The sequence below is a fragment of the Mustela lutreola genome, chromosome 10, assembly GCF_030435805.1.
Source record: "Mustela lutreola isolate mMusLut2 chromosome 10, mMusLut2.pri, whole genome shotgun sequence".
Classification (NCBI taxonomy): domain Eukaryota; kingdom Metazoa; phylum Chordata; class Mammalia; order Carnivora; family Mustelidae; genus Mustela; species Mustela lutreola.
This window is the reverse complement of record NC_081299.1, coordinates 17543077-17805639: the sequence shown is the minus strand read 5'-3', so window position 1 is coordinate 17805639 and position 262563 is coordinate 17543077. Positions and strand designations below refer to the sequence as shown.

The 262563-nt window shown below is 46.7% G+C and overlaps 4 protein-coding genes and 2 long non-coding RNA genes across 12 annotated transcripts; 3 read left to right on the top strand and 3 right to left on the bottom strand.

Moving 5' to 3' along the window:
• Positions 1–15663: 15663 nt before the first annotated feature.
• Positions 15664–52007, bottom strand: RCAN3 (RCAN family member 3). Of its 3 annotated transcripts, XM_059135681.1 has the most exons (6): positions 51731–52007; positions 44926–45117; positions 43175–43423; positions 24326–24499; positions 22958–23129; positions 15664–21687 (listed from the first exon to the last, which is right to left on the bottom strand). In XM_059135681.1, exons 3-6 carry the CDS (start codon positions 43367–43369, stop codon positions 21503–21505), a joined length of 726 nt encoding a protein of 241 aa, XP_058991664.1. In that variant the 5' UTR covers positions 43370–43423; positions 44926–45117; positions 51731–52007; the 3' UTR covers positions 15664–21502. The 3 variants fall into 3 exon arrangements, with proteins under 3 accessions (XP_058991664.1, XP_058991662.1, XP_058991665.1); XM_059135679.1 differs by lacking the exon at positions 44926–45117 and having other exon boundaries at positions 51731–52006; XM_059135682.1 differs by lacking the exons at positions 43175–43423; positions 44926–45117; positions 51731–52007 and adding an exon at positions 24577–24704.
• A 19645-nt stretch (positions 52008–71652) lies between these two features.
• NIPAL3 (NIPA like domain containing 3) lies at positions 71653–120666 on the bottom strand. Of its 3 annotated transcripts, XM_059135730.1 has the most exons (13): positions 120527–120666; positions 116924–117231; positions 96846–96914; positions 95123–95294; positions 92197–92256; positions 89486–89631; positions 85377–85473; positions 83265–83400; positions 81343–81431; positions 79645–79708; positions 76882–76976; positions 75223–75254; positions 72029–72138 (listed from the first exon to the last, which is right to left on the bottom strand). In XM_059135730.1, the coding sequence occupies exons 2-12, from the start codon at positions 117014–117016 to the stop codon at positions 75238–75240; spliced, it is 1038 nt and encodes a 345-aa protein (XP_058991713.1). In that variant the 5' UTR covers positions 117017–117231; positions 120527–120666; the 3' UTR covers positions 72029–72138; positions 75223–75237. The 3 variants fall into 3 exon arrangements, with proteins under 3 accessions (XP_058991712.1, XP_058991711.1, XP_058991713.1); XM_059135728.1 differs by lacking the exon at positions 75223–75254 and having other exon boundaries at positions 71655–72138; XM_059135729.1 differs by lacking the exons at positions 75223–75254; positions 92197–92256 and having other exon boundaries at positions 71653–72138.
• Positions 120667–122271: 1605 nt separating this feature from the next.
• Positions 122272–171947, top strand: STPG1 (sperm tail PG-rich repeat containing 1). Of its 3 annotated transcripts, none has more exons than XM_059137539.1 (11): positions 122272–122357; positions 124650–124760; positions 127133–127270; positions 135882–136000; positions 144865–144966; positions 149201–149371; positions 154189–154297; positions 156849–156911; positions 158273–158438; positions 167082–167272; positions 169434–171947. In XM_059137539.1, the coding sequence occupies exons 3-11, from the start codon at positions 127198–127200 to the stop codon at positions 169508–169510; spliced, it is 1071 nt and encodes a 356-aa protein (XP_058993522.1). In that variant the 5' UTR covers positions 122272–122357; positions 124650–124760; positions 127133–127197; the 3' UTR covers positions 169511–171947. The 3 variants fall into 3 exon arrangements, with proteins under 3 accessions (XP_058993522.1, XP_058993520.1, XP_058993523.1); XM_059137537.1 differs by having other exon boundaries at positions 156846–156911; XM_059137540.1 differs by lacking the exon at positions 156849–156911 and having other exon boundaries at positions 169434–170953.
• Positions 171948–175313: 3366 nt separating this feature from the next.
• On the bottom strand, positions 175314–209793 carry GRHL3 (grainyhead like transcription factor 3). The gene is made up of 16 exons (XM_059137109.1): positions 209661–209793; positions 197525–197711; positions 194238–194299; positions 192637–192982; positions 192307–192380; positions 191689–191842; positions 191375–191486; positions 189841–189935; positions 187508–187666; positions 186872–186950; positions 186623–186756; positions 185180–185214; positions 183943–184031; positions 182721–182806; positions 180230–180294; positions 175314–176207 (listed from the first exon to the last, which is right to left on the bottom strand). Exons 1-16 carry the CDS (start codon positions 209675–209677, stop codon positions 176093–176095), a joined length of 1809 nt encoding a protein of 602 aa, XP_058993092.1. The 5' UTR covers positions 209678–209793; the 3' UTR covers positions 175314–176092.
• LOC131809757 (uncharacterized) lies at positions 176380–178531 on the top strand. The gene is made up of 3 exons (XR_009345280.1): positions 176380–176561; positions 177338–177424; positions 178048–178531. It is a non-coding gene; the product is annotated as an uncharacterized LOC131809757 (long non-coding RNA).
• Positions 206992–223285, top strand: LOC131809756 (uncharacterized). Its single transcript, XR_009345279.1, has 3 exons — positions 206992–207306; positions 209692–209849; positions 221458–223285. It is a non-coding gene; the product is annotated as an uncharacterized LOC131809756 (long non-coding RNA).
• The last annotated feature ends 39278 nt before the right edge of the window (positions 223286–262563 follow it).

Below are 262563 nucleotides of genomic sequence, written 5' to 3'. Positions count from 1 at the left end.
ACAGCCCTCACTAATAACATTGTGACTTTGCTGTCAAGTGTAGAATCCTTCCTTCAAGAAAAAGCTTGTGACCATTTTGTATGGCTTGTCTGGAAACTTCTGTAAATCTTATGTTTTAGTAAAATATTTTTTGTTATTCTAAAAAAAAAAAAAGATAATGTTTGTAAAATACTGAATAAATGGGAAACTTCCTATGCTAAGTGATAGGGGCTAGGGAGGGGGTTGTGCTGACACAAAGGGGACTTTGGCATCCCTGAGTTGGTCCACCTGTATGAGATTTGATGACCTTCAGCTTTCTGCCATCCAGGACTTGACCCCCACCTTCTGCTTTCTCTGTTAACCCAGGCTAAACCAGCCACAGGACACCCACCACATCAGAAAGCCTTGCACACACCTACAGTGAGGGATTTAGGAACAGAACCCCTCCCATCCCCAGCCTCCCCCCCCCCCCCTAAATAGTTGACTAGGGTCAGACACCTGAGCCAAGCCCAGTGAAGCAGAAATATGAAAGAGAATCTTCCTTTTTCTGGGTATGCAATCATGAAGTCCTCCCAAATGTTCACCTCTGGCTGGGCACTCCGCAAGGCAGGCCAGAGTCAGTGGAGGTCGTGCCCCACCCTGTAGATCTCACCTTCCAGGAAAGGTGGGAGAAACAGCTGATACTCTAGCACAAAAGATGGCAACACAAGAGAAAGACAACCTGTGAAAAGTCCCTTGAAGCAAACAATAACATGCTGTCACTGGTCACTGTAAGTGGGAAACAGGGTTCCTTTAGAAAGGGAGGGAGGGTAAGGACCATCTGCCAGGAGAAGACAGGTGAGATGGGCCTGAAGGGTGTTAAGAAGAAAACCACAGGCCCAGGATGGAGTCACTTATGCTAGGCCTTGTCACCATACTAGGGCTTCAACCGAACCTAACTGCAGTTTGAACCCTCCCCCAGAAATGAAGTCTTCACTGGTCCGTCAGGAATTTTCTGGTCAGCACCAGAAAAAGTGAGGAAATCTGTCACATGGGCCTTCTCTATCCCCCTAAGGAAGATGAGGTAATGTGCATGATAAAAACCCCTGTTCTTCCCCAACCCCACAAGGAAAATGACCTTGCCTGGAACAGTACTTTTTTCTTTTGCTAATAACAGTACTTTTTTTCTTTTGCTATAGAAAACTTCTGTTTTGTATGACTCCTCAGAGCTACCCTCTACTTGCTAGATGAGATGCTGCCTGACATGAATCACTTAACAAAGCCAATTAGATCTTTAAATTTATATTTTTATTAAAAAAAATTTTTTTTTAAAGCAGGACAAGCAAGGAGGTGTAGGGAGCACTGGAGCTGGGGCATTCCTGGAGGAGGGAAAGTCCATAAGGCTGATGTGGTTGACCAGAGTGGGGGCTGAAGGCAGAGTGGACAGGATGAGGTCAGAGGCAGGCAGAGGTCAGATGTTGTGAGGTCTCACAGGTTACTGTGAGGAGTACATTTCATTTCATGGACTTGGAAGGCCAGGCAATGACCTGATCTGACCTATGTTTGTAATAGACCTCTCTGGCTGAGAAGAACAGATCAAGGAAGCCCAGGTGGGAGGGTGGTATGGAATAATGGAGTGGCAGTGGAAGTTGTGGTCAGATTTGGGATATATTCTGGAAGACGGGCACACAGGAATTGCTGAGGGGGATAAAGATTTGAAGAAGGCCATGGGGTGACTGCTGATGAGTCACGATGCCCTGAGCAATGGAGGCTTCCACGACCAGGATTATGGACCCCTCTTTTGGCTGAGCTGGACACAACTTGGAGACATTCTCATCTCTCTGGGATCTCACACCCATAGAGCCCCAGCCCAGAGAGTTGAGGAAGCATGCCCACATCCTGGGTAAAAACAGAGGTCTCCTAGCTCCCAGTCCAGAACTGGTCTGACCATGAGCTTTCATTTATTTCTTGGACAAAATCAGTGCGAACCTCAATAAAGGAAACCTCATTTGACGTGGAGTCAGGAGGCCAGAAGAGGAAGCTCTCACCCTCTACCATTCCTCATCAATTGCAGAATCAATAGAAAGACACAATACCTTGCATTCCCCACAGAAGGAAGCCCGCACTTTACTTCCCAGGCGTTAAGAAGGAAGATTTTTCTCCTTGTCCGGCAATAGCCTAGACAATGAGAGACTACCACAGCTCACCCAGGGAAAAGCCGCTACTCTTAGAACTCCCAGGTTTTTCCAATGGAATTTTTGTTTCTAACAGCCCTTCCCAACACCCTGCCCTTTCCTCTATAAAAGAAGGTTCTTCTTTGTTCATTGGACTTGCCTATGGGTTTTCCATAGCCTGCAGGTCCCCGAGTTGCAATTTTCTGCTTTATGGAATAAACCTTTTTTGCTGGTAAAATAACTGACAGTTTTATTTGTGCGGCTAACACTAGGAACAGGGCACCTAAGGTGCCACATCAGGCCACATGTAAAAATTAGGAATGACCACAGTTCCAAGTGATGGAGAATGACCAAACCAACTGTGCTTCATAATAGAGGCACCAATCATAGAAATACTCAGGCTTCTGCAATTTATGGAACTGTGTGGGGGTGATATTGTGATTTATAATAAGAAATGTATATTTTGGTTTTCACCCATGGTTCCTGGATTGCAGCTCCCCAAACCCTTAAAATTTCCTGATTAGAGCCACAGTGTCATCTTTGGTTATAATAGTTGGCTTTGTCCTCAGTTCTTGAAATAGCTTCAGAGTAATAAGGGGGAAATGGATGTCATCTGTTATTCATAACAAGCCCTTTTCAACCACACCTGAGTACATGATAATGAAATGATTTTTGGAAAGTCCCTAGTTCACCTGAGGATGGAAGCTGGTTGCTGGAACCAGCCAAGTTAGAGAGTTGGAACTTTATTGCCCCTCCCCATCCAAAGAGGGAAGAGGGGCTGGAGGTTGAATCAATCACCAATGGCCAATGATTTAATCAAGCATGCCTGTATAATGAAGCCTCCATTAAAATCCAAAGGAATAGAGTTTGGAGAACTGCCACATTGGTGAACAAGAATATGTCCCCATGCCAGGAAGGTATCACACCCCAAAATTCCAAGGGGACAGAAGCTTCTGTGCTCAGGACCCTCCTAGACTTCACCCTATATATTTCTTCACCTGGCTGATCATCTGTATCCTTTAATATCCTTTTTAATAAATAGGTAACCTAGTAAGTAAACTGCCTGAATTCTGTGAGCTGCTTTAGCAAATTAATTGAGCCTGGGGAGGGACCATGGGAACCTCTGATTTATACCAGTTGGTCAGAAGCAGAGGTAACGATCTGGACTTATGACTGGCAACTGAAGGTGAAGAGAGGGAGATAGTTTTGGGGGACTGAGTCCTTAACCTGTGGGATCTGATGCTAACTCCTGGTAGATAGTGTCAGAATTCAGTTAGATTATAGGACACCTATCGGGTGTTGCAGAATTGTTTGGTGTGGGGACGGCCTGCCAACACACACACATTTGGTAACCAGAAGTGTCAGAAGTAAAGAAGTTTACTGAGAGTAGAGGAGACACAAGAGTGTGTTTATCCATAAGAGAATCCATAAGTAGAGAATGAAAATGGCACAGGCCAACTCTGACAACTATATAAAATATATGTCCGTATACTGATTAAGATTTGAAGGGAGGGGCACCTGGCTGGCTCAGTTGGTATCTTAGGTGCTTGGAGATTGAAAAATAGCAAACAGCTGCTCTGTCCATATGGAAAATACTCAAATGCACCGAGTCATTCATTCTTCGTTAGCGAAGTCATCCTTTCCTTGTTATTACTACAAACTAGCCTCCTGAGCACCTGAGATTGTACCCCGTTGGCCAGGACCGTGCAGCTCTCACTTCTCCCTTCAAAGCCTTAATCTGCTGTTTATGGCTTTTGAGATGGTTGCTAGAGGAAACCAGACAAATGCCATGTAGGATTAGAATACAATTTCAGAAGGGGGGAGAGACAAAGCACAGAGAATTGTTAATCCAGAGAAATCCAAACCCATTTAATCCAGTATATAAAAAAAAAAAGGAAACAAACATACCTAGGCCAATTGATTTTGAAATCAATTCCTTATCTCTCAGTCAAGAGATGGAGAGAGCAGCAAAGTCCGAAAGACTCAGAAATCATACTTCTTACTTATCTACAGGGCACACAATGTGATTTTTCATGTAGCTGTTTCCCAGATAAATGTGGACTGTGAAGTACCCAGGGATGCCATTGTGAAACTGAGTAAAGGAAAGCTCCTATGAAATGGAGAAGGGAGGCCAGCAGGGGTCGCTCTCACTTCCTACCAGAGTCCTCAGTTGCAGAGTGAGCAGGAAGAAGCCTGTACTTTATGAACCCAGCATTTGAAGGGAAGATTTTTCTCTCGGCCTGGCAACAGCCCAGCCAATGAGACTGTCACAACTCAGCCAATGAAAAGCCAGTACACTAGGAACACCCAGTTTCCTCCAAAGGGCTTCTTAATAACAGACCTTCTAGACTACCCTCCTCCCTTCCTCTCTGAGGGGGTGCTTCTCGTCTGTTCTCCAGACTTGCCTATGGTTTTGTAGCAGTTTGTGTGTCCTGAGTTACAGTTCATCTTCTGTTCCTGAGTCAGCCTATTTTGCTAGTGAAATAACGGACAGTATTATTTTTAAGGTTAACAGGATCCAGTAGAGGGAGGCATCCCTCCCCATGAGCTGCTGTTCTGCATTCAGGTTAGTTCCCATGTCAGCTCTGGGAGCATCTGAGTGATGGAGAGTAAGGGAGGGAGAGAGTTACAGTCGTATGTAACCCCTGTAAGCCACCTGATCTCTCTGGGCCTCTTTTTCATCTGTAAAAAGGCATGTTGGCCTCTTTGGCCTCTGGGGCCTCTTCCATGGTAAGTTTGATGATCTTGACTGCCATTTTAGATGGCCAGCCTGGGTGATCACCAGGCAGCTTCCTCATTCTCATGCTACATTTTTGGGAAGCCCCATGATCCAGTGCATTAGCACAAACCAATTGCAGGTAATTGCAAGGGAAAATTTCTGTTCCCAGAATGAAAATGAGAGGCTGTAAATTAAGCCTTTAGCGGTGAGCAGAGGCTACTCTCCCTCACCTTGGCAAGGAACCTGTACTTTATCTCGAGGGTTCTAGGAACTCTTACTGGTGGCAGCTAGCTTCCCTGCAGCTATCTCAGCTTCTGAATTCCACGTCCCCTCATACCTCCTGGGTCCATTCTAACACCAGAGTCACCCTAGGAAGTCCCGAACAAGGGCAGACAGAGCAGAAAGAACACAGAAGACGTGGTCCAATAGCTACTCCATTTACTTGCTGTGTGACCTCGGGCAGATCTTCTAACCTCCCTGGGCTTTAGTTTACTCTTCTGTGATTCATTAATTCATTCAACCAATATGTACTGAGTGCCTGCCATGTGCCAGCAGCAAATGAAAGAGAAAGGAATCCCCGCCCGGTTGAAGTTGACATTCTTCCGTGGAGAAGACAAAAATAAATGAGCCAACGATAAGGCATGCTGGAGGGTGGTGAATGCTCTGGAGAGAAATAAAGGGGAGGGGGGATAGTGATATCTGCCCACCACCCATCCACGGGTTATGATGAGGATTGAATGAGTTTTGATGCCCATAGAATTACTTCATCAAACAGTAGTGGACTATGCAACTTTAAGGAGTAATTACAATACTGCAAATAGACATTTTATTACATGAAAGCATTTATAGAGATTCTAAGGGCCAAAGAATGTGGTGACCCAGGGGTCCAAATCCCAAGTCTAGGGTTGAATCATGGACTGGGGCTGGAAGGGAATGTGAACATCCTCTTGCCCAGGGGTCTCAGGCCTGGCCGTCCCTTAGAATCACTTGGGTGCTTTGGAAAACTTCTGTTGATGTCAAGGTCACCCCACTGAACCAGGAAATAGTCATGAATGAATTGATGAAACACAGCCTTTGGTCATGGTGTCTTGGATCACCAGAAAGGGGCAAATAATAAAAATTGAAGTTTTAGGTCATGTTTGGGTGGTGTGCATGATGTGCATAAGTTAACTTAATTGTCTAGATAATTCTATAAGGTAGATACTAGTATTTACTGCAATTTACAGATTAAGAAACTGGACAGGACATATCATTTGCCCAAGGTCCCCCAGATAGTCTGCTCCCAGGGGTTTCAGGCATATCCACTGTGGGTCAGCACTATGGTAGGGTTTGAACCAGAAAAAGGCTTCTTGTGACCTGTTCATCTCCATGTCTTCTATAGCACCACACATAATTCCCTAAAAATTTGGTCTTCATTTTTCACCATCCAACTTTGATTTAAGGTGAGATATGAGGAGTAAATTTTAAGTGTGTCTTACAAATATACCCAAATCACTGGGGGTGTAGACACTGATCTCCACAGAATTTTATAATCTTGATGCTGAGTGACCAACAACTCCAGCAACAGAGTCTTCTCTGTCACACTCAGAGACACATGCCATACAATCAAAATCCATAAAGAATCTACATTATTTTATTACTCCTGTAAATTTTTTAAATATTTTATTTATTTTGACAGCAAGAGATCACAAGTAGGCAGAGAAAGAAGGGGAAGCAGGCTCCCCGCTGAGCAGAGAGCCCGACGCAGGACCCGATCCCAGGACCCTGAGATCATGACCTGAGCTGAAGGCAGAGGCTTTAACCCACTGAGCCACCCAGGCGCCCCAACTCCCATAAATTTTTGATAAGGTAAGCCACTTTCTTTTATGGTTTCCTGGTATTGCATTTATTTAAATACTTAAAGATCCAGAGAAGAAAATAACACCACAACTTACTTTTCTTTAGATTTTCTGACTTTAGAAAATTTTACTCTCATACTTTATCCTTCCATTCTTTCTTCCCAGTGTAAATTTTTATTCGCAGGATTGCAAGACCACCGTCAGTATCAAATTCCAGAACTTTTTTAATCACTTCTAAAAAAATCCCCTGTACCCATAAGAGGTCACTATCCCCCCCTCCCCACCCTTCCCCCCAGCCTTTGACAACCACTATTCTACTTTCTGTGCTACAGGCTTGCCTATTCTGGATATTTCTTATAAATAGGATCACACAACACGTGGCCTTTTGTGTCTGGCTTCTCACTTAGCGCATTCTCAAGGTGCATCCATGGATTCTTCATTCTTCATACTCCATGGTATGGATATACCACATTATATTTATTCATTCACTGATGGATGGATGTTCCCACTTTTTGGTTATTATCTATAATGCTGCCATGAACGTCATGTAAAAGTGTTTGTGTGAGCTTATGTTTCCAATGCATGTGATAACTCTATATGTAACTTCTTGAGGAATTGCCCACTGTTTTCCAAAGCAGCTGTGCCATTCTGCATTCATACCAGTAGTTCATCAATGATCATTATCTTTTTTATTTTAGCCATTTGAGTGGGTATGGAAGGGTACCTCACTGGGGTTGTGATTTACCTTTCCTTGATGACTGATGATGGCGAACGTCTTTTCACACATCCATAGGCTGTTTGTTTATCTTTTTTGGAGAAATGTCTATTCAGCTCTTTGACGGGTTGAATAATGTCCCCTCCCCCCACGCCAAATTCATGTCCACTTGGAACCTGTGTAGATGGCCTATATGTGAAATAGGGTCTTCGCAGATGTAATTAATGAGAGGTCATACTGGATTAGGAGGGGACCCTGAATCCAATCTGACTGTGTCTTTTTAAGAGGAGGGAAATTGGACACAGACACACACAGAGACAATGCTACACACACACACACACACACACACACACACACACAGAGCGAGAGAGATTGCAATGATGTTCTACAAGCCAAGGAGTGCCAAGGATGGCCAGCAACCCCCAAAAGCTGGAAGAGGAGCATGGAACAGGTTCTCCCTCAGAGCCCCAAAGAGGAACCAACCCCACTGACACCTTGATTTCAGATTTCTGTCCTCCACAAGTGTGGAAGAATGTATTTTTATTGCTATAAGCCGTCTAGTTGGTGGTGATTTGTTCTGTTCACCCTAGGAAACCATCAGCATCTCCTCTGCCCATTTTTAAATTCGATTATTTTCTTTTTATTCCCAACTTCAGCTTAGAGTCAGAGCATAAGGCATGTGACTTAATTCCTTCCTTACAGTTACGTTTTTTCAACAAGAGTTGAAAAATCTGTAATTTCATATATTTATATCATTAACTTCAAAAGCAAATTTTTGTATTTTGGTTTTAAAAGACTACATATGTACCTTTTTCTTTATGTTTATCCCCCCCCCAACTTGTTCTCCTATTCTTGGAATGACTTTATGTATTTATTTTTCCTTGCAATGATTTTAAACACTTATTCTTTTATTTGTTAGGAAAAGTCACACAACTTGTAAGGAAACATAAGGGAGAAGAGGGAGGATGCATGTGGTCGAGTGTCTTTGAGTAAAAGGCTTTACTCTGGTCTTGGCGCTCATCCATTCATTCAGTTATACAACAAGCATCTACTGTGAGTCTTCTCAATAGATGACGAAGACATCCACTCTGCCCTTGAGCATGTATTCTGTGGGGGAAACCTGACCTATAGATAGATATTTTACCATCACTCCGAGAATTAGTTACTTCTATAGAATGAATATTTGCGACAACCCCCCCCCCCAACCCCAATTCATCTGTTGAAATCCTAATGCCCAACATGATGGTACTAGGAGGTGGGGTCTTTGGGGTGATTAGGTCACAAGGGTAAGGGACTCAAGAATGGGATTAGTGTCTTCGTAGAAGAACCCTCATGGGGCTCTTCCCCATGTGAGGAGACAGCAGAAAGCTGGCCGACTGTCCTGAACTAGGAAGCTAGTCCTCACCAGACACCAGTAGTGCTGGGAACTTGATCTTGGACTTCTGGTCTCCAGAACCATGACAAGTCAATGTCTGCTGCTGATAAACACCCAGTCTATAGTATTTTGTTAAAACACCCTAAACAGAAGAAAACTGTTACTTTCCCTTTCCTAGGTTCCTTTACTAAAACTAACACATCAAATTTAGCACTAAGCTTTGAAGTTGGTAGGTCATGAGGTTGTTATCTGAACAACCTTTGAAAAAATAACAGAGTTTGTGCTTTTTTTTAAAAAAAGATTTTTATTTACTTGACAGACAGAGATCACAAGTGTGCAGAGAGGCAGGCAGAGAGAGAGGCGGAAGCAGGCCACCCGCCAAGCAGAGAGCCTGATGTAGGGCTCCATCCCAGGGTCTTGGGATCATGACCTGAGCCAAAGGCAGAGACTTAACCCACTAAGCCACCTAGGCGCCCCCAGACTTTGCTTTTTAGAGCAGTTTTAGGTTTACAGAAAAAAAGAGCAGGAAGTATAGTTTCCATATATCCCCTTACTACTTCCTGCTTCCCCATTAATGCCTTTAAAAAATCTTATTACCTACTTGTCCACCCTAAAAAACAGATCTAAATCAAAAGAAGATAAAGACTATCCATAATTCCCTTATTCAGACAGAACTATTAAAAATATTTCAATGGGGGGCACATGGGAGGTGCAGTCAAAGCATCTGACTCTTGGTTTTGGCTCGGGCGATGATCTCAGGGTTCTGAGATCGAGCCCTGAGTGGGGCTCCAGGCTCAGAGTGGAGTCTGCTTGAGATTCTCTTTCCCTCTGGCCATCCCCTCCACCAGCTCCCTCGCATGCCCTCTAAAAATAAATTAATTAATTAAAAAAAATTTCAGTGTCTAGCCTTCCAAACCTTCCTGTGTAAATATGGCTTTTTTTTTGGTAAAGATTTTTATTTATTTATTTGACAGAGAGAAATCACAAGTAGTCGGAGAAGCAGGCAGAGAGAGAGAGGGAAGCAGGCTCCCTGCTGAGCAGAGAGCCCGATGCGGGACTGGATCCCAGGACCCTGAGATCATGACCTGAGCCCAAGGCAGCAGCTTAACCCACTGAGCCACCCAGGCACCCCGGCTTTTTTTTTAAATAAATGAAATACTATGATACATATTTTATAATCTAAAGCTAGCTTTATTGTCCTTTTCATGTTTTTCTCTTTATTATTAGAATCCTAATTTCTTAAAAAAAAGTTTTTTTTAAAAGGTTTGCCATCCTGTAGAAGGGCCTGACCTATAAGCAAAACAAGATTATCTTAAGTTACCCATAACCAGGACCAAAGTACAAATGTGTTTTTTTTCCCCTGGAGCAATCATGGGAAATGCAGGGATTTATGGAATCAGAACAGGTTAAAAGACAGTCTCCCCGATTTGAGTCTTGCTTCAGGGAAAGCAAGGTATTTCATCATTACATATTTCCTGATTATATTTTGGCTATAGAGCAAAGAAAAGTGTTGTCAAGAAGTAAAAAATACGAACCAATCTGGCCAGAAGAATTTTCATTGGAGGCTGACTTGGTACAGATGTGGTTTTCCTGGGACCAGCCGAGGACAGGACCTGCCTCACAGGTTAACTGTTAAGAAAAAAATGACCCACGTCAATTATTTCTCAATAAAACTAGGGGGAAAAAATTAAAAAAGAAGAAGAAGAAGAAGGAGAAGGAGAAGAAGAAAGAAGAAGGAAGAAGAAGAAAAAAAATAATGACAGAAGAAGTAAGGACGCCTTGGCAAACGTGGCCGGTCAGCATCAAGATGCCCAAACTTGACTCGATCCCCCCAGTCCCGGCCTTTCACCTTAACAGAGTCAGTGAGCCTGGTGAGTTGTTAAATGCTACAGAAGTGGAGAGCGCCTGCGTGGCTCAGTGGGTTAAAGCCTCTGCCTTCAGCTCAGGTTATGAACCCAGGGTCCTGGGATCGAGCCCTGCATTGGGCTCTGCTGGAACCTGCTTCCTCCTCTCTCTCTCTTTGCCTCTCTGCCTACCTGTGATCTCTGTCAAAAAAAAAAAAAAAAAAATCTTTAAATGCTACAGAAGTGGAGAATATGACTTGAACCTTGCAAACTGCCACAGACAGGGTTCTTTCTGCTCTGTGACAAATTGAGTTCACCCTGTAGAGTGGGATAGAGGGAAGGAAAAGAGGCTCGTGTACACAACCCTGTAATCCGCCCATCCTGGGAGCGGTCTCCAACTACAGTTCTGTGACCTTCAACACCCTTGGGTGACTGGGTCATTTCCACCTAATCTTCTAGGTGCCTGATAAGTAAATCCCAGAACAAAAAGCAGCCAATATCTTTGACACTGGGAGAAGGTGGAACTGCTAAACCAACGCCCAGGGGCTGCTTCTCATTTGCAAAGGAGAAGAAATCTCCCTTCCAGACTTTCCAACAGTTGCCAGAAATTTCTAATGATAGTCTGGGAAGTGACCAAAGTTATCAAGGAATTAATAGAAAATGAGTAAATTGGTCCCTGAAAGGTCTTCTATTCACAGGATTCATTCAGGCAACTTCCAAGAAATCATTTTTGGTCTGATTACCTCTTTTGGGGCCAAGAGGCCTGGTAAAATCTCCTAGGACAGACGATTATATAATTTTCCACTAGAGATCTCAATTATTTGAAAAACACATCGAAGGAAGACAGTACCAGGCCAAGGATGAACTTGATTACTTCTTCAAAGCAAAAGGAAATGACTGTAGAGTCGAACCACATGCAGTGCTTATTTGTAGCTCAGAGAAGAGTGATGATAGGTACATTTTCCCCCTCCACATGGGAGTGTATTTCATAAAGAATCTACATAACTTAGACGGAGAAAGAACTTATGTATATGCACCTACCAACAGAACTGGTGGTACGTGGTGTTTTTCTGAAATATTTATCCAAAAAGGCATAAACTCACCAATAAAATCCAGATTTCACCTAAATAAATCACAGCAAAATATTTTCTTCTAAAGCAGTAAGAGAGAAAAATAACACACAATTTTAAACTAATGTAGACTCCAGGGAGGAAAGAGAAGGAGGTATTAATAGTTTTTTAATGACCAGAGAAAGATTATAGAAAGTCTAATAGTAAATCAGACTTCTCAGTTCAGAGCACATTATCATCACTGATGCATATGAGATGCCTCTCATATGTGCTCATGTGTGTTTAATGTATATCTTTTTACCATGTATTCTTGTACCATGCACTACTCTGTATTTTATGTAACACAAGTGTTACACATATCTCACACACATCTCACTGATTACTTTTGTCCCTCGGGTCTATTTTTAAGATCCATCCATGTAGCTGGGTATATGGCGACTCCGTGGTATTGTTCTCCATAGTTCAGTTTCCCAGGAGGGGACACCAGCTTGCTTCCGTAAATAATGATGAAATAGACATTCTCATTGTGTCTCCTGATGGACCTGAGAATGCGTTTGGGATATTCCTGGGATATAAATATATATACGTAAATAAATACATAAATAAATGTGTGTGTGTGTGTGTGTGTGTGTGTGTGTGTGTGTGTGTTCATTCATTCATTCCAGGAGCAGAGTTGTTCAGTTAGAGATCTCTTCTTACTGATACGGTTTACTGCCAGAGAGTAACTAAACCAGTCTACACTCTCGCTTGTGTTACATCAGGTGTCCTATACTCCTACCCTTTGTCTATACTGGGCATTATTCGCTTTTTACATTTTTGAGGCTCTAATAGGTATAAAGTGGCATCTTGTTGCATTAATCACACTAATTGGATTACTGGGTTTGAATGTCTCTCCAAGGCTCACTTTACTTTTCTGTCAATTGCGGCTCATAGCCTTAAGCCATTTTCCTATTGGGCTGCTTTCCCTTTGGATTTGCCCAACTCTCTTGTATATTATGGTTATTTATCCCATATTAAGATTGCAAATATCTTCTCCCTGTTATCTGTCAACATTTGTCTGTGGTATTCTTCATGGACTCTAAATTGTTCATTTTGATATAATCAAATTATGACCATATAGCTTATGCTTTTTAAAGTTTTGTCAAGTCTCTCCCTTCCTCTAGGTCACAAAGATATTCTCCTTCAAACCATTTTTTAACTCTGTAGTTTTACATTTTGTATTCGACTTTTTTAAAAAAATTTATTTATTTGACAGATAGAGATCACAAGCAGGCAGAGAGGCAGGCAGAGAGGGGAGGGGGAAGCAGGATCTCCATGGCGCAGAAAGCCTGACGTGGGGCTTGATCCCAAGACCCTGGGATCATGACCGGAGCCAAAGGCAGAGGCTTTAAACCACTGAGCCACCCAGGAGCCCCCCCACCACCTTTAAAAAGATTTTTCTTTATTTGACAGACAGAGATCACAAGTAGGCAGAGGCAGGCAGAGAGGGAGAGAGGGAGAGAGGGAAGCAGCTCCTCGCTGTGCAGGGAAACAGATGCAGAGCTTGATCCCAGGATGCTGAGATTGTGACCTGAGCTGAAGGCAGAGGCTTAACCCACTGAGTCACCCATGCACCCCTGTATTTCAGTCTTTAACCCATCTTGGAGTCCAGCTCTGTATGGAGTGTTTGATGGGGAGCCCAGTTTTATTGACATACATATACTAAGCCCATTTTCCCAACACCATTGACTAGGCAGTGTAGCCTTTCTCTGTTTATTTACGATGGCTCTTTATTGTACATTTAATTCCCTGGTATAGACGTGGGTGGTCTCTACTCTTTTAAAAAAAAATTATTTGACTTTTCTTGATTAAACTCATGTGAGTTTGTAGGTTGTTTTAGGACTTGGCAGGACAAGTCCTCCATCTTTTTTCTTTTTAAGGTTTTCTTGACTTCTTGTTTCTTTATTCTTCCATCCAAGTATTAGAATAAGTTTAATGAGCATTGTGTAAAAAATATAGCTGGAAAATTGACAGAGATTCCAGTGCATTTATAATTTGGGAAAAAAATTTGACATTCCTAAAAGCATGTACTTAAATTATCCAAGTCCGTATTATAGTTTGAAAGTTTGTTTATGCTGATGTTTTGTTCTAATTACGAATGTTATCTTATTGCTGCTTATATTTTGGTCATTCATGGTATAAGGAAATGTTACTGATTTTTCTAAGTTATTCCTGTATTTGACAACTTTGCTGAGCTTTTATAGATTCTAATAATTTTAACAACTTGGTTTTCCCATTTATTAAATCAGGAAGGCTCCTTCTGATGCCCATCTCATAGTTCTCTTGCTTAGAAAAATGAATAAAGAAATTTTAATTCACAGACCTATCCTTCAGTCAGGCCCCAAGATTTTAGAATGTTTCTGTAAATGTTCATCGAGCAGCAGTACAATGAAATGCTTCTCGGCAAAAGGGCTCCATAGCTAATTGGATTTGATAAAAACTATATTCTACTGGAGACACAGAATGCACAAATTAAAAAGGTCCGAGGAACACAGAAACCGTTCAACTTTTCCAAACATTTCAACCACAAGCTTTTCCCAAATAACATTATTATCTAAATACCTACTCCGCAAATTACTTATATGTACACCTTCTATGTCTCCAAAGACTGGGGGATGTTTGGCAAGATTTGAGATATTGCCTGTGTGTGTAAGAATTTTAATCCTTTCTCCTTCTAGATTCGAACTATACCGTGATGTGTTCAGAGAAGGCAGAGGGAATTTCGGCTCAGTCCTGCTTTCTAGTTTAGCATGTGTCTTCATGATAACTGGACTCTGACACATACACTGTGGGCATTTAACTTTTAAGTCGGGCTATTTTAATGAAGCAAATTACTTAAATCTTTATTCTTGCATTTTTCTATTCTGCATTCAAAAAATCATTTTATCCTCAGGTTATGAGCGGCGGTTCCACAACTTCCTGTTTCAACCCAGGAATCCTCAGCTCAAGCGCAACTTTATGCCAAGACCCATTGGGCATGAGAATGGTGCAGGAGGGCTTGAAGCCAGGTGCAAGGCCCCTGTGACCTGGAGTCCAGCTCCCCCTGGAGGCAGCGCCAAGGAACACAGCTTGGAAAAGCATCTTGTTAAAGGAGAAATTTCCCCGGAGGTTACTCCATCTCAGTGCAGCTGAAACAAAGAAAAGACTGACAATTCTGAGAACCTTTGAATCCCAATACGTTTCTCCTGAAAAATGAAAGATTTCAGTTTAATTAAGTAGTGGAGCAGGGTCCACCTGGGATGGAGGCAGAAAACTATGTTTCTAGTCCCCGGTTAGCTACCATCCAGATGTGTGAATTTGGCAATGCCTCCTAGGACATTTACTTGTAAAAGTGCCTGTGGGGAGGCCCCAGGATAGACGGGTGTTTGGGACTACGCTGTTGAGTTCTCACGGTGGGGCGGGGGGGGCGTGTTGGGAGGTACCCTCTGGGTCCCCACGTCTCCCTCACCCTCTTCAAAGGGAGCAGGTGCTTACCTTTTTGTTGGTAAAGTATGTCAAACTTTATGTAAGATTTCATTTGAACAACAAATAGAGTTCTATGGCATAAACATAAGTATATGTTAAAAAAAAAAATCACTGCACTAGATAACCTTTCAGTCATTTTTAGCTTCAATACTCGGATTTGGAGTTTTTTTTTAAACCGAGAGAATATAAGCCTTTACCTGGAATGAATCATTTTTTACCGAGGATAAACTGGGATAAAAACTTTTCTTGCTAAAGAATCCAAACCATGGTGGTTGTTTCCTGAGCTGGCAGGGAGTCGCCACCTTTGGCACCAGTGCAGGTCCCTAAGAACACCCACCCACCTGGAATCCAGTTAAAGGAACAAACATCATTATTTCCCTTTTCTGTCTTTTTTTGGGGCTGTTACCTGAATGTAAATGATATTTATTGAAAATACTACAAAGAACTCAATTCAGCGGACTGATTTTTTTAAAAAAAAAAAAACCCTAATTTTATTTTTATTAGCTTTAAAAACAAAACTTGTTACAAGTAATCACAAGGATTCCAAAAAAAAAAAAAAAAAAAATTACATTCTGCTTTCATTGCTTTGCAAGGACGAGGAACATTTAAATGTCCTAAAAATACAGGAGAGCCAAAGTCGACAAATAACGACCTACTACAAACTATGGATTGTTACATCAGGCACACTAAAACACGGAATACATATATATATATATATATATATATATATATATATAAATTACTATCCAGGTTTTTGAAGTACAGTGAATATTCACTACAATTTATAGTACCAGAAAAGCAATGTTCCCCCAGAATATAACACAAGATCACAAACATGTTCAGATAAAATAATAAATTCACCTCCTGGCTTCAATGAAGAGAGAAGGGGAACGAGTGAAAAACTTTCCTTCAAGTTGGAGGACATGCACGATACAGCAGAAATGGAGACGGCTTCTCTCTGGGGTCCCCACCTCAGGGGAGAAGCAGCAGGCAGAGGATGGCAGCAACAGAATTAGCTGCCTCGGTCTCTCTCCTCAGTCCCCAGTCGGAGTTAGGAAGACTGGGGACTGCATGGGAAACGATATGGAAAAACACAATTTCTCTGCATAGATCGAGATCTTCCGGATAACAAGAACGAACATTCAGTCAAAGCTACGCAGGGATGCCTGCAGGACACTGTTTTGCTTCGAAAGGAAAACACAGGTCACAAGATAGATCACACACGCCTAATTTAGTAAAAGTTCCTTGTGCTTTTGTTTCAATGGATGGAGACACTTTGATTCGCCCCAAGGTTAGTTCTTCTTAACCTTGGCTGGAAACTTCTATTTGGAACAGGACCATGTTTATCATCTTTTTGGTCAGTAAAACCTAGTAGTTGTCACCTTCTGTTGCTTTGCCGCTTGTGTGTTCGGTATTAATAACAACACTCTTCAAGTTATTAACATTTCCCCTGACTCCTGGGGGAGGGACAACAACGGCATTCCAGGGAAGATATTCCCGTGAACCCACCCCGAGGGGAGGTTATAAAACAAATGGGTATTTATTAAACTGTTGAACAAGGTTCATAAACTCATAAACGTATTCTCTAAGTTTATTTAACGTTTTAAAAAGTGAGTTCCCTCCTCAACGAGGAGGCAACTAATTCTCTCATCTGTTGTTCCTTTATATTGTCACATTTGTAAGTAATTTGTTGGCTTTTGTGCAGGAGGACATAAAGGCCAGTGTGTGGACAAGGAGCACAGTGAGTGGGCAAAGGAAGGCTGACCAAGTTCACCCACGCGATAGGTGTGAAAGTCTATGACTCCAGAGAAAAGAGAGACACCAGCACACGGGGAACTTTGATGCACCAAAGAATTTCAAAAATTTTCCACTGCTTAATTATGTCTGAGATCTCCCTCTTTAGAATAAAGCTATGGTCTGGATAAGAGTCTATATAGAAACACGAAGCACAGGTCCATCTTCAATCTTTCCCAGAGCTCTGTTTTACAAGCGGAGTGCCGGGGTCATTCCACTGCAAACGATTTCCAAATCCTAGGGGATCTCAGGCTCCTTTTTTTTTTTTTTTTTAATTTTTTAAAAAAGATTTTATTTATTTATTTGCCAGACAGAGATCACAAGTAGGCAGAGAGGCAGGCAAAGAGAGAGGAAGGGAAGGAGGCTTCCTGCCGAGCAGAGAGCCCGATGCGGGGCTCGATCCCATGACCCCGGGATCATGACCTGAGCCGAAGGCAGAGGCTTTAACCCACTGAGCCACCCAGGAGCCCCAATCTCAGGCTCCTTGCTCTATTAGACTCACATCTCGGGTCTGACTACTTGTAATTTAATCTCACTACTACTAAACTCTAGGAAAGCCCCATAAACACGATTGCTGGCTACCAAAATAACATTATTTAAGTAGATTCCAATCCCAACAGTACAATGATAACAAAAACACAGAACATGGAACATTAATTTCATTCAAGAGACTGCTAAGTCACTGCAGTCATCAGCTTTCTCTTCTTCACTGTATCCCTCCAGGGGAAATAGAATTCTTTCCCCCTTTTTCGTCTATTTTCTTTTCTTCTTCTTCTTATTTATTTGTCTATTTTCTTTTTAATTTTTTTTTAACTTATTTGACAGACAGAGATCACAAGTAGGCAGAGAGGCAGGCAGAGAGAGAGGAGGAAGCAGGCTCCCTGCTGAGCAGAGAGCCCGATGCGGATCTCAATCCCAGGACCCTGAGACCATGACCTGAGCCGAAGGCAGAGGCTCAATCCACTGAGCCACCCAGGGGCTTGTCTTGTCTATTTTCTTATGACAGAGATTCATAGCTTCTGAGAGGCCGGTGCAAAAAGAAAGGAGAAAAAAAGCCTAGCGCAGGAGCTGGAATGCCAACCCAGTCCCCGTGGCCTTCGAAGTAAGACGCCTCATCTTCATTTTGTCATCTGTGTAGATGGATGTAGAAGGAGTAGACTACATCACCTTCAGCACCATGACTGAGATTCTGAGGAAATCTAAACTCTTCACTTTTTTTTTTTTAAAGATTTTAAAAGATTTTTTAAACATTTTTTTAAGATTTATTTATTTACTTGACAGAGAGAGCTAGCACAAGTGGGGGAGTGGCAGGTGGAGTGAGCAGCAGAACCCCCCGCTGAGCAGGGAGCCTGACACGGGACTTGATCCTGGGACCCAGGGATCTATCACAATATTTTGAAGAGATGGAGTTGCTGTGAGTGGGAAACAAAAGGGCTGTTTTCTAGAAGGACGGTGCTGCTCCTGCCCTGCCTCCTGGCAGCTCTGATTCAAACACACCATGCTCTGTTTAAACCTTTATGGGGAACGTAAAACTTCTGGGCTCTCAATTCTGTGGCTAGGTTGAGTGTATAAGTGTGTAGAAGCAAAATGTAGGAAGATGAGTTTGCTTTCCTCCTGACATTCAGCTCCCCAAGGCTTCAAGGGAACTGTTTTTAGTGATTCTTAGTATCTTCAACTAGTTGATGCTCACACAAGCACACTTTATAAATGGGCCTATTTTAAGTGCTAGGATTTTCTTACTCTTCATGTATGCTTTTTCCCTAACACAAAACATCATCTTCTTTCCTCACACTGCTCTAAGGAATTTGATTCCCAAGATGAAGTTATGATTTCTGAGGAGAACACGGCTACTATACTATCAGGGTTAAGTCTGAGTAATAACTCAATTTCCAAAAAGAAAAACATAGCTAAACTTATTTAAGGAACTTTAAAAAAGCACACAAGACTCACCTCTTATAAGATGGTTACATGAGCTGGATAGAAAGTAGCTAAGAAAGGACAGAGTCCCTATGTAATACTTGCTGAGATCCTGGTTGATTTCACCATATTAAAAAGTTAATGGGCATTTAGTACTTTTCCTTTTATTTGAGTTCACCTTACGGAAATAGTATACTAGAAAGAATGAAAATATTAATGTTCTCCACTCAGTAAAGTTTAATATATGTATATATTAAATAATATAGATTTTGTATTTAATATATATTTATTTTGGTTTAAGTTTTTCTTCAACTTATTTAATACTGTAAAAAAAAAAAAATACAGAGAGAGGCACCTGTGTGGCTCAGTGGGTTAAGGCTCTGCCTTCAGTTCAGGTCATGATCCCAGCCAGGGTCCTGGGATTGAGCCCTGTGTCTGGCTCTCTGCTCAGCGGGGAGCCTGCTTCCCCCTCTCTCACTGCCTGCCTCTCTGCCTACTTGTGATCTCTGTCAAATAAATAAATAAAATCTTTAAAAAAATACAGAGAAAAAGAAAAATCCAGGTAATCTGCACTGCTTGACTTTAAAAACAGGTTATGTAAGGTCGGGACAAACTATTCTTTAATTGGAAGGAAGACCATGAACGCCAATCTAATAATAAGACATCATGGATTTTGATCACTTAGAAAATTATAGTTAATAAATAGTACCTAAAAGGAAAATTTTAAATCCTCAACTGTTGAAAATACATACATTTCCTGATTTACAGGGTCCATTCTGCAAATGATATACATTTTGATATATATCAAATGATATCAAATATAGTATCAAATGATATATATTTTCTTATCTAGTTAGTGCAACCAGATAAGATCAAACACTAGCAAAGGGGTGAATTTAGAGTGCAAAGTAAATTTATTAAGTGGCTGTCAGTTAAGCTGCCAAATGATGATCTGAATTTAATACACTGCTTATGGAATCATATTTCAACTGTATTTATACAGTTGATTTATACCCCCACTCAGAGGCTGAGTGGGGGTAGACACATATAAATAGGAGAGCTTATCATCTCAGATTATTTGAGGGCAAGGAAAAATAGAAAAGTTTTTTTGGGCAATATGGTTTAAGTCCTCAGAAATACATTCTACCATAATAAGAACCTGAAAACCACGAAACATGCTACCAAAAATGGGACGGACACCATGGCGTGAATTGAATTTCTGCATTTTTCCTTCTGGGTAGTTTGCTTTATGAGTCCAAACTCCTATGTACAGCCCCTCCACACACATCTTGGGGAGCTCCAGACATGTGACATACAGAGAAGACAGCACAGCAATCACAGATCAGCAGAGCCCTCCGACCAAAACCAAGTTTTCTTCACTATGAGACTTTTCTACAAAGGGACTGCCAAGTCTGAACAGACCACAGAAAGGAAAAGATGCTTGTTTCTGCTTCAGGAGCCTCAACCATCCACTCCTAAAACACAAGTGAGGAACAGTTCTGTTTTAGGGAAAAGGCCAACTGTCAGCCAGGGTAAAGTATTGCACCAAAAACAAGGTCTGATGAATGGAATGATCTCGATTTCCCACATCTTTCCCGGATTCATAGAAAAAGAGTATGTGTGCCTTTCTTTTTCAGAGCAAACTGGAAAATGTTTCAATCGACAATTAAAAAATGGTCTTCAGAGAATCTTATTTATTACATTTTCCAATTTACCATCTCTGAATGACACACACAAAATGTATAACATTAAAAAACTCAACTGGTGGCTGAGGACAGTTGGGATGCCATGGGCTAGCACACGGTCACAGACGGCAGATCGTGGTGGCCCCAGGGGTTATCATCAGTCAGACTTACGGGTGGCCTGTCCAGCTTCCAAAGTGGCAGTTCTCTGGGAGGGACGACACATCAGGGACAGTGGTCTGTACAGCACTTTCCTCTTTCAAGCAAGAGTAACAGGGAAGAGAGTCACCTGCACACAGATTTGTGCCACTTGGGTCCAACGGTCAAAGAGAATTTGGCATTTTCTCCCCAAAGCTAAAGAAAAAAACAACGCGAGAAAAACGACTCCCTATGAATTAGTCTAGATTTCAGATCTCTTCTCGTGCATCAAAAATTTCATGTATGTTGAATAACCACATTTGATCAACAGATAGAGTCGCTGGGAGCTATCATACCATTACTGAATGCCCATATTAGATTTTGAAGGTTGTGAGATTGTTTTTTGAGGTCATGAAAATGGCACTCGGAGACTACAGCTTTAGTTTTTGGGGACCCCGTGGTATATGGAATCAGGGAAATGAACATTGCTGGAGAAAGCCAGGAATTAGACACACTTCCTACTGCTTAAAAAATGGTCAAAGTTGCAACATGTTGAGGGCTAATCCTTTCCTTTAAAGTGCTGTTCAGAATCTCTGTGAAAAGGTGTGACAGGTAAAGTCATCTGCTACTCTCTAGGCCGTGTCTGCAGCCGGCAGGGGACAGTGGCGACACCCAGCCTCCCCTCCACACAGGCTGAGCAGCGCTGTGCCAGGGAGGACACGGACCTCCAGGGCGGGCCCCGGGGGGCAGCGGTGTGCACCCCAGCCAGACCCCTCACAGCGCCCCATCGAAGGTCTGGGGCTCACTCAGTGCTGCGGCTGGAGGTTCGGGGCGCCTCGTCTGGGTAATTTTCTGTTTGGGGTTTTTTGTTTCTTCTTCCTCTTCAGTTTCACTTTCGCAGACGTGAACCACCACGCTTGGCGTGGACTCCGTTCCTGCGTGGAGCTCGTATTTCTCTCCTGGGGAGGTAAGCGGCAGAAAGAGGGGTTGGTGTCTCAAAACTTTGTTCTACTTGTATTCTAATTGCTGCTGATTGGCTTTTAAATCCTATGTCAGAGCACTTTGCTTTGGCCTTAGAGATCTGATTCTGCAAGGTTCTTACACAGTTTTGCCCTTTGAAGAAATGAGCTGGTGCGAAGGACTGACATGTCCGGAGGTAAAATGGAAATGCTAATTACTGTTCTACGGACGGTGTGAGTGAACCCGCTCAACTCCAGAACTAAGTTTTCCCTTGGGAGACACCTGTAGGTTCCAGGCAGCCATCTTGTGGTTGCAGGACCGCACACATCCATGACATTGCTCTGACCTGTACGCAAACACCAAGCCACCTCCCCTGCCCTCAAAATGCCTCTTGTATCCCCTTCTAAGAGACATAATGTTACTGTAGGTGGACAACTAGTCTGAATCAGCCCGGTACTGAGTTCGTACATTATATTAAAGGGATGAGAGAAATCAAGGAGAAGAAAAAGAAGAAATGAACAAGAACTCTAAGAGAAGGATAGGGAAGGAGTAATATAGTATTGCCACCGGTTCCTTGAAATGAGTATTCAGTGGAGAAGTGTGTCTGGTACGTTGACGGGAGGTGGGAGAAGGTCACTAACACTCACTAGGCTGTGTCCTAGAAGGATGTATAGCGGCTTAAACTGTGGTTATGTTTATTGAGTATCACATTTAAGTCTTATTAACCACACTGAAAGTAGCTATTATGACTGGTATTTTATTTATTTATTTAGATTTTTAAAAAAAATCCTATTTATTTATTTGACAGACAGAGATCACAAGTAGGCAGAGAGGCAGGCAAAGAGAGAGGAAGGGAAGCAGGCTCCCTGCTGAGTAGAAAGCCCGATGCGGGGGCTCGATCCCAGGACCCTGGGATCATGACCTGAGCTGAAGGCAGAGGCTTAATCCACTGAGCCACCCAGGCGCCTCTATGATAGGTATTTTATGAGAAAACGGGCTCAGAACCTGAAGCTAAGTAACTTGCTCAAGATCACAAAGTTAGCGACTCTTGGTCTCTGGGTTGTGGGTTCGATCACTACACTGGGTGTAGAGAGGACTTAAAAAAAATCACAAAGTTCCAACACTAGAGTTGGAACCCAGGTTTGTGGGACTTTATCCTCCACTCTGATCATGCTGCCATTGGTTGGCTAGAATGCCAATCGCCGAGTGTGGTCTTTAATACAAAAGTGTTTTGGGAGGGTAAAAATAGGGAAGGTAAGAGTTTATTACCTGGTCCCAGTTTGGAAACTGCACAGAGTAAGTCATAGTTTATAACAGGCGTGGCGTCCTCCCCCTGCTTCCACCCCACAGGCGGGGAGGCGGGCGGGGAGATGAGGAACTGTTTGATGGGCTGCGGCGGCAGTAAATAGGACTTGTGCCGAGTTTCGCCGGACATCTGGACCTGCGGGCAAGGAGAGTCTCAAAATCAGCGCGTGACTGGGCTGTTTCTTCATTTTCATTGTGAGGCTAACTGTGACCTCTTTGGAGAAAATGAAAGCATTTTCCCTGGCAGCCTGCATCTCTGGGCGGCCGGAGCTGGGTCTGTGTGGCCGACCACCCAGTGCAGCGCCCGAGCCCCCGGGGGTCAGTAAACCCCAGCCCAGTGAGAACCTGAACTCGTAAGGAGATGAACAAACACTGAATGGTACTAAACCTGAATCCCAACTTTACTTACCTATTTTCTGAATTCCAGTTTTAAAACAAATTAGGTTTTACTGTCTCCCTCTCAAGCAGCTCTAACAAGAAACATCCTGACAACTTACATTTATATTTTCATTTGGAGCATGAGAAACGGACAAACCTCCTTTTTCAAATTTGAAAGCTAAGCCCAAATACTTGGTTGAAAATAAAATACCGCACTTAATAAATGAGTCAAGGTCGAATGCCTCTAGGTCATCAATTCTTTGGAGGAGAAACTGGTTTACCAGAGCGACCCAGCAGGATCCAGATAGTAAGCAGAGCGGATTGGCGGAAACCCGCAGGCTCTTCTGCAACTGCAAAGGGCCAGCCTTTCCGCGGTGCTGGGTCCCTGGTCAGCCCCAGGCTGGCAGCTGTTTTCAGTGGGGGCGACCCCAACTTCAGCAACTATTTTCTCAATTCTCCCAAAGCTGTCACATCCCAAATGCCCTTCTAGACGCACAGGAGGGAAGTCAGCTCACTAATCTTTTTTTTTTTTTTTAATTCAAATTTAATTAGCCAACACATAGTACAGGATGAGTTTTTGATGTAGTGTTGAATGATGCATTCGTTGCGTGTAATACCCAGAGCTCATCAGGTCAGGTGCCCTCCTAATGCCCCTCCCCCAGTTACCCTGTCTTGAGGAGTTAGGGCTTCACCCTTACAGAACCCCACTGCAGAAAAGCTGCCAGAAAGATGAATTCCTTTAACGTTTAGCATAAGCACAACAAAGTCAGAAAGGCAAATATCCTTAATATTTATATATCCGTAAAATAAAGAAAATATGTTATATGTTTTTACATCCCTTGCTGACTGGGATTGTTTATTTCAAAGACTTCTGATATACTCATCAAGAAAATGGAGGATGGAGAGTCATTCGGGATGGAGAAAAGAGGTTGAGAGAACCGCATGGTGAGGCACCTGTGCAAAATACAGCTTCAGCTTCTTCCCGTTGAAGTCTGTTTCGTTGAGTTCTATTCGCGCTCTTGCTGCTGCTTCCGGTTTGCTGAAATTTATTCTGACTCTCCGAAAGCTCTTAAACAACTGAAATGTCACCTGGTCGTCATAGATAGTGAAAAGTGCTTCAAATCTCTCCTAAAAATTAAGGTTTAATAAATGAACAGTTTAGAAAACGAAACGTAACAAAACAGACTTAAGAAAATTCTCAGTACCTTGAGAAACACTCTTTAGGCTTGCCCATGGTAACATAATAAAGGAATCTGTCAATTAGCTTTGTTTTTGGTTTCTGCGAAGATCCTTCAACTATTTGTTGATACTGAGGTAAAAATAATTTGTTAACGTTTCTCAATTTGAATATTTTCCTACTGCTTTGCAACATTTCTCCTGTTTGACAAAATATAAAAAGATTTGTGATCAAATATGTATTCTTCTAATGTTCAGATAACCCTTATAATTCAGAAAACATCATCTGCTTAAAAATTATATTATTTTTGCTCATTCATTTAAAAAAATACATATTAAGCAGCTGACTGCATGTCAGACATTTACATTAAGTGCTGGGCTTCCAACGTATCACAAGCTGCTTCAAAGGAAGGTGAACAGATCAAGTCTGTTTTTATTTATTATCTCTATGTATTAAAGTAATATGGACAAATACATATTAGAGATATAGTAAGGACTTTGACGTGGCACTTCAGTTCTTAAAAATAAATGTGCACAGGTAAATGTATTAAATCCTAATAATTATTAACACTTCTAGGTATATTTCAGTTTCCTCGGCATCCATTTCAAAGATGGTTGGCTTTGTCACTCTTAAAAAAAAATTAGAATTGAGACTTTGTGAAACTGCGTTTCATTTAATTCTTGGCAGATGCTAACATTTTGAATATTAAGTGAGTATAAAAATTCCCACAGGAGATGGTTAAGAAATGTCAACCCTGAGGGGCACCTGGGTGCAGTAGGCTAAGGATCCGACTCTTGACCTACCTCAGGTCATGGTTTCAGGGTCATGAGTTCAAGCCCTGTGTTATGAGTACAAGCCTACTTAAAAGGAAGGAAGGAAGGAAGGAGGAAAAGGAAGGAAAAGGAAGGAAGGGAGGCAGAAAGAAAGAAGGGAAGAGGGAGGGAAAAGAAAAGAGAAGAGAGGAAAAAAAGAAAAAAGAAAAGAAAAATATCAGTACTGAAGGCAGAGGAAATGGAAAGTAGGGAAGAACGAATTAAGCATGGTTTATGTTAGTATTCTGTCATTCTGTACATTAGTTGCCCTTGCTGAGGGTAAAGGACCATGTATTTATTCCTAATTCCCACAACAATGAATTTTTTTAAAAGATTTTATTTATTTGACAGAGATCACAAGTAGGCAGAGAGGCAGGCAGAGAGAGAGAGAGGAGGAGGCAGGCTCCCCGCCGAGCAGAGAGCCTGAGGTGGGGCTCGATCTCAGGACCCTGAGATCATGACCTGAGTCAAAGGCAGAGGCTTAACCCACTGAGCCACCCAGGTGCCCCAACAATGAATTTTTTTTTAAAAGATTTTATTTATTAATTTGACAGAGAGAGATCACAAGTAGGCAGAGAAGCAGGCAGAGAGAGAGGGAGAAGCAGGCTCCCTGCTGAGCAGAGAGTCCAATGCAGGGCTCAATCCCAGGACCCTGGGATCATGACCTGAGCCGAAGGCAGAGGCTTTAACCCACTGAGCCACCCAGGCACCCCAACAATGAATTTTTTGTAGTCACAATAACACATGATCTCGCAAATGAAACAGCTACTTGCTAATTACATCCTACTTCCTTTCATAACATTTTTTTTTCTCACTCCAGAAATACACCTGCCTGTCACTGAACGTTAACAGGCAGGTGACAGCCATAGGTTCTATGGGTCCCTCTCTTCTGAATTCTAGTATCTGTGAATGGATTCAGCATTATAAAAAAACAAAGCCATGCAAAAGCCAATTAGTAAGCATCTTCTTCTTCTTTTTTTTTTTTTTAAAGATTTTATTTATTTACTTGAGAGAGATCACAAGTAGGCAGAGAGGCAGGCAGAGAGAGAGGAGGAAGCAGGCTCCCTGCGGAGCAGAGAGCCCGATGTGGGGCTCGATCCCAGGACCCTGGGATCATGACCTGAGCCGAAGGCAGAGGCTTTAACCCACTGAGCCACCCAGGCGCCCCTAGTAAGCATCTTCTAAGTTTTGTCAGATCCTTCTCTTTCTTTCCCATTTTCATGGAGCACAAAATGGTTTGAGAAATGTGTGACTTCTCATTGTGAGCTACAGTAGAGCACAGACAGAATTAATGTGGAGGCAAAATGATCACTGTTTCTGTGTGAGGAAAACGTGAGCCTTTGGCTGGTAGCTCTGCCCTCCTGTGAACCCACAGGTATCAACAGGTGGACTCCTGAGGGGGTGCCCCCGACAACCAGATGTGGACACAAAAGGGGTTCGGACAACTGCAGGGAGGTCATGATCTGCCCACATGCACTGAAACTAACTGGCGAGAAACGTAATTCATTCAGAAACAAAAGTATTACTTTTCTCCTTAGAATTGTTTTAGAAATAATGCACTTTTATATGTTTCTGATTTCTTGAGTATTAAAAATGAACACCGTCCTGTTAAAGGGTGAGGCTTGCACATTTGCTTCTGACAAAAGGAAGATCCCAGAAAATCCCAATGGCCACGGACCACTCTCTTTCTCCAGTGGTCTCTTAGTATCCCTTCAGGCAGTACATCTATAGGAATAAGACAGTTAATACTGCCTAAAAATCAATCCCTAGGGCTTTTCCTGTTATAGAAGTTTTCCACCAAATATAGATCAGAAGCTTCCTTCTATGCTGAAATCACCCATGCAATTACCAGTAAAAAACACTACAAATACCTTACATCTAAAATATGTAAAGACAACATGTAGCCGATAGCTTTCTTGGGAATTCCAGAAAAGTACTTTGCAGCTGGGTAACAAGCCAACTAAAATCATGAGGTGAGAAAAGTAGAAAAGGTTTTATGGGAAGGTTGGTTTCGGGGAGATGAGGGTTGCAGCTAGGTGTGTATTTCTCGACCTTTCTGGAAACACCACTGCCCGATCTTCTCTTCCCCATCCCAAAGCAGCGAAGGCGAGGCTTTTCTTTTCTTTTTTTTTTTTTAAATCAATTTCACTGAGGAATTAATTATGAAAATAATTTTGTTGCACCCCTTTGCCTTGGACATAAGAGCCTGAGGGGCCCACCACGTCTGCACGTTAAGAACAATTTCACTGTTGAGAAGCAGCAATGTTTCAACCCATTCAGCTGTGAAATTATCTCTGGAGTCCTACGGCAAAAGATTTTTCATGTTCTATGTCTGTCTGTAAATCTGAAATAGAAAATTCCGTCCCTCCAGCAGGTTTGTGGATGTCAGAGACAAGGCCTCCATTTCCACCTGGGGAAGGCAAGTGCCTTTGGTTCTCCTCCGTATCACTGCTGACTACCAGGAAAGAAAGCTCCCAAACTCCTGGGTGTGGGAGATTTAAAACTCTGATCATTTGAGCACCTGTAATAGTTCTGGGCCCTAAATTCAGAAGTGCCAGAGGGGAGCAGAACACAGAGTAAATGTGAAAACCTTCTTCAACTGTTTGCCCATAGTATTCATGTTGCTTTCAACACCGTTCCAGATCAGAAAGAGGCATGAAACTGAATTAAAATTTAAGGAAATATGGAAGACTGTTTGCTATTGACATCTAGGTTTTAGTGGTTCATATGTTTATAGATGCATACTCTGCCTTATTGGAACACAAGTTCTTAGAGGTCTCTTTTTTCCCCCAATCTATGATATCCCCTATTTACCATGTAGAAGAAAAGTAGTCAAACCAACGATAAATCGTTTTTGATGGTAACAAACTACAAACTGGGACTAGGGTGGGGGCAGAAATATTCTTAATGGGAGTGTCGACTACAGAGGCAGAGACTGTCAAAACTCACTAAGTTGCACACTTAAGACCTGTACATTTACTGCAGCCAAGTATCACCAAATGAAAAAAAAGAATACGAAGAAAAAGAGTGACACGAGGAGGGGCATGGGAGGAGGTAGCTGCTGGAGTGACCTGTGGCCAGCCGTGGAGGTGGCCCCTGGACCATCACCACTGTTGGACGCAGCCTGTCGGGGCCAGAGCCTTGCCCACCAGGGTCAGTCCCCCAACCCAGCTGGGAGCACAGCAAGCCTACTCTTTTCATCTTCACTTGGGACAACACATCCTTAGTCATCAGTAATCATCCTGGCTCTAGGAACTTCTTTTTTCTTCCATGGCCAGTTGAAAAAGATGCAGAAGTGTGACTGTGCCTTTCCAGAAGAGGTGTGCCCAACATAGAGCCCATGTTTGGGCAGGTTGGTGGCCAATTACCAGCCTCAAAACACATAGAAAATAGGGTGCCCCTTTAGGAGAATGAGATCCACAACCACTATCACACCTAACTGTGACTTTTTTTTTTTCCTAAAGATTTTATTTATTTATTTGACAGACAGAGATCAAAAGTCAGCAGAGAGGCAGGCAGAGAGAGAGGAGGAAGCAGGCTCCCTGGTAAGCAGAGAGCCCGATGTGGGGCTCGATCCCAGGACCCAGGGATCATGAGCTGAGCCGAAGGCAGAGGCTTTAACCTGCTGAGCCACCCAAGTGCCCCCTAATTGTGACTTTAACAGTGAAGCTGACTGGGTGGCAGGCAGGGCCCCTCTGTCTAATGAGATCCCAGATCTTGACAGTCCCCAGGCAGCAGTGATGGCTTTTTCTCTTTAGCCTGAAGGTCGGCTGTTTATTGAAGAGCAGAGAAGACAGAGGAGCAGACTGCAAGGCCTCCTGGAGGAAAGGGCAGATGGAACAAGCCTGTGGCGTGGGCAGACAAAAAGAGAAAAGCAGAGTATTCTGCCGCTGCTCAGCATGTCCTCTCCTGCCCCACTGAGCACTGTGCTGCTGGGGATCTAGAAGCGGCAGTCTGGTTATAGGCGGCCATTACCTAATCCAAGGACTCAAGATGGCCCATGCAACATTTCAGGTCTGTAAGCTCGTCCAGGTGCTGGAGCTCAAACATTGTTTGGATCCAAGACACCAGAGATGAGAAAAAAATCACACAAGTGGGTTCTTTCCAGAAGACCGTGTGAATTTTCCCAGGCACAAGTGAAACAGGGTTGGTCATCCAAACTGCTGTACGAAGTACCTAGGCTTCAGGGGTCAAGGTCAGGATCATAGGATTCATGCACAAGGAAACCCATGACTGCTCACCAGGAAGTCCAGTTGAATCTTCACTTCCTTCTTCCTGGTCTCCTCGCTGAGGAGATTACAGAGATTAGGGAAGTCCAGCCTCAAGCTTCTTTGGGAGTCAGGAAGAAGGGGGGGGGCAGCCTACAGGTGCTCTACTGGCTCGTCACCACGGTGGTCTCTTTCCTATGACTTTGGTGATGGAGCACTGGCTTTGGTGAGCATACCAAACCCTTCTCTACATCTGAGAGGACATAAGTAGACACCACCCATTCCTGAGCAACAGAAGCTCTCTGCTCACTGGCCTTTATCATGGGTAAACTATTCCTTTCTCCATCCAGTTAATAGAAACCGGTCCCGGTCCCATCTTCAAACACGAGACCACAAAAGCAAGACTGCAGAAGGAATCCACAACCTGGACAGAAAACTTCAGGAAGCTCTGATGGCTTCTACCAACGATTTATGTTCTCAAGGAGCAGAGCTCTCTAGCCAGACTGTCTGGATTTGACTCCACGCTGTTTCGTAGCTGTGTGACCTTGGGCAGGTCACTTACCTTTGCTGTGCCTAGTTTCCTTACCTGTTCCTTGAGGACAGTAAAAGTACCCACTTCACTGGGTTATTGTGGAGGACAAAGTGAACACTCATGGCTCTTAGAACAACAACAGTGAGTACTGTTACTGCTGCTAACAGAAATAGGGCAGGGTTTTGCCAACAGTCTTCTTGCTATTCTGTCGTCGCAAAAAATAGCTGCTCTTCTGTACGATGTCGATTCCCCGAGAAGGAGGTGAATGAATGCATGACAGCAACATGGCAGCAACACGGCATCAGCGGATGGCACTGGCACGTACTCTGGAGGTCACCACTGGGAAGCTGGAATTTGCCCTTTCTGATAGTCCTTTAGTGATTCAGACACAGCAACTCTGCTGGAGCAGCCCCCTGGGGACACGCTCTCCCAGGAGAATTGGCTGTGCTGGAGGACACAGTGCACCAGTGATTAGTGTCCATCCTTGGGGGATCTTCTGAACCTCACCTGTGACCATGACCCTTCGAAGCAGAGACGGCTGCTTCTCTGTTAGGACACTGAGGAACTTGGGTTCCTCTGCTATGATCTTGGGACTTGAGTTGAGGGTGAGAAAAGCAAGAATTTTTTCTTTTTTGGTAGTTATAGCAGAATTCTTCATATTCAAAAAATACATAGTTTTCACTTCCTTGGCTTTTAATCTTTATAAATTTTATCTTTGTTTTGTTTGCTATTTTCTTAAAATTAATTGTTTGGAGATGGTCTTGAAAATGCCTTGCTATGCACGTATTCACAGTGCTAAGCTAGCACAGGGGAATGAAAAACCATCTAAAACAAATGGAGGGGTGCCTAGGTGGCCCAGTGGGTTAAGCCTCTGCCTTCGGCTCAGGTCGTGATCTCAGAGTCCTGGGATCGAGCCCCACATTCAGGCTCTCTGCTCAGCAGGGAGCCTGCTTCCCCGCTCTCTCTCTCTGCCTGCCTTCCTGGCTACTTGTGATCTCTGTCAAATAAATAAACAAAATCTTAAAAAAAAAATTAAACAAATGGAAAAGGCTGCTATGAAGTTATTGAAGTACAGAAGGAAAATGTGAAGCAGAAAGACAGGATTCTCTTTAATTGAGGCCAGTTATGCACAAATATCAAGAATGTTCCATCCTTGGGCTTGCCCATGTGATCTCCATCTAGACTCTTCCTTGCTGTTCATCCACACTCCCCCATTCAATAAGGCTATTCCGACCCTAGGTGCTGAGGCTACAGCAAGGACCACATACTGACTGTGATTTGTCCAGGGTACAAGTTTGTTTTCTGGTGGTGTTTTCTTCACGGACATTAGAGGGGGAAGGTCATTTTGAAAGCTAGAGACCCATCTTTCCAAAGACATGTAAACTTGAAAGAATGTCACAAATGGCCATGAGAAGGAACTTATGCGTGTTACTTGTTCTTTAAAATAGAAAAAGGTTGCGGGGGGCCGCCTGGGTGCCTCAATTGGTTAAGCGACTGCCTTAGGCTCAGGTCATGATCCTGGAGTTCTGGGATCAAGTCACACATCGGGGTCCCTGCTCAGGAGTCTGCTTCTCCCACTGACCTCTCCCCTCTCATGCTCTCTCTCTCTTTCTCTCTCTCAAATAAATAAATAAAATCATTTAAAAAAAAAAAGGAAAAAAAGAAAAGAAAAAGGTAGGGGTGCCTGGGTGGCTCAGATGGTTAAGCGTCTGTCTGCCTTCACTTGGGTCATGATCCTGGGATCCTGGGATCGAGTCCCGTGCCCTGCTCAGTGGGGAGCCTGCTTCTCCCTCTCTCTCATGAATAAATAAATAAAATCTTAAAAAAAAATAAATAAGAAAAAGGTAGCCTTCTTCTTGCTGAACATTTCGTCTAGAAGCTTTTAGGCAAAGCCAAGTAAAGTAGGTGCGCCCATGCTGATGGGGAGCAGGGAGCTACAGGGTCAGAGGGTGTCTGAGTCCCAGCAGGGTGAAGAAAGTGGCCAACTGGGAGGCAGGCCTGGCCTGGGGTGCCGGAACCCAACAGGGTCAGGTCAGTGTGTCCATGAGGGGCAGCCCGGCACGGGAGCTCAGGGGGCTGAGGAGGGTGCCCGGGCGGGAAGACGGCCCAGAGCAGGGAAAGAGGGAAGGCATCTCAGCAAAGGGGCAGGCTGACAGGGTGTCGAAGCCCAAGTGAAGGGAGAAGGGTGAGGAGGGAGGTCTGTGCAGGGAGGCCATCCAGCATGGGGTCCGGGCGCCCCAGGGGGGTCAGCATGGTCTGGGTTGGGGGTGGCCCAGCACAGCATCCTTGATCCCACGCAGGGTGAGCTCGGTGCTCTGGGACTGTGAGAACCTGGGTGGGGTGCAGAGGACTCTCACGTCGGGGGAGTCTGGGCGCAGGGCGTTGGAGCACAGGTCAGGTAAGGAGGGCATCCCCATGGGAAAGAGGGTGGACTGTGGCAGTAACATACAGACCAGTGACTACATAAGTAAATAATAAGACAACAGAAGCTAGTTTTCTCTCCGTCAAATAGGACTTACAAAGCTGAAATGGGAGAAAACTAGAAATGAATTCTTTAGTGCTGGCCTGGACTTGGCAAGTATAACCAGAAACACACAGATGCACGTATCTAGATATTTCCTGGCTCTGTCCGCCGAGATGCCCAGGGACAGTGGTAGCTGACTTGCACGCACATCCTGGTTTCTGGAACTCTGGAAGGAGGCAGGGCTCCTCGGAAAAGTGGCTGGATCTAGGGCTGGGCAGGCAAGGTACAGAATAATTCTGGAATATCTTGTTGTGTTGCAGAGTTTAAAGGTGTACTCAGGAATGATGTGCACGTGTCAGAGACACAGAAGCCATCTTGAAGGAGCCACCATTGGCTGAGCCAAGGACAAATCAAAGTCATGACAGTTAACAGGTTACAACCAAGGAACAAGATCAGAGACCATGAGCTGTACGGATATAAATAAATGAATATGTTAAAACTCTGATGGGGGAAACAGGACATTTACAAACACCTCCCACAAAATAATTACTAATTACAAGGAGAATGAGAATAACTCGACAGTGGTCATGCCTCGTAGACACCACCTTAGTCAAGGGCTCCAAGTGAATTTTGTTGGGAGTGGGTCCAAGGTTACCACCTGACAGGACGCAGTGACAAGAGCATCACTTCTGTGACATTCCTGCCAAAGGCGCACAACATCAATCTAATCCCGAGGAAACATCCCACAAGCCCAAACTGAGAGATATGCAATAAAATAACCAGCCTATAACCTTTGCGTGTGAACCCCAAGACAGACCCGGGGAGACCAGACATCCTCCCAGACTGAAGGCGTCTGACAGCTAAATGCAATGCTTCCAAAGGAGCTGGATTTTTTGATATAAAGGCCATTATTGAGACAACTGGCAAATCTTGAATGGGAGCCTGGGGATGAGAAGGGCGTAATACACCAGTGTTAATTTCCTGAGTTTTGTGTTTTCTGCTAGGCGAAGGTTCTTGTTTGCAGGAAACACATATTGTAGTATTGGGGTGATGGCCATCATTGTTGGCAACTTAACCTCAAAATGGTTCAGGAAAAAAAAAAGAGTTCTTTGTGCTCCCAAACCAGTAAAGATATCTTGGTATGTACTCCCAATATATTTTAGTTACCTAAACACACACACACACACATACATACATACATACATAAATACGTTACAGACATGTTGTGGTACCCTTATATTGTCTATAAAACTCATAAAAATAGAATGTATATCAGATTAGGAAATAAAAGAAATAAAAGGACATCGTCATTAAAATTAGTTTATGAAGCTTCCACATAAGCCTTGGGGAGTACTGGTATCGTGGCCCCGCAGATGATGCTCCCAGGCTCATTCAGCACATACTTAAATAAGCAGCAAGTCTTAAAAGCCAGGCTCTGGGCCAGGCAGTGTGGCAGTGACACACGTGCCCATTTGGAGCTCGCTCACTCCCAAACTCTCCACCTCCCCCATGGGAGCCCTGCTTTGGACAGATTAGGAACGTCCACACTGGGATAATCCAGCTGTTTCTTAGAATCCGAGAGCCTTGAGTCCTGCCTTGACTTGGGGAATGGCAGATCTTTCCCAACTGAAATAAGATTATTGGGGAAAAAAAAAATCTTTGATGTAGGACAGATGCCATCGTATGCACTGATAAAGGTAAACTAGAAGGCATTTTGACTATCTGTACACATTAGAGAAAAGTTATTTGAATGATGGTAGGATAAATTTCAATTAAGTTATAGGAAGCCAAGGATGACTCACTATTACACCGGTTCTTTCTCATCATTCAGGTTTCGGCTCAAATGCCACTTGTTCAGACAGGTCTGCCCTGACCACTCTTGTTAAAAATGACCACCCAGCAAGCCACTCCCTATCCCTCTATTTTATTTTCTTTGTGGTACATGTTATATTGGAACGTCTTACTCACTTGTTTGCGTGTCAATTTTTCTCTCCCTATGCTCCACGGGGGTTGGCACCTTTTCTCGATCACCGTGGTCTTCCTAGAACCTGTAAATGACCGTGGCTGGCACAGTGTTCAACAATACTGCTTATGTGCACCGAGCCAGACTGCAGAACCTACAAGCCCATGTCTAAGACCATGACAGCAAAGCTCCTTTTAAGTTGGTGATATCTTAATACCGCTGGTCATTAGGATACCAAATTACCTAATGAACTGATTCCAAGTCCTTTTTAACTCGGTTTTGAGACGATATATTCACAATGGAAACCATAAATATAACTGAAGGTAACTGGAGATACCTTTTTCATTTCAGAAGATCCTAAGGTATCTGAAAATCCCTAAATGTTAAAATACACTGTGGTGTGTGGTCTGAGGACCCAGCGCAAGTCCATGAATTTGCGACTAGTCCATGATAAGGCTCAGCAGAGAAATTGAGAAAAAGTGTCTAAAACCATTCTGGCAAGCTTACATTCCTGTGACATTAGTGCATTTTACAAAAACCAGTCTGCGATAGTTTGGAGGAAAAAACTGGCCCTCCACTGAGCAGTGAGTCTGAGAAGAGGTCATTTATAGTTTACCCAGAAATTCATTAAAAAGTAACAAAAATGTGAACGACCAGACTGGCAAAAATCTTAAATTCTGAGAACAGAATGTATGGGAGATGCTGTGGTACACTGGAAACTCTTCTAAGAGGGGCTGGTAGGAATGCAAACAGGTACAAGCAACTTTAGACACCGCTGGACAGTATTTGCTAGCACTGAAGAAACGCAACCTTACCAGCCAGAAGCATCTGTCCTGTTATAACCCCTAAGGACCCCCCTCTACACCCCCACCTACAGAGGACATACACAGAACATTTAGCATCACAGCACCTGTCAAAAATAACCTAAATGTCCAACGTAAGAAGCTGTAAACAAATTATGGTAATTTTATAGAATGGGATACTGTATAGTAAGCGAGACAATACGTATTTCAACATGGATTATTCTTACAGATAAAATGTTGAGGGGAAAAAAAAGAATTCATACCATATGCCACTTATATACAATTTAAAATAATGTAAAATGTCGGGGCGCCTGGGTGGCTCAGTGGGTTAAGCCGCTGCCTTCGGCTCAGGTCATGATCTCAGGATCCTGGGATCGAGTCCCGCATCGGGCTCTCTGCTCGGCAGGGAGCCTGCTTCCTCCTCTCTCTCTCTCTGCCTGCCTCTCCATCTACTTGTGATTTCTCTCTGTCAAATAAATAAATAAAATCTTAAAAAATAAATAAATAAATAAATAAATAAATAAAATAATGTAAAATGTGATGTATTTCACTAGTGTTTTAGTTTTTAGCATTCAGATTCTGAATGTATCTTCTTAGACTTATATTTCCATATTTCATGGTGCTACTGTAACTGGTAATGTTTTTTAAATTTCAGTTTCCAAATGTTTACTGCTAGCATATAGATGGTACAGCTGATTCTGTGTATTGACCCCATATCCTACAATCTTTCTGAACTCACTAGTTCTGACAGTCACTATGTCGATTCCTTTCCAAATGGACAATCATGACAATTGAAAATAGAAAATTTTAAAAGTACAGTTGACCCTTGAACAACAGTTTGAAGTGTCGGTCCATTTATATATGGATTTTTTTTAATACAGTATAGTCCTGTACATGTGATTTTAGTAACATTTTTCTTGTGATTTCAATAACATACTTTCTTGTGATTTTAATAACATTTTTTTCTAGCTCACTTTAAGAATCCAGTACATAGTATGTATAACATATAAAGTATGTGTTAATCGATTATGTTATTGGGAAGGCTTCTAGTCAACAGCAGGCAATTAGTTGTGAAATTCTGGGGGAAATTCCAAGTTTTTAACTCCATGGAGGGTAAGTGTTCTTAACCCCAGTATTGTTCAAGGATCAATCATAGTATATGCACACATAGTTAAGCGGAAGCAGAAGAAAGACCAATATTTGATCACTGGACCTACAAATATGGCAATTTCATATGGTTAGACTTAATTAAAATGTTGAAATTACACGGGAAATCATAAGCACTGCGTTCAGGGTAATGGTTATCTGTAGGAGGAGACACAAGGGGTTCAAATTACATCAGTAACATTTTATTAGTTAAATTGGGTGGCCACATGGGTTTTCTTTACGTTAGTCTTTATCCTTCTCGCATGACCTAAAAACTGACCTTCGTTTAGGAGCTTGGGATGGTGCCTTCACACAAGATAAGTAACCAAACTTGGGAGTTATTTGCCTGTGTCTTACCTGGACTCCTTGGGTGAGCAGAGGCCAAGGCAAGGTCGCACACAAGGGAGCCTGTTTGGGGAACTGACTGCATGGGACAGAGAGGGAACAGTGAAACAGGGAAGGACGGAAAGCCGGTCCTCCTCCTGTCTGTCTGGGTTTTGTTATCAAGCGGTCACTTCTGTGGCCAGCCGGGGTGTGATCTGGCTGGAAGCCCTAAGAAGGCAGTAAGAAGACCCTCAGAGCTGGCTTCAGGGTCAGAAGAAGGGGGGCTTATTCACCGGCTCTAGTCTCCCACTGGTCAAGGGTCGCCCTGTGGGATGCTGACTCCCTCACATTTTCCCTTCTGCAGAGGCGTCAGGAACAGCCCAGCTGCCCCACACCGGCAACAGAGAAACACTGGGATGACATGCAAGGTTATGATATAGTGGAGGCCGGTGGCTGAGGTTATACCTGCGCACAGCTGGCTGCTTGAGCAACATCTGGAGTGAGGAGGTGGGCCAAGAGGACGTGCACTGGGGCAACAGAGGGGCCCAATACATACAAATCACAAGCACACACACACATGTGTGTGTGTAATATGTATGTGTGTGTATATGCACATGATATATGTATGTATATATAAAAGCATATTACGAAGAATGTTAAGCTCAAGAAAAAAGGGTTCTTTTTTTAAACACCTTTTTACATACTTTTATTGTGGTAAAATATACGCAACACAGCATATACCATTTTAACCATTTTTAAGTGTACAATTCAGTGGCATTAAACATCATCACACTGTTGTGAAACACCACACCCATCTTCAGAACTCTGTCGTCATCCCCAACTGAACCTCTGTGCCCACCAAACCGTAACTCCCCATTCCCCACCCCCTCCGGCCCTGGCAACCACCTTTCTACTTTGCATCTCTCTGAGCTGGGCTACCCTCTCTTACAGATGAAGAGTCATACAATACTTGTCCCCTTGTGTCTCTTATTTCACTTTGTATGTCTTTCAAGGGTCATACATGTTATCACATGTATCAGAACATCATTCACTTTTAAAGCTGAATAACATTCCACTGGATCTCTACACCGCCTTTTATGCATTTATGCATCGATGGACCCATGGGTTCTTTCTGCCTCTTGGCGTTGCAAAGGAGGCTGCTATGAACACCGGCGCATGAATACCTCCTCGAGTCTCTGCTTTTTATTTTTAAAGATTTTATTTATTCATTTGACAGAGAGAGAGAGAGAGATCACAAGTAGGCAGAGAGGTAGACAGAGAGAGAGGAGGAAGCAGGCTCCCTGCTGAGCAGAGAGCCCGATGCGGGGCTCAATCCCAGGATCCTGAGATCATGACCTGAGCCCAAGGTAGAGGCTTAACCCACTGGGCCACCCAGGCGCCCGAGTCCCTGCTTTTTAAACATATCCAGAAGCAGCATCCTGGACCTTATGGTAATTGTATGCTTAAAATTCTTTGAGGAACTGCCCCGGTTTTTGACAGCAGCTGCACCATTTTGCATTCTTACCAACAACGCACAAAGGTTCCAATTTCTCCACATCCTTGTCAACACCTGCTCTGTTTTTAGGATAGCAGCCATCCTAATGGGTGTGAGGTGGCATCTCACTGTGATTTTGATTTGAACTGCCCTAATGGTTAGTGATGGTGAGCATCTTTTCATGTGCTTATTGGCCATTGGTGCATCTTCTCTGGGGAAATATCTAAGTTCTTTGCCCATTTTTCAACTGGGTTGTTTGTTTTTTGTTGTGGAGTTTTGGGATTTCTTTATACATTCTGGATATTAATCCTTTACCAGATAATATGACTTGAAAATACTGTCGGCCATTCTGTGGGACTGCCTTTCCTGCCTTTCACTGAAGGTGTCCTCTGATGTCCACATTTTAAATTCTGATAAAATCCAACTTTTTTTTTTCTATTGTTGCCTGTGCTTTGGGTGTCATATCCAAAAAATCATTGCCAAATCCAATGTCAAGAAGCTTTTCCTCTGTTATCTTCTAAGAGTTCTATGGTTTTAACTTCTGAGAGGTTTATGGTTTTTAACTGTGACATTTAGGTTCTTGATCCATTCTGAATTAAATTTTGCATAAAATAAGATAAGGGTCCAACTTCATTCTTTTGCATGTGGATCTCCATTTCCCCCTGAACCTTTTGTTGAAAAGACTGTCCTTTCCACATTGAATGGTCTTGGCACCCTTGTTGAAAATTATTTGACTATAAGTGCCAGGGTTCATTCTGGGCTCTCTATTCTATTGCATTGGTCAATATGTTCATCTTTATGCCAGAAAAACAATGGCTTTTAAAAAAATTTATTGAAATATAATTGACATGTATGTACCCATATCGTTTTGATTACTGTCGCCCCGTAATAAGGGACATATCTTAACATAATAAAGGCCATATATGATAAGCCCACAGATAACATCACATTTAATGATGAAAAGGTGAAAGCCTTTCCTCAAAGATGAGGAACAAGACAAAAATGCCCACACTCACTACTTCTATTCCACACAGTAGTGGAAGTCCTAGCCAGAGCATTAGGTGAGAAAAAGAAATAAAACGCACCCAAATTGGAAAAGAAGTAAAACTGTCACCATTTGCAGATGACATGATATACACAGAAAACCCTGAAGACTTAAAAAAAAAACACAACCTGTTAAAACTAATAAATTCAGTGAAGTTGAAGGATATTGAAAACCCAAAGGTATCTCATATTTCTTATATTTATAACAAACTACCAGAAAGAGAAATTAAGAAAACAATCCCATTTATACTTGCATCAAAAAGTGTAAAATATGTAGGAATAAATTTGACCAAACAGGTAAAAAAAGATTTGTATATTGAAAACTACAAGACAGAAATGAAAGAAACTGAAGAATTTATAAATAAATGGAAAGATATTCATGCTCATGGACTGGAAGAATCATTATTCTTAAAATGTCCATACTACCCAAAGCAATCTATAAATGCAATGAAATCACTATTGAAATTCCAATGGCATTTTTCGGAGAAATAGAATATAGAATCCTAAAAATCGTACAGAACTATAAAAATTCCTGAATAGCCAAAGCCATCTTGAGAAAGAACAAAGCTGGAGGATCACACTCCCTGCTTTCAAATGATATTACAAAGCTATAATAATTAAAGCATTATGGTACTGGTATAAAATCAGACACACAGATCAATGAAACAGAATTAGAGTGTGGGGAAAGAAACCCACCACATATACACAGTCAATTAATTTTCAACAAAGGAGCCAAAAGCATACGATGGGAAAAGAGCAGTCTTGTAAGTAAATGGTGCTGGGAAAATTGGACAGCTACACACAGAGAATGAACTCCAACCATTATCTTAGACCACATACAAAAATTCATCCAAAAATGGATTAAAGCCTTGGTGTAAGACTTTAAACTATAAGAAATCCTGGAAGAAAAAAAAACAGGTGATAAACTCTATGTCACAGGTCCTGGCAATGATTTTTTTTTTTTAATCTGACACCAAAACCAAAAGGAACAAAACAAAAATAAGCAGGACTACATCAAACTGAAACACTTCTGCACAGCAGAGGAAACTGACAAAATGAAAAGGTGACCTACTGAACAGGGAAAACTAGTTGCAAGTCATGTATCTGGTTAAGGAGCTAACACCTAAAATATATAAAGAAACTCATAAACTGAATAGAAAAACCCCACACAATCTGATTTGGAAAATGGGCAGGAGATCTGAATAGCCATTTTTTTCCAAAGAAGACAAACAAATGCCCAACAGGTATGCAAAAAGATGCTCAACATCACTAATCATCAGGGAAATGCAGATAAAACCAGAGGATATCACTCTCACACCTGATAGTGTCAAAAAGAGAGGAGATAAGTGTTGGCGAGGATGTGGAGAGAAGGGAACCCTTGTGCACTACTGGTGGGAATGTAAATTGGTGTAGACACTGTGCAAAATGGTATGGAGGCGCCTCAAAAAATTAAAATGATCCAGCAATTCTACTTCTGGGTATTTATCCCAAGAAACCAGAAACACAAACTTGAAAAGGTATCTGCACCCCCATGTTTACTGCAGTATTATATACGATAGCAAAGACATGGAAACAGCCTCAGTGTCCATTGACATCATTGGATAAAGAAAATGTGGTGTGTGTGTGTGCTTGTACATACACACACACACACACACGCACACAGAGGCACACAAGGGAGTGTTATTCAGCTGTTAAAAAAAAAGAAATCTTGCCCTTTAGGACAACATGTATGGACCCCGAGGGCATTTTGTTAAGTGAAATAAGTCAGACAGAAAAAGGCAACTACCATGTGATCTCTTTAAGGTCGGGGATTCAAAAAACAAAACAAACAAAATGAACTCATAGGTACAGAGAAGAGACTGGTAGTTGCCAGAGGAATGAGAAAATGGGGTGGCAAATGGGCAAAAGTGGCCAAAAGGGAGAAACTTCCAGTTATAAACTAATATTCTGCAGCTGCAGATATTACCAGTAAGGCTTTTATACAAAATTTACCATGACTAAGAACCGTATCTAAAAGGAAGTCCACTGACTGAACTGCTCCTAGAATTTCTAATGATACGACTTCCCATTTAATTTAGGTTAGATATAATCCCAAATGGTTTTTCAAATGAAAATAAATCAACAAGAACTCACTACTTTGGCAAGTTAAAAAAAAAAAAAACTTCCTAGTTTACACTTAAAAAAAGAAAAAAAAAAAGAAGTTGGAACGGATATGATTGTGAGGTTTTTTGAATGAATCCTTAGATTATAATTTTAAGATAAAGCTAGTAATATGTGTGGGTCTTTCATGGATCACAAATAAACAACAAGGTTTATGTAATTATTATACAAAAATGCAGAGCTCTTAAAACTTTTGAGAAAACTAGGAAGGATGATTTCAAACAGTCTGCATCATGGCTGAGCTTGAGAAAGAAACGAAAACAAAGCTGAAAGGTACAAAACTGGCGGTGGCCCCTCGCTCTACCCCGCCCTTCTTAACCGGGGCCCCTCCCTTCGGGCTCTCCTTCCACCTCTGCTGCCCTGGTCTTCACACATTGTCCACAGACATTCCTAAAACGTACTTCTGATCACCCCTTTGCTCAGAAGACTATTTCCCGAAGAAGGGCAAGCCCCTTGAACGTTGCAGGACGTCCCACGCTCACCTTTCCAGCTGGATTTAACTTCACCTTGGCTGCGTCTCACCTGTGCACCTGCCACAAGAGCTCCTCCCTGAAGTGTTCATACTTCCTGGAGTCAGCTCGTGGCCTCGTTCTGTTCCCTCTGGCCAGAATTCCCCTTCCCTTCCCTGCTAACCTCCTCCCTGGCTCGCTCCGCTCTTCTCCAATGCCATCTCCTTGGAAGATCTTCCCTCCAGCTGGCTGTCCTCCTGTCCTCTGACACCTCAAGGTACTCAGTGCCTCGAAAGCCACTAGTGTTCCATCTTATGCCGAATTGCTTATTATCTCCTGGGCAGGGCTGTACACGGTCCGAGGCAGAAGCTGTTTCTATTCCTACTCTATCTCTGGAAGCAAGTGGCACAGTGCCTTGCGCACTTGAGTGCGTAGTGAGTCAAACCATATGAAGTTCTCTCCAAGAAAGTCACTGGAAGGAAAATTCTCTGGGTGCACAGACAGTAAATTAAAGGGCTCGTATGTTGAGAAAAAATTGTCAGCACATGCAAAATTTCTACCAATGACAAGAATATTTACTTTGGTACGACTGAGACCTATAGGCTTTTGTGAGGTCATGATGGAAAAAAAAAAAAAAAAAAAAGCCACACACAAAACCTCTCTTTCCAGGTAAATAATGAATGAACTAAAGGAGAGTAGCCTTTAAAAAATAAACTCAGTCATTTTTCCCCAAACTGTACAAAGTAATATAAGAAATGCTAACAATTCTGTTACAATGAATTTATAAATAATCCTAATTATGTAATCAGCCTCAGAAAAAAGCTTAAAATACTTCTGGCTTGTATGAATTTACTCCCAAGTAATAGGAAGCCAGAATAAAAATCACTAGCTTTTCCTTAATCACAGGCTCAAAAAATGAATAAATGAATTGAGTGAATGAATCAGGACTTCATAAGACCTGGTTCAGAGTTCACTATAAACCAGTGCTTCTCAAAGTAGTTGTGGGAGAAGGACTAATTTTGAAATATTTCCTATGTCTTGCAGACCAGGGCGCTCATAAAATACAATTAAAAATGCTGCAGCCATGTCTAAGGGTTGATGCGTGCTTTTCGTACATGTCACGGGCCAGGAACGAACTCGGCAAATGCACAGCAGCGATCTGCTCTTTCCCTGAGGCCCCACTGAACCCACTACCACATGCAGGGGAAGGCAGGAAGCGTGCCTACCTTCTGCTGTTGCACCTCAAACACTGCTTCGTGGACGCTGCAAGCAAAAAGTGAGGTAGGCAGATCACTGAAATCCATCATCTCTTCCAAATCATCTTCATTTTCACCAAAAACCATCTCTTCTTCCTCTTCTTGGTCACTGCTACAGAGATCTGACTGGCTATCATTCCAAGATTTCATAGTGTCCCCCAGCATTATCCCCTAACAGCAGGTCTTCGTTTTTAAAGTCCTAAGGTGTCTATAAGGCATCTGGTGTTAAAAAAAAAAAAAAAAAAAAAAAAAAAAAGCATAAAGATAAGATTGGGAAGGCCAAATACTGTTTCAGTCAATTCTTAAGACAGCAATTCATCAACGGAAGCAATCTTGTTCAGCAAAGATAAAGCAGAGTTTTAAATCAATTCATTACAGTCCTAACAAATTCTACATGTTCTACTCTGTTTATGTTCTACTTTGCTTAGCATATTTTATCTTGCATATTTCACTGGCAATGACATATGACCAAAAAAAGGCAAAAAGTTTTCTAGTGGAATTGGGGGGAAAAAAAGGGGAGGCGGGGGCAATACAAAATGAGTGAATCTGTACACTGGTTTACAAGCAGTAGGAAGGAAAATGTGAACCAGAACTGTCTTCACATATTTGTTTTGGGTTTTTGGTCTACAACACTGAAACTGGCAGCGTTTAAAAACCCACACGATTCATTCACCATCTGCACCGTGAAATCTGTCTGCAATGACATGACTTCACCTTTCTTAACCAGTCTGTTCTTTTTGACTGTACTTCTGAAGAATTAAGTTTAACAGAACCAGAAGTTCTATATAAAGTAGGTCCTTGTTAATATTAGAAATGTTTAGGATGCCTGGGTGGCTCAGTCGGTTAAGGGTCTGACACTTAATTTCTAATTTCGGCTCAGGTCATGATCTCAGTGAGATCATGGTGAGATAGAGCTCTGCCTCAGGCTCCGTGCTGGGTGTGGAGCCTGCTGAAGATTCTCTCTCTTCCTCTCCCTCTGCCCCTCTGAAATAAATAAATTAAACAACAAAAAAGAAATATTTTAAAAAGGCAAAATCTGACACAGACAATAATCAAAGAGATGTCCTTTTTCTGAGTATTTAAAAATGAATAATTTTAACTCCAAGGCACTGAGCTGATAGTGTCCCTTTGTTAAATAATGGAACAGAGTCTGTCTTCTATGGACCTTATGTGCACGTCTGTCTCTTCTGATGAACTCCAAGCACAGTGCCTTGAGCATAACATATTTCTTTTCTTTTTTTTAAATTTAATTTTTTTTAAGATTTTGTTTATTTGAAACAGAGATCACAAGTAGGCAGAGCAACAGGCACAGAGAGAGGGGAGAAGCAGGCTCCCTGCTGAGCAGAGAGCCCAATGCGGGGCTCGATCCCAGCACCCTGAGATCATAACCTGAGCCGAAGGCAGAGGCTTAATTAACCCACTAAGCCACCCAGGTGCCCCCATAACATATTTCAATATGCCGAAATGGAATTTAAGAAATACCAATCAGGCACAGAAAAATTAAGTAGTCATGATTACTAGTAGTTTACTAGTAGTTTAATACTACTTCATTTATGATCTCCCATGTTATTTCAAAGAAGAAAATGCTGTAAATATATTGCTTATACAGAGTACATGACAGATGTTAATGATAGGCTAAAAACAGCAGAGTTTTTTTTAATCTTTTCATTATTCTGCTACGCCCATCAGGAAAGACTAATCCCCAAAAGTAAAATCCTTACTCATTTATTAAAATGAGGGGGGCTCAGTCGGCTAAGCATCAGCCTTCGGCTCAGGTCATGTTCCCAGGGTCCTGGGATCAAGCTCCGCATCAGGCTCCTTGCTCAGTGGGAAGCCTGCTTCTCCCGCTCCCACTCCCCCTGCTTGTGTTCCCTCTCTGGCTGTCACTCTGGGTCAAATAAATAAATAAAAATCTTTAAAAAAAAAAGAGAGAGAAAATAAAAAAATTAAATATTTTCTGAATGCCCATTGTATGACAGGTATTATTAGGGATATTAGATGAGTAAGAAATAGTTCTTATCCTCAAGGAGCTCCCACCAAAGCAGAATTTCTTCTCCTCCACAATGCTAACTGCTCCTAACTGGTCCACGAATTAGCTCCTATACTTTCAATTTCTCCTTCTCCATCTGTTCCTTTTCCTCAGCGAAAACACCTATTTAAGATTTCCCACCCCCACCCACCCAATCTTAAAAAAAAATAAAAAGCAACACCTTTCCTTGTGGATTCTACCTGCCCCTCCATCTACCTCTCCACCTGCCTCTCCTTCACCTTTCCTACCAATTCCCCTTCTGCTGGTTGTTGCTCAACCATGGTCACCGGCAAACTGGGTGCCACCGGGCTTCTACCACTGTCGTCGGGCTGACCCTGCCCTCACAGGCCTGCGTCTGCGGCACCAGGCCCTGCTGCCCACCCACTCACCCTGCAACCTGGCGGGGCCTCTGCCTTCCTGGTGCTCCCTCCTCCCCCGCTCTTTGTCGATGGCTCCTGGGTCTCCACCTACCCTCTTCACTTGGGCTCTTTGAGGTTTCATCCCCTTCCTTCCTCCTCTGATTCTTCTTGGGCGGTTTCACCCACACTCCAGCATTTAACCACTTAACCACCTGGGCTGCTCAGCTGTGTCTCCTGCTTACCCTAAGGTACACACACACACACACACACACCCCGCACGGGGCTGAGGCTGCCTTTCACTCTCCACAGTCAACTGTAAGCTGGGAAGGTTGTCACCAGGGCAAGAGCAGAATCTGGGGCAATGAAGGGGAGGGGAGAGCCTGGAAAAAGTACACAACCCCAAGAGATTCTGGTCTGCTCCTAGCTCTTTCCGGCCTACACATACCGAAAATCACTGGTCTGTATGATTCATGTATTCAGACTCAACCTCCCTCTCCTGAGTTCCAGAACTGTCTTTCCGGCTTTCGATTATACATATCTGCCTGGGTAGCAAACAGGTACTGCCATAATTTTAAACATTATACCTCTAATTAGATGACTGTGCCAGAAATCTCCAATCTGGAAAGGGGCCTGGTGGGCGGGCGGGGGGCGGGGTAGGGGAGGATGGTATCTCACTGGAGTTTTCACTGTCATCTTTTCTTTGAAACCAAGCTGTCACTTAGCGTTCATAGCTCTCTGAGCACTTTGTTTACTACTCTATTAAATACTTATTCACAACTATTTGTTTACAAATCACTCCCAGCTACTAGACCGGCAGCGACTTTGAATCCTGAGTCCCTGGCACAGTTTCAGGTTCACAGTATATGCTTAGTAAGGACTGCTGAGTGAAAGCAGATAGCACTTTGTTTACCCCGGTGATATGGCAGCACAGATGAAGAAAAAAAAAAATTTTTTTTTTTTTTTTAGATTTAAGTTATTTATGTGAGACAGAGAACCCAAGTGAGGGGGAGGAAGGGACCGAGGGAGAAGCAGACTCCCCACTGAGCAGGGAGCCTGATGTAGGTCTCTACCCTAGGACCCTGGGATCATGACCCAAGCTGAAGACAGACACTTAGCCAACTGAGACACCCAGACGCCCAGGAAAATTTAGTTTCCCCATGAATGTTATGGACACACTTAAAAGATGAACAGAATTTCATCAGAAAAATGATGGGGTGCATTCTAGGCAAAGCTAACAGTTCATGGACAAAGACAGGACAGATTGGCATGCACAGAGATCTGATAGAGTTACTCTGTAACTCTACTTTCAAGGAGCTTGGTCCACGCCCCCTTTTTAACTCTGTGTCATGCCACCCCACAAATACGGTGGCCACAGGGTACCGTATTTGTGGGGTGGCATGACATAGAGTTAAAAAGGGGGCGTGGACCAAGTTCCTTGAAAGTAGAGTTACAGAGTCCTGATATAAAAACTGGTCAATGTCAGCATGCCAGTGAAGGCCTTCAGGCAGGAAAATGATATAACCAACTCAGTTTAACTTTTAATACCACTAAAAGTAGACTGTCTTTATATCTTCTCTCTTATAGAGGCACTAATATTTTTAATCTCGCCCTACTCTCAATCCATTAAAGAGGTGAAGAAAATACTCTGCCTGGTAATTTGTAGGCTGGAAAGCTGGAGAGCAGTGCATGTCTAGATTTGGAAATATGAAAAAATCAACCAAATTTTGATAAGATTTTTTTGTTTGTTTGTTTCAAGATCCTTCCTCCAACCCCTAAAAAGGGGTAAAAAAAAAAAAAAAAAAAAAAAAAAAAGAAAAAGAAAATCAGAGCACAGGAAACAATCCCTCACATGACTTAAAAAAAAAATTCTTAGAATATTACACCTTCATTTCCTGTTTTCTACCTACACTTTGGGGTAACTTTCTTTTGAAAAAATTTCAAAAAGAAAAGTAAGAATACTACAAGGAATTCCTGTACACTCTTTACCCAGAGTTACCGATTAATTAATCTATGCCCATTTTTAAAATCATTCTATTTCTAAACATATACTTTTCCCCCTGAACCACTGAATGTAAGACAAATGTGCTGTCTTTACTCTTAAGTATTTCACTGTGTAAGAACAAGACCATTTTCTTACACAATCCACAGACACTGGTAATACTGTTACCTAAATCAGCATCTATATATAAATTTTGTCAGCTATCCAAATAATGTCTTTATGGTTATTCTCTTCAAATTTTTTGGGTTATTGTTAAATAATCTGTCTTTTGTCCCAAAGATTTCTTTTTTTTTTTTTTTTTTAAGATTTTATTTGTTTATTTGACAGAGAGAAATCACAAGCAGGCTCCCCACTGAGCAGAGAGCCCAATGTGGGGCTCCATCCCAGGACCCTGAGACCATGACTTGAGCCGAAGGCAGAGGCTTAACCCACTGAGCCACCCAGGTGCCCTGTCCCAAGAGATTTAAATAACCTTTATAGTATTGCTACATTTTTTCACTTATACATTTAAAAGACTGAATTTTGGGGTGCCTGGGTGGCTCAGTTGGTTAAGCATCCGACTCTAGATTCGACTGGGAGCATGATCTCAGTGTCAGGAGATCAAGCCCTGCATCAGCTCTGTGTTAGGTATGGAGCTTGCTTAAGAGTCTCTCTCTCTTTCTTTCTCTCTCTCTGCCCCTCCCTGTGCTCTCTCCTTCGTTCCCTCTCTAAAAATAAATAAATAAATAAATAAAAATAATAATAATTTTAAAAAAAGGATGGATTGATAATTTATCATAGTAACTGCAAACAAGTTTGAACAGTCGTTAAGTATATCTCAGGAAGAGTCAGGCTCCATTATTAATTTTCTAGATTCAAACTCTGGCTCCCCCAGTACTCTATATTAGGCAAATTATTTTGCTTCCCTTCCTGTTTCCTCAACTGTAAAACAGAATTATAAAATAATAATCCTTACCCAATCAGGATGTCAGAAAGATTAAATGCTAAGTGCTCAGAACAATGCTTTGCATACAGTTAGTGCTCAACCATTATTTTTACACAGGCACAATGTACGTCAGGGCATTGTTGGGTTGAAAGGATGCCAAGAACCATCAGTGGAACAGATATTAAAACAATAAAGTAAGAAAAATACATAACCAAATAATTTAATTCCAAGCAACAAAAAGGCTACAAAAGAAAATAAATACTTTGTATCATTTCAAGAAAACTGTTCAGTGGCAAATGGACAATGAAACAGGCTCAGAACAACCCCTGGCAGTAGTAATAGGGCTCCAGGAAGAACACATTTAAAATTTAAAAACAGACAGCCAGCTGGAAAAAAAAAAAGGGCCACAGTGCCTTTTTTATGGGCTTCATGGAATTTTGTGTTGTAATTCAGTGCCCACAATATCAGAGATATTATCTTTCAGATGACAGTTCTCTTGCTGAACTTGCTGAAGGCAAACCAGGGCACTTTTTTGGATACAGCCCAAGACAACACCATCAACCACTTCATAATTTTCTGACATCATAACTGCAGATAGATTTGAACAGAAAAAGAGAGCTGATCAAAATCAACCAGTGGACATGACAATCTTAGCACATCTGTAAAGAAATCATCCTATAAGGTGACTTCCCTGGTAGTAGCTTGGTTTTATTAAGACAAAGGAGAAAGTTACAAAACTACATTGTTTTTATGTTGTTGGTCCTGGAGTTGTTGCAAACTCTATCCCACTCCAACTATTATAAGGTCAAACCTTGGTTTAACAGAAAAGGCTGAACCAATATCCTCCAGTTTCTGTAAGCAAAGGGCTGTGCTAATCAGGGTTTAGCATCATCTCAGGGCAACTGTAGCTGTGGCTGGCTTCTGGCAAATTGTTTCTTCATGGAAATATCAAATGAGTGGAAAACTGGTGACCATCTGCTCTACTACAAGCCTTGTGACACAAGTAATCCATCAAGACAAAACATCAGGCACGTGCATTTGACTTCGTATTTTAAGTTTTGATCAGGAAAAGGTAAGTTCCTCCTCTTCCAGGATTTTTTAAAAATAATTTTTCAAAATAGTACACTTATCAACTTGGTTAACTTTTAAAATGCCTTAGCTAGATGCACTTTATTATCTTTTGATGTTTTCAAAATGAGACTGACCAATACTGGAAACAGGCAAGTATTCCCTTTCCATCTCTACACATGCCTGAAAAATAACCTTGCAGTAAGTCATTACTGGCTTCTTACTTGTTCTCTCATATATAAAATAAGGACAATACTTATAGATGTTGTTGAACTACTAAATTCTTTTTAAAAACCTCAAAATTAGAATTTGGACTAAATTTCTTTTATCAAAGAAACCCTCAGAATTGTCAATTTGGGGGCCCTGAGCTATCATGTAAGTCTCCAACTTCTATTCCCTCCTCATTTACCACTTCTAGGTAGACTTTTACTGCTTTTTAGTAGTTGTGGGAAAAAAAGAAAAGAAAAAAGAAAAGAAAACTGATGCAAAACTAAAGTAGGTGAAAATCAGATTTCTGTAATTTTTATGTTTTGATGACCTATGCCCTCTTTTCACAGATAATTTAGAATTGGTCCTGTTATAATCATTGAGCTTCAGTGCTCCACCAGGAATAGTGGTATTTCTTAGTGTGAGAGACAGAACAGAAACAAACAACAGCAAAAGAATCAACTGTGAGATCATATGAAAATAATAGGTTTTAAAGACCTATTAAGGTAGAGATATAAAAAGCTGATGCTATTTTGCTGTATATAATGCATTTTCCCTCACTATAACCTCTACATTCTAGAGGGAGAGGGGAGATCTACTGTCTGACACCCACCTTCTGGGGGCTTTGGGGGAGTCTAAATAACAAATGGTATTTAACTTTAGACCTTCTGTTATTTCACAGGCTTCAGCCTAATGCCTTTCCAAATCACACTGTTGATCACGATGTTTTGCTTAATAAGTCTTTCAACCAACAAATCCTCTGGCACCATACAAAATATGCTTTCATTTGTAACCCCTGACATCCCACATGTTTAAAAGCTTTACAAATGTTACAACTCAATAATGGGAAAAATCTCGTTTTCCCTAAAAGCAATGAAATCTCTTCCCACGCCAGGAAAGAAAAGGTTTGCGGAGGCAGTTAAACGTAAAGCTGATGGCACCGCTAAAGAAGGGGTGCAGTCCTCAAGCCTTTCTTCCTCCATTAGAAATTCCTCAAGACCAACAGAAAGTCCCTGCCAAAAAGTACAAATTTGTGTGAGGCACAAAAATCTATACCCCAAGTCTCCATGTTGTATTTTTTATAATTAAATAAATTGAACCAGAGCTAATGAAATAGTCCCAAATTATTCTGAATCCTAGGCAATTACAGCTACAAATAAGTCAGTTGCTTCTCTTACCAAGGAGCACATCAGAGACTTCCATGAAATGCAGAGAATTCTATGACAAGTGTAAATAATGTGGTGTGCTAGGTAATTTTCAGTTCGGGGGGGTAGAATATTTCTGGCTTTGAGCAACACATTAAAACATCACTTCAAAGAATCCTGGTTTGTCCCGGACACACGGGTCTGACCTGCTCCCTACACCAGATTCGTAATCCCTAAAGGAGATGATCAGATTTTGCACGGAAGCTGGAGTGAGCTGCCTGCAAACAGACCACTGTCACTCTACCGGTCCAGGCAGCAGATGGAAGCAGACAGACAAGTTCCACGAAGTTAGCGAGTTAGTAAAGCGAAGGCTAGTCGTGCATTATCAAGGGGGCGGAGAGGGGATTCGAACTCCCGGCCGTCCCTGTTTTACCAACGGCACCTTTCCTGCCTTAAGGGGCAAAATGGGCCTGTGAGCTATTCAGAGGCGAACTGTTGCGAGAAAACCGCCGGTGGACAGGAGAGAACAATTTTCTTGGTTCTGCTTTCCAAGGCACCACCCCAGAGCTGCGGGAGAAGACGCTGGGCACAAGAGGGGCAGGACCCTGGACGCGCAGCATCTCTGGGGTCTAGGGCACCGGAACGCCCACCTCTCTCGGATATCTGCGGACTGTTTCCTTCTATTTTTCTTCCTTTAACTTTCCGCACCCCGCGCCCCCCACGTTCCCCAGTGCTGCCTGCACACGGGGCTGGGAGAAGCCGCGCGCCGGCCCCACCCAGCGAAGGGGACTCACCTGCGCGCTCCGACGCTGCAGGAAGGAGGGAAGGCGGGCAGGGGCGAGGCCCGGGCGGCCCGACGGGCTACGCGGGAGCCGGGCCGCCGCGAGGAGCGGGGACCAGGGAGACAGCGGCGGGCGGCAGCCGGGACACAGTCCGCGCGGCTCCGGCCGCCCGCAGCCTCGCCGCCACGCCCTCGACGCTCGCGGGAGCCGCAGCCTCGCCGGGGGCGCGAGCGGCGTCAGGGCCCAGCCGGGCTGCCGGCGTCGCGCGCGCGTCCCCGCTCCGCCCCCTCCCCCGGCGGAGCGCGCGCGGCGCAGGCGCCCGAGGTCGGCGGCCGGCAGGGGCGCGCCGGGCCCGGACGCCGGCAGGAAGCGGCCCCGCCCCTCGCGCGCGGCCTTGGGGGCGGGGCGGGGGTCTGACCGCGCGCGCGCGCGCACTTGGAGGGCACAGCTGGGGTTGCTGATTCCCGGGCCGCGGGGCGCTGGGGCTGCTTTGCTAGAGCGGGCCTCTAAGCACCCGACGACAGAGCCTTTGGCGCCCTTTTCGTCTCCCACCGTGGCCAGAAATAGTTTCTCTCCTTCTCCCGTTGGCTCCGTGTCGGACGCAAGAGGAGTTAGTGGGAGTATTAGACTATGTACAGTGTGCCGCGTGCTTGGCGAGCTTTACCTCGTTTAACCTCCCGGTCACCGGCGAACCGGATATTATTAGCCAGCTTTTACAGACGGGCTGGCTTGCCCGAGGAGAGGTGGCGGCGGTTAGATGGGAGCTGAGCTGCAGGTAGCACCGAGGGTGCAGCTCCGCAGCCTGGTCTCTTCCTCGCAGTGGGATTCTGCTCCCGAATCCCGCCGCTGCCGCAGCCTCCTTCCCCTCCGCCAGTTCTCAGGTGCCCGCTCCCTTCCCTCTTCTTCCTGTTTTACCAATAGAGCAAGCACCTAAGCTAGTCAGTGAGTTGTCCAAAGTTACAATGGTAGGCCTGGGGCTCTTTGGTCATCATCACCATCATCATCATCATCATTATTATATTTCCTTTTTCTTTTACCTTTTTACAAGCCATCTGAGCCAAGCTTGGAAGTGAACCTGTGCCTCTTCCCTTAGCTCCCAGAGTGGGAAACAGAGGCAGAGAACAAGAAAAGAATTTGTCTTAAGGATGTGCAACTGGAAGAAAATCAGTTCTGATCATCCACCCCTAGCCCCCTCAGAGGCAAGGTAAAGCAAACCGAAGGTTAAAATCCAGAAGCCAGCGTTGTTAGGCTCTCAGCACCGTAGACAGGGGGCAGGAAGAAGGGTTAAAGTGTCTAAAATACATCTAATGGCTGTCAGATTCACATTAAGGGGATGGGGTTGGATTATGGTCCCAATCACCCTAAGGACTGACCCTGTGCCATCAGAGAGATATCCCGGCTTGGTTCCTGCTCATTGCTTCTGCTGTTGCTGCTGCTTCCAACCCTGCTGCCCCTGCTGGCGACCTTGACCTAACCAAGTTCTTCCCTTTTATTCATTTCACCAATTTTTATTGAGAGCCACTTCTTTCATCAAAGACACCCAAAGAAGTGCAAGAATTTTTCTTCTCTAGATGCCTCTAACCCAGCAACTTGGGCAAAAAATTGAATTTTTAGGTGAAATGAGTTTGGGAACTGTTGCATTTTGCAAAGCTGCTTGAAGATCCATGATGCTTGTTAACAGAGAAACGGTTCTGAAGTTGGTCCGAAGGTTGTGGGTTATTGTTAAGCTGTTTAACAGAGAAACGGTTCTGGGAGGCCCTCACGTAAAAAGACCCTGCAGCCGTGTTTAACCCAGCGTTCCCCTTGAGGTATTAGGCTGGGCCCTGGGCTGTTAAGCATAATGTCCACACAGAACCCCTTCAGGGGCTCACAGATAGAGGAGACAGATGAGCAAATGCACTAATAGAGCATTTGCAAAGTGCTGACAAAGCAGAGGAAGAAGTGAAAAATTCTATTGGGAAAATGGTGGGAAAGATTTGCAGATAAGACAGTATTTGAGGAGGAGTTTTCTAGGCTGAGAATATGGGGAAGGGCATTCCATAGTAACAGCATATTTAGAGACATGTAAATAAGTATGACTTTGCGTCGGTCTTTGGGGATCGGTATTAAGTATTATTGAAGAGGGTTTGTTTGGTTTTGTTTTGTTTTTGCATGTAGTAAACCCAGCTGGGCTAAGCAGCAAATGGAATTCATTGCTTCAGGTAACAGAAAAGGTATGGATGGGCTCCAGGCAGACTGGATCTGGGGGCTTAAAATTACGACATCAGAACTTAGTCCTTTTTTTTTTTTTTTTTTTAAGATTTTATTTTTAAGTCATCTCTACACCCAGCATGAGGCTTGAACTCACAACCCCAAGATCAAGAGTCAAAAGAGTCGCCTGCTCTACAGTTACCCCCAGATTCAGTCTTTATTTACTGCTTCCTGACTGTTTTCCTTTGTGTTGATTTTTCATTCTCAGACTGCCTTTCTCCATGAGATGGCAGAATGACTGCTTACACTTCAAATCACGTTCTTCCCAACAGAAAGAGAGCTGATTTTCCTCGCAGCTGTCAACAAGAGTCCTGGGACCGCCTCCTGTTGTTCGGACTTGGGTTACTGGTGCATCAGTAAACCACTCTCTTGAGAGGGGGGCCTGGGATATTCTGAATGCCCAGGCCTGGAGCCCATCTCACCTCTGGAGCTGAGGTGCGGTGAGTCAGCAGCTCTCAGCTCTCAGGTCTCAGAGGCTGAGAACTGAGGCAAGGCAGCTTCCTGTGAGAGGGTGTTTTCTGTTGGTCCCTCTAAGTGATGTACTCTCCACCCTTTTCCTTCCTGATTTGTATCTCACTAGGCCGACCTGCGTAGATGGCTTCAGCAGGTCCCTTCTCCTCCGGCTTCCAGTTGAATTTTTCCAGTAGGAGATCAGAGGGGTTGGAGGAAGAGGAAATGCGAGTGTTAGTCTACAGACCTCTTCCCTCCCAGGTTCCTGCAGGTTGGCTGCGTACATGTGCTGAGGCTTCTGTCAAGTGTCCTACAGATCTCGCCTCTAGTTATGCTAAGGTCTTTCTTTCGGTCTTCTCTCTGCGGGCAGCTTCAGGGTGCCATTCCTTCTGGTTTCCCTCAAGTCTGCCTGCACGCTTGTAAACAACTTTTACCAAATGCCCCTCAGATTTATCTTTTCCTGGAACCCTGATGGTTACATTCACCAAAGGTAATTCAAGTGTCTATTACAGAGCAGGCACTGGCAATTAGAGAGTCATACTGGTTTGGTAAAGCTATGACAGTATTGCAGACCAAGGATGATAGTACCTTCGACCAGGGGCGCAGGGAAGCATTTGTGAAAAATAGTATGATCCTGACTGTATTCAGTTTTTTTCTAGTTCTTATTTATTTATTTATTTTTTTACTTGAGAGAGAGAGAGAGCATGCTCGAGCACACAGAAGGAGAGAGGGGCAGAGGGAGAGGGAGAAGCAGACTTCCTGACAAGCAGGGAATCTGATGCGGGGCTCGATCCTGGGACCTGGGATCATTACCTGAGCCGAAGGCAGATACTTAACCCACTGAGCCACTCAGGCAGCACCCCCTCCTCACTGCCACACCTCTGTGTTCTAAAGGGAAAGTTAACAAAATTTGTTGATGAATCATGTGTAAGTAAGAGCATTTGAGAGGAGTTGAGGATGGAAGCATTTGTAGCCCAAGGTGAGGTTGGACTGGGCGTGGTGATTTGGAAGGGAGGTGTGATGCGTAGTTGAAATCATGCGCTCAGCTGAGATGAGAAGAGCGAGTGGAGTAGAGCGCGGCAAGAGCAAAGAACAGAATCCAGAACAGCATCGGGTCTTCACGGGGTAGGCAGAGGGTTGCCACCTCGTATCCATCAGCTCGGTTGTAAGCAACTGGAGAACAAGAATGGAAACTTCCACATCTTTCCTCTTTTCCATTGTGTCCGGCAAGGTGCTGGGAACACCCCTAAAATAAGTGGTTCTTATGAATGAACTTTACACAGTTTCGCATTTCTAACACTCCCTCCTTCTGTGGTCTGAGTCACAGGCGGAGGAAAAAAAAGAGAATGAGAACCTGATCCCTCGTGGCTCAGTTCACGGAAGGCTGTGGCAAAGTGGATAAGCATTTTGCTGTTCTGGGAAACGCAAGCAGAACCTGTTGATGCTTTTTAAAGTTTATTTTTTTTTTTAAGATTTTATTTATTTATTTAACAGAGAGATCACAAGTAGGCAGAGAGGCAGGCAGAGAGAGAGAGGGAGAAGCAGGCTCCCCGATGAGCAGAGAGCCCGATGTGGGGCTCGACCCCAGGACCCTGAGATCATGACCTGAGCCGAAGGCAGAGGCTCAATCCACTGAGCCATCCAGGAGCCCCAGAACCTATTGATTCTTAGCAGCTTAATGCCTGCTTTTCAGGAGAATTTCCAGACAGGCGATTTGAATTTCATTCAAAATTTTGTGAGTCTCCTTTGATTAGATTTAAAAGTCAATACTTGGGGCGCCTGGGTGGCTCAGTGGGTTGAGCCGCTGCCTTCGGCTCAGGTCATGATCTCAGGGTCCTGGGATCGAGTCCCACATCAGGCTCTCTGCTCAGCAGGAAGCCTGCTTCCTCCTCTCTCTCTCTCTGCCTGCCTCTCTGCCTACTTGTGATCTCTGTCTGTCAAATAAAAAAAAAAAAAAAATCTTTATAAAAAAAAAAAAGTCAATACTTTTAGGAAGTCATTATGGAGGTAATAGAAGTAGTCAAAGATCTCTTTCTCACATTCATGCATTGCTGGTGGAAAAAATACAGCCATTCTTGGAAATCGTTTGCCAGTTTAGCAGTCTACATATACACCTCCCCTATGACCCAGAAATTCTGCTCCTACTTAGACACTCAAGAGTAATGAAAGTGTAGGTATACACACACACTGCTCTTAGTATCTTCATTTGTAATATCCTCAAACTGGAAATATTCCAAATATCTGTCAAAAGAAGAATGGAGAAACTATGGTATAATCAAACAAGGAAATAGTACACAGTCATAAAAAGGAATGAACTACTGAATACCCACAGCAACATAGATACATCTCAAAAAAAAAAAAAATTGGTTGAGCAAAAGAAACCAGATACCAAAGAGTTGTGGATGTCATTCCATTCATAAGACATTCAAGAGAAGGCAAAACTCATCTCTGGTGATACGATCAGAATAGTTTCTACTTCTGAGGGGTTATATTGAGTAGAAAGGGGCATGAGAGCACATTCAGGGTTTATGGGAAATTTCTGTCCACACTGTACATTCAACACATACTTATTGGATATCTGCCACTTGCCAGGCACTGGTCAGGGCATTGGGAATATAGCAGGGAACAAAACAGGCCATGGCCCTGCTTTTATACAGATCTACCTCGACTCTTCGTTGGCTGCATGATATCAATGGATTCTTTTTTTTTTTTTTAACTCCCTTTAAAAAAAAAAAGATTTTATTTACTTATTTTTAGAGAGAGAGAGGACACAAGCAGGGGAAGCATCAGGCAGAGAGAGAAGCAGGTTCCCTGCTTAGCAAGGAGCCCAAGGTGGGACACGATCCTAGGACCCTGGGATCATGACCTGAGCCAAAGGCAGACGCTTAACTGACTGAACCACTCAGGGGCCCCCTCAATGTATTTTAAATAGAAAAAAAAAAAAAAAAGTGGCCTGTCTTTAAATATGGATAAGGACAAGACTGAGGAACTTTCTTCTACCCTTTGAATTGCTTATGGAAATGTAGCAAAATATAGTGGAAAGAGCCTGGGATTTAGGGGGTCAGCTCCACTATTAAATAGTTCTGTGGTCACTGAGAAGGCTCATTAAACCTACTAAACCTTACTTTTCTCGTGCGTCATATGGCATCAATGATACCTGCTTTGCAGGGTTGTTTTATAAAGTGCCAGACACAGAACACATGCTCAGTAAATACTAGTTGGTTTATAATCAGTTTATAATTAAATTTTATTCAAGGCAGCAATATTTTGCCTCTCTTGCAGCTATGTATGATTTAATTTTGCCCAATGAGATATGAGCAAAAAGAAGCTGACTTAGCTGGGAAGAGGTCCCTCTTTACTCTTCTACCATTTCTCTTTCTTCTAGCCTATGATGTGAATGTGATGGCTGGAGCCCCAGCAGCCATTTTGGATCAAGAGGTAACCCTGAAGATTGAATGCTGAGATGGTGGATCAAAAAGATGAGGAGCCTGAATCCCTTGTGATACTGGAACTGCCATGCCAGCCCTGAGTTGCCTATATCTAGACTGCCTTCACTTGGGAGAGAAATATTGTTAGGTGTCTATCACAGCCAAACCAAATCCCCACTGATAGACCGTTTAAGTCGTCCCACCATCTAGTCTGTTCATTGATATATCCTTAGCTCCTTTAACAATATCAGGTTCTGATGCTAGTAAGTGCTCAATGAATGTGGAAGAGAGGAAGGGAGGGTGGAAATAGAGCTGCTTCTGATTATGGGAGAGCGCATAATGAAAAAGGAAGAGGACTGAAGATAGAAGCCTGCCTGCCCATTCAATTGGTCTCTCTCTCTATCTTCTCCCTTCCACCCATCAGACTCATTAATGTGCACCTGGGTTTACTAGATATTCAAATTCCCAGTCTGCCACACACTCTAGATCTCCTATGGGATTTGCCTCACAGATGGTACCTTTTACTGAAGAGCCTTAAATTAACCAGCTTCCCTCATAACATCCTCATTTGTCTCCTGCTCCTGGAAAATCAGTCATGCCCCCAACAAGAGAGTTGCAACAGGATCCAGTCGCTTATGGGAGGAGTAGACCTTCTTACTAGCACCACATTCAGCATTGGTTGGGCCATGTATCGTGTATATTTTTGATATTTTAAATTTTCCCATTATAAAAATTAGTCTTCCCTATATAGATAATTTGAAAACAAAGGATAAATATGAAAATCACTCACAACCTCATGGTCTAGGGAGAACCACTATTCAATATTTTGGTATGTTTCCTTCCAATCTCTTTAGTAAGATGAGGTATATCATTAGAATCGTTCAGTTTGGATCTCCCACTTATTTTGCTTCACATTACATTGCAAGGTTTCTTTGTGTTGTAAGATACTATTCTGAAGTATGTTTTTTGATGGCTATGTGATATTGCATTGTGTATATTCCATTATTCATCTAATCGTTTATTGTTGGAATCAAGTTTTTTTTAGGATTTTCTTTTCTATAATTAAACAACAAGCGCCTTTTAAAAAAAGATTTATTTATTTGAGAGAGAGAGAGCACGAGTGTGCACCCATGTGGGGTGGAGGAGGGGCAGAGGGAAAGGGAAAGAGAACCATAAGCTGACTCCCTGCTGAGCACAGAGGCTGATGGAGAGCTTGATCCCAGGACCCTGAGATCATGACCTGAGCTGAAATCAAGAGTCAGCTGCTTGACCAACTGAGCTCCCCAGATGCCCTCAACAAATATATATATAAGTATACTTTATATATAAATATATTGTTACATTTATGATTTTTTTTCCCTTAGCAAATTTCCCAGAAGAGGTTACTAGGCAAAGAGGCATGAACATTTGTAAAACTCTTCTTGGAAATTGACAAAATGCGTTTCAATAAGTTGTACAAATCATATACTCCCACATCCTCAGTGTACATCTTACCACATCGTTAATAACATCGTATTTTGTATTAAATTTTAAAAGCCTTTCCTGTTTGGTCAGCAGAAATAACTCCGTGACATCTTGACTACTGGAGAGGATGAACATTTTTTCATGTGTAATTATGAGCTATCAACATTGTATGATTGATTGTAAGAACATCTATACTGAAGGTAGTAATCCTGTGATGATCATACTTGTTGACATTTTCTTTTTTTTTTTTTTTTTTAAGATTTATTTATTTGAGATAGAGAGAGTGGTGGACAGGAGGGACAGAGGAAGAGGGAGTGTCTCAAGTAGAGTACTTGCTGATCCCAGAACCTGACACAGGGCTCAATCTGATGACCCTGAGACCATGACCTGAGCTGAAACCAAAAGTTGGACACTCAACTGCCTGTGCCCCCCGTGTGCACCTGTTGGCATTTTTCTTAGTTTGTGTCTTTCCTTTTGAATTTTTCTTTCTTCTCCTTCTCCTTCTTGTTCTTCTTCTTTGATATATAGATGTTTTTAAAGTTTCGTTTGAAGGTAAATGTATCTTTTACCCTCATAATTTCTTCCCTCGCTTTCTTTCTTACAGACATCTCATTAATAGGGACCTTCATTTGGGGGGATGATTTCTATTTTTTATATTTACCACTTTAGTTCAAGTGAAATTTATTTTAGTATAAAAATATGAGGTAAGACTTTGACTTAAAATTTTTTTATAGATATTTTAAAAATCTTTAAGTAATTTCTGCACCTAATGTGGGGTTTGAACTCATAACCCTGAGATCAAGAGTCCTATGCTCTACCTATTAAACCACCCAGGCGCCCCTTAAGTTCTTTTTTCAATGATTGTAACATTAATGATTAAAGGATCCATTTAGCCCACTGCTTGTATGTATACAATTTAGTATATATAAAAACACAGGGCGCCTGGGTAACTCAGTTGGTTAAGCAACTGCCTTCGGGTCAGGTCACGAACCTAAAGTCCTGGGATTGAGTTCCACGTCTGGCTCTCTGCTCAGCGGGGAGTTTGCTCCTCCCACTGACCTCTCTCCTCTCATGTTTTCTCTCTCTCTCTCAAATAAGTAAAGAAATAAATAAAATCTTAAAAAAAATTAAAAATAAAAATAAAAACACAGTACATATATATTTCTGGTTATCTCTTCTGTTTCATGGATCCAGCTGTTAATAAAAACTTTTGATCATTGTAGTTTTCTTTTCTGAAAGAGAATGTCAGGGCATGGATATTTTCAAATACATTTCAGAAAAGTTTTACCATTTTATACCACCTCCTTCCTGTCTCCTTCTTCCCACACCCCTCAAACTGCAGCAGCATTCCAGAGGGCCAATCTCAGGACGGCAGGTATATTCCCTAAAAGTCTTTGGAAAACTGCACTCACATCCGGCTTGTGCTACTGACTAGTTTTTGAACCTTGAGCAAATATCACACGCTTTTCTCTTCAGCTACATGGAAATAACAGTGGTACCTCCCTCCGAAGACAGTTTTGAGGCTCAGTTTATTGAAAGGCTCAGTGGGTTGAGCCTCTGCCTTCAGCTCAGGTCATGATCTCAGGGTCCTGGAATTGAGTCCCGCATCAGGCTCTCTGCTCAGCGGGGAGCCTGCTTCCTCCTCTCTTTGCCTACCTCTGCCTACTTGTGATCTCTCTCTGTCAAATAAATAAAATCTAAAAAAACAAAGCGGGGGGGATTAGCGGCTCCTCATACCAGTAGCATCACACAGTATTTGTCCTCTTGTGTCTGGCTTATTTACTCAGCACACTGTCTGCAAAGTCTGGCCATGTGTCAGTATGTCCTTCCTTTTCAGGCCGAGTAATCCACACGGGCACCACATGTCATCTGTCCACTGGTCCACTGATGGATGGCTTGAGCGCCTTCCATCTTTAAGCTGTCTTGAAGAAAGTTACTCTGAACCTAGGTGTGTTCATATCTGAGTCCCTGCTTTCAGTTCTTTCGTATATATGCCCAGAAGGGGACTTTCTGGATCACCTGGCAATCTAGTTTTAGTTTTGGGAGAAATCACTGCAAGGTTTGCCATAGGGGCTGCACATTTTACATTCCTCCCACTGCAGGTGCACGAGGGTTCCCACGGCTCCACATCCTCGCCTACGTGTGTGCCTTTCACTGTTTCTTTTGGAGGGGATGAAAATGTTCTCCAATGGACTGTGATGACAGTCACACATATGTGTGGATAAACTAGAAACCATTGAGGTGTATAATTTAAAAAAAATTTTTTTTTAAATATTTTATTTATTTATTTGACAGAGCGATCACAAGTAGGCAGAGAGGCAGGTGAGAGAGATGGAGGAGAAGCAGGCCCCCTGCTGAGCAGAGAGACCGTTGTTGGGACTCGATCCCAGGACCCTGAGATCATGACCTGAGCTGAAGGCAGAGGCTCAACCCACTGAGCCACCCAGGGGTGTATAATTTAAAGAGCGTGTTGCATGGTGTGTGAATTATGTCAATAAAGCCGTTGAAACAAAGCAAGAGGAGGTGCCCCATCCAGTTGGGCCCCCCACCTGGAAGAGGGCATGCTGATGTCTCTGGGGAGTGGGGGCCACGAAGCTGCTCGTGCAAGTGTTGGAAAGAACTGGAAAACTAGACTCCATTGCTGCTCTGCGAGGGGAGGGAGTGTCCCTGGAAGATGCGCACAGGGACAGGACATAGGAAGGAGCAGCCCCTTCTTCCTGCAGCCTCTTGGTTCCCCTCACAGGCGGGCAGGGGGCAGCTGGCCCAGCGGAAAGGTGGCATGTGGGGTTCCAGCCCCAGCATCCCAATGCCTTCCCCGAGAAGGGCAGGTTTGGAGCCGAGAGAAAATAGCTTAATGACTTGCTGTCTTAATCGGTTCTGGTTGCTATAATAAAATACCATAAAGCAGGTGGCTTATCAAGAACAGACATCGATTTCTCAGTTCTGGAGGCTGGAAGCCCACAGTCAGGGCGCCAGCGTGGTCGGGTTCTGATGACCCGCCCTCTGTCTGGTGATGGCCGTCTTCTTCCGCGCCCTCACATGGTAGGGAGAGGGCAAGCTGTCTCTCTGGCCTCTTCGTGTAGGGGCACTAATCCCACTCAGGAAGGGGTAGAATGTGTGCATATCAATAAGTGAAAACACCAACAGTTGAGTTCGCCTTGTGCAGGCTTTCCACTGTCCTGATAAGAACAAAATACGTCTTCATGTATAGGCGATGAAATACGAGACGTCTAATATCAGCGATTCCCATACAAGAGAAGTGCTCTTCTGCTTACATTTAAAATGGGTATTGCGGGTGCCTGGGTGGCTCAGTGGGTTAAAGTCTCTGCCTTCGGCTCAGGTCAAGATCCCAGAGTCCTGGGATGGAGACCCGAGTTGGGCTCTCTGCTCCGTGGGGAGTCTGCTTCTCCCTCTCTCTCTGCCTGCCTCTCTGCTTACTTGTGATCTCTGTCAGATAAATAAATAAAATCTTTTTTTTTTTTAAATGGGTATTGCATGAAATAAAAAATGAATGGTAAAAAGTTGTGCCTTTGATGGTAATTTTCCTGCTCTTTGAGCAAGGGATCACTGCATTTTCACTTTGCGCTGGGTTCTGGAAGTTGGGGAGCTGGCTCTGCAGCCAGCCTAGTTTAGATTGGAAAAATCTTTGGTCTCTGCCTTCCTCTGAACTCTTTTCTTTCCTCATGGCCCACCTGGACACTGGGTCAGGCTAGGCCCACGCTCTGGGGCCACCCTCCCTGCTTCCACGGCCTTCCCTGGTTCTCTCGCCTCCTCCTTAGTCCTGACCCTGTGGCATTTCCTCATGGCTCCCTGCACTCTAACACTCTCATACTAACTCATACTAACTCTTCTCATAATATGTGCCTCGTGCTGACTCCTTCACATGGACTCTCCCTTTTGTTCATTGGTGCATGAAGGTACCTAGCACATAATCAGTGCTCAAAAACCCTCTTTCACTTAAAAAAATTTTTCCCACGTTTTATGATGAAAATTTCAAGCATACATAAAAATCGAGATAATAATTTAAAGAACCCTTGTGGACCATGGCCCTCTTTGTCTACAGTATCCTGTCTTCTGTTTTATCTCACTCATTTGTCTTTCCCTTTCGTGCTGATGGGTTTCCTCAAATGCCTTGTGATTCTTGATCACCAGCTCCCAGTTAGGAATAAAGAGCTGTCTTGCTTTCTGTGGAGAGTTGGTGTGGATCTCCTTCGCAGTTGTCTGGCTCTGTGGACCCAAACCAAGGCCTACTGTCCCCTGAATGTGAGGGGTGATTTTTTTTTTTTTTTTAATCTCTGAGGAAGTGAGCCGGGGCTGTCCATGGCCTCGTGGGTTGGGTCCCAATTCCCTCAGACCTCTCCTCCAACCCAGAGACATGGTACCAGCCTTGGTTTCAACATCTCTGAGGTTCGGCTTCACAAGGGCCCCTCCTTTAGACAGAACATCTAAGTTTTAATAATTCCAACCTCTTTCTCATCTTCCCCCAGCCCTTGGTTGTTGCCTCTATGATACCTCGGCATTCTCTCCATCCCCTTTCTGCTACCTAATTACCAACTCTTTCTGTTCAGTTCTCTTTTCCAGTAATGGGTGTGGTTCTGGTCTCCTGACTGGGCCCTGATTGACTTACTTAGGTACTAAGTGCTCCAAGGGAAAGAAAGATGGCATGTCCCAGGCCACCGTGAAGATGGACAAGCCGATGCTCTCACTCCACTGCACACTCAGGGACAGTTACACTCAATGCTGAACAATGAATAAAGTATTGAGAAGTAAAAGCATTATTGCCTATTGAGATAGTAAGCACTGGATTTAAAATACATGGAGAGAGGGATGCCTGGGTGGCTCAGTCAGTTAAGCTGCTGCCTTCGGCTCAGGTCATGATCCCAGGGTCCTGGAATCGAGTCCCACATTGGGCTCCTTGCTCATAAAGGAGCCTGTTTTTCTCTCTGCCTCTGCCTGCCGCTCTGCCTGCTTGTGCCTTCTCTCTCTCTCTCTCTGACACATAAATAAATAAATAAAATCTTTAAAATACCCGGAGAGACTCTGGGGTCAGTTATATCTGGGTTTGAATCCAGGTTCTGCCACTTACACACCAAGTGGCCCTGAGCAAATGGCTGAACTTCTTTGAGCCTCTGTTTCTGTGTCTGTAAAACAAGGACCGAGCAGCTTCCTTGCAGAGCTGTTGCGAGACAATGTAGTTAGAGGATGAGCTCAAGAAATGGCGGTGGTTGTGGAGCATAGGCTGTGGTGGGACTTAACGCTGCGGCAGAAGAGGAAGAGGCCGGAGATCTGAAGACCTGGGTTCTAGTCCCACGCCTGGAGCTAACTGGCTGGCGAATCCCTCTGAGGGCCCCCCTTTCCCAACATGTGCAACCCCACATTTGAGTCACAATCAAACCAGCTTTGGTTCCCTAATGCCAGTATCATCTAATGGGCCTGCAACCAAATGAGGCCAATCACGATGCTGTCCTGCAGTTTTTCAAAAAGCTAAATTATTCAGCTTAAAGGATTATCCGTTACTGTGAGATTTTGCTCTTCTTACCATCTGGGTGTCAATATCCTGTTTTAATGAACTGGTAATATGGTAGGGTATTTTTTTTCTTTCGATGTCCTTATTTGGTAAAATATGAAGTATGAGTAAGAACAATGATAGGAGACTTGCCCTACCAGATACGGAAGCACAGCCTCAGTTAAAACCCTCAATAATTTAAACAGTGTATCAGTGGTGAACGGATAGGCAGATGGTTCAGTGGAATAGAGTGGAGAGTCCAGAAAAATAGAGAAATCTAAAATATTATAGAAATGGCATCTCAATTCAGTTATGTTTATAAAATACATAGAAAAGGACATATTTTTTTAAAAAATTTAAAAGATTTATTTATTTTGAGAGGATAAAGGGGGAGGGGGAGAAAGAATCCCAAGCAGACTCCCCACTGAGCACAGAGCCCTACATGGCGCTTGATCCCATAAAACTGAGATCACAACCTGAGCTGAAACCAAACGTCAGACGCTTAACAGACTGTGCCACCCGGGTGCTCCTAAAAGGGCATATTTTTTTAGAAATAATTGGATTATATGTAAAATAAAATACATAAAACAAACAAAAAAGGTTTTTCTCATAGCAAAAAAATAAAAAAAAAACTATAAGCAAATCAAAAAGCAAATAGCAAACTTTGGGGACTATTTTCAGTTCACATCACAAAGAAAGGGTTGATCAACTCAAAATACACATAGTATGTTCAAGGCCGTCAGAGGCCCACAGAGGCATAGACTGTGGGCCAAGACTGTGGACAGTTCACAGAAAAGGAAACACAAATGTGTATAAACACATGCAAAGACACTTTGTGTCATTCATGTGAAGGGAAATGTCTGCGACTTGAACATTTCGGTAGAAGATGACATTTTAGCAAAAGGATAAGACACCTATGTAGTTGCTTGAATCAGTCTGGGATGCTTACACAGATCAGAGAGCAAGGGACTCCTGCAAAGATAGATTTCTGGTCCTGTTGTTTTCATGACCAACAGGTTTCTGGGGAACTAAAGATGGGCTTTGCGGAGGTTTTGTTTTATTTTGTTTTAACTTATAAAGTAATCTTGAGAATTAAGCACATGACTGTTTCTAGGGTGCGCTCTTGAAGATCCACATTTCTGCGTCAACAGGAGAAGGCAGCCTGCAATGTTTGCCCCGCGATGAGAATCTTCTCTCGTTATACTGGCCTCTTGGTCCATTCAGGCTGCTGTTAACAAACACTTCTATAGACTGGGTGGCTTCAACAAATGAACATTTAGTTCTCACAGTATGGGAGGCTGGGAATTCCAAGATCAAGGTGCCAGCAGGTTCAGTCTAGTGAGAACCTGCTCCCTGGTTCAGGTCTTCTTGCTGTGTCCTCACTTGACGGAAGGGGCGAGGGAGCTCTCTTTTTATAAGGGTGCTGTGAGATAACGGAAAATGCACATATTGGTCTCTGCACCCTGTCGCTGGCACAGAGCTCCTAAAACCCTTGTGATTTCCTCAGTGGTAAGAACACTCAGAGCAACTCTCATTCTAAAATTGTCTTTGATCTTGTTCCTGACTTAGGGCCCCTGAACTTTGTAAGTTTGTGAGTGATACGAGCACTAGGAGTGTATTTTGTTCTTTTTTTTTTTTTTTTAAGATTTTATTTATTTATTTGAGGGAGAGCGAGAGATCAAGCATGAGCAGGGGGAGGGGCATGGGGAGAGGGAGAAGCAGACTCCCCAGTGAGCAGGGAGCCTGAAGTGGGGCTTGATCCAGGGACCCCGGAATCATAACCCGAGCCAAAGGCAGATGCCCAACTGACTGAGCCACCCAGGCACCCTGCATATTTTGTTCTACAGAGGCAATGCCGGGTGGGCTCTTGGATGGCTCCTGGGTGGGCTGCTCACTAGAAAAGCCAAATCCTGATTAGAAGATGGGATTTTCAGCCCCGCCCTCCAACCCCGGGAGAGGGGAGGGGCTAAAAACTGACTTACTAATTGCGCAGCCTCCATAAAGTCCAGTCACACAAGGAGGTGGGCCAAGACATGCACAACGGGAAGTCGAATGACCTCAACTCCTGGGGACAGAAGCTACTGCGGTCAGGACGCCCCCATTGCTTCAGCATAATGTAATAACCTGATGGGATGCTAAACATAGTTGCAAGACTTCACACCTCTTAGCTCATCTGAGCCTCATAATAACCCTTAGGTTGATCCTGCTACTGTCCCTATCTGACAGATGTCACAGATGAGGCTTAGAGAGTTACCAGCAACTTGCCATTGCCACACAGCTAATAATGGAGTTGGAATCAAACTTAAGCAATTAGCTACAGAGTCTATAGCCATCTTTCCCCCAACTGCAGGAAAAACAAAAAAGTGTTTAATTCAGCCTTCACTGCAATCATGGGCATCTCTAGGACCGTATTACTACAGGAGCCACTAGCTATGTGTGGTATTCGAATTTAATTAAATTTAAATAAAATTAAAAATCTAGTGTCTAGGATGCGCTTGCCACATTTAAACCACTCGATAGCCACATGTGGTTAGTGGCTGCGGTCCTTAGCAGCAGACACAGAACAGAACTTTCCGTCACTGCTGAAAGTTCTGCTGGACAGCACTATTCCCGACAACTTTAGAAAGAATTAGCCAAACATAAGACTCGAACTAAATAGGTGTCACATGGTCTTTTTTTAATTAAATACCACTTTATAATGTTATTTGCACCTAACACACACATTTTTTGAAAAATAAGACATGCTATATCAGTCATGGAGTTAACAAAATATAAGCATCCACATGGAATATATTCTAAGGTGACTTCAGTTACACAGCTTCTCAGAGAAACACGCAGTTCTTTTTTTCTTTTTTTTGCCCATCAGCCACCGTTGGACCAGATATGGAATTCACAAGAAGGCGGGGTGGAGGGTCTCCAGCTCTACCCTGATGGATGTCCTGTGTATACCAGTACCACCAAGCTGGCTGGTTTCCCCCGGAAAAGCAGCGGAAAGGTCGGTCCTCTTTTCCCTACCCAGCAATCAGTTTCACGCTGCAAAGACCCCACGTGACCTGAAGTTTAATGCAATGGCCTCATCAGATGTGTCTTCAAGGGAGGGGTCCAGGGAGGGTCTGAGCTCTCATTAAAGCCCACTGGGACCAGTCTTAGAACTGGTTCTAATGTCTGATTAGAGAACCCAGAGTGCCAGTCTTTAGAAGAGGCGGACAGAGTGGAGTGCAGAGAGGAAGACCAGGGAGCAATGGGAAATTTGAACCCAAGTTTGGTGACCTTGCTTTAGGTACTGGCTGCTAGGAAAGAGAGAGAGGCATGCTTCTTAACATGGCTTGGAGCATTCCAGAGGACTTGGGAATCTCAGAGCCAGGAGAAAAAAAATAAAGACACTGGGCTGTGAGTAAAAAGTTGATACCCGCCCCCCCCCCCATGTCCCCTGTCCTAACAGCAAGTGCCACCAGTAAACAGTCCATTTCTACTTGGAGACAAAGGGTGGGAGAAGAAAGCTCCAGACAGACTCAGAACTCTGGAGTCCAAGGCCCCAGATCAGCTGCTGTCCCAGAGTCCCCAGGGGCCTACCCCGGCTTCCCATCAGGAAACTGTCCTGTGCTCTCTGCTCAGACTTGCTGTGCTCAGCTTCAGAGGACAATGCCATCACCCACAACCAGCAGGCAGAGGTGGCCCAGGCCCCAGAGATGGGGGCTGGTGGTACTGAAAACATGACAGTCAGCTGACCTGAAACTGAAACACGCTTTTATCCATTCCTCTCATTCTTTCTTGCCTGGCTCGAGACCAAAAGGCTCATAACCAGAAAAAAGGGAATGGGCGGAGTGAGGTTGGAGCACATAAAACCCCAGAATGATCACCTGGTCTGACATACTGAGATGGCTTCCCTGCTCTCCTTCCTTCCTTTTCTTAAAAAAAGATTTTATTTATTTATTTAATTGAGAGAGAGAGAGAGAGAGAGAGAGAGCGCGCATGCGCATAAGAAGGGGGAGCAGCAGTGGGAGAGGGAGAAGCAGGCTTCCTGCCGAGCAGGGAGCCCAATGAGGGGCTCGATCCCAGGACGCCAGGATCATGACCTGAGCCGAAGGCAGATGCTTCATGACGGAGCCCCCCAGGCGCCCCTGCTCATCTTTCATTTATCCACTCTGCCCTCATCCTGCCCACCTTAGAAAAGTCACTTGGAAAATCTGAAGAACAGCAAAATCAGGTTTTAACTCTCCTTTTTTGTTTTGTTCTGGTGGGCTTACAGCTTGACCTTGAAAAGTGACTTTTACTGTCCCTATATAGAGTATAATTCCCTATACTCTGCATAAAGCTTCTTTTCCAATCAGTGTTGATCCTGCTGTTCTCTTTTATGAATCATCAATGGCTCCCATGCTCTCTGAGATACACCTTGATCTCCTCTGGCTGGCATTCGAGGCCTCCATGAGCATCCACTGCTTATCTTTCCAGCTTATCTCCCACCATCCTCTCTATCTCTCTTTTCTTTGCCAACACCCACTCCCCATCTCTGCCCTTTTGCAAATGCTGGCCCCTCTGATGGGGGCAGAGGGAGGTGGTCACCCTACTCACATCTTTGCAAGATTTGCCCCATTGATGAGCAAAGCCCGAATCATCACCAGTTCTTTTTGTTTTTTAATTAATTAATTAAAAAATTTAAAACATTTTTAAGTATTTTAAATTTAGAAAATTAACTATTTAAATTTAGATTTAATATTTTTTTTTTTTTTTTTTTTTTTAAAGATTTTATTTATTTATTTGACAGAGAGAGATCACAAGTAGGCAGAGAGGCAGGCAGAGAGAGAGGAGGAAGCAGGCTCCCTGCTGAGCAGAGAGCCCGATGCGGGACTCGATCCCAGGACCCTGAGATCATGACCTGAGCCGAAGGCAGCGGCTTAACCCACTGAGCCACCCAGGCGCCCTAGATTTAATATTTTAAATCTATACCACACATGGGGTTTGAACTCATGACCCAGAGATTAAGAGTCACATGCCCAACCGAATGAGCCAGCCAGGTGCCCCCAAAATCATCTTGGGTTCTGAATAACCTGCTCTGGGCTTGGGCCTGACCTTTAGCAGGGCTTCCTTAACCATCCTTTTTCTGTGGGCCATGGTTGCTCTGTGCCCACCCCCCTACCCTCCCTGTTGTATCTTCCATTGCGGGTCTGCAGGGCAGAGACCACGGCTATTCTTTGTAGCCCTCACCATCCAAATGCTTATTTATTTAGTTTTTTAAAAGATTTTACCCATTCACTTGAAAGAGCGAGAGCGAGCGAGAGAGAGAGAGAGAGAGATCACACACAAGAGTGGAGAGGGGGGCAGAGAGAGAGGGAGTAGCAGACTCCCCACTGAGCAGGGAGCCTGACAGGGGACTGAGCCAAAGGCAGACACTTAACCAACTGAGCCACCCAGGCGCCCCCATCCAAATGCTCAGTAAAGCACAGCAAATGCGTCACAAATATTGTTGAACTGAGTGGACATGTATCCTGAAGAAAAAAGGTCATTGTCTGCTGCCTTCTTAGGCATGTCAGACACAATACCGAAATGGTTATCACAAGCAACAGATGCCAGTTTTCAAAGTCAAGGTAGTAAATCGGTATGAAGCACAATCCATAAAGGTTAATGATCTATCAACACTGGTCTATTAACACTGTTATCTCGCCTATTAGTTAAAGAGTGCCTAGGGAAACAGTAAGGGTCGTTCGAAGTAGTAATCATGAGATGGATAAATGCCTCGGATCCTATGGGAATTATTTGACCTGCTAAAGGAGCCCTGGACAGGAAACAAGTTAGGGTAATAACAACTTTCCAGGAGGGGTGTGGCGCCCCAGGTTTTCACAGCCCGTCTCTCTCAATTTCAAGGTGTGTGCTCCTTGGATCGCCTGCATCAGAATGACCCTGCTGTCCGTTAAGAATGTGGACTCTTTTTCCTCTCTGTCATTCCCACGGAGGAATGGGTGTAGGGGTGTAGGAATCTGCATTTTAAACACACTCCCTAGGGGATCGTTATGCTCAAGTCCGCAAACCCTTCTGGCATTCTCAGAAGTCTATAGTCAGTCCAGGAGAAGATAGTTATGGATGTAGCCAGAAAGAAAGCAGCAATCCCTTACCAAGAATGCCCGCTTTCCCAGACATACGCACATGGTGCGACCTAAAGGGTCTCGGTCAATTCCAAGGAAATGAACCAGTAATTCAAGTTTGGTTTGATGGAGAGAGGATGGAGGCTGTCTGCAGTAAGCACTCCCAAGCCTCCCAGCGGGCACTGGTGGGCAGGAACACACCCATGAAACAGCCAGATTTTCTGCCTATCCTTTTGTAAGTGGCACATTCACTTTTTGTAGGATGAAAAGGGATTTTTCTTCCTTTGTGGGCTAACGCATCGTTACCCCTGCTCCTGTCCTTATTTCGTGCCTTCTCTTAACTCTTAACCCGGGGCGGCGGGTGGGGAGGAGGAAAGCAATTACATAGTTCACAGAACCAAAACCAAATTAGTTTTCAGAGCAGATCTGATACAAACACACCAAGCATGTTTTCTCCGGAAGGGCACAGACCACTGGAAGGCCGAAGTGTATTTTCTACAGGTGAATGATAGGATGTTCCCAGGGCTGGCCTTACTATGCTTCGGGATGACAGCACAGATGTTAGTGGAAATGTGGAATGATGAGTGAGATGGGGAGGATCAGGCAAGGGAAGATTAGATTCTGAGGTCTCTAGCCTTTCACGGGATGTGGCAAGTGAGAACGGAATGTCTGCCTTGCTTTAGCCCCGAGGAACGCGGCAATCTTTGGTCACTGCCAGAGGAAGCTCAGTTACCATCCTTGGGGATCATGAACCAGGCAGAGTCTGAACTCTGCACTCCCTCCGACCCCGGGAAAGGGGGAATACAGGTTTCATCCCCATCCCCACCCCCCACCCGGTCATCTGAAACCTCTGAGACTAAGATAATATATTCTTTGCCAGAGACAAAGGGTCTCCGAGATCCCCTTTTAGAGAGTTCTCTGTTTAAAAAAAAAATAAGAACTTGAAAGGCAAACTTTAGAATTCAGGGTCGAACTGCTCACTGTCGGCCTGACTTGAGAGCAGTTATAAATGGAGGGAAGTGCAGTCTCCTTCAAGGCGGGCTCATTCCTTCTTGGTGTGTTCCAGGACTCGGTAGGGCACCCCAGAGGCACCCCCGGAGCTGTGTTCCTCTTGCATGACGGGCAGCGTGGCGGGAGCGTAGATCTCTGAAACGTTGTCGTTGTTTTCCAGGGCCCCATAGGAAAAAGAAGCTTTGAGGTCAGGCTGAACTGTCATTCCCTTGTCATGCATGTTTTGCATACCTGAAATGAAATCCATGTTCTCCAAATCATTATGCGGCAAGGGGGCCCAAGGATGCTGCATCTCCCTCTACCCTACCACGGTCTGATTACAGGGCTCGGGTGCTAATCACGTGCCTTGCCAAGCTCCTGAATGCTTTAGATTAAAAAAAGAGCAACCATAAATGTATGCTAGAAATATTATGGTTGCCAAGCAACAGGGACGAATCTTCAGGAAACAGGCACACGGACCAGTCCCTGTCAAGAGAAGCCCGGGTTGGTCTAGAATGAGGCGGGAATGTGTGCTTGGGTCCCAGGAGAAGCACGACCAGCACTGTGCTTCGAACCTGGTAGATGCCAATACTTTACTACCGAATTAAACCAGGATCATTATCCCCTGGAGGGAAGAGGGTAACTTCCATGTCACGGGCACCTGGTGGGGACACAATGCATCGTGACACTCAGAGAGAACGAGATCTGACCTTTCACACTGAACATCGCTGATCTGCAGAGAGGGGAGGTATGATACAGCCTGCTGCTTTTGAGCACGTGTGGACGCTGGATGTCTACTTACAGTCGAGAACAAAGACTTGAATCATTAATTCCGTTAGTCTTACTCGGCAAATCCTCCTGCACGTGGGCCCTGGGCTTGGAGGCCAGCTCTCTTCTTGGCAGGGAATGGAGATTTCAAATTCTCTTACCCCCAGGCTGTCCTATGAAACTGAACGCCAAGTGTCCTCCGTGAAACTATGATGATAACAGCAGGTGCTAGACTATTCCCTCTGCCCAGGCTCTGAGCTGAGGGTTTAGATCAGGATGGTACCAACAGCAAGCGTGAGAATAGCTAACAGGTACCGAGTGTTGAGTTGGGGACAGACCCCACTCTAACCAGCTGATAAGTTTTCTCTCTTCTGATCCTCATAACTACTGATAAGGAAAATGAGGCACTTGGAGGTCAGGTACCTTGCTTGAGGTCATCAAGATGGCAAGTGGCCGGGCTGGGATTCAAACTCAGGTGGTTTGAACGCTGAGGACCACGCTCAGCTGGAATGCTGTATGGCCTTCCTAGGAGCTTCCACCGAATGCCCCCCAGATCCCATCCTCATCGTCTGGGTAAGAAAACGGATTCTGAATGGTGAGGTTAATTGCCGAAAATCACAGAACTGAGATCGGACACCACAGACCATGGCCTTGTGACTCCATGAGTGGCCTGGGGAGACTCTATGCTTTCACACAGCACTAGCCTTAGCTAAAGAGCATCGGACGGGTACGGTCTACATCTGTGGTTTGGATTTTGGGATGGGGGCGCGCTTGGGAGAAGTTGAGGGGTGCCTGTTGACTTACCAGGCACAGTTTAGCTCCTGGATTTTTTTTCATAGTTCCTCAGCCAAAGAGCACCAGGATTACGCCTAGAGTCTAACAGATGTGGCTTTATCATTCATTGCCATGAGAGAGTTGTCCACCGTGGGGAACTGTGGGATGCCTCAGTAGGAGGGTGTTAGAAAAGTCGGGATTTGTGTTAGGCAATTTGGGAGAGGGTTTAAGGAAGCTGGGCTAGGCTTTGGATTAGATGCTGTCGGGAAGTGGGACCAGTTTAGTAACTGGGAATCTTAATAATTCTTATCTAGATGGAGAGAAGGCCGTGTAGGCTCAAGCTGTACTTGGTAAAGAGGTGCCAGTCCCCCGTGGTTTGGTCAACGGTCACGTTTCATCTGCATTCATACATGACAATGGAGTGGCCCTGTTTGTATCTGGTCTATCATGGTTGGAGTGCCCCTGTCTGACGCTGAAGTTCTGGGAAGCTGCTTTTTGCCAGCCAGGGACACTGAGGCCCAGCTGGGACAGCTAGGCCAGCTCTCAGCTCATAGGGACAGCTTTATCTTTTCTCATTTTTTAGAAGTCTTTCACGTGCTAGAATTACTTAAATCCTCTCTAAATTGTGACCTGCAGCACATTTTTTGGAGAACTAAACGCCTCTTGAACTGTAGCTACTGTCTGCTCTGAAGCTGTTGATCTAGATGGACCAAAAGCAAGGTTCTTTTTTTTTTTTTTAAAGATTTTTTATTTATTTATTTGACAGAGAGAGATCACAAGCAGGCAGAGAGGCAGGCAGAGAGAGAGGAGGAAGCAGGCTCCCTGCTGAGCAGAGAGCCCGATGCGGGGCTCGATCCCAGGACCCCGAGACCATGACCTGAGCCGAAGGCAGCGGCTTAACCCACTGAGCCACCCAGGCGCCCCCAAAAGCAAGGTTCTAATGCTGACCAGGGAAACCGAGTAGCTAGGAGACAATCTGTTGAATCGTTTTTTTTTTTTTAAATTTAATTAGTTAATTAATTTATTTCTAAAGTTTAAAATAAAATTTATTTAAGTAATCTCTGCACCTAATGTGGGGCCCGAACTCATGACCCCAAGTCAGAGCTGGGATCCGACACGGATGCTCTTAGGCTCTTTCTCTTTCGACTAAACCAGCCAGGTGCCCCCCCCCTCCCTTTTTTAAACAGTTTTATTTTTCATGTTCTACCTGGCATCAGGTCAAACAAGTGTCTGAAATTTTCAAGGATTTTTTTTTTTTTTTAAGCAAAAGGGACGTGAAATCAAATTTAACCAGGCATCTACCAAGTCCCAAACACTGTGCAAGGGGCCTTTAACATATTATCCCACTACCCTGAAAGAGGGAATCCCAATTCACAAGTGAGGGTCGGAGGTCTTGGGAGGTCCAAGGACATGCCCAAGGTCACACCACGGGTGGGTGGTAGAGCTGGGATTTGAATCCAGGCCACCTGGACTCCAAGCCCACGCTTTTCACTGAAGAGAATACGTCTCTACCCCCAAGTGTCCTGACATGCTACAGCACCAGGGTGGGGTCTCCCTTGGTCAAGATCTAACCTCCCACCCATCACAAGGTACAAAGAGGAGCCCAGAGCCACATCCACGAACAGACCACAGAATGTTGGTATCTAAGGTTACCTTAGGTTACCTTCTATTTTCCACTAGCAGATACGTCTGTATAAATGCATACACAAATACTTAGATATATACACATACACAATTTGTAAACACACCAACACACAGATACACACACTTGCACACACAGAGTTGACACCTCACCTATCTGGAATTCAGCTATCCAGCGCCCTCATCTATCGGGGACACAGCCGAGAAACAAGGAAGTAAGCAAAAAAAAAGGCATCTGAGCAGCCCGATTAGATGTTTTAAAAGTCCATGCACTAAAGCTCATGCACTTAACTCCTAGGAGAAAGTGTAAGGCCCCGATTCAAAGCTTGTTTATACTAATTTTACGTACAGTTCAAACAGTGGGGTCAAATGAGACTTTTGACCCGCAAATGCTATACACAGGCGGGCTGGTAAGAGCATGAAGGACAGACGACAGCTTGAGAGCAAAGGATGAGGAAATTATATAAAAGTAGACACATACACCTTGGGGCCGTTTAAAGTCGGGGTACCTCAGTTGGCTCTGAGAACACACTGGTATCCCAGAGTACTTTAATCAGCAGTACTGTATGCCGTCCGTGGGCTTACAGTTTGCTCATTAGGGTGTCTTCATGAAGGGTGGGGCTTATGTTCTGGAGAGTTCCATCTTTTTTTTTTTTTTTTAAAGATTTTATTTATTTATTTGACAGACAGAGATCACAAGTAGGTAGAGAGACAGGCAGAGAGAGAGGGGTAGGCAGGCTCCTTGCCGAGCAGAGAGCCTGATGCAGGGCTCGATCCCAGGACCCTGGGATCATGACCTGAGCCAAAGGCAGAGGCTTTAACCCACTGAGCTACCCAGGCGCCCCTGGAAAGTTCCATCTTTACACCTAAAATAAAAATTCTGACTGAAAGTGGAAGCTAGTGGTCACTGGCAACCCACAGAACTGAGCTCAGCACACCTGGATGAACCTTCCTAATGTGGGTCCCTGTGGGCAGGGCAGGCACTCTCTGGTTCTCCACAGACTTCCCTACTCCCTTCTGTGCCATTCTCTGCAGAGTCACACCTTTAATTTATTTATTTATTTATTTATTTATTTATTTATTTGACAGAGAGAGAGATCACAAGTAGGCAGAGAGGCAGGCAGAGAGAGAGAGGAGGAAGCAGGCCCCCTGCTGAGCAGAGAGCCTGATGCGGGACTCGATCCCAGGACCCTGAGATCATGACCTGAGCCGAAGGCAGCGGCTTAACCTACTGAGCCACCCAGGCGCCCCGCAGAGTCACACCTTTGTTACTGTCATCAGCCAAAGGCATTTGAGCTTGGGCTTCTTGGTGTGAGCCCCCAGCTCCTTGGGAAATTAGGCTTTCCAGAACAATCTGTGCTCTGGTGCCACCTAAGAAGTGAGGAGATAGTCTCTGAATTTCATTCATCCTATTTTCCTTCCCCTCTCTGGTTATTCCATTCCATTTTGATGAGTGGATTTTTTTTTTTTTCCCTCCTGCAGGCACGAAGCCTGAGGTACAGATCACAAGTATACCCAGTGTGAATCGGACCTGTCTTTAAAGAGATCCCAAAATAAACACAGGAACTGGCAAGATGGGCTCAAAACCAACCGAGGTGCCTCCACCATTGCCTATTTGGCACAGAGAGATTTAAAAAAGAGAGAGGGAGAGAGAGAGAGAGAGAGAGAGAGAGAGAGAGACGGTCACACCGTAACGGCACAGCACACCTTCCCTGTACCGAACCCAGCGGCTGGTTGTCGCTTTAAACAGGAAGTAGCAGTCATTCTATATGGGCGGGCTGGCCAGAGGGACACTCGGGGTTTCAACATTACCTGGCATGGCATCCATGGAAATGTAGGGCTCAAATGGAATGGCCTTCTTCCGATTACGTGTGATTAAGAAGACGCCCAAGAATGCAATGAGGCACCTAAGGAACAGGGATAAGGGAGGGAGAGAATAAAGGCCAGGGTGAGGGCAGGAGGGCTCGCTTTCTAACCCCGGGTAGTGGGAAAAATGGAAAAAGAGGGCTGCAGGCCGCAGAGGGGGGCTCACTGCCGAGGAGCCCTGGGAGGCCTTGGGGCTTGAGATGGGCAGGGAGCAGACACGGGATAAAGAAAAGCCTCCCATGCCTTGCAGGCCACACTGCATTCATCAGAATAAATTAGACAATCCAGGGCAAAGCTCCCATAATAAATTAGACAATAAATTAGACAATATATTATATATTATATATAATAAATTAGACAACAAATTAGACAATAATAATAATTACATATATAATATATATAATAATAGACATAATAAATTAGACAATAAATTAGACAATCCGGAGCAAAGCTCCTTTACTTCCATTTCACCTGTATCTTAGAACCTCGCCTTAAAAAAACATATTTTTTTAATTAAAAAAATTCTTTTTTAAAAAAAGATTTTATTATTTATTTGACAGAGGGATAGAGAGCACAGGCAGCAGGGGGAGAGGGAGAAGCAGGCTCTCTGCTAAGCAGAGAACCCAATATGGGACTCGATCCCAGGACCCTGAGATCATGACCTGAGCCGAAGGCAGCTACTTAACCAACTAAGCCACCCAGGCACCAGAAAGAAAGTTCTTTATGGCCTAAATTCAATCAATACAGGAGGAGAAAAAGCAGTAGTTAAAAGTCCCTGAATTCCCCATGGTCCTATGTCCTCAGATAGGGGGAGATTCTTCTAGAGTCTTCCCCCCCCCTTTCCCTAGAGCTTAAATAAGTGCATTTTCTAAAAACCAAGGTGAAATTCACACGCAGTAAAATGCACAAACGCTAAATGTAGTGCTTGAAGAATTTTACCTGTGTGTACCTCTTGCAATTACCACACAGGTCAACAGAGAAGAGATTTCCATCCCCTCCACCCCAGAAAGTTTCCTTGTACCTCTCCCAATCCATGCTAAAACACAGGAAGCCACTGGCTACTATCATCTGATACTTGATTTGCCTGTTCTTGAACTTTTTAAAGAAATTTTTTAAAAGAGTTATCTATTTAGATGGGGTGGGAGGGGCAGAAGGAGAGGGGGAGAATCTGATGCAGAGTCCACACTGAGTGTGGAGCCTGATGTGGGGCTCGATTCCAGGGAGCTGAAACCATGAGTTGGATGCTTAACTGACTGAGCCACCCAGGTGCCCCATTTTGTCCTTGAACTTCTTAAAAGTTAAATCATACAGTGTGTACTCTATCTTGTTTCTTTCCCTTATAAATATTTTTAAGGTTCATTCACTTAACTGTATGTATTAGTAGTTCATTATTTTTTTTAAGATTTTATTTATTTATTTGACAGAGAGAGAGAAATCACAAGTAGGCAGAGAGGCAGGCAGAGAGAGAGGGGGGGGGGGGGGAAGCAGGCTCCCTGATAAGCAGAGAGCCTGATGTGGGGCTTGATCCCAGGACCCTGAGACCGTGACCTGAGTCGAAAGCAGAGGCTTTTCCCACCGAGCCACCCTAGTTCATAATTTTTAATTGTTATACTGAACTCATTGCCTGAATATACTGTATCATTTGTTTTTCACTCTCTCCATTGATAAACATTTGGGTTGTAAACAATTTGAGGATATGACAAATACAGTTACTATAAATATTTAGGTACAAGTCATTTTGTCAATATATGTACTCATTTCTTTTGGGTATGTATCTAGATGTGGAACTGCTAGATCATAGGATAGACCATACATTCAAAAAAGTGTAACTTTTTGGGGCACCTGGGTGGCTCAGTGGGTTAAAGCCTCTGCCTTCGGCTCAGGTCATGATCCCAGGGTCCTGGGATGGAGTCCCGCATTGGGCTCTCTGCTCGGCAGGGAACCTGTTTCCCTTCTCTCTCTCTCTGCCTGCCTCTCTGCCTGCTTGTGATCTCTGACTGTCAAATAAATAAAAAATAGAATAAAATCTTTTAAAAAATGTAACTTTTTCCATTAATGCATCCTAGACATGGTTCTATGTCAATATCTATAGACTGGCCTCAATTTTTCAAAATGGCAGCATGGTACTTTATTTTATGGGAATACTGCAATTTATTTAACCTGTATTCTACTGTTGGGCATTTAGTCTACTTTCAATTATTTACTTATACAATTAATTTTAAAATTAATAAACAGCCTCATACATGCACCTTTGTGTCCCATTTGGAATGTTGCATCAAACATTGCTCATTTATAATTTTTAGTGGTCCTGCCAGATTGTCCTCTGGCATCAGAGATCCCCTCGCTGTGGCACAGAGCTGGTCTCTTCATTCTCTGGCCGACATGGACACCCTCAGTCTTTCTGGGTTTTGCAACATCATGGCATCTCCTGTGGCTTCAAAATGCATTTCTGTGATCTGGGGTGAGGCTGAGAGTCTTTTCATGGGTCTAAGAGGGATAGTCTAGAAACTATGACAAGGAGATTAAAGCCCAAAATAAGAGAAGGGGGAAGGAGATAAAGCCCTTTGGGGAGTAAAATGCTCACTCATCTCTGGGGGACAAAGCTCTGAATTCTGGCTGCTCCCTGGGCTCTAGAGGATTGTGTGAAAGGCAGAGGCAATAGCGGGCCAGACAGGTGAGCTGCCCCAGGGCCACGGAGCAGGGACTCACCCCAGTGCAAACATGCAGATGTGCAGTACGTCCTCCCCGATGAAGTCCAGGTAAAACACTGCGCCTGCAGAGGCAGAAAGTGGCAAACATGGGTGAGCTGTTTTCAAATCACCTTCTTGCCTGTCTGTCTAGGATTTGGCTAAGCTCTCTTCCCTGCAGGAAACCGAAGTGGTCAGGAGCCTGATGACCAGCAGGGTACGTGTCAGAAGAGTAGAATAAAAGTCCTTTTTGGGGGGGACAGATTGTCTTCTCTTTCTCCTCCAACGTCCCTCTTATCGCCATCTTTTTTTCTTAACTTTTTATTTTGAGTTAACATTAGACTCACAAAAAGGGTATAGAGTTCGCACGGACCCTGCGCCCAGCCTCCCCCAATGAAACATATTAAGAATGAAACTGTAGATCATTTTTACAGTTTTTAACACCCTCTTCACCCATTTTTTTTTTAAGATTTATTTATCAGAGGGGGCGGGGAGGAAGGGAGGAGTGGGGGCAGTGGGAGAGAGAGAGAATCCCAAGCAGACATGGCACTGAGTGGGGAGCCCAAGGCAGGGCTCGATCCCACAACCCTGAGATCATGATCCGAGTTGATACCAAGAGTCCGACACTTAACCAACAGGGCCACCTAAGCGCCACTCTCTGGTCTTTCTCAGGATGGAAAAACAAGGCTTCAAGTTAAGCTCAGAGCCTTCTGACCTCACATGGCCAGCAGACGGCAGGCCTGCAGCCCCCTCCCAGGAGGTGTCAGTAACATGGGCTTGCCACCCTCATCCGCCCCCGAGCAGCCTCTGTCTGGACTCCTTTCACCTCCATGGGCTTCTGGCTGTATCTCTGGGCTCCCACTCCCCATCCCCGCAAGCTTCTGACTGCTTCATGCTATTGGCTATTCCTTTCAACCTTGCCCAGACCCAAGTTCTTGACCAGGACTTATATCTTCACATTGGGTTCACTTTCTGACTGCTCTGGGCTGACATCCCACTGGATCCCCAGGTCTGCTCATCACACAGGCCCCAGTGGGCGTGTGCCTACCCTGCTCCCACCTCTACGGGCAGGATTTGAGCAGCGCTGGTCTAAAGTGCGAAACACACAGCCTTATGGCCAAGCTTTGCTCAAAGGGAGGCACACTGGCCCTTACTGGTCTTTTCACTTTGAAGATTATCGCCTTTACTGCCCCTTAAAAACAAACACAATCTGATATGCTTGCAGCCTCGGAAGCCACCTAAGGATGAAAAGGGAACTATAAGAATGATGACAGGTTACCCACCACCTGTTCTATCACAGATGTTCATACGGTCATAACCTCTCGAAATTATAGAAAGAAATCTGGGGTCATGTAGAGGAGCTAGAAGATGATGGCAAAAATTGTTAAAGAAACCTTATGCACGCTCTACTGAGTACATATTGTACATATTCCAATTCTGGGAGGTGAGTGTTATTATTCCCATTTTATGAATCTGGAACTGAGGCTCAGAGAGGCTAAGTGACTTTCCCAGAGCCACACAGCTCTGTGTCTGTTCTGGGACCCAGGTCTCTCTGGCTCGAAATCTTGCACTTTCTCCATGAAACTATACGCAACTCTAACAGGTAGAACATGTCAGTAGAATTGGCCCTTTGCCAGAGGCGGAGCCTCATCCCTCGACACTGGGGTAACGTCGCTGCTGCTAAGGTAAGAGACGGAAATCCAGCAGTCACCGCCCTTACCTGCCGTGATGGCAATGGTAGTGGACAGAATGTAGCCCACGCTGGCAATCAAAGAGGAGTCGTACATCTGCGAGGCTTGACTTAAAAACCTTCAACACAAGAGCACGCTGGTCAGTGGGCACATTAGAAAGGCTGAGGTGGCAGCTGGTGACAGCAGGCTTAGCTTGAAATATGAAGACAACACATGAAAGAAAGATGCCATGCAGGTGCATCTCTGGGGCTGTGGTCCACGCTTCGCTCCCACTTGTCACACAGCTTGAGGTCCACCGCCATTCCCCAAGGGGGCCACGCCTTCCCAGGTATGCACTTCTGGCCACATGGTTCTCACCCACTGGAAATACCCCTCTCCTCACGTCAGTGTCCCCTACATCCCCACGCACCCCTACAATGGGCCATCCTGTTCCCATGAACAGTCCAAGAAACTCCCGTGGCACTTATTGCGATTCTGCCTGTTGTTGTCAATATTTTTTTAAAGCACATTTTCTGCTCAATAAAAAAATAACATGCTTACTGCAATAAAGGTGGGAAAAAGAGAGAGAGGAAATTAGACTCATTCCTCCTCTCTCCATCTAGGATCGACACTCCCTCATTCTGGAATCTATTCTTTGTCCGTTCTCTGGGTGGTAGCTGTTCATATTGTCCCACTCGACTGCACTCGTCCACCCCAGGGCTGGCAGTGCCTCCAAGGACAGTGGCTGTTGCTCTTGCCTCGGTGGCAGAAGGTCTGGCACACAGGAGGCCCTCGGTGGCTGTGTGGCTCTGCGACTGTGCAGCTGTGTGCTGGCTGGGTGAGTGAGAAGCTTCCCCTGCAGGGGTGGGGGGCACTAGGTTCTCCTCTGTAACTCTGGAGTGCTCAGCATGGAGCCTGGGGCGGGGTGGGCTCAGGGGTAATGACCAGAATCTCTGCAGTAGGACTCGGGACAGTAATAATCGATTATAATCATAAAAGGGGCTGAGATTTTCAGGAGGTCGTCCTGGGGACGGCACGGAGAGCTTCGTGCTCCTTCTGAGGAGGGTTTGCTGTTATTCTCAGTTGTGGACACGGAATCCGATCCCAGAGAAGCTGCGGCAGAGGCCTGGATTGGAGCTGCGAGGGGTGTGGGATGCGGAGCCCGATGCCGGGGTTCACATCTCAGCCTTGCCCCTTTGGTTGCTCAAAAGCAAAATGAGGATGGGATCATCTGCTTCAAAGGGGTTCGGTGGGGGGATCCAATGAATTTAAGTTCACGTGAAATAGAGTGTGTGTGAGGGGCTTCCCTTGGAGCCCCAAGGCAGCGGTCACTCTAACAACTGCTCCAGGCCACCGCTGGGGGATGGCGAGCCCAGCCACCAGGGGCCCGGGCCTGCCCCACCCAGGATCCATCAGCCTCATATGCCACACTGAGCCCTGTGCCGTTCACCCTCCTGTCCCCAGCAGGGCCATCCCAGGCCTTCCTGGGCCCTCTGCAGATCACCTGGTCTCAGATGGGAACAAGGCTCAGGCCCACCCTCAGGACCACTGCTTCTGAGACAGAAATGATGCTCTGGAGAAGATTCCCGGAGGACAAGAAAGGACGACTTGCTATTCCACCTAGCAGACAGAGAAGTCTCTCATGCGGGCACACACAGCTTCTTCTTGAAACAGACACCCACACTGGGGCAGAGGCAAAGTGAGGCTGCCCCTTCTCCCAGTTTGAGGCAGAGAGAAAAACACCTCCACTCCCGGCTTTTTCTTTCAAGGGGCACAGAGTCCCTTCAGGGGACAGCTCAGCAAATCAGCGACCCCTCTCTCTGCAGTGGATGCTGACCCTTGCTCAGCTCACGGGCTGTGTCTGAATGTTCTGCCTTCCCTATAGCTTCAAGAACAAATGAAATCAGGCGCAAGAAATGGAAGTGACCCCAAAACGTGGAGAGGCCCCGCAGGGAGAGACTTTGCAACTCACGCGGCCTGGTAGACAGCGGTGGCCACCATGCACACGAACATCACGTAGAAGATGGGGTAGTCGAGCTGCAGATTCCCCTGTATGGACAAGACGAGCATCCCGGCCACGGCCTTCACGGTCACCACCGTCATAGAGCCTGCAGGGGATGAATGAGGACCAGGCGAGGGCATCAGACCCTGCAAGTGAGCTGATGACTCCAAGGGACGTGTCGAGAAAAGATGGAGGGAGCCCTGGCTGGGCCACCCCAGGGATGGCGAGGATGCCAGAGGCAGCAGATCTCCCCCGCCTTCCACGAGTTGCCGCTATCCATGTGCTCTGTCCAAGGTGGGGAGAGCAAAATGCCCACATGCTTTCGAGTGTCACTTCTGAACACCAGGAAGAAAGGGCATTGAGTTTAACTCTCTGTGTCTGGACCATGGTCAAAAATCATCCCTAAATGGATACATGAACTTCCTGGGAGTACCCTTCTTATGGCAGTTACAGGGGAAAAAAAACCACATGATGTGTCAAGCGCCCTCTATTTTTTATTCTAACGCTCATTCACTTGTATTTTTAAAAATGTTTCATTAGACAGAGATCTCCAAATATTTTGGAATCCTGCCTCTAGGCCCATGAATGTACTTTTCCAAAATATAGCTGTTTGTGCATTTTAAAGTGATCCTCATGTAACACTGTGCTTATAGGGTATGCACGTAATAGAACAGGTGAGGTACCACTGTTCACCTCACCGTGGAGACCACTGCTTTCCCCAGCGGTGCAGAAATGGCTGCTGTCAGCCCCCCCCCCCCCCACCGGCCACTCCCACATCCAGGTACAAACGAAGCCCAGTGTTCTGGCTGAAGGGCTCTGCTCTCCTGTTTTTCTCGGCTTCTGCACATTTTCTCTCCTGCTAACAGCCCATCACACAGCAGCTTCTGGGCCCCCCACAAACTCGATGACCATTTCCAAACATCAGCAGTCCAGTTAAGAGAGGCACTTTCAAGAGGGTGTCCCTGTTAGTGAGAAGTGGGCAGGAGGAGGGTGGCCAATGCACCTTAGAACCTTCTGGCCTCCCTACTCTCCAGAGAGGACATTTGGCGACTATGACATTTCAGTCTACTTTGGAAACAAGAGCACTTAGGAATGGACCACCGATCTTAGCTACTCCCGGGACAAACATCTAAAGTGCTATGCTCGGTAAAAGACACGGGTCACAAAAAGCCACATGTTATGGGGTTCTGTTTATACTGTATACTTTAAATAGGTGAGTTTTACGGTATGTAAATTATATCTCAATAGAGCTGTTTTAAAAATACCAAAATAATGGAACCTTGTCCTACGGTGTCCCCTGTCTGTGGGGCTGAGGGCCTGTCACTGCACTGGGGGCTCGGTGTGGGAAGGACAGAAGACCGACAACATGTCTTGGGCACTTGTGCCCACCTCATTTAACCCTGCTCTCCCCCCTGAGATCTGGGCATTCTCCTATGTCTATTCTGAGACGGCGATGTGGCTTAAACTGGAGGGGTCACCAGCCCGAGGCCAGAGCCCCTGGGAAGCAGCCAGAGGGGGCCCCCCACCTCTTCCCTGGAAGCTCGGGTCCTTTTCCCAGCCCTAGTGAGTGTGTCAGACTCCGTGTGGAGTCAGGCCTTGCCTCGGTCTGATGTAGGAGCTGTCTCTCACATGGCACCCATCCCTCCAAGAAGAGAGGGGGGAAAAAAAAGTCAGAGAGCAAACTCAGTTGTTTTTGAATCCAAAACTCGTTCCTAGCCTGACCGGTTTGCGGGGAAGCCCTCAGGACTCGGTTGCTGGAGCCCGTCTGCCTCGACCTTTTCGCCCCGCCTCACCCTCCCTCTGCTGTCCTCTTCTTCACTGTGATCCTCACGGCCCCAACGTGTCTCTCTTCTATGCATTCGCCTCCTTGCTTACTGGTCATTCCTGCCTTCGGAACGGAGAACCCCCGAGGGCAGGGGGCCGTCTGTCTTGTTCACCCCCGTGGCCAGTTTCCAGCACTGTTCCCGGCACGTAGGGGACTCTGGGTATTTGACAGGACTGACGGAAGCTGCTTCCTGACCGCAGGGACCTCGTGGTGCAACGGGACGGTGGCCACGGTCAACCACCCGGACCCCCACTTACCCAGTAATGCCACCAGGAGAAGAATCACGATGATGCTGTTGGCGTTCTTTTCCTTGTAGAAGTAGAGCAGCAAGCAGAACAGGATGATCTCCACAAGCTATGGGAAGCAGCAAGCAGGCGGTCAGCAGGGTGCACGCGGATGCAGGGAAGACTGGGAGATGCTGGTGGGCTGGACTGGGCTGATGTGGCTGGAGTCATGGACCCTCAGCACTGAAAGGGACCTGAACATCCAGCATTTCCCAAACCACTGACAGACTTCATGCAAAAGGAGGGGATTCAGAATGAACTCTGCGGCAATCTCTGCCCCTTGGGCAACACCGACAAGGGGCTCACCTCTGAGCTTTGAGGGCGCTGTGCTGGCCGCACGCACACACACCTGGTCATGGATGGCCAGGATCAGGCTGGGAAGGTTTCTTTCCACTTTGCTGCTCTGCAGGTGACCCCTGAAGGTCGGTCAAAGAGAGGTTCACTGGCTCACTGAGGAGATGAGCTCCCTGGGGCAAGTAGGTAAGTATTCACGTCCCCACCCCCTAACCACAGATCCAGTGGGTGCAGCTCCGTGGGGGAGAAAGACAAGGACATCTGCAGTCAGGGAGGCCAAGTTTGAAACCAGATCCACTGCTAAAATAGTTGTGTGACCTTGGACCAGGCACTTAGCTTCTCTAAACCTCAGTTACCCAATCCGTGAAACGGGAATGATTTTTCCTTTGCAGGGTCACGATCACTGCTTATACTTAACGAACTCATAAACATACCAGGCACCGTTCCAAACATCGTATCTATGCTAAACTCACTCAATCAGCACAATGATTCTGTGAAGTAGGCACGATCACAATCTGAAGCTAATGAGAGAGCAGAGCCAGGATCTGAACCTGGACAGTCTGCCTCCAGGCCCCGTGTATTTTCCACAAGGCTACACCACCTGAAGGAGGGAAGCCCAGGGCCTGGGGCTTAGGAGGCGCTCAGTCAACAGAATCTTCCTGCTAGACATGCACAAGTGTGAAGTGGGGTTCCCGCCTTGCCTTAACGACTGTCCTTTCTACTCCTCAAGGGCCCAGACATTTGGCAACATTTTCCCAAGAAGTCAGTCCAGCACCAGTGCCCAGCAAAACAAAAGCAGCAAACTTTGACCTTAGCGCAGTCCCATTTGCCTACCCTAAACTCTTACTGAAGTTTATTTATCGTAACAACCAACGCATTTGAAAATTTTTTAAATTCCTAATTAGAGACCATTAAAAAAAAAAAAAAAAAAAAAAACACCCGGCTGTTTTCATTTTCCTGTCTTTGTGGCCAGGAATACATATTTTTTTTTAAAAAAAGATTTTATTTATTTGACAGAGAAAAGACACAGCAAGAGAGGGAACATAAGCAGGAGGAGTGGGAGAAGGGAAAGCAGGCTTCCTGCCAGGCAGGGAGCCCCATGAGGGGCTAGAACCCAGGATCCTGGGATCATGACCCCAGTGGAAGGCAGACGCTTAACGACTGAGCCATCCAGGCACCCCCAGGAATACATATTTTATCTGTTTGTCGTCATAGTGAATGCATAATTTTGTGCTGGGCCATTTTTAGTCACCACAAACCAATTCCCATATTTTACGAAGTTGTCATAATTATCTTTAATCGCTGCAGAATACACCATCAAGCAGGTGAGTGACTCATCCACATCCCTAACCATCGGGCGTGCCCAGTTTGCCAATCATTCTTCATGATGCTTAAATGAGCCTGGGAAGAGCGCTCAGCCTTCTGCTGCGAGAGGGCGGTGTGGGTGACCTTGAGTCCTGGGAGCATGTCTCTCTCCTCCCTCCCACCCTCCCTCCCCTTCCTGTTTTTCTATCTTTCTTTCTTTCCTGAAGTACAGTTGACACATGCGGTGACATAATTGTCTGGTGTAGGACAGGGAGCCTGGACGCCATCCCCTCTCTCTGCTACGCTGTGCTCGCCAGCGCCCCTACCGTCCGCCCGGCGTCCCGCTGTTTGGCACCCAGCGGACAACAAAACAATGACTGAATTTGCAGGGGGCCAGATCTCTCTAGCTGCCAGTGTTAGGGCACAACAGAGAGTTACTCAGTTCAGAGGATTGAAAGCCATCAGGCGGACGGGGAAGGGACAAATGCAGGGGAAGAATGGGTCTGTTTGGCAGAACAAATAGCTCCCACCAAGCAGAGGTGTGGGCAGGGATTCTGCAGGCTACTCCACGGCGGGAGCCACACGGAGATCAATGCCTGCAGGGCAGCCCCCTCAGTTGCCTCAGTTGCCCTCTGGCTCCTTCTAATACCAAGATCTCCTTCTACAGGAGGGGTTTTCCGCTATTTTTTTGAACTTACAATGTATGCACCAGCATGCGGACATGCTAAGCATGTGCAGTTAAACCCAAGTGCGGAAGGAGCGAAGATGTGTAAGTTTCTTAAGGTGCCAAGCTCTCTGTCCCTGCCCCCCTAGCACGCTGCTTAAAAGCTTCCTGCACTAACCCCAAGGGGAGACAGTGCTCTGACAGTGATCTTCCTGTCTCCTTGTGACAAGGAAGGAAAGTTCTTTGCTTTCAACACTTCCTCAGATTGTGGTCCATTTAACGCACCCCCGGCAGCCAACCCGCCTTGAGTTCAGTTCCAGCAGCACCGCCTCGCAGACACGAGGAAGGAAAACAAACAGGGATAACTGGGCATCTGCTGAGGGATGCGTGATTTCCACACCACCTCACGTCTCCCAGCCACCAGCTCTGGTCCAGTGGCTCCCACCTGCTTCCAAGCTTCCAGGTAGGTGACTTGGGTGAGGTCACACAGCACAGATTCAAGCCCAGGGCTCCCTGAGAGAAGTCTGTGTTCTGGGGGTTAAGCTTTTTCTGAAGGGGTTGTTCTATGGCTCTGTCCGGCAGCCGTTTCTCCACTCCCCCCGCCAACCACCCTCCCACCTGGGACCACAGGTGTGCGCTGAGGCTGACTAGAGGCAGGGAGGTGACTCAAGCTCAATCCTGGAGAAATTTATTCCTTGCCTCATGAGCAAACTAAGGAGAAAGAACATTCCAGGCCTGTAGAGCACTGCTAGGCTGCTCGTGTCAGAGGAGAAACAGTGACCACCTTCATCAGCAGGCCAAGCCGGCCTCGAATCCAGCTCTGCTCTCATGGGACTCAGGGCAGTCAGCCAACTTCCCTGAGCTTAACTGTCTCATCCATAAAATGGGGAGAAAAACATTTACCTTACAGGGCGGTTGGGAGGATTTGAGATGGTATGTAAGAAAGTGTTTTGCACTGGAGTGCCTGTGTGGCTCAGTGGGTTAAAGCCTCTGCCTTCTGCTCGGGTCATGATCCCGGGGTCCTGGGATTGAGCCCCACATCTGGCTCTCTGCTCTGCAGGGAGCCTGCTTCCCTTCCTCTCTCTCTCTCTCTCTCTCTCTCTGCCTCTCTGCCTACTTGTGATCTCTGTCTAGCAAATAAATAAATAAAATCTTAAAAAAAATTTTTTTTTTTTTAAGTGTTTTGCATAGTGCCTGGCTGGGAATAGGAATCTATAGCAGTAGCTTGCTCAAATACCTTACATGCTTCCTCCATCAGTTTATCTGTAGACCTAACACGGGACATAACTGGGCCTGGGAGTTTAGGAGACCATTTTAGAGTCTCCTGTGTTTCTATCAGCTTCTATCAGCTGTGGGATATCGGGGAAAAAATAAATAAACAACACAAATTTTACTGTTTAAAATTTAACTATTTTCTTACCATAAAAGTCTTAAATGCTCCCTGTAGAAATTTTGGATGGTGCATAAAGACAAAAGTGAAATGAAAACTCAATCATAATTCCAGCTCCCAGAGACAACCATGGATGGAAGTGCTGATCTTCCATCCAGTCCTTCAGCGACACATTCTACCGACAGACCTACAGTCCAAAACTAAAAACTAAGATTATCATATTATCTATGCCGATGTAGACATTACTTAGAACGTAAGTGAAAAAAGCATTTTCCCATGAACTCCATACTCCCCACAAGCATGGTCTTCAGTGCTGGGAAATACATCATGCCTCACTCGAATCCCCTATTCCCGGAGGTTCAGGTTCCTGGGTTCTAGGACCTGATACTCCCTCTTGTCATCACGGGTAGGACCAAGGGCTTCTCTTACCATGTACAAGAGAAAAGGCCAGCTCACGAGGTGCCTGGTGATATTCTCGCCTGTCATCTTCTCGTGGCTGTTAGGGGCGAATGTCACCAGCAAATAGGTGCCCACGATGGCCAGACCACAGCCGACAAAGGACAAGACGTAGCGCCCTGCAGGGAAGGAGGGAGGCTGTCACAGGCTCACTGCAGGTGCAAGCTTCAGGCCTGTATGTGTTTCTAGAGCAACATGTGATGACCTGCTAATCTTGGTTTTTCTTCACCTCACAAATAGATCATCTCCCTTATTGTTATTTTTAAAAATAACATTCATAAAAAAATAATAATAACATTTAGGGACGCCTGGGCGGCTCAGTCAGTTAAGCAACTGCCTCTGACTCAGGTCATGATCCCAGGGTTCCAGGATCGAGCCCTGTGTGGGCTCCTTGCTCAGCAGGGACTCTGCCTCTCCCTCTCCCTTTACAGTTCCCCCTACTTGTGCTTTCTCTCTCTAATAAATAAATAAATAAATAAAATCTTAAAAATAAATTACATTTAATGTTAAAAAATTTTAGCGAGAGTATAGCATGTATGCCAAAAAGTACTCCACGAATTCTCACAAGGTGAACACACCCGTGTAACCACAACCCAGGTCAAGAAAGGGAACATTAGCAGGACCCCGACGTCCTCACTTGTGTCCCCTTCCAATCACTAGACCACAGCCCTGGGGTAACATTGACTTCTGCCAGCACTGGGAGTTGGCCTGGTTTTGAACTTTCTATAAGTGGACTCGAGCTATATGATTTCTTGTGTCTGTGTTCACGTAAGATGTTTGTGAGTTTGTGAGATTCACTTGTATCTTCGCATGGAGTATAGGGGTGTTTCCTTCATTCTCACATCCGTACGGTGTGTGAACACAATTTATCCCTTCCCATATCCATACCTGTATTTATCCATATGCTGTTCATGGGCGTTTGAATGCTCCCCAAGGTTATAACAAATATTGTTGCTATGGGCATTCTTGTGCCTGTCATTTGGAAAACACACTGCCCCTGTTTCTGTTGGGTGTAAAATTAGGAGTGGGAATTCCCCAGTCAGGGGACAGGTGGACCTTCAGCTTCGTAGTTACTGTCAAATTGTTTTCCAAACTCCATTTCCATTCCTGCTGGGAGAGCATTAGAGTAGAACTGCCTCTTTTTCTCCTTCACAGCAGCCATTCTGCTACTGAATCATGGTTTCAGTGTGCATTTTACAGGGAAGGTTTTAAAGTCAGAATCACTTTATGGGCAATATTAAAAAAACCAAATACAACAAAACCTCACAAGCAAACCTTCAGAGCCTACCATGCACCTTTTAAAAATGACCTTATCATTTCCCATCTGCAAGTTAATCTCATCCCAAGGGACCGGTCCAAAGACTATCAATGTTCTATTCCACAGACCTGTTGGACACTGTTAGGGAGGCCTGGGAGTTTCCTGACTCTTCCCTGGGTCCTGTCACACTCCAGTTGAGCCTTGTGGATTTCGTGAAAAGCCTCTTGAAGTCCAGCCCAGACTTGGGCAAGCTGAGAAGGGCTGTGAGTTCTGAGCTACACACAGTGACCACAAGCCTCTGGATATTTCTGGATAGAACTATCTACATATTTCATTCCATGGTCTCCCAAAAATGTGATACATTTTTGTATCTTTAATTTTCATTCTAGGCCTCATAAGGTGCCCTCAAAACAGATGTTCAGTTTTTCAATGAATGAATGAACCACGGTGAAACTCAATAATGAGTCCTGTGCTAAGATACAAGAGTCTGTTTTCTTCAGGGAGGGAAAGATCTTACTCATCTCTATGCCTGTGGTGTACAGCACAGGTCTAGCATTGGGTGACTGCTGAATTTAAAAAAACTTTAGGGAGGACAGCCATGTACAGTTGTACAAGTTGCTCACTGCACAAAAGCACCTTAACCCGTGGGCTAAAATCTAGCCCATGCTCTGCTCACCAAGGCATGTGCCAGTGGAACCACAGATGCCCAAAGGGGGTATCTTTTTAAAATTCGCATAGGGCACTGCCTGAACTAGCATGTTTCTTATACCAGGACTTTCTAGAGTGATCCTGGAAAGGACATAAAACTACACTGGCCTCAGAACCAGCCCAGCTACCCCTGCATCCCCTACCCTGTTGTGCCATCAGGACTACTGCAAATCACTCTGAGTCTTTTGGTCTTGGCATCATATATTAACTCTTCTTTTTTCAGTGAAAGATTCTTTGACTTGCTCCCATCCTGTACCCATGATTCAGAACAGTGGTTCCCAAACCTGGCTGCATGAGCAAGTTCATCTGGCTGCATGTTTAACCTGCAAGCTCTAATCCAGCTTATACAAGTAATAAAGAATGACTCCTGACCTCCAAGCTTCCCATTCGCTTTGGAACTCATTTAGGTAAAGAGGGTGCTTTTTATCAGGCCTCCTAAAATCCCAACAATGGATGCTCAATAAATATTGATTGAGTAGAATGAAATCAAGCTCCTTTTAAGAAGTCTCACAGATGATTCTGCTGTGTAGCCAGATTTGGGAACTACCAATTAAAAATCCCAGCTCTCAGGAGCCTCATAAGGGTGGACTACACAGCACAGAAGGGGGCAGGAGACAGATGATCTCTAAATTGGGGTGAGCTGGTTTTATAATGAAAAAACAAAACAAAATAGCACAAGCACAGAATTAAGAACATGGGCTCAAATCGGTGAACTTACTCAGAAAGTCTTTGGGTTTCCATTTTTCTTTGATGAATATGATTCCTATGATGGCGCTAGCTACAAAAAAATAAAAGCACAAGGAAAAGAAAATGGAGGCTGCTCTCAGTCCAGTGGAGTCCCATTGCCTAGGCCCTAGGATAGACTCATTTGCCTTAGGGCTTGGTACTTCCTACCCTCTCCCTCCTGCTCCCCCAAACTCAGTCCTTCTGGTTCCTCTCTTATCCCATCTCAGAAAGGGAGGCTCCTCTCTGAGTCTTCCTGAGGATTTCTACGAGTCCGGGAGCACTGATGTGGAGTACCTGCAGGGTGACAGGTCATTTGCACAGGTTATTTCTGGCATGTCTACCCAAGGTGGGTGCCGTTATTATTCCCATCTGAAAAATGGGACACTGAGGCTGGGAGAAGTGAGTGTGCTCGTCAGGGCCATGCAACTGGTAAGGACTGCCGGACCCCAGGGCCCTTGATCCTTCCATTGCTGTGACTAGCTCTGACATTCTCCCCATGGTTCTTCTGTCTCTGTCTCAGACTTCCTGGTCACTGCCTAGAGGGATGCGGCTGGCATTACTGGGAACAGACCTGGATGGCTATTCTCAGCTCTGTGTGTTCTGGGGTGAGTCACTACCTGCGAGTCTCCGTTTGGATCCAGCTCAGGCCAGCTTGCTGCTTGTTAAATACCGAGGAACCCACTGTCGCATGGGCAACCGTGGTGGCGGTCTCTACACCGTATAAATCAGAAACACTACACGTGGGGTCTTCCCACTTTTCTGCCCCTTCCTTCCCTCCTTTCTGTCTCCCTCCTACCCTTCCCCGACTGCCTTATCCTCTTCTTTTTCCTCTCATGTTCTCCCTCTCCCTGAAGGTTGGTTCATCAGCACACCGCTGAAAGCACCCCCTTCTCTGAGCTTTAAGGGCAATTCAGTGAGATAATGCATGTAAATCATGTGTCCACAGTAAATACTTGATAACTGACTTATTATTATTATTGAAGTACCTGGGATAGTGACTGATAAGTAATAGGTACCCAACAAATGGTGGCGATTACTTTATTATTTGTTTTTAGTATTGTTTTTTACTGGGTGATTTAAGAAGCTCCGAGAGCCCCTCAATTTCTAGCTGCTGGAGCCTGAGAATCCATCGTTCGACTTCAGTCTCTTATTTTTAAGAATTTGGTTGTGAGAATTACTAAAGTATTAAGTCGGAGGCAACAATTTAAAGCACGTTGTCACTCGATCGCCTGTTTCTCATTGTGAGGAAAGGTTCTGAAGCCTTTTCAGAGGTCAGCTGCGGGCAGAGGATGAATCTCAATCCCATTCAGGGCGGGCCCAAAATACAGACGTAGGAAGTGGGCCAGAGAACACAAGGAAAGGTTGGGACTGGGGAAAACTACTCGCCTCAACTAAAGGCACTCGGATTATATTTTACTATTATTACTAGATTATTAAAACTATTATATTTTTTATTTTAAAAATTATTCTTTATTTAAATTCAACTTCGCTAATGTATACTGTATTGTTGGTTTCAGGGGGCAGGACTTAGTGACTCATCAGTGCTCGTTACATCAGCTCTTCTTCATGCCCATCGCCCAGTCAGCCTTTACCCCTGGACCCTCAAGTCTATGGTCAGATTATATTTTACAACAATATTGTGTGGATAAAAACACAGCATGTTGGAGGACCTCACTCGTCTTGTGGGCCGTGAGGGTACAAAACCCAGGTCAAGAAGGAGGGAGACTCAGGGAAGCCTGGGTGGCTCAGTGGGTAAGACTGCCTTCAGCTCAGGTCATGACCTCAGGTTCCTGGGATCGAGTCCCGCGTCGGGCTCTCTGCTCAGCGGGGAGCCTGCTTCCCCCTCTCTCTCTGCCTGCCTCTCTGCCTACTTGTGATCTGTCTGTCAAATAAATAAATAAAAATCTTTAAATAAAAAAAAAAAAAGAAAGAAAGAGGGGGACTCTTCATGGGATCGGGAAAAGCAACAGGTTTCCACTTCTTTGCCAACTTCTGGTCATTGGGGGGACTGCCTGGAACTCTGAGAATTCTCACCAAGGGACCCCCTGCCTGACTGATGACGTCTGCCACGGGCACAGGCCGGGCGCATGGTTGCTGCCCTTATCTGTGGGGTAGAAGACGCCCTCTTAACTCCAGAAGGAAAAAGACTACTCAAAATGCCACTTTTTCCTTTAAGAGCAGGGAAGTGCTTCTAGGCCATGTGGAGCCTGCCAGCAAGCAGAAGGGAACAATTTCAGCGCAAGTTCATGGTCCCCGCTCCTGTGTTCACTAATCTACTAACATCTTTTATTTAAGATGAAAATATTATTTTTTTTCCCTAATGCTATTTAATTTGCAGAACACAAACATCAAAGCTCCTTTATCTTTTCCTTGGTTCAAATGCTCTGAGACACTGGTTTGGGGATTACAGAGATCACAGAGAAACGGCAAGTGAGAAAGTGACCGATGCTTCAGACATGATATCAGCTGATGCAAAAAGATCAGAGCCTCAGTGGAAGGCATGTCTATTAGAGGGTAAAAGCTGTCTGAATCCTACGGAAGCTCAGGTTGTCCTGACAGTGCTGGGATGAAAGCTTCATGTTTGTATCTTCCTTCTGCAGTGGGAATAGAAAGCAATTCTGATAAACTTTCTGAGTCTTAAACAGATCACGGAGCCAGACCATCCTGTACCCCAGCCCTGCCACCCTGTACCCCTAGTTCCTCATCTGTAAAGTGGGGATCGTGACACTGTCACCCTCAAAAAGGAGGAGTGGAATTAATATCTGTAAAGCGCTTTGTACTAGGCCAGCGTGTATGAAGCCCTTTGTAAGTGTCAGTGACATTACCAAGCAGAAGCTGCTTTGTTTGCTGAGTATGGTGGCGGCCCAGGTGTGTGGGTCCCAGGGATTAGCAGCGGCAGGGAGGGACCCCGGTCTTACCTATCACGGAGACCGCGCCGAGGGGCACGATCAGCGACAGCGGAGCGAAGGCATAAGAGGCAAACACTCCCAGCTCGCCCAGCAGCATCAGGAACAGGCCCAGCCACCATGTTTTGGTCTTGAAGTAGGCTCGGGGGTCCTTGGAGCCTGCCAGGCGGATGTGGCAGTACTTCTAGAAATCCAAGAAAGAAGGCGATTTGCCCAGAGCTTTTGGGAAAAAGAGGCTATGACATCTGTATCCTAAATCTACCACCCACTTTTATTTGGGAAGATGTGTTTTTTTGGAGTTCCAGCTCAGAGAAGAGGCAAGCCATCCTGATCTCAATACCAGGCTGTCACTCTTAAGACAGCAGTTCTCAAACTGGCCGGGAAGCCCCAGACACTCACTCCCTGGGGAGACCTGGAAATGTGCATTTCTAATGCACAGCACAGGCAGTGTGCAGTCTGGAGCCGGAGCAGGGGTCGAGGACGCCATCCCAGGTTCCCCTGGTTTTAGGTCGAGCATCTTCCTCTAACAGCAGTGCCCCAAAGTCCCCATGCTCAGGGTGTCTGTTTGGCTGCACTCCCTTCTATAGATGAGCCTTAACTCTGCTGGGCAGTCCCAGGGGCATCCGTGGACCCTGCCCTCCCTCAGGTGGATACTTGGCCCAGGTAAGGCCAATAGTCTTTGTTCTGGAATGTGTACTTGGGACATAGAAAGTAGGGAGGTGACCAAGGAGCAAGGCAGTCATGCTCACTTAGCGGACCACAGCTCCCACTTGCAGGGGGAAGGACCGTGATGGGAGCTGCATCCGAGCTGCATCCGCTGCATCCGAGCGGATGCGGAAGCAGAGACTGCTCTGTATAACGCAAAGCATGAACCGACAAGAAGCCAGAAGACCATGCAGCCTCCAAAACACACAGGCACACTCTGGGCACACGGGTGTGCGTAGCGCTGAAAGGTACCGGGTTACTCGTGTGTGTTCTCATCTCTGATCCAGGGAGGGAGGGCGCCTCTCCACAACCCAAAGCTGGGCAGTGCAGGCGGAGAGGAGTGGGCCAGCGTGCTGTAGGAATTAACCCGTCCGCAGGTGTCAAACCTCGGTCAGGGGGTCCCAGAGCAGTCCCTGAGACTGGACTTAGGAGGACGTGATTCCCGGAGACATCGTAAGGGAGTGGGAAAGTGAGCCGGAGAAGGGAGCACACCAGTGGAGGGTGCAGAATGAGTGCCCTGGGCAGCAGGGGGGCTCATCCCACGGGGGACCCACTGGGAAACCCTGTGAACCAGCTCAGAGCCATGCGACCACAGGATGGCAGCCTGGGCATTTATACACGGACTCCTGTCCCCCACCGGCTAAAAACTGCTCCAGCGCAGCAACCATCACCATGGCTGCCACCCAATTCACACATGTCCATGGAACCAGTTTCCGGGGCGCCCTCAGGAGCTCCCCAATCTATCGGCGTGTGCCAAACCACAGCTGTGGACCAGCTCAGCAGCTCCAGAGCACCCCAGGAAGGTCTAAGTCACGGAGTACGCGGTCATTAGAGTTGAGGGCGGTACGGGATCACGTGGGGGCAAAGAATCAAGAGAGATTCTGGAACAACCACAGGGGATTGCCCAAGGCAGCCCAGGAGTGGAGTGGGGGCAACGTCCCATGGCAAGGAGGCAGCTGGGCCCGCACCAGACCCCCCAGCTGACCAGCTGTATCTCTGTCCCCAGACAGTGCTCGTGACCGAGACTTACCTGTAGGTTAAGCGCAATGCTGACCACAAGGTGCCCGAATATGGCCAAAAGGGCTCCGATCAAGTTCTCCTGCAAGGAAAGTTCCCAGGAGCAGATGTGAGCTGGGTCTAAGCCAAAGGGCCCCAGGGACACAGAAGAAACCCCACCCTTCGCTGTCCCAAAACAAAAGCAGAAAGACATCTGCCACAAAGCCACAACCTAGACCTGCTATTGGAGTTTTACCGTTTACTACTCAAGGTTAATGCGGCTGCCTTGTTGGTTTACAAAACACCGTCCTGAGCTGGACACTTCCAGAAAGCAACTGTCCTGGGTCCAGGGTCACAATGACCCGATAAGGCCTAAACCTGCTCTGCTCTTTCCTTACTGTACTGACTCGTGCAGTCTTGTGCACACAAGCAACATTCAGAAACCGGAATTTACAAGAGAAACACAGATGGGGGTACTATTTGCCATTTAATCAATGGACTCTTCATGTTCCCAGAGGGGTCTCAATGAGACCCTTTAAACTGGCTAATTTGCTCCTGGCATTTTTAATGATTTCATTTATAAACTTTTAATTTCTGTCACCTTAAAAATAAGGTTCAGATTCTTTAGCACGGCATCTTCTTTTAACTTCAAAAGACAATTACTAGGCATATATTCATCGTACAATAACCAGGAAATACAAAGAAATGACAGGAAGAGTAAAAATCACAACAAAACAGAAAAGCCACCTGTAATTCTAAACCCAGAGCTAAACCCAGACATTTTGTTCTTATAAACTTTTTTCTTGTTCTTGTAAATTTTTTTTCTGTTCATGAATTCAGATATGAATGGCAATGTTAGTTTATTTTGCAAAAATAAGATTATAATCTGTTTTATAACCTGTTCCTTTACTTAAGAAATTATAAACACGGGGCGCCTGGGTGGCTCAGTGGGTTAAGCTGCTGCCTTCGGCTCAGGTCATGATCTCAGGGTCCTAGGATCGAGTCTCGCATCGGGCTCTCTGCTCAGCAGGGAGCCTGCTTCCCTCTCTCCATCTACTTGTGATTTCTCTCTGTCAAATAAATACATAAAATCTTTAAAAAAAAAAAAAAGAAAGAAAAGAAAAGAAATTATAAACACATTCCCATCGGGCATATTTAATTCATCACTTAAAAATATATATATTTTATTTATTGTAGGGGCGCCTGTGTGGCTCAGTTGTTAAGTGTCTGCCTTCAGCTCAGGTCATGATCCCAGGTCCTGGGATGGAGCCTCATATTGGGCTCCCTGCTCAATGGGAAGCCTGCTTCTCCCTCTTCCACTTCCCCTGCTTCTGTTCCCTCTTCTTAAGTGTTCTAATTCAGCTCAGGTCATCATCCCAGGGGCCTGGGATCGAGCCGTGCATCAGGCTCCCTGCTCCACAGGAAGCCTGCTTCTCCCTCTCCCACTCCCCCTACGTGTGTTCCCTCTCTTGCTGAATTTCTCTTTGTCAAATAAATAAAATATTTTTAAAAGGATTTTATTTATTTATTTTAGAGAAATGAGAGAGCGAGAGAGCGTGAGTTGGGGGGAAGGGGCCAAGGAAGAGACGCAGAAGACGTCCCACTGAGCAGGGAGCCTGACACAGGGCTCAGTCCCAGGACCCTGGGATCATGACCTGGCCCAAAGTCAGACTGTTAACCAACGGAGCCACACAGGTGCCCCTAAGTCATCATTTTTAATAAATACCAAATAACTCGTCATTTGATACGCTATATTTTATATCATTGCTTCTCCACTGTTGGATACTTGGGCCGTTTCTTTTTTTTTTTTTTAAACACTGCTGTGATCGAGTATCTACTACATGCATTTTTGTACATTTATGAGGATTACTCCCTTGGGATACATTCTTAGGACGACTGCCGAGTCAAAGGGCACTTGCCTCAGCATGGAAACCAGACTGCCGAGTCAAAGGGCACTTGCCTCAGCATGGAAACCACACTATGCTACTTCCCCCACAAGCCCTCCAGGGTTTTTTTTCACCACTAAACACCAAAGAATGTTCTCTTAGCCAAATATGAATCCTCCCGGCCCAGGATGGGCCTTTTTCAACTCCCCTTCTGCTCTAGAGGTTCCCCCACCTGGCCGCCCTCCCTGTGAAATTGGTCAGCTCTGCAAGGCCTGGGCTGGGTGCTAGCAAACCAAGAGTAAACAAGGCAAACACAGTCTTGCAGTTCATCTGAGAGACAGATAATTAGCAAGCATAAGGCAGGAAGTCAACCCTCTGTCCCCTTTTCTCCCCTCTTCCCTGGAATGCTGAGGGCCTAGACAACTAAGAAGGCAGTTGGCTATGAGTTAGGGTAGAAGGAGGGAGGGGGTGTCTACGGATGGAAACCACCATGGCTGTCCTTGACTTTGTCCCCAGCAAGGTGCAGCATTGCAGAATAAAGGAAAGACATTGAGCGGGGAGCCCGGAAACATGGGCTCTAGTTTCAGCTTTGCTGTCTCATCACAGCATGACCTTAGATGAGTCCCTTCCCCTCATCAGGCTTGTATGCCCCTGTCTGGAAAATGTAGATGGTGGCCCAGATAACCTCACTTAAGCCCTGGGTCAGGGACAGACTGCCAAGGAAAAGCAAGTGAAGGATCAGGGCACGCAGGAAACGGACTTATATTCATTTCACTTCATACAGCAACTCTTTAATAGAAGGTCACTGAGGGCATCTCATGGACCCAAGGGAGCTGGCTTCCACTTCTTCCCAAGATGGCTCTCATAGCCTGAGCTATACTTCCTTGATCCTTCGCCATCTCTGTTCTATGTGTTTTTGTTGTCTCTTTTCAGACAGAATCAAGCAGAAGCCATGTCTGTCCTGTAGGATCACAGGACCTCATAGCTCAAAGGGTCACTGGAGATCAACTAGGCCAGGGTTTCCCTAACTGGGTTCCTAGAGAGGTGAATGGAGCTCTGAGGCAAAAAGCACAACATGGTTAAGTGAGTTTGGGAAACGCTGGATCCTCGGTCCACTGCTTGGAGGCCTACAGGTAGGTCCTCCTTGTCCACCCCAGGTGTCCCAAACCTACAAGGCTCTAGAACTTTTAGTCTGCAGACATCTCTGATGCTCACACCTGCTGTCTTAACCACATTCTTTTTCTTATGGTAATAACACCCTGATTTTGCTGTAAGCACTCTCCCATGCCCCCAACTTCCCCTTGTATGGTCTTGTGGGGACTGTCATTCCAAGTGCTTCATCCTCTCCTGGACCATGATGGGCCTATGACCCAGAAACCCTTTCTGGATCTATATGTATATAAACATACACATATGCACGTGTGCGTGCACACACGTGTGCACACACACACACACACTATTTTTTTTTTTTAAGACAGAGAGAGTCTGCCAGTGTGGGGGAGGGGCAAAGGAAGAGAGAGGATCTTAAGCAGGCACCACACTCAGCACTTGGTATGGAGCTCGATCTAAAAACCTGGAGATCATGACCTAAGCTGAAATCAAGCCTCAGATGCTTCCCTGACTGAGCCCTCCAGGTGTCCCAAATCTTGAATAGAGAAGCTTGAAGGCTGAAAGAAGTCTGGGCTCATTGCTGCCCAAGACCAGGCCTGAGCAAGTCAGGCCCCAGGAGCCATCCAGAAGCTTGCTTCCCTAGCTCTTCCTTCCGTTCTGGGAGCAGTCCCGCAGTCTTTTTTGCTTAAGAGCTGGTTTCTGTTACTTGCCCCACAGAGCCTGAGTCAATGCTTCACTGTACACAGTCTGGGAACATGTATATACTTAGTTCAATTCCTAGTAAACATGAATGTTTATTTCTTCTTTCTTTCTTTCCTTAGAGAGGTGGCTTCTACAGACAAAAAAAGGCTACCTGTATCACTTTGATTTCTTAAAAAAAATTTATTTGCCATAAAAGTAATAGATTCATGAATCTAGTTTCTTTTAAACAAAACCTTACTAGGAACTAGGAAATTCTTAGAAGTTTAATAAATTGCACTTATGATTATATGATTATGCTCTTAAATAGTTCAGTGCTGTTTACCTACAATAAATTCTGTTATTCCTTTCAATTTAAAAACCAAATTATAGAACTTCTGCTTCCAGCAAGATGGAGTAGACTTACTTTTCCCTGTGCTTCCTGCATTGGACATTATATATAAATTGGACATTATATATAAAGGAAACACAAGACAACTCCGAAAGGTGAGAAGAAGGCAGACAGGGTGGGGAGCTGGGGGCCTGAGGAACAGCACCATGGCGGGGTCCCTGGATCTTCTCTTCACCTCACATACTTCAAACTTGCAGCTGAAGAAGCGGGCAAACTGGGAGTATCAACGGGTATAGACAAAAAAGCTCTAAGAGAGCATGGGCTCTTTAGTCAAAAGACCAGGAGACGAGCCACCAAGCAAGACAGAAAACTTTAAGACAAGTGCTGTTCCAAACATCACAGGAAAAGAAAATGATACCCACCCATCCCACACCAGCGTAAGCCAAGTAGGGGGCCTACATTTCCAACCTTTCATGGTTATCACGGGGCTCCTCAACTCACATGCTGGGACTATGAGAGAAGGCCAAGGAGGGATCTGAGGTCCAGGGATGAGGCATGCCCTCCCCCCTACTGCCCCGGCCCCACAGAGTGAGAAGAGTCCACGCGGGGAGCCTGGTCTTCTATCCCCAGCTAGCAGCAATGAAACACCCTTCTACTGGGCCGTGTCAGTGGAGACCTGGTAGAGAGGCAAGACCTTCGCCATTATACCTTCACAATTACACTGTCCCCAAGTTGGGGTTACCATTTGTAGTAAATCGCAGTGATGGCCGCCAGCCATTTCTCTCACCACTCCCATCAAGAGGGGGGAACTTTCCCTCCCACCACTTGAATCTGGATGGGTTTGTGATCAACAGCATGACATGGAGTTGAGGGTGGGGGACTTCTGGGCTCAGGCCCCATAACTTCTACTTTTGCACAGAAGGGAACTCAACCACATATAAAGAAGTCCAGTCTATCCATAAGAAGAGAGAGGCCCCCTGTGGAAGACCAAACAGATACACAAGTGGGTCAGGTCGACACCCGGAGAAGAGACAGGCCCAGCCATCTCAGCCAACGGCCAGCTGAGTAAGTCAACCTGGCTGAGGCTCCAGGCATGAGTGATTCCACCTTGAATTCTCCAGCTCCAGTCCCGGCTTCAGCCCAACACCACAGATGATACTATATGAGCAAAGATGAGCCCTTGCTGCTGAGCCCTGCCCACATTCTTCGTTTCTTAAAATAACTTTATTGTAAGAACACGTCACATAAGATCTACCTCCTTAACAACTTGGGTGTATGGTGTAGTGCTGTTAACTACAGGCACAAGGATCTCTAGAACATGTTCATCTTCCGTAACTGAGACTTCATGCCTGTTGAGTAGCAACTCCCGTTTCCCCACCCTCCTGCCCCAGCAACCACCATCCTCCTCTCTGATTCTGAGTCTGACTCTGGTAGACAGCTCACAGAGGGGGAATCATGCAGTGCTTGTCTGCTGGGTGACTTAACAAACATTTACTTCTCACAGTTCTAGAGGAGGGGGAAGTCCAAGATCAAGGTTTTGGCTGATTCTATTCCTGCTTAGAGTTCTCTTCCTGGTCTGCAGTTGGACACCATCTTCAAGTTCCCTCACATGGTAGAGAAAGATTATCTCCCTCTTTGTCCCTTCTTACAAGGGCATTAATCTCATTCATGAGGGCCCCACCTTCATGACCTAATTATCTCCCAAGGTCCTACTTCCAAAACATCACACTGGGGTTTAGGGCTTTAACATATAAATGGGGGGGGGGCTGATGAACAGAGTTCATCAGGCTGACCACAGAGAGGACACAGACTTTACAAAAAGAGTTTAGAAAAATCACAAAACAAGGAACAAAACAAACCACAACAAGCAACAACAAACGGGGTGTAGATCTGATTTCCACAGCTGCAATGTAATATTTGAAATGACCAGTTTGCATGGGTGTTGTAAAACCACGCCACTAAATCCCAAGCATTTCCACCACCCCCAAAAAAGAAATCCTAAACCTATTGGCAGTCCCTCTCCATTCCCCACCAGCCCAGCTCCAGGCCACCATTAATCTACTTCCTGTCTCTACAGACTTGCCTATTCTGGACAGTTCACATAAATGGAATCCTAAGGGATGTGGTTGTGTCTGGTTTCTTTCACCGAGCATAACGCTTTTAAGGCTCGTATGTTATAACATGTACCCGTACTTCATTCCTTTTTATAGTCAAATAATATTCCATCAATGGATATAACATTTTGTTTACCCATTCACCAGTTACAGTTGTGTCATCTCCACTTTCTCTCTATTGCAAGTAATGTTATTAACATGCTTGTACAAGTTTCTGTAGAGACATATATTTTTTATTCTCTTGGGTATCTACAGTGACTATTTTAACTTTGGGGGGGGGGGGTGTTAAATGGTTTTCCATAGTGGCTGCACCTGTTTACATTCTCACCAGTAGAGGACTCCCAATTTCTCCACATCTTTGTCAATACTCATTATTTTCCTTATTTTTTATTTTTTAAGATTTATTTATTTTTTTAAAAGATTTTATGTATTTATTTGACAGAGAGAGACCACAAGTAGGCAGAGAGGCAGGCAGAGAGAGAGAGGAGGAAGCAGGCTCCCTGCTGAGCAGAGAGCCCGATGCGGGACTCGATCCCAGGACCCTGAGATCATGACCCGAGCCGAAGGCAGCGGCTTAACCCACCGAGCCACCCAGGCGCCCCTAAGATTTATTTTTTTAATTTAATTTTATTTTTCTTTAAATATTTTGTTTATTTATTCATTTGACAGAGAGAGACACAGCAAGAAAGAGAACACAAGCAGGGGTTGTGAAAGCAGGAGAAGCAGGCTTCCCGCCGAGCAGAGAACCTGATGCTCAGCTCGATCCCAGAGCCGTAGGATCATGACCTGAGCCAAAAGCAGACACTTAATGATGGAGCAACCCAGGTGCCCCTATTTATTTATTTTAAAGGGGGGAGGCGTACACAGTGGAAAGGGCAGACAAAGAGGGAGGGAGAGAATCTCAAGCAGACTCCCCACTGAGTGCAGAGCTCGACCTGGGGCTTGATCTCACAACCCTGAGATCATGACCTGAGCTGAAATCAGGAGTTGGATACTTAAACAATTTACCCATCCAAGTGCCCCATTACTTTCCTTGTTAAAAAATGTATGACAGTTACCCTAATGGGTATGCAGAAGAGTCTAATTGTGGTTTTGATAATGCAGTTCCCTAAGACTAATGACACTGAACACCTTTCCACATGTTTACTATCCATTTATCTTCTTTGGAGAAATATTTATTCAAAATCTTTGCCTATTTTTAAAATTTGAGGTTAAGAGTCACATATACTAAAAATTGACCATTAACCATCTTAAAGAGTGCACGTCAGTGGCATTTAGTAGGCTCATAATGTTGTGCAACCTTCTGCACATTAAAAAAAAAAAACTTGGGTTGTAAGAGTTCTTTACATATTTGGATACTAAACTTTTCCCAGATACATGATTTACAAATATTCTCTTTGATTCTGTGGGTCATATTTTTATTCTTGATAAACTGCTTTGACATACAAAAGTTTTAATTTTGATGAAGTTTATTTTTTCTTTTGTTGCTATGCTTTTTTTTTCTAAAAAAAAAAAAACAGAGAAGAGAACAATGTAATCCAAGTTCACAAGGATTTATACAGGCATACCTTGTTTCATTGTGCTTTCCCATAGGGCACTTTGAAGATATTGTATGTTTTATAAATTGAAGGTTTGGTTTAATTGTTCTTCAAGCAGGGATGCCTGGGTGGCTCAGTTGGTTAAGCCACTACCTTTGGACCAGGTCATGATCTCAGGGTCCTGGGATCGAGTCCCTCATCGGGCTCTCTGCTCAGCCGGGAGCCTGCTTCTCTCTCTCTCTCTCTCTCTCTGCCTGCCTCTCTGTCTACTTGTGATCTCTCTCTGTCAAATAAATAAATAAATAAATCTTAAAAAAAAAAAAAGTTAAAAAAAAACTTCCTTCAACCAAATCCATCAACACCATTTTCCCAACAGCATTGGCTCACTTTGTGTCTCTATGTCATATTTTTAATTCTTGTAATATTTCAAGCATTTTCACTATCACTATATTTGTTAATGTTAATCTGTGATCACTGATCTTTGATGTTATGACTGTAATTGTTCTGGGGTGCCATGAACCATGCCCATATAAGACAATGACCTTAATCAATAAAGGTCTTTATTGACACAAAGGTTTTGTGTGTTCTGGCTGCTCCACCAATACGCTGTTGTCTATCTCTCTCCCTGCCCTGGGGCCCCCCTATGTCCCGAGACACAATCGTGAAATTAGGCCAGTTAATAAGTCTATGGTGCCTCTAAGTGTTCAGGTGAAAGGAAGAACCAAATGTCTCTCACTTTAAATCAAAAGCTTAGAAATGATTGGGGCACCTGGCTGGCTTAGTTGGTAGAGCACGCAACTCTTGATCTCAGGGTTGTAGGTTCAAGCCCCATGTTGGGTGTAGAGATTACTTAAGAATTTTTTCTTTAATTAAAAAACAAAAGCTAGACATGATTAAGCTCAGTGAGGAAGGCTTGTGCAAATGCTAGATGGACTGAAAGCTAGGCTTCCTGTTCCAAATAGTTAGCCAAGTTGTGAATGCAAAGCAAAAGTTCTTGAAGGAACTTAAAAGTGCTACTCCAATGGACACATGAATGATAAGAAAGTGAAACTTGCTGATATGGAGAAAGTATGAATGGTCTGGATAGAAGATCCAAGTAGCCACCCGCATTTCTTAAGCCAGAGCATAATCCACAGCAAGGCCCTCATACTCTTCAATTCTGTGAAGTCTGAGTGAGGGAAGAAGCTGCAGAAGGAAAGTCTGAAGCCAGCAGAAATTGGTTCATGAAGTTTAAGGAGAGAATCCATCTCCATAAAGTAAAAGGGCAAGGGGAAGCAGCAGGTGCTGATGGAGAAGCTGCAGAAGTTCTCCAGAAAACCTAGCTCAGATAATTGATGAAGGTGGCTACCCCAAACAACAGATTTTCAGTGTAGACCAAACAGCCTTCTATTGGAAGATGCCATCGAGAATTTCATAGCTGGAGAGAAGTCAATGCCTGGTTTAGAAGCTTCAAAGGATGGGGCACCTGGGTGGCTCAGCTGATTAAGCATCTAAGTCTTGATCTCAGTCTTTTTTTCTTTTTTTAAAGATTTTATTTATTTATCGGGGGGGGGGGGGAGAGCAAGCACAGGCAGACAGAATGGCAGGCAGAGGCAGAGGGAGAAGCAGGCTCCCTGCCGAGCATGGAGCCCGATGTGGGACTCGATCCCAGGACGCTGGGATCATGACCTGAGCCGAAGGCAGCTGCTCAACCAACTGAGCCACCCAGGCGTCCCTTGATCTCTGTCTTGATCTCAGGGTTGTGGGTTCAGGCCCCACCTTGAGAAAAACACAGGCTGACTGTCTTGTTAAGGGCTAATGCAGCTGATGACTTTAAGCTGAAGCCAATGTTCATTTGCCATTCCAAGAACCCTAGGGCCCTTAAGACTTCCGCTAAATCTATTCAGCTCATGCTCTATAAAGAGAGCAACAGAATCTGGATAAGAGCACATCTGTTGACAACTTGGTTTATCATATATTTTAGGCCCACTGTTGAGACTTACTGCTCAGAAAAAAAGGCTTCTTCTTCCAAGACTTTATTGCTCACCGACAATGCACTTGGTCACCCAAGAGCTCTGATGAAGATGTACATCGAGATTAATGTTGTTTTCATGCCTGCTAATACCTCATCCATTCCACATCCCATGGATCAAGGAGTAATTTCAACTTACAAGTCCTACTATTTAAGAAATATTATTTCTTGGGGTGCCTGGGAAGCTCAGTTGGTTGCGCGACCAACTCATTTCAGCACAGGTCATCATCTCAGAGTTGTAAAATGGAGCCCCACATGGGGCTCCCTGCACAGCATGGAGTCTGCTTGTCTCTCTTCCTCTGCTCCTCCCCCTACTCTCTCTAAAATAAATAAATGAAATCTTTAAAAAAATGTATTTCTTAAGGCTATTGCTGTCATAGACAGTGATTTCTCTGATGGCTCTGGGAAAAGTAAACTGAAAACCTTCAGGAAAGGATTCACCATCCTAGATGCCATTAAGAACATTCATGGTTCATGGGAAGAGGTCGAAATACCAATATTCACAGGAGTTTAGAAAAAGCTGATTCCCACCCTCATGGATGACTGTCAGTGTTCAAGACTTCAGTGGGGGAAGTAGGTGCAGATGTGGTGGGAATAGTAGGAGAGCTTCAATGTGAAGTGGAGCCTGAAGATGGGACTGAATGGCTGTAATCTCGTGAGAAAACTTGAACAGATGAGAAGGTCTTCTTTAGTTTTTAAAAGATTTTATTTATCTGAGAGAGACAGAGTGAGAGAGCATGAATGTGAGCAGGGGGAGAGGCAGAGGGAGAAGGAGTGAGAGAATCTCAAGCAGACCCCACGATGAGTGCAGAGCCAAAGTGGGACTTGATCCCACAACCCTGAGATCATGACCTGAGCTGAAATCAACAGTTGGCCACTCAACCCACTGAGCCACCCAGGCGCCCTGAAGAGGTGCTTCTTATGGATGAGCAAAGAAAGTGGTGGATGGAATCTACTCCAGGTGAAGATGTCTTGAAGATTGTTGAAATGAAGCAAATGACTTGGAATATTACATAAACCTGGTTAATAAAGCAACAGCAGGGTTTGAGAGGACTGACTACGATTTTGATAGAAGTTCTACTGTGGGTAAGAGGCTTTCAAACAGCATCACATGCTACAAAAAAATCCTTCATGCAAGGAAGAGTCAGTTAATGCAGCAAACTTCACTGCTGTCTTATTTCAAGAAACTGCCACGGCCCAACTTTCAGCACCCAACACCCTGATCAGTCGGCAACCATCGACGTGGAGGCAAAAGACTGTGACTTGCCAAAGCTCACATAGTGATTAGCATTTTTAAGCAATCAATTATTTTGTATTTTTTTCTTTTGTGTTAAATAGACAAATTTTCTAGTGTACCATTTAAAAAAAAAGATTTTATTTATTTATTTGCGAGACAGAGCTAGAGCACTGTAAGCAGGGAGGGGGCAGAGGAGAGGATGTTCAAACAGACTCGCAGCTGAGCACAGACACCCACACAGGGCTTGATCTCTGGATGCAAGAGATCATGACCTACTGAAAACAAGAGTCAGACACTCAACCAACTGAGGCAGTCAGGTGCCCCTCTAGTATACCATTTTAATTCCCTTATCATTTCCTTTATTATTTATTTTTGAGTTATTTTCTTAGGGATTGTGCTGAGGATTGTAATTACCATACTGAAGCATGTGATAAAGCATTTATAATTACATTTGTATGTACAGATACTATAATATTTGTTTTTGACATAGTATATAATTAAAATATATGTGTTGAGACACTTGGCTGGCTCAGTCAGTGGAGCATGTGACTCTTGATCTCAGGGTCATGAGTTCAAGCTCCATGTTGGACATGGAGCTTACTTAAAAATTTTTTTTAAGTAAAATATATATATTGCAATACAGTATAGGCAATGGTGTAGTAAAATTAACAAGATGTCAATTTCCCCAATCTTTTCTAGAAAGGTTAAGCCAACATGGCTCTAAGTGAAAATTTATCAGCATAATTGATAGTGCCTTTCTGGTAAACTTCACAGAAATTGTTGAGAACATAACCCCCTCAAATATGTTATTTTGGCATAATCATTATTTTGAATTAAAGTTACTTAAGAAATAGCCAGTACAAAAAGGGTACTCTGAGACCCCTTTATCCATGAAAGCAGGAAGTAATTCTTCCATGTGAAAGGTACTTTCCCAATATGCACCAGGAGGAAGAGACACATCCTTATCACCAGAGATCGGGAATTTAGGGCCAAGAAGGCTACATAAACAAACCTAGTTACCACCTCATTAATTTACTACCCCAAGCCCAACCCTTTGTCTTGTCAATTCTTCACAAATTTATAGTTTCTTTGTCTAAAAGGTATAAAAGCTGCCTGCTTTGGTCACTTCTTTGAGCATCATATCTTTGGCACTCCCATATGTATGAAATTAAATTTTTCTCCTGTGAATCTGTTGTAAGTCAGTTTAATTATTAGGCCAGCCAAAGAATCTAGAGGGGAAGGGAACCTAGATTGTGAAAGCAAAACAAATCCTGTTGTAAATTAACAAGGGCACCTGGGTGGCTCAGTCAGTTAAGTGTGTGCCTTTGGCTCAGGTCATGATCCCCCCAGGGTTCTGGGATCAAATTCCCCATCAGGCTCCCTGTTCAGCGCGAAGCCGGCTTCTCCTCCCTGCTACTCTGCCTACTTGTGCGCTCGCTCTCTCTCTCTCTCTCTCTGTCAAATAAATAAATAAATAAAATCTTTAAAACAAGAAAATAAATTAACTGTATACAGTACTTTGTTTTGAAGAAAAATAAGAGGCTCTCCTTGTATTGTTAGCTGATAAGTCAATAAAAATAATTTATCACTATGTGGGGTTTTTTTTAAGTAGGTTCCACACCAAGTACGGAGCCCAATATGGGGCTTAAACTCATGACCCTGAGATCAAGACCTGAGCTGAGATCAAGAGTTAGAAGCTTAACTGACTACGCCACCCAGACACCCCTGCCACAATGTGATTTTTTAGCATATAATTCGGAAGAAGTTGAAAGAATTTAGGGATGAGCACTATAATAACATTCTTCCATCCCAGGTACTTATGTGAACGGGTTCTCAGGGCTTCTAGCTATAAAACCCAAAACCTACAACAGAACTGATGCTAAAATCTGTCTCATTCTAGCAATCAATAATATTCATCTTGACTATTGGGGAGAAAAAGTCCCTTTCAGATACTCATTCCTAATACAATATTATTTTATGCTTAACAATTATAATGAGACTTTATATTACATTCACCAATTGCTTCTAAAGCTTCTGGATTGAGTCAGTACTTCTGAAACTGTGAAATAGAAAGCCTGAGGCCCAAAATAGCATCATTTCAGCCAGATCACCAAACTGGGGCTTCATACTTAACCTAACTGAAGTTCTAACCTCCTTCAGAAAGCTAATCTTTTTTTTTTTTTTTTTTTTAAGATTTATTTATTTATTTATTTGCCAGAGATCACAAGTAGGCAGAGAGCTAGGCAGAAAGAGAGAGAGGAATCAGGCTCCCCCACCAGAGAGCCTGATGTGGGGCTTGATCCCAGGACCCTGGGATCATGACCTGAGCCAAAGGCAGAGGCATTAACCCACTGAGCCACTCAGGTGCCCCTCCATAAAGGTAATCTTAACTGATCAGTCAGGAATCTTCTGATCAGCACCAATAAGGTAATCTGTCACATGGGCCCTCCCTATCCCATTTGTCCCCAAAGGAAGGTCACTTCACTTGAAATAATTCTTTTCTCTATTTATAACTTTGTCTTGCCTTTAAAAACTTGGGGCACCTGGGTGGCTCAGTTAGTTAAGTGTCCAACTCTTGATTTTGGCTCAGGTCATGATCTCAGGGTCATGAGATGGGGCCAGGCTCTGCACTCAGTGGGAAGTCTGCTTGAGTTCTTTCTCTGCCTCTGCCCCCTCCCCCACCCCCACTGGCACACACATAAGCTCTCTTTCTCAAATAAATAAACCTTTTTTTAAAAGGTTTTATTTATTATTTATTCAACAGAGATCACAAGTAGGCAGAGAGGCAGGCAGAGAGAGGGGGAAGCAGGCTCCCTGCTGAGCAGAGAGCCTGATGTGGGGCTTGATCCCAGGACCCTGGGATCATGACCTGAGCCGAAGGCAGAGGCTTAACCCACTGAGCCACCCAGGCGCCCCTCAAATAAATAAACCTTAAAAAAAAATAAAAAAAAAAGGCCTCTTCTCTTTCTGCCACCGTTTGGAGCCCCCCCTGCCCCGCAACTTGCTAGATGGGTTCCTGCCTGATTCATATATCAGTTAGTAAAGCCAGTTAGAGCATCAAAATTACTTCGTGGAATTTTTGTTATTTCACAAACCCTATGTCAAAGAAAATATTAAAGAGTGAAATTTGATTGCATATTTTCCACTTTCTTTTTTTCAAGATATTTTATTTATTTATCAGAGAGAGAGTGAGAGAGTGAGTGAGCACAAGTAGAGGGAGTGGCAGGCAAAGGGAGAGGGAGAAGCAGGTTCCCTGCTGCACAGGGAGCCTGATGCAGGACTCGATCCCTGGATCCTGGGATCATGACCTGAGCTGAAGGCAGATGCTTAACTGACTGAGCCACCCAGGTGTCCCTTTTCCAAGAGAAGTATGAGAAGTATGGTAGGTATCCATAGAATGTTGAAGTGTTAAAAGATAGACACTGTTTGGGGACAAAATTCTGTGGGGGAAACTGCTAAAGAACTTTTTCAGAAGGTACGTATCAAGCGGGCTTTATATTCCAGGGACTATAAAAAAAAATTCTAGTAGGAAAATGTGCCAGAAATGACATACCTTGCAAATATAAACTTGTAACACACATTTTAAGTCTTAGATGTCAATCAAAGAAATGAGTGAGGCTATACAAGGGGGCTTCTTTAGAGGGTCAAGTCTGAAGAGCCCAGAGGAAGCCCTTCACTAAGGGTGGCTCATTAAGGATACAGAGCAAGGACCTCAGGCTCATGGAGGCCAAGATCTGGGGACCAGGAGGAAGCTTGGCCCAGAGACTCAGTTTACCTACGCTGATGATAGTTGAAAGAGTTAACTGGCAGTGATGTTACAGGAACTGCCTTGGGCAGGTAGGAGACAAAAGGACTCTGGTTCTGGCTCCAACAATACCTCACAGCTGCCTTATTTCCTTTATAGGGGACAAAGGAGAGAAGGAAACAGGCTCCAGACCTTGGGCAGAAAGCTAAGCCCAGAACCCGTGCTGTTCAGAGGACACTGGGGGTCCCATAGCTACAATCAGCTTCAAAGGTGGGTGGGCTGGGAGATGGGCTTCACCTCCTCCGCCAGCTGGCATGACAGTGTCCCTTGCTCAGAGCTGGCGCGTGGCCTTCCTGAGGTCATCCGGGGAAAGCGCGGAGCTCGGGAACTGAACAATTACAGCGAACCGTATGAAACTGCCACTGTTCAGCCATTGTGACCTATGAAAATGGTAGTTTCATTTGGTTCGTTCGACCCATAAACTGGCAGCCCCTGTCTTACCTTTACCCTAAGAGACCAAGCTGTCCTCTGCCCAGATGTGGATGAAATCCACAAGGCTGAGAGTGTGTTGTTAATGACTTGGTGGGGGGAGGTAGAGAGATAGAGAAGGGAAACCGGCAGCTGCCGACAAGCACCCAAGTCAATACTGTTTCGGGGAGGGGGGTGGGGAGGGCTGAAACCTAGAAATAAAAATTGTAAAGTTCACAAGGATAACCCACCTGAGCAGCAGAAAAACAAGGCTAAAAGGTTACTATGATAACAAAGCCTGGTGTTGCTGGAGTATTTTTATCTATACATTTGGTGTGGAAAGCCCTTTCCACGCCTTGCCTTTGGGTCACATCCAACCACTGAGGTGGGGACTATGATGAATCCTAATTTCTGCACGCAGGTCAGAGGGACTTCACACACGAACAAAGGAAGGCCCGGAGACGTGCAAGAACTTGTGGGGGAGTTTCTGTGGCTCGAGGCCGGATTTCTAGTCTCCAGATGGTAATTACCCCTCTAGACCATCTCCCACTGTCTTATCTCAGGTGTCCTTCAAAGGTGGTAAAGTGAATTAGGGAAAAAATAAATAAATAACCCTGCCTCCTAAGTGCTACATTCCCACTAGTGACATGGGCAGCTGAGGTTTCCTTTAAAGGTCATTTCCACCAGCATGTTCATTTCCGTGCCTAATAAGGGGCCACGGACAGACATGGTTAGTAACAGCGCGATATAATTGTCCTTTCATCCAGGCATTTCAAAGGGCTTTGGCAACGTTAATTATGCCCCAAGCCCTTGTGAAGTGGTGCTTGGTTCCATTCTATGAGCATTTAAAGTCAAGCAAAGGCGATGCCACAGGCCCAGGGGTTACACACTTTGAACATATACCTATTAGCGGCCCTCAAGTGTCTGGCGAAAGAGTTGGGGTGTGCGGGTCTCCTGACATGAAACTCTTCCTCTGGAGCTCAGAGCTTGAAAACTGTAAAATGGGGGTGTCTGGGTCTGCTGGCAGGGAGGGAAGTGTGGGGAGATACTTGGGTGGCTTCTGCCTCTGGACAAGTCACCGTGTTCCTCTTCTGCAGAGAGATAACAGAAATTATCTGAAGTGGTTTAAGTGCCAACAAGTGCACGTACATGGACAGCTAACCCGGAGCAGGGATCTGATCCCAGACTCAGGGACTCTGTCCCAGACCGAAACAAGGGTTCCCCACAGCGGGGCAGCTTGTGAGAATCGTCTGGTGCTGGCCGTATCAAGAGCAGGCCGTATCAAGTCACTTCTCTCTCTGCTTCCACTTCCCTGTGTAGACAGGGAAGACCAGCAGTTCTGGGCTGGGGTCCAGCCGCTGCCACTTACTGCTGTGTGACTTCAGTGGAATCACTATATCTCTCTGAGCCTCAGCTGCCCCTCTGAGAAGTGGAGTAGCTGTAAACTGTCATGGGATTATCACATGAAATAAGGCACAGGTTGAAAGACCACCCAGCGCATGAAAAATACTGACACAATTCTAGTTTGTTACTATTATTTTTACAATTTTCCTTCGTATTATCATTATTATTAGCAACAGCTCTAAAGACCCTTCTGGCTCCAAGAATTGCTTTTTTATCAGCTATAACTCTGGGAAAGAATAGTTTCCAGAAAAGGAACAGAGGTCACAGAGGCAGGAACCCTTGCTTGATCAGTGGTATCTGAGTGAAACCAGCTCAGATCTCCCATTCTAACACCTGCTTTCCATCTGCCAACAAGAACCTCTATTTAAATATCACGGTGATAAGACCAGTCATCACTTGCTATTTAAACTGACCTCCCACAATCCCTTGGGCTTGAAACTAACAAGAGTTAAGTATAAATTGCGGGTTTTTGGCTTGTTCTGAAGGTTACTCACGTTCAAATACAAGAGATGCATTAGTCTGGCTAAACTAGGTCCTGCTACCCTACCCTTTCGCCTGGCTTCAGGCCAGCTTCCTGATGCTGATGTTCTCCAGCAGGGGAGGCATTAGCTTCCCCAAGATTGTCATTTCAACACTTAATAATTGACATCAGAAAGAAAAGGGACCTTGCAGAGTAGCTGGCACAATGCGGGCAGCGGGGAGTGGTGGATAAAAGCAAGGGCCTTGGCAATACACAGATTCATTTCGAATCCTAGCTTTACTACCTACTGACTGTGTGGCCTTGGGTAAGTTAATTAACCTCTCTGTGCCAGTTTCCCTATATGTGAAATGGGGTTTTAATAGTACCTACCTTATGGGGCTCTGTGGGGATCAGCACAGTCCCTGCCATATAGTAAACACTAAAACCAATGTTCACTGTCATTATGATCGTGACGATTACTATAGTAATTGGAATTGGCTAAGGAAGCATGATAGAGAGGACCTATATTTTCCTCCCAGGAAAACTGCCAAATCTGGAGTTAGAGCTGGAAGGATAGGTAGGATTTCTATGGGGGATGGTGTGGGCAGCTTTGGGTTCCTTCATCTGTACATTCGGGTCATCCTCCAAGCACCCCTGTAGGATGGATTTAAAACTGACCTGCAGAAGAGCTGCACGACTTTCCTCCAAGTGATACTGATAGAAAGCGAGAAAGCTGGGAGTTGAAGCAAGCAAGCTCTGATTCTAAAGGCCATGTTCTACCTTTGTATCAAATTCTGTCCTGAAGGGTAAGGTACTGACAGAATTAGCTCCCCCCACCTCCCTCCTAGACCGTAAACCCCATCCAGGAAGAGATATCTCAATTATTTATACAGGCCCCCTCCCCCCCAGGCCTCGCAGGCATGGACAGCAGATGCTCAGCTGAAATGCCTATTTGCTGAATGGAAGAAACTGAGGCCTGACTGTTCCAGACTGAGACCAAGCCTCCAGGGCCAGGAACCTCAGATGATGCTGCCTTCTGGCCTCTCTTTTACAAATTCCCCCCTCCACACCCCCTACCCCCACCCCAACAACCAGGACAGACAGCAGGGCTGCCATGCAAGGCCAAGGGCTTGCTCCTGACTCAAGCCCAGTGATGGAGTCGGACTTGGGCCTGCTAATGTTTTCCTTGCCCCAAAGACAGACGATCTGGGGTCAGCCTGCTCAGCTGACCCCAGATTGGTATGACCACCTCCCACTGAGAGCCAGCCAGCCAGAGAGAGAGACAGCCAGAGAGAGAGACACACAGAGAGAGAGAGAGAGAGAGAGAGACAGACAGACAGAGAGACACACACACACACACACACACACACACACACACACACACACACGGAGCCCCCATAAAATCTGTTAGCTGTGTGACTCCACCCCCCTGCCCACCACAGATTGGACCAGGGTGGCCACCTGACTCGAGCTGGCCAATCAGGTCTTCCCTCTTTCCAGGGTTGGGTGATCACCCCAGTCGTTCCAAACCTCCACGGCCCTTCCTACCTCTGGTTCCAGAAGCTACCTTGTAGTCTTACAATAGTTTTCTCTTTTGCCTCACTGCCTCTGAAATAGGTTTTTATTCCTTGCAACCAAAATAGCCACAACAAAATTGAGGAGGAGGAGGAAGACAACTTCCCCAGGCAGGATTAACTACACCTTTCTCTGCTTCAGGTACCTTCATCTCCTCCTTGTAACAGCAGGCACTCCTGCCTCCTGCATGGCTAGGTGCTGTTTCACTGATCCACATGACTGGAGGGATGAGGGATGGAGGCAGGTATTCCCACCATCAGTCTACCCGTAACAGAAGCTCTGAGGGGTTAAGCCCTATGTCCAATGACTCTTAGCCAGGAAGGAGCAGAGTAGGGATGCAACCCAGGCCTTCTTCCCTTTATCCCTCCCTGGAACTTCAGTTTGCTCCTAACTTTGCCCATGTGCCTGCCTCCCACCTCAATTTTTTTTTTTTTCTTTTTAAAGATTTATTTGTTTGAGAGAGAGAGAGAGAGTGCAGCGGGGAAGGGCAGAGGGAGAGGGAGAGGGAGAGAGTCTGAAGGGGACTCCGCCGAGTGCAGAGCCCAAGGCAGGGGTTGATCTCACAACCCTGAGATCAGAACCTGAGCAGAAACCGAGAGTCAGAAGCTTCACGGACTTACGCAACCCAGGTGCCCCCTCCCACCTCAATTTTTCAGCTTGTTGGTAAAGTCACCATGATTGATTTATCTCTGCTCTGGCAGGGAGGTATTTCTGTAATGAGTAATAATGGAATCAATGTGTAATTTTTATGGAAACTTAATAGAAGTCTCATCTGGTAGAGTGTTCAGTGATTTCTGAGATACTTTATTTGTCTGTCTGGCATCCATTCTTCACAGAACCAACGGTCTCAACTGTATATTCTTGGGTTCTGCATGCGTGATGCTCTGGTATTTGTAGCCTCCCTCACCAGCACCAGACCACCTCTCCCAAGGCTGGCCAGTTCTTAGAGAGAGCAAAGGAGCGGCTCTGCTGCACTGTTCCCAGCCACCCCAGATTAGAAACAGTCTCAACAGCCAGCAACAGGGAATCTGTCCAGAAAATTTTGATATGGCAACTCAACAGATTATTGGGCAACCATTCAAAAAGTATGTGTTAAATCACTATGACTCAATGACATGGGGTAATAGCCCACACACAGGCTTAAGTGAAACAACTGAAACACAAAACTTTCTGTACAGTCTGATCCTAAATGTTTAACACTAAAAAAAGACAGGAAGGAAATATCCTGAAATATGAACAAAGCTTGTCTCCAAGTAATAGAGTAAGTGAATCTTCTAAGCGGGAATGAATTCCTTTAACAATGTTTCTCTACCTTTCCATTTTGATGTCTTTCTCTAACCCCCTATTTTTATATATTTCCACAAGCATTTCTTTTCCCTGGATTACACGTTCTCCTACCCGTGGGGTGGGGGGCAGCTGCCTGTTTCTGCCAGTGACAGACACACAGACCTTGGACATGTCTGTTAGCCAGGGCTGTACTGTGTTACTTTCTGGTTAGAAAAACACAACATTGCAAAACCACAAAAACGCTTGCCTTGTAGGAGAAGGAAAGCTCGGTGAGCGGGTGCGCGCTGCTTGTGGGTGGCAGCTGGCGCAGCTGCAGGGCCGCGCCGTGGGCTCGGTCCATGGTGTCCTACAGCCACATTCCCTGGGCCCAGCCTGGGAGCCGGAGCTGCTGCTGCTGCTACGCGGGGCCAACCCTGGAGACCATCTTCTCTGGCGGGTTCACCTCCTCTCACCAGCCATGGGAGGGCGGACAGCTTCTCTCTCACCTCCACGCAGAGAAGTGCCAAGTTCGGTCGCTCCCAAGCAGACAGTGTGATTCCTTGTCCAAGTGGTGCTCTAGGGAGGTGGGGAGGAGCATTAAAAATGCATGTACAGTGAGACATAGAGCCCGGCTTTGCTACCCGAGGAGGAAACACTATGGGCACAAAACACAACCTATCATGAGAAGTGAAACCATTAAAAAAACGGTATCAGGCCTTTGGCTCCCTTAATAAAGATGTGGTTCACCTGCCTCAGAACCTTTTCTCCTGGCCCATAAAAGTCAACTTTTCTTTTCCTCTGCTTCTTTCCTCCCAACCCATCCTAATTTAAATCCTCCCTTTTCCATTGGCTCCCCTACACATAAGTGGTGGAATACTGAACTTGTCTACCTCTCTAGGACTCCAAAAAAATATCCCAATGCCACAAAAAAGGAAACATCTGTGTTCTAACTTAGGGAAAGAAAAAATGAGAAGAAAAGCTATCTCCGTGGATGACAGAAGAACTAAGCTACTACCAATGGTCAGCTGAGCGCAGGTGAGGTAACACTGGGCCCCCCGGGAGAAGATCTGTGTGACCAGATCACATCAGCTCTGGGAAACTCAGGTGCCTCACTGTGAAGTGGGGGTAATAATGTGGCCTCAAGTAAAATCGGGGATGATAGTAATTTGGACCATTGTTGTAAATTTCATCAGGGGGCTATTTTCAGCACAGGTCAAGTTCTTCTAAAATAAGGAAGAAAGATAAAGCATATATTCCTAGGGTTCTGGGAGGCACGGCCAGAGCACCTTACCATGGTGCTAAATGTTTCTTTGAGGTCCTCGTATGGTAAAAAGAAAAAAAAAATCCATACAAATTTGGATTCTACTACAAAGTCTATGGTTTTTTTTTTTTTCCCCTCTGTGGGGGCTTGAACTTACCACTCTGAGATTAAGACCTGAGCTGAGATTAAGTGTCAGATGGTTAACTGACTGAGCCACCCAGATACCCCTCGATGTTTATTTTAATATAAAAATGTTATAGCTTTTGATCTGTCATATGCTACCTGTTTGCCTTGGCCAAGTTTAACTTTCCAGGCAGTTTTCTCTGCTGAAAATACAGATAATAACACTTCTACCACCCCCCAACCACAGGGTTGTTGTGAGAATTTGATGAAATAATGCAAGTATAATGCATGCACAGCAATGGCCAAATGAATGGCAGCTATTATTAGTATTAATTTTATTCCTACCAGATTAATTATTGAACTGACCCACAGATCTTCCTTTCTTTCATGTAACCATGCAACAAATATTTATGTAGGACTTACTATGTGCCAAACAGATACAGCCTCTGCTATGCCCCCACGGCTTCAGAAAGTTGCCTTCTGTGTCTTGCAACTTCCAGTTCCTTCTGTTATCTAGCTCTACCCACAGGAATGCTGGTTCCTGGTGTGAACAGCACAGTCATATGTCACAGGGCTAACACTGTGTTCAGCATCTAGGAGACACTGGATGTAGGGCTTAGCACTGGGGCAGCCACAAAGACTATTTGGCTCAGGTCTCACTTTGTTGAAGAGCCTCAAAATTCAATGATTGCTGCTGCCTCCAGATGTGATTATACATTTAGTATATATTCCATACCTTAATTACATATATACACATATACATATGGTGTGTGTGTGTATATGTGTGTGTATGTATATATATGTATATATATACATATCTATTTAGGTGTGTGTATATATATACACACACACAGTATATACAAGGTATACTCATCAGATAATTTCATAACTGATATTCCAGAACCAGACCTCCCTGTGAAGACCAATGAATATTTGCAACCTTGTGAAAAGCATAATTATTCTTCACTATACTTCCTTGTGTGGGTGAAAAGCATGACTGTGTTAAATTTAGGTATTTTAATGTTTTGAATATAGCAGCCTTAGGAAGGAAGAATGGCCCAGGGAGAGACCTCAGAGAGACCCCTGCAGGTCTTCAAGCTGGCCTAGATCTGAAGGGGGCACTGCAGCCTGAACTGGAAAGATGTCTCCTGAATCCCCTGTTCAACGGCAGCTTGCCAAGGCCCAGCCCAGAGCCCAGCATGGTGACCTCCATACACACCTACTGACTGGCTAAAGGCAGGCCTGTGGAGCACCTGGGGTAGCTCCCAGTCAAGAATGGAATGGCTTACTCAGGCCTAATCAACCACAACTTTGGAGATCCCACAGCTGTAACCAGTTCCACCCACAAGATGTCAGAGAAAGCAAACAGGCCTTGAGGACATGCCAATCGGGTGATGGAAACCTGGGCCTCCTAACCTTCTTTGGACCAGCTGCTCTGTTCAGGTGGGTTTCTGTTTTTGCTTTTGTTTGTGAAGTTGTTGCTGTCATTCAAGTCCCTTCTAAAAAGCAGATTCCCTCTTTGCCTGAGGGCCAAGGCCTCTGAGGCATCCCCTGTAAAGTCAGGAGGCTTTCCCTCAGCTAGGTAGGAGTTAGGACAAAAAGCTCTGGAGGAACCCTTTGCAAGTTGCTCTCCCTTTAAGGTGCACATTGTTTACCTAGTGAATCTCCTGTTCTGCCTTCAGAGCACTTTTCCAGCACTAACATATGCCCAAGAGGCAAGTGGCCAACTCTGTGTTCCCTGCGACCCCTTAACGCTGAGGCCCTCACAGCCAGCAGTAAGCACAGGGTCATTGACTCAAAAATGTAAAGATAATTCTAGGTGCTTGCTACCATTCCATTCCCCCCGACCTTATCTCAATGAATTATTTCACCAACCCACAGAGCAGGCTGGACAGATTGAGAGGACCACAGCTCATAGCTGCTGAGAGTAGTATATTAGAATTTGGCTTTATCTGGAAAAAAAAAATCAATAAAACACGCCCTTTTCCACCACCTGACGATTCAGCATCTGGCTGGTACTGAGTGCCATTTACAAAGCCCTTTCCCTTTCCTGGGCTTTGGCTCACTAAAGGGTTACACTCCTCCCCTACCATTGAGCTGGAAACTGTAACTTCCAGCAGCCAGTGTAGATCAAGAATTCCTCCCCGTATCCCACCTGCTAACTCCACCATCTGCTATTGCCAGGAAGCCCGAGCCGGCGTGTAGAGGAATAATTTTGGCAAAGTTACTGCATTTCACTTCCTGATTGGGTAAAGCCTGCCATCACCTATATTAAGGCAAACCTATGTCCCCCTCCCTTCGCTAAAATGGGGGGGGGGGAACCATTCCAAGGCAGCGAGACCCAGACCCGCAAGGCAGGTGACAGCAAGAAGGCAGGGTATTAGTACTAGGGGGCGTTAGATGATTCCAAATGCATTACCTTTCCTGAAAACAAAAAACAAAGGCTGATTTCAAGTCCCCCCTGCCTCAGGCTTAATCACTACTCACCGGGGCGGCGTCTCCTCTGAGGCCCACCTATCCCAGGTTTCTGAGAAACGACTTAGACTCTCCACACCACCCGGAGGCACAGTCTCCTTAATTCCTTCCCCAACTCAGGAGCTGCCTGGGTGCTGCAGTGTTTTGCTTTCAAAGGCCACGATCTGATTTGCCAGGCCGCCTGCCGGTCAGAAGCTCGCGGGGACTTCTTGCAGGCGAGTGGCTGCGAGGAGGGAGGTGGGCGGGACATCCCCCGGTAATTGGCTGCGCCGCAAAGCTTGCTTGAGGCGTAGGGGGAGCGACTTGGGGAGGCGGCCCCAGTCTTGAGCTTTGCTCTCACCTGGAGGGGGCCCCTCTAGAGGCCGCGCCAAGGACGTTGGAACAAACCCCTCTCTCCCTCTCCACCTGTACGGGGTGCTGGGGTGACTGCTCACCTCCCCTGCCCGACAGGTGGGCAGCTTGCCAGGAGACCGACCTTCCAGTTCTCAGAGCCACCTCCCGGGCTTTGCTCCTGCTGTTCCTCCACCTTACACTCTCCGCGTGCCTTCAGATCCTTCGCGACCTTCAAGACCCGGCTCCCACAAAGCCGTCTCAGTACTCGGGGCATATACAGTGTCCTTGCGGGCGCTCCCCTAACACCTGTTGACTGCGCTATGTACCAACCCTCCCAGCGCGTCCGCCGCTCCGCAATGCCCAAGGTCCTAGCACTGCGTGAATGCTTCCCTAACGTACAACGTATACAGTAAGCAGTAAGTGTAATCAACACGTGCATGGAGCTTACACCTTTTCACTTACACGCATCTCCTTTCAGATCCTCGCAGGAACCCCCTGAGTGAGACTTTGAGCTCATGCCCATTTTACAGATGAGGAAATGGCATTCGGGCCAGAGACCCCAAGGAGGAGAAAGAGCCAGTTTGGGTTCAGATCTGGAGGCAGAGAGAGCTCAGAGGGAACACCAGAGAGCAGAACGAGGTTGGCATTTCGTAGGAACCTCCCAAAGAACAGCGTGGCCGGTGCAAGATTTTTCTGGGGCGTGGGTAGTAGGAGCTGCCATCAGCAGACCTGCATAGGGACAGAGGTTTGGATTCACCCTAAATTTAAAGGGGAGCCATTGCGGGTTCTGCTCTGGGGAGTGACAAGAGCACTGTGACTGCTCTGAAGCTTGCAAAGATGGGCTCAAGGAACACTGTATGTCTGTTCTTGTATTGTTGCCCGTATCAGGTTTTTTTTTTTTTTTTTTTTTTTCTTTTACTATTGTACACAGGGCTTGGATGAATGTTAGTTGTTGTCTTCTTCTTTTTAAAAAATATTTTTTGTATTTATTTGAAACGAGAGAGCAGGAGAGCACAAACAGTGAGAGTGGCAGAAGGAAAGGGAGAAGCAGGCTCCCCACTGAGCAGGGAGCCCGATGTGAGTCTGGATCCCAGGACTCCGGGATCATGACCTGAGCCAAAGGCAGTTCTTAATCAACTGAGCCACCCAGGCGCCCTAATCGTAGTCTTCTAACTAGGATTTCCGGGTAGGCAAAATTCCAAGGCTCTTGGTCTATAGCAAGATATTTGATGACCCCCTATTTAAATGACCCCCTATTAGGTTTCCCCACTAGTTGTGATGTAATTAACCCAAACCCTGACATTCTAGCGGTTTCCCTAAGGTTTTTTTTTTATTTTTGAAACACCTCTAATGATTGGCCAACAACTTTTCACGCTAAAGAAACAGAAGAAACCATTGGCTGATTACTCAGGAGGCACCCTAAAGGAGGACTCCAGAATGTTAGGCCTGTGGTTGCCATAGCAACGGGGAGGCTGGGTAGCCCAGATTCAGCCCAGGGAGACCCAAGGAGGTAGGAGGCAGTTCCTGTCTGGGAACCGGTGGGGTGGGAGGGTTGGGGAGTGGGAGGATCTGCTAGGTGCGTGTTTGTTGGTGCCCCAGGGTGGGAAGAAGCCACAGTCTGGAGGTGCTCCTCCTTGATGGTGTGCCCTCCAAGGCCCCGCCCCCCCCAAAAGGGGTGCTGATAATCACGGGGTGCCCTCCCCCCACGGGGCTCCTGCAAGGGACGTGGGCCTCTGACTCCCCTCTGCCTCTGTGAGCGTGCAAACGAATGGGGTACAGGGGCAGTGGGTGGATGGAAAAAGAGCTGAGTTCTAATCCCAGGTCCGCTCTGGCTCCCTGGGCGTCCCTCAGCAAAATGCTCCCCGCTCTGGGCCGCAGTGTATCCATCCCTAAGATGAAAGGGTAAGATTGGCATTTAGTGGTCATTAGCCAACTGTAAAGCTCCTTCCTGCTCTTTGAATGCTTTCCTGGTTTCTCATATGAAAAATATGAAGTGGATTATTTCCCTGGGTACGCTTTGAAAAATGGAAAATACTTTCAAGATGTACTATAGCATCATGTATAACTGAATTGATAAAAATCTCATGTCCTCCAAACTGCTCACGCAAATACCAGAAAATTCCACATAAAGTAAAAAGTATACATGGTTTAGTATGTATTGACATACACTGAACATTAATATGCAGGTATAAGTGTATCAAATGTGTGATAATGCTATAACCCAAATGATTTTTTTAAAAACATATAGTAGAGTGGAAACACATTTGTATTTATAGTCCGATGAGTTAAATCCTCACAGAATGTAGCTCTGAAAGGAAAGAGTTGTATAAGACTACATCAGCAGGCACTATGGCTAGAACATATGTACCCCTAGTGTTCATTCATTACTCAGATATTATTGAGCAACTACTATGTGCCAGGAAACAGACTGGGGATTTAGTGAGGAACATTCTATCCAGAGACCATAAACAAAGAAGTACATGTAAAATATGGTGTTGGGTAGTGAAAAGTACATTGGGAAACATAAGGCAAAGTCAGGGGTAGAGAGTGGCCGTGGTGCTCCTTGAGAGAGACTGGCTAAGGAAGACAGTCTGAGGAGACAGTTTGAGGAGAGACACAGATAAATTTGTGACAGGAGCAAAAGACGATCCCCAGCATAGGGAAGGGAGGAATCCACATGCTGCAAGGAGGTATTGGAGAAGCTGAAAAGGTCCCATGGCTTTAGGTGGGGGGATATGACAGCTGCCTTCGAAGACTTGAAGAATAATCATATAGAACAGTGGCTTTCAAACTTTCAGACTGTGACCTATGGTAAGAAATGCATTTTATACTGTGGTCCAGCGCATACATACATGACAAACAAAAACTTCACGAAAGACTGCAGGCTGTGACTTACATTTTAAAAATCACTAATGCGGAAGAGGAGTGAGGTTTACTCCAGGCTGGTTTCCAGGAGTGGTCTTAGGGTGAATGAAGGGGGGAATAAATGAATCAGCTTTGATATAGGCAGGAAATTTCTAGTAACTGGAACTACCCAACGGTGAACTGCCTCGGGAATTTTCAAAGTATGCTCTGGGGAAGCCCAGCATTCTGTGAAAATTCGATAGCCTCAAATATTTGCTTTATATTTTGAAAATTGTATGCAATATCCTGGTTTTTAAAAACCAACCTTATTTACTCAGGCTTCCAAATGTCAAAATTCACATGTTAATATTCAGCAGATGCTGCCTTAGTGGGTATGATAGTGTTTAAGAGTGAGCGGAAGTCAGACTTCTAGGTTCAAAACCTGATTCCATCTCTTAATTCTGGTGTGACCTTGAGCAAGTCACCTAACTCCTCTCTCTAAACTTCAGTTTTCTTATGTATCAAATGAGGCTAATACCTCACTGGATTATTGTAAGGAGAGCATGCAGAATTCTATACAAGGTGTTAAAGACTGTAAGCATTCAATAAATGATAACTATTATTTTAAGCTGTTACTACATTATTCCTGTGGATGTGTTAAAATCTAATATTCATAAAAGCCTACTGTGGACCAGACAACATCATCTACTTCGTCATATGGACCATGATATTTAATCCATAAGCACCTTGAGAAGAAAGTCCTGTCATCATTCTCAGTTGGTGGAGGGGGCAGTGGGGCCAAAACATGAAGGGACTCAGAACTAGGAAGTGGCAGAGCATAACCTTGAACCCAGGGATACTCCTGATTACTGTACAGGTACTCACCTGGAAGTTGCCTGGGCATATGCCATTGATAAGGAAGGCGGTATATCTTCATTACTCTTTTCTGATATTCTAGGTCCATGACATCCTGTCATGAACAGTGACACAAGGAACTGAACGCTAAGGCACATCTGGGCGGGGCTCCGTTCACACCTGGTCTGCACCTGGTCTCATCCTGGCTTTACAGGTATGCATACCAACGCCAGAAAGCATTATCAGTAGTTGCCTTTAAGGGTTAGGATCATGGATTATTTTAGAAAGTCTTTTTAATTTCGTGTATTTTCCAAAAATTTGATAAGGTACCCATATCACCATTGTAATAAGAAGCTTAATTTTTTTCTAATCACTTGTAATTCTAGCATGTGGCTACATTTTAATTTTTTATCATTTGTTTATTTTTAAATTAACCTTTGTTTGAGTGTAGTGGATAAGCAATGTTACATTTGTTTCAGGCATACAACACAGCGATTTGCCAAGTTTGAACATTATGCTGTGCTCACCTCATTAGTGCATTTATAAAATAAGAGCTTTAAACAGACACATGAAAAAATGTTCATCATCGTTAGCCAACAGGGAGATTCAAATCAAAACCACATTTAGATACCACCTTACACTAGTTAGAATGGCCCAAATTAACAAGACAGTAAACAACATTTTTTGGAGAGGATGTGGAGAAAGGAGAACCCTTTTACACTGTTGGTGGGAATGCAAGTTGGTGCAGCCACGTTGGAAAACAGTGTGGGATTCCTTAAGAAATTAAAAATAGAGCTACCCTAGGACCCTGCAATTGTACTACTCGGTATTCACCCCAAAGGTTAATAAAAAGTGAAAAGAAGGGCCTTCTGTACCCCAATGTTCATAGCAGCAATGGCCACAGTTGCCAAACTGTGGAAAAAGACAAGATGCCCTTCAACAGACGATTGGATGAAGAAGATATGGTCCATATATACAATGGAATATTATGCCTCCATCAGAAAGGATGAATACCCTATTTTTGTATCAACATGGATGGGACTGGAGGAGATTATGCTGAGTGAAATAAGTCAAGCAGAGAAAGTCAATTATCATATGGTTTTACTTACTTATGGAGCATAAGGAATAACAGGAGGACATTAGAAGGAAAGGAAAAGTGAATTGGGGGAAATTGGAGGGGGAGATGAACCATGAGAGACTGTGGACTCTTAGAAACAAACTGAGGGTTTGGAGGGGAAAGGAGTGGAGGGTTGGGAGAACTGATGGTGGCTATTAAGGAGGGCACGTATTGCATGGAGCACTGGGTGTGGTGCCTAAACAATGAATCTTGGATCACTGAAAAAAATAAAATAAAAATGAAAAAAACCCAATAAGATAGCTTTATTGTAGCTAGGAAAGTAGATAGTAGAAGTACTGAGTACCTAGCAGAAATACTAAGACAAAGACATAGCACTGTAGCGTGGTAAGTGAATGGTAGCTGCTTTTATAGATCCTAAAAGACATTTTTATACTGGAGTGGTCGTGTTGCTTGTGAGCGTTATTGATTTCTGGTGCTCTGAATCTCTTAGTTTCTTGGAGTGTGTTGCCAATAACTCTCATGAATATTAAAATTTCAGTATAGAGTGTTAAGCAGAGAATATGGGGAGCATTGCCACGGTGATAAAGTCAAGTGAGGAACAAACACTGACGGTGGAAAGGATTGGTAGAGCACGCCATCTTTCTTTCTGTCCTTTCCTTCGTTAGTAAATGGTGCGGATTCTTGAAGAGAAAAAGATGGGCGAAATAGAACTCGTCTGTCCATGAAAGATGAACAGCTATGGAAACTGAATCCTGCTCCTGCTGTTAACAACTAAAACCCAGACTCCCCTGAAGCAACTGGTTTTAGGCATTGATTTGGCAATTCCTGAGAGGAAAACCAAGGCGAGCCTTGCAGTTACCCGAGCTTCCTGCTGGGGGCGGTGTCCAGGCCACGGTTCAGGGAGGGGGGGTACCCAAACAAAGCCCCGCCCAGCTTTTCCGGGCTGGAGAGATAGAAATCTGAGTTCAGGGAGCCCAGAGTTTGGAATCAATAGAGGAGAACGCCCAGAGGAGGCCCCTGCACAGAACAGTATATACTGTTTGATTACACGTATATGGCATTCTAGAAAAGGCAGTTGTGGGGACAGAAAGCAAAGCAATGGTTGCTAGATCCCAGGGTTGGGAGGGTACTGAGGGCCAAGAATCCCAGGAAACTCTTTGGGATGATGGGGTTATTTCTGTCTTAATTGTGATGGCATTTGACACAATTGTACACATTTGCCAAAAACTAGAACTAAGGAAATATATTGGATGTCAGTCAATTATCTTGATAAGGATACATTTATAAAATCCAAGCCTTCAGTAGCTCTGTAAGCAACACCAACAATGAACACTTACATAATCCTCGTTACAGGCAGTGCAATGTGCTTGCGAGTTAGGGTCATAGAACTAGGTAAGTCTCAGCCCCTACGCTCAAGATTGCTCAGTCTGTTCTGCAGATAGAACAGAACCCAATCAACGTAGTTAATGTGAAATGATCCCTACAAATGCTGTGTTTTGCTGTTCCAGGTACTTAGAAGAACATGTAGAGTTTTTCATCAAACAAATGGAACATATCACAGAACTTTGCTAAGATGGACAACTCCGCACGCAAAGACCAACACCCTGACAAAAAATATCCCAGCCATGCCAGCAAATTACAGAAAGGTCTTGTGAATTTATTAACAGATATCTTTGAGGGGAAGAGAGAACTTTTTTAAAAAAAATTTTATTTATTTGTTTGAGAGGGAGAGAGAGGGAGAGTATGGGGGGAGGGGCAAAGGAAGAGGGAGAAACAGACTCCCCACTGAGCCGGAAAAAGGACTTGGGGCTCTGTCCCAGGACCCTGAGATGGTGACCCAAGCCAAAGGCAGCCGCTTTAACTGACTGAGCCACCCATGCACCCTGAGAATTCTTGACCTATGTTCTTTTTGGCACATAAGAACACATATGTTGAATTCTGGGTCATACCAACAAGGCCACCCTTAAGACATATCAGATAAATTGCTTTTGGTGGCTCCTCACTGCTTCTAGAGTGAGGACTGGGAAGAAAGTGTGAAAAGAGGATGAGGAGAGAAGAGGGGGGGAGTCTATTCACTACACCTGTTCTTTCTACATTTCTGGTAAGAATCTCCATCTTCACACTTAGAGGTGTAAAGAGATCTACTTTCTCGATTCCTAATGCAAGCCCCCCACACTGTGGCTTGGTGGCAAGTTTAACTCCAGCCCGTAGGGGCACAAATCCTATGTTCTGCTTATTTCAAGTTTTGGATCTTTCTTAGTAGAAAGAGGTGATGTGATGACTGGGTGGGGGATGGGAGGAAGCCCTCGGGTCATTGTTTATCCATCCACACAGGTGAGATTTCCACTGGCCCAGCTCACAGGCTCCCTCTGGTTTTGTTGGTATATTTCTGGACCACATTTGGGGTTTAGGAATCATTTCTGGGGCTGGAAACCTCATTCCAAGATCCTTACTCCTCTGGTTTTTCTTTCTTTTGGGACCTTTCCTCCTCCCTGGTACGCTTGTAGAGTTCCTACTGCTCTCCAACTCAAAACCAGACCTTACTTTTTCCCTCCTTTGACTTTGTGCTATCTCTTCTTCTTTAATACTTTAAAAATTGAAGCACAATATATATTCAGAAAAAGTACACAAATCACAATTATACAGCTTAATAAATATTCATAATGAAAATACAACCAATAGAATCATTCTTTCACACCAAGAAAATAGAATCCTAGCAGTATCCCAAAGACTGTGTCTTGTTATTTCCCCTTCTCTGTGAAAGTAAACACTAGAGCTATCCTGACTTCTAATATAGTAATTACTTTAGCCTGTTATTGAACTTTAAGATTTATTTATTTATTTGAGATAAATTTATTTACTTGAGATAAAACAGATCATAAGGAAGCAGAGAGGCAGGCAGAGGAAGGGAAGCAGGCTCTCTGCTGAGCAGAGCTGAGCAGAGAGCCGGATGTGGGGCTCAATCCCAGGACCCTGGGATCATGACCTGAGCTGAAGGCAGAGGCTTTAACCCACTGAGACACCCGGGCACACCTGTTATTGAACTTTTAAAAAAAGAGATTGATTTATTTATTTTAGGGAGATAGAGGCAGAACATGTGCATCTGCGCCCTGGGGACAGGGGAGAAGAGAATCCCAGGTAGACTCCCCTCTGAACACAGAGCCCATGGTGGGGGTGTGCTTGATCTCATGACCCTGAGATCCCAATCTGAGTGCAAAGCAAGAGTCAGATGCTTAACCCACTGAGCTACCCAGGTGCCCTGCCACTGTTTTTAAATTTCAGATAAATTGCAATCATACAATATGAACTTTTTTCTCTAGCCTTTTCCCACTCATGTTTGAGAGGTTGAACTTCATGTTTCATGTATCAGTTAATGGTTCGTTTTCATGGCTATAAAGTTTTATTCTGCTTGAATACACCGCCAATTATTTATCCATTCTATGTTGTTTCCAGTTTGGGGCTGCTATGAATAGATGCTTTTCTAACTAGGCTCATACATGTTTTGGATTGCATTGATTCTAGCAATCAATTTAGGGATCATTCACATCTCTACAATATTGGGTTCTCTCATCCATGTGCATTTATTTTATTCAAGTCTTCTTAAATTTTTCTCAAAAATGTTTCACAGATCTCTATTTAGAGGTCACATGTGTCTTCTTTATGTCTGTCTAGGCATTTAGTTTTTATGCTGTTATAAATGGTAATATTTTAATTTCCTTCTCTAATTGTATCCTTATAGAGAAATAAAACAAATGGACTTCTGTATATTGACCTTGATTCTAGTGACTTTACTAAATTCAGTGATTACCCCTCATAGGTTGTCTATAAATTCTCTTCAAAATTTTCCATGTATAATCTTGTCATCTGTGGATAATGGCAGCTTTATTTATTCCTTTCTGATCCATACATTTTTATTTATTGCTCTTGATTTTTGTGCTTGCTAGAGCCGGGACAGTATTGAAAAGAAGAGTAACAATAGTCTCTTGGTTTGTCTCTCAGGAAAAAGCTTTTAATATTTTACTATTCAGTATCATGTTTACTATAGGCTTTTGTCATTGATAGCTTTTATCAGAATAAGGAAATTTGCTTCTATTCCTAGTTGGTTAGGTTTTTTTTTTTTTAATTGCAAAAGGACATTAGATTTTATAAAATGCTTTCTGTATCTACTCAACAGATACTTCATCAAAAAAGATATGCAGATTGGAAATAGCAAATGAAGAGATGTTCAGCATCCTTAGCCATTAGGAAAATACACGTGGGAACCACAGTGAGATAGTATGGCACAGCCCATGGGATGGCTGAGATAAAAAACACTGCCCGTGTTGACAAGGACGTGGAAGAACAGTAACTCTCATATACTAGTAGTGGAGATGTACAAAGGCACAACTTTGGGAAAGAGTTTTGCAATTTCTTTAAAAGTTAAACGTTTGAGGGCACCTGGGTGGCTCAATTGGTTAAGTGTCTGCCTTTGGCTCAGGTCATGATCCTGAGGTCCCCCATGGTCCTACTCAGGGAAGAGCCTGCTTCTCCCTCTGCTGCTCCCCCTACTTGTGCTCTCTCTCCCTGTCTCTCTCTCAAATAAATAAATAAAATCTTTTTTAAAAAATTAAACATTTGATCCAACCATCCCACTCCTGAGTATTTAGCCAAGAGAAATGAAAACATGTGTCTACTCGGAAGAGTTGTATTGGAATGTAGGTAAACAGCTTTTATTTGTCACACCCCCACACTGGCAACAACTCAAATGTCCATCAGCAATGGATTAATATTTCTATATGAGGAAGTACCACTCAGCAATAAAATCAATGAAGCGTTAGTACGTCAACAACATGAATGAATGTCAGAATAATTATGCTGAATGAAAGAAGCCAGACAAAAACCATGTACATTTTTAGTACATGCTACGTGATTCCATTCTGCATCTGCTGAGATGACCATATGGTTTTTCTTTTTTAGTTGGTTAAATGGTGAATGACATTGACTTTCAGTCATTAACTTATAACCTATCTTTGCATTGCAGAGATAAACTCCACTTGGTCATGATATATGATGGTTTTTTATATATTGTTGGGCTTAGTTTATCAAAATTTTCCTAAGAATTTCTGCATGTGTGTATCTGAGGGAAATTGATCATAGTTGTTCCTCCCACACCCACCATGAATGACTCTGTCTCATTTTGGTGTCAGGGTGATGCTGACCTCCTGAAATGGATTGGGAGATGTCTTATCCTCTTCAGGCTTCTTTTTTTTTTTTTTTTTTTTAAAGATTTTATTTATTTGACAGATCACAAGCAGGCAGAGAGGCAGGCCGAGAGAGAGGGGGAAGCAGGCTCCCTGCTGAGCAGAGAGCCCAATGTGGGGCTTGATCCCAGGACCCTGGGATCATGACCTGAGCCAAAGGCAGAGGCTTTAACCCACTGAGCCACCCAGGCGCCTATTATCCTCTTCAATCTTATGGGGTAGATTATAAAAGATTGATAGGTAGACTGTGCTATAAATGACAATTAGGTCAAGTTAGGTAATAGTATTGTTCAAGTCATAGATCTTTTTTTTTTTTTTTAATTTTATTTTTAAGTAATCTCTACACTCAACTTGGGGCTCAAACTCATAGCCTTAAGGTCAAGAGTCACACACTCTACCAAGTGAACTAGCCAGGTGCCCCCAAGTCTTTGCATCTTTACTAATCTTCTATCTACTTATTTAAATTATTGAGGGAGGAACTTTTAAATCTGACCATAATTGTGGAATATTCTATTTTTTCTTATAGTACCATCGGTTTTTGCTTCATGTATTTTATATTTCTTGTTATTGGGTGTGTCAGCATTTAGGCTTGTTATATTCTCTTAAAGAATTGGCCCCTGTATGATTATGAAATGATACTCTTTATTGCAGGTAATATTTTTTACTCTGAAATCTCCTTTGTCTGACATTATCTCTAGCTTTCTTCTGGTTCGTGTTAACATAGTGTATCTTTTCCCATTCTTTTATTTTTGACCTATTTCTGGGATTATATTTAAAGTATATATTTATATATAATATATATACACAATTTTAAAATTTTTTTAAATTTATTTTAGAGAGACAGCACGAGAAAGGGGAGGAGCAGAGGGAGAAGCAGACTCTGCCCTGAGGGCAGAGCCTGGTGCAGGGCTCCATCCCAGGACCCGGAGTTCGTGACCTGAGCTGAAATCAAGAGTCAGACCCTTAACCAACTGACTCACCCAGGTGTCCCTAAAGTATATTTCTTGTAGACAGCATATAGTTAGGTCTTTCTTTCTTATCCCTTTTGACCATCTTTGTCTTTTGATTGGGATGTTTACACTACAAAAATTTGAAATTTAATATTAATATTGGTATGTAGGTTTAAGTTTACCATCTTGCAATTTGCTTGCTATTTGTCCCATCTGTTCGATTTTTACTTTTTTGTCATCTTTTGCGTTGAGTAGGGGTTTTTTTTGTTTCTATTTTCTATTTTTTGTTTTTATTTCAATTTTATCCCTTTTGTTGGCTCCTGGCTGGCTTTATCGGTGGAGTGCACAACTCTTAATCTTGAGATTGTGAGTTTGAGCCCCATGTTGGGTGTAGAGATTCCTCTAAAAGAGTAAAATCCTTAAAAAAAAAAAAAAAAAAAAAAAAAAAGGAATATCCTTTTGCAGTATTTTCTTAGTGGCCGCTTTAGGCCTGGCAAACTTTGGCCTTTGGCCGATTCTCACCTACTGCCTGTTTTTATAAATTAAACTTTTTTAAAGATTTTATTTATTTATTTGACACAGGGAGAGAGATCACAAGTAGGTAAAGAGGCAGGCGGCGGGGCGGGGTGGGGGGGGGCGAAGCAGGCTCCCTTCCAAGCAGAGAGCCTGATGTGGGTCTCAATCCCAGGATCCTGAGATTATGACCTGAGCCGAAGGCAGAGGCTTTAACCCACTGAGCCACCCAGGTGCCCCTAAATTTTGGTTTTGATTGACTATTTATCTTCTGGTTACGAATTGCATTTTTTCTTCTTTGTATACCTATTAATTCTTAACTGAACACCATATATTTTCCATTTTATTTCTTGGGTGCTTTTGTAGTCCTGCAAATTCTTGTGGTTTGTTCTGCAGTTAAGTTCCTCAGAACCAGTTGGATTCTTTCACGTCTTGCTGTTAAGTGTTATCAGCTGAAGACTGGCCAGCATTTGGTCTGGGGTGATTTTGCTTTATGTGTGAGGTAAAACTCTCTGCATACTCTCTCTTCTAGGAATTATAAAGCTTTCCACTCCGATGCGTGGGAATAGGAGCTATTCCTGTGCCTGTGTTCAGGTGTTACTGTTCACTTAATTCTTCCGGTTGATTTTTTCCTGCAGCCTTGGGTGGTGTTGTCATATGTGTATCTTGATCAATACTCAGGAAACCACCTGCGGGGAACCCGGAGCAGGTCCCCCTCTTTCTCTGTGTGGCTCTCTTTTCTGGTTCTCTGCTTTGTGAACTCTAGAAGCCTGGTCTTTCTGGGCTTCCTGATTCATTTCCTCAACTCAAAGAGGATGGCCTGGATTCCTCCTTCCTGGGCTGTGGCCTAGAAACTTCTCCAGGCTGTAAGCTGGGGGTCATTTTACTGCTCATCCATTTGCTTCCCATTTCTCGGGGATCCCCATCCTATGTTGCTGCATGTCCAGTGCCCAGAAAACCATCATTTCATATATTTTGTCCGTGTTTAACTTCTGCTTCTGCAGCTAGGAGGGCAAATCCAGTCCCATTTTGGTTGGAAACGGGAATTCAATTATCCAGAGTGATTTTTTAAAAAAATCTTATTTTTCTGGTTGTCTTCCTCCAGAAGCTTGGATACGTGCAGGTGGTTCTACCAAAGCCAGAAGATCAAGTGTTTGATCTTCTTTTGAGTCAGGAAACTTTTTTTCCTTCCCCCAGGGAAATGGCCTTCCATTTACCTTTAAAAAAACAAGAAGTCCCCTTTCTTTGCTGTTTCCTCTGCTGTCGCTTTCAGTTGCTCCATAAACTTTTAAAGAAACAAAAGCTAGGAAGCCTTGCCTGGGCTACTTTCTGATTTGTTCTCTCTAGATCCCTTAAAGGAAAAATACCTAGCCATCCATCTCCTAAATGGGGTTGGGGTGGGGGATAGGGAGAGAAGAGAGGAAAGGAATAAATATAGTGTATATTTTTCTCTCAGATGTTTTCTAGCCAAACATTTATTCTGCTTCTTTTACTTCATCCCCAACCTGAGCAAATTAGGTCAGATTGCCGCCTCCCCATTATTTTATGCCTTGGTCTGTTGGGTCCTTACCCTGGGCCAGACTTAGGAAGAGGAAACCCAGCTTGGAGCTTTAGGGTCCGGGCTTATAAGACCAACTGTGTCCAAATACTGGCTGTTTTCCTGAAGGGCTTTGTGATTTGCCTGAGTGAATAGGCCTCAGTTTCCTCGTCTCTAAAGCTGATTCGTAAAAGCACCTCCTGAGGGGTCCCTGTTGGCATCAGGGTTCCGTGTCTGAAAAGCAGTTTCGTGTTTCCCAAAATTCAGAGACTAAGAAATGGGCCTTAAAGAGTTTCTGTGCAACCTCACCCCCACATCCCACCTTCTTTCTTTCTCTTGGCTCTCTTTTTTCAACTTCTGCACACATTTTCTCTGCAAGGGTTTGGACTTGGGTGTTGAGATAATGTGGCTCAGTGTTGTGCACATCCTACAGAGTCGGGATGGACCCCCATCCAAAACCTGGCTTGAATGTCAAGACTGGTGATGCCGCACACTCATCAGGATGATATGAGAAGGTTTATTACTCACATAATGAGGTTTTCTGGGGAGAGCAGGATAGGCTTTCTCATCTGGCCCCAAAATGCCTTGAGAGAGGGGAAAGAGACACACTTGGGGTTTTACTGTGGTCAGGAAGTGGGGCTGAGGTGAGGGTCAGGGTTTGTATGGTTTAAACTTCTGGCCTGTGCCTCCAGGCCTTCTCATCAGTTTACCCAATGTGGGGCAGAAGGAGAAGAGGGCGGGCTAAGGCTTAAAAGCTGTCAGCAGACCAATGTCAAAAAAAAAGAGTCCATTCTGTTACACTCACAGGTTGGAGTTGATAGTTAATCTGCTGTACAGAGAGCTCTCTGTGGAGCCTTAGCAATTGTCCCACGTGTGAGAGCTTCTCTCAGGTGGGGGGAGGGGGCGGAGGAGAGCGGAGAATTTATATATTATTTATACACCACAACCCTGACGTGTACAATTTCAAGTTCATCTTCTTTTTTAAAAGATTTTATTTATTTATTTGATAGAGACACAGCAAGAAAGGGAACACAATCAGAAGGAGTGGGAGAGGGAGAAGCAGGCTTCCCACTGAGCAGGGAGCCGGATGCGGGGCTTGATCCCAGGACCGAAGGCAGACACTTAAGGACTGAGCCACCCAGGAGCCCCTTAGGTTAATTTTCCATAAATGATCCCCTTACGTTTTTTAACCCCATATCTGCACAAAGCAGAAACCTTACTTACACTTGTCTTGTACTGTGCCCGGACAGCAAGTCCCAGTCTGGATTTTCGCTCCCTCTCAGGCTGTTATGGCACTTAACTGAGGTGTGAGTCTGGGCTGAGGACAAGTGCCCATCTCCTCTTCCTAGTGGCTCTAGGATGGTTTTGTGTCCCCTTCCTACATGGCAAGACTGTCTTCCCTGCCAGATCCTTCCTCTTCCCTGAGACAATATGCTTCAGGGATGTGACCAAGTCCCGCTAGTTTAAGAGTTGGGGCAAGGGTTGGGGGTGGGGTGGAGAATGCCTGATAAATTACCAAGAGGGAAAGAAAGTAAAGGGAATATTTTTTTTAAAGATTTATTTATTTATTTGACAGAGAAATCACAAGTAGGCAGAAGTAGGCAGAGAGAGAAGAAGAAGCAGGATCCCCGCTGAGCAGAGAGCCTGATGTGGGGCTCGATCCCAGGACCCTGAGATCATGACCTGAGCTGAAGGCAGAGGTTTAACCCACTGAGCCACCCAGATGCCCCATAAAGGGAATATATTTTTTAAATTAGTTTCATGTTTATCTCCTGTCAAAAGGCAAGTTTCTCTTCTATTCCACTTAAAATAAAACATTAGGGGGCACCTGGCTGGCTCAGTGGGTGTAGCGTGAGACTCTCGATCTTGGGGTTGTGAATTCAAGCCCCAGGATGTGTGTGGTGATTACTTAAATACATAATCTTGGAAAAACAACAAAATAAAACTTTAAAGTGCTCTTTGTTTTCTACATTTGTCAATTCTCCATGCTAAATTTTATTTTGTTTTTGTTGTTTAGGTTTTACTGCTGCATATCCAACACAATCCTCCATTCCTTTTAAAAGCCGGAATTTAACAATTCCAGAATCAGAAAAAAAGGGATTCAATAGTCAAGCCAAGAGGTTTTATTATAAAAAGGTAATGACACACTTTTAAGTCTGGGTTTGAGCCTCACGGAACAGGCTCGCAAGTCGGGCTAGCGCAGTTGCCCCTAGGACCAGTAGAGGGCGGTGTTACCCAAGGAGCCACAGCCTCTTCTCCCATTGTAGGCTCAGACTGAATTAAAAGAATGGGGAAGGTATTAGATTGGGAATTGGGAAGAAGGGAATTAAAAGAATTGGGAAGGTATTAGATTCAGGGAGAACAACAGCGTCTGGATTTATGGTGCCACATAGAACCCCCCCACATTTCTTTTAAGAAGAACTGTATTTTAAAATTTATTATAAAAATACAAAATTCAGGGACGCCTGGGTGGCTCAGTTGGTTAAGCAGCTGCCTTCGGCTCAGGTCATGATCCCACAGCGTCCTGGGATGGAGTCCCACATCGGGCTCCTTGCTCAGCGGGGAGCCGGCTTCTGCCTCTGCCTGTGCCTGCCATTCTGTTGGCCTGTGCTCGCTCGCTCTCTCTCCCTCTCTCTCTCTGATAAATAAATAAAATCTTTAAAAAAAAATACAAAATTCAAAAATGGTAGTATGCGAAGTAAAAAGGAAAATCCTTTTTTCTCTCCTCTCACCCAGCTCACTCCCTCTGACAGGAGAGGAAATAACAAAGTTTTCCTCAAATAACATGCTAGTAAAATTTAAGTTACCTTTGTGATGAAGGCCCCCCTCGTTAACAGAGTATTATTACGGTTCCTGTTTTTCCTCCGTCCTCACCCTCTTTCCCACATATTTCTATGTCCCTTTTCCTCTTTGATCTGAAAAACTCTGCTGGGATGCTGGTCCTCAAGCAGCTTGGGATTTCACTGGCTAAAGGCCCAAGGGTCTAACCTTCTCCTCCTTCACCAGTGGGGGAGCTGAAGTCCCTCACAGACATCCTTAGAGTTTTTAAATTCCTTCATTCATTTAACCAAAGATTGGTTAAATCCTCCTTCTTTTAAAGGAGTCATCCTCTTCAGCTACCGTTTCCTTCATTCTGGAAGTGTTTTTGATCTTATAACCTTGCCAAGATGGTAGAGAGGGAAGGAGGAGATGTAGCTTCTGAAGACAAGTGAGTCAGGAAGGACTCGGGGAGGGGGGGCAGGGGTTGCTCAGCAAGTCCCTTCGCCCATAGGCTTGTTCCTGCTTTGTTTTTTTGTTTTTAAGATTTTATTTATTTATTTGACAGACAGAGATCACAAGTAGCAGAGAGGCAGGCAGAGAGAGAGGAGGAAGCAGGCTCCCCGCTGAGCAGAGAACCCGATGTGGGGCTCCATCCGCGATCCCAGGACCCTGAGATCATGACCTGAGTCTTTAACCCACTGAGCCACCCAGGCGCCCCCCTGTTCCTGCTTTGTAAACAAGAATGCTAAAGGACGGAATGTTTAAGTTCCTTAAGTTTTAACATTTTAGGATTCTAAGAAAGCAAATAGTAAAGAATATAGTTTGTGTGTATGCACATGTGCACACACACACACACACACACACACATATGCACACACACACACATTTTTAATTACTTGAAAGTCCTCCCCAAAGATGATAAATAAGGTATTTGCTCAGAAGTTTTCTCTCTTCTCCCTCTAGTTTCATATGTTTTGTGTGTCCCTCTGTCCCTCTGTCTGTCTCTTCTGTGTGGTATCTCATTTGTCAGGCCAGTGATAACCTAATGTCCATCTCTAGAACACTTGCAATTCCAATAAAAATAATAGCAGCCATCATTGATTGAAGCCTACTATGTGTGCAGTCATTTTTAGACCATATCTCTAATCCTCAGAACAATGTTGAAAGGAAGGGTTTATTATCTTAATTTAACAGGAGAGGAAATTGAGGCTTAGGAAAGTTAAATGACCCACCCAAGGTCATATAGCTCAGGGCTTGGCCCATAAGAGGCCCTACATAAATATTTGCTGAATCAACGTGGAAAGAATTAGACGTCAGACCCAGGTCTAGCTCACTCCAAAGCCTCATGTTCTTTCCACACACCACCACACCCCCTTTTGTGGCCTGCAAAGCCACACATTTGATTTATGAAAGTCAGCAGTATGTTTCTGAATAGACCTTAGCAAAACACCCCAAACTCAGGAGAGGGAAAGATGTCAAGCAAGGAGCATCAGGGCCATTCTACATGATCTAGTTCTGAAGACTCAAATCCAGAAACCGAATGGGCTGGCGTTTCGAGTGAGCATTTCAGCTACTATTGGCCTCCAGAAAAGTTTCTGTTGAAGGAACCAAGATGGCGGCCAGCCAAAGCTACAGGCAGCGTTAAATAGAGAAAAGAAATTGCTCAGAAGTTCGATTTGCACTTTCCAAATGGGGCCATGTTGGTTTGTCAATGTGGAAACTCTAAGTACTTGAAAGCCTTCTGTAAATAAGTATGTAAATAATTTTGTGGCAAGAGCATGGGGATCCATAATTCAGGGTCCCTGCCTTCTGCCCCATTAAAGAGCTGTGTGCCTTTAGACTGGTCACTTGGAATTTGTGAGTTTCAGTTTCCTCATCTGAAACGTAGGGAAGATTTGGGCTATATAATTTTTTAGGCTTTTGAAGCTGTAAAAGGGGGAAAAATGTTCTTGTCCCACGGTTGTTATTCTCATTTTTCTTGAGGGACACGGACATTGAGAAGTTAAAGATGTTGTTTAACATCACCCAATAATTTAGTGAGGCAATACAAATTAAAAACAGATTTTAAAACTCTGGTGTTTCACCACCCTTCTTAGAACATTAATTGTCCACACCCTGTGCCTGATCTCATAACTTGGTTGTATCCTCACATTAGTTCCATGACCCATTTAACACATCTTTAACACAGAGAATCGGAGCCTTGTGAAATGCGCGCTTACCTTATCAGTCCAACCTTGTGGGGAAACATGGCCCCGCTCACATGCCCCATATAACTCCGAGCCCTGGCCACAAGGAATCCTTCCCAGAGCCCGGCATTGTGACTGGCAATTTGCGCTGCTAGAAATGAAGTCTGCTTTCCTGCACATTTTGCAATGATTTATGGAGGTGCTGGTGACTCCGCATGCACGAAGAAACATGCCTTATGTGGGACAGAATGGAGCCCAGGGGCCCGAAGGACATTTTCTTCCTCCACTTCCCTGTTTCCCATTTGCCTCTGGACGGTGGTCATGCTTTCCAGGCTATGTAACACTGATAATGTCTTCGCAGCCCATTGAGAGCAAGGATGTTATAATAGTTAGGCTCTCTGGGGCTTACTGTTCCATGATTCTAAACCTGACATCCCTTCCAGGCTCCGGTGAATGAATGCTGGTAGGATAGGGGCCCTGTAGTCTCTAGATGGCCACCATTTACAAATATATGTTGGTTTTATGTGCAGCCTGACAGTAAATCCACCTTCCCAGATGGTAAGCAGGCTTGTGTTTAATTTGTGATGAAACAGTATAAAGTGAATACTCTTTCACTCACTAACTTGACAAGGCATCGGACCTGGGATGTTTTACACGTCAAGGAGATTTAAGTGAAAGGAAGTTCAGTTTGCTGGGACCACCATGTTCAAGGGGATAATAAGCCCAAGTGTGCACGCAGCTACGTGTTTGAACCACAACGGGCTCTGCCTGACCCTTCTGCTCTGGAAGCCTGACTGCTCCCCACAGGGTTACCAGCACGCTGTCCTAAGGAGTCTGCACTCCCTGTTCCTGGAAATAACAAATACTTGCCAGGCACCGATGGCACACCAGGCAACACCTGATGACCTTTTCATTTATTAACCCAGACTCCCCATAATCACCCTGTGAGCAGAGGCTCATCATCATCTCTGCTTTTGACATAATGACCCAGAGACTTGGGTGTCTTGCACGGCCAGGCTCAGGCAGAGCAAGGACAGGCCCAGGAGACAGCTCCTCGTTCCCAGACACTGTTCCTTGTGTCTCCTGGGGACGGAAGGAGGGGCACCCTTCTCTATGCTCTGACAGCTGCTCCCGTGCCCCTGTCTGCCTTCTGCTTGGTCTGATGGCAGTGCGTGTGCACGTCGAGTCCCTCCATCCCATTCCAGAACATGTGAGCTACTAACAGGCCGTGCTAGTCCCTTGCCGCTTTGCCTGAGCTCTGGTCCGCAGTAGCCTTTCATAGGCGTCTGCTGAGTTGAGTTCTTGCTGATGTGCTGCTCAAGGGATTTCAAGGGGCTGCTAACAAGCCACCGGTGGGCCAGGTAAAGACGCACTGCCGCTCGAAGCTGCTGCCAACTCCTGCCCTCTTTCCTGGGCGGTGGACACCAGGGATGTGGTCTGAACACCACAGAGCTTGACACCCACATGCACGGCCCTGCAGGTTCACAGAGGAGGGGCCTCAGGTCCGGGGAGGACACGTGTCCTGGGGGCAGGTGCCTGTTATCCCACCATGAAGTCTGTGCTGGCCTTATCCCTTTGGTTGTGTTAACCTGAGTAAAAGCTTTCTGGCTTCCGTGAAGTCGACAGGATTGATGGACACATTGTCCTGAGACCCTAAGACTAGAGGCCTCTGTAAAAGGAAATTATTCCCTCAAGAGCCCAAAAATCTCTGTGTGGTTTTACCCGTGGATTAACCGCAGCCCCAGGCTCTGCTTCCAACTCAGACACGTCCTCCTCCTGTCAGATACTTCAAAGCCCTTCCACAGACCCCTAGATTTCATTCATCTTGTGCCCCCCTGAGAAACGCCAGCTCACCAGCCCCCAAAAGAGACCAAAGCAAGGTGGAGTATCTCTGAAGGGTCAAAGGCAGCTCTAGTAGGATCTTTAGCCAAGGATCCAACAGAGACTACATTTCCCAACCGAAGGAACAGTTTTACAAACCATTCATTTGAAAAATACTGATTGGATAGAATTTAGGAACTCAGCCCTAGAAAATTCAGGCTATGTAACAGGCTCCAAACTGGGGGACTTCAAGCTTTATATCTGGGTGGGGGAGGGGGAGGTACATGACCACCTCCCTGTAGTTTCCTTCTCATTACCTGTCCAGCCTATCCCAGGATCAAGTCAACGGAGAGACCTTTGTCCCACTCTTGGCACCTGCAGGGGCTGCCGTTTGGCATTCTAATCCTTCAGAAGGGCTCTCAAAGTGCATTTCAATCAAATGTCACCCAGATGTGTGTTGGGTCAAGGGGTGGGAGCACATCTGACAGTCCTCCCGGGTCAGTCCCACTCTCAAGGTCTTTAACCCCCATGGGAAGGTTTGGCTCCACTGCTCCACTAGTGGCCACACACTGGCTCTCACCCCTCTGTGTATCAACTCATTTAATCCTCACGCTGTGGGGCAGGCCTGGGAGACAGCAGTACCTCCTCGGCCACTCCGCACAGGGCGGGCAGTGCACCCATTTATGCTTTGTTCGTTTATCTGTTTTTTGCCCACTGGGGTGGTCTTCGCTGAGAAACGGAAGGTGGCTTAGATTACCCCAATGGCAACCTGGATTCTTGTTTCAGAAATGCACTCTGAGAAGTCTAAACTCACCCAAGAACTGTTATCCCGAAAGTGAAACATCCTGGATATTTATGACCCTCCCAGCTAGCCACTCACCAGCCCTCCTAGTATTCAGGGGAGAAAGGCCTGAAGGCCCTGCTGTTGGAGGTTTCCCTCTGAGGAGCTTAGAAACCTACCTGCCTGTCCTGCGAAGATAACGGTATGCTGGTAAACCAGCTCTCCCCTCTGTGAAGGAAAGTTCTAATTTATAGCATTTGCCAGTTTCTGGGGAGTAAATATTTCCACCCTGCTTTCAAGCTACCATGAGAAAGATCTCTGACATTCTAACCATCACCCTCTTGAACTGCCAGCTCTAGCCTACCGCTGCCTAGATGACTCTTCTCAGAGATTCCTTAAGGGCCAAAAGGCAGCCCTCTCTCCCTCCAGGCTGTAATGTGACAGCCCTCTTCGTATTTGGCCTGGACTCAAAGCAGTTTGCAACACAGCAGAATAAAACGTAATCAAGGATTTCGGATAAATGACAACCAACTATTTTAGTATAAGTATGTCCCAAATACTGCATGGGATATACTTACACTAAGATAGCTTTTGGTTATTTCGCTGAAATTCAGATTTAACTGGGCAAGGTGGGAGGGAGCAGCTTCGTGTGTCTTGAATTTTAGGAGGCAACTCCATCTCCTTAGACATGTCATGTGGGTGCGCAGAAAATGTGTGTGAACAGATGGAGGTGTTGAGGGTGGCAGGGGGACTGAAAGCCAGAGGTGCACGTCTTCCTTGTTCGCTGCTTAAACCTGGAAGAGTCACAGTGACATGCCCTGCTTCAGCTCCTCGTTGATTTAGGGGCTCTCGAAACTAAGAAGCACCCAAAGGCATTGAGTCTGACGTCTCTAATTTACAAATGAGGAAACTGAGGCCCCGTGATGTGACTTGCTTCAGGTCACTTAGCTAGTTGCAGCATTGAGACTAAAATTTCCTGATTCAAAAGTCTGGGGGTGAGGGCACCTGGGTGGCTCAATGGGTTAAGCTGCTGCCTTCGGCTCAGGTCGTAATCCCAGGGTTCTGGGATCGAGTCCTGCATAGGGCTTCTTGCTCAGTGGGGAGCCTGCTTCTCTCTCTACCTCTGTCTGCAGCTCTGCCTGCTTGTGCTCTCTCTCTGACATATAAATAAATTATATCTTAAAAACAAAAAAGCCTCTGGGATTTCTTTTTTTTCTTTTTATCCTACACATTCTCATTTGAAAGTCAGTTTGGTTTAGTGAGTAAGAGTGGATTCTATGTTTGATGGAGGTAGACAAAATAGGTGAAGGGAGTCAGAAGGTAGAAAGTTCTAATCATCAAATAGATAAGTCAGGGGGATGTGATATATAGCATGGCGACCCCAGTTAGCGAAACTGAATTGCATTTTGGGAGTTGCTAAGAGAGTAGATCTTTAAAGTTCTCATCAGAAGACAAAAATTTTGCAACTGTATATGGCAATAGATGTTAACGTGATTTACTGTAGCGATCACTTCCCAGCGTGTACAAATATTGAATCATGCCGTATACATAAAACTAATATAATGTTATGTGTCAGTAATATGTCAATTTAAAAAATTTAAAAATATATATATAAGTATAATGTTATGTGTCAGTTATATGTCAATTTAAAAAAAAAGAGTAGACTTTGTACTAAGACCACCTAGGTTCAAATTCTGGCCCTAACAGTTACTACCCATGTGACCTTGGATGCTATCTCTTTTGGCTCTTTCTTCCCATCTTTAAAATGGGGGTTAAGGGGCACCTGGGTGGCTCAGAGGGTTAGGTGTCTGCCTTCAGCTCAGGTCATGATCTCAGGGTCCTGGGATGGAGTCCCACATCTGATCCCACCCTTAGCAGAGAGCCTGCTTCTCCCTCTCCCACTCACTCCCCCTGCTCGTGCTCTTTCTCTCTTGCTGTCAAATATACAAAGTCTTCAAAATAATTAATGAATGAATTAAAATGGAGATTAAATGAGTTGCTGCGTGTAAAGCACTCAGAACAGTGGCTGGCACACAGTGAGCAGCCACTCAATAAATAAATGCTAGCCCCACGAACAGCCCCCTAGAAAAATCTCTTCCTTGTTTCCCTGGAGCTCCTTGAATCTGCTCCCACGTGTCAATATCTTCTGAACTTGGCCTAGGGCGCTGATGCACCAGGTTCTGCCTCCCGTCTCATGGTCTGCCCCATTCTCCCTGGTGATCAGCCCCCGCTCTGCGCACCTGAGATCATCATCACCTACAAAGTGGGAATCAGTGCCCTGCACCCACTGTCTTCGAGCGATGCTCCAAGGGTTCACGACAGTTAAAATTCAGCACAGAGGAACCTGTTAATCTCACTGGTGGTTCTGTCTCATATATTAAAGCATAATCAGATACTTCTCAGGCCAGACTGGAAAGTCCTGGAAGGCCCTAGTGGCACTTCAGGCTTTCTTTCTGCCCTGAGAAAGGTGGTAGGGACGGTGGAGGCAGGATGAGCCTTGGGGGCGGAGGTTGGAGAAACTGCAAAGACTTTGTGTTCTTCAAGTCCTTAACACTTGTAGCAGGGGGATATTGGGCAAATTCATCTCCACTTGCCTCAGTGTCTCCATCTGTAAAATGGAGACAGTAGCCCCTTCCTCTCAGAGGACTAAACGAAGCAACTTTTGAAAAGCTCGTACCATCAAGTTGGCACCCAGTAAACTCTCAGGACAGTAGAACATTCGTATCCTTTCGTGGCACTTGCTTGGCCAACTTCTGTCAACATAATACTTCCCCCTGGTAACTAGCATGGGAAATGAGATGCAAGTTCAATTAACTGCAAAAGCAGAAATGAGCTTAGAAATCAAGCTTCTGCTTACTCGTCTCTATCATACCTGCATCATTTAGAATTTGAGCTTCCGAACCTGTCTCTTTGTTTGCGAATTAGACACGGTCTTGTTTGGGATGAAGGTTGTTTTTGTTTCATTTTGCTTTATAAACAGAAACACTCCCTGATTTCTCTTCTGAAAGGCTGAGGAGGAAGCTGAGTCAGGTGGGTGCGGTTAATGTGAAATCAGTCATCATTCCCTCACCTTGGGCTTGCCTTCCCCAATCGGCACACACTGACTTGCGTATCAGCCACACCGAGCAGCCCATCTTATGCTCGTTTCTCTAACGGCATGAAAAAAAAAAAACAAAAAACAGCATTCTTCTGGAATGCAGGAAGGCATGGTGCAGCGAACCAGACCCAGGCTGGGGGTCCCAGACCCAGGCTGGAATTCCAACCTCCAGCACTTGGTAACTGAGACAGTGAGCGGGCAGGCTAGGAAATGGTGGAGCCAGCTTTCCACCAAATGGTAGTGATGCCTGTCTCGGAGGATGACAGTGAGGCCGAGCATTAATGGATATGAAGCTTGCAGAAAAGCACAGTGGAAATGAATGTTCCCTTATGACACCCCATTCTCTTCCTTTCAGGATAGCATCCCAGGTCCGGGGTTCTACGACGTCATTCACCAATCTCCAGTGTTCAACAGTGCCTCGTTGTCTAAGAAAGGGACGTGCACTTTTCCCTCTCTGGTGAGAACCTCTTTCCCGAGTAAGGCCATTAGCAGATCAGCACTTTCCTTCGTCCATTGCGTAAACACGTGTTGGACCGCTGGTCCCTTCTCTCCAAAGACTCTGGTTCTAATTAGGAGAGTAACTGTTGCCTCAGGTGTCATGCAGGTAAATTAGAGCCTGTGTCTTTAAGTAATTTCCCCCCTCACTGCTCCACATGGCCAGAGTGAGAAGAGAGGCTAGAGGGATATTCAGAACCTGATCGTTCACATCAACTTTGTCATTGTGGGATGGACTAAGTAGATGTTTTCCTGAGATTTCTAGGCACCAGGGAAAAGATTTTACCCTAACAGGGTGTTTTACACCACTTGGTCTAATTGGGTTATTCAAATTATTGAGAAGTCTGCCGGGAGCGAAAAGAAAGCAGGCAGCAGGCTGAAATGGAGTGATCTTCCTCCCCTTCTTTGTAAGATGTGGGTCTTTATCTTTGTGGATGGCTCTAAGAATCAAGGATCTATATGAAGTGCTGATGTCCCTGACCAGACCTGGGCAAGGATTTTTTTTCTTTTGTTCTTAATTTGAGTATCTATAAATTGGCAAGAAGAAGAGATATAGTGAGGGAAAAGGGTCAAACTGGGGTAAAATTAGCTGAGGTAGAAAAGTGAAAAAAGGAAGCAAACCCAAACTAGCATCAACAAAACACATATGCCTTCTGTCCCTTTAAAAATTACAACAATCTCTTGCAAAGATGTATTATAATGCCTGACACTGGAACCGATTTCAAAACAAAACAAAGCACCACACAAAGGGTCCATTTAAGACACGCTGAAGGCAGCCACTTACTGGAATTTGACTTTGGCAGAGCTGACTTTAAAGTTAGCTCCCTATCAGCGGAGATGTGGAAGTTACCCATGGCCCCAGTGAACCATGCCTCTGCCTCCTTTCCTGCCCCAAACCCTGCAGATGAAGGGACCTGAAAGCAATCGGCAACGGAAGTGCCATCTCACGAAGTCTTGTCTCCTGAGAGACAAGTCTTGTCTCAGGAGACAAGACTTCAGACCTGAGCCTGACTCAGCTGAGGATTCTCAATGTGGCCTCGAGCACGTCACCCTCCTGTGTCCTGGTTACCTCATAAAAGTGGAGACTCCCTGGAGGCGCTGGGCAAATTGCAATGAGCGAAATGCTCTTTGAAACTGCAGAGTATTGTAAACATGTTAAATATTATGAGTGTTACCACCTGAGTCACCAACAAAACCTCCCGCACCTCCTCGGTTTTGTCTCCGAGAAATTCTTGGCCGTAGAGTGGCACAGTCCACTCCTGCTTGGTGCCAAAGAAGGGATCGAATGAGAGCACACGACCAATTCCCTGCTAGGCTTTGTGCACAATAACTTTCCAAACGACGAGGCTAAAGAGGAGAAGAGGCCCAGGGGAGGGTCCGAGTTTTACAGAACTTAGTCAGGCCCGTCAGGTCTTTAAAAAATTCAGACCAGACCCAAAAGAAAGCAGACATGGAGTTGTGCAGGCTTCCTGTCCCTGCTTTGATATCTATTTATAGATATTTAGATTCCTGTAACCAGCTTGCAGTGGCCCATGGAGATCTGTTAGGAGACCCCACATCTTAGCTATTTCCTTTCTGCTCTGATGTGAATTTCATGCCCCCCGCCCATCCCCTTAGTGACTTTCACCTTTGACACCTCCTCCATTTCTGGATCCGAGGACTCTGAGGGTAGGAAAAGGAGACCTCCTCGGAGGAAGATCTGCCTGACTGACACTGGTATAGTCAGGAGGAGTGTGATTGTAGGTGAGGCTGACCAAGAAACTCTGTGGATCCATAAATTCTAGAAACTTCCTGATGACTGTTGGAACCACTACACCCAACCTTCAGAGAAGACCTGTCATCTTGCTAAGTCCGAATAATTTAAAGAGCCTCATTAATGTATTTTAAATCTTTGTTCCAGTTTATTCATGAGGCTGACAGGATGTTAAATGAGGCTGATGGGAGGAGACTTTCATGGCCTTTCTGTTGGCATGATGGCAGGAGTGGTTCCGGGAAAATTAGTAGGTGCTGGAGAGAGGTTCACAAATGCCGGCATGTGGCCAGATTGGAGCCCACAGGCCCGGCAATGAAAAGAAAGTCAAGGTCGTGTGAATGAGTATTACTCTGAGACAAATTCTGTTATAATGCTTTATGAAAATTGGCTTCAAATGAACAATCAGAACAATTTTTTCCTACAAGTATGTTCACAGGTATTCTAAGCCAAAAAGATTTAATGATCTAGTAAGTTTCAGAAAGGCTGGGTAAGTGAAGTTAGGTTTGTTTATGGTAGGACTTCTCACGGTACTTAACACGGTGGGCTTTATGGTGAGCCTTCAGTGTGGGAACTCAGTATGAGGCTTCTTAAGTTTATTTGGTTCTGGGGCTCTCTCCCTGCTGCTGCCATCACTAACACTAACCTATCTTATAAAACTGGTATGTCAAGGAACCCATCGGGAAATAGTGTTTTTGAAAAGCGTGCTAGCCTCATCTGTTGGGTGAGTCAGGATAGACACGCTACAAACGGGACCCCTGAGGGGTGGTTTCACCTTACCAGCCTTGAAAGAATTTACCATCCTTCAGCTTTCCTCTATAGAAGTGAAAGGGGAAAATGTGCCTATCTTACAGAGGAGAGAGCGGGTGATGATTCCCCTTGAACTAGAACATCTCACAGTCATTCATCAGCTGCCCATCCTGTAAATGAAACATGTATTGCTTTATTCTTTTTGACTTCTTCCCTTTAGAATGAGATATCTAATCTATATCATGTAGTGAAGACAGACCGGTGACAATGTTGGTTCCACCCATCGAATGGCAGACAAAGCCCAGTGTCCTATCCATAAAGTGGGGATAATCATAATATCCACTCCCCAGGGTTTTCAAGAAAATGAAACGCAGCAGCTCATGGAAAGCATTCCATTAACTATTCCATTAACTATTGCCCAAAATGCAAAGAGCTTAGAGGGCTAGGGTAACCTTCCTTCTGGGAGCACAAGTGAATCCTGACCATTAGAGAAGGCTGACTGGGACTTGAATCCAGGTTAGACTCTGAACAGCTGAGACTCTGGACAAGAACGTGTTTGCCCCCCGGGAGCTCGTCCACCCGTATACCATCGGTGCTCTATAGACTAGACGTTGAGAACCACTGCCACGAAACTCAGGGTGAGGAGCTGGTGGGAGGGAGGGTCCATGCCTCTTCACAGCCTCACCCACTTTCTGTGTTTGTGTAGTTCCTGACCCCTAGCCAGCCGAGGTATTCTCAAGCTTTTAACCATAAAATAATGAGAATTTTTTGTTTGTCTGTTTTATCAGGCTCCGATACTTGCCATACTATCCTAGGGTAAAGCGATGTTATCACCTAGTTTCTATGGCTTTTGCCCCTTTTCATTTGGTAAACATTGATTCTGCTTGCTTTATTATTGTTTTTTTTAATCTGAATATAGTTTATGATGACTTCCTGGAAGAAGTAGGATTGGTTCTACTGAAAGAGAAAAAAAAATTGTATGGTTCTATGCAATCAGCAATTAGGGGGTGCCTGGGTGGCTCAGTCGATAGGTGTCTGCCTTCAGCTTAGGTCATGATCCCCGGGTCCTGGGATAGAGACCCCGCATCCGGCTCCCTGCTCAGTCACCCTCTGCCCCTCCCCCTGCTCATGCTCTCTCTCTCTCTCAAATAAATAAATAAACCTAAAAAGAAAAAGAAATCAGCAATTAGGTGGAGGGTAGGAGGCGTGGTTGGACAGCAACCCCTCTCGACCCTTGTACCTTTAAGACATTCGAAGCAAACTTGTTATTTAAGCAATTCAGATTACTTAATCTTAGAAACAAGACATGAGGTTTTACTCAGAGGGAAAGCCTTGGCTGGAGGAAGAAAGTTTAAAGCTTCCCATCATATAAATTACCCAACAGTTGATGAGTCAAGGGTAAGTGGCTTGAAACGGGATTGGGTGGCAATGCATTTATGGCAAAATCATTTTTGCCAAGTCCCAGATATTAGATGAATAATTTGAGTTAGTTTACAGAAGTCAGAACAGGTCAGAACTTGCCTTCTCCAAGAGCAAATCCTCAAAGCCTGAGGTCAGTTTATCATTGCTACCTGTAGGAGTTTCAGCCCTCACACAATGCTTTTAGACCTAGTGCTGGCCACCATTCTTTGACATCTGTCCTGCGGAGCCCAGAGATTCTATGAGAGTGCTGATTCCTTTGGTTTTGTCCTTGCAGCGAGCCCGGTTGGACACCATTATTTCTAAATACCCTGCAGCGAACACATACACTATCCCATCACATCTTGTCTCGAAGAAAGACTTCAGTAATTCCTGTTCCAGCATGTTCCAGTTGCCAAGCTTTGCAAAAGTCCTCAAATTTGAAACTCCTGCACCAAACCAGTACAATGTAAGAACATTGCATGCGCTTGTTAAATCTATACTGGATGAACTCTTTACTAAAATAAACGAAGGCGGCGGATGCTTTGGGAAATAGCGTTCCAATGCAATTGATAAACCAGTTAGTGTTTGTTGACTGCCCAGCGGGTACAGAAGGCTGCACACGGTTTTATGGGGAATTTGCAGAACCCCGAGAAAAATGTGAGCAACACGGAGGTCAGTGGGAAGCAGAGGGAAGACCTCGCCCTGGAAAATACTATAATTACTCCTGCTACAGAGACTTTCTGGGACATAGTCTCATCTGTAACAATTATTATTTCCCACATTATCTGCAGTCACTATCCATTTACTTCTTAGGATTTTATAGGGAAAATAAGCTTCCATATTTCCATATCAGAAATTGGGTTTTTAGCAGTAATGTTCTGCTACTTGCAATCACTTTGTAGTCATGGAAGCAGAACGGTGGGATTAATGGTTAAGAGACGGAGTCAGGTTCAAGTGGACGCTGCCCCTTTCTGACTGTGTGGATCTGGGCATGTCCCTTCAGCTTTCAGGAATCAAGTTATTCATCTGCAAAATAGGGAAATGTGTCTACTTCATAAAGTTCATGCAAATGTTAAATTGGGTCATCTGAGCCGAGTGCTTAGCCCAGGCCTTGGCGCATAAGGACCCCCCCATCCATGGAGATTGGCAGAACTGGCTTTAGGGAAGTCATATTACCTCTTGAGTCTCAATTGTAAAATGGAATCAATTATACTCACCCTACAGGGTTATTATAAGAACCAATGAGATAGTAAATGAGGGAACACTCCAAAATACAAGAAAAAGGGGGGGGATAGCTCAGTGGTAGAGCATTTGACTGCAAAATACATAAGAAGTGAATTGCGTATAAAGTATTAACATGATTATGACATATTGTCATATATGGTCTCAGATATTTTGGTTTCAGAGTACTTCATTTTTTATTTCCTTTTTCTTGTATTTTTTTAAATTAACTAATTAATTAATTTGTCAGAAAGAGAGAGAGCATGCGTGCACACACAAGCAGACAGAGTGGCAGGCAGAGGCGGAGACAGAAGCAGGCTCCCTGTAAGTAAGGAGCCCGATGTGGGACTCTATCCCAGGACCCTGGGATCATGACCTGAGCCGAAGGCAGCGGCTTAACTGACTGAGCCACCCAGGCGCCTCCCTTTTTCTTTTATAATACCTTTAAGTAATATTATTTTTCTGCCTACAAAGACCCTGACAACTTTCTGTGATTGATCCAATCACTTATAATGTGCTCAGAACAATGTATGTGCCTGCTAGGCTGGCACTGTCAAATAGAAATATAGTGGTAGCCACACACATCATTTAAATCTTGGGCGCCTGGGTGTCTCAGTCCATTAAAGATCTGGCTTCGGCTGGGGTTATGATCCCGGGGTCCTAGATCAAGTCCCACATCAGGCTCCCTGCTCCGTGGGGAGTCTGTTTCTCCCTCACCCCCTCCCCCTGCTCATGCTCATTCTCTCTCTCTCTCTTTCTCTCTCTCTCTCTCTCTCTCACTCTCTCGCAGAAATAATAAATAAAATCTTTAAATCTTCGCAGTAGTCACATTTGAAAGTAAAAAGGAACAGGTGATATCAATTTTAAGAATATATTTATTTATTTAATCCAGGATATTCAAAATATTATTTCGATGTCTCATCAATATAAAGATTAATTATACTGTTAATTATAGTTATACATGTAATTATAAATAAAATAATGTTTTACATTCTTTCTGCCTATCTTTACAATCCAGTATGTGGTTTTTAAAAAATTTTATTTATTTATTTGACAGAGAAATCACAAGTAGGCAGAGAGGCAGGCAGAGAGAGAGGGGAAGTAGATACCCACTGAGCAGAGCCTGATGTGGGGCTTGATCCCAGGACCCTGGGATCATGACCTGAGCTGCAGGCAGAGGCTTAACCCATTGAGCCACCCAGATGCACCAGTATGTGTTTTATGCTTTCAGCACATCTTAATGTGGACCAGTCGTGTTTCTAGGACTCGATAGCTAGTGGCTACCCTATTAGACAGCACAGCTCTAGTCTTCCCCTGAGATAATCAGAACCTGAAAATAATAATGAGGAGGACGGTGAAGTACTTTTCAAGGCCTATATACTGTTCTAAGCATGATGTATTCATCTTGTTTGATGATCACAAGAATCCCTGAAGTGAGTGATGTCTTCTTTCGATTTACAGAAGAGGAAATTGATGCTCAGGGAAGGGAAGGGATTTGCCCAAAGTTATCCTGCTAAATAAAAGGACTGTTTGCATATCGGCGAGCACAAGTAGACGGCTGAGGGATACAGCTGGAGAGCGATCCGTCATTGTGTTCCAGCCCTGCTGGGTCTCCCTTCGTGGAATCTGTGGCTGCCCTGTGCTAGACCAGGGATACAGCTTAGATTCCAGCGGGGATTTCAAGACAAAACTAATAAATGGGCTAACCAGAGAATTACAAGCTGTGGCCAGCTTTGAAGCAAACGAACAGTTGGGGTCTGAGAGATAGAATATGTGGAGAATATGGGGGGGTTGACAGCATCATATACTTTAGACTGGGTGGTCAGAGAGGGCTCTGGGGCTGAGACCTAAGAGCTGAAGGAAGAGCTAGAGTTGGAGGATCAGCATGTACAAAGGTCCTGGGACAGCCAAGAAGGTAGCTAGTGTAGCATTAGCTAGGAGGAGAGAGGAAAAGGAGAAGCCAAATAGGCAGGAGCTAGTTCATTCAGGACCCTAAAGACCCTGGGAGGGGTCTTTCATTTGGTTCTCTGTGGGATGACATCATCTGATGTACTTTAAAAAAACAAAAACAAAAACAAAAACTCCCTCCAGCAAGCCCTATGGAGAATGGACCATAGTTTGGGTAAAGAATGGATTTTGAAAAACCAGTTAGGAGGCTGTTATGCTAACAGGAGAGAGGCCAAGGCCTGGTCCAAGAAATGGATAATGTTCTTGGCCCTTGCACCTTTGCCATTCCTGAGAGAGGGAGTTAGCATTCTATGGTCTGCCTCCACAACCCCACTGTGGGCTCCATCACCCAGCTTGAAACCTCCAGCGCCCCACACAGGTCCTGGTAGACGGTACACTTGCAATAAATGCTTACAACGTTGAAGGAATTACCCCAGGGGTATATAGTTAATCTAGAAAAGACCCTTTCCCAAGTCAGAGCTCAGATTTTCTGCCAACAGATCAATTTTAAGTGTATGGTTTTTGTTGATTATTGTTTTAATGTGACTGTGAAAATATTTTAGGCTCTTCATTAAATATAGTCAAGTATTTTAGAGATCCATGAACTAGAAAAGCAGAATTCTCTTAGAATTCTGTCCTCTAAAGCAAACCACCAGCAAAAACAGGTGCAATTTCTTTCATAGTCTCTTCCTCCCCCGTCCTGACCTCTGGTATTAGGATTATGCTGTTCACAGTACTTGTGCATTTTCTTCTCAGCTCTATCTTGGATTTTTTCCCCTCCATGGTGATATAGTAAACTGCTTCATTTTTTTTTTTCCCCCAACCGGCCAGTCAAGCTAGCTGACTGTTTTCCTCGTCTAATGGTGAAATCTCCCAGTGACACACGTTCAGAGTATACAAAAATGCTCCCTCTTTCAGTTGTTTTTCTGTCTGGATGAGGAATAAGGCTGAAATCATGTTTTGTCTACAGGAGGCTTTTTTTCTGACCTGGAGAACAATGGTTAAGTCAACCGGCAAAAAGCAGCAGTGTGATAATCGTGTTAGCCACACTGCAGGCGAGGTCTCTTAGGGCTTTTCTTCTCCTTTGCTTACCTGGATCCTCCACCTCTCCAGGCGAATCCCTTTTCTCCAATACCATGTGATTACTTCCTCCCCGGCACCCTGGCTCCTGTCCCTCTGTCCAGTAATTAGCCTGCCCCATCTGATGCTTTTGTTTGCCCTCCCTGCATGCATTCTAGCCATCGGGACCCTGGGAAAAGCTAAGTTCCTCCCCCTTTGTAAACACAAAATCAAAATGCCATCTGCATTTCTTGAGAAACATTTTTTTTTTTTTTTGACAAAAGAGTATCTCAGAGAAATCAAACCATCCTGGCCCCAGCAAATAGTTTCGCTCGTTCAGTAAATATTCCCAGTCACTGCCTTTATGATTTTTATTGCATCTTTATCTAATGAATACAGGGCACTGACTACAAATTGGTATTTAAAATATTTATGATTCAATATAGCAGAGGAATGAGCTCAGGGTTCTTTTTCTTTTTTTTTTTTTTCCTCTTCTGTTATTTTCAGAGCGCCAAACACGCTGTATATTGTGTGGATCAGTCAAAATTTTAAATTTCTGGTCGGTCCAGAAAAGTCGAGACAAGGGAGTGTTACAGATCTGATCATCATCTTCAATTACCTGATGCCCTTGTGTGTTTCCCCAGTCCTGCGTTCATAGGATGCGTTCATAGGAGGGCTGTTTGAACAGTAGGAATCAGGGTGGGGAGATGTAGGACTCAGTGTCCTGAAAGGGACAAAAGTCATAGAGAAAATAACGAAAACAGTGTGCATTTACAGTGGTATAGGCTTGAAAAAGACACTGTCCTGTAGGTGATGTCTGCTGACCGCTGTCACCCAACTGCCTCAAGTAAAGCAGGCAGCCAGCCTGGCAGCCAGATTTCGGGCTCTCTTCCTGGCTCTGTCCTCTGAGCCATGGAGGGTGACCAGACACCTGCTGGGGATCACAGACTCCTTGGCCTCTCCAGCTGGGGTGATGGCGAAGGCAGAGTCGGGGGGACCGGCTCCCCCCTCGTCCGTTCATTCTCTGAGGGACTCGTGCTTGTGTTCTCCCCCCAGACCTCTGTCTCTTACTGCAAGCAGAGAAACAACGTCTGTGCCCAAGCCGGGTTTCTGTCCAAAACCCAGAGAGGATTTTTCAGTGTCGCTGAAACAGGACCTGCCCCAGGTAAGCAGCCAGCCACCTGGCAAGGGCCTTGACCTCAGGGTTAACGTACCAGATCGGCTCTGCAGGGCACCATGGCTTCATAGGGAGTCTCTTTGGAAAGAGTTCGGCTTTGGAGGAAGCGGGGATGTTGAACAGGTGTTGAACAAAAAGAAGAAAGCTAAGGAAACAAAGGCTGTTCTGGAAATGACCCCAAAGCAGCCTCACTGGCCTCCCTTTTCATGACCAGGCACCTCTGCTCTGGATGGCCAGATGGGGAAGTGGCTTCTCACCACAGAAGGGTGCACATCCCCGGGACCCAGGTGTCCCTACAGTCTCTGGGGGTGCGGGGGAGGGGTGTACTCAATACACTGAGTGTCCAGACCCTTCCTTTCCTCCTGAGCCTAGAGGGCACTTTGTCAGTTAGTCACCAAGCACTGGAAAATAGCTCTGTTTACTCAGAGCCTACTCCGTGCTAAGAATTTTCCACACAGTCCTTGCACATCTGTCTTCCTTAGCTTGTACTCTCAGTGGGGCTTTTCTGGTGAGGAAAGGGGGCTCAGAGAGTGGTAGTGAGCTGCCCCGCATCACACAGCGGACGGACGGCAGGCCTAGGCCCAGAGGTGTGTCTCTGAGGAGACTATTACCCCAGTTAGCCTGCAGTGACTTTTGAAACAGCCCCAAGAGCTGGCCTGCAAGTGTTTTCCTCTCTGGACTGGGAAAGCTGTTGCTCTGTCCTGTTCTCTCAGTCTGCTTCCCGCTTCCAGCTTCAGTGAAAGGTTTCCAGAGAGGTCAGGCCAGGCCGCCATTGGCACTCTGGGAGCCCTCGTCAGAGCAGACCTTCCCCAGTGGGTCCTGCAGATCTCCCGTCCCCACAGCAGGGAGCTTGAGCCCCAGAGCTGAGGGGAGGAGCAGGGAGGGTTTGCCTGCTCAGTCACACCTCTTGGAGGCGGGGTGTGGATAAAATTGCAGGCCTGTCGGATTTCACCAAATCCAGATTAAAGTTGAGAAGATCAGTCTGAAGCTGAATAACAAAACCAGCCCTAATTAGGAGGCTAAACCCAGGCTAAAACTCCCCTGGCTTGCATCATCAGAGGCAAAGCCCCACCTTGTTTGTTTATACAGAGCAAAGCCAGCATCCCCGGGAGTCTGGCCAGAGGCCCTGCCTGTGAGCCCTGGGATGTGGGCACCTTCCCAGCCTGCCACATGCACCCGCTCCTTCCAGGAGGGTCTTCAGGGGTCCCCATCCCCTGGTCCTGGAGCAGGGCAGGGAGAGGTGGGTACCAGTGCGTGCTAAACTCCTACTGTGTGCCAGAGGCTTTACGTTTCTCATCGAATGATCTCCAGACCCTGTGGAGATGGTGGCTGGCCCACAATCCTGTGCTCAGAAAGCGTGAGCTACTGCTATTATGCGTCCCCATTGTACAGGCAAAAATGATACCCAGGATCCCACTGGTGGATTGGAGTCTGGGCCCTTCCCACTGGATACCTGGTGCCTTAGTCACTCCCCACTCAAAACTTGCCTGGGGAATCTGTGACGAACAATCCGTTTTGACCTGTTGGAAATAACTCTGGTTCCTCCTTCTCCTCCTTGGCAGGGGGGGAGCGGTGAGGGGGTGGGGGGGTGGGGAAGTAGTGTGCAGATGTGGAACTGTAATTGACACCCCCTGCTGGGTCTCTGGCCCTGGCCCAGCTGCTCTGGGGACCCCTTCCTCAGGGGCAGAGGGTCAGGACTGGCCTACCTTAAACTCTGAGCAAAATGCTCACTGTCACACATCTGCTGGTTGGGTTTTCTAGTTTCCACCTGCCAAGCATGTCACAAATGTCCTCTTTTCTATTTTTCCTTAAAATAAAAAAAAGCTATCAGGCTAAGGGGAAAGGCCAAGGTTAAAATGTCACTTGAAAAATGTGGGTTTCAGAATGGGAATTGCACTGTGAGATCCACACCGCGTTGTCTTCCAAACACACTCAGGAAAGGACGAGAAGGAAATACACCAGAGGTTATTCTTGGTTCTCTCTGAGACTCGGGAGCACAAGTGTCTTTTTCTCCTTGCTTCTGCTTTTCAGCATTTGATAATCAAGTGATTGCTTTAAGCTCTCTGTGGAAGGAAAAAAAAAAAAATACATTTGTATATGTATAAACATATACATATTTACACGTTCATGAGAGAAAAAGAAACAAACTATGAGAGATGTATACCAATATTATAAAGGCTGCTAATTGGACATTTGCCTTTTGTTAACTTAACCATATATTGGGAACATCTTTTCATGTTATTAAAAAACCTCCTAAGAATATCATTTTGAAACAGACGTATGGCATTCCATTGGATAGTGGTACCATTAAGTTAAGGACCAAATGGCCTTTTATTGAAAATGTAGGTTGTTTTAAACTGCTCACTATATAAATAGACAGCAAACATCCCTGTAGCTCACAGCTTGTGTACAATCAAGATTATTTCCTTATATTAATTGCTTAAATTGAAATTGCCAAGTCAAAAGTATGTAAAATATTTCAGTGGTTTTTGTTTTGTTTTGTTTCTTTTCTATCTGGGACCAAATTGCCCTTCAGCAGAGAGGTCATTTATTCTCCTGCTTCTACAAGGCACCTGTATCTCCTCACCTTTGCCACCACTGGGTATGATCATTCAAAGAGCATCTTGGGACGCCTGGGTGGCTCAGTTGGTTAAGCAGCTGCCTTCGGCTCAGGTCATGATCCCAGCGTCCTGGGATCGAGTCCCACATCGGGCTCCTTGCTCAGCGGGGAGCCTGCTTCTCCCTCTGCCTCTGCCTGCCATTCTGTCTGCCTGTGCTCGCTCTCTCCCCCTCCCCTCTGATAAATAAATAAAAAAATCTTTAAAAAAAAAAAAAAAAAACAAAGAGCATCTTGCTAATACCCCATGTTGTTTTCAGTACATTTGTAATGGAAAACTACATTTATTTGAAACAAAATCAATCTTACCATGTTTAGAGAACTTGAAATATTTTCCCCACCCATAATGTTACCACTTTTCTGGGTTCCCACGTATTTTTATCCAGATGGATCCATTTATACCTGGTATATATAGTGACTTTTAGGTATTATTTTCACTCTTTTTTTTTTTTTTTCCCCAAAAAACATGGCCATGTGGCTTTATGGTCTCCATGTTTATCATGGCCAGGGCTGATCTTGCACTAGACTGGGCTGCTGGGCCCAGCACGGTGCCTCTGCTCTTGGACCTTCAGGCCACGTACACTTCTCACACTGTGGCCACTGCTGTTATGTATGTGTCTATGCTTAGAGCTTTTCCCCTATGCTGAATAATTTCTTTAATTTCTGAGTAATGGGAAAGCTGGGTCAGAGGATCCAGGCATCCTCAAATTTCTGGTCAGTACTCCCTCTTTGTACTCCAAAACACCTATACCCCCGACAGGGCTCCCAACAATTCAGGGGTGAGACTGCCTTCTGTTCCCCCAGTCCAGGACCTTCTCTTCCTCTACAGCCAAATTTATTTTACTCTCTCAGTTTCTTGAAACAGGGCATGGTGGGAAAGCGTGGACTTTGGAGACGGGTGGCCCCGGGTCACATAGTAGGTACTCAATAAATATTTGTCGATCGTATAATAGTTACTAAATGACTACCATGTGCCAGAAACTTCAATATTATCCAACTGTCCTAACCACCCTGTTGCTGGAAAAATTATTCTTACCTTATGGAGGAGGAAGCTGGGCTTAGTTCCTGGTTAGATGAAATCTTTTTTGGCAAATCATTCAATATCTCCAAGTCTCCATTTCTACCTCTCTAGAATGGAGGTGACAGTGACCCATAACTGGGCTACTGTGAGCATGTTTCCTCGAGGATGAGTGTGCTTTTCAGTGATTTCAGGGAGCCCTTCCATCAGACCACCGTAGAGAGATAGCCCCTTCTAGTGTTAAATGTATTCTTACGTGTGAAGTAGTGCTTTTCATTTACTTGAGAAGAGTTCCTTATTCTGTTATTTAAAATGTCTTTCTTCTTAGGACATTATAATATCAACGAATCCCTTGTGAAGCAGTCGCCAAAGGTATTAATGTCTTGTTTTAAATCAAAAACTGAACGTGGATTAAAACTGACATCAACGGGCCCAGGACCTGGTTATTACAACCCCAATGATCACACCAAGATTCTGAAAAAGACTCTTATCCCGTGAGTCCTGATTATTCTAGTCTTTCTTTGGAAAGGTGGCTCTGGGGAAGGACCCAACAGAAGCAGAAAATAAAGGGGTGTCACTGGTTGGCAGGACACAGCTTCAGGTCCCTCTCCCTTGTTGATGTAGTGGGTGCTCAATAAATACTTACTGAATGCTTGATGTTTATTGAGCAACTGCTATGTGCCGGGAACATAGCCTCTTCCTCAACCATCATCATGACTCTATTGTAAGAATTATTATTCTCACTCCATAGACTGGGAAGCTGCACTACAGTGAGCCTGAGGCTTTGCCTGTGGGCACACAGCTAACGTGAAATGCCCCTGGGAATCAGGCTCAGGACTGTCTGGATCTTTCCACATCCGTTATGATGATATGCTATCTTGGTGCTAACATTATTCTATTTTTATAACATAACATCTTTGCTGGGGTGGCAAGATATATAGCAACAAGGGCCTGTCATAGTTTTGTACGGATAGATTGAAAGTCTAGACCACAGAGTTGGTCAGACCTGCCGGATTTGAACTTCAGCTCTGCTGTTTTCATGCTGTGCGACCTAGGGCACTGTACTAAACCTTCTGAGCCTCCATGTTCTCATCTGTGGAGTAAAGTGGGGATAATTCATGCCTTGTAGGTTGCTTTGAGATCTGATGTTTGCCGTAGGATAGGTGCAAACGGTGACAGCATTAGCACACACACATTTAAAAAGTGAAGATGGGGATTCTTGTTAACATGTTTAATATCCTATGTGTTTAATATTACCTTCACCAAACAGGTTCAAGAACTTGCAAGGCTTATTTATTCCTCAGGTGGTTCTAGAGCTAGAACTAGCTGTAAGTTCAGGCTGCCTGTCACCATCTAAGACCTCACCCCAGTATAGTCCTCTCCAGGTAGGACTGGTCCCTGGTGGGGAGAGCTGACCTGCAGGGTGCCCCCCGCCCCACAGGGGTTAGGCAGGTACCTAGGTTCATACCCACAGCAGGTCAGAAGTCCAGGCAACCAGGAGAGGCTGGCAACGTTGTGCCTAGTCTGACCATCAGCGCAGGACAAGAAGATGGGGTTGAAGAGACGAGCAAGGCATGAACAGGCCAAATTAGACTTAGGATCTGGAGAAAGGATTCAGACCTCAGATGGAATCCATGAGTAAGTCCCTTCTGTCCTTCAGTTCTTGGGTTCTGTAGATTGGGCCCTCAGAGGTTCCAGGGCTCAAAACAGGACGGTCTCCAGCAACAGGCTCTTTCTGAATTATCAGGGACTCCGGCCTATGGGCGGGCTTAGGGCACCACTGCACACCACCTTTCCCCTGCTATGCCAGTGAATAGAAGGGGTGGGGGATGGGCTTTGGAGCTAGCAGAACTGGGTGTGAGTCATGGCTCTGTCCCTTGCAGACGCTTTCCCTCTACAAGCCTCAGTTTCCATGTTATTAAGTGGAGATAAGGGTCTTATTGCATAGGGGTTCTGGGAGGGTTAGATGAGACTGTTCTCCTTAGAGAACATTTCTGACACTCCAGGACCCTGGGTTTGCTCACCATGTCATTCAGGAGCACATACTAGGGGCAGTGAACATGGAGCCAGCCCAGACCCACAAAGGAGGCCCAAAATGTATACATTTGTAATTGACAGGGGAAGGATACAGCTGAGAAACCTCTAATTGTACTTAAAAAACAAGAAGATATAATTCAAGTGTGATCCCAGCTGCTATTCCGTATCCAATGGTGTATGAGCATATAGGGTACAACTCCTTGGTATAGCCACTCAGGCCCCCTAGTTTGAATCTGGAAGCTTCTTCGAGGAAGAAGTAAAAAGGAGAGTGGAGAACACTCAGTGTTGAGGTGCTTTCCGCAGACAAGTGCCATTCGGGCTTTGCTAAAGTTTGGACAAGTGGTTTGAAATAATTCTCATTTTATGGCATTTGCGTCTGTCAGTCAATAAGCTCTGTAGGTTTCTGGGTCTGTGCTGGAGGCTGTGGGGGTGCTCGGGTAAACAGGGCACCAGATGACCTTCCGCTGGGCTTACCTGGGAACAACTCCAGAGCAAAGCAGAGGCATGCGCCACAAAATGCTGGATCATGTGGCCCCAGGGCTCTTGGCTACCCAGATCCCCAAGGGCAGTCTTCCTAGCTGGGTGCCGTGCCGTGGTGCTGGCATGTCTGAGGTTATCTGGGGATCGCTGACTGTCGATGATGCTTTGTGAATGACGGACCTTTGGTTAACAAGTCTAGGAAGCACTGAGTACGAAGCTTCTGCCCTGGGAGCGTCACGGAGTACATGGCCTAATTAAAGGTTCTGAGAAGTTCTGAAGTAAAGAAACCTATTACACCCAGTGACTCTTAAACTTGGGTTTCCCCTCATGAGTACATAACCCCCATTCGGATTCCTCCTGGTGAGTGCAGGGTGCCCAGGACATTTGCATTAACTTCCCCCAGGGTCTGGGGCTGCTCTCAGCACCCCCCTGGGCCTTATCTCTTTAGGTGTGAAAAGAAGGAAAGGTCTTTGCATTTCTGACACTCCAGGACCTTGGGTTTGCTCACCATGTCATTCAGGAGCACATACTAGGGGCAGTGAACATGGAGCCAGCCCAGACCCACAAAGGAGGCCCAAAATGTATACATTTGTAATTGACATGGGAAGGATACAGCTGAGAAACCTCTAATTGTACTTAAAAAACAAGAAGATATAATTCAAGTGTGATCCAGGATAGTCTAAACAAGCATCCATCTGTTTATGTTCAATGATGAGGAAATGAATTAATATAAAGCAAAAATACAGCTGAATACCTTGTATTGAGGGATTGATTGTTTAGACTCCAGTCTCTCGAGTTGGAATTGTTTGCTCTCCTGTGTCCCTGAAGGGTAGAGGGACAGGAGCAGTGGGAGTGGGTGGGGAGCACCTGCTGCAATCATCAGGTCTGCATTGTTTCCTCCCCATCTCTATGTAACTTCGTCAAGACTTCATGCATACCAAGTCTAAGCACAGTTCGCTCTCCTGGGCTGCATGGGGTGGCACAGAGAACCTGAGAGTCATCACCGGGTGTCCTCGTGGCTGGGGCAAGCAGCCCAGATGTCATGCCCATGTGACCTGATGTGAGGCCTATTCGTCTTCAGTTGCAAGCGCTTGGCTTGTATTTTGGGGGAGGGTCCCATCTTGCAAAAGTAACCTTTCGGCTCTGCTTTCTTGAGGATGCAGGAAGAATCAGAAGATACCAGTGGTCCCTAAAATCGTTAGTCCAATGTAACCCTCCCAAAAAAGTAAAGCCCAGGAGTTGAGGATGGGGTGAGATCCCAGGCGGGCTAGGGAGGCCGACAGGGTGCCAGGCATGGGCTTTAGCTCGTCTCTGCTCTGCTCCCAGAGCTGACAATGGGCTGTGGAGACAATGTGGCTAGTGGAGGTATATTCACACAGGATCCAAATCAGAGTTGGACCTCCCACCTTCCACATTTACCAGTTCTGGGAGCCTGGGGGTGCAAGGGCGGGGGGGACCCTTAACTCCCAGGAATTCAAATTCAATCCTGGAAATTGTGAAATGAACACTGCGTAACGTGCTTGGGAGGCTAACATACGATAACCCAGAGAGCTCACCAGGTCTGGTTCACGGTAAGCTTTCGATACACGGAACTTGTATTTCGTATGTGAGCATACTGTACTCACCGGCTGCTTCTTGAGTGGCCCCTGGAGGGCAGGTGCTGTGCTAAGGGCTGGCAGGTGTTCAGATGACCGTGTCTGGGCTCCCTAGCTGAGGAACAGGGCACAGGTGCCTCTTGGCTGTGGCTACCTTCTGACGCAAAGCTAAGAGCATTTACCGGTTTACAGCGAGGGCTTTGGAAGAGACGTGGAGTGTCTGCTTCAGGTCTTCAATACCATCACAGTGATGACTCAGTGAATCGGGGTGAGTCAGGATAAGGGCTTTTTAGAGATCAAACTTGTCCCTCCCAGGCGCTGCCTCCCACGCCAGCAGCGAGGAGAAACGCCCACTGACATCTTTCTAACCCTTGATCTACTTCCTGGAGTTTCTAAGGCCCTGGTTTTGCACAGACACGCTGTCCTGCCACAGCCAGAGCTGAAGAATCAAACCCTGTTGGCCCCACTCCAATTTGGGTAATTATCATGACCCACCTAAAGTTCCCCTGGGATTTTCAATTAGATACGGGATGCTTCTTCCCAAGCGGCTGTAATCTGTCACCCTCTCCCCTGTTAAACAGATGCTGCATTCCACCCCAGAGGCAACCAGCTGCCCTTTAATGAGGAGAAAAAATTGCCCCTTTATCCCTCCCGACCCTGGGAATCCCTGAGGCAGAGTGAATCAATGCCTGGGAGTGTCCTGAGGGTCCCGGATGCCTTCCCCGAGTGACCTGCTGGGTCCTCCTGAGACATTCATTATTCTCGGGTGATTTGCAAACAGCTCACATTGGGAGCTGCAAACGTACTTAATCCAAGTTGTGGCCAACTCAAAGCCTTTGATAGATATTTTCCTTCTACGAAGCAGGACCAGGTTGGCGTTTATAACTAAGCAATGAGGCTCATAAAAGCCCCGGTCACCATGCACTGAGGGCTGCCCTAGTCTGATGCAGCCAGACATTTTGATCTGCCCAGCCCCACTTCACCATGGAGGGAGCAGCCCTGAACGATGATAAAGCTGTCAGGTGGAGTTCAGGTGTCTGGACTCCCCAACTTGCGGCAACCCCTCCGCTTTTCTCTGCAGTTCAGTAAATGTTCTGAGGAATAGGGACGGGTCCTCAAATATGAGTAAGACGCAGTCCCCTGTCTTAAAGAGCTAGGCATGTACAGAGCATTAGAAAACCTAGCATGTTATGCGCAGCGAAAAGAAGGGCTAGAACATATCGAGGGCCCAGCCGTGCTGAGCTAAGAACTTTTATGGATGCCACCTAGCATCATGCTCCCAGCTCCCCTGCAGGGCAGTACAGCTACATAAAGTACAGATGAGGGTGGTGGAGCAAGGCACGGTATGCAGGTCCAGCTGGCTCCAGGACCCATGCTGATCTGTGGAGCCCCAGGAAGGGCGGTGGGGAATGGGGAGGGCAGTAGCCACAGAAGTTTCCCTGAAGGATGTGAGATGTGAAGAATGATCAGAGTTTGCAGGGAAAGGAGGAGATCCTGGCAGAAGGAACAGCACAGGCAAAGTCAAGGAATGGTCGAACAGTGTTGTGTTGGGGGTTTCTGGAAGGTCAAATGGGAGCAAGGGGCGTCCGGGGTTAGGCTGAATTGAGAGGCCATAAATAGGAGCTATTCCTCTAGCTTCTCATTGGCGTCTGTGAGGATGGATGGTCAGAAACAGGTGAACATTCTAGAAGTCATGGGTGCATTGAGAGCTGAAGGCCATCTAGGAGACTCAGTGGCCTCTGCCCCCTTATTCCAATTCCTGCCACATACAGCTACAGCTCATGCCTCAAGCATGATCTTGTCCCTGCTGTTTCCTCTGCGGTAAATGCCCCCTTTTCTACCTGAAGAATTCCTGCTTACCTTTCAGGGCAAATGTTAGCTCATCTAGGGTAGAATTCGGGATTCACTTAATTGGAATTTCTGCCCCTCCAACCCAGTGCAATGTTTTTATCTCTATTCTAATATTTCATGCTTTAAAAAAATAATACAAGTGAAGTACTAGTTAATCTTCATAAGAATCCTGGACGGAAGGTATTCTTATGCCCCATGTCACAGAAGAAGGAACTGAGCCTCAGGGAGGCTGAGACTTCTCTAAGGTCACAGAGCTAGTGATGGGGAAGTGTGGATTCAAACCCAAGTTTGTCTGGGAGCAAAACCTATACCTTCTTAAGTTGTCACCAGCCAGGACTGTCACTAGCAGGGGATTGCCAAACCCTTGGGAACATACAGCACAGAACAGTCTGGACTCCTCAGAGTGCCTGGCACACGGCTGCACACGTGGTTGGCACTCTTTAAAGATCCAGAGAGCTGAGCTGCCGGCGCTGGGACTGTTGTTGGGGTGGAGGGCAAGGGACCTCTCTAGGCCCTCCTGCCAAGAATTCTGGTGAGAGGGGCGCCTGGGTGGCTCAGAGGGTTAAGCCTCTGCCTTCAGCTCAGGTCATGATCTCAGGATCCTGGGATCGAGACCCACATCGGGCTCTCTGCTCAGCAGGGAGCCTGCTTCCTCCTCTCTCTCTGCCTGCCTCTCTGCCTACTTGTGATCTCTGTCTGCCAAATAAATAAAATCTTAAAAAAAAAAAAAATTCTGATGAGACACCGGCCCCGCCTCCTGCAGGCTATTCCCGGTTAGGACAGTAGACACCTCATGGCCGTCTCGATGAATGGGGCCTAGGGATGACCTAGACCGCTGGGGTGACCTCATGCGGTGGTTGGCTCACTCCAGCTCCAGCTTTTAGGACTCAAGCCTGTCTCTCAGTGATGACGGTCCCACACTCATCAAATTTCTGGGGGTGCTTTGAAGGGGTGACACAAGCCAGAACAAGGCGAAGCCCGCTTTCATTTCTGAGGGGAGAGGTGGTTGATCACACACTATAACCTGTTCTTCCATGTAGGCTGGAGGGGAAGAAAGAGGCATGGTTTTATTCTCCTTTTCCTGTGGGCACCTTTGTTCTAAGCACAAGCATCCCAGCCAGCTGTTCTGCATGAGACGCGAGCCCCAAGTCAATTCACGATGACTTCCAACAGCCTGGCAGTGGGAGCGGCCAGCCTGCTTCAGGGTGACTCTATGCAAGGGGGCCCCCAGGCTCTCTTCCTGAGGCTCCGTTGCTCCCCTGAGACCAAGCAGCTGGCAAAGGCTTGCTCTGATCATCCCACTAACAACATCTGCTTTTTTATTTTAAATTTTTTTTTTTTTTTTTTTTTTAGTTTTTGAAGATTTTATTTATTCATTTGAGAGAGGGAAAGAAAGAGAGCATGACTGGTATGGGGAGAGGCAGAGGAACAGGGAGAAGCAGACTCCCCGCCAAGCAGGGAGTCCGATGGGGGACTCGATCCTAGGACCCTGGGATCACAACCCAAGCCCAAGGCAGACACCCAAATGACTGAGCCACACAGGCACTCCCACAACATCTGCTTTTATCGAGCATTTACTGTGGGCTCCACTCACCAAGTGCCTTATAGAGAGAAGGTGCCATTCCTCCTTGCTGCGGGCACAGAGAGGTCAAGGGACTGGTCTGAGGTCTCACAGCCAGTAAGTGGGATTCCTGGAATTCAGATGCAGGTCTGTGGCTCTAAATCTCCAAGATTCCCCTCTGCCGTGATGCTTTCCCCAAACTGCTAGCCCCTTGAGAATTGAGTTCAGTGCTGGCGTTACTACCGATGGGCTCCGTGACTTGGGGTGGGGTGGGGGGGGTGCGGCTCGTTTTCTCTCTCTCTGGGCACCCATTTCTTTAGCACAATGAGGAGGTTGGATAAGACATCGCTGGGTCCCCTTGAGGTCTCTGAGTTTAAAAATGCCCTCACTTCCAAAGGTGTTGGCCAAAGGGCAGCAGGGTAGCAGTGACCGGGAATCCCGGTCCCCTCCTCTGTTTGGGTGGGCGGCCTTCCAGCTGGGGTGAGTCTCCGGTGGCTGTTCAGTGCTGTGAGGACTTTCCCTTCCCTTTTGGTGAAAGACCTTAGACGAAGCCTCAGGTGAAAGGTGGGAGTGGGCAGCCCTTCCATCGCATGGCAGGGAGAGGGTTGTGATTCCCCGAACAATCCCAGAATTCCCTGGGCAACTGGCCGACCTTTCCAAACCACGGCCTGGTGGATGATTGCAGCTGGAAGGTTAGAGGTTATCGTGTCCAATCTCCTCATTTCGTAGATGGGGAGACTGAGGCCCAGAGCGAATTCATGACAGAATTAGGGCTCAGGCGCCGTTCCTTTACCTTTCTTTCTTTTTTTTTTTTTTTTTTTTTTAAATTTTATTTATTTATTTGACAGAGATCACAAATAGGCAGAGAGGCGGGGGGGGGGGAGTGGGGGAGTGGAAACCAGGCTCCCTGCTGAGCAGAGATCCCGATGTGGGGCTCGATCCCAGGACCCTGAGATCATGACCTGAGCTGAAGGCAGAGGCTTAATGCACTGAGCCACCCACGCGCCCCCCATTCACCTTTCATGTACTCTCTCAATGATGGACTTAAAAGACTCCTTTTCCTGAAGGGCAAGGGTCATAAACTCGGAAAGGAACAATTCCAGTGTGAGTGGTAAGCGCGAGGCAGAAGGCTCTTGATTTCCAACCAAGTATTTGTTCACTCCCATATCCTGCCTTGCTGGGAAGATATAGTAAGATCCTGAAACGTCCATGCTGACCCAGGTCTCTTGAGATCTGCTCCATCATGGAAGGGCAGATCCCTGGAATTCAGGAGGCTTCGTCCCACTTCCTGATCCATTCAGCAGCAGCACCTCCAATGCGCCTTCTGTGTTCTCGCTCTGTGCTGGGCCCTGCCCTGCCCACTGTTTGAGGGACATCCTTGCTCCCTAGGGCTGGTGCCATGAAACCGCCATTGTGCAGAAGAGAAAAGTGAGGTCCGGGGGCCCCCAGCTCATGAGCCCCAGAAACTTGCTCCGCCTGGGCCTTCTGGTGCCTGTGCTCTCCCCATGCGGATACGTTGGTGTGGGCCAGGTCTTGGCTTGGCCTAAAAACAAGCATTTCCCCAATAGACTATTTGAGTGCTAGCTTTACATTTTGTCTTTTTTTTTCTGAAGGAGAAACCCCATCCTGAACTTCTCTGCACAGCCTTTGCCCCTGCCCCCGAAGCCGCCCCTCCCGGGCCCTGGGCAGTATGAGATCGTGGACTACGCAGGGCCCCCTAGACACTTCATCTCCAGTGCTGCGTTTGTGTCCAACACCAGCCGGTGGACAGAGGCCCCGTCCCAGTCAGGCCTGCCAGGCCCAGGTCAGAGGAGTGTTTCAAATGCTATAAAAACCAAATCTGGAATTGTCATTCCTGGGCCATCAAATGTCACTGATTTATGGGCTGTTTGCCAAACAGGTTACAGAGGCTTGAGTCCATCTGGAAGACCTTGTAGCTTGTACTTTTGGAGTATGAAAGAAGTTTTTTTGTTTTTGTTTTTTTGTTTCTTTTTTTTTTTTTTTTCAAAGATTTTATTTATTTGACAGAGAGAGATCTCAAGTAGGTGGAAAGGCAGGCAGAGAGAGAGAGAGGAGGAAGCAGGCTCTCCACTGAGCAGAGAGCCCAATGCATGGCTCGATCCCAGGACCCTGAGACCATGACCCGAGCCGAAGGCAGCGGCTTTAACCCACTGAGCCACCCAGGCACTCCTGTTTTTGTTCTTTTTAAGGTGGAAGGTGTCTTAGAGTTAATCCAGGCCAGAGATTCATAACCAATGACCATGGATGTCCCAGAGGCTCAGAGATGGGCTCTAGAGGGGTCTGTGACCCTGAAATTCCCTGCAGACTTGGAGCATGAAGACACTAATTTCTGGAGAAAGGGGCCATAGCTTTTATGAGATTGTCCAACATTTGGGTGTTCTTAGAAATGCTTAGCCCCCTGGCCTGGTCTGGCCGAATCGCTTGACAGCTGGGGAAGGACTGGAGAGCAAGGTGTGCACTGAGCCACAGTGAGGGAGGGGCAGACAGAGCCATGGGCTGTTTCCCCTCCATGCCCTCTGTGCCCTGTTGTGACAAGGCATGCCAGGGACTATTCCCTGGGACCGTTCCTGGGAGCTATCTAGGTCTGTGCCCTTTCCAGATGGCTGACTCAGGGGGACCCTGTCACCTCTGGGACCTACCTAAAAGTTAACAGTGTGAGGGACCTTCTCTAGCGGCTGGTCTCTGTACTCCCTGACCTCTTCATAGCTCTCCTAGAGCCCCTCAGTCACTTGCCACCCCCTGATGTCAGCCAGAGCTGGTGGACCTGGGGACAGACAGGAGTGCTAGCCGGCTGGCAGCCTGAGAGGAGGAAGGCAGAGCTGAGGGGGCCACAGGTCTGTGTAAGTCAGTCTTTCAGTGAGGACTGGTGAGGCTCCCACCCTGAGGAGACAGAGGTCACCTAGCTCGGTGCTTACGACCAGGGATGTCAGTCTGGTAGGGGAGATATACCCTCCCCTTCAGGCATACGAGTGCATAGAACATCGGGTGGACAGGACAGGGAAAGCAGATCTTAGAGCTTCGGAAATGTAGAAACAAAGGATAATCGAGTCAAGAAGACTGCAGAGGTTGGACCTGGGGGTCACTGGTCAGCTCAGGCAGAGCTTAGCTCCATATGCACGGTGGGCTCCAGGAGGCCCGGGGCCCAGCGAGGATCCTTGACTGCACGTGTGTGGCCCAGGCCTCTAGAAGCTTTTCCTGGGGGTCTCCTCCCTGCAGCACACGGTGTGGGACACCTGGCACCTGGGCGCAGGCCACTTCCTGCTGCCAGGATCACCGGCAGCGTGAGCTTCCCTGGGAGGGGGTGCTGGGAGTAAGCCCCACACAAACATCTGCCTTCTTGCTTCCGGTGGGCTGCCTGGTGCTCCCGGGGGCTTGGACCCCCAATAACCAAATCAGCATCCTCTTGGGAGTTTCCATTCACCCCGGTGTGGTCCTGGCCGCTGATCTCCTAGAGAAAACGTGGCTGCAGTCATCATGGCTTTTACTTTTCTGGAAATTTCTTTCTTTTTTTAAGTAGGCTCCACACCCAGTGTGGAGCTTGAACTCACCACCCAGAGATCCAGACTCAAAGGCTCTGTCAACTAAGCCAGCCAGGCACCCCCTTCTGGAAATTTCTGAACGAAATGAAAACAAAACGCCACCACGTTGACACCTGGCTTCTTTAAAAGTATTGCTTTACTCCGTTGTTTTTTCAAATCTGATAGAAAACTCTTTGGTGAATTTTTCTTCTGTTAAAGAAGTTGCAGGGAGTTAAAGAAGGCCAAAAGCCAGAGTTCAAGTCCAGCATCAGCCAGGCCAGGCCCTTCCCCTTTCCGCCTCCCCATGTGTGAGACGCAGGGACAGGACAGGGCTACCCCAGCATTGCCAGCTCTGATGTAGAATGCCAGGGGCTGGAGCAGCTGGGCTTTGCGTTTCTAATTCTCTCTCCCTCTCTTGCCTCACAGCCACGTACAGGCCGGAATTCCCTGGAAAGCAGTCCTTTCTCTACAACGAGGACAACAAATGGATCCCGGTGTTGTAGGGCCCTCACACAAGTTCAGGGAGGACCCTGGCCACCAGCTGCCCCACCCAGGATCCCTGGGACGTTCATTCAGAGAATGTCCGTTTCGTGTACGACAGATGACTCCCTGTGGGCAGCTCTGCGCCCCTCCGCTCCCCCCCAGCTGCTACTGAGCTGGGCTCCTGCATTTGTCCTTGTCTTGAGCTGTCCCCTGGAGACTGGACGTCCATATCTACTGACTCCAGTGGTTTCCTGAGCAGAAATGAGGAGTGGACAGAGCCTCTCTTGTTTACCTCGCCAAGCAGTCCATGCTGGCTTCTGCGGGCCTCCCCGCAGATGTAAGGGGCTGCTGAGCTCAGACTCCAGCGAGAAGGCGGCCAACAGCAGATTCCCTGTCTAGAGGCCTGATGCTGAGCCATGGCTCTGGGCTCCAGAGCACACCTGCAGGATGGACCTCACAGGACCGCAGCCCAGGCACACTGGCATCCTTCAGCCTTGACCCCCAGACTTCCCCTGGAGTCTCCGGAGCTGGGAAGGCCCAGAGGCGCTTGTGATAGACACGGAAGGATTGCCTGGGCCCTCACCTCCAGCTAGATCTTTGTGTCTCCCATTCAGGAAGAGCACAGCAGCCAGTCACTGTGGTCACTTCTGCTCATTACCCACCTTCCGGAGGGGCCACCGCATCCCCTGGGTGGCTCAGTATTCGGCAGCCCATGTGGGCAGGAGGCTGCCAGAACCAGGGCCCTGGAAACTGTGATTCTGAGGGCCAGGGAGGCCACACACCACTTGGTGCCTGTGGGTCCTTGCTTTCCCCAGGACTTCCCTGTCCCCAGGCCTGGCCTCTGTCTCCTTCCAGGCCTGCTGCTCCAGCTTGACACAGTCTTCGGTGGATCTTTTCTGGCCTGCCAAATTGGCTTCCTCCTGGCAAAAGGAAGAGGTTCCCAAAGAACCAAGGGGAGCTGGAACTGAGCACTTGCCCCAAATACCGATGTTGTTCACGTCTGCCAGAGCAAGGCTCTGCTGCAGCCCCCTCCCTGCTCCACACACAGTCAAGGCCTCTGACTCCCTGGGCTCCGCCTCTGACTTTTCCCTGTGACCAGAGAACGGTTTTTCTGTCCGAATGGCCACTGACTGGCCCTCCCTTTGGGGGAGGGAGGAAGTGGGGGGGAAACGGATAGAATACCACATCCAATTAAACTGAATTCTTGCATCTCACGAAAGCTGGCCTTTTTGTGAACCCCAGATTCCCGCCAGTGCCCGCTGCTCTGAGATGAGCGGGAGGTGGCCTGGAGCTCCTGGCAAAGCGCCACAAAAGGCAGGACCTCGAGGCAGGATGGCTTGGGCTCCCCTCTTGTCAGGTCCGTAGCTTTTCCTTGAGGGAAAAGAGTTGGATTCGAATTCCGGGGCTCAAGGTCAACACTTTCAGGGGCTGGGCAGGTAGTGCGTGGAGGAAAGTAGGTAAGGCCGGTATGGGGAGGGGGGTCCAAGGCCGCCTGTCTAAAGGGACATTTAGTAAGTATCCAGCTAACTGTGGCCAGATCTGCAGAGTTTCAACAGAAATCTGGAAGTCCTCAAAATGTGAAATCTCCTGACTGGAGATGTTGATAACCATCTTTCAACTTGAAGTTTTCTGTTGAGGCTAAAGGAAACTTCTGCAGGCCATCCATTGTCCACTTGGGTTGTAGAAGTTCTGGAAGACCCTTTTGAAGCTGGCATTTGATGTTGTACCTTTCTTTGACCCCAGACTCTGGACAATGGGGCCAGACCCCAAAGCCTTGGTTTTTAGGTCCCTCTGACCCTGGGGGACCTTTAGCAGATGATTGGGCTGGGTGCCGCCAGCCCTGGGGTCTCTGTGCGCAGAGGCTGGGAAATGCATGTGAAAACGAGTCAGGTCTCTCTAGCCCTCGGGCAGCTGGGCTGAGCACCGGCAGGTAAGGGCTGTCTCTCCAGAGGAGCGCCCTCCAACATGGGATCAGGAAAGAGGGAATTCTGTGAAAAAATGGCAGGGCTGTGCTTGGCCAGTCTGAATCTGGCTTCTGTTGAATACATGACGAGTTGAGGCCCTGAGCTCAGAGGGTCTGTCTTGACCATATCTAGCTCTCAGACTCTGGCCATATGTTAGGATCACCTTGGGAGCTGTTACAGAAACAGGCTGCCCAGGCCCAAACCCTCAGAGTTCTGATGTAATTGATCTGAGGTAAGGTCTGGGCCTTGGTATCTGTATTGATGTTCTTAGCATGATGATGATAATGTATTTAGTTAGGGTTAGGACACACTGATCCTTTTTTTTTTTTTTTTTAAGATTTTATTTATTTGGAGACAGCGATCACAATTAGGTAGAGAGACAGGCAGAGAGAGAGAGGAGGAAGCAGGCTCCCTGCTGAGCAGAGAGCCCAACTCAGGGCTCCATCCCAGGACCCTGGGATCATGACCAGAGCCAAAGGCAGAGGCTTTAACCCACTGAGCCACCCAGGAGCTCCCACACTGATTGTTCAATAAAGTATTTTCCAAATGTTAATGTGCATGCCAGTCACTTGGATAGTTTGTTATTAAAAGCCAAATTCTGTAGGTCTATGGTGGGGCCTGGGAGCCTGCATGTGATTTTCAAAATTTTTAAAAAGATTTTATTTATTTATTTGACACACAGAGATAGATCAGAATTAGGCAGAGAGGGAGGCAAAGAGAGAGGGGGAAGCAGGCTCCCCGCTAAGCAGAGAGCCTGACATGGGGCTCGATCCCAGGACCCTGAGATCATGACCTGAGCTGAAGGCAGAGGCTTTAACCCACTGAGCCACCCAGGCGCCCCAAGATTTTATCTATTTTTTTTGAGAGAGAGTGAATGAGAGAGAGAGGGAGAGAGCATGAGAAGGGGGAGGGTCAGAGGGAGAAGCAGACTCCCTGCCGAGCAGGGAGCCCAATGCAGGACTCGATCCTAAGACTCCAGGATCATTACCTGAGCTGAAGGCAGTCACTTAACCAACTGAGCCACCCAGGCACCCCATCATTCTCAATGTTTTTAAAAAAATTGAAATATAATTGACATGCAACATTGTATTAATTTGAGGCATAAGCATTTCTAGGGAGCTCTCAGGCGATGCTGATCCTGCTGGTCCCTGGACCGCACTCAGGGTAGCGAGGGTCCGATAAATATACTTAATTACTGAACTCTGGCCTGCCTTTTATTCCCTCATCCGCTGTTTTCCTATTTGCCTTCCTTCCACCCCCTCTTTCTTTTCCTCCCCCCCTCCCTCCTCCTGCTTCCTCCTCCTCCATCACACCTGCTTTCCTCCTCCATCCCTTTCCCCCTCACTGGGTGCTTGTCTCCCAGGGGAACACCACCAGGCAGGGGACGCCCTCTCCACCAGCAGACGGCCACCTTCCCAAAGTGACTCCCGTTTGGAAAGGACTTACCTTTACTCCTTCCCCCTTTGACTCTTTGGAGCAAAAGACAGTCCTAGAACAGAGCTGTTGGGCTCAGGAGGCATCCTTGGCCCCTGACTTCTCGGAAGGCAGGCCTCTCTCTGAGGTCCAAATGGCCGTTGTAGGCACGGACAGCCCTGGTCTCATCATCTGGTGGCTGTGATAAGGAGTACTGAGCCCTGGTGGTTTTCCTGCGGCAGCTGGATGGCGGGCGTGGGGCTGCCCGGCTCCCTTCCTGAGCTCTGTGGCAGGCTCTGCACGGATACGAATTCCTTGTCTGTTGGCAGATGATAAAGGCTTCAAGGCCTATATAATTACGGTGTCTCTGGAGCAGTGGTTCTTGACCTTGACTGCACACTGTAATCACCAGGGGTGGGGTGGGGTGGGCGGGGGCTTTAAAAAGTTCTGAGGTCTGGGTCCACCCCCAGAAATTCTGATTTGAATGCTCCAGCGTGGGGGCGCCTGACTGGCTCAGTTGGTAGAGCATGTGACGCTTGATCTCGGGGTTGTGAGTTCGAGTCCTACATTGGGTATAGAGTTACTTAAAAACAAAATTTTACTTTATTTTGCTCTAAGATTTTTTTATTTATTTGACAGAATGAGGGAGAGAGAGAGAGACAGCAAGAGAGGGAACACAAGCAGGGGGATTGGGAGGAGAGAAGCAGGCTTCCTGCTGAGCTGGGAGCTCTATGTGGGGCTCGATCCCAAGTCCCCAGGATCATGACCTGAGCCGAAGGCAGGTGCTCAATGACTGAGCCACCCAGGAACCCCCAAACAAATAAAATAAAATAAAAAAATAGATAAAGAAATGCTCCGGGTTGTGGGATCTGGGCACTGGGGAGAGGGGTAAAATCTGCCCAGGTGATTCTAAGGGGCAAACCAAGGTGGAGAAGTGCCACCTGCCTGCTTCCCAGCTGCTTCTGGGAGGGGAGCTGGCAGGAAGCTCAAGAAGGAAGGAAATGAACAGGTGCTGAGCACCCCCGGTGCTCCTGGCAGGGTGCTGACCCTCCGCACACACCCAGCCTTCCCTTCCTCCTGCGTCGTCCTGCGCTGACAGCTTGGGTGACGTCATAGCCGTACTGAGGCCCGAATGGACGCAGGCACTTGGATGCCTACAGCGTCCCTTGAGCTGTGCCATGTGAGCTGTATGGGGGTCTGAGGCCCCAGGAGACACCAGGAATACTGATCCAGGCATCAAATTTTTGTTCATCATGGATTTTTTTTTCTTTTGCCTTTATAAAAAACCAAACCAAACAAAACTTTGCATTGGTTTATCTTAATTGCTGGGCTCTTGACTCCTCCTAAATTGTGTGCCTGAGATCTGCTGGCCTGACCCTAGTCCTAGCCTCAGCCCTGACTCCAGGCAGTGTGGCGGGAATTAGGACCACTGGCTCTGACTGTTGGAGCTGAGGGGCTCTTGGAGGCATCTGTAGTTTACAAATGTTTTAAAAGTTTTGTTCAAACAAAAGCTTACGGGAAACACTGATGTGTAAATGGCGAAAAGCTGATCTGCCATAAGTGAAGTCAGGAGGGTCCTCAGGGGTTGCAGCTGTCCCCTCCCCCACATCGAAGGGGCCTCAGAGACCCCCCCAATCAGCTCTGGGATTCTCACGATGATAGTTATAAAGTCCCATGGAGATCCATGTCCCTCATTCATAAGCCAAAGAAACAGGCCTATAGGCGGTGGTGTGCTAGGAAGCTGGAATGAAGGAAGGAAGAAAAAAGGGAGGGGAGGAGGGGTGGAGGAAGGAAAGATGGAGAGGAGGGACGGACGGAGGGAGAGAAGGAAGAAGGAAGGAAGGAAGGATGCTCTCATGTGTCACTGTTTCCAAAGGAAATAAAAACCTTGCTTTGTAGGTTTTTACAAACCCACAATTGACAACTTGTCGGTTTCTGGGGTGTAAATACTCCCCCCACAGACCAACATGATGTCACAGCCGCAGAGCTGGGAAGAGAGGGGAGCACCCATTTCTGTAAGCCACCAAGTCAGCTGCAGGGACAATGACTTGGCCCGGAGTGTGGTGGCAGAAATGGCACAAGAATTCAGGTCATGTGGCTCCCAGCCTTGGGCTCTGCCTACTGGCCCCAGCTGTGCGGTCCTTGGCAAGGCCATCCTGGACCTTCCTGGGACTTCTCCATTTCTAGTCAATGGTCTTAAGGTCAGAACATTCAGTCTGTGGGACTGTGCGAGACAGAGATCCCGACATCAGGATCCCGCTGGCTTCCAGGGGGCACCTCTGCTTCTCCAGTGCCCAGCATGCACCACCGGCCTTGGAGTCCAGGGTAAACTACCCACAGGACAGGAGGAAGTGGGTCTAATCAGCTTCCACCCTCTCCTCCTGGGAAGACTTTCACAGAAGGAACAAGTGTAGAATTTGAAGTAATACATACGTAGAATTTTATTACTAAATACCATGTGAGTATACAAAATGCATAATTGAGTAACAGCTAAAAAAAAAAAGTCCAAGAATGTGTAATACACATTTTTTGAAATGATAAAAATGTATCCATGAAAAATATAAAATGTTGCATGTATATACAATATATACTTCTATATATATAACATAAATGAAAATCGTAAATAAGAAATGTGTACATGAGGGAACAGGTATGGAAGCTGTTTTTCTTAGAGCAGCTCTTTGTTCCAATCAATCAGCTCGATTATTTACATCTTCTACCGAGGAATTCCATGAGAAAGAGAGTGTTTCCTCTCTGGTAACATTTAAAAATTGTTTGTACTGAAAACTGAGAGTTTTCCAGTTAATTGACCAAAGGTCTGAAGTTGATAGAAGAGTCAAGAATGAAAGCTGGATAAGAGTCAAGGAAGCTCTGGGAAAGAGGGTCTGCTTCCACCATCTGAACAGCCAACCAGGAGATGGACTGAAAGGACAAGCTCTTCTGAGGAGGAGGCAGGCTGTGGGGATGTTAGCCAAGATGGCGTTGACTCTGGCTGGGCGGGCGCCGGCAGGAAATCCGGTGTAGATTCAAGCATGAGTTGGGGTTCAGGTCAGGACTCTTCCCAGGTCCCTTCCTGACTTGGCATCCGTGGGTTTGCAATGTGAGGGCATTCAAGTAATAGCACTGAGGCACGAAGACAGGTTGTGTGCGGTGTGGGGCCACTTCCCAGATGGCTCCTTGCCTGGGGCCCACCCCAGGGGTTCTGAGGGGGTGGAGGCTTGGGCCTCACAGCTCCTTAAGGATGATCTGAATCTTGCCATCAAGCTCCCCCATGTCCAGCAGAAAGGCGACGTGGTTGCTATAGTGCTGAATGATGTTGTTGTCCATGTTGACCAAGATTCTGGAAGAGAAGAGGAGATGCGTCTAGAATGTAGCAGGCCCCTTGTTTTCAGGGCCTCTGGATGGTAAGGATGACAGTACCGGTTCCTACAAATGTGCCCCCAACATTTCAGGCACATCATGAATGGTCTCCTGACCATTGTGACAACAAAGGTGGAGGGCATGATCCCCAAGTGGCTGGGCCACACCTCCGGTCATGGCCCCTATGGCACCAGACTGACTGGGGAAGATGCAGTACTCCTTTGTCCCCGGGACAGAGAGGACTCAGACACGGAGTGAGAGTTCAAGCGCAAGAGGCTTGGTGGGGCGACCAGCGTGGTGTGGCTGCGCTAAGAGGCTGCGATGTGTCGCTCAGGTAGGCCTGCCTGAATCAGCGGCAGGTGCCACACGAGGCGCCCTCTTGGTTCCACCCCTACAAAGCTGAAACCTCACTGGCAGAGCAAGAGTCTCAAAGGGCTCAGCCCTCTCTCCCCACATTCTCTAGGCAGGGACTTGGGCCAACCCAAGAGGGAAAGGGCCTCCACACTGGGCCCTACGCAGGGCGTCAAAGCCACTGTATATGCTGAAGGGCACCCCGCTGGCAGCCGCCTCCCTGATGAAGGGTCTCTCAGGCCCAACCCCATCAGCGTCCCCTTTGTCATGGAGGTGGGTGTCTTCACCCATCCACCCCATCCCCCACACTAGCATTGACTGAGGCCTCTCCACCAGCAGGGCCCTGCTCCAAACAAAAACAAGGGCCACTCAGAGATCCCAGACCCTGCCCTCCAGGAGTCTTTAGAATCTAGTAGGGCCTGAGAAAAGGAATCCTTAGAACCTTATTACTCTGAGTGATAGATGGGGAAGCTGAGATTCAGAGAAGAAATCATTTGCCTGAGGTCACACCATTAACAGACGGCAGAGCTGGGACTTGCGTCGGGACTTCTGTCTCTTTCCACTGTACCACTTTTTTAGAAAGAAAAACACAAAAACCCTATACATAGAAGTTAGGAAGCGGCGTATATGAGAAAGGCAAAATCCAGGCCTGGGGGAAGAGTTCAGATGAGAGTTCAGAGTTCAGTTTCAAGTGGGGCAGGAGTCGGGGGTTAAGGGTCTCAGACTACTGCTCCTGACGGGTCGCTGTCTGTTTTCCAGGGGAACCCCCCACCCCACCCCCACAGGAGGCGGTAGCCCTGTCCCTGTCATCCCCCAGGTCCGGAGGAAGGAGACCTTGCTGAAGCAGTGAGCCTAAACCTCTGGCCTACATCCCAGCCTCTGAGCCGCTGCAGCCAGACACAGCTACTTTCTGGAAGCAGGGCTGGTCTCAGGCTCCCAGGCCAGGGTGCTGACTGCCGGGTCTAATTACGGGTTCCCACTTTCTCAGATCCCATCAGCCATTCCTTCATCTCACAGAGGGATCTCTGTCTGGGGGCTGCAGGCTGGGCCAGAGGGGTGTGTGCTGGGTCAGCGGGCCAGGTTTGTGTGGGTTTCTGATAGTGTTATTTCCGGGGTGCTTCTGGGTGCTGGGCACCGAGTGCCTTGCCTGCATGAACTTGAAGGCGCCTCCACCCACACCCCAGCAGAGCTCCCAGCAGGCCCAGAGGGCACACCTCCATACAAGGCACCCCAGACAAGACCCCAGACCCTTCCCCCTCGAGGGCAGTGACAAGTGGGCCCTAGCAGCTGGGCTTGCTGGGAACCACTGCCCCAGAACAGGGGCCTCTTGTCCCTTGCCAACTTCTAGCTGTCTTCTGTCCTGGTTTGCCGGAAACCCTTGGCCGGCTACCAGACAAACAATGTATTTGTTCATCTTTCAAGCATTCAGTGGTGCTTGTAAAGCTGATTGTATCTACCTTTGTCCACAGGACTTTCAGGAGGGTTCTGTGAAAATAAACGAGGCCGCCGATTGGAATCGAGTCTGATGCCGAGGGAGGCGGCAGATGACTTTGGCCTCTCCTTTCCCAAAAGGTTATTTTTGCGGACTCTTCTCATTTAAGCATCTCAGATGACCCTAGGCCTGAGGGCTTCATGGTTGGGGGTGTGTATGGGGTGTAGGGTGCCTCTGAAGGGTGGCTGAGCAACGCCCTGGGCAATGGAGCCAAGCAAATGAAAGGCCTGGCTACGGCCTTTACTTGCACATTGCTTAGTGGTTAGAGGAAAAAGCAAGAGGCAAGATAAAATAGTGGGTGCCTGCAAAGGCTTTAGACAGGTTGCTAGTTACTCGCTGGACCCTGGGACTCCCTAAACGTCAGTTTCCTCATCTCTAAAAATCCAGAACTCCATACCAAACTCAAACGGTCCATGAGATGACGCTGGGGAGTTATTCAGCCCAGAGCCTAGCACACAGAAGGTGCTCCACACATGGGAGTTATTAAAATTTGGATTTAAATAGCTGGCTGAGGGTTAAGAGAAAGATTCTGCCAGTGGGGCCCAGGCATCCTTGTAGGATTTCCCTGCCCCCAAATCTCACACACACACACACACACACACACACACACACACACCCATTTCCTAGCCCCTCGGCCCAGACTGCGGTGGGACCCGAGGGAGGCCGGCGACAGGTGGGGCTGCAGCCAGGGGCGCGAGCACGGGCATCGAAGGGGAAGTGGGGCTGGGCTTGTCCGGGCAAAGCGGAGCCTGCCCTCTGCGAGGAGGATTCCGCTCCAGAGAGCGTGTGAGTCCCAGTCTGAAACCGAAACTTGGAAGGAAAAAAACACCCAAAACCCTAGATACTCATACAACCAAAACCAAACGGGTCCTTTCCCAGGGGCTGCAGGACAGCCCCCCTCCCCCGCTGCCCTTCTGTGGGAGGCTGGGTGGGAACCACAGGAGGAGGGAGGGTGGGGGGCCAGCCCCTGGGCCTGCCTGGATGGGGCAGCGCCTGGGTACAAAGCCTGCCTGTCTTTGCAAAGCCTTCTGAGAAGGAGAGCCCGCAGACAGTAGCCACGGGGCGGTGCCCAAGCACCTTCCCGGGGACACAGCAAGTGTAGCCGCAGTTACACGGTCATGAGCAGGAGGACGGGGTCTGAGCTGCAGGCAGGGCCCTGAGAGTGCATCCTCTGGGCACAAAATTGATGCAACAATTCCTCACTGGCCTGGAGGCCCCATGCTGGGCTGGTGCAGGGACTCAGTTAGCAAGGGCTGTGAGGGTCCAGTTCACTGGCTCTGACCAGGGGACAAAAATCTGGGGGAGGGGAAGCAGTCACCACGTGACCCTCCATCTCCCCCTCCCCCACCAAGGGCTCTCCAGGACAGGTAGCCAAGGGTGCTGTAGTGGTGTTGAGCACTAATCCCCAGAGACCCACAGTAGGTGCCACATTGCCCCGCCCTCTGGAAGGTAAAGCTTTGTTCCCTCCTGCCTCATCCAGACCTGAAGGTGGAGGCCTGTGGAGCACCCCCGGGGGTGGGCTGGGGGTGGGGGGCTCTCTCAAAACCACACCCGGTCACCTCACCGGTCACCGCTCCCTTTCCAGACTCCTCCCCAGCCACTCTCTCCTTGGGCCCCTGACTCAACCAGCGGCAGCGCGACTGGGCCCTTCGGCCTCCTGGCCTTCCCTCCGCTGTTCCTGCTCCCGAATATTGCTTAGCACCTCTGAGCCTCAGTTTCCCTATCTGTGAAGTGTGAGTCACGGTGTCTACCTCATAGCGCGGCTGTGAGAGTTAAGTGGGATATGTGTAGTCCCACATCTGCCACACGGTAGGCGGACGAGGGAATGGTAGTCACTCTTGCCAGCATTATGATCAAATGACTTGGCTATCCCATGGCCTTGGACTTGGGTCTGGCTCTTCTGATCTCTAGGCCTGCCCTGGCCTCCACCTGTGGTCTCTACAAAGACCCTTCCCTCCGTCTGCCTCTTCTTTCCTTCCCGGTGCTGGTCAGTGTCTGGTCTCTACAAGTGGCCTTGCCTGACTGGGGGCTTTTGGCCCAACTGCACAGCCCTTGAACTCTCCACAAAGCCAACGCATTGGGAGCTCCCTGAGCCAACATTTCAGAGGGAAAGGGCCCGCGAGGGGGTCACGGGAGGGAGAGCTGTTCTGAGCACTTACCCCCGTTTACATTTCTTGTAGACTTTGTAAATGTTCTCTTCAGGGAAGCCATACTTCTCGGAGATCTGGAAGAGAGCAGTAGGGGGTTGTTATCTGCTGCCCAAACTGGATCCTTTCCAGCCTTTCATACTCTGACTTCTACTTCCTGGTTATAAAAGTAATATACATCCCTACTGTGGAAAAAATGCGAAGAAGAAGTTTACAATTGTCCATAATCCTGTTTCACAGAGACGAACATGTGGGTGCACTCTCTCCCATCTTTGGGCCACAGTGTAGATTTTTTACCTTTCACATGGATAGCTTTATAGAACCTTCTTACTTCCCGTCGTATGTTATAAGCCTTCCCGCATCACAGCAAACCCCTGACAGACTACACGTTTCGTGACTGTACTATATCCCAAAGAGCGTCCCTCGGGTCCCCCAACCCCTGCCCAAAGCCAGTGCCCAAAGCCCCCCACTCAGCAGCTGCCGACTCTGGGTGAGCTAGTGGTGGAGACAGTGGTGCTAGAGGAAGGGACCAAACTGGCCTGTTTGAAACCCTCGGGGCAGTTCCCAGAGTGAGGAAGACCTCCATAAATGGTCACTGTTGTTTTCGAAGGGGAGCCCTGGGGAGGCTCCTGTCCCGTAATGAGGGGGATCGCCCAGGTAGTGTCCCCCTTGCGGCAGGCATGACGAACCCCATCGGATGGGTGAGAATGCCAGGCTCCACGAGGATAAACCACGTACCCTAGGCCCAGCCAGGTCCCAGGTTTCCTGCCCCATCACATCCCAGGACATTAGTGCTCATCCTGCGGATGGGGAGCCCGAGGCTCAGAGGCCTGTGAATGGCCTGCCTGAGCTCACTTCTCCCCAGACAGCCGGAAGTCACCTCTGGGGCTGACAGGCTTGGTCTGGTCCCAGCTCTACCACCTGGAGCGCATACTCTGAGCGCGTCCCCTTACGTTGCTGAGCCCCAGCTTCCTCGTTTATAAAACGGGAGCAAGCACAGGAGGTCCACACAGTGTGGTTCTGCTCAGGAACTGAGAAGAGGATGCGAAGAGTCCAGCCCAGGGTCTCACCCTGGTGAGAGGCTCAGTCAGAGGTTGCTATCTGCTGTTACCTGCCTTGAAGCGGCAGCGAGCCCCTGATCAAGGGCTTCAGGCTTAGGTCCTCTCTGGGCCTTTTAGGAAGAGGATCAGATTCAGCTTCTCAGTTATTCTCTGTCCTGACAGAGATCCCTCTGAGCCAGAAAAATTCTTAGACTATTTACGTGGATGGCGATATGGCTGGAAGCTACCAGGAAAAAGATCTCAATTCAGTCTAAAGAAGAACTCAGGAACTTCCTAACCATAAGCTGCACAAAGACAGCACAGGCTGCCCTGTATGGTGGTGAGCTCTCCATCCCTGGGAGTATACAAGTCAAGAGTGGGTATCCACTTGGAAGAGCTACTGGGAACAGAGCTCAAATATGAGATGGGGACCCTTTTAGGTACGGTCCAACCCAAAGACTCTGAGTTAATGTTCAGATAACATTACTGGACTTTCGTGAGGCCAGCTTCTGGGGCTGGTGCCAACCAAGCAGGGAGGACAATCTGTAAAGGGACCAGGAGGGTAACGCAGAGTGGGGAGAGCCTGGGCTGGACTTCAGCTCTGTCACTTACCCACTTGGGTAAGTCGCCTGATGGCTGGGAGGCTGTTTCCTCGTGAAAATGAACAGATAATAACAGTACCCACTTTTGGGGGGTGTTAGGAAATTTTGGTAAGCTAGCAAATGCTGCATGCCTGACAAAATGCTTGGCACATAGTGGGTCTTCAGTCAAAGGTAGCTGGTGTCACTATTGGTTCACTCTCCCTTCCCCGCCTCACCATGTTGGAACCCTCTGGCTGTCCTGTGTGGTTCAGCCTTCAAGCCCAGCTGGCCCTGGTGGAGGCTCATGTTTGCTCAGTTCTTTGCTGAGCCACAAAGCTGCTGTGGGTCTCATTCACAGCTGTTTCACCTGCTCTCTGGTAGTTTGGGGGAGGGCTGGGGAAGGTCTCCTTGCCGAGACACCACCTTTCGCTGCCACTCCCCACCCCCCAGAGCCCCCCAGCCAACCACAAGCTGCAGGAATGAGGCCCCCCTGGAAGAGAAAGAAGAGTATCTCTGGGGCCTGCCTTTTGGGGTTTCATTCCCATTAAAACAGAAACAGGTTTGCAAAGCCAACAAAAAGCTCTGGCCTGTCAGACAGCAGCCATCAGATTAAGGAGGATTTATGGTGTGTGTGACTCCCAGGGTGGAGCCAGGGTTCTGGCTGGGAGATAACATCACAGAGGCACGCCCCCACCAGCCAGGCCTGGAGGCCCCCCCTAAATGGGGTGGGACAGGTGGACCATCAGAAAGCCACGGTTCCAGCGTATTCCTCCTCAGAGCCTTCCTGTGTGAAATCAGAACTGTGGCGTGAGGGGTGGGGGACAGGAACACAGAGTGGGGGTCCGGCCAGAGCTGGGGGCAGGGGGTCCTAGAGCCTCTTACCGCATTCCTCAGCCCTTTCAGATCTGGGGTCTTCAACATGAGAGCATCAAACACTTCCTCAGTCTCCCTCCGCACGTACAACAGAACTGAGAGGCAAAGAGGTGGGTTTTAGTGGTAAGGGGAGGACAAATGAGCCTGGGAATATACCTCAGGGGATGGGAGAATCTTCAAAAATATTATTTTTTTAAGGTTTTTTTTTTTTTTTTTTTTTTAATTAGAGAGAGAGAAGCACAGAGGGAGAGGGAGAAGGAGACTCCCCACTGAGCAGCCAGCCCGATGTGGGACTCGATCCCAGGACCCTGAGATCGTGACCTGAGCAGATGCTTAATAGACTGAGCCAACCAGGTGTTCCCTCTGCCCAAATATTATTTTTACCATAAGGCTGATGTCTGCAGAAAGGGCAAATTCCTGCTGAGGGTCTGTACCCTGATAGGAAACACCACCCAGTTCTGCAGGTCCCGCACTCAGACTGGGCTGACTTGGGCAGGCTCGAATCCCTCCCTGCTCTACCGCCTGCCAGCTAGGTGACCTTGAAGACATTTTCCCATCACTGAACCTCATTTTATCCAAATGGGAAATGGAGGTGGCTCTGCCCTCTATGTCACAGAGTTGTTGGGGAATTAATGACATGACATTTTAAATACCAAGTGCAAAAAAACCCCCCAAAAACAAAAAACAAAAAAACAAGTGTAGTACAAGGCTCAGTTCAAGGTTGCCAAAAGCTTTTGATCTTAGCTGCTGGTTGGTTTCTTCTTGATAATCAGCTTCAGCCTCCCAGAGGTTTGGGCATACCCCCCTCTCCCAGGAAGTCACAGATTTAGGCCAGAAAGCCAGGTATGAAAACCCAACTCTTTTCCATCCCCCCCACCCTCGGCCCCAGCAGAGAAGGCGGGCACTTGCCCAACACAATGAGCCTGTTGCCTTTGCCAGCTGCCACAGGATGCCCATGTCTACCAAAGCCAGAGGAGGCAGAAGCCCTCCAGCTCCATGGACCTCTCTCCAAGCACCGTGGGCTTTCCCCCTAGCCCCCACCCCACCCTCAAGCCTTGGCCCAACTCCAGCTCTGAGGAGTGAGGCAGCCCCTCGCGCCTTCTCTGCTGGGTTGGATGCTGCCCTGGCTGCCTGGGCCCCGGTAGGTGTTTGAGGCTTTGGGGCCTGTTTCATGGGGAGCTGGGGACTCTGTGGTGGGCTCTGACAATGGATGGGCCGGGAGTGAAGGTACCTCTCTGAAGATCGTCTTCCTTGGCCTTTTTGGAGGGCAGAGGCTCAAAGTCCTCAGCGAAGGGTGAGCAGGTGCGTTTCAGAGGCAACCTGGGGGGGAAGGGGGGACAGAGGGGAAAGGGAGGGGCTTGTGAGAAACCCAAGGGGATCCCAGAGTCCAAAGGGACCCCAGAGGTACAGAAGATCCCATGAGGGCAGACCCAAAGCAGTGGGAAGGCGGTGCAAGCAGCAGGTTCTAGAATTGTCCCTAGAATTGGGACAGCCTGGGTTCAAATCTCACTCACTAGCTGGGTGACTCGGGGGAGTCCCTTAGTCCCTCAGGGTCCCCATCTATCCAATGGGGTGACGAAACAATGACAACAAGACTTCATAAAGTCGTGAGGCTGCAGGAGATCACACAGACAGCTTCCAGAGCTGCGAGTGGGGTGCAGCAGGGCCTTGGGGAATGACGACTGTTTCGCCATCAATAGGATGGTTTTTTGAAAGAATGTACTTGGATGGGCAGTGGGGAGAGGGGGCAGGGCTACGGGATTTGGAGTAAGGCACACGGAGGTGCCAGCCTGCTGGCGCTGTGTGAGCTTGGCCAAGTCACTTCGCTTCTCTGAGCCTTGGCTTCCTCATCCGTCAAGGAGAGCAAACGCCCCTGCTTGCATGCCCCATGGGGGCTGTGGTGGGGGGTCAGGTGACCTAATTTGGTATGGAGGCCCCTCCTGAAAGGTGCCCCTTGTTTATGGGGGCAGGACACCGAGACCAACAACAAACGAGCTTTCCCTTTCACCCACCACCTTCTCATCCCTGGGCCTGCGAAGCCATGCTCCCCCTCGGACAGACCTCTAGGCTAGAGAGAAGGACATCAGGAGGGGACAAGTCACCAGGCCCCTCCCTCGCCTCCTGGAGTCTTGGTGGGGTGTGGACCCCCCGGTCCGTCCTGCAGCACAGCGTCCCCTCCTTGCTCCCCACATCTGCTCTACCATCTCAGAGGCTTCTTTTTTCGCTTTTTACAAGCATGTGTCTCGCCAGAGATTCGCCAACTTTTCACATAAAACAAACCCATAAAAACGTGGGCAGTTTCAGTGAGAAAGGAGCGTGCATCTAGCTTGGGCCTGGGGGAAGAGTCTCCCGGCTGCTTCCTCGGTGCCCCTGCCCTGGCCTGTGGCGGGGGTGGGCAGCGCAAGCAGTGGAAGGCTGGGTGGGGGCGGGGAGGGGGTGAGGAGGCCCCTCGCTGTTTCTCTCCGTACCTGTTGGAGCTGCTCTGACCCGCCGAGGGCACTGCCTGCAATGAAGACGAAAGACATTTTCCATCACATGCAGGAAGATGAGAGGGGCCTTCTGCTGCTGGAGGCTTTCTGGGAGGAGGGGGCCCAATCTTTGATGGGAGGGAGGTGGGGGGAGGGGAGATGCAGTTGGAATGCCTTTCCAGCTCATTCTGCTCAAACTAAGTCCTCTTAAGTGAGCTGCGATCATGGGACGAAAGGCAGCATCCACCCCAGGGAGAACCAGTCGGGGACTCGGTGGACACAGGAGGCATTGAAGAAATATGGCAGACCCTGTGTGCCCCACCTGAGCCCCAGCTCGCCCAGAAGGGCCAGGACTGCACACCACCCTGCAGCTGGGAACAGGGCCCCTCTCTTCCCCATGGAGCAGCCATCAACCTGGCCACAGGGCCCTTAATCCCAAGAGAGTGGCCATCTCCTGACTTGGGGCCTTTGGCTAGGGAGAAGAACTAGAGTCATGCAGCCATCAGACTATGGGGTCACAGAACCACTTCCAGGGCAGCAGGGCGGGGGGCAGTAATGGGAGGATGGCGGACACAGGAAGGGTTTTAAGTATGTGCCACCGGCCACATCAGTACTGGCTGCCCATTCGGTTCCATAAACTCTTAGTGCACTGAACGCATCTTGGACAGCAAGAGCTATTTCTGCAAACGTTCTTGCCTACATGGCGGTAGGGGAGGGATCCTCGATGGAAGGAAAATCAAATTGTTTAATATGGAAGCAAACTACTAGCCAGGCTCACCCATCCTGATTCCCCCACTGACATGCTGTGCGGCCTTCTCTGGAAAATGGAGGGGACAAGAGTATCTACCTCAAAGGATGGCTCCCCAGCCCAAGAGGTGCTGTAGCTAGAGTTTCCGGGCTCGGCTTCTGAAGCCCAGGTGCCTGGGTCCAAACCCTGGCTCTGCCCGTGCTGTGGGGTTTGGTCTTTGGGCCTCAATGTCCACTCCACGAATCCAGGGAGAATGACAGTGTCCGGCCGATAGGGAGGCAGGGAGGGGGCGAGATGTGGTGCGTGGGGGGCCTCGAGAGCAGTGCCTGGCATATAGTGAGCGCTCACAGGCCTTGCCATGACCACCGTGGTCCACTCTATGGGGAGCCAGCCACTAGAAACCTCCATGAATGCTCCAAGCATGAACACTTCGACAGTTATGAAGTCCATTTCTTCAACTGACTTTCTCTCCAGTAGAAAAGGTCACTAACATTGTCCGAACAAGTGTCCATTCTTTAATCCCATGGGATTCGGTAAAAGTATCTTCATTTTGATGTAAAAAAATATCCAGACCTACGCTCGTCTAAACTGGCCTGTTGTGGCCGCGTGGCAGGGGCCTCTGCACCAATCAGCGACGATTGCCCCCTCCCCGCCCCCGCCAGAGGCTGAGACCCTCTCTGGCCAGAGACCCTCACCCCTCCAGGACGCTGCAGGCCGGAGAAGTGCACGTTGGGGATGAACAGCACGGGCGGGGTCTCCAGGTCAGCCTCAGGCCGCAGGTATGTGGTCTCATTGCCCCTGAAGCCGGACAGCAGGCAGCCCTTGATGCCTGATGAGAAAAGGAAAGCCCTGTGTCTGGGACCCCTCCGTTCACACCCCCAGTCTCCAGTCTCCATCTCCCCTTTGCCCCAGGCCAGCCCAGCCCCTGGCCCCTCCCCACTGACCACTGCTGCTGGAGTCGGGGCACTTGACCTTCCTCCGGAACTGCTTCCGCTCATCATCCCTCATTTTCCTCTCTGCTCCCTGCAGGGAAGCGGGGAAGGGGGGTCACCAAGGGTCTTGGGAGGGCCTGGCTGTCTTGCATCTTCACTACAGGCCAGCCTTCTGGGGCTGCCAGACTTCTAGAGCTGCTGTCTTCCCAGAGTGAGACCAGGAAATGGGAAAGTAGCAGTGCCCAACCCGTCGGGCCCAGCCCAGCCCAGCCCAGCCTTGTCTGAAGTCATTCCAGGCCACGAGAGACAGACAGACGAGGAGAGAGAGGAACAGACAGAGAAGCATGAGGAAAGTGGAGTGAAAGAGGACAAGGAGAAGAAAGAGAAACATGAGAGAGACAGACACAGAAAGACACATGGAGAGATCTAGAAAGAGATCTTCAGAAGGAGACTGAGAGGGGAGACAGCAGCACAGAGAAAGGGAGGAAAATATACTTCGAGGCCAGGACAGACAATGACAAGCCCACAGAGGAGGGAGACAGGCGGAGAGCAAGAAGCAGAGAGAAACAGACACACCCCACATGGCTGGGGAGGGCACACCAGTGGGAGCTAGCCCTTCCCCCTCCCAGAGCCCCTAACCCCGGCCACCTTGTCACAAAAGATCTTGATCTGGCAGACGGCTCGGTGCACCAGGCGCTCGGCGCCTGAGCCGCAGTCATAGGTGTCGATCTGCAGGTTCAGGGGGACACCCTTTACCCCCTTCTGCGAGGAGAAGTCTGTGCTGAGGCAGTTGACACCGATGAACACCTGGGGACAGACAGGGGAGCTGGAGAAACAGTGGGCCCTGCGCCAGCCCTGCTGTCCCTCGAGCACTGCTCACTGAGCCTACTGTGCACCTGGGGAGTCACGCCTGTGGAAGGCGCCCATCACCATCACCGACGGCCAGACTGGGGCTCAGGGTGGCATGCCAGCCTTCTCCAGGAGACATGAGGGTAGGTGTGGGTGCAGCCCAGTTGGCGAGGCAGCTCCCACTAGACTGCCCAGGGCAGCCCAAAGGATCAAGGCCCTGAGAAGGAGATGACGAGGTCCCTCAGGGGTTTTCATGAAAGTCCAGAGCCTCATTGATCTGCCACCCAGAGTAAGGAGGTATGGAAGGGCCATAGCCCGTTCCCCCTGGGTCCAGAAGACCACCTTCCCGCTGGCCTCGAGCCACAGGGGTGAGACCCTGCCCCTCTGCGCCCTTGCCTACCAGTTCCAGCCATCACTGGACCTGTCCCCCGCCTTTTACAGCCAAGGAATCAGGGGCTCTGAGCAGAGAGGGGAGCTGCGGATGTTTCCACATGCCAGCAGAATGAGCCTGGACACGGGGCCACCCAGCCTGGGGTTGGGAAGCTGGGCTCAGTCACTCACTGGCCATGTGGCTTTAGACGAGTGCACTAACCTCACAGAGCCTCAGTTTTCTTACCTGCAAAATGGGGATAATTAAACCTACTTCATGTGGCTGTGAGGGCACATGACGCCCCTAGCAGGCTTGGCATGCAGTGACCTGTTGTGGTGACTGGGACCACTGGAGTCTCAACTCAAAGCCTAGGAGGTGCAGCTGACGGTGGGGTGATTCCCAGCCCAGAGACTCCCTGGCAGGCTCGCCTGGTGACTGCCTACCTGACTGACTCCTCCCTGGGATGCCAGGGCCAGACCTCACTCCAGACTGGCCACTGTTCCTTGGGACATTTCCCTTGGAAGTGATCCTGACCTGCCCAGGTAGGGGTGGGGTATGGGGCCTTTGTGGACCCCTTTCCCTCCTTGGCTGTGGGGGCCAGGCCCCCAGACGCATACCAGACATACCACCCCTCAGCCAACTCAGCAGCTAATGCAGCTCCCACCCAGCTCACACCTGAGAAAGACCCACGCCTGGGGGCTTCAGGGCCTGTGAGAAAATCCCAACCGAAACCCAGCGCTCCCTTCCGGTGAAACTCTTTCCCCGCCTCCCGGCACCAGAGGCCCCAGCTCCTCCTTCAGCCCCTGGTATCTGTTTGAAAACGAATAATCCCTCACTTTTGTGCCTCCCTTTGTGTTTTCAGAGCCCCCTTCAGCTCTTGTTTTCTCCAGGCAGCCACGGCGGCGGCCCAGGCCCGTGAGGCCAGCCCTCCAGCTTGTCCAGGCCAGAAAAGTCCTTGCCATGAGCTGGACCCAACCCTGGTCTGAGAGGGTGGGCCTGGCCCAAGGAGACAAAGGACAGGCCCAAGGTCACCCAGCCCCGGCTCTCAGACCAGTGCCCTTTCCACAATGCTGGCTCTCCAAACAGGAAACCAAGCATGGCACAGAGAGGCCCAGAGGCACACAGCAAGTTGGCCTTGGGCACTAAGCGGCTGGGATGAAAAAAATCACCAGAGGCTCCACTTTCAGGCCTCTCAGATGGGTCTGGCACTGGGCCAGTCTCTGAGACGTGCATGATCCTAGGGAATCTTCACCACAACCCCCGGAGGCAGACTATTGTTCCCTTTCTATGGACATAAGAAATGAAGTCACTGGGACTTCAGCCTCCTCTAGCAGAACCCAAAGCATTCTTCCTGCACCCCTGACTGGCCTGCAAGTCGGGAAACCTGGCGTCATGGGTGGCTGGCTGTGTGACCTCGCACGTGGCTCGGTTTTCCCATCTGGTGAATGGGTGGGTGCGATTCACCACAACAGCCCCTGTTGCTGAGCCAGGGCGGCCTCTACCCTTTACTTATCGCACGTGATCCTCATGTGAACCCCCTCAGTTGGAGCTATCGTTGGATCCCAAATTTACAGGCAAGGCACTGGTCCAAGGTCACAGGGCTGGGACATAGGCCTAGCCTTTCTAGAAGCCTGCGCTTCTCTTCCTTCCACTCTGTATCCTGCCCCCTCCACAGGTGCTCTCATCAGAGCAGCTACCACAATTCTAGTTCCCTACTTGGGGACTTCTGAGGTACCCAGCCCTGCCACGGCCATGCACTGACCTTGGCCTCCTCGTTGACATTCCACACGAAGGACAGGGCGTTGTAGGCTACCTCCTCAATGTGCTGCACGGTGTTGAAGTTTTCTTTGCAGTCCGCTGGAACCACAGGGGACCAGAAGGAGAGTCAGGAGGAAAGGGATCTGGGGACATGCTGGGAAGGAGGCTTTTAGGAGTGGAGTCTAATTCCTGGCAGGGATTTTTACCCTCTCCCCACAGAACCATGCTTCAGTCTGGCAGGGGAGACTGCGGTCGTGCCCTGGGTTACAGATGGGAGAACTGAGGTCCAGCCTGGGAAGCAGATATGCCCAAACCCCACAGAGAATCCCTAAGTTAGCCAGCTAGGCCTGGGCCCTCATCACTTTTGGGCGGAGGTTTGCATTTTCAGCGGGATTGGGACTTAGAGGGTCTCCCAGACACAGCAGCAGAAGGAGTAAGAGCGGTGCCAGCGATGGTAAGGGGCCTAGTAAGTCCAGGACTCCTCACGCCGAGCTACTGGACGGACAGTGAGCAAACCGTGGGATGGCCACCACTCACTGAACAGGATGGCGAGCCCTCACTTAATCCTCACAAGGACACAATGAATCCTCAGTTTAAATGTGGAAAGAAAATGAAGCTCAGAGAAGTCTGGTCACTTGGCCAGGGTCCCACATCTTTCAAAAAAAAAAGGCACAGCAAGGACTGGAGCTCAGCTTTGGCCCCTGGACACAGGCTCCTGCCCACTGGCTGTGTGGTCTCTCAGACAAGTCATGGGAGTGTCCCTAGTGATCCGTTCTCCAGCACATGAGACTTCAAGGCAGAAGAGACAGCACTGGATGCAGGAAGGGCAGCTGGCCCTATCCCACTTGACAGCTGGAGAAACTGAGGCCCAGAAAGGGGAGGTGACACAGGTCACACAGTCAAGAAAAGAGTGATGGAGTCAGAACCTGGAGGCCGGAGGATGGGCGGTGCCTCCCACACATCCCAGGGCCCAGGACAGAGATAAGGTAGCACCCTAGTCCCTTCCCTGTGTCCCTTCCCCGGGCCCCCTCCCAGCTGACAGAACCCCAGGGGCCCAGCTCCCAAAGCAGAACTGCCTTGCACGGTCCTTCCAACTTTCCCAATGGGGCTCCTGTTGTCTTACGCATTTGCATCTCAATGGGCTAAGGCAGACCCCCAGGGGGACACAAAGGCCAGCCTCCCAGGGGTCTATTTATCAGACATTCCTGGGGTCTCTAGGGCACTGTTTACCCCAAAGCAAACAGAAAAGAGGCCCCTGCTTCCAGCCCACAGATGCAAATCCCTGCAAACCCCACTCAGTGCAGGACCTGCAGACCGGGGCCAGGCAGGCAGCTGGGGTGAGAACTCAGTCCCTCAGAGATCACAGGGGGCTGGGGAAGGGGGCAGGGCCAGAAAGGCCTGATTGGGCTCTGTGTGTGTGTGTGTGTGTGTGTGTGTGTGTGTGTGTGAGAGAGAGAGAGAGAGAGAGAGAATGAAGAGAGAGAGAGAAACAGGGAGAGTACAAGAGAATGGGAAGGGGGCCTGGGGGGGGCTCTCACCTACGTCGATGACACGCTGCTTGGCAGTGGGTTGCCGGGAATGCCAATGCTTCCAGAAACGCAGCTGCTCCACAGGCACCTTCTCATTGTCGAAGACCACCATCACCACACTCTGCAAGCACGGGGGGCCGCCATGACCCTCAGCCTCAGGAGAGGCCCAGGCAGTCCCAGTCCCCTCCAGGGCCCTGGTGCAGCACTCCTGCCCTTTCGCCTCTGTGTCCCCCACTCCATGGCAGGGGCACCTTCTCCCTAGGGTCCTTGTCAGTCCAGGCCGGCCCAACCATCCTAGCCAAGCTGCTCCAGGGACAAGATACCTTGACTTTGTTGGAGGACAAGGCAAGGCCCTTGCCGCCTGCTGGGGTCCTCAGTGTGATGGGGTAGAACTGGCCCTTGTTGAGGTAGGCCATTGGCGACTCCCCTGACTTGATGTGGATGGCTTTGGGGGAGCCCAGGGTATATTCAAAGTCACTGCAGGGAGGAGAGGGGGAGGACAGTGAGGCTTGAGCAATCAGGCAGGAGGATCCTGGAAGGCAGTGCGGTAGGAGGCAGAGGGTGTGCTGTGGATTTGCTGTGGGACTTCGGGACCATTCTACCTCCCTGGGCCTCAGTCTCCTCATTTTTGGAGTTTCTATTTAATGGTTTCATTGAGCCACAATCTTGCTGAATAACAAATAATGGAAACTGGAGAGAGCCCTGAGGGGAGACAGAGCCTCAGGGGAGATGAAGGGCAACAGAACCTCAATTTTTTAACAGGGCTCTGAGCTCCTTGTCACAGCCCAAGAAAGAAGTGTGGAAATCTGCTTCTCTCCTTTCACGTGCCTTCACTCCCCTCTTCTCATTCACTGACGATGCCTGCTCTGGGGATGGTGTGAGGCTCTGTCTGTAGCCTCTGCACAGTCCAAGTGGCCAAGGTTCCAGAGGGGCTGAGTTACCTCTTGGGGCTGGGATAGTCCTCTGGACACGGGGGTTCTGGGGACGTTTTCAGGATATCTGGGAAGAGCAGCGACTGCAGAGAAACACAATTCAGAGAGAATAAATGGCCACGTTCGGGCTGCTGGAGCCTCATCCCAGAGCTGTCCCATATAGCTGTGCAGGTTATGCAGTGTACAACTGGGACAACAGTACATGGCAGACCTGCCTCGGCTCTAGGACTTTTTATTCCCAGGATTCCAAACCTCTGATCTCCTCACTGTCTTCTCTCCTTCTGCACAGGCATGCACATATCCAGGGATGCTGTGAGGAGTACGGGGGTGGGCCCTCACCTCCTGTGGGTCATCTTTGAAGGTGCTGTCAGGCTGCCAGCGCTGTGTGGGTGGCACCCCAGGAATGCTCTCAAACAAGGAGTTGAGGGAGCTGTTATCGTACATATCACTGGTGGGCAGCAGGTAGCTGTCCACAGAGCCAGCTTCCAGCTTGCTGGGGCCAGCAGGGAGGGGAGCTGCCTTGCCCAGAGTGGGCACTGCCCCCTCCAAGCTCATCAGGTTATTCTTCTTGAGCACATCTGGGTACTCTGGGGTTCCAGACACATTCTCTGTCAGGAATTTCATGAGATGCGTGGGGCTTTCAAGGGGAGCGAGGTCCATCTCATATTCCATGCCATGGTAGTACCTGGGGAGAGAGGAGGGCTGGGTGAGTGCACCTCTTCTCTCTGAGGGGCGAGGGGACCCTCATCTGGACGGGAGGGTGACCATCATGCAGACCCACTGACCTTTAATCCCACGTAACGTTAGATCTTCCCAACATGCATGAAGCAAGACGCGGTAATAAGCCACTTTGTCGCAGGGATGAGCAGGGAGGAGGGGTCAGGGTAGAAGGGAACAAACATCTGCTGTATCTTTTACGGTACTTGGTCGTTTTAAAAACTGAAAGGTCATTTATTTCTTATCCAGAATCAAATGTCCCCACCTTAAAACAACTGGGAAGTTATCTACACAGTGTGTGTGTATGTGTGGGAGGAGGGGACATGGATATTACAGTTAATGGGATACAGTTAATATATGTTGAGAAAAAGGTCTAGAAGGATACACTCCAAACGGTTAAGGTGGGCAGGGAGTAGGCTTACAGGAAACTCTTACTTTCTACATTTCTATAGAGTTTGAATACTTTGTAACCAACGGCTATTACTTTTGTAATCAGAAAAGCTAACAACATTTTTAAAAATTGGCTTTCTGAAAAGGCCCATGCATAACTCTACGGTTCCTATCCTGGAGGGGCCCTGAGCCGGCTGTGTGAGCGGTAATGCCTGCCTTAGCAGCTTGGATTTTCCGGAAGGCACTAGCAGTAAGCCTGGCCTGGGCTGCCTTCTAAGAGGAGGGAAACATCAGTGCCCCGAGGCGCTCAGGATACCAGGGAAGAGGCCCAAGAGAGCCAGAGGAAAGAAGTATCAGAATCCAGGTGCCCCTCCCCCAGGCCAGGTCTCCCTCCACAGGGAGGTGGGTTTTGGAGTTAGGATAGAAAAGCTGTCTTCAGGGCTTATTCCTGGACCTTGGCTTTGAAGTTTGTTTTCTGTAAACTCTAGCCCACAGGGGCTGCAGGCTTCCTGTGAGTGTGTGTGAGCCTCTCACATGGACCAGGGTTTCATCATCACTTGGTGGGCCCTAGACTCTTGCCTTCACAGACTCCTTCCTCCATAAAAAGTATTTTAAAATACCTTTTACAACTGCACTGGCATAAAGATAGGTGTAATCCAGGTTGGATTATATTCATTGTTTTCTTCTGATTTTAAAATAAATTCTAACACTTCCATGGGCCCTAAGAGTCCGGTGGGCCCTAGGCACTGAGCCTTCTGTGCCTGATGGTTAAGAGCCCAGAGGTGGAGGGGAGCATGAGGAAAGGGCTGAGAGGGGGGTTGGGCAAACCTCACCTCTTTCCTTGGTCGTTCCGGCCCCCAGTGCTAGAGGACAGGATCCGCTTCTCCTTGGGGCCCTGAGTGGAGAGAAAAGAGGGATTTATACATTCATGGCAAGATAACCCCCGTCCAGTGGACTAGGCCAGACAGAGGAGCTGCCTTGGTCACCGGGGGAAAATCTGCCGGTCTTTGGAGTGGGCAAGCCATCATTCAGCCTGAGTCCCAAGTTAGAGAGTGAGAAGTAACCTAAGATCAGCAGCTGGGCATCAAGGAACTTGAAGTCAGGCAGATCTGGCTTAAGTTCTAACTTTACCAATTAAAAGTACTATGAATTCATTCTGAATGAATGACTCTACCTTTCTGAGACTCAGTTTCTTCATATTTCAAGTGGGGGATTATAATACTTACTTCAAGGGTATTTAGAGATTTAGTAGTAAAAATAATGCTCGCTGTTTGTTTGTTTTTTTTTAAGATTTATATATTTATTTGAGAGAGAGAGAGAGAGAGAAAGGGAGGGGGGTACGGAGAGACAGAAGGAGAGGGAGAGACAGAATCTCTAGCAGACTTCCCACTGAGTGAGGAACCCGACATGTGGCTTGATTCCACAACCTTGAGATCATGAACTGAGCTGAAATCAAGAGTTGGCTGCTTAATGACTGAGCTACCCAGGTGCCCCTTGCTGGTTTTTATTTTTGAGATTTTATTTGTAAGTACTTTCTACACCCAATGTGGGGCTCAAACACATAACCCCAAGATTAAGAGTTGCATTTTCTACAGACTGAGCTAGCAAGGTGACCCTTGCTTGCTGTTTTTCAGTCTAGTACTTCTTGTGTACTTGACCCTGCATTAAGTACCTTCTGTGTAGTCTCTAATTTAACCCCTACACCACTCTGTGATAGCTACTAATGTCATTTCCATTATATAGATGAGGAAACTGAGGCCCAGAAAGGCTCTGTTGTCTCAGTGGTTAGGAGCATGGACTCTAGATCCAGATTTCTTGGATTTCTTGGTTCAATTCCCAGATATGCCACATACTGGCTATGTAACCCGGGGGGCAAGTCCCTTAACCTCTCTCTGCTTCATTGTTCTCATCTGTATAAGGATAATAACAGTAAAACCCACTCCAGAGATCACTGTGCATGCTTAGCCGCACCTAGCACATGGAGAACTCTATCTAAATGTGAATTTCATAATTATAATGTTGTCATATCTTAGAGCACTCAGGTCATTTCAACCTCTGGCTAATAAAGCCAGAACCAGGTCTCTAACCCAGCCTAGGGACTCCAATGCCTAGGCTCTTACTCACTCCCCGTGGGAGAGCATGCAGGAAGGCACCTGGCAAAGAGCCTGGCTTTCAGGAAGAAACCAAACACTGTTACGTTTAGAAGAATATTACCCAAAACCACATCGCCTGTTTGTGGCCAGGTCAGGTCTTAAACTCCCAACTCAGCACTCTCTGTACATCATGAGACCCTGTCCTTATTACCCACTGTTCTGAACCCAGAGTCCTCTTGAAACGGAGAGGTGGGACAGGTGTTTTCACTACAACCATGACCTCCAGAACCTGTCCCCACCATTCTGGCTCTAGAATGGCCCAGGAAGATGGTACTGGATTTTACATTATGGTCCAACCTGTAAATCCCAGGCTGGGGGTTAAATCCAGGCCAAGGATTCTGGCTCCCACCACGTCTCCAGTCTGAGATAGTCAATTCAAATTTCTTTTCCATCGGCCTGGGCCAAACGCTATCAGCACGCTGCTGGTCTACTGCAGAGGAAGTAAGGTGGCATAACCACACCGCTCCAGGGTGAGAACCAAAGCCAGAAAGAAAATTTGGGGCCTTCTCGTATCCAAGACCACACTTCCTATCCTTGGCCTGTGAGTTTACACGGACAGGGTGCGTTCCCCCTTGGGGTAAGGTAGATAAAATATTTCTTGGGTCAGTAAATTTGAGGGCTTATTTACAAGGTGGCTTTAAATCTTCAAGTTCAAAGCCAGCTATCTCAATAATTGGCTGTTTATGTTTCCCATTCTCAAATCTGGGAAAGTCTCTTGGAGCAATCACCGGGCCCAGGGAGAATTTGAGAAAGTTTGCTATCGTGGGACATTTCAGACGGATGGGTAGGGGCTGCCTGGAGTACTAGCTTGAGAAAGATTCTCCAGTCTCCTATGCCCCAGCGAGAAGGCAGGCTGGAATCCATGGGCAGTGTCTGGCACAGGAACAGGAAAAGGGGCTCTGGGACTGTGTTATGCACCTGTGATTGCCCACTGCTCAGATAGAGGAGGGCCTCAATCCTGTTCTCAGGTGCTGACAGTCTCCCAGAGTCAAGGCCAAGGCCCTGGAAACAATGAGAGAACCATAACGACGGTCTGTCAGGAGGGGTTATGTTACGTAGAATGGCAGCAAGGATAGGGAGGAAAATCAGACACTGCAGAGAGGGACAGGTGATGTGGCAGCCCAGCTTCCAAAGGGAAGTGACCTTGGGAAGAAAACGAAAGGAGTCGGGAGCAGAAGGCATGTTCTAGGTGGTGGAGTGGGGATGACAGGGCAACTGGAATGATCTAAGGGACAGGGGCAGAAAGAAGAAGGCAGGCTGGGCATGCCGCTGTGAGGGGCTGTGCGTGGCCGAGGCATTGAGCCCTTCCATCAATACACACTGGGTGCTGCGCGTGTGGCAAGCAGGATGGGGTGCTGAGGACTGAGTAACAATCACCACGTGCTTCCTGTCCTCCAAGAGCTCAGTCTTGGGGGAGATGAAGGAAAAAATGCATGGTCAGCAACTTTCTAAAGACAGAGTCAAGGGGCGCCTGGGTGGCTCAGTGGGTTAAAGCCGCTGCCTTCGGCTCAGGTCATGATCTCAGGGTCCTGGGATCGAGTCCCGCATCAGGCTCTCTGCTCGGCAGGGTGTCTGCTTCCCTCTCTCTCTGTCTGTCTCTCTGCCTACTTGTGATCTCCGTCTGTCAAATAAATAAATAAAATCTTAAAAAAAAAAAAAAAAAAAAGACAGAGTCAAGGACAATGATGGGAGTTGCTGAGGGTCCCCAGAGAAACAGAATGGGAAACTTAAGTCTTCCCTCTTCTCAGTGAAGGAATGGGGTGACCTTGAAACTGAGATCCAGAGCGGAGAGGAAGGTCAAGTCAGGGGAAAGGGGAGGGGGTCGGGCCGAGGGGACAGCCTGTGGGAAGACCCAGAGGAGAGAAAAAGCATGGTGTGGGGCCAGGGTTGGGCTGTCGGGCCAGGAGGCCTGAGAGCAAGGGTGTGTGTTCAGTCAGAGGGGGAAAACACAGTGGGCGCAAATGTACCATGTAGTAGTCATAGAGGAAGCTCAGGGCCGCAACGCTGTCATCATCGCCGTTGACTCTCATCATGGCCTTCGTGGCGGCTGTCAGTGGGTTTTCCAGGTAGGTCTTCCAGGCCTCATCCTCACTCGTGTAAGGGAACTTCTGGAAGTTGACTGGGTCGTTCTTCAGCAGTCGCACAGACCTGAAGCTGGAAGGCAAGCAGGGAAGGTCAGATTTAGGCTGTCCCAGAGGAAGGTCCATGGAAGGTCAGCCTCCAGCCAATGCCCAGGAATTCAAAGAGTTACCAGTCTTGCCAACTTGACCCTTCTTCTGCCCCATTTGGACAGCTTGGGGCAGTAGAACATACCCGAAGTTGGGAGCTAGATGTTTTCGGTCTATAACAAATGTGGCCATGACCTGTGGCTGTTGACCTGAGGCCTGAGTCCCCTCATCTAGGACACCAAGACCCTAATCCCAACCTTGCAAAGCTTCGCAGAGGATTCAATAAAATGCTTCTGTGTAGATACTTATTCAAGGTGATTTAGCATAAGGAGGATAGGAAATCATGACAAGCTGCAAAGAACAAAGTTTCTAGATAATCCAGTGTGAGAAGTTCCTCTCCAGACCGTGAAAGACACAGAAGGCTGGCCATTGTTGCAAGTTAGGGAGTGTGGTGAGGAAGCCGGTGGGCAGAACCTGGTCTTGGGAAGTGGCATTTCAGACCAACATGGACTGCGGAGGGCCCGGGCAGCTGCCCAGATGCCAGGAATTTGTGGGGGAAGGGAAAGGGATGCTGTAGGGCACCGGATGAGGCAGAACCCAGCTCTGTGCTGAAAACTCAGATACATACCAGGCAGGTGGCCTAAGAGTCAAGCCACATGGGCTCAAAGGAAAGAGATCAAGGAGAGGGTCTTCAGAGGAAAAAGACATTTTACTTGAGGGCCCTCGGCACTGGGAATGATATGCAGACACGTGAAGCGGGGGCATCAGGATAGCGACATGATGCAGAATAATGATGACGTCATTATTAAAAGTCATACCTAACCTTTATCAAGCATCAGCCATGTTTTAGGTGCTGAGCTAAACACTTTCCATGAATTCTCTCCCTGAATTCTCACAACAACCAAGTAAGGCGGGTGCTCTTCTTGTCCCTATTTTATAGACAAGGAAGCCGAAGCTCGCAGAAGTTAGGGGGCTTGCTCAAGGTCCTAGTTCGTGAGTAGCCCCCAGGGCACTCAAGCTCCAGCAGAATGGGGCTGTGACTGGGGATAAGGTTCTCAAACCTGAAGGGCATCACAATGACGTGGAAGGCTGGTTCTTAAAAACAGATTTCTGGGCTCCACCCCTGGCATTTCTGATTTGATAAGTCTGGGGTAGCTGGAATTTGCATTTCTCACAAGCTCGCCGGTATGGTGCCACTGATGCTGGTAGTCTGGGGACCACCCTTTGAGAACCACTGCTGTAAAATGTGCTCTTGATGGTGAGCAAAGGCCAGAGGTGGGAAAGTTCCAGTGTGTTCACTTTAGAGTGAAGAGTGTATGAAGGGGGGTGGCATCCGAGAAGATGGGAGTGCCTAGACGGGGACAAGAGAACCCCAGTGATGAAATGGGCGCTTCATGGCCTGATGCCCCCTGTCTGAAATGAGCCTCTTAGACTCTCTCATGTTAGGGACACAGGAACAATGTCACCTGACATTTACCAGAATATGTTAGAATGCTCTCCATCCCTAAACTCTGCTCCTTCTAGAACACTACGACATAAGGATCATTGGCTTTGTTTTACAAATGAGAGAGCCTGAGACTTGGAGAGGGTAAGAAAATGCCCAAGATCACCCAGTTGGTCCACAGCACAACAAGGATTTAAGCCCAGGCTTGTCTAGTACCAAAGCTGTGAGCTTTCCACTGAGCCGCACTATTTTACCATAATGCAAGAAAGGGTGACATTTCAGGCACCGTGGCAGAGTTGTGGGTGAGCAAGGAAGTGTCCCCATGCTGGCCTGCAGCTTGGGCCTACATTCCCAGACAGAGAGTGGGAACAGCAACCAGACCACAGCCAGGCAGGATGCGGGCGGGCGATGGCTCTGCCAGGGGCTTCACCCAGGGCCCAGAGCACTGCCCCACCCCTGTCCCCATCTCCCTGGGTCCCAGGGTGCGGAGCACTGGATCTGGGAGGGAGGGAGAGAGAGCTGTCACACAGGAAAGAGAAATGATAGAAACCTTCCTGCTTCAGAGGTGCAGAAAGGGAGGCACACCCCGAGTTTCTGCTGCAATAAATCAGGGGCATTAAGACGGAGAAGTAAGAAGGAGGCCCTTCCTCCCTGCCTCCTGGGCCCAGGAATAGAAGAACTTACAGAGCAGACCCAGGGTAGCTGGCCCCAGCCCCAGGCTAAAGGAAACTCCCCAACCAAGGTGTCATGGGAGAAGCAGGGAAAGGTGGTGGACTCCTCCCCCAACCCCACCGTGTCAGCTGGGATCCCCAGTGCGAAGCACTATTCCTCATTTGTAAAATGAGTCTCATAAAAGTATCCAACATGTAGGATTATGAGATTATGAGGACTGGGGGCATCACCACATGAGAAATTAGAACCGACCCTGCCAAGTAATAAGTACTTCATACACGAAAGCCATTTTGGTCTCTGGACCCAGCTTGGAGCCAGACATCAAGGGACTGTGCAGTGGTTTCAGACATGGTCACCCCACAAGTCAGTGGTAGATCAGGGCCTAGAGCTGCAGTCTGCTGACTTCTGCTGGAATGTCCGTTATCAGCTTTGATGAGCTATTAGTTATCTCTTACCCTATTTAAAAATTAAAGTTGGAAGACAATGATGAGGTTCCATCAGGAAGAAAAGGTCAGAGTTTACTGTTCATCTGGGAGGTTTTTCTGGCTGATGAGGGTCTCCAATCCATCCTGCTGGGATCCCTGAGTCGAGTCCCAGCTACATAGTGGCTGTTGGACCTGCTGTGTTTACCATAGGCAGACATAGAGCCAACTGTTTTTCTGTACTATCTTATCTCTGGGCCATAGCCCTGAGAGATAGGTCTTGGGGAAATTGAGACTAGAACAGGTAATATCACCTGCTCAAGATCACTCAGCTGGTAGGTAGTGGAAACTCAGCCTAAACCTGGACCGGTTGGACTCAAAGACATCCCCCCCACCCCCACCCCAATGCTAGTCTCCTTTCAGGATGCCTTTCTTATTCTGGAAATTCCCCTCCTTTAGACTACATTGAACCAATGGTTCAATGACAGAGAGAGATTTTCCATCCACACAAGGCAGGAGGGACTGAGTAAGAAAGTAAGAGGATGGAGGTTTCTGGCCAGGAGCTGGGAGCCCCAGCATCCTGGTCCCCATGCCTGCTCATGCTACTGATCAACTTCATGTTCCAAGGCTAAGCATTTGGCTTCCAGAAAGTCTTGACTACGGATAAGATTAGCATGCTCTTGTGTGCTAAAGAAATCCAAGAACTTCTGCTACCCTGTTCTCTTAATGCTGGAATTGAGGATTGAGGGCCTGGTGGGTGAGAGATGTGAAGAGTTCTAAGGACTGAGTCCTTCTTAGGGGTGACAAGGCCAGAACAAAGAGGGGAGGCCAAGAGACTTCTTCCCAAGGGCCTCCACAAACTATCTGTTGATGCCCCTGTCCAAGGCAGAACTCCTCAGTTGCTACTAGAAGGAGGAAGAGAAATGGGGAAGGAAGGGATAGCAAGAGGACTTAGCTATTTCCTCATCTGTTAAATGGGTCTATTGAATGTCTTCTCTGTGCCCAGTCAAGAACTCTTCTAGGCCCTGGGGAATCAGCCAAGAACAAGACAGATAAGGCTCTGCTCCCATGGAACTTACAGTTTAATTGGGGAAGACAGACCATAAACAAGGAGGTAAATGAGTTAATTTTAGTCAGTGATAAGTGCTGTGAAGAAAATTAAAATGCAGTCAGGTGATGGAGTCACCAGGGCTGGCTACTTTAGAGTGGGGCTAATCTCATGGGCTGTTAGAAGAATTAAGTACATTAACGTAGGAAATGTGCTTAGCCTTGAGCCTGCCAGAGAATAATCACTCAGTAAATAATAGCCATCATCATCACCATCATCATGACCACCATCATCTCAGAAGCCCCAAATGACAGTCAAGGGGAGACTCTGCCCGAGGTTCTTAAATTAACATCCTCCCTAAGCCTCCGGGCTGTGAACAAAGTTCTATGTCAAAAACAAAAAAGAGACAGTGTAATAACCCCTTGCCTTGACTTTCACATTCATTATCTCGCAGGCCTCCCCAAGTACATCATGTGTTATTATCTCTACTTTACAGACCAGGAAATAGACAGCAGAGATGTACAGGGACCTGTTCTAGGTGACTGGCCAAGTGAGTTACAAAGTCAGGCTTCCTGGTATCTAACTCCACAACTAATCACTTTTCCACTAACCACTAGGTTCCAAAAAGGGAAGTAGAAGACAAGAAAAACCCAATAAATAGGGGTGGCATCCCTCCCTCATTTTAACAACTATTTATCAAGTAACTACTACGTGCCAGGCCTTGTGCTGGGCCAACAAGACAAGAAGGTCAGCCCCAATGTCATGCTGTTTGCATTTTTAATAATAGCAAGACGGACGTGACCACAAAAACAAACAAACAGCTAAGGTCAGATAGGTGAAGAAAGCTATGAAGAAAAGGAAGCAGAAGCCTGACCTGTCTGAACTTTGGGGAGTGACGGGGCGTGGTCAAGAAGAGGACTGCAGTGGGAAAGAGAGCGGGGAGGCAGGTGGGGAGGACTTTGGATCTTCCAGAGGAGAGGAGCAGCAGGATCCAAAGCATAAGCCTGGGACAGCTCCCAGAGCTTGCCTACCTACTGTGTGCCGGGGTTTTTGCTACATTGCCTTGTTTCGAGGAAGGCCAGCCCCCTAAGGAGGAAACTCAAGTCAGAGATTTGATAATCCCTCACATTTGCATGGCGTGTTGTATTTTTCAGCATGCTTCTCATACGTTTGTCATCACCTCTGATCCTGCAACGCCCCTGTAAAGTAGGGAGGGGACGTATGACTCTCCCCCATGTGATAGCAGGAAAAATTGAGCCACAGAGAGGGCCACTGGCTTGCCTAAGGCCAACCAGCGACTATCTCATGCATGACATCAAGCTTAGAACAAAGGTCTCTGGTTTCTAGCATCAAGAACCTTCTCGAGACTGTGCCCTCAGAACCTCCCTGGCCCAGTTTCTCCTCTATTTGGGAGAGAGTTAAATCCAAGATCATGAGAGAGGAGCTGGAACATGGAGCTGATAAGCCTCCCTTCCTGAGACTTCTGTCTCAAGACTGTGGGGATGTGCAAACCGCCTATGCAGGGGCTCTCATGTGGGTGGGGCCTTGCTCCAGCAGCTCACTCTGGGCCCACAGCACGGGAGGGGTGTGGTACCAGCTGTTCCACACCCAGCCAGACTCTAGGCCTCCTGACTCTACCATGTATCATTCTGGGCACCAGCATGGAGGAAGGAAGCCCAGGGTGGTGAAGTGGATTTCATCCCAAGTCCTGTTGGACTCTCGATGCCCACAGCTTTCTGGCTGAGCGCCACTTGAAACTCCCAGTGAGACTAAGTAAATGTGTCTCATCCATCATTTGAGGACTTTTGGGTTCCATGTAGGGTGCAAAGGGACTTTCAAACTCTTGTTTCTCAGAGAAGGTGTGACTTTGCCTAAGGACACAACATAGAGCAGGATTGAGATTTGAGTCTTTTAGCTTCCTATCTGGTACCAAGTTGAATCACTGCCCTATCCCAAAGGCATGTCAAAAATTCAGAGATGTAAAAGGAAGGACTCTTCCTCAATGTTGCTGAAGGGGGAAGGAAACTCACCAATGAGGGGTTGGGTGGGGGGGCGGCTCAAGTCCCGCCAAACAAAGTGCCTGGCACAGGGCAGATCTAGTGAGCTGGGTCTCACTTCCGTCCAGCCTGAGAAGGAAGAGTTCCAGGGGCCACCCGAACTGGGTGTTGACACCCAGATACACCCAATAACTTGCCGTACCCTGTCATGAGCCACCCAGCCTCCTCAGCAGTGATCAATCACACTCACTAATTACCCACAGGGAGGCCCTGCCACAGCTGCTCCCGGAAGAATCATTTTTCAGTCAGCCCCATGCAAGGTGTTCCCTAGGCATGACGGGAGCGCTCCGGGGTTCTCGTGCTTGCCAGTGACCCATCTGGTTTCTGGATGCCCAGGTTGTGAAATGTGCTTAGTCGCAAGCTGGGGGCCTTTTGGGGGCCTCGGCAGAAACATGGTGGAGTCCATTCTAGGTCCTGGCTCTGTAGCACCTCCACTTTGAATGAGGTAGTGAGAGCTCCTGGCTACCTGGTAGGCCCCAGAGCTTCACAGACCTGGTTCCAGTTTCAGCTCTGCTTGTTACGAGCTGTGTGACTTTATGCAACTTGACCTCTCTGTGCCCTGACTTTCTTCCCTGTAAAAGAGGGAAAGACGGGAGTACTAAACTCACAGAATTCTTACAAGAGCTGCTATTCACTTGAGGGCTTACCAAGTACCAGGTGCTGGCCCAACAATATCTAGTCATTGTTTCACTCCATCTTTACAGCTTTGTGAGGTATTACTGTTGGAAAATGCAATGAGATAATGCAAGTAATCAGCCCATGATAATGTGAATTATTATTATTATTATTATTACTAAAACTCAAGTTGGAGGGTAGCCCCCAGCAAATTGCATGACAACTCACAGCCTCACCTTCTCCCACCTGTAAATGGGTGGGAGAAGCTTTTCCTAGCAGCAGCAGGAGACCTGAAGCTAGGAGATTCCCAGATAAGAGGGGCAAACATTCATCATCTGGCTTTGGGTGGGCAGGGTGAGGGCAGTCAGGCCCTAGCCAACACTTCTAGTTGCATGTAAATTAATTATGTGCCATTTTCTAATTATACCAGAAACTCACTTTCTCCTCTTTGAAAAACTCTGTTCTCTACGGGAATTCCTCTTTCATGCTCTGCTCTTCTTTTGGTTTCCTGTCCAAGTTTCCTGTATGTTTTTTTCCCCCCTCTTTCAAGTGAGATGTGAAAGAAATTGAAATCCACCTGTAAACCCGGGGTGCCACATCCCTTCATTCATTCACTCACTGATTCATTCAACAAACATTCACTGAGGATTACTCTATAATAGGCCCTGTGCTGGGTACTAGGGCAGAAATGTAAATACCATGCTGTCCCTGCCCTCGAGAGTTTCCAATTCTTGCCACCCAGGCGCTCCACCCACCAGGGAAATAACACCAAACATTGCTGAGATAATTTCCCTTCAGGACATTCACTAGGTCAGTTGCTCTGACATTTTAGAAGATGAAAGGAATGGAGGGAGACAGCTAGCCAGGATTATGATGCTCCAGTTCGCAAACGCTGAGCTCTTAAGAGGGTAAGGAAGACAGGGGAAGAAGGGAAGGGAACTGTTATTTAAAAGCAGCAGCCTAAGGCAGCCTGGGGCTCAGTCGGTTAGGTGTCTACCTTAGGCTCAAGTCAAGATCTCAGGGTCCTGGGATTAGCCCCACATTGTGGGGGAGGGGCGCCCAAGCAGTAAGGCTCCTTGCTCAGCAGAGAGTCTGCTTCTTCCTCTCCCTCTGCCCCTCCCAACTCCTTATGCTCTCTCTCTTGCTATCTCTCCCCCTCAAATAAATATTTAAAAATAAATAAATAAAAGCATCATGCCTCTTCATTCTCATATTTGCCCGGGGCGGGGGGGGGGGTAGGTATTAGCTGCAATTTACACACAGCATTGACACCTTGAGAGGTTAAGGAGCTTATCCAAAAGTCACCTGGTTCACATGTGGCAGAGCTAGGCTCAAACACAAGGGTGACCCCCCAAGCAAAACTCTCAGCCTGCTGACCCAGCAACTACGTGGCAGGTCAGAAGAGGATCTGGGAACCTCCTGCTTCCCAATCCTCTGCCAGGTCTTCTAGGCCAATGGTTCTTAAACTTGAACATGCATCAGAATCGCCTGGAGGGCCTGTTAAAACACATATTGCTGTGCCCCACCCCCAAAATTTCTGATTCAGTAGGTCTAGGGTGAGGCTGAGAATTTGCATTTCTAACAAGTTCCCAGGTGCTGAAGATGATGCTGTTGGTCCAGGAACCACATTTTGAGAACACCATTTTTAGATGAACCAATAATTCTCTCTTTGAAAAATAGTAACTCCTTCTCCTCACCCTCCCCATTTCAAAAGTAACATAGGTATGGAAAACACAATAAATAAATAAAATGTAAAACAGAGAGAAAAACTGGAAGCAGAGCTAGATTCACCTGCTTTCCTCTACTCAGATAACTGTTAACAGTTGGCATATCTCATCTTTTTTCAATATCTGTACAGATAGGAGGTAGGATGACATATTGGTGTAGAGCATCCTTTTAGCTCCTCGGTTAAGACCCAGTTAAGATCTCAGTTCTTTCCTGAGATCGTGAGCAAGCCTGGGGCAAGTCTCAGAGCCCTCCTTGACAAAACTGAATTTATACTCCCATCCTCACTGGATCTTAGGGAAGGTTAAAGGAGATAACGTATTTATGAAGCACTGCACACTGAGTCAGCTGTCAATCAATGCTTGGTTGTTATTTTTTTCAACCAAAGGAAAAGCTTCCAGTATATGGTATTTGTGTTTCAGACCGTTGCCTTTCCTCCGGCTTGCCTTCCCCTGTGTTGATCACAACGCGCTCCCCCACCCAAACTCTGTGTGGCTCCAGGTACCTGACCAGGACTTCACTGGCTAGAGCAGCCAGTGCAGTGGCAGGAACCTCAGCAGTGTCCTGCACCCCAAGTCTCCGCCGTTAGGGTTGTCTCAGCCCCAGTCCGCCTGTTTTACAGGCGGAGCTTAATGAGGGCTTTTAACTTTTCATTCACCAGCAGCGTAACTCCGACTTTTAATAACACACCTTGTGCACGACAAAAATTTGCTCCTGGCAATCATGGTTTCGACCACAAAACCACAGCGGGGAGGCGTTCCTGGTTAACTCTTTCAGCGCTCCAGGCAGTCTGGAGCCTGGCACTCCTGAAGATCAGATGGAGCAGCGAGGGAGGCCTGTGGTCACCCACTGGGACGTTCCTTGTACTCCCTCCCAGCCTCAGTCCTGTCTCTCCAAGGCTTTGGGGAAGGAGAGTCTAGGCGGTGGGTAGGCTCCCAGTCTGCAGACTGAGCCACACTGTAGAGGGGAATCCTGGCGTGCCTCACTCACTTCTCTCTCTTCCACACAATAGACCTACTGTGTACGGATCACTTACTCTCCCAGCCCCTCATTTCCTCCCAGGAGGAGCTAGCCAGTGCTGCTGCGCCTAGCACACAGTAGGTCCTGTAGCACCACTCTACTTGTAACTTCAGAGGTGCCGGGAAGACAGACCCACAGAAACTGTCCTAAGACCCCGGCGTGCCAGCACGTCGCCCCCAAGAGGCCCCTGAAGCCAGCGCGCAGGCGCGGGCTGTTCTCCCGCGAGAAGACAGCCACACGGGACTAGAGCGACTTCCGGCGCCCGCCCAGGATCCCTTGCGGGCGTCTCCAGCCCCGGGGCAGCCGACGGTGCTGGCTGGCGGCAGCCAAGGCGTGCTGCGTTGGCCCGGAGGCTGGCAGACGCACCCGGCAGGCGCTGGGCCCAGCCACATGAAAGGCAGAGCGCTCCACCCGCCAGCTGCCTTTAGCTGGGTTCTGACGCCGCCGTCATGCACCCCAAGACCGGGCCATCGAAGGGCCGCCTTCCTCCCCAGGCATAGGGATCAGGCTGTCCTTAAGGAGCTCCAGCCCCGGGGCCGGGTGGCCCACAAGTGGGAGCACACGGTTTCCCCTGCCAGGTAGGTGTGCATATCCCCTATTGGACAGAGGAAGAAAGTGAGGACCAGGGAGGAGAAATAAATTCACCAGACCCTGGGGTTGCTAAATGGCAGAATTTAGCCCTATGCAAGCCTGGCATTTCCCACCACACCAAGGCCTAGCAAGATTTCATCATTCTGCCGGAGCTCAAGATGGACGCAGGGACCAACCCACTGTGGGGGGAATTCGACAACCAAGACAGTGGCCACAGCAACACCAACAGGAGCAGCTCAAAACTTGCAAGCCAAGCACTTGTTCCCCCCACCCCCCACTTATCCGTAAGGGTAGCTGAGCCCCCAGGCCCTGAGGCTCTGTCATTGTAATCTCAAATGGTGGCTTCAGAGTTTGCCTGCAATTACTCTGCGGGGACAGGTTCCCCTCACCCCACCCCAAACGGAGAAGCCTCAGCTGTCAGCGGATCTGACTTCAAAACCCAAATCATTAAGGAGGAGAAACTCAGGAAGCTTTCTGTTGGAGTAACCCAGCTTCAGGACGCTTACCCCTTGAGGGCCACCAAAGAAAACATTCTGTCTGTAGCCTCTGCAGTTTTAACCAACGAATCGAAGTGGGATGAAGACACATCCTAAGATTTTTGTCTGTTTTCAGAGTGTGGAAAAATAGAAAGCAAGAGGTTCAGAAATGCTCACTGGTTATTTCTGTATGAAGTAACAAGGGTATTATTAGCTTGCTCCCTACCAGGCTTTAAACCAATCACTTTTCTAAAGTGGTCGGATCCCCCAACAACTCCATGAAGTGGGTAGCACTATGGCCCACAACCTACAAGTGAGGAAACTGGACTCAGGTGAAGTGACTTCCCCAAGGTCACACAGCTCATTAGTGGCAGAGTCGGGGCTTCGACCTACTTGTTGCCTCCAGTGCCCCTGCTCTTATTCTAGTTGTCAACACATTGTCAACCCCAGGGAATTTGTTCAAGAGAAATCTAATGCCCAGTGACCGTACTATGAACATAGTCGGCTAACCCAGAACTCAAGAACTAGCTGGTATCATGGAACACTGTCTGCAGTTAGGATCCACCAACAGCCCCCTCCAGTCTCTCGTTTTTGTTGTTGTTTGTTTGTTTGTTTTTAAAGATTTTATTCATTTTATTTGTCAGAGCAGAAACAGGGAGCAGCAGGCAGAAGGAGAAGCAGGCTCCCCGCCGAGCAAGGAGCCTGATGTGGGACTCCATCCCAGGACCCTGGGATCATGACCTGAGCAGAAGGCAGATGCTTAACCCACTGAGCCACCCAGGCGTCCTAGGTCTCCTGTTCTTAAAACAACCTATTGAAGAATAGCTAGAAAAAAAGATCGTTGAACCCTTGTCTCTGCCCACACACCTCCAAGCATGGCAAGAGGAGAAGAGTCCATGTTTTAGAAGTTTGGCTTCTCCCAACTCCCTGAGCCCAAGCTAAAGCAGCCCAGAATCCCAACCTTATCCCACCTTCTCTGAGGTCTGGACCCAAATCAGGGGGTCTGTGGTGAAAGTCAGCATCAGCCAGTGGAGAGTCTAAATCCCAGATACAGGAATGAAGGCACCTGCATCCTGCCAGGCAATAAAGATGATCTCACTGAAAACCACATCTCAGCTTCTCCAGCTTTAGAACTGCCTCTGAATAAAATCAACCTCATTTTATTAATGCATCTTCAGACCTTGGCTCTGTGCCTAGCATTTTACAGCTTTTATCACACTTAACTCTCTCAGGATTCCTACAAAGCATTCTTGTACCCATTTTCTGGATGAGGAAGGTGAAGCTCCAGTAAGTTGAGTGACTTGTCCAAGATCACATGCCCCAAAATGAGCAGAGTCTTGGTTTGAACTTAGGTCAGGCTGACTACAGAGGGCATATGTTTAAACACCACTCTAACCTTCCCACTTGGGACTGTTCCAACCCAACAAACAAGTCCCTTTAGAGAAACCCAACTCTCTGCCTAAGACAGCTCTTAGAACGACCTCAAAGAAGTTCCTTTTGGCAAGAAGATAGAAAGCCTAGATGGGATTGGGGCGGTCTCTGATTTCCAAGTCCCTTCACAGTATCAGAAAGTGGTGCCGAAAGCCTTCACAGTTTCAGTCCCGTGTTTCCCTACCTGGCTCGAAACTGCTCAGCAGACAGAGGGGGAAAAAAAAATACCAACCTATTTTCCCAGGGAAACATTCACCTCTAGCTTGAGATAGGGCTTGCCTCAGCACGCCAAAGTGAAATCGTCAGCCCATTCATTTACCCTTACAAATTGCTCTGTGAATCCTGGCGCCGGCCTCCCTGTGCTTCCCCCTTTTGGGAACCCCATCGAGCCTCCACGCTCAGAAAGCACCAGGCATCCACCAATGTTTACTCACTCAAGTTCATTCGACATCTTCTTGCTCCCAGGCTCCCAGGTTCCCAGGCTCCAAGACGAAGACGCGCACCAGCACCGAGGCTTTGCTGACTGACCGCTTGTCTCTTAATTCTTGCCTGACATAGACATTCCCTGCCCAGGGAAGTGTTTGATTTATGTTGAGGTTTGAGTGTCCGGATTTTGCTGACAGGTAGGTTCCCGGCAGCGCTGGTGCTGATTGGCTATGGGTACAGGTGCCGGCGACAGCAGGTATGCCTCAACAGGTGCAGCTGTTAACTCTTGGCCTGCCGAGTTGGGGGTGGAGCCAAGGGGGCCGGCTGGGTGGAGCTGGCCAATTCCTTCCTAGGTGAGGGGGTGGGAGGAGGAGATCAGGGAGCGGGGAGGGTGGAAAAAAATGTTGGAGAGATGATAGCTGGAGGAAAAGTACAGAGACAGATACTTGGCTAAAGGAAATCTCGATTTCTGTTTCTAGTTAGTATCCCGGATACTCAGGAATACCACCCCCACCCCGCCAAATTTTGTTGGCCCTTTTTCTATCCACCATCAACTACTTCACAGCCACTGGGGAATCGTCAAAGGAGAGAAGAGATCCCCCAACCCTCCCGCCCCCCCACCCCTGGCCAGGGGGGAGAGTTGTCTCTGTGTAAGCGTTCATCCTCTTTTTCAGAGCTTTCCCCTTAGATACTAATAGCTTCTTTCTGAATAATGTTTTACAGTTATTCAAGTGAGTTCTTGGATTCTCACAGTAACCCACTGTGGTGGGTATTACTGCACCCCTTCCTTCCCAACACACCTTACAGGTGAGGAAATGGGGGCTGCAGAGGTCAATTTATTTGCCCAAGGGCAAAGCTAGTGAGCATCCGAGCCCAGATCTGAATCTTCAGTCATCTCTGAGTCTGGCTGTCCGTTCAGTCATCTCCACTGACTGGCTGTGAGCGGCCTCAATTCAGCAGACATTTATGGGGCACCTGTTGGGTGCCAGGCCTTTTTCTGGGTTTGGAGGAGACAGAGGCCAAGAAGACAAGGATCACTGGTTTTTGTTTGATTGTTTGTTTGTTTAATTTATTTATTTGACAGACAGAGATCACAAATAGGCAGAGAGGCAGGCAGAGAGAGAGGGGGAAGCACACTTCCCGCTGAGCAGAGAGCCCAATGCGGGGCTCGATCCCAAGACCCTGGGATCATGACCTGAGCCACCCAGAAGCCCCAAGGATCACTGTTCTGGAAGAGTCTATAATCTGGAGTGTGTGTGTGTGTGTGTGGTGGTGGTGGCAGGGGGGCAGCTGGGGGTAGGGTGGGAGGCAGCCCTTTATTTGGTGTGATACAGATCTGAATGAGATATGAGCAAACCAAATGCCTGTGGTCAGCACAGAAGGGATGGAGGGGTTGAAGCCGGCCACCTCCAAAGCTTTAGCTAGCTGGCCATTTCACCCTCTAATAAGTGCTTTCTTCTTCATTGGAAACGCAGGAGAATCAGATTCCTGTCAGACTAAGAAATTATAGAATAATTGCTGTGAGCTGCCTCTGTAAAGAACAAGGTTGGTAAACCTAAAAGATCCACAAACACAAGTAGGAGAATGCTAGAGCTGTTTTTAGAGCTTCCATCAGGATTAATTTGAAATTAAATCTAAGCCAGAGATCTTGGTATCTGTTTTTTTCCCTCTCTCTTTCTGTTCTCTGCCCACCCCTTCTTCCCTTTTAGCAAATTATCTCTTTGCTCTGTCTTCCTGGGAGCCTCACCTTGGCCCACTCCTTTCTCTCTCAGGGAAGGGTGAGGTTTCAGCCACTCCTGCCAATACGATGGAGGTTTTCAGGGTAAAGTCAGAATCCACAGGAGAGCCCTCTTGGCGGGCGAGGTGGGGGTGGGTAAGCCTATGGAGAAGAGTTTGAGAACTGTCAGAGGTTGGCTTCTCACTGGAGGCTCTGTGTGTGTGGCAGCCAAGGGGGCCCTGACAAGTAACAGTAAATAGTAGTAGTAATTGCTAATAAAGCCACCAGCTCAGAGCAGGGCTTCCCAGCGGCCCTTGTTAAAGTAAACACTCAGTCACTGTATCATACCACTTCACTGGGTTCTCTGCAAAGCTCTTAAAACTTTCTGATATTTTCCTAATTGTTCATTGTCTGTCTCCCCTTCTCTTGGAATGTAAACTCCATAAGAGTAAAGACCTTGTCTGTCCTGCCCGCCAGTGAATCTCCAGTGCCGACTACAGTGTCTGGCAGACAGCTGGTGCTCAGCGCACCGGGTAGCAGGCATCGTGCCGCGCCTCGACTCGCAGTGTCTCATGTACTCCTCCCAGCGACCCTATGAGATAGGCACTGTGGTGATCCTTGTTTTAGAGCCAAGGAAACTGGGGTACAAAGTGAGTAAGTGAGTCATTCAAGCCGCAGAGCTTAGAAGTGGTAGAGCTAGGGCTGGGATTTGATCCAAGAGCAGAGCCTGGTGTCCAACCACTTCACAGATGTTATTGGTGGCAGGAGAGCCACTGGGTGCCAGCTGTAACTGCAGAGCTCACTGCGGCCCCACGGATGGCACACGTGTCTGCCCACCTCCTGGGAGGCTGGGAGTTTCTGTCAGCTGTGTTGCAACTCACAGGTAAAGGGCTGTGGAGGTGACTCATGTTGGCTGGGCTCAGATGGAGGCTGGGATTCCAGGCGGCGTGTCTGTGCTCGCTGGGCTTTTTAAAATGGGTCTTCTCTCTCTCTCTCTGCTTCTGAGTTTTGCCTCTTTAATCACCTGCACCCATCTGCAGAGATTAGCAGAGGCCGAAATCATGGGGCAGAAGGGTCCCATGTCTCCAAACACAGGAAGGCACCCTGGACGGGATGGAGGGATTAGTGCTCTAGGATAAATAGGGAAACCAGGGGACTATTGACAAGGTTGCCAGACCCCTAAGCAGGAGCTTGGCTGGGAGCATGGCTCCCAGTTGTGAAGCATGGACTGTCCCAGCCCTTCCTTAAATGAATGAGAGATGCCAGGGTTTGAGAGAGACACTAGGCCAGCATTGCACCCACCCCCTTTATCTTCCTGTGTAGTATGGGCATGGCCCAGGGCGAGCCTGGGCTGCCATCTCTTCCGCTCTTTGGATCGGCCCAATTCTTGGAAATTTTGGCTGAGGAGGGTGAAAACAGAGACCAACTGATCACATGTGACATAATAATTGTATATGCACGATAGCAATTGTAAACAATGGTGGCTGTTATTTTGCTCTTTGTATGTGGGAAACACTGCTTAGAGTTATCTGTGTTAGCTGGTAGTGTTGGTCTGAGTCTGGCAGATCCGGGTTCACATTCTGGCCCAAAATAGCATGTTGGGCAAATGACTTAGACTTTCTGCGCCTCCATTTCCTCAACTGTAGAGCGAGGGTCACGCAAGGATTAAATGAGATGGTGTGTGTGAGGTGCACTGGGCCGTGCCTGGCACGTAGCATTCCATCGTTGTTTGGAAAGACTTTTTTTTCTCATTTAATTTTCACATAAACCTCATGAGGAAGCTCTTCCCTCATTTTACAGGTGAAGAAACTGACTCAGAGATGACATCTCAAAAGTGAAAAGCTAGTAAGTAAAAGAGTTGAGATCTGAACCTACATCTTTCTGCCTCCATTCTTGTAGAACTAGATGAAGTCAGGGATTGTCCTAGGTTCAAGTTCTGCCTGACACCAACCACTTTCTAGCTCTATGACTGGGTAAATTTCTCTCAGGAACTCAGTTTCCCTCCATCTGGGACAAGATTAATGGATCACTGTAAGGGGGGAGCTGCATATCAGATCATCTAGGTTCCTTTTTCTAGATTACTTCTGGAATAGAAATGCCCTTCTTCCCAACACATGATCTGCTCCCTCTGGAAGATGGCATGGTCCTTCATCTCTCCTTTTCTTTTCCAGGATTATCTCCAAAAAGAGTGTTACACTCTTGGCATGTTAAGGAGGAGTAAAGGTTAGGACTACTGAATTAACCACGTGCTAAGAGCAAGGGCTGTTTTGTTTGTCTGCAGAGGTTGTGCACTGCACAATCACACTGCCATTGTACAGTACAGGACTTGTGCTATTGGACATGATGGCACTGCTTAAGTCTTTTTTTTTTCCTAACACATTAAGGCTTCATGGATACCCAAAACTTAATGAAAAATCTGTTGACCTATGTAAACATATTCAAAGGGCAAATTCCCAGATGTTAACAGTACTTCTCTGTAGGTGCTGAAATGACAGAATTTTAATTTTTTACCTCTCCCCTGCCAAGTTTGTACACTGATCTTGCACTGCTAATTAGAAATGCTATACAAAAAACCCCAGTTTTGTTTTGTTTTTAATATTTTTATTTTTTAAAGTAATCGCTACACCCAATGTGGAGCTTGAACTCACGACCCTGAGATGTAGGGTCACAGACCCTACTGACTGAGCCCACTAGGCATTCTAAAAAACCCCAGTTTTGTTATTTTTTAAAGATTTTATTTATTTATTTGACAGAGATCAAATGACAGAGAGATCAAATTTGACAGAGAGGCACGCAGAGAGAGAGAGAGAGGAGGAACCAAGCTCCCCGCTGAGCAGAGAGCCCGATGTGGGGCTCAATCCCAGGACCCTGAGATCATGACCTGAGCTGAAGGCAAAGGCTTAACCCACTGAGCCGGCCAGGTGCCCCTACAAAACCCCAGTTTTAATGCCCACTAGGTGGTCCTTGTGTCCCCACAAGGGCTAGTAGAGATTCAGAGTCCTTGCTGGAAGCTTCCCTGTGAAGTGTGTGAATGGAGAATGGGGGCTGCCCAAGTCACAGCTCCTAGCAGGGAGCTCAGGAATCAGCCCTAATCTTGCTTTCATTCAATTTATTATCCTTTATCAAATTATCATCATTTCTCGAGCACCCATCCCATGATACTTGCCTAAGATGCTTTATCCCATTCCTGCCTGTCAAATTCGGTGACCTAATCTACCCCAGACAGACTTGGCTCCTGGAGTACTGCCAAGTTGCTAAAGGATATCAGCTCGGCAGTCAACACCCCAGACCTTGGATGAGCAGCTCTCTTCCTTGTTACCTGAGTTTCCTCCTCACTGAAGTGATCACTGTGAGGACTGAAGGAGATAAGGTCCTTAGTGCACGCTGTTGTCGCTGCCTGGGTCAGGAGCACCTCAAGGTGCTTTCTGTGCATGTCCTGTCATTCTCCTGAGCTCCCCATTTTCCAGAAGAAGAACGGGCCCCGAAAGGTGAGGTAACTCAGCTAAGGTCACGTGGCTGTCTCCTTGGTGACAGAATCAGACCAAGGTCTGCCTGACCGTAAAGCCTCGGAAATGGATCTTTCAGCCTCCTAAGGGCCTTTTTGGAAAAAAGCATTGGATGGAGGGGCGGGGGGAAGGGGAAAGGGAAGGAGGGAAGAAAGGAAGGAAAGCAGATAGATCGGCTGATAGGATTTGTAAGGTAGGAAGGATCTCTAATCTTCTGGACTGCGGAAACCACACTGAACAAACTAAACTTCACAGGGCATCTGTCCCAGGTCTCAACAGGAGTGTTCAATCAATATTTGTTGAATAAATGAAAAGTGGTTGAACATGTATAATTCACACAAGATCGTTGATATTGTGGCCATATCAGCTGTTGCCTTCTGTCCCCACTTCCCAGAGAAGACTTCCAAAGTCTGAATTGCTATTCTCCTTCCTAGTAGCATATACCTTTGGACCAGTGACACCCTTCTGGAAGTTTCAGTTTTCCCATCATCCCTCGACGGGGTTGACTTGAGGATTAAGTTCAATAAGATTTCAGGGAAAAGCCAATGGCAAGTAAACCATAGGTACCCAATAAAGCCATGATTATAGGTGAGCACCCAGCTTAGAAAGGGGTCCTCCTCAGTTGCTTCCTATTTCCAGCCTCAACACACATCCCAGCTTAGTTCCCAGCACTCGGCACTCCACCTCTGTTAACAGCCTGTTTGATGAGTGAAGCTCTTTTCAGTTGAGAACATGTTTTCCTATGCTTTACCTCCTCTGGTGAGCCACAGTGGATGGGGGTAGTCAGAGGGTGATGTGTTTTTGGCCCTCTTTGTACTCAATGTTTGAGAAAGCGTCCCTACTTAAGCAAAGGAGTTCGGATTGGAACCTCAGATTTTGGATAAAGCATCAACCTAGATACCAATCCTAATGGGTCCCAAGTGCATGATTCTGGGCCTGCACCTAAAGCTCCATGAACATCCCATCGCAATATTCCTCACTGTCCCATCACTGGGCTTAAGTAGAGGGATAGGCCCCACACCCTATGCAGAGAATATAACCCAAATTTAAAAGCCTGGAAGGACCTGGAAGTTGTGCTTGTGGAGGATCGGGATGGGCAGCATCCATTGTGTTCTGTGCTTGAGATTTTTATCACAATTCTGCCACTAACATGACCTATATGCCTTCCTAGAAGTGCTTTGGACAGGAAAAGTCATTGTAGGGTCTGGAGTGGTCCTCAAAGCATCTCTTAAAAAAACTAAGAGAAAGTCTCTGATTACCTGGATACAAACAAGCAAGGGTTTTTTGTTTTGTTTTGTTTTGTTTTTCCCCATTTACCAAGCTGATAAAGATGAAAGAAAATGCCAAACCCCAGTGTTGGCAAGGGTGAGGGAAGACAGGCTCCCTTCTTGCTGGAGGGAGGGTGAATCAGTCCAAACGTGGGCTTTAGATTTTAGCTCATCTTTGATCTAGCAATTTCACTCATAGGAATTTAGCCTAAGCAAGCAATCTCTGTGTAAAGAGTTATCTGCGAGGATATGCATCAGAGCATTTTTTATAATCCTGAAAAATGAGAATTAATATAAATGCTCTTCGACAGAAGCTCAGTGAAATAAGTAAGATACCCCATTAGAGTGGCACGCTGAGCCGCAGTTTTTGCGGTGTTGCAGAAAGCCCCTTAGTGCGTTGCAAGTTATTTACTGAATTTACAGCACAGTTGTTAGCGTTTATGAGTCCTTACAATATGGCCTGGGCTTACTGTTTAATCTCATTTAATCATCACACCAGCCCTATGGGGTAGCTGCTGTTATCCTTTTACAAATGAGAGGAGGGAAGCCCATTCATGATGCAGCTTACCCAGGGTCATTCCAGGGAGCTTCTGGGTCTTGAAGCTGGGTCTGAGTTCCTCATTTTGAGTTTTGAGTCTCAAACTCTACTTTTACTAAATTAATCCACCCCCCCCTTTTTTTTAATACAGGGTCCACAACCAACATGGAGCCTTGAACTCACGACCCCAACATTGAGACCTGAGCTGAGATCAAGTGTCGGATGCTAAGCTGACAGAGCCACCCAGGCACCCCTAATCCATTCTTGTTTTTAAAATCCATTTATATTGGGGCACCTGGGTGGCTCAGTGGGTTAAGCCTCTGCCTTTGGCTCAGGTCATGATCTCAGGGTCCTGGGATTGAGCCATGCATCCGGCTCTGCTCAGCAGGGAGCCTGCTTCCCCCTGCCCGCCTACCCCGCCGCCTGTCTCTCTGCTTACTTGTGATCTGTCTGTAAATTAAAATCTTTATTAAAAAATCCACTTATATGAATAGAAAGAATAGGAAAGCTACACAACAGAGAGAATGGGATCAGGGGTCATTTATATTTTATTCTTTTGGTTTATCTGTGGGCATTATGTTTTCCGTTAATAAAAGAAAGAAACTACAGTTATTAAAAAGTAACAAATCAGAGAGGGCTTGTCCCTAAGCTGGGAAGGAGGAAGTAGCCAAAGCACTGTCTGGAGACTCTGTGTTGCCAGGAACTGGTCAGAGCAGAAGGCAGTCAGGGAAAGCAGCCTCCACCCTAAAAGGAGAGGGCCCCCTGGAAAGAACAGAACCCAGCTGGCCCAGCCTTGGGGGCCCACTCTTTCCATGGACCTGGATCCACCCCCATTGCAGGCCATCCCGAGCCTGCACCCTAAAAGGGCCATTAAACAAGATACTGCACCCTTCCAAATTTAAAGAGCTTTTCTGAGAAACACCTGTTAATCCCCACTAACCCCATGGCTAAAACATATTCCCCCTGCCTCTCATCTATCTGCAGGGGTCAGAGTAGGGGCTTGGAGGGTTCAGGGGAGGGTTTCCTTGTGGAATGACAAGGAAAATGTCCAAGGCCTGGCTCGGACACAGAGAGCCCCATGATGAACAGGAGTATCTGGGGTCAGTGATGCATTCCTAGGTCAGAGCTGGGTGGGGTGCGATGGGGCCTGCTCCAGCTCCCAGAGGGTCAAGTAGGCAGGATAAACCAACCCATAATGTTCGTTGTTGCTATGTCTTTATAGGTTCTCTTCAAGGTCTGCACCTGGTGTTTGCTGAGATCTGATCTCACTGGAGAAGGGGTTGGGGAGAGATATGTTGGGGTCTCCTCGGCCGTGTAGTGCCAGGTTAAGTGCTCGACCTTGAACCTCAGACATTGAGGTTTGGACTTTTCTGAATCCATGACTGGTCTGCCCTGAAGATTTTTAAGGCCCTCAGTTTGGTGGCAGGTGGTCAACATTGGGGAGTGGGAAGGGAAAGAGCTTCTGTGGCCTACTTGTGCCCTCAAGAAGGCCGCTACTCAGAGGCCGTCATGGTTCGCCACTCCCTCATGCCCCTGCTCACCATTCCCGCCTGTGCTCAGGACAGTCTGCGCGCCCTGCCGGGGCCCCTGCCGCATGGCAGCTGGCTTTCCCTCCAGACTCCGTCCATCGATTTGGTTCTGTCACCCTCTCCTTCCATTTTCCAATTGTTCTGGGAGCTCCTCCACCTCAGGACCTGCCGTCTAGATGTGTGCATTATTCATTTAAGGAATATGAAGGTGTATTTAATAATTAAAAATTATGGAAGCTCTTCGTTTTTGAGCACTTAAGTATATGCCGGACTGTGATAAACACTTTTCCTGCCCTATTTCACTCAGTCCTTACAACTGTCCAAAGATTTAGATCCAATCACCACCTCTAGCTTATAGATGTGGAATCGAGGCATGAAGAGGTCAGGGAACTTGACGGGGTCCTACAACCCTAGGATGAGGGGGGCTGGGATTCTCAACTGAAAAGAGCTTCACTCATCAAAGCACCTGCACCTCCAGTCTTCCCCTCCCCCCCTTCCCCTTCCCTCCTCCTCAGTGTGATGTAGAATCCACACCCAGAGTACCAGCCCCAAACACAAACACGTGTGTGTCCACACACAGTAGGGCCCCTCTAGCTAAGATCTTGGATTCTGGAACCAAACTACTTGAGTTCAAATCTTGACTCCACCATTTCCTACTTATGTGACCTTGGGCAATTTCTTTGATCCCTCTAAGCCTCAATTTCTTCATCTTTGAAAGTAGGCACAGCTCCTGCCTTGGAGGGAGTTAAATGATTTAACGCATGTGAAGCATTTCGCATCGCTCTCGTGCACCAAGTCCTGGTAATGTCAGCTGTTGTTGCTGTCATTATGGATGGCTCATCTTGCCTCCCAGGGAAACAGTGAGTTCCTTGTCTTGTCTCTTCTTCTGCTCTGGTCCCCACAGCTCTCAGCCCAGGGCAGATTCACCCAGGGATGGACGTTAGTCACCAGGCTCCTCCTCCTCAGAGGGGATGTGAGTGTGAGTGTTCTCTGCCCAGACTGCCGAAATCTGAGTCATGACTTGATTGCTGTCCCTGAAGAGATGCCACAACCTCAACCCCCTCCCCTTTCACAATGAGCTCTGTCATTGACGCCCTCCTCGGGCAGGAGCAGACACCCCCGGGATTACCCATTAATGGACCCTGAGGACACCTCCAGGAGGAAGAGGCTCAGTAGGCAGATGACAGGGACCTGACTCTCCAGCCAGTGACTTTGGCTGTTTGACTATATTCAGAACCATCAGGGGCCTCCGAATTGATTGATGACCCAGTATAGGGCCGCAGTATTTCATTGGGCTGCCCTTGGATAACCGACAACTTTCGCTCGGCCCCATCTGGACAGGACACGTTTGGGACCCTTTTGTTTCCCTCTTGTCCAATCTCCAGGCCCCCAGAAGCCTGTGAGGAGGTTTGGGGGAAGTTAAGGTCCTCAACTTAAAGACTTACTGTGCCTTAGATAGTTCAGTGTTAATGATTCCAAGCTCCCGGTCTCTAGCCAGGCCTAGCTTCAAAACCTGACTCTGCTTTTGCTGGCTGTGGCTCTGAGCTTCCTAACTTGTTTCTCTGCATCTGTTTTTCCATCTGTAAAATGGCAACAGTAGTAGTATTGACTCCATAGGATGATTGTGGGGATTAAATGCATGTGAAGCACTTAATACAGTGTCTGATATGTGGCTGTCACCAATACTGTTGTTAAGCAGTGGAGAGAGAGCACTGGACCAGGAGTCAAGAGGTCAAGTCAGAGGTCTGCAGCTCATTGGCTATGTTGACCTTAGGCAAGTTAAATCCCTTCTCTGAACCAGTTTCTTCAACTGTGAGATGAAAAGTTTGGGTTTGAAGGTCATTCAAGTTCTTTTTATTTATTTATTTTTTAAGGTTTTATTTATTTATTTGACAGAGAGAGACCCAGTGAGAGAGGAAACACAGCAGAGGGAGTGGGAGAGGGAGAAGCAGGCTTCCCGCCAAGCAGGGAGCCCGATGTGGGGCTCCATCCCAAGACGCTGGGATCATGACCTGAAAGCAGACGCATAATGACTGAGCCATCCAGGCACCCCAATAAATACAATAAATAAAATCTTTTTTAAAAATGATGAATTAAATATGCCTGACAGGAATGTGTTTATAATTTCTTAAATAAAGGAACAGGTTATAAAACAGACTATAATCTTATTTTTACAAAATAAATTTAAGGCCTGAGCCACCCAGGCACCCTTATTCATTCAAGTTTTTTTTTTAGCTAAGATTTGTGATCTGTGATTTTGAAGGTGCCTCCCCCAAAAGAAAACAGAGTGGTAGAAAGAATTAGTACCAGATGTCCTTATCTGCTAGAATCACATTTCACAAGCCCCAACAACTTGGCACCATCTTCAGATGTCCCCCATCCCCACCTCCCCATCCAGCAGCCAGTAGGCTGAAATGTCTCAACCCAGGAGCTGTTTGCAAGACTCCAAGAGGCTTTCTGGAGCCACCTTGAGACCCCAGGGAAGGCAAGGGGTTAGGAAGTGAAGCCTGCATTACAATGAAGGGCCAACCTCAAACATCACACCCCAGAATGTTACCCTCCTTGCCTCTGGCTACAGGGCTACAGTCACTCTTCACTTCCTCAGAATGGATTAGTTTATGACAAGGGAGGGATGCTTCCCCTGGAGCCTGGGGGTATAGTGATCTGTTATAAAATAGGCCCCTCCAGGGAAATGGAAGGTTTGGGTTTTTTTTTTTTTTTTTTCTTTTCTTTCTTTCTCTCTCTCTCTCTTTTTTTTTTTGGTGTAGTGACCTCTGACATCGCCCCATACCCCACCCCCTGGCCTCTCAAGCAGTCTGAGTCACCCCCAGCAGGGGGACAAATCTGGGGATAGAGGAGGCGTCTGGCATCCCCAGCAATGAGAGCCCTTCCCCACAGGAGTGTCCGTTAGTGCAGAGTCCCACTGAGTTATTCTTATGTCCTGTTTGACCCCAGGGGGATGAGATTGGTGGGATTTACAGAAAATAAAAAGCATTTGGTTTCAACTAGTTCTACCAGTTTTCCCCCCTACAGTAAAACATCCCTTAACCATTTTAACGTAACAAATTTCCTTTTACAGAGACAATGGGCTTTGGAGGAATTTATTGGTGGCGACAAACAGAGGTGCTTTTTACGAAGCCCTTGGTGCTCAACGCATGCCAAATCTTTTATACCCATTATCTTATTATTTTTTTAAAAATTACTGATTTCACCGTGAGGGAAAAATATGACGATTTTTATTTTTCAGGTGGGGAAACTGAGGTGCAGAGAAGGAAAGTGATTTGCTCAAGGTGAATGGTGGAGCTGGGACTTGAACCTGGGCCGGAATTACTCCAGAACATCTGGCAGCCACAATCTGGTATACAAACGTGCTGGAAGCCTTGTTGGTGAAGCCGTGCCTCGACGGTGATGAGACCCAGGTCTGCCCATCTGTCATAGCATCTCAGACTCTTCTGGAAGGACCTCCTGATCATCTTCTAGTCCGACAGCTAGGACCACTGCCTCGCAGGGAGTATAGGTAACTTGTCTGAGCCGGTCCTGGGAAGGGCAGAGCTCAGCCTTTCGGTCCTTGTCTGTGGGAAAGAGGCCAGTTCTAGCAGTAGAGCTTGTTATGGGGGACTCGGTTTCCCAATCATTGTCATGACCAATGACCGGTAACCATGAACTCTTCCCTCCTTTTCCTTCTGTCCAGCAAGTGCAGCATCCCAATGCAGCCAGTCGTGAAGAGAACATTTCCATAGGAATTCTGCAATATGGATTTCCTCTCCAGGCCCCAGTCCAGTCCAAGCCAGTTCCTCTTCTGGCTGGGAAGTTTCTTTCCTCTTCCCACTTCCATGAAACTATTAGGCTCAGCTCAAGCCCACTCCTTTCTCCCTTCTCCTCCTACCTTCCTCAGGCAGTAGCTCTCTCTTCTTCATAGCTCCTGGCTCTACCGCCCCATCCCCACCTCCACACCCCTGCTGGACCCCAGTCCCTCAGGAATTCTCTAGAGTCACATCAGGGAATCCCACAGATGCATCCTGGACAACACAGGAATGCCAAAGACATCCCAGGCAAAAAAGGTTCTGGGATCAAACCATTTGGGCAAAGCTGCACACCAGACCTTCTTCTTCAAAATTAATGTGCAGTCAAGTCCTTGGAAAGGCTAGCAGTCAGGAAACTGTTTTGTTTGCTTTTTCAACCCAGGGTTTCTGGAACTGTGATAACCACATAATCATCTTCCCTGTCCCTACCGCATACCTGTGACAACAGGAAAAAACCAGTGATCTACTGGAGAACACACTTCCGAAAATTCTACCCCAGCCTTCCGCCTGAGTTTGCAGTTAATCTCGCTTTCACTGATTTCAGCCTTTCCTTTTTCTTGGGGCTAATCTCACAAAATAATCTAAGGCAATGTCAGCCGAGTAGAGTCTTCAAGAAACATATACTTGATGGGGATGAAGATTTTCTTAAGACTTGATTATGATGCCCAGAATACATCAAGGATTTTCTAGAATGTGGGAGGAAGGGGAGTAGAATTTGAAATAACAGCAGATCGTCTTTACCCAATTTTTATTAGTTTCCTAGTCAGAGGACCAAAGCCAGGGATGGAAAGTAATGGAGAATAATCAAACCAGACCTTGGTCACAGACAGATTGTTTTTGAGTGAATGAGTGAACAGACTTTCTGACTGGTCAGAAGGTTGGGAGGCTGTGAATGAATGCCTGCACGTACGTGTGAATGAATGAAGGAAGATTGAAAAACTGGTCCCCAGATTAGAAACTGCCACCCATGTTCAATGGAAGAAGCCAGACATAAACAGAGGACACTGTGAATGTTTCTACTTATATGAAGGTCAAGAACAGATCAAGCTACTCTACTATGGAAAACACAGAGCTGTGGTTGCCTTTGTAGAGTAGGCATTGACTGGAAAGGGGAAAAAGGGCTTTGGGGTGGATAGAAATAGTTTCTCTCTTGATTCCGGGGATGGTTACACTAGTGTATACTTTTGTCAAAATTCACCAAATTGTACATTTAAGATCTGTGCACTTACCTGTATTGTCCATTTCATCTAAAAATAAAAATCTTACCACTTAGGTCTCCCTGGCTATAATTTACTCCCTTGTCCATTATTTTCTCAAAGTGCTTTGTCTACACAGGCAGCACATCCCTTTATTTTTTCTTTGAAGGTGATATTTATTTATTAGAGTGAGCGAGAGAGCACACAAGCAGGCGGAGGGGCAGCAGAGGGAGAGGGAGAAGCAAGCTGCCCACTGACCAGGGAGCCCGATGCAGGACTTGATCCCAGGACCCTGGGACCATGGCGCCCCAGCACATCACTTTAACATAGACTGCCCTCTAGAAGAATTCTTCATGAGCATGTCTTTTTGCTTCCCCCACAGCATGTGAGCTTCCCCCTAGAGCAATGAACAGAGCACACAGTGAGCAATGAACTAACATTGGTGAGATTGAATTGAGGCCAGATTCATAAAAATCAAGGAAAACAACAATAGCTATCATATATTAAGCAACTTCTGTGTGTCAGGCTGTATGCTAAGTTCCTCACATATTTCATTATATATACATTATTTATACATCTATATTTATATGTATACATACATAGAATACAAATATATATATATATATATATATATATATATATCCCCCACAAGATAAATACAGAGTAGCCATTAAGTCTGAAAACGAGCAAAGAATAACAAATGTGAATGGTTTAGCTATATTATATTATATTTATTATATTATATTACAGGCAAAAGCGTAGTATATTTCCAACTTTCTGGTCAGTGTGTGATTGTGTGCAGATGTGTCTGTGTCCGTTTTACACGGAAACAGACCCAAGGTCCCAGAAATATGTAGGACAATAGCAGACAAACCCAGGATGCCTGAGCTCCGAGGAGTTGAGCTTGACTATTTCCAAAGTGGCATCACGTAAATCCAGAAGAGATGTTGTGAGATCTTCTGGCCAAGGGACGTGAAAACAGTTTCCTCAAAATGGAAAATATGTGTGTGCGTGTGTGTTCTGAGAGGCATAAAGGCTCTAGGGGCTCCCATGGCTCCCGGAAGGGGCTGCTTAGCAAGAGGAGTACTTGGGTTTAGAATCCTAACCACCTGCACCATTTATTGGCTGCATGACATGACCTTGGGCAAATTATTCACTACCACTCAGCCTGGGTTCTCCCGCCATCAAGAGAGGTGTGGTAACAGTGCCCATCTCCTGGTGTTTTAAGGGAGGATTCAATGAGATAAAACACATAAACCTCTCAGCATGGGTGAGTTCTCAGTAAATGTTTGTTGAGTTTATTACTATCATTTTGCTGTTTTCAGTAGGATTACAACTCTCTGCCCTCCCCCCTGCCTCAAACAACTCTTTGGCCTGCTCCCAGCTTCCCCCTTTCCTCAGAAGGTGGACGCTCAGGATGGGACCCTCCAGCAGCAGTTGTGACAGACAGTTTGAATCAGGAACAGTTATCACAGCGGCCGGTCAGCTCAGGGAGTAGAAAGAACTAAGTTCCTGGTGGGGGCGGGGAGGGTCACTAGGGGATCCCTAGCTGATTTGGGAAAAACATAAATCCTTGTGTTTTGTTTTTTGTTTTGTTTTGTTTTGCTTTTTTTAAGAATCCTTGCCACCTGCTTTGGGCTTCTCCTTTCCTAGTTCATTCTGAAATGAGGCATGGGGCCACAATGACCCGAGGGCTCTCCTTTGAATTGCACGTGAGTCCCAGGCCTTGCAGGTCCAGGGCTGGTGGGAAGACTGGACCCCTTTGGCTGGAACCTTGCCCTTTGGGATCTTGTGTGAGAGGGGCTGGCTGGGCATAAGGCTCCCCTTATTGTAGTTCTGAGGACCAGACCTTAAGGTTTCCTGCTTTTTAGTCTGAAACAGCCCCTGGCAGGTGGAACATGGCAGGGGAAAAAAAACCCTCTGAACATTTCAAGCGTTTGGTTTTCTTGATTTGTAGATTCAATAAGCCACTGTTATTTGAAATAAAGTAACAACCCATGCTTGCTGAGAAAGGGGGGAAAAAAGCAATGAAAATGCAGATAAATATAATGAAGAATATGGGGTACCTGGGTGGCTTAGAGGGTTAAGCCTCTGCCTTCAGCTCAGGTCATGATTCCAGCGTCCTGGGATCGAGCCCCACATCGGGCTCTCTGCTCAGCAGGGAACCTGCTTCCTCCTCTCTCTGCCTGCCTCTCTGCCTACTTGTGATCTCTCTCTCGCTCTGTTAAATAAATAAAATCTTTTTTAAAAATTTAAAAAAATTTAAAAATATAATGAAAAATAAAATAATAATACATTTAATAAATAACTGATTAACTTTCCATCTGAAGAGAAGCACTGTGTTCTTCCCTACCTCTTTCTCTGCTTACAGGAAAACCTTGGCCCCGGGACTAAATGCACAGGCTGTCTGAGGTGCACTTTAATCCTAGCTGTACAGGTGTGGGCTAGTCTCCTAAAGGGTCCAAACCTTATTTCCCCAACTGTAAAATAAAATTAAAAACAGCATCTATGATATTAAAACATTTATTTAAAAAAATTTTAAAGAAATTATCTATGTTGGGGCACCTGGGTAGCTCAGTGGGTTAAGCCTCTGCCTTCGGCTCAGGTCATGATCCCAGTGTCCTGGGATCAAGCCCCGCATTGGGCTCTCTGCTCAGCGGGGAGCCTGCTCCCCCCACCCCATTGCCTGCCTCTCTCCTACTTGTGATCTCTTTCTGTATGTCAAATAAATAAATAAAATCTTTAAAAAAAAGAAAGAAAGAAATTATCTATGATATAGGGTTGAAATAATGCTGTGTTCTTATCACAGCAAATACAGTCTGTCCAGAAAAACAACATCCCTCCATGGACACTGTTCCCTGTCTTTTTTCTCCCATTAGGCAACACTGTGAATCTCTCTCCAGTATTAACTACTCTGTGAAGACCTTTGTGTGGAAGACCTGGTCTCATTTACCAGTCTCCCAAGGACGGATAGTCCTGTTATTATAACCAATGCTGCATTAACGTAACTATAGCTAAATCTTTGCAGCCAGCAACAGTTATTTCCTTGGGGCCAATCTCAAGAAACTGAATTGCAGGATTTTAGGACTTTTTAGGACTTTTGATACCTGTTACCAAAACCGTCCTCCAGAAAGACTGTACCAAGTTCCTTTCCCACCAGCAGGGAATCAGAGTGACTATTTCTCTGCACCATCACCAACACTGGCTTTTATCATTTTTGTCCATCTTTAAGCAATTATTCTTGAGCAAGGGTTTTCTTTTATCTGTCTGATTCAACTGGGAACTCCCGGAGGGCAGGGCAGGGAGGTAGCTCCTTCATCTCTGTGTAGCTCCTGTGCCTGGTACATGATCTACCCACAGCAAACACTCCAGATATACTCGAACTGAGTCTCAGAAGCCAAGACTGATTTTTGAAGTGCCCCGGGCAGACAATTCTTATTAAATGCAAGACCTAACCACCAAGGATTCTACCTAGATGCAATTCAGGGACTATACACGGAGGAAGACAAATGCATTTCCAGAAGCACTGGCCTGATATTCAGATGTTAATCAGCCAAGTGATAAATTCTGAGATCAGCCTGGGTTGGGGCCACTGATCTGCCAGCAGATTTGCATGTGTAACTTGAGATCCACTCCAGTTTCAAATACTTAGAGGAGCTCTGAGCCAGGATACTTGGGTTTCGCACTGTCACCATTCTGGCAGTGGCCCAGGACACGTCACTTCGTCCTTTTGGGCTTGGTGTCCCTATCTGTTCAGTGGGGAACACAATAGTGTTTCCACTAAAGTATATCAACAGTCATGGAATGCTGTCTCCCTCTCCCTTCTAGAACCTACTGAGGATTTATTATGCCTCCTGTCTGTGCTGGGGGCGGGTTAGTGTGATGCAGAAGGCACTTCGGACAGCCTGGGTTCGAAACCCTTGCTCCGACGCTGTTACTGCATACACTTGGCAATGGAACTAATAAAACCTGCCTTGGAGGGTTTCGTGGAGAGATTAAATACCCTCATCTGTGCAAAGCATTTAGATAGAACAGTCCTTGGTACCTAGTAAGCACTAAGTGTCCGCACCATTATCTGATTTAAACCTCACAGTAACTTTGTGAGAGAACTATTTCCTATTGACTCCGTTTTTTAAAGATGGAGAAACCCGGAGGAGAGAAGTTACACAAAGGGTAAGGAGAAAGCCAGGACTGATCTCACATCTGTTTGACTCAGGACTTTTCCATTTACAAGATGAAAGATTCATATTTAATACAACATTAAATTTATATTAAGTATTTTAAATTATGTTAAATATTAAATAATATTAAAGTTATATTAAATATCAAAGCTGGAAAACAGTCCAGATCATCTAATCCAATCCCCTCACCTGACAAGGCCCAGAGTGGAAGGGACTTGCCCAAGGCCACCCAGTAGGATAGTGACAGTATAGGGCCATCAGCCTCCTAATGGTGTCTCATGAGCCCGGTGACGGGTGCCAGCAGCAAGGAGGCCTCTCCTGTCGCTGCCCTTGTTTCTGGGCTAGTGAGCGGAGCCCCAGAGCTTGTGGGGACATGAGCAACTCTGCAGCCCAGCCCAGGCAAGGTGCCAGGAGAAGCCATTGTTGCCATCGGCCACTGCAATTACTCCTTTTGTCCATAATTCTAGGTCCGGGGCCCCTCCCAGGGGGGAATTAATCTACCATCTCCTGCCTGGACTTGCCCTCTCTGCAGCTGCCCCCAGGGCCAAGGCAGGGCGACCCAAAGTGGCTGCTGGGAAGCCCAGACAACCCCTCTCCTCACTTCCTGTCTGCCACCGCACCTGGCGAGCAGGGGATGGGAAGCTGCCCCCCTCCTCTGCAGCTCCCACCTCCCCTGCCTTGTTTGCAGCCCAGTTTCTTTTTAAGAGTATAATTTATTTAACCCAACAGACTAAAAAAATAATGACTTCAACATACAGTTTAATAAAGTGTTAACGAGGTATTTTATATTCTTTTTTTGCCCAAGTCTTCGAAATCTGGAATATATTTTACACTTACCACACATCGCAACTTAGATGCTACCTTTTTTTAAGACTGATTGATTGGTTGATTGATTTGACAGGCAGGGGTGGGGGGCAGGAAGCACAAGCAGGGGAAGTGGCTGGCAGAAGGGGAAGCAGACTCCCTGCTGAGCAGAGAGCAGACCTGGGGCTCCATCCTAGGACCCCAAGATCATGGCCTGAGCCAAAGGCAGACGCTTAACTGACTGAGACACCCAGGTGCCCCTGGATGCTACTTTTTTTTTTTTTTAATATTTTATTTATTTATCTGACAGACAAAGATTACAAGTGGGCAGAGAGGCAGGCAGAGAGAGAGACAGGGAAGCAGGCTCCCTGATGAGCAGAGAGCCCAATGCGGGGCTCGATCCCAGGACCCTGAGAGCATGATCCGAGCTGAAGATAGAGGCTTTAACCCACTGAGCCACCCAGGCATCCCTGGATGCTACGTTTTTAAGGGTTAGTAGCCCCAAGGTGGAAACAACCCAAATATCCATGAACTGAGGGATAAACAAAAGGTGGTATATCCACTCAAAGGAATATTACATATTCAGCCATAAAAATGGAAATATGCAATAATGGAGGAAACCTTAAAAAAAATATGCTCAGTGAAAGAAGCCAGACACAGAAGAGTGTATACTAAAGGATTCCATTTACATGAACTGACCAGAAGAGGCAAATTCATAGAGACAGAAAGTAGATTATGGTCACCAGGGGCTGGAGGCAGGGGGAATGTGGAATGATTGCTAATAGGTAGGAGTTTTCTTTTTGGGGTGACATAATATTCTGGAATTAGAGGTGACTGTTGTATAACCTTGTGAAGATACTGACAGCCACTGCATTGTATACTTTACAATGGTGAATTGAGTGGTATTGAATTAAATCTCAATAGGAAAGTTCATGATAAAAATATATTAAAACTATGGAAAGAACCTAGATGTCCATCAACAGATGAGTGGATAAAGAAGATGTGGTATATATATACATATATATGTATATATATACACACACACATACATACACAATGGAATACTATGCAGCCATCAAAAGAAATGAAATCTTGCCGTTTGCAATGACGTGGATGGAACTAGAGGGTATTATGCTTAGTGAAATAAGTCAATCAGAGAAACACAATTACCATATGATCTCCCTGATATGAGGAAGTTGAGAGGTAACACGGGGGTTTGGGGGTAGGAAAAGAATAAATCGGGGGGCCTGGGTGGCTCAGTGGGTTAAAGTCTCTGCCTTCAGCTCAGGTCATGATCCCAGGGTTCTGGGATCAAGCCCCATATCAGGCTTTCTGCTCAGCAGGGAGCTTGCTTCCTTCTCTCTCTCTGCCTGCCTCTCTGATTACTTGTGGTATCTGTCTATCAAATAAATAAATAAAATCTTTTTAAAAAAAGAATACATAAAACAAGATGGGATTGAGAGGGAGACAAACCATAAGAGACTCTTAATCTCACAAAACAAACTGAGGGTTGCGGGGGGCAGGGGGAGGGGAGTAGGGAGAGGGTGGTTGGGTTATGGACACTGGGGAAGGTATGTGCTATGGTGCGTGCTGTGAAGTGTGTAAGCCTGATGATTCACAGATCTGTACCCCTGGGGCTAATAATACATTATATGTTAATAAAAAAATAAAATAAAGTATATACTAAAAATACAAGGTAGTCCTACCAAAACAATAAAGTCATCCTTAACAGGAAAATATTTTGCATTGATTCACTTTCCAAGTCTAAATAGAAATTAGTTAAAAATTAAATAAAATTGAAAATTTGGGTCCTCCGTGGCACCAGCCTCCAGTCGAGTCTCAGTAGCCACACATGACCAGTGGCTACCATATTGGATAGTGTAGCTCTGTGGTATTGATGCTTCCTGTAATGGAAAGAGGTTCTTACTGACCATCCTCAGCCACTCCTAGGTGAATCCCGAAGGGATGGGAGGCAGCCTGGTATGGCTGGTGGTGGACAAATGAAGCATTAAGAGAATAGAGGCCCTTTTCTTCCCACCATGAGCAAAATCATATCAATTTTATTCTTCCTTTCCAACAACTCTGTCTTACAGTTGAGGAAATCCAGAACATGACAGAACCAAGAGAAATCCTCAAGACGGCCAATTTTTTAAAATTTACACAGGGGCGCCTGGGTGGCTCAGCCGATTAAGTGTCTGCCTTCAGCTCAGGTCATGATCTCGGGGTCATGAGATCGAGCCCCATGTCAGGGTCCTCGCTCAGTGGAGGGCCTGCTTGCTGCTCTGCCTACTTGTGCTCTTTCTACCAAATAAATAAAATCTTAAAAAAAAAAAAAAAAAAAGAGGCAAAGTTGTTTGAAAAAAAAAATCTTACACAGAGTACAATTCATTCTGTGGTGTATAATTCTGTGGGTTTCAACAAAAACGTAATATCTTGTGTCCTCTACTACATTCAAGATACAAAACTTCTCTTTCACTCCCCAAGTCCTGGTGTACAGGGCCCGTCTCTATACTGCACGTGAACTGTCTTAACTAATTCCCCTCAAAAATCCTGCGAGTGGTCATTCAGTGGAACATGAACCGAGATCCAGCAGCTCCAAAAGTCCACATTCTTAACCACTACTTTATGGGATTCGTTCACTGAGTGCCCATTGTGGATCTGGTCTTCATTCGAGTCCCCCATTTCACCTAGCACTCCGCCTCACGTGAGCCTTGCTGAGGAGCGGGGTACATAATGTCCTGGGAGGTGGTCCCCCTCTGAAGCTAGAAGCCTCCTATCCCCAATAGCAGCTTCGGAGCGGGGCAGGCCCAGGGAAGCCCAGGGTTGCCCGGAGAGCCCTCCTCACCCACCATGCCTGGAGGAAGGGAGGCTCAGGTGGACATCCCAGGAGACTTGCCCAGCCGACACCTGGGGTTGGGGGGCGCGCGGAGGCTAGGGTGTTTCTCACCATCCCTGGGAAACCACCACCAAGGTGTTCACACTCAGTTCTCAGGTTTCGTCAGCCAAAAATGTTGTTTTACTCTCAAATGGCCTCTTGTCACCTTCCTGATCTTCCAGATCATTTAAAAAAATTTTTTAAAGGTTTATTTATTTATTTGTTAGAGAGAGCACACAAGCAGGCAGAGCGGCAGGCAGAGGCAGAGAGAGAAAGGCAGGCTCCCTGCCAAGCAAGAAGCTTGTTGCAGGACTCGATCCCAGGACCCTGGGATCATGAACTGAGCCGAAGGCAGGGGCTTAACTGACTGAGCCACCCAGGCATTCCTTCCAGATCATTTTTGTACCCCTCTATCTTTCCTCCAAGTAGGGGGATGTTAAGACTTTCTGGGCTTAAGTGCAGGTCTGGAAGGAATCAGGCTGCTTTTGAGGAAGCTGAAGAAAGTACCAGAAGCCTCTCTCTGAGGCCTTGCTCATCCTAGCCCCTACTGACAACACTGGCCCCCACACACAGCTCAAAAAAAGGCTGAGAAAGAAGCTATTCCACACTTGAGGCTCCCGTCGCTGCAACCCAGGTTGAACTAGCAAATCTCTATAAACACCCCCATCCCCCACCTTGGAGAACCATACAGTCGTTCTAAGCCCTGCCCTTGAAGATAGAGCAGAGGCCAGGACAAACCACACATTTGAGGTCGGTGGAAAGGTCTGCATCTTCTAGGCACCTCTCCTTACAGGAAGAAGCCAGGACTAGGGGAAGATGTCCCATGGAGGCAAACACAGCCTGTGAATGATAATTTCTCATTAGCTTCAGCTCCTGGGCTGAACTAAGGAACGGGGTATAAAAGCAGAAATTAGCTATGACATCTAGATTTTGTGTCTGAGTCAGAGACTGTTTGAGCCAAGCTTGAGTTGGATTTACCAAGGTTTCTGGAATCTCAAGTGTAATGGATGTTTGTTGAAGGAATTTATCAAACTCTCCAAAGACAATTAAATAAAAATTTTAAAATCACATTGCCCCGCCATTCAATGTTAATATTTTCAACCCTCCTCACGATTTTCCTGTTTGTAAGTGGACTCTTTCCCACAAAACCAGGATCCCACGCAAGGGGCTATGTTTTATAAACTTGCTTTTTTCATAGAACCAGGTCAACGGTTCTTCTTTGTTGTTGTTTTTCTAAAGGACCTTCTCAATAGGGAAATTATTAGTATAACCAGAAAGGATCCCCCCCAGCCTCCCGGGAGATGAACATGATGAAGCACAGCGACTGGAGGGTGCCTTATTAAGTAGATAAATTCCATTTCTTCTTGTTAAGCATGGCTGTTAAACACTCCTGGGCCCAAGATGAAAGGAAAGGGACGTGGCTGAATCAGCACCTTGGGTTCACTGTGCCGGCCACCTGTTTTATTAAGCGTGCCCGTGTGTCAAACCCCGCAGAAGGAAGAGAAAGGTGTTTTTGTTGACTGGGACTGTATCTCCTCACTCTGGCCCCTCCCCTGCCCACTTCAGCCTGAGAGAGCTTGAGGCTACTGGTGAAAGCCCCTCACAGATCTACCTCAGAAGCCCGCAGCTCAAGAAAGCAGTGACTACAACTTTGCTATCTTGGAGACCAGTTTCTAGCCCTCTGAATTTAATTTAATTTAATTTAATTTAATTTTATTTTATTTTATTTTATTGATTTTATTTATTTGAGAGAGACCACAAACGGGGGTGGAGAGGCAGAAGGAGAGGGAGAGGGAGAAGCAGGCCCAGTGAGGACTCGATCCCAGGACCCTGAGATCATGACCTGAGCCCAGGGTAGACACTTAACCAACTGCACCACTAGCCCTCTGAATTTTAAAAGAATGTATGTACAGTGTATCTCCCCAGTTCCACGCTAGCTGTAGGTGTTGGCTTTGCCCCCCAGTGACGGGAAATAGTGAGCCTCTGGCCCTTGGGGACTAAGAGCCACCGCAACGGGAGCTGAAGTAGCTCCCACCCGCCCACGGAATGAGCCCGCCATTTCTGTTCCTCAACCTGTCCCCGGTCCTTCCCAGTGAAGAAACTGAGTTGCCTGGGACAATGTCAAACTTTGCAAGGCCATAAACAACCTATAAAAATCCTAAGACAGAATGCTCAGGAAGGAGGAAACACTAATGGAGGAAATTCTGAACGCCCTAAGCCTGCTCATTAATACGAGGGACATAATAACAGGCAAAACGGAGAAGCTTATAAATTAAGATGAAGCCTCAGCCTTGTCACAGGTGGGACCTGGCAGATGGGAACCGGGGGTTCGTTTCTGGGGTTAATGGAATCGTGCCTGCTCCTTGGGATTGCCTCATGCCAGGCACCGTGTTTCCTTCCTGCCTCCCCGGGAGAGGTGAGTAAGTGTGAGAGAAGGGATCAGAGCACAGTCACCGCAACTCGGAGTGATACTTGCTCTGGGCCACAGAGGGAAGTGGGTCACCGGGGACGATTAGAATTGCAAGCTTTGTCTTAGAGAGGTGCTCCCGGATCAGTAAATGACGTTCCGCACCCTCTCCCCCTCCCTATTGCACATCTCCCCTCCCAGTCATTTATCACCGGAAACCGGGGACAGGAAACAGGAAACAGGAAACAAGGACAGGGCTACCTAGGGCTTCTAAAACCCCTTTCCCTCCCAGAGCTCCAGGCTCTGCACTGTGGTCCCTATGAGCCTGCTGGCAAAAGATCAGCACATTCAGCTGGAGAAAAACGCCTGGAACAGAGAAGTTCATCGATCGGGATCCACTCACACAGCAAACTGGGGGATCTGTTTCATTGGCTTTCCACTGAAGATTCTGTGGCTTCCTAGAGATCCCACAACCTGATGGCTTAATATAAGCAAAATGGAAACCCCATGACTCAGGCCACACTTTCATGAGTCAGAATCTGGAGAAAATTGGAAATGTCACATTTGGCACGTCCAAGACCAAGAGCTTTCCTCACGCCCTGATGACTGTATCTAGGTAGAAAGTGATCTGGGGACACTTGTATGGTATCTGACCCTGACTGGACCCTTCTCTATCCCAGGCATTCACAGATACTTCCGTGTCTGTGTGTTTTCTCTCATCGTCCTCACAACAAACCCGGGGACAGGGGGAATCCATACTCAAAGGGAAGTGGTGTGACGGCCCAGGATCACACGATGTCAGAGCCTAGCATCAAACCCAGGGTTTGGGTTCTAGAGCCCAGTGTCCCAGTTGTTCAGTGACAACTAGATCTTGGTGCTGTTTGGGATATAAGCTGGAGTAGAGGTTAATTAAAATCATGGGTCGTGAGCTAGAAAGACCTGGCAGCAGGTCTTGCCCACTGACTTTGGGGTATGTCACTTTGCCTCCTTGAGACTCGGGTTCCTCATCTGTAAAATGGGGGAAGTAACAGCCTTTGTGAGGATTAAATGAGATACTTCAAACCAAGTGTTTAGCTCACCAGGCTGGGAGTGCTGGCTTCTGGCAGCACCCCGGTGGGAGGGGCTGGGAGGGCCCCGGCAGGGCTCTTAGAGGAGCCGTGGAAAGCGGTGTTCATCATATCCACAATTTCGATGAAACCCGTAATTATAACCCCTCCTGCCAGCCCTGGCCCTGGGGCAGTGATAGGATCTTTGCCACTCTCCAGGGTCAGGTCTGATCACCACATGGACGGGCAGACACAGGGTGCCGCGGGAGACGGGTGGGGAACAGGTGGGAGGGGGCTCTTTTCTCTGAGTCAGGCAGTGGGCCACACCCAGAACCGCACCGTGGGGCACCCACCCAGACAGTGAAGCTGCCGCTGCCCCTTTCACAAGAGACTGCAGGGTGAGATTCAAAGCCCTGGAGTTTCTGCCCGTCTTCTGTTCTTTGTTTTATTTTTTCCCCCCAAAGCTTGTATGCAATATGCTGAGTTTGAGCTGAATTCATATTAAATATCAGCTTCTGTCCAATGAACTTTGAACATATCCCAGGCTCTGGGCCAGGCACATTTTTTTTTTAAAGATATTATTTATTTATTTGACACAGAGAGACAGAGATGACAAGTGGATGCGGGGAGGGGGTGGTAGACGGTAGGAAGTAGGCTCCCTACTGAGCAGAGAGCCCACTGCGGGGCTTGATCCCAGGACCCTGAGAGCACGACTTGAGCTGAAGGCAGAGGCTTAACCCACTGAACCACCCAGGCGCCCCTGGGCTAAGCACATTTTAAGTATGAATTAATTTAATCCCCTCAACAGCCCCATGGCCGGGGGAGGGTATCCATTACTCACATGTATAGAGTAGTTACTATGTGCCAGCCACTGTTCTAAGCATTTCATGTTAATTAATTTATCCAATCCTATGAGGTGAGTACTCTTATTACCCTCTTTGAACAGATGGGGAAACTGAGGCTTGCACAGGTTAAGTAACCTAACTTGCTCAAGGTCACAGAGCTAGCAAGTGAGGGAGCCAGACCTCAAAGTAGAGCATTCTGGACCTGGACACATACTTACTGCTACCCTAGGAGCTACTATTATGCCCATTTGGCAGATGAGCAAACTGAGGCTCAGCATGCTAGTCAGTGTCAAAACCAGGATCTGGTGCCAAAGCCTATGCTCGACATTTTCTACCAGACTGGCCTACATCCTGAGTCCAGCTGGTCTTGTTTCAGTGGACATGAATGATGTGGGGGTGGAGGTGAGTGGGGGGACTGGGGTGTAGACAGCCCTGCCCCTAGGAATAATCACAAACGTGGAGACCCACTGAGATGCTATCATTCTCATTTTATGGGTGAGAAAAACAAGGTCCAGAGAGGTGAGGTCCCTGCCCAGCCAGACAACTACGAAGTTCAGACTTGAACTGACCTCTGCCTCCTGACCCAGAGCCTGAGTGCACCCTGCCTTGCCGTCAAGGTGTCTGAAATTCTCCTCTAAGGAATTCATTCTTTGGGTCATGAAAGTTTGGTCTTCAAATCATTTAAAAGACATTTGTTGAGCAGTGACCTTGTTCCCCAAGTTGTGCTGAGTCAAGAGCTTTCGGATATTTGTAGAGACTCAGGAGCTCCAAGGGAGGGTCCCAGGCAGGTTCTGAGGTGGCCACACAGGCAGGGGTAACTGCCCACCCCCAACTTCAAGAACTGTTTTCCTCATATCTGTTTTATCTCAAGATGCTCATAGATTTTCTTTCGGAGCAAGAGGTCCAACCCTCAAATTGCTTGAAAATTACCATGCTTAATCCTGAGGACACAGAGATGGTATGACATGTCCCTGGCCTCCAAAAGCTGTCAGGGGATGGACACAGAGACAAATCCACTGCAGGCTTAGCAACCCCCCAGGTAGGTGTAAAGTGTGTAGGCAACTCAGACGAAGTGGTTAGCTCTGGGGCAAAAGTGGTTGCTGAGTGGTCAGGGAAGGCTTCTCCGAGGAAGGGACATTAAATCAAGTTTGCAGGGGTTGGATTCTCTTAACAAATATGGGGAAAAGCATTCCAGATAGAGGGAACAGCATGGCGAAGGCACAGAGTTGCCGTGAGAAATGGTGTATATTTAGGGAGCCCTACGGAGCCCTGGAACTGAAGATCTGGGGACACCATTATGTTATTATCTGCCTAATGGAGCAGAGAATTCCTGAGACAGATAACTTTTAAACTGTCACTACCTTTTAATGTCAAGATATTATTATCTACAGGGTCAGAAGTGCTTTTGTTTACTATGATAAGTAACTGGGTTAGGCTGTGGGGACAAAGACATGAACTTCATAAAGCCCCTCGCTGCATCCTGCCCTCCAGCACCCTTACATCTGCAGTGGGAAGGGGTGCGAACGTGCAGCCCAGGTTGCTGGTCAGCAAGAAATTCCCTGGGTAGGTGGCAGGGGTGTTGGACAGGGGTTGGGGCTCATCAAGGGTTAGCTGTTGAAGCCCAGAGGCCGGCAAGGTGTGATGTATTCCAACAGGGGCAGCCCAGGAGGGTTTCCTGAGCAAGGTGGCATCAAAGTTTGACTCGGGACGTGGGGAGGATTGCAGTAGCCAGGGATGGGAGAACACATTCTGGGCCAAGGAGGGAACAGCAGCAGGGAAGGCCTGCAGATAGGAATGCACAGGGTGTGACTAGGGAACAGGGAACATCTGGGCTGGGCTGGGGCACAGAGCCGGTGCAGGAAAGGAAGGGGAAGGAGACAAGACCAGAAAGGTGTGTTGAAACAGGGTACAGAGAAATGGGAAAGAGGCTAGCAAGGGAGTCTGGACCTAGTGATCTGGGCAGTGGAATCTGGGCACAACCCCACCCTAGTGTTATCATCACCCCATGGGATGTGGGATGTCTACCACCTGGAAGTGCCTCTGAGGGACAAGAGCCATCACAGCCCAGAGGGACAGTGTGTCATGGTGACTAGGGGGGCAGCTTCTAGAACCAGCTGTGTGGGTTGAAGTTCAGCTGCCTAACTGGCCCTGTGACCTTGGGCAATTTACTTTGCTTCTTTGGAGCCTCAGTATGCTTATCTGTAAGATGGGACCAATAATATTTAATCTCCTAGGATTGGCATGAGGCTTAAATTAGTTCAAACACTCAAAAGCCACAGTACAGAACCAACTGCATGGCAATTGCACCCGTTATGCTAATGTCTGCTCATATCCCCTGGCTCATTTCATTACTTGCCCTTTCTAGCCATGATCAGAGGAGGAGGCATCTCCATCTCATTCATGTATTGGTTCACTTGACTGTTTCTTTGCTTGGTTGTCAGGCATTTTGCTTCCTCCTTCCCTATTCCTTTTCAGAAATATATAACGAGTTCTACCACCATTCCTGCCTCCTTCTCCCCCGCCCATTACTGTGTTTATTCTCTTCAATATTATAAGTTTCTTATAATTAAAATTTTAAGTTCCCATTATTCTCCCAGGCTATATATTCATAGTTTGTTATAATGAAAAAGGTATTTGGGGCCACTTTGGATTTTAGATACATTCAATTAAGCTGAAACCTATCAGTAGCTCTGGATACCACTTGTGAAGATAATTGCTACATTGTATCTACTCTCCACACCTTCATGGCTTTCTACTTCTGTTGGGGGAGGTTTGTGGTAGGAAACTCCATTCACCCCGGTCCCTATTTTTTCAATTCAGCTTTTACGGGGCACCAATCTGTGCTGAGCCTGGGAGGATTAGTGGGTATGCAGCCCTGCCCAGGGTGAGTTGCTGTTCTGGCTCTGAGCCTGAGTATACTGACCATTAACCATCACCCAGTGGGATCTGGCTGAGCTGTCTCATGGGAATCCCAAAGAGAGAACAGAGCCCCAGGGCAACCCCAGAGATGAGAGGAGAGGAGAGGAGATGGCACCCCTTCAAAGGGGAAACTTCCTGATTTGTCCTGGTGTCGTGAAGTTCTTTCATTGATTATCTTTTTCAAAATTCAGAGTGTTCTCTGGTTTTGTAGGTACAGCCAGAGAGGGGGAAGGATGGGCCAAAGAGTGTGTGAGAAGGATGCTAGGCTGGTGCCTGGTGCAGATGGACTTCTCCCACCCCATGGTGAACCCTCCAGTGCACGGATGCAGGGTCCTAGGATGGTGGTGATTATAGCAATAGTGGCTGGTTTTTGAATACCTACTATTAACGGTCAGGCACTGTGCCAGGCAGGGAGAGAAAACTGATTTCAGACATTGACAGAACCAAGATCACACAGCACCCCCCCCCCAGGGGGGCCTGGCACGGGCACCAGGGAGCTTACAAAATGCCACACTGAGCTTTAAAAGCGAAAGATGAGAATTATCCTGGGAAGAGGAGAAGGTGGAAATACATTCATTCAATCCTCATTATTCACAGATTCTGTATTTGTGAACTTGCCAACTTGCTAACACATATTTTCAATCCCCAGATCAATACTCTGAGGCACCTTTGTGGTCATTTTTGGATATGCATAATGGGGAGGGGGGATAGGAGCTACTCAACATGCACTTTCCCAGTTAAGGATAACAAGGTGACACTCTGCTTTCTTCTTTCAGTTTTTATGCTATAAATAAGAGTCGTTCTTTTTTTTTTTAATAAGAGTCGTTCTTGAGGTCATTTGAGTGCCTCTCTTTTCACATTTCTGTGTTTTTTCTTGGTCATTTCACTGTTCAAGATGGCTGTCAAGAGGCGTGCCAAAGAGCTGTCCAGGGTTCCTAAAAGCAACAAGGCTCCGATGCGCTTTACAGACAAAATATGTGTGTCAGAGAAACTTCATCTCCTCTTGAGTTTCTGAGGTCAGCATGAGAAAATCAACAACTTATATTAAATAAGGTACATTTACACAGAAATGCATATAGCAAGGTTACAGTTTGATCAGAAGCTGGCAGGAATGTGTGCCCGTGTGTCCCCTAGGAGCGGTGGCTCAGTGTTCGCTGATGCCATATCTGTGGTGACTTACAGAAGAGAAGAATGAAGATCCATGGTGTATTAAAAATCAGAGTGCCCCCCCAACAGAGACATGGACCTACATAAATGCATAGGTCTATGTATGGTCTCCTTCTTTAAAGATGTTTTAACAATTCAGAAGAAAATTCAGTGAAACATTGAAAGTCCTTCTTTATTTCCCCATCCAGACCCCCAGCCAATAGCTCTTTCCCCATTAATCGTTTTCTGATGGTTTGTTTGCAGACTCTTTAAAAAAATTTTTTTAAAGATATATCTATGATTTTACTGACCAAAGTTCAGTGATTTCTAAATCTTTTACATCAGACTCTTACATATGTTTACAGTCACCTCCAAGGACATATGCAGTGTTTGGGTTGTTTTTCAGTGAATCCAAATGAGGTGCTACTGTTTACATAACTGGTCAGTTCCCTTCTCACATGACAGCAGACAGTGTGGCACTTCCTTTTCTTTCTTTCTTCCTTCCTTTCTTCCTTTCTTTCTCTTTCTCTCTCTCTTTCTTCCTTCCTTCCTTCTTTTATATTTAATTTTTATTTATTTATTTGAGAGAGAGAGAGAGTCCTGCGGGGAGGGGCAGAGGGTGAGGAAGAGAGAGAATCTCCAGCAGACTCCCCATTGATCAAGGAGCGCGATCCCAGGACCCCAAGATCATGACCTCAGCTGAGATCAAGAGTCAGACACTTAACGGATTGAGCCACCCAGGTGCCTCCATCCAGCACTTTCTGTGTTCGGTACCTACAGACCTGCCTCACTCTTTTTAAGTATCTGTGTGGCGCCTTCTCTCATTCCCCCAACTTAGAAGGTCGTTTCAGTTGTTCCCATTTCTTGTTATTACCAACATTTTTCTTCATGACATGGGTCCTTTTGCAGATGGGGCTTTCTCCACTCCTTGCCGGAGGTCCTCCAAGGTGGGGAGACCGGGCGAAGGCTGGTGCAGAGATGGGGCTGGGCCGGAAACAGCACTCTGGTTACTTGCTGTGAGTGGAACAGGTGCCTGGGAGGGCAGGGTGCTGGAGGCTGGAGCCTCGCTGGGCTCTGTGGCAGTGCGTGTGGTCCCATTCCTCAGGCCCTTGTGCAAACACCTGGCTTTGTCACTGGCTGAATAGGAAAGTCAGCCCCAAATTAGCACTAATGTGAGGGCGTTTAACCCTCTGTGAGGGCCCTTTGACAAAGCACAAAAGGACTTTTTCAGGGGCTGGGCTGTCCAACCCAAACAGGTCTGACTTGGAGACACATACCCAGCAGGAATGCCAGGCCCTGGGAAGACCCAGCAGCTGCCCTCTTCAGGGAACCCAGCGGAGGGATTTTGAGCACAGCCCCCAGCCCCCAACACCGGTCCTTGCTCCCAGGAGCATGGCAGACTGGGGCCACCATGCAAGAGGACAGGGTCTCATGGCTGGTTAGCCCTTGGATATCAGATATGCCTTCAGATCCTCAGTTCCCTCATCCATAAAATGGGGAGGACAATAGTAGGAACTTCAAGAGTCTGTTAGGGAGGTTGGGGAGAGGATGTCCGGTCACCTGCTCGGGGAGGCCCTTCCTGATCCCGCTGCAGAGAATCCCAACATCCAGCCTCACGTTTCCTTCCTAGTTGATTTTCCTCCTGAACACCTCTCGCCTCACCTGCTGCAGGTCAGCGCCTAACTGCCCCAGCCTAAGCCCTACCAGGGCAGAGCTTCCTCCCTCTTGTTCACAGCTCGCCGGCTTCCCTTCGGGGTGGGAGGCCAACAGGGCCACACTGTACATCGGAGGCTTCCCTTCCTCTCATCACGGAGACAGGCTGTCACTGCCATGAGGGAAGTGGCCTGCTGCGTCTCCCCGGGCATGTAGCGGCCTGCGTGCTCTCGGGGTCTGGGGCAGCGTGGGTGAGGCCGTGGGTTGGCCCATCCCCGCGGCCTGTGCTTCAGAACAGGCCTGCCTGGGCCTGCCCACCCCTAATCTAAGCACGGAATCGGGGAACTGACTGAACCCCAAGTTCAAGGGGAGCTCCACCGTGGGCCCCACACTGCAGGGCACCCCAGCCTGACCTTCCAGGCTCCGGCCACAGTCTCCTTGGCCTCAGCCCAGCTTTTATCCCACAAGATGCCAAGTCCAAGGGTCTCCCATGTAGGCTCGGGAGGCTTTAGACCCGCTGGCCATCTCCAGATTCTGAAAGAGACATTGACCCTCCCTGAGGGCCGGCTCCAGGTCAGGTGTGTGTGGGGAGCTGGGGATGGAGGGTTAGGCCATGCAGACCCAGCCTTCCTCGGTGGAGCTTCGGGTCTGGTGCTGAAGAGGCAGGCATCACATAGCCAGGGTTCCTTCACTCACAGCTGGGATGCAGCTGGGGCGGGCATGACAAAAGGCTGTGGGCACTCCTGCTGGGCGTGGACTAGGCTGGCAAGGAAGGGATAACATTGAAGCTGCAGCCGGAAGGATTGTTGCTGTCAGTCAGGTGGAGGCGCCTGGGCTGGGGTGGATTGAGGTGAATGGTGTCTCCAGAAGAGGGAACAGCATGTGCAAAGGCCCAGAAGCAAGCCTGCCCACAGAGTGCTTTCACGCACACTGGATAACCGCCCCCCCCCACCCCAAGAGGAAACATCTTGTCTTGCAGATGAGGAAACTGAGTCTTGAGGAGGTTCTGCAACTTGCTGGGGCTCCCTAGCCACACCCGTAGCCTGTGGTGGTTTCCTGGGGACTCGACCCGAGTCACGCACCCCTCCAAAAGACCGGTCCCATTGACCTATGGAAAATGTTCCAAAAGGCTCTGGATTTCTGGGGAAGAACCTCATCAGGGAGGAGAGTGTGAGTGGGAAAAGCCAAGCCCACTTCCAAGGTTATCGGGAAGACAGTTCCGTGATCTGAGCATCCGTTCCCAGCCTGGTTCCTCCTTGGGTGCTGTCCCATCTGATCCACCTTCCTGGGATGAGTCACAATGCAAAGTAGGCCAGATGTGTGCAGGTAAGTAAATAAACCAAATATGTGGCCCAATTCCCTGCTCCTGCAGGAAGCAGCTCCATCGGGTTTCCAGGTAAAGCCGAGTGTGTCTTGTGATCACAGTGAATCACACAGTTGATTTTCCCTGTGTTCCCGAATGAGGTCAGCTCAGAGAAGCGGCACACAACAGGGGGAATAAACAGGAGGTGTTCTCTGCGACTCCTGGCACAGGTCTCAGTGAGGCAAGGGTCATTCACTGTGGCTTCTTGCTCCTCGTTTGTTTCAAAGTTCTGTGAGATGGGGCGCCTGGGTGGCTCAGTGGGTTAAGTCTCTGCCTTTGGCTTGGGTCATGATCTCAGGGTCCTGGGATCAAGCCCTGAGTTGGGCTCTCTGCTCAGCAGGAAGCATGCTTCTCCCCTCTCCCTCTGCCTGCCTCTCTGCCTACTTGTGATCTCTCTCTCTCTCTCTCTCTCTCTCTCTCTCTCTGTCAAATAAATAAATAAATAAAATCTTTAAAGAAAAAAAAGTTCGGTGAGATATTCCTTCGTCCCATGGTCAACAGCCATGGCTTGATGTCTGGGCTGGAGAAGGTAAGGTCTTTTCTGAGAGAGCTTTAAATGGAATTCTCTGAGCTCCCTGACAGGTACAGGAGGACCAAGACTGGGGCCTCCAAGTGGTAAGTGAGGCTGCGGCCCCACCTGTCCCCATGTAGCCACACCTGCCTGGGTGAGCAGGTGGGTGAGTAAGCAGGCATGAGACACCCATCTGTGTAGGGAACTTGTGCAATCCCCCATTTGCCCAGGAGAACCTGCTACCTGCTGCAAATCTCGACTGGGGTTGGGGGTGTCCCAGGCTTGCCAGGGGTCCAAGGGCTTTTGGGAAGCAGCCCAGCAGGAATGTCTGGTCCAAAGGGTAAAGGTGACCCCCCACCCAGCTTCAAGAATGGGCTCTCATCCCTTCTTCTGTATCCATTCAGGAATTGAGGAGGGCAGTGGGGGTGGGGGAGGATTCTGGAGACATTTGAAAAAAATCGTTCCAGAAACAGTTGTTTGAGACCTTCTAAAACGGGGCCCATGGTGAGGCAAGGTAATTTGCCTAAGGTCACATGCTGTCACACAGGGCAGGGGTAGGACTGGACCTGGGTTTGGGCAGGCTTCTGAACCCCCTCCTACTGTTGGATCAGTGTTTCTATATCTGCAGTTGTATATGTATGGAAAAAAGGTCTGGAAGCATGCAAATCAAAATGACTATTTTTTACCAGTGATATTAAAAGGGGGGCATGGGGGCATGCTTTTACTTTCTATGTTTTCTCATTCATGTATTGACTCATTTTTTTTTCCCACAGCTTTTATTACATCTATATTTTACACCCATATTTTCGTGTTTTAGGGTAAGTGAAAAGGTGTTTTTAATGTCATGCTCCATTCTGGCGGTGTTTACCAATGGCTCAAGCCATCCTGAGAAAATGTTGCATGTAGTCAGGGCGGTACAAGGCTCTGTCTAGGATTGCTGCTCTTGAGCCCACTGTTTTATCACCTTATGCACAGATGACACATTCCAGATGTGGTACAACTGTCTCTGGGGCATTACACAGCCTTTCAGAGTAGAACTTTCAAAGAATACTCAAGGACACAGGAAGACATTAATGATGTTGGGTTGATTATAGGAAAAGGATATGGAATTGCAGGTAGAGTATGATGTTGACTGTGTTTTTAAAAAATTCTATATAGGAAGAACTAGAAAAAATACACTAAGTATTTTTTTTAAGATTTTATTGATTTATCTGACAGAGAGAGATAGCGAGAGAAGGAACACAAGCAGGAGGAGTGGGAGAGGGAGAAGCAGACTCCCCGCAGAGCAAGGAGCCCGGTGTGGGCTCAGTCCTAGAACCCTGGGATCATGACCTGAGCTGAAGGCAGATGCTCAACAGCTGAGCCACCAAGGCACCCCTGCACTAAGTATTAATACCAATTATCTTTGAGTGGTGGGGTTATGGTGATTTCAAACTTCTTTCTACTTTTATTTACTTTTTAAAAAAAGATTTTATTTTTTATTTGTGAGAGAGAGAGAGAGCACAAGCAGGGAAAGCAGCCAACAGACTCCCCCGTGAGCAGTGAGCTTGATATAGGACTTGATCCCAGGACCCCGAGATCATGACCTGAGCAGTAGGCAGACACTTAACAGACTGAGCCACGCAGGTGCCTTTTTTTAACCTTCTTTCTGCAACCAGCACACATAGAACTTTTCTGATCAGACATAGCAATAATAAAACAACTAACGTTTACTAGTGTTTACTGTGTGCCAGGCACCGTGCTGAGAATATCATGTGTATTATCTCATTAATCTTCACAACAAGCTTATGAGTAGGTCAGAGTGAATGAGTTACAAATGTTAAGTCATTTGCCCATCAACACCCAGCTGGTGTGTGGTGAGGTCGAGTCTGAGAGCAGAGGCCAGTCCCAAATACAATTTCTATTAATTTCTATAATAACAATAATTTCTATTTTTCTTTGAAATAAGAATGGTGCTCCCAGGGTTGGCTCCCATTGTGCTCATTAGAGAGGAAGACCTGAAGCAGGGCTGCATTGTACAGTTGCACAGGTTGTGGTCTGCACAAGAGAGCATGTACTCTGTTTGCTACGTTGTGAGGCTGGGCAAGGAGCCATATCCACCTGAAGGAAATGGTGCCTTTTTGTGGAAATGCAAACTAAAACTGCAATGGGATACGACTACATACCTGCTAGGAACAGCAGAGAGACCGGCAACAAGCAAATGTTGATAAGGCTGGGAAGTAGCTGGATCTCTCATTCATTGCTGGTGGTAATATAAATTGATAAGACCTTCTCTGGCAAAGAATCGGTCAGTTTTCTATAAAACAAAACATATACCTACCCTGAGATCTAATACTTAAAAGACTTACATGTCTTAGTATTTACTTAAGGGTAATAAAAGCATATTTTCACAAGAGGCATATATATATAAGAGTGTTCATAGCATCTTTTCCAGGAGAAGCAGCCCGGTGTCCATCACTAGGAGGATGGGTAAGTAAACTGTGGTATAGTCTTACAATAGAGAACACTATCCTATAAAAAAGAACAAATTACCGATATGAATAACAACACGGATAAACCTCAAAAATATATACTGAGTGAAAGAAACTTTACATCAAAGATATATACTGTATGATTCCATTTATATGAAGTTCTAGAACAGGCAAAACTAATGTATCATAGAAAAATATCAGAATAAGGGTGGCTGGGGGGTTCAGTAGGTTAATTTCCTACCTTTGGCTCGGGTCATGATCCCGGGGACTTGGAATAAATCCTGCATCTGGCTTCCTGCTCAGCAGGGAGTCTGCTTCTCCCTCTGTCCCTCTCCCTGCTTGTGTTCTCTCTCTCTCTCTCTCTCAAATAAATAAATAAATAAATATTTAAATTTTTAAAAAGGAAAGAAAAAGAAGAAAATCGGAGAACAGTAGTTGCTTAGGGATATGCAGAGAGAGAGAGTACCAACTGGGAAGGGGCACGAGGGAAATTTTGGGGGTGATGGGAATGTTCTATATCTTGACAGGGCTTAGGGTGACATGTGGATGCATCTGTCAAAACTTAATAACTGGGCACTTAAGATTTGTACATTTTATCATATCTATATTTTACACCCAAAGGACAAAAGTCATGAAAAATCCTAAAGTCTTTAATAATACGTATGTTGAAATATTTAGAAGTATACAGATGTCTGCAATTCACTTTGAGATGCTCAATAAAAGAGACCTAGTCATGAATGGATAGAGAGATGGCTTCAGATGAAAGAAAAGCAAGTGTAGTGAAAGTTCATAGTAGGATCTGGGGGGTAGATTTGTGGGAGTTTACTGTAAAATTCTTTCAGCGCTGCTGTATGTTTGAAAATGTGCCAAGTAAAATGTTGAAAAACACACTTGCTACACACAAGCACGATATTGCATGGAAGAAGGCAGAGATGAGAAAACACGTGATGTGTGATTTCATTCAAAAGGAAACAGAAGGGATCCACTTATGAGATTAGAAGTCAGGATAGTGGTGGGGGCGGAGGGCTGGAGGAGCGTCCCCAGAAGGGTTGGTTCTGCTTTCCTCATTTAGGTGCTGATTGGAGTGTTCAGTTTGTGAAAATTCATGATTGGTTCACTTTTCTGTAATGTCTATTATTCTTTTCTGAATATATGTGTATTATTTTATACTTGAACAAAATTAATTTTAAAAGGACTTTCAATGTGGGGCCTCTGTGTGGCTCAGTCAATTAAGTGTCAAACTCTTGATTTTGGCCAGGATCATGAGATTGAGCCCCACATCAGGCTCCCTGCTCAGCGAGGGGGCTGCTTTTCCCTCCTCTACTCTTCCCCCAGCCCACACTCTCTCTCTCTCAAATAAATAAATAAAATCTTAAAAAAAAAAAAAGACTTGCAATGTTACCAACCTGCTTTAATCAATATATGGTAATACTTCCCCCGTTTATTCTGCCTCTGACCTTAATTCTTCCTCTCTTCCCCAGGACCCCTCTCTCCCCATCCTCAATCAGGACAGCCACTATACATGACTCTGAAACTCATTCTCCTAGGGTCTATGCCACATAATGAAGCATATAAAATCGAAAGGAAAACTCCTAGTTTGTGGAATGGAGAAATTTACGTCCAAATTCTGATTTTGCCACTTACTAGCTGTATGCTCCGGATTTGGAGTGACACAAGTGTATGCATTTGTCAAAACTTAGTAACTGTGTGCTTAAGATAAAAACCTCCACGGGTCTCAGTTTTCTCATCTGTTAAGAGGCATAATAATATATGGAGTGAGGTTGGGATCGAGCGAGACAACACATATATCTTGCCTGGACTAGAGCCCATCACAAAGGCTCACTAAACGTTCAGTGAAACGAAACGGTGGCTTCAGCGCTGTTACCCTTCCCCTTCTGTCCATACTGAAAGTGGGAGTGGGGGGCTCCAGCAGGAAGGGCCTGGGGCTTGGCTGGGTCCCTTTGAATCCCTCAATTTCAACTACTTTGAGTCAGTTTCCTGACCTACACAGTGGACCTCCTGATCCCTGCCTGGCAGAGCAGCCACAAGGGACGGACAACCGTGAGACTCATTAGCTTGAAGACCTCAGGGGATTTGGGGTTTCCAGACCTCACTGTGGCTCTGGCTCATCTCTCCTCAGGCTTTTGGGCCAGTGTGCTGCCATGGTGAGGACAGGACATCACAGGGTGGAGACAGCACAGGGGTCCCCCTGGGCAGCAGCTGGCTCTGCACGGCAGTCACGGACACTGTTAAGTTGGTAGCTGCTCCTTGGTGAGTCACATGCCGCCCAGAAGCAGTTATCTGCCCATCACCTCACAAAGGCGGCTCTGTTCGGGCCCAGAGAGGTGCGTGCTCAGGGCGCCGGCAAAACCAAGGGCTTCCTGTGGGCTGCAGGCCAGGCCCTGCCCCGAAGGTGGGCCCCAGCTCTCTGAAGCCATCTGCCAAGCCCAGGATCGACAGGATGTGCTCATTCCTGAGCTTCAAGCCAGATGCTTTTCCACCTGCCCACCCAGTGCTTAGCCAGGGCCTGGCGGTCTTTCCTAGGGGCTGTCAGTCATTCTGTTATGCAGTATTGGCAGGAAGGGACCCCCAGACAGAGAGTTAGCCTGGTCTCTGCCCCAGAGGAAGGGGTGCGGGGGACCAAGCGGACACCCAGGAAACTTACGTTAGAGAGGATCGCTGTAAGGGCTTCATGGCAAGGCAGTGTGCCAAGGCATTACGTACTTCTTGCATTTGGTACTATTATTATCCCATTTCTCAGATGAGGAGATTAAGGTTTGGAAAGGTGAAGTAACTTGCTCTGGAATCCAGATGGGGTGACCCTGGAGAGCCCCTGCTCTTACCTACACTTATGATAATACCATAGTGATGATGACAATGACCCCTAACATTTACTAAGTACAAAGGATTTATCAGGTACCATGCTACTCACTGTGCATACATTGTTGTTTGCAGTCGCTGGAACGACCCGATGGAGTAGGTATTATGATTATGCCCTGTTTTATGGCAGAGGAAACCAAATAAAGAAATGATGGCTGGACTGAGCCTTGGAGAAGAACCAGACTATATTGCATGCCTTCTCGATAGAGCTGGGCACTGGGACCAGTGTGTTCATGCTGATGATCTCATTTGCTCCACAGCACCAGTAAAAGGTAAGCATGAATTCTCCCATTTTCTAGATGAGGAAACTGAGGCTCAAAGACTTAAGTAATTCATTACACAACTAAAAGTACTCAAGTCAGGGTTTAAACCCTAGGCAGTCTGTCCCCCCAACTCCTACTCTTATGGCCCACCAGCATTTCTTTCTTGTTTAAAAAAAGTTTCTAACATTGTTTTTTTTTTCAGAATAGAAATTCCTTTATAGATTATTTCTGTTTTTAAAATAAATGCATCTTGACTGTAAACAAAAAACTCAACATTTTGATGTAGCCCATGGGATGCTTTGTTGGATCAGTCAGAAGCACGTGCGATTCTTTTTTTTTTTTTTTTTTTTTTTTTTTTAGAAGCACGTGCGATTCTTGATCTTGGGGCCGTGAGTTTGAGCCCCATGTGGGCTGTAGGGAACACTTGAAAGTGAATAAACTTGAAAAAAAAACACATTTTGATGTATCCCTTATAAACATGCATGTATACATTTGAGAGTGTATAATGAGTGCGTGCGTGCATGTGTGTGTGTATACACGTTTGGAAACAGGAGTTTAGAAAGGGAGAATCATGACCTACTAGCTTGAAACCCACCCTTTCGCCTTAGCCTGCCACAAACATTTTAATGCGCTAACAGAACAGTAATAAGAACTTCATTCTTTCAGCAAAATATTTATGATATCCACAAATATTTTCTAGGCACTTTCTCTAGGCACTGAAAATATAGAAATGAGCAAAAGAGACAAAGTCTCCTCCTTGCTGGCGTTATCAGGCCATAAATCATAAAAATAAAAATAAAACGTTCCTTTCTGACAGGGCTATGAAAAAACCAACATAATATGTTGGGGCAGCCTTTGAAAGGAGGGTCATAAAAGCCTTTTTTTGAGGAGGTAACACTTGGACTGAGGCCTGAGTGATGAGAATGCACCAGGCTTGGACTGGATCCAGGTAGAGGAAACAGCAAGTGCAAGGGTTCTGGGGGGAGAATAAGTTTGGTCTGTTTCAGGAACAGCAGGGAGGCTAGTGTGCAGAGGGCTGGTGTGGAGTGAGAGATCAAAGATGTATTTAGAGAGATAGGCAGGGGCCAGATCTCAAGAAGCAGTTTGCATTTTGCTTTACGTTTCATGATCTGATTGAGATGCTTGAGAAACAAGATGGGTGTGCTTACTTGGGGTGGGGGGGGCGGGGACTAGAGGATCAGGGTCCACGTGCAGAAGAGAGGAGACCAGTTGGGAGGACTCCAGGGGGCAGGCACCAGCCTTGTAGCAGTAGACATGGCCAAGCACTGGAGGGATTCAGACTTAATTTTGAAATAAGTCAACAGATGTAAGAGGTAGAGACCAGGGAGCTCGGGGACAGCTCAGAGGCTGCTGGTCATAGCGAGTTCTTTACTGAGCACTGACTGCTGCCAAGAACTGTGCTAAGCGTGTGTACAGACAGACCTTCCCTCTGTGGTTGCCCAAAGCAGGTCTGCAGTCCCCTGCATCAGCCAGCCCGAGTGGTTTGCTGGAAATAACACGGATTTGTGTCCTTGTTCCCGGGATTCTCGTTCGACGCCACCCTTGGGGACACCAGCACTCATGTACTCATCCAGCAAGTCCACATGTTTTACATTTGGGAAACTGAGGCCCTGGGAGATAAACGGGTTGAAGAAGCTCTCGGGTTTTCCTGACTTCACACTGGGACACGAGAATGCTGTTGTCACGATGCCAGCAAGAAACACAGCGTCTAGTGGTTTTTGGGGGGGAGTTTATTTGTTTTGTTTTCATGCATGATTTTTTTAAAGATTTAAAAATTTTTTTGTATTTTATTTTGAAGATTTTATTTATTTATTTGACAGACAGAGATCACAAGTAGGCGGGGGCGGGGGGGAGGAGGAGACTCCCTGCTGAGCAGAGAGCCCGATGCCGGGCTCTATTCCAGGACCCTGGGATCATGACCTAAGTCAAAGGCAGAGGCTTAACCTACTGAGCCACCCAGGCGCCCCGAGATTTTTTTTTTTTTTTTTTAATTTGAGAGAGAGAACACGTGAGAGAGCATGAGTGGGAGGAGGGGCAGGAGGAGAGGAAGAGGAAGAAGCAGACTCCCTGCTGAGCCCAGAGCCAGATACAGGGCTCAGGGGCTCCATTCCAGTACCCCAGGATCCTGACCTGAGCCAAAGGCAGATGTTTAAACTGACTGAGCCACCCAGGCACCCCTCACAGGTGCTTTTAATAGCTACCAGGAGCTCGACTCAAGGCGTTGCTGGCACCAAACCCAGTTTTTCCTTTTCATCTTCATTTTCACCGCTTCGGGGTGTGCCATGGATGTGGGTTTAAAACCAGGGCCTTTCAAATCCTTTCTAGATGCAGCCAGAGAGCAGGCTACCTCATCAGCAGTTCGTTATCTTCAGTGATAATTGGTCACACGAATCACTGAGCGCTTACTATGGGCCCGGTCCTTATGAAGGGCACTGAGTGCATCATCTCCTTTGTCCCTCCCCGGTGAGCGTGGGCTGGAGATACTCACACCACCCTCGTTCCCTCCCTTCCTCCCGGGACACCCACCGTGGGGAGGCAGAGATGCTATCGGTGATCATGCATCTCGGGCCTTTGCTCCTATTTTGATAATGAGGCAGTGGCTTTTGCCCCACGCCCTGGGCCAAAGCCAGCCTTGGGGCCTCTCCCTCTCTGGGGGGTTTGGCGCCTCTGGTAGCAGCATCTGATCCATGGCCTCTCTCCCTGTGGTCAAGAATTGGGGTGGGGCAGTGGGTGTCTGTGGAGGGAGAGAGGGAGGAAAGCCTGAAGCATGAATCAGACTGTCGTCCCGTGCTTCATGGGTACCTGGGAAGTCCGCCTCACCATGGAGGCATCCAAGAGGCTGGCATGACTGTTGAGGCTGGAATCTGTTGTATCCACCGTGATGACACTTTGAGAGAGGCTTGGTGGTCACGTAGGGCATGTTTTCTTCCCCACTGGTCTCCCACAGTCTTCTACTACGAGCCTGGCTGTCACTGGGGAAGGGGGCAGGGAGCTATTAAAGAGGAATGTTTGGGGTGCAAGCCCTTCATTTGGGAACTCTTCTGTTTAACCACTCATTGGCTCATCCGCCCATCCATTTGTCTACCTGCCGGTCTATCCATCCTCTCGTCCATCCATTGTTCTGCCCATCCATCCAGCGAATGTCCATTTCCAAGGCACCCTTGAGAGTATCAGAGATACACAGAGGAGTAAGACACAGACACTGTTATCAGGAACTTACAGTCTCATAAAGGAACCAGAAGTACACTGACAACAAACATACACTTGGAGAGTAGTTTCTGGGGGACCTACTAAACTGTGCTGAACAACTGTGGTCGAATTACTCAGAGTCATCGTGGCCTCTGAAGGCACACTGTCTGGTCTCAGATCCAGCCCTACCCATTATTACTGCATGACCTTGGCTAAGTCACTTCACTTTTCTGAGCCTTAATCGCCTCATCTGTAAAATGGGGATAATTGTAATACCTATTTCATCCGGTTGTTGTGAGGATTTTTTAGAAAAGGATTATTTATTTTTATTTTAGGGAGAGAGAATGTGCATGAGTGTGGGGAGGGGCACAGAGAGAGACTCTCAAGCAGACTCTGCATTGAGCATGGAGCCCACATGGGGCTCGATTCCAAGACCCTGAGATCATGACCCAAGTTGAGTTGGACACTCAACCAGCTGAGCCGCCCAGGCGTCCCCAATTGTGAGGATTAAGGAACCCTGCGTGTGGAACGTAATGCTGGTGTGTAGTAAGTGTGCAATCATTGGTTATTTCCTTTCCCTACAGATAGAGTTCTGTCATAAAGGGATGTAGCATGTAGCGGGGAGAATGACCAGGTGTTCAGCCCTTACTAATTTGCCAGACGTTGTGAAATGCTTGTTTATTTTCACATGTAGTCTGTGCAAGCCTGGAAGAAAGCTTTGATCATCCCGTATTTCAGAGATGAGAAAACTCAGGACCAGAGAGCCAAATGCTTGCTGGCATTTTCACCGCTAGAAAGTGGTTAAGCCAGGATTTGAACCCTGATTTCCCATACTTCAGAGTCCACATGCAGACACCAGGCTTCAGTGCCTATACACAGCTGCCCATGGTAGAAGGAAATGAGTACTCTTATTAAGGTCCAAGCATCTTATTCCAGACACATAGAATTTCTCTGAATTTCTTGATGAGAGTAGGGTTTGACCCCAATCCAACCATCACATAGGAATGGCAGGTGGTAATTGTAGGCATCCCAGCCAGAGAGCACAGTTTGGGACAAAGTGCGAGCAGGAAAAGGAACAGTGTATTTGGAGAGTAATCTCAGAATGATAACATTTACGAAACTTGAAGGTCATTTAAGTCCAAATCCATCACCTCACAGATGCCTGTGAGGAGGCCCTGAGAGGAGCAGGGTCCGGCCCCAGGCCACATGTAATGAGTGGCAGAGCAGGGGTCAGCCCAGCAGTGTTGGGACATAGAGTCCAAGACAGATGAGGCTGGGGTCAGATCACAAAAGACCTTAATTCTGAGGAGTTGGGAGTCTATGCTATAAGAAGCGGAGAGCTATGGGGGCGCCTGGATGGCTCAGTTGGTTGAGCATCAACCAACTTGATTGACTGAATTCTTGATTTCAGCTCAGGTCATGATCTCAGAGTAGTGAGAGCCAGCCCTGAGTCAGGCTCCAGGCTGGACATGGAGCTGGCTTAAGATTCTCTCTCTCCCTCTCCCTCTGCCCCCTCTACCCCCTAACCTGTGCATGTCCTCTCTCTCTCTCTCACGTTCTAAAAATAAATAAAAAACTAAAATAAAATAAAATAAAAAGTGGAGTGCTGTTGAAGGTACTTAAATAGGAACAAATCTTGGCCTAACAATGGCAGAGTTGGAGGGGCTGCACACCCAAGGGAACAGAATCCTGAATGGGATTCAAGGGGGACCATTGGCCTCTGGGGATCTGAGCTGTTCCATCTGATCTGGAGCTCTTGACCATGGGCACTATCAGCCTGATCATCAAACAAATAGGTATATCTGAGGATCAACATTCTAACAAGGTGGTTGGATTTTCTAAATTTAGCCCCCCCCCCCTTATTAAACGCCTTCATAGAATTCTATATTTTTTCCTTTAGGACACTTACCACAGCTGTGCCTTTAAAACTAACTGTTAATGTCTGCCTCCGTGGTTAGATGCCGGGAACTGTCTCCTATTTGTTCAACACCAAAGACCCTGGCACTTAGCAAGGGACTGGCATAGAAGGGCTGAATCAATGAATCAAAAATCAATGAAAATTCATTCACTTTGGAATGAATGAATGAATCAATCAACCAACCAATCACTAAGTTCCACTCTATAGCTTTCCAGATAAGAAAGCCATGGAGAGCAGCAGTTCATTCACTCAATCTGGCACAAATTTCGTGAACACTTACAAGGTACCAAGAGATCTAGTGAATATAGTGATCAAGACAGATGAGGTTCCCGTCCTCGTGGAGATTGAAGGAGGAAACAGACAAGAAGGCAGTTCTGTTAGACAAGCAGTTCCCTGTCTTCAGAGCAAGGTTTCTCTTGGAAACAGGCAAGACTGTCCAGAAATGGCTCTATCTCCTTACTCAGACTTTATCCTTCTGCCCCCACTCTACATTTTGAAGGTATTGATTTAAATTGATATGCAATACCAACTCTCAGGCATTTTCTGAGATCATCAGGGCATGACTGATTTGAAGCCATCAATAGGGTTCGTGGAATGCATATCTGGCTCACGGAGGACCAACCAAGAAAGGAAAGCCTGGGGAGCCCGTACCATCTCAAAGGTCAAACTCTTCTTGGAGAGACAAACAGAACTGCAGACATTGTCATTGTTTTAATTTGCATTTCCTTGCTTATTAAAGAAGTGAAGCCTCTTTACATACATTTCTTGACCCCTTGGGTTTCCTCCTTTATAAAATACTTGCTTATAGCTCTCGTTTTTTCTGTGCCCTCTCTCCTCCTTTTGCATAGAAGGAAACTAACAGTGAAAAAAAATCAAATGACTTGCCTAAGGTCAGATAATTTCCATAAAATTATAGAAACCATGTTATATATTATATGGTGTCTAACTCAAGACAGGCACCCGAGACTTGCTTGTTGAACTGAATTTACTTATTTTTAAAAGATTTTATTTATTTGAGAGAGAGAGAGCATGAGCAGGGGGAGAGGCAGAGGGAGAGGGAGAAGCAGTCCCCCACTGAGCTAGGATCCCAACATGGGGCTCCATCCCAAGACCCTGTGATCATGACCTGAGCCAAAGGCAGATGCTTAACCAACTAAGCCACCCAGGGGCCCCTTGACCTGAATTTAAATTAATATAGAATGACCTCAAGTAAAAAGCAACATCGGGTAGTGAAAGGAGCCCGGGCTCTGGAGTCAGGTGGCCGTGATGGGCTCTAACTCTGGCTCTGCCTGGTACCCCCGCTGTGTGACTTCAGGCAAGCACTGAGCCTCTCTGAGCCTTGATTTCCTTATGGATGGAGATCTATATTGATATCCAGATCTATATATAGATATAGATATAGATATAGACATAGATTCCTGGTAAATTGGGGCACCGACTACAGGGCTCACTCAGTAATCATTTATTTTTCCTTCTAATTCTTTCTTGGAAGACTGTAAAACACCCAAGTGCATAGTGGTGGAGAAAGCCGAATCAAGTGGGCATGGACAGTATGGTAGGCTGAATAACTGCCCTCCAAAATGTCCACTTCTAACCCCCGGCCCTTGTGACTATATTGCCTGACATGGTAAAAGGGCCTTGCAGATGGTGAAGAAGCTGAGGGTGTCGAGATTGAAGAAGATTTGGGTGGGCACCGTGTGTCCTCAAGGGTTCATACAAGACAGGCAGGAAGGTTGGAGATGCACGGAGAGAGATGTGAGGATGGACCAGAGCTTGTGGGGAGGACAAGGTCACGTGTCAAGAAAGTAGCGGCCTCTAGAAGCAGAAAAACAGAAGGAAACAGATTCTCTCCCAGAGCATGGAAGGGAGCTCAGCCGCACTGATGTCTTGATTTAGACCCGGTGAAACCCATCTTGGACTTCGGACCGTCAGACTGCATTTGTGTCACTCTAAGATGCTAAGTTTGTGGTAATTTGTCACAGTGGCAATAGGAAACGAATTCAGATGGCATCTTAGAAAAATCAAGTTTCCAAAGGAGGGGAGAGACACGAATTGACGGTGAAGAAGTAATACCTCCTTTTTTTCCAGTGTTTATTTTGTACCAAGCAGTGTTTACATCCCTTGTTTCAAATGATCTCATTTAATCCTCACACCACAGATAAGAACTAGTGTCCCGTTTGCCAGCAAGGAAAACAGAGACCCAGCCAGCGCAAATAGCTCCCAAGCCAGTGGAGGAGCTGGGATCAGAGCTCAAGCCCGCCTGTCGCCAAACCACCATACGTTTCCCCTACGTGAACGCCCAGGTCGGCTGTGGCAGAGGCTACAGGGAATCTGGAAGTTTCTGAGCTGGTGGGTCTCCACCAAGCCCATTCAATATGCATTTATTCGCACATCTTCAGTGTGCCTCCCATGCTGGTGCAGAGGAGACCCAGGCTCCCCGGGGAGGCAGGATGCGGTGAGGCAGGAGAGACCCACCCGAACGATGCTGAAAGCATAAATATACCCACCTTGCGAAATACCCTCTTGTGCCAAATGCAGTGGAAGGGGAGACAGATTGGAGCTAACACGGTGAGCTTTTGAAAGTGGAATCTTAGCTGGACCTTGAAGAAATGTGCAGGGGTGGGGAGAATCCATGCCAGGGCAGCACAGGGCTGGGGAAGGAGATGAGGCCTCTAGGATCTTAGCCTGGGACATGAGTTACGGGACATGTCAAAAGCACAAACCTGGGAAATCTTAACGCAACTTCCTAAGACAAACTCAGGGCTCCTGGGTGCCTCAGTGGGTTAAGCCTCTGTCTTCGGCTCTGGTCATGATCTCAGGGTCCTGGGATCGAGCCCGGGATCACGCTCTCTGCTCAGCAGGGAGCCTGCTTCCTCCTCTCTCTCCCTCTCTGCCTGCCTCTCTGCCTACTTGTGATTTCTCTCTCTGTCAAATAAATAAATAAAATCTTAAAAAAAAGGAAAGGAAAGAAAAGACAAACCCGGAAGACTCCCAAAACCAGAGGGACGAAGGAGAGAAATGACTAGGCATAGGAATGGACAATTCACAAACACATGGAAGGTTGTTCCTTCTCATAAGTCATCAAAGGAATGAAAATTAAAACAAGATGCAAATGTTTGCCTCCCCAATCAGCCCAGATTTGAGAAGACGATAACGCTCAGTATTGCCGAGGGTGTGGTGAAACAGGCACGCTCATTCATTGCTAGTAGGAGTGGAAATTAATACAACCCTTCTGGAAAACAATTTAGCAATGTCTATCAAAAGCCCTGGTATGTTTACATCCTTTGATCCTGCGTCTTCTCTTCAGGGAGTCTAGCCCACGGAATCTAAATAAAGAAAATCTTTCTATGTGAGAAACTCAACTGCATCCTTGTCTACTCAATAAGTAACAGCCTACATGTCCAAAAGGGGAATATTAAATTATGGTATCTCTACCTAGTAAATAGTATGGAGCCACTAAAACGAATGGTAATAAAAGATTTCAATTGAGTTTAATAGTTTACATTGTTAAGTGAATAACGCAAGGTACCAAACTACATGCCCAGCAGAAGAGCCGTATAAAAACACAGTATTTTTTTTTTTTGTGGCAAAAACAAAACAAAACAAAGCCACGTAACATAAACTTACCCTCATAACAATTTTTAAGTGTACAGCGCAGTTTTATTAACTGTCCGCCCTTGTTGTACAAAGAGATCTCTAGACTTTTCCATCTTGCACAACTGAAACTTCATACCCATTGAACCTTCATACCTCCCTGTTTCCCCTCCCTCCAGCCCCTGGCATCTGCCGTTCTATTTTCTGCTTCTATGAGTGATTACATTAGATCCTTCATATAAGTGGACTCACGTGGCATTTGCTTTTTGTGATTGACTTATTTCACTTAGCATAATGTCGAAATATTTTTAAGATGATATACTCTATTGGGAATGTAAATGGGTACAATCACTGTGGAAAACAGTATGGAGGTTCCTCAAAAAATAGAAATATCACAGGATCCAGTAATTCCATTACTGGGTATTTACCCAGAGAAAACAAGACACTGACTCAAAAAGATCAATGCACACTCTGTTGATTGCAGCATTATTTACAAGAGGCAAGATAGAGAAGCAACCTAAGTGTCCACTGATAGGTGAATGGGTAAAGAAGATGTGTATATATACACAGGGAATATTATTGGGCTGGAAAAAAGAGAATGAGATCTTCCCCTTTGTAGCAACATGGATACACCCAGAGGGTACTAAGCTAAGTGGAATTCGTCCAACAGAAAGAAAAATGCCATATGATTGTACTTATAGGTGGCATCTAAAAAAACAAGTGAATACATGAACAAACAAAAAGCAGAATGAGACCTATAAATATAGAGGATGAACGGATGGTTGCTGAGGGGACAGAGGTGGAGGGATGGGCAAAATGAGTGAAGGCGAGTGGGAGGTACAGGCTTCCAGTTCCAGAATGAATGAGTCACTGGGAGGACAGGTGCAGCAGAGAGGATATAATCAATGGGGCTGTAACAGCATTGTATGGTGACCGATGGTGGCTAGACTTGTGACTTATACTCACAAGTTATACTGTTATAATGTATAGACTTGTAAGCCACTATGTTGTACCCCTGAAACTAATGTAACATGGTGTATCAAATATACTTCAATAAAAAAGATACAACTTTAAAAAGATATTTTATCTTATTTCATTATAAAGATTCTTATTTGACAGACAGGGATCACAAGTAAGTAGAGAGGCAGGCGTGGGGGGTGGGGGGGGGAAGCAGGCTCCCCACCAAGCAGAAAGCCCAATGTGGGGCTCAATCCCAGGACCCTGGGATCATGACCCAAGCTGAAGGCAGAGGCCTTAACCTACTGAGCCACCCAGGCACCCCTAAAAAGATATTTTAAAAAGGACTTAAATATACCAAAATTTGTGCTTGTCTTTGGATGGGTGATCAAAACATGGTTTAAAAAAATTCTTCCTACATTTCCCTTTCTCCGAATTTTTTCCATGTATTAATTACCTTCCTAGTAACAAAGTAAGATTCATTTTTAAAAAGATGTTATTTATCATTTGACAGAGAGAGACATGGAGAGAGGGAACACATGTAGGGGGGAGTGCCAGAGGGAGAGAAGCAGGCTCACTGCTGAGCAGGGAGCCCAATGCAGGGCTCCATCCCAGGACCCTGGGATCATGACCTGAGCTGAAGGCAGACACTTAACTGACTGAGGCACCCAGGGCCCCAGATTCGTTTCTTTTCAAGGGGAATAGAAAAAAAAGTGGGCCCAGGAAGCCTGGGAGGTAGCACATTCTCAAATTCCTCACATTAGGTAGAGCTGATAACCCGGGGCATAGGGGACCCTAGGCTCAAGAAGGGACTTTTGCCAAACATCCTGGCCTCCCAGAAAGCCAGCTGCCTTCAGGGTAGGGCCTGAGGGCAGGGACATGGAGGCTGCTGGGTCCTCCAAGCTTTCCCAGACCGGGTACTGATTAGAGATCGGGCCAGCTGGCGCTCACCGCCCAAGACAACCGTGATTCATTCATCCCTCTTGCAGAGAATGTGAACTAGCTGTCTGCTCTTGGCTCTCTAAACCCACCCAGCCCGACAGCCCCTGGGGACTGAAAGAAGCAGAACCCCGCCCACTGTGGGCAGAGTTAGACAGAGGGACCGACAGGGATTTAAAAGAACCTTGGTGTGTGTGAACCAGGAAGTAGGTGGAAGGAAGAGAAATACAGCCACCCAGCCCTGCTTCCTGGGTCCACTGCTCTATCGGAAGCTCCTTCGGGCCCAGAACTTTTTGTCCGGCATCTCCGCCCTGCAGCCCTGATTATAGGGTTGTCTGCCTTGTAGAGACTTCATAAATATTCGTTCATTGGATGAACCAATAGCATCCTATCATTTAGGCAAACAGCTTATTTGAGGTGTGGTGCATTCGTCTTGGGAAATCACCAAGAGGCTGGAAAGTTACAGCACTAGGCAGAGGCCTGGCGGTAGGAGATCTTAGATGGGGGAGTTGGAAAGGACTTAAGGCTCATCACGGAATCCCCTATATCCTTCCATCCAGCCGCACTCCCACACTGCTGCCCCCCAGCGCAACTACTCCCCAGCTGGGCGCCCCCTCCCACCCCGAGAAGCAGGAGGAAAACACAGGGCAGTGAAGGACAGCCGGAATCCTTCCACAGTCCAATTCGGGTTGGCTGGAATATCCCTGATGTGTGAGTCCTAGCTCTGCCACATAAGAGCCAAGTGACCTTGGGGAAGTCAGTTATCCAACAGTCAATGTAGCCAACAGACTACAGAATAATTACATAGGATATACGTCGTTTTTAAGAATTCAGCTTTTGGGGGTGCCCCGGTGGCTCAGTGGGTTAAGCCTCTGCTTTCAGCTCAGGTCATGATCTCAGGGTCCTGGGATCGAATCCCGAGGTAGGCTCTCTGCTCAGCGGGAAGCCTGCTTCCCCCTCTCTCTCTGCTTGCCTCTTTGCCTACTTGTGATCTCTGTCTGTCAAATAAAATAAATAAAATCTTTTTTTAAAAAATTCAGCTTTTGAGTTCTTCCAAATCTGACATAAGTCATCTCATTCCCACAACAACCTATGATGAAGGAACTACTCTTCTCCCCATTTATAGACAAAAGAAGCCCAGATTCAGAGAGGTTTGGTTCATTTCCTGCAGTCACAGGTTAGTAAGTGGCGGAGCCGGGATCCGAACCAGGTCTGAGGACTCTATTACCTAGGTTCTGTCAGCAGGCCAAGCTGCCTTCCGTTCACACCTACGTGCAAGGCCTGCCTGAGAGGCTCAGGAATGGACTCCTGTATAGGAACTCCAACGCACAGTGCGTGGTGGGCTGGTGGTGAAGATGGCCACAGGGCCAGGAGAGGGGAAGGGACTGGAAAATTTCATGACCACCTACCACGCCTGCCTCTGTCCCATAACCTCCTCAGCTCCTGTGAGGGTGGTTGGCCCTCGGGCGGCCCATCCCTCTGGAGGTGGGCAGGAAGGAATTTTTCTGGCTCTGGAACCAAGAGTGGTTTCACAACGAGGGCTGTGTCTCATGGGCCCTCTGTGTCACCCATTCCATCTATCCATCCGCTGACAAGGTCAAGCGCTCAGCACAGTGCCAAGCCCCTGCCGCCATTGGGGACCCGGTTGGGTCTTGGCCCCTGTGGAGGCCGCCTATCTGCAGGGCCCTAAGGAAAGAGAGTCTAACTAGAGAAAGGCCTCTTTCAGCTACTACTGGATGTAAATAAGCACAGGTGAGAGGTCACATGCCACATTGGCTGCTGACTGACCCCACCGCACAACTCACTACACATTTGACATGGTTACTGAACAATTTCTGAGCGGGGCTGGGTGGCACACCGGGCAGCCTACATGGGCTCCGGAATCAGACAGGTCTGGGTTGGAAGCTGGTGCTGCTCTTCCTCATTGGGTAACATTCCCTGAATCACTTCAACCTTCTGAGTTGCAGCTGTCACATCTGTCAGCTGTAAAATGGGGCTAATGGGAGCTGCTCACAAGGATTTCTGTGAAAAGCAGAGAGGTGATCACTCATGGGCTTTAGCACAGTGCCTGGCACAGAGTAGGTACTTCGTAAATGTGCCTGTGTGTGGCCGGTGCCGGTGCTCCTGGGGTGGGGGGAAGGAAATAGGATGAGTAACAAAACGCTTTGTCTCCAAGGATCACACATTCAGTAGGAGAAGCAGGAAAGTCCAGAGTGATACTACAATGATGACTGCGTATAACATACCGTACATGGTTTAATCCTTGTCCAAGATCAGGCAACAAAAAAAGCTGCAGACACAGGATTTGAACCCAAGTCTGGCTTATTAAATAAAAGAATGTGTGTGTGAGAGAGAGAGAGAGAGAGAGAGAAAGAGAGAGAAGAGGGGTTGGGGGAGATTGACAGAATAAGAATAGGAAAGATTGATTTATTTGGAGAAAAAGGATTAGATCCAAAGTCAGGAGACCTATGAATGAATGACTCTTTTGGATCAATTTCCCTAGTGGCTGTGTATTAGGAAACAAACAAACAAAAACTTTTGATAAACCAGTATGTCAATGATGTGTTGTGCACGCCAGGTTGATAATTCTTACATATAATGGAAGAAACTGAAACCAAATGTGGTCTTATAGATAGAAAGTTACAGACCCAAGATCTGAAACTTGGTCCAATTGTTTTAGGTCCAATTTTATTGTTTAAATAAGAATTGTGTATATATAAGTAATACAACACGACGCTTTTATATACACAGTGAAATGATTACCACAGTCAAGCTAATTAACATATGCATTTCCTTATATAGTATTTTTGGTGTGTGTGGTAAGAGTGCCTGAGATCTATTCTTAGCAAATTTCTGGTATACAATATAGTATTATTAATCAAAATCACTTTGCTGTACATTAGATCTCTAGAACTTACTTGTTTTATCTAATTGCAACTCTCCAATTTCCCTCATCTCCCCGCCCCCGCCCTGGCAACTGCTGTTCTACCCTCTGCGTCTATGAATTCAACTTTTTTAGATTCCACATATAAGTGAAATCATACAGTAGTTTTCTTTATGTGTTTGGCTTATTTCACTTAGCATAAAGTCTTCCACGTTCATCCATGTTGTCATAAATGACAGATCTTCTTTTTTAAGGTTGATCAATATTTATATATGGATATATAAAAATCACTTTATCCATTTGTCTGTCAACCCACACTTAGGTTATTTCTACATCTTGGCTATTGTAAATCATGTTGCAATGCACATGGGTGTGCAGATAACCCTTCACGGTACTGATTTCATCTCCTTTGCATATATAACCAGAAGAGGAATGACTGTATCATATGGTAGTCCTATTTTTAATTTTTTACAAGATTTTATTTTGAG

What these genes read in the sequence shown, in the direction of transcription:
- RCAN3 (XM_059135681.1), bottom strand. Translation starts at nt 43,369, where the DNA reads ATGCTGGGGGACACTATGAAATCTTGGAATGATAGCCAGTCAGATCTC. An exon ending in TTGAGGTGCAACAGCAGAAG is followed by an intron (nt 24,500 to 43,174) that starts GTAGGCACGCTT and finishes CTTAATTTTTAG; the next exon opens with GAGAGATTTGAAGCACTTTT. An exon ending in AGTTTCCAAACTGGGACCAG is followed by an intron (nt 21,688 to 22,957) that starts GTAATAAACTCT and finishes TTACCTCCCCAG; the next exon opens with GAGAGAAATACGAGCTCCAC.
- NIPAL3 (XM_059135728.1), bottom strand. Translation starts at nt 117,016, where the DNA reads ATGGACCGAGCCCACGGCGCGGCCCTGCAGCTGCGCCAGCTGCCACCC. An exon ending in CGGCGCGGTCTCCGTGATAG is followed by an intron (nt 92,257 to 95,122) that starts GTAAGACCGGGG and finishes ATTTTTTTGTAG; the next exon opens with CTAGCGCCATCATAGGAATC. An exon ending in TTCCATGGATGCCATGCCAG is followed by an intron (nt 72,139 to 76,881) that starts GTAATGTTGAAA and finishes ATTTCATTTCAG; the next exon opens with GTATGCAAAACATGCATGAC.
- STPG1 (XM_059137537.1), top strand. Translation starts at nt 127,198, where the DNA reads ATGGACAACTCCGCACGCAAAGACCAACACCCTGACAAAAAATATCCC. An exon ending in CGTGCACTTTTCCCTCTCTG is followed by an intron (nt 144,967 to 149,200) that starts GTGAGAACCTCT and finishes TTGTCCTTGCAG; the next exon opens with CGAGCCCGGTTGGACACCAT. An exon ending in GTCAGGCCTGCCAGGCCCAG is followed by an intron (nt 167,273 to 169,433) that starts GTCAGAGGAGTG and finishes CTTGCCTCACAG; the next exon opens with CCACGTACAGGCCGGAATTC.
- GRHL3 (XM_059137109.1), bottom strand. An exon ending in TGTCCTCCAACAAAGTCAAG is followed by an intron (nt 191,487 to 191,688) that starts GTATCTTGTCCC and finishes CCGTGCTTGCAG; the next exon opens with AGTGTGGTGATGGTGGTCTT. An exon ending in GCAGCGTGTCATCGACGTAG is followed by an intron (nt 189,936 to 191,374) that starts GTGAGAGCCCCC and finishes CTGTGGTTCCAG; the next exon opens with CGGACTGCAAAGAAAACTTC.